Source organism: Chroicocephalus ridibundus, chromosome 3 (assembly GCF_963924245.1).
Source record: "Chroicocephalus ridibundus chromosome 3, bChrRid1.1, whole genome shotgun sequence".
Lineage (NCBI taxonomy): Eukaryota > Metazoa > Chordata > Aves > Charadriiformes > Laridae > Chroicocephalus > Chroicocephalus ridibundus.
The window spans coordinates 36,955,941-37,200,919 of NC_086286.1; the positions used below are offsets into that span (position 1 = coordinate 36,955,941).

Sequence of the window (244,979 nt, forward strand, 5' to 3'; positions counted from 1 at the left end):
ACTAGCTCTGCTGACTCTTTTTCCTCATTCCTGGTATAGATAATTTCACTCTCAGACGTTTAAACCAGACTTTCCTCTGCCAGCCTTTATGTTTTCTCCCAGTGGTAGGTAAGAACTAGAATATTCCCAAGATCTCTTTTGTCTCCTGGAGACATCACAGCCTGGCACCTTACAGGGGTCCTGAGCTACCTTCCACATGGGTCATAATTCTTTCCTCTTACTGCTAATAGTTCTCCAGTCTTCTGACTATAGTCCCTCTGCAATCAGGGATACCTTCTTCCAAAAGGCCTCAAGAGACCTGGTTTTGTTTGGGAAATAAGACCTTAAAGCCAAGTAATCCCAGATGGACATAACCAGAAATAGCTATGCTGGAGCAACAAATTGAACTTGGACCAAATGAAGGATTTACAAGCTTTTCTTATTGATGGATCTTTTTGATGGCACAGTGGCTGCATGTGAACTCACAGCAGTATGAGACATAATCACCACAGATCTCACTGGTGATGGTACTTCACTTTGAGCATTGCATGGAGTTAGGAATAATTTCCTCTGACAGTACTGTAGCTATTCCTACAGTGAAGCACAGCAAGGACACTGTGCAACAATGTATGAAGGAGAAACCTTTATCCGGTAAGATTTTACTGACCATGAGGGAAATGAAATCTAGTTCCCTGAGCTAAAATAAAGCATTGACTTCTGTGGAAAATGAAAAACTTAAATTTTCCTTTTTGTTTTGGCTGCTACAAATCACCGGTGCACATGGAATAGAGCCAAATGATGCACAGATTGGAAGGGACACCTGAAGGTCAGCTCATTGCACCTCCTGCTCAGAGCAGGTCCGGGTAGGTGAGATTGCTCAGTGCTTTGTTCCTGACAAATTTCGAATGCCTCCAAGGATGGAGATCCCACATGCTTTCTGGGCCCCTGTCCCAGTGTCTGAATACCTCCATGGTGAAGTAATTTTTTCCTCTCGTATCTAACCATAATTTCCCTTGTTGCAATTTGCATCCGTTGCCTTTTGTCCTTCAACTGTTGCTCCTCCAAGATGAGTCTGGGTCCATTTTTCCTACGCTCTCCCCTAGGTAGCTATAGACAGCAATAAGACCCCACCCTTTGCCTTTTCTTCTCCAGGCTGAACAAGCCCAGGTCTCTCTGTCTCTCCTTGGACATAACACGCTCCAGTCCCCTGGCAGCTTGCTGGCCCTCCACCATCAAAGCTGGGCTCACTCAAATCTTTACTTTACCAGCAAGGCCAGAACTGGACATAGCACTCCATATGTGGTCTCACAAGTGCTGAAGAGAGTGAAAGGTCTCTTCGCTCAGCCTGCTGGCTAACATGCTTGCTGTATAGCCCTGTATGCAGCTAGCCTGTGCTGCAAGGACACCTTGTTGACTCAGGCTGAGCTGAGGACGTCGGGCCAGTCTCTGCGGAATTGCTTTCTTTGCGTTTGGCATCCAGCCTGTGCTGGTGCACAGGGTTATTCCCTCCCCACGCAGGACTTTGCATTTGCCTCTGTTGAGATTAATTTGCAACTGCACACTTAGGCGATAGGTGGCACTAATGAATGATGTAGCTTGCATTGTCACGGAGGGGAGAGCGTCACTGCCGAAGAGAAACCAGCAGAGGAGACATCTGGGCTACTTCTCGCTCGGACCAGCAGCCAAGTGAGGAGGAGCAGACATGTGGCAGGAGTTCCTTCCAAATGCCTGGTGAGATCTCGGTGCAGGGAGGAGGGACTCCAAGCAAGAGTCCCCAGGGTTGGGGTGGGAGAAAGCCCCTGTGGGGTCACCAGGCCATCAGAGGGTGGGAGCATGAGGCTGAGTTCTCCTGAACATGAGTGTGGAGGAGTCTTTATTAGACTGAGCCTTGTTTTGTGTCATTCAGAGAGCTGCTTCTAGGACATGCTTGTTTTGTTAGCAGTGCCGAGTTTGTGCTATTGCCATGATAACTGGTTTCATGCCTCTGTCTCACTAAACTCTGTGATGGAAGTGCAGGGGTGTATTATTACCTGTTGCATAAGCTGCTCAGCCTCCAGGGAGGTGGAGGCTGACACTGTTTGCTCTTAGGAGCCCTGTTCTTCCTTCTCTGGGAGTGGCTTAAGGAGATACCTCCTGAAAAATCACACATAGGCTGTCTCAGAGATTGTTACCAAATTGTCTTGGCAACTGCTGGGATCTTCAGCACAGGCACTGGGTTCTACCTCACCAGTAGCAGTGGGAAATGATACTAGGTAAAAAGAAACACCCAACAGACTTGTTTTTTCATGAAGTTTCATGTCTTTTTTTTTTTCTTTTTTTTTTTTTCTCAAGGTATCGTAATTATGACACCAAACAGCTCCCTAATCTAGTTGCCTTCCACAAAGGCAGAGTGACAAGACTTTCTCCTGTCGCTTCTAATTTTGCTAGATTTTAGACTGTGCTTTTCTTGCAAGAGCATCTACCTGGCTGAAAGAGAACCAAGGAGGATGTTTTCTTTTTCTTGCAGGCAGATGAGACCTAAAAGCTTGGTAGCCAGCCAGGAGCAGTTAGTAGTAGCAAAGGTACAGCAGCTCATTGAACTCTGAACAGGGAAAGGTCCCACAAGCCTCTCCTCCTGCCAGTCCTGCAGCACGATGAATACCACATGGCTGGCAGCAGAATAACCCTTGAGCTTGAAAGTCCTCTGCCAAGGCTGCGCACCTATCACTACACAGCAGTCAAAATAAACTCTTTTCTTGGCTGAATTAACACAGCCGCTCGTAGGATGAAACACCGCAAGGACACCTACCCAGTTGTTTAGTGCCTTTTATCTAAATTGTGCTGAAGGAGGGAATATTATGGAAACAAACTATCTAGCTAAAACACAGCCCAGAAACACTGCCTCTTTATGCAGAAGCAGTGCCCTGAGCTCCTGTCTTTCTGTCCCATCCAAAAAGTAAGAAAAATAATGGCAGATGTTGCCAGATGGTTAAAAAGCTTGTGATCCCATAACTGGGCAGTACATGGTGCTAGCAGGTGACGTTCTTTGCCCCATCCCTAAGGGATCCCTACCATTCAGATAACACAATCAGACTATAAGGATCTTTTTCTTTTTTTTTTTCCCTTTTGTAGGGAGAGCATCTTGTCGCGGATCAGGTGAGTGTAATAGATGCTCTGTGCTGAGGCCTCCACTTTTTATTAGCACGCTGGTTGGGGCACATTATAGCCTCTTCCTTAACCTGTATGACAACAACAACAAAAATCTTCATTCACAGTCCCCTTGCAGCCCCCTGCAACAGCCCCCAGACACCTCTACTAATCCCCAAGGGAAGCTGGAGAGATTGAAGTACAGGTCAGAGGGACGGGAAGGTATTTAAATCATTTAAGACTGATTGCTCAAGCATTTGAACGGTTTGGAACCATGCATGTCTGTTAAAACCAACTCTGGTGACTTAGCTCCCACACCTCAACAAAGTGTGAAACCTTGCTGTCTAGAACAGAAACAGGGGCACCAGACAGACAAGCTGAGACCCTTACCCATGGAAAGCTATGGTGGAGGGCCAATGTTGCTCTAAAAGATGACTGAATCTGTAGGGAAGCTATGTATAAAGCAGTGCCAAGAGGGGCGCATCCAGCTGAAGACCCTTGGCTCTGCTTCTCAGCCCATTCTGTCTGTGAAGTTTTTATTCCTGGAGGAGTCCAGTCACTACTATCCCATTCACTCCAGCACCTGCCTTAGAACACACTGGCCCATATCTTATTGACCCTTGTCCCCCACGGCATCCTCATACACAAGGAGAGGGAGAAGAAAGCCTTGTGATCTGCAAGTCCTGATCAGCAAGGACTTGAGGTCCCTAAGAAGCACTGGTAGATGTAAACCTGCCCCAAATCTTTCCCATGATCTTCAAAAAAAACAAAACGCCCCGGCCCCTGCTGACTCCATAGGATTTGTAGGCATTTGTTACTGCTCAGGCCCAACCAATGTGAATACAAGCCACAGCATAGCCCCTTTATCCTTGACACTTCCATTGTTGAACACAAACAATTTTATGCCTCCCCAGGTCTTTTGAATATTCTCAGAAGAATGCAGTCCTGGTCCCTGCAGCCGCCCTGGGGGTTGGAGGGATGCTGGTTTTCTGGCTGAGGTCTAGACACAAGATCAAGACTATTGAAATGGGTGATGGATGGTGGGGCTCAGGTGAAAGACCCCTAAAAGGGAAAGAAGATGAAAGTATCCGTCCCTTCAAGATTGAAGCATCTGACAAAGAAATCGAGGTACTGCTTGCTCGGATGTAGGGAGGGGCGGAAAGCTGCAAGGTGGAGCCAGTCCATCACCCACCTTACTGCTTTGAGATGATGTCTTGGGGGTGGCAGCAGGACACTTACATATGCCAGTGCAGCTCCCTAGCACCATTACATCACGCTGTGGCTCACTGCCCTTTATGAATGGGATTTGAGCTCAGATTCATTGCGATGTCCCATACAGACTTTCTGAGACCACACGCCCTCCATGTGGCCTGGGGCCACTCCTGAGGAAAGGCCGCACTTTGAGCAGCAGACTTTGACAGTGGGTGTGTGGATGGTGGAGCAGGGTGGGAGGGTATCAGGACACCAGTGACACCGGTGGGGCAGAACTGAGGGGCTTCCATAGGGGTAAGGGCTGGAAGGGTGAAGAGGGACGGGGTATTGACTGAGTTGCAGCACCTCTGTCCCTACCTGCCTTTTCCAATTATCTAGCCAACTAGCAATTGGCAGCTTAGGCTGAGGTTCGTTATTCTTCTCCCAGCTGGCAGTGCGAGCAAGCTCCTCGTGCCAAAAACCCTAAAGCAAGAGTAAGACATGGTACTTCTGGGTGCCCTAGTAGAAAAATAAATTCCCCATAGAAATGATTCAGGGGACCATGTAGAGTATGCCACTGCTTCAGAAAAGCTCATGGTGTCCCAGATAGCAGTACAAAAGCCGGCAGACCAGCTGCTGGCCAACACAGGCAGCTGGCCAGCCTGGCAAGAAGGGCTCCCCTCTGCAGGACCTGCACCGCCGCCTGGAGCAGGCCCGCTACACACCACCACTGGAAGGGGCCGCCTTCCACTATGGCTTCAACTCCAACTACCTGCGGAAGGTGGTGGCCTACTGGAGGAACCAGTTCGACTGGCGCAAGCAAGTGGAAGTCCTGAACAAATATCCCCATTTCCGAACCACTATTGAAGGTGAGGGGGGTCTCTGTGGTTTGAGCTGGTCTCTTTTCTGAAACGTGTGGAGGGAAGGGGAGGATTTTAGAGGTTACAATATTTAAGACGACAATATGCATGACAGCTTAGTGATACGAGTGAAACATCACTAGTGGAGGCTATACTATTAATAACCTCCTGTAGATTAAGACCATTACACAGTGGCAATAAGATTAGATCTGTTTCAAGATGGGCTTCATCTGTTTCTTAACCTGTGCTAACTAATGATGAGGTTTTCTTCTGCTATTGCCTTGAAGCCACCTTTAAAAATTGAAAAATTTACCCAGACTCTGAGGCTAGAATTCCCACCACTACCCGGTTTAGCCAGGTGAAGTTAGCCAGACTTTAGCTAAGTGATCTGCAGGTTAAACTTCTACCTTGCACTTAACTTTTTCATGTTTCTCTTTTTATCACCCACATATTTTGTAATTTTATTGTCTTTTTGCAAGTATCTTTCCTGCATTATGCTATTCATTTAAGTACAGCGGTACTTATATACTGTGAGACTAGTTTCTGAGGAGATGGATGCTCAATCTCCTGTGACCCCAACATCTAGGGCTGGGATTAATACCTCTGTCTGTATGAAAATTATGAGACATAGGTAGAATACCAGGCATCCCCTTTCAACTAGGCATCTTCTTGCTGTGGGTTGATTGTGTAACTGCTGCTACAAATGCTAATTACAGTTTTGCCACCCCCCTTCTTCAGAGTAGAAAGCAGAGACTGTGATGGAACCAGACCTTTCATTTATCTGTCTTGGATGTGTGGCAGGGATCGATATCCATTTTATCCATGTGAAGCCCTCCTATGTCCCCCATGGTCGAGCTGTTCAACCTCTGCTGATGGTCCATGGCTGGCCCGGCTCCTTCTATGAGTTCTACAAGATCATCCCTCTGCTCACGGAGCCATCCAGGCACGGCCTGAACGAGGGTGATGTGGTGTTTGAGGTCATCTGCCCATCCATCCCAGGCTACGGCTTCTCAGAGGCACCGCACCAGAAAGGTAAGCAATGAAAAGGATCTGCAGGAATCACAAGGTTTTTGGAGCAACACCTCAGCCATCCCTGGGGCCCCTGGACACTGCAGTTTGTGAATGCAGATGCTTGGCTCTGCGTTAACACCTATGTGTCTGAGGTTCTGGGGCTGCCTGTGGAGATTTGGAAGGCAATGGTAGCTGGAAGCCAGTTCTGCTTTCCACTTTCTCCACTTTCCACTGAATTTCCATCATCTTGTGTTCCCTTTAGTGCCAAAGAGTGAGGCAGAGCAGCATAGCACACTGTGCCTTCACAGAGCAGCACACTCGTGCCTCTGTCAGGCCATGGTCTTCATCCAGGGTATGAATGTTAGGAAAAACAGGTCTCCTGTACAGTGTTTCTCTTTACCTACAGGCTTTGACACCATAGCAACAGCTCGGATATTTCATAAGCTGATGAACAGATTGGGCTTCAAGCAATACTACGTACAGGGAGGAGACTGGGGATCTCGTATTACCACAAACATGGCCCAGATGCTGCCACAGTGAGTAGCAAAGGGAATCGGCGCAGAAAAGCTGCTTCCTATTCTTACCCCATCTTCTGACTCCACAGTCCTGGCCCTGCCTTCCTTTTGCCTGGCCTCTCATCCCCTTCTGCTTCGTTTCCTCCAGGGACATCCCCACCCCTATGAATTCAGTTGTATTCATACGCTTTGCACTGATATTGACCCAGTTATCACACTTCCTAAATTTCAGTGCTGTTTGGCTTCTCTTTCACTAGTTGTGGAAGTACACGCTGCTGCATTTTGATTCAAGACAGATCATCATTCTAAATCAGGAAGGAGAGAAATGTAAAATCAGCAGGGAAAGAAGGAAGGAAGGAGCTCAACCTTTTAGCAGCTGAACGGTACCATGAAGTACAGGACTTTCCAATCTAAAATACAAAGTTGAGACTGATTGGGAAAGAAACACAGCACCTTCCTTAGCAGGTGGCATCACAGCTCATTGTTTAGCATTTAATGAAAAGCTGGCACCACAGCCACACTTAGGTCAGAGAAGAGATAAAGGAGGAAAGCTCTTAAAGCAGTTAGATTGCATTCTGAGCAGCTCACTATTCGCAAGGGCAGTTGTGTGTTCCCAGAAGTGTGGCCATGTGTGACCTACTCAAGCTCTTCAGAAAATACCCAACACAGTCTGTTACCTGCTGTGCAGTATGATACAAGAACAACAGCCACAGCTATCAGTGTGGATATGCCACATCCAGAAACTGAATGCCTAAAGCCAACATCATACCAGTGGCACAGCTGGATGGAGATGGCACCAGCTGTACCATTTTTAACTCCCATAATTTTTTTTTTCAACCATGATGAACCTGAAGGTTTTATGTATTTTGTTCAGTGAAATACTTCTATCACAGATCCAGTCAGACTTATTTTCTAGAAAATCTAGAGGCAGAAAATCACTTGATTTAACCATCTATTCATTAACTTAATTTTAGATCTGTGAAGGGGCTTCATGTGAATCTCGTCTTTGTCAACAAACAAGGTTTGAGAAGAATGATTTCTGTGATGCTTGGGGCTTATGTACCATGGCTCGTAGGCCTCACTAGGGAAGATGTTCGACGTACGTACCCTTTCATGCAGAAGAATATATATGACCTTCTGCGAGAGTCTGGCTACTTACACATCCAAGCCACCAAACCAGACACTGCAGGTAATGAACCTTCTCTATATCACTATGAACATTATATACTAACTGCTTATGGTGTATAAAAACTTAGGGTTGAACAAAGGCTAACCGTGTTTGAGAAGCAATGAGTTCTGGTGACTGAGTGCAAGACATGAGGACAAGAATTGCCTAAAAGGAAGTTAAAAGGAACAGCATAAAAAAAGATGGAGACTACAAACACCACTTCTCAAAGTCTTTTAAATGGCATGATATTTCTCTTGGGGAAAGAACTCCTTTGCAAAAAGCCTCTTAAAGTAAAGCACAGGGTCCTGAAATTGAAGCTTCTAGAAATAAAATGTGGGTGAAAATAAGAAAAATATCATAAGCAAGTCCAATGTGAAACTTGCAGAAAGATAGATACCGCCCTAACACCTGAAAAGCCAGAAGCCTGACATAGTTAGTGAGGTCAGTAGATAAAGAGTCTGAAGAAAGACATGGCCATCTCAGAAAAGTTAAATGAATTATTTGCATCAGTCTCTACTAGTGAGGATTATGGGTTATTCCTCGATTGAAAAAATCCTTAATCAGGAAAGACAGTGGAGCTGTCTCAGACTGGTGTCAGATGTGGAGACTGTAGAATGAATAGCATCCCATCCTGGCAATTCAGTGAAAAAGAAGAAACTCAAACTGAAATGTTAACTAATGCCTAGTCAGTTGCTTGAACTGATCACAATACCAAAGAAATAAAAGGAGACAAACAAGATACCAGGTTGGGTGGTGGGGTTTTTTTATTATTTTTTTAAGAGCCAAACAGGGAAGGTAGCACCAGAAAAACGAAGACCTGTTTGTCTAGTCTCTGATCAGAAAACTAGCAGAACTATTTTAAAGAGAAGAGTCGATTTACAGGTGAAATCACACTTCAAAAATCAGAGCTCTGGAAGAATCAGAGATGTGGATCCAGTAATGGAACATACTTCTTTTCCAAAAAAGTTTTGTTGAGATTCCTCCCCCAATGTTCTTAAAGAAATTAAACTTCCTTAAGAAAAGGATCACATTCATGGATTAATTAGTTAATATGAGAACCCAAGCATAGGAATAAGTAAGCAAGTTCCAAGGGAGGGAGAGTATCACAAAAATCTGTGCTGGCACCTATACATTTCAACATGATCCCACTTTCTCTGCAGAAAAAAGTTAATGGTTAAGTGAAAATTTCACAACTATCCAAGGTTTGATTTAATCTGAAGATAACTGCAGCGAGTTGCAAAAACAGTTAAGTGACCAGCTGATTAAACTGGCCAATAAAAATTGATGTCAACAAAGTCCAAAGCAATTTAAGTAGAGGAAGAAAATCACAATGGGCTCTAGTTTGGCTGCTGCCATGTGAGACAACCCACGAGTCATGGCTAGTGCTTTGAAATGTCAGCCGGCTCAGAGCTCGAGAGAATCTGACAAACTCTTAAAGAAAGCAAAATGAGACTAAGGCAAAACACTAAATTCCTGATATTCAGAATCTGTTGCACCCCTTTTCACCCTGTTTCATAAATACATTTTAGAATCAGAAGAATACAGGAAAGGGAGAAAAGGAAGACTGAAGTGACCAAGCAGCTTACGTACAAGCACTGTTGTACATAGTCTAGGACTCTCCAATCTGGAAAAAGCATATACTGTAAAGCTACAGCCTAGGCTATGTTACAGAAATTTTCCCAAGGCAAGCCTCTATCATTACTGAAGTAATCCCTATCCCTGTTTTACAGGTAAGAACACAGGTATAATATGCTGCGTACCTGCTGTGTTTATAATGTTTGTTAGTGTTCCCCAAAGGCAGGAACAGATAACACATACACAGCACTACACTGTTTAAACTGGGTAAAAAGTGATAAACAGCACTTGGGGTCCTGGTTATCCATCCTAAGCAGGACAGTGCTCCCAAATAGTTTATCTGGAACATCTTTTCAGAGTGTAATCCCTTTACAATTTGCTCCTTCTGACACACATTACCAAGAAGCCAACACGACTTTCTTAGCTCCTAGCTTCTTTTGTATAGGAACTACCTGAGTGTGTAGGGCTGTTAGTTACAGCTGGAATTACGCTGGGGTGAATTTGTCAAGAATAAAGTACTATCGGGGCTAGTAAAATACAGACTGTCTACTGAATTCTCATAGAAAACTCCAAGGAATTAATCAAAGTCCAGTTTAAGTTCCACAGAAGTATTGCAACGTCAGGCAACAGCAATAGCTCTCCCGTTCTTCTTCTGAATAGGCTGTGGACTGAATGACTCCCCTGTGGGGCTTGCTGCATATATTTTAGAGAAATTCTCTACCTGGACAGATAAATCATTTCTGCATAAAGATGATGGAGGCTTGGAAAGGTAAGAAAACAGATGATCTTCCATGAGAACACTTGTTAAAACAGGTAAAAGACTGGCCAGTCAAAGCTGAATTTTAAGGATGAAAGATTACACGTGACTAGTAGTTTAAACTTATAGCAGAGTGCCTGCAAACTACTGCTTCGGCACCAGTTTTGCTCTGGGCACATGGGTGCCAATTAATTTGCTGCTTGAAAACAAAGGGAGAAAAAGAACAATTGTTCTTCAGGGCATGAGCCCAACATAGTGTATTGAGAAACAGCTTCCAATGAAATGTCTTCATCTTTCTCTCTCAACAGCAAATACTCTCTTGATGAGCTTTTGACCAACGTGATGATTTATTGGGTGACATCCTCCATTGTGTCTTCAATGCGATTCTACAAGGAGAACTTCTCCAAGGACCCTAATCTAACTGCTCATGCCAGGTAATGAAGTGGCAGGTGCAAGCCAGATTAGCAAATAAGGTTGAACCACATTTGCCTATGTAAACATTTAGATCACTTACAACAGCAGATTTTACTAGTTAAAAAAAAAAAAATCCAAGTTCTTATTTTCTTTTGATAAATCTAGTTAAGGGCCACTTTTCTTTTGAACCTATAATTTACACAAAGTGGCTTGTGGTCAAGACAACACAGAAGACTTATCAAGATATATTCAGTCTTGCTTGTATTCAAAATACAGGTCTATATACTTGATCACCAAACAAATGCAATCTGTGGCTCAGCTCAGTAAAAACAGAAAACCATGAGCATTTCTAAGAGAAGTTTAAACTGAATTAGGAAGGATATGGCTTACTGGTGGGTAAACTGTTAATCACAAACTTGGGGAAACAATCTGGAGGGTAGTACTTGCAACTGAGCACCTTCTAACAGCCATGGGCTTTAAGGTGACTGTAAGAGGCTAACCAGGAAAATGCTGCTGAGCAGAATTCTCCAAGTGATGGATCATACAAATAGGAGAGTCCTTTTCTTTGTAGACTGAACCAGTTTACCTTTCCTCTCCAGAGAGTCAATTGTTACACTGGTACCATAAGTTCTAAAGTAAACGTGAGCTAGCTCATTTCTGACTCTCACAAGAGGTGTGGCATCTTGCCACATGTCACAAGACTGCAAAGCAAGGTAAGGTTAAAAATTTAAAACATTTTAAGACTGAACTGTGTGCAAAGTTACCTCTACTTCAAACATCTTGGGGTACAACATTCTTAAACTCAAGGAGATGCAAATACACATGAAGCTCTTCAACAGAGTACAGACCACAAAATGGGTTGCTGTGGTAAAAGTTTTCCAGCTGACTGTGGCAGTTCCAGAGTCAGAAGGCTTTTATAGACTTTCCCCAGGACTTCTTTCAAAAATGCAGTTAACTAATGTCTTCTAGGGTTGGAGTATATGTTCCCACAGGGATTGCAGCTTTTCCTCAGGAGATAGTACATACACCACGTATCTGGGCAAAGCAGAACTTCAAGAACATCATCACTTACACTTACATGCCACGTGGAGGGCATTTTGCTGCCTTTGAGGAACCAAAGCTTCTGGCACAAGACATCATCCACTTTGTCAGAAAGGTGGAACAGCTGTGAACCTGCAGTATAGATTTATACACAGAATGTATGTAAGCTGTTCTGCCACCAGCAGAACCTCTACTTTGAGGGATTAAATAAATCCAATGTAATCACATACAGAAACCAGCATTTTATTTTGATAATGATTATAATACTAAACTTGTTAATCAAGCTCTAAAGCTCTTCATAAGGAGGAAAAAAAAAAAAAAAAAGAAAAGCATCTTGTCTTCTTTCATTCCCGGCACCATATCATTGCTGCATTCATAGTTCAAGTATAAGAGTATGTAAACAGTTTAATGCAGTAACATTGCACTCATTTGGGGAAGAGTAGAAAGAAACTGGCCCTTTGTTCCTCCAAACTAAGGCTTCTATTCAAAAGCTTCTTTAAGTACTTGAGTGCTAGCATTCTTAAATATGCATTACAAGCAGCCTTGGTGGAGGTATAAAGGGTTTTGATCTCCTGAGCACAAACACTCCTATGTTCAAGTTATATTTCATTCAAGATTATATTTCATTCATTCAATTCAAGCGATTACATATTCAAGTGGGCAGCTGCACGTAAGGCAGATTTCTTCATTCTAGCAGTTTTTCCCCCTAGAGCTAGTTTTAGCAGTTACTACACGTTGTAAACAGTTGTAAATGGATAAATAAGGCAGAGACGGCACTCCTAGTGTTCTCCAAGCTCAAAAATATCGACTTAATTTCCTTCTAGTTCTACAATCTCATTCCATTAGAAAATGTCAAAGTTAAAACGTGCACCAAGTGTAGAGGGTTACTTCAACCTTTACCCTCCTTTCAAAGGATTTTTACCACCCCATCGTGCAATTTTTGCTAGCAAGAAACCACGAGCAACCTCACTACCAGAAGGCTCCAGTTTCTCTTCAGATGAGATAGAGCTATGTGGAGCTTATTAAGCTCATTACAGATAAGTACCCAGCTGATTGAAGATAACTCCAGCAGATATCTAGTTCTGACACACTGTGCTGTAAGGGCTTCTCTCCCTCCCTGTCCCATTTTACACTAGACACCAAACCAGAAGAAAAGGGCTCAAGTTCTGCTTCCAGGCAATACATTCTTATTTAGAACAGGAATTTAACAGGTAAAAATAGTGCTGAACTTGATCACAGTCCCCTCCCCTCTTCTTCAGATTTCAGAAACATTTGGAGGCTAAGACTTCTAAGAGGTGAAAGTAAGCAAGAAATTAACTTATTTGTTGTTGTTTTAAGAGAATAAACTAGGATATTGGGGCAGGAGTTCTAACTTTCTCTGAAGAGGGTTAGAGCAGAAACTGCTTACTTTTAATTTTAACTGTATATCTGATTGTCAGGGTTGTTACACTAATGGTTAGTAAAAGAAAAATTAGGAAGATGCGCTTCCCTACCTCCACAGGGCTGCTCAACCTCTTTTCATCACCAGTACAAGACCATACTAGGTACAAGACCTCCCAATTGCTAAGTCCCACTCTTTGGACTATTAAGTTACTGAAATGGAGTTATGAGGAAATCTAATTTTAACAAATAGATGGGCAAACACTTGAGTACTCAAGCCTGATCAGACTGCAGGGAAAGCATCCTTGCAGGAACAGGGTAGGTAAGAGTGGTTATAGCCTTTATAGTAAAGGCCAACCAAGCGTATTAATAATAACATACATTACCTAGAGTCCCAAGCAATCAGCTAATGTAGTACTTATTACCAGAGAAATGGCCACATTAAAATTCAGGAAAGAGAAGACTGTATCCAGTATTTGCCAGTTCAGCAAGTACGTGGCAGGAAAGTTTTACACCCAGCACACTAATTCATTTCCTGTGCAACAACTCAGGCCCCTAAAGAATCACTGTACCCTGTCTGCAACCGTGCCTTAAAGGGTATTTGGTTTCAACAACAATTCAGGAGATGCAGACAGATGAACACAGTCCAGCTACAGGAAGACAGGAGATGCCCTGGGGAAGAGATCCAGGCAGACAAGAATACGCGGTTACATTTGATAAAGTTATTATCACTTAAAGCAGCACCAAAGGTTATTCAATATTCCATTAAAGTTCTACAGACCACAGATCATTCATGAAAGCCTTTGAGCGTCACAGGTGCTTGAAACCATACATAGTCCTCCCAAGTAGAAGTCATATGCTGAGGAGATGAGGCACGCATGTTGATGTCTCCATCACAGGACAAGTTAACAGTTAGTTTCCTCCCTCGGGTCGGCACTTTATAGTTGAGCTTGGGCCGGAACCAATCAACACCACAATCGCGGTGTCCTTGGAGCATAACAACAGTGCCTGTGACAGGGAGAGCCTTAAGTTCACTGAAGACATCTGCCACGAAGAGCGAGTGAAAGAGCTTGCGAACACAGGATGCAGTTTTCAGGCTCTCCTCAGCACTGCCCTCATAGATACCCTCCAAGTTGAGCTCATAGAGCTCCTTGGGGCTCATGACATTGCCTCCAAGTAGAATAAGAACCCGAGGAACCAATGTCAAACTAAACATGACTTCCAAGTGCTGGAGCACTCCCTCCAGCTCCGTCAGCACCTGCTGGCACTTCTTGCTTGCCACGTCCATGGAGCGTGGCTTCTTAATCACATCTCCATCCTGGAAAACAAAACAAACCAAAGTATTAGTACATCTCATTATTGGGACATATTAGTCCTAATACACTCTTCAGAAAGCATGGCCTATGCCATCCCTGAAAGTCAAGGAAGGTTCAGAGGGTTTTATGCTCCTTTTAGGAGATATAGGTACCCACGTATAGACTCCAGAGATCAAAACAAAAAGGCTACTCTAGAGTTGGTCAGTTTCAATCTGAATCATGGTACTGATGAACTCCCCCAGGAATTAGAAACCCCATCTCTTAAAGATCAGCTAACACTCCAAAATCATGTAAGATTAAAAAAAACCTTTTCTTAGAGCTGTTTCAGCAACAAACAAAATACTAATATGCTTTGAGCAGAAAGTGGGACGACAAGAGATAAACAGTAACTTGTTGAGCCCTTTGACCACCTAACCTAAAGCTTTAATTTTATTTCTCTTAAATGAAGCTGCGGCAACATTTAAGGGCACAGCTGGGAGTGCTTTACTTCAGAAGCAGCCGACATATTACGAGTTACTCAGCTAGAATATTTAAAACGCCGCGGCCCCGCCGCCGCCCCCGCTCCCTGGGCCCAGGGTTCCCCCGAGGCCGCCCCGGCGCCCCTTACCTGCGCCGCCCGCCGGCAGAAGTAGGCGAGCTGCTCGTAGGGGAGCGGGAGCTGGTGCCGCTGGTGCAGGACGTGCTTGAGGAGCTCGCAGGCGAAGCGGCAGCAGCTCTCCCGGCTCACAGCGCCCGGGAACACCACAGACACCGACGGGCAGGCAGCCGCCATGGGCCCGCTCCGACAGGGCCTCATCCCACCGCTACCACGATCCAGGGCCGGCGGCGCCTCAGCGATGAGGAGCGGGGACACGGGAGAAGCCGCCCGGGCAGGGGCGACCGCTACACCGGGAGCCGCCATCTTCTGCCTAGCCGAGGGCGGCCGGCTGGAATTTGAATGGCCGCCGCCGCGGGGCATCATGGGAGTGGCGGAGCGCCCGCCCCGCGCCGCTTCCGGCGGTGCAGGCGCCATGTTTGGTGGGGAGCAGGGGGCCTTCCGCCCGGCGGATCGCACCGCACCGGCCCGATAGGGGGAAGGCCCACGGGCAGCCCAGCTCCGGCAAACGGGTCGGGCTGAGCCGACTCGAGTCGAGCAGAGCTGGTGGGCTGGCTTCTGCCCCGGGCTTGTGCAGGGGTCGTTGCCGGGGTGCTGAAGAGGCACCACGGTGGTCGCGGCAGTCCCAGGTGCCCAGCCCAGCCGCTCCCTTGCAGGGCGGCCCGGGGGGCTCCGGTAAACAGGTTAGCCGGGGTTCCCCCCCCGCCCTATGGCGGGGCCCGCCCGGAGCACACCCGCGAGGTGGGCGGCTTTTAGGGGACAAAGCCCCGCCGGCCGCCCCCGAGCCGTTAAACTCCTTCCCCCTGCAGCTGGCAGCCCCGTTGTCTCCGCTCTCCCTGTAGAGGAGCTCCCATCGCCCCGCGGCAGGGCCCTCCTCCCCTGGGAGGCGGGGAGCGAGGGAGAGCCGCCGTGTTTGGAAACAACGTGGCCGCAGCCCCATTGGGCGCCGCCTCCACAGCACGGCGAGGGGAGGCACCGGCGGATCCCGGAGGGCAGGGCCGGGGCGGGGGAGCGGCGGCACCCCTGCGTGTTGTGCGCCGCGGCCGCCAGGCGGCGCCGCCTCCTCGGGACTCCAACTCCCATCCGCCCGCGCGGCGGGGCGCCCATAAGGAAGCGAGCGGGGTGCGCCGCGGGGCGCGCCGGGAGCTGTAGTTCGGGGCTCGTGGAGCCGCGGTGCCTGCTGGGAGCTGTAGGCGGGCGGGACTCAGTTTCCCGTAGCGCCGCGCGGCGGTTGCTGACGCGGGGGCCGGGGCGGTGGGGCCGGGGCGGGGAGCCCGGGAGGGGAGCGGACGCCGCACCGGGGCGGCGGGGCCGCGCCGGTCGCCATGGACTCCCGGGTGTCGGAGCTGTTCGGGGGCTGCTGCCGGCCGGCGACCGGCGGGGCGGGCGGGGCGCTGCGGGGGCGCGGGGGACCCGCGCCCGGCAGTGGCAGCGGTGGCGGCTCGAAGGCGAAGAAGAAGAACGGGCGGAGCCGGGGGGGGAAGGCCAACAACCCGCCGTACCTGCCGCCCGAGGTGAGCTCCCCCGGCCGGGACGATGGTCGCCGCGTCCCCTCAGCCGCGGAGGGGGCGACCCCCGCCCCGGGGCCTGGCGCCGCGGGGGCCCGCGCCGCTCCTGTCAGGGCCGGGCAGGGCCCGAGGGCGGGGGGCGGCGGCGGAGGGATGGCCCCCACCGAGCGGTTCGGTGTGAAGCCCGGCCCCGGCAGGTTTCGTGGCGGGTCGGGCTCGAGGCAGGTTCTGGAGAGGGTCCCGGCGCTGTCGGTGCGGGGTCGCGCCGGGGGTGGGCTAGCAGCTGGCGGGCGGCCCTGCAGCCCCGGCCCCGGGAGCGGTGTCTCCTCCGGGGTTTGACGTGGCAGCCCCCAGTGCTAGCGAGCTGCCTGCGTGGTCCGCCAAAGCCGGTCCCTTGGTAGTATCTCGCCGCCTGGCATCTGTCTGTGGGTGCTTTGCCGTCTGGGAACTAAATAGCTTCGGAAATAAAGCTTTGCTCAACTCGTAGTCTCGAGCATCCTGTTCGCATCTCTCCCTGAGAGACGTGGGTGTAAGCCCCTTTCCAGCTGCCAAAGTCATAGACACTGTTCGGCAGGTTCTAGTGACTCCCTTCCCAGCTAATTTGACAACTGTTTTCTTACATGGAGATACAGATGGTACTGACAGAGTCCGGGGCACTTGCCTCTTGCAGAGGAAAAAATGGCATTGGTAGTAAGTGGGTGTGTTGGTTAGTTCAGGCAGTTGGCACTGCACTAATGGGACTGTCACTGCAGGGAGCATTACATTCCCCTGGCGTTGATTGCTTGGCCCCAGTCAGTGAGCTTTCTGTAAAATATAAGAGTCTGAGCGGGGAGGGAGCGATTCCTCCACAAGGCAGGGCTGTGGCTCTTGGCGAGAAGGGAAAACGGCACTTTGCTACTGTTAGATCTTCTCCACGGGCAGGATTGTTCCCTGCAGCCGCAGTTTAGTTTTTGTTCCTTTCAGCTGGAGGCTGGACAGCCCCCTGTGGTTTGAGCACAGCTTCCTGTCCCTGGTTACCCTGTGCAGTATGTGGCCCAGCAAGTCTAGGCTTGTTGCTTTTCTAGTCTCAGCTGTGTTCAAAGAGACCCACCCCCTTATTTAGACGACAGCACAGTATGTGAATGTGTTTTTCTTAGAGCTGGAAAGCTGGTAAGGGAGGAAAACCTTCCGCAAGTACCCTTTTCTCACTGCATAGCTCTGCTGCCTGAGAGCTGAGCTGACAGTTCAGAACTTCCTTCTGTTGGTCTTTTGCCACCGTAAGCACCGCTGTGGTTAGGAGCTGAGCTAGAAGGCAAAGAGAGGGCTATCGCCTCTCCTGACGTGTAAATTGGTGTCCTGAGGAAAAGGAAGTGCTTAGTGTTGGCAGCTCCATTTAGTCTGCCAGAGTACTTGACTTCCTGCAGGCTTCAGCCCTTTCTGAGTGGCCCTTAGACCAATTCAGGGGGAAAACTACTTAAATATTGGTTATATGTTCTTTTTGGAAAGCTGGGGCCTGTTGTTGTTGAGTGAGCTTGGTGAGAACACAGGCCTTTCTGTGATAACCCCATCTGGCTCCAGCCCTTCCTGTGAAAGTTCTTCTGAGCACATTGTGTAAAGGGAGTCCCGATTAGGTCTGGTTCTCCAGAACTGCCAGGCCAGTGACCAGCTTGCTGTACTGCAAAGAAGTCAGTAGCTTGCTTCCTTATGCCTGTAGTCCTTCTCTTGCAGAGAGAAGAGACACAAGGGTATGGAAAGCAGTCAATGAAAAAATAATTGAGGGAGGGTATCAGTGTGCAGGAGAGGAGCCAGCGGCTTCTGTTCCCAGTTTCTGTGCACATTGGGTGGATGGAAGCTGCTGGGTAGGGTGGGAGTGGGATGCAGTGGGTGGCATTGTGGGTCATGGATGGGTGAGGGAGGAGACTTTTAGTCATCTGCTGGCCTGTGCCCTTTTGAAACTGGAACTCTTTCGCTGTGACTGTTAGGCTGTCTGTATTCTTTATTGGCAGTAAAAAATCCTCCCAAAACAGTAATACCGTGTCCCTCTCTAGTTTTGTCCTCTGTTTTTCATGATGTGAGATACAAACATCAGAAACAAACCTAAAGTAAGTTCCGGTTGAGTGTAGGAATGAATGGCAGAAGAGGCTGTGACCTAACACAGTATATTTCTGTCGCTTTCCCCTCTCTCTGAAACTGTCAGCATGTGCTGCAGAGTATAGAAGTCCTTGCTGGCACAGCATCTAACCTTTCTGTCTTGTTTCGTTCTCTGACCAGGCAGAAGATGGGAACATCGAATACAAGGTGAGCCTTTTGAGGTTGCAAAAGGAGATCTTGCTCCCAGAGGGTTATTTTGCAGTAACTTCACGAAAGACAGCATATGGGGAACATGTTCAAGGAAGGTACAGAAAAGTGGACACTGTACAAAGGAACTATCGGTCATCTTCTGTGTCTCTGTACCTAGCAATAGACAGCATGCTGAACTGGAAGAGTTTGATCTCAGTACTCGTTTTTAGAAATCTGTTTTAGGAGATGAGACCCATTGTGTTTTTCAGAAATCTTCCTTTCGAGAGAGAGCCGCAGGTGTCCCTGATAATCATTTGTCACTTCTTGTGGCTGTCCTGCCATTTGCACTTATTTGGCTCCTGTGTCAAAGATAGGTCCCACAGTGCTGTCTTTACCCCCACAGCAGGCAGGGTACAAACCCCTTTGGCAAGATGCAAGAAGTTTTTCTACCATATATATGCATCTTTGTGAAATCCTTTCTCACCAGTCCTATAGCTTCTGTGCAGACGCTAACATGGGCTGTGTTTTCTAGAGGTGGGTCAGAGTTGGGGGCATTGCTTCGTGGTGTTGGGTTAGGGAGTTGCTGGCTTGGGCAACGGGATTTCCTCAGCATCAAGGCTATGACTGTAACTACCCCCTCTGTTAAACAGCTAAAGCTAGTGAATCCCTCGCAATATCGCTTTGAGCACCTGGTGACACAGATGAAGTGGCGACTACAGGAAGGCCGAGGTGAGGCCGTCTATCAGATCGGCGTGGAGGACAACGGGCTGCTGGTGGGCCTCTCAGAGGAAGAGATGCGTGCCTCACTCAAGACACTGCGCCGTATGGCAGAGAAGTATGTGTTCCCTTTCACCTGCAGGAGCTGCAGGCATAAACAGCCTCCAGTAGAGAGGCTTGGCCACAGGAGTCCCCTGAGGAGCTGGTGGCTCCATTCTACAAAGCCCCTGTATGACTGAAATTCCCTAATCATGAGGCTCTGGAAATACAAAGGCTTTTAGCTGGAAGCTTGAGGCTCCTTCTTTGCTATTTCCAGTTTTCATCCCATTCACTTTGCCAGCTGTGATTGTAGAGGTGCAAGAGCTGCCAAGTACAAGTGTGTGTCTCACTCCTTCCTTTCGTCTTTGTGGCAGGGTTGGGGCTGACATTACGGTGCTGCGGGAGAGGGAGGTTGATTACGACAGCGACGTTCCCAGGAAGATAACGGAGGTGCTTGTCCGAAAGGTGCCTGACAACCAGCAGGTAGGGACCTGCGACTTGGCCATCCTCCCCTGCTGGAGACTTAGAGGCTTTGTGCAAGCAGCTTCCTTTTGGGATGGGAGCTCAAACCCTAGAGGCGTTTTGTCATAGATTGCCCTATAGCTGATGCTTTAAAGAGCTGCCAGAGGGAGGCTTGATGATAACGCTTTTCATCTCCAAGACTGTGGCTGAGGCAGATACTGGTAGGAGAGATTGCCTGGATCAGAAGCGAGAAATTATTTCACTTCTACAGCAACAGTTTTGATGCAGGCTAGTGTGCAAACAAGGAAGGGTGTAGAGGTCCTGCTGCAGCAAATGGCCTCTTTTGTGATATGAAAGCCTGATATGCCACAGCACAATTCTAGAGAGTGTATCACAACTCCTGTGCAGTGGTTTGCTCGGAGCAAGAGCAGAATCTGAGCAAGATTACACTGCACAGTGTCCGTCATGGAGGAAGCTCTCTGAGGCACTTCTCCACTGCCATGTAGTGTTCATGCACACCCAGCACAGCAGCAGTTAAGTTTCATGATTTCTTTGTTCTTCTTCCTGCAGTTCTTAGACCTGCGAGTAGCTGTGCTGGGGAACGTGGACTCAGGGAAGTCAACCCTGTTGGGTGTCCTAACGCAAGGAGAGCTGGACAATGGGCGGGGCAGAGCACGCCTCAACCTCTTCCGGCATCTCCATGAAATTCAGTCAGGAAGAACGTCGAGCATCAGCTTTGAGATCCTCGGCTTCAACAGCAAAGGAGAGGTGAGAGAGTGGGCTACTGAACTCAGAAAGCTGGAGGAGAATAGGACTACTCTCCTGTTACAACTGTGAGTGAGCACAGCTCTGTGTCCTTTGGGCTGAACCTGGTGCTACCTTACCCATTTGCAACAGATGTTGTTTCTTGCACCTATGGTGAGTGATCTTTCCTCACTAATTCTAAGGTCAAAGTGGATAGATAAGAGCTGGGTTTTCTTCACTTGCCTGGTGAGGCTCCTTCTCTCACTGAGTCCTTACGTTCCTCAGGTGGTAAATTACAGTGACTCCCGAACAGCAGAAGAGATCTGTGAGAGTTCTTCCAAAATGATCACTTTCATTGACTTGGCTGGCCACCACAAGTATCTGAAAACAACCATCTTTGGCCTCACCAGCTACTGCCCGGACTTCGCTATGCTGGTGGTTAGCGCCAACACTGGCATTGGTGAGTGTTGCCTTACCTGCATGGATTGACAGCAACGTGTGAAGAGAAATGAAGAATAGGGGGAGTGGGTCCTTTTTAGCTGGGAACAGTTGTCATAAAAAAAAAAATACTAGTCTGGAAGCCTCTCTTGATTTCTTGTAAGCTGGAGCCTATGAGTGCCTGGGAGGGGAGCAGAGCTGGGATCCTCTTATCAGCTGTAGACTGCATTAAACTGTACCCTGAGCAGAGTCTTTGTTTGGAATTTGAGGCTGTGTTTGTCAGAAAAAAAAACAACCAAAAACTTTGACATACTCATAGGAGTGCTGAATCCCGAAGCCTTGTCAAAGGGCAGCTGGAGTTCTCCCACATCTTTCCTTGACATTTTTGTGACTGTTTTCTGTCAAACTAGCTGAAGAATGAAAACTACTGCATCTTTTTGAAGCAAAGAGATCAGTCACAAAAATTCTTGGTGGTTTTTATTTTTCTGGACTGATGTTTGGTTTTGTTTAAAAGAATAATTTTGCTTTTTCATTGCCTGATGGACTAAGCAGTTAGGGTGAAATCTCTAGAGTGGGCCTGTGGGAGAGTCAGGAGACGTAGCTGTCCCATAAACAAGCAACAGTGGTGACTCCTACTGCACCTACGCTCTCACTTGTCTCCTGCAGCAGGGACAACGCGAGAGCACTTGGGCTTGGCCATGGCCCTCAAGGTCCCCTTCTTCATTGTCATCAGTAAAGTTGACTTGTGTTCAAAAGCCACCGTGGAACGGACAGTGAAGCAGCTGGAGCGAATCCTCAAGCAGCCAGGCTGCAACAAGCTTCCCCTGCTTGTGAACTCAGATGACGATGCTGTTACAGCAGCACAGCAGTTCGCACAGTCTCCCAAGTAAGGGACAATTTCTTTCTTCTGCTGGGAGCAGGCGATTCAGACTGGGCTGCTGTGCAGAGCTGGGGAAGGGTGGCCACAGGGGAGGCGACCACATCTGGAACATCTTGGCTCCTCATCAAGTTTTCTACCTTGGCGTTCTCCAAGAAGGCATTTTCCCCTCCCAGGCCTTTTTTTGGGTTCTGGAAGCAGTAGGTGCCCAAGGCTGCACTGGAATTACTTTTCAATGACTGAAGAGCGGGTTGGCAGGGGATTGGTGCCTCGACCAACCGTTGAGGCAGGGGTTACTGCAGAGTAGTGGCCCATGTGCCCTCCTGCTCTGGCCATTTATTGCTGTAGTCTCTGTCCTCTTGCTGGACTCAATAGATTCAGAATCCTAGCCACCTTCTGCAGCTGCGCTCTGGCCTTCTGCTTACTCCTGTCTGTTTGTGTCTGACAGCATCACCCCAATCTTCACACTGTCCAGCGTCTCTGGGGAGAACCTGGATCTCTTAAAAGTCTTCCTCAACATCCTCCCTCCACTGACCAACAGTAAAGAGCAGGAAGAACTCATGCAGCAACTCACAGAGTTTCAGGTGTGTGGAGGTAGTTGGTTTCCAGTTCTGGTACTGCACTCATTGCTGTGACACATAACAAAACTCTGGGGGATCTGGACACCATGGGGAGGGACATGGTGAACTCCTGGACTATTGGGAGATGTCAAAGTAAAGAAAGGACTCGCTCCTCGAAAGAAGCCTGTTAGGCTGGGCTCTGTCCTAAGGGATTCCTATCTCAGAGATAAGATTGTTTCTGTGGTTGCCACTTAAATGGCAGAGGTTCTTCTAATGGGAAGGCAGTGGGAACTAGTGAAAGCTCTGAGATGGTGTCTGATGTCCATCAGAGGGCTCACCTCACTCTACACAAGGGGCAGGCACCTTGTTCTCATTCTGGAGTGATATTTCACAGCTGTCTGAACAGCTTATTCTTGTTGTCTTGCTGCAGGTCGATGAAATTTATACTGTGCCAGAGGTGGGGACTGTTGTGGGAGGAACTCTGTCGAGGTAAGTGAGGCCAGGCAGACAAGAGAGGGTGTGAATGGTTGCTGGAGTTCCCACAAGGTCCAAGTCACCCACTGCAGATGGAAGCAGTGTGAGGCTCAGTCCTGACTGCTGCCAGATGACTGAGCCAAGTGAGGGTAAAGCTCCCCAGGGTATTGGGAGGTGTCAGGAGCAGACCATTGGTCGTGGGCTGGCAGGGAGAGAGTCTGCTCTAAAGTTGCTGGATTAGGAATGTGACCTGTAGTGCACTGAAAGAAGGCATGCTGGGACCCAGAGTCAGCAGAGGTTAGCTGTGATCCCAAGGCGTTGCGTTCCTCATTCCTCAGGCAGGGGGAGAAAAGGTAGAGGGCAAGTCCTCCGATCCCAGCAGAGGTTACCTGCATGCTACCCCATGAGAAGGCGGCTGTCCCTCAGTGTTTGGGACTGATCAGAGCAGTATGGCTACCAGCGCATCCACACAGAACAGGTGTCAACTGCAGTCTTTCCAGCAGAAACAATGCAGAGTGGCAGAGCACTAGGGACATAATGGCCCCTGTCTGAGGGATACCTGGTATTCTTAGGAGTGATAGTGTGGCTTTTGCTCCTAATGTAGGAAATCCCTGTTCCCACCAGCTTTGCATCCCTGTTAGTTGGTCCCGAGTAAGAGTCCAAGGACACTCACCTCCTTGGCCTTGGGGAGTTTGTGCAGGTTGATCTTGGAGGGTGAAATGTATTCCTTGTCTCCTGATGAACTCTGTCCTGCTCTTCTGCCCTGGGCAGTGGGATATGCCGAGAAGGGGAGAACCTGGTGGTTGGTCCCACTGATGACGGGAAGTTCCTCCGGCTGAAAGTGTGCAGTATCCAACGCAACCGCTCTGCCTGCCGTGTGCTGCGGGCTGGGCAGGCAGCCACGCTGGCCCTCGGACCCTTCGACCGCTCCCTGCTGCGGAAGGTGAGTCCTGCTGTTGCTGGGTTGCTCACTTGTCCTATGAGCAGGACTGGAGGCTTTCCTGGAGATCCCCCATTGGTAGGGTGGGAATGAAGTGGAGATGTTTGCAGGAAACTCGCTGGAAGGGGAGGAAATGGCCAGGCTACAAAGTAGGACGAGTACAAGGCTCAGAATGGGATGCAAGACCGAGTCGCAGGGTGGAGATGTGTTTGTGGGTTTTGGGGGCTGTTCAGAAGCGAGGGGACTGGCCCTAACTGGTCTGAGCTTTGGGTTGTTGTGCAGGGCATGGTCATGGTGAGCCCAGAAATGAACCCCACCATCTGCTCAGTGTTTGAAGCTGAGATCGTGCTGCTGTTCCATGCCACGACTTTCCGGAAGGGATTTCAGGTGACGGTGCACGTGGGGAATGTACGACAGACTGCTATCGTAGAGAAGATCCATGGAAAGGTAGGCATGAGAGGAAAGAGGAGGAAGATGGACCTCCCTGTGGGGTTTGTTTGGATTCCCCCATGCCCTCTAGTAAAGCTTAGGGGCTACTGGTATCCTGAGTAGCTGTGTCCCTTCCTAGGAGCACACTCCATCCCTTTATCCTGCCCATTTGGTTGCTTTTCCTCCGAACATGTTAAAGAATTCCCTTCTCACAAAACAAGCAGCATGATGGACTACAGCAAGACTGTGAAGGGAGATGAACCCTCCATTCTCCAGAGCTTGTGTCTTCCTGTCTCCTCTTATCCATACAATAATGGGAAGGGCTCAAGCCATGTAGTCTGAGGGAGGCAACTTGCTCATTTGTCTCATCTTCTTAGCATCCACATGCACCTCTCCTGCATACATTGGTATGGTAGACGCGTCTAAGCTCTCCCCTTTTTCTTTTCAGGACAAGCTGCGGACAGGAGAGAAGGCAGTCGTCCGCTTCAGGTTCATCAAGCACCCCGAATACTTGAAGATCGGAGCCAAGTTGCTTTTCCGTGAAGGAGTCACCAAAGGCATTGGGCATGTCACTGACCTCCAAGCCATCACCACCAAAGAAAACGGCCTGGAGGAGTCCCTGGGGCCTGGACAGCTGAGCTTCTGACTACCACTAGATCAGAGAGATCTCCACTCACCAACACCTGGGGAGAAGGATGGAAGCTCCTGTGGCTTTCTGAGTGATGCCTGGAGCTGCTGCTGTCCCATTCTAGTGTGGGTGTCCCTTCTCCGCACTGTGAGATGGAGCCTGGGAGAGTTTCTTGCATTCAGTGCCGTACGTGGGGCAAGTTAAGCATGTTCTCCACATCACCTGCAGCTTTTGTTAGCCTGCCCTCCTTCAGAATAGATCAGAGGCACCTGCAGACCTGGGCAGGCAAGTTCTGGCTTTGTTTACTGTTTGAAAATTACTGGTTGGGAGGAGCAGAACCCTTGAAGACTGGCAGTGAAGAGATGTTTTTCCATCTCTAACATGAGATCTGGTTCCATTTCTGCTCTCTGAGCACTGGATTGATAACAATCCTCTCTTGAATAATCCTGCAGCACAGCCTTCTGGGCAGGGGATGCAAGAGGCCCTGCTACCCACAGCAGGGCCTTGATTGAACCTCTCAGAATGCATCCAGGACACTTTTTAACCATTTTAATCTTGGTTGGCTTTAATCTGCTATGTGTCCATTTGTGTGTTGGTTTTGCATTACTCCAATCTGAGTGTCTCACTGTTGGACAAACGTCCTGTTCCCTACTCACATGTACGCACTCCTTCAGCATTCTGTTTTCTGACTCCCGGGAAGCTGTGGCTGCTCCGAGTGGCACAGCCTCCCGACGTAACATCAGAGTTTGCACTTGCATCCGTTCCTTGGAGCAGCTGGGCAGGAGGCCGTTCCGTGGAGCAGAGTGGGGCCTGGGCCTGTGCTGGCGTGTGCAGGCTGTTTCCATGGATGTTCAGCTGCGGGTGTCACCTGCACATCGGCAGCAGTGGTTTGCAGTGGGCTCCCTGGTGTGGCTGTTCCAGGGCCCAGCCCAGCTCGCTCCTCACGTTTGCCTTGTGTGTGAGGAGGACAGGCTGTGTTACTAACACAGGACCAGGTGGCTTCAGTTGTTTAGATGTGAATTGACAGTGGCGTGACTTTAGTTCTGTTTCTCCTGGAGGAAGAATTCCTTTCTTTCCCTTGCCACTGGGGTTTGTTGTCAGAGGAAAGCTGGTGTTGCCAGCAAGGACTCTGTGCACAAAGAGTGGAGCACGTTTGTCTCCCACTCGCTGTCGTGCAGCTTCCCTGTGTGACCATTACTCTGGGCCACTTGCAGCCTGGAGGGTGCAGCAGGGGCTGTTTAGCTGTACATAGGCTTTTGGTTTTATTGTTGACTGTTAGACCAAATGTGTCAGCTGTGAGCAACAGGCCTTCAGCCAGCCCCATCGCATGGCATGGTGGCCTGCCAGCCCTGACCGAAGAGAAGGGCCTGTGATAGCACTTGGACACCCAAACAAGCCCTTCTACTATCCTGAAAGCAAGTCCTGCTTCTGGGCTGCTGGCACAGGCAGTGCCTGCGGGGCTGAGCAGCCCGTGCTGCTCTGTGGACGTCAGAAAGCGGCACTCTTTGCTGGGGTGGGCTCTAGCAGGTGGGGAGGTGGCAACTGCACCCTGCGAAGAGCGTGCTGAGGCGTGGGGAAGCCAGTGAAATGGTGGTATCAATGAAGGGATTCAAAGGCAGCTCAGTCGTAACAGGAATGACCTGTCCCTTGCGGGGAGCACTGACATAGCTGAAAATCTCCTTCTTCCCCATCAGCCCAGCAGTGAGACGGCAGCTGCTGGCTCAGGGTCACTGCTCAAGCAGGATCCCTCTTTCTTCCCATCCTGGTGGTGGTCTGGGTGTTACAGTGATGTGGTCTTTTCACCTGGGCCTGCAAGAAGGACAGACCCAGCTGCCAGGAGGCTCTTCCCTTTGGTGCTAGTGGCTCACAAAGCAAGCTGCCTGGGGGGGTGGAGGGGGAACTCCACCTGTTTGCAGCAGTCCTGGTGTTTTCTGCCCCAAAGTGGGCATGGGGTGCTGTGACCTTCTCTGAAATAGCTGATGGCTGGTCTCACCTCATCCCTGCCATCTGTGGCATGACTGTTCTTGGTGCCATGCTCTTCATAATTGCTGTTTTGTTGTCTTGAATTTTTCTAATGCTGGGGTTTGTCCCTGTTCCCCAAGCATCTATATATAAATGTACAGAATAAAGATGTTTTATTGAGCTTGCTGGCTGAGTTGTACAATGAGCGAGGGTAGAGCTGGGCTCTTGCCCTGCTGCCCTTGGAGCTGGGTCACGGTTGCAGATGGCTGCCCTTCACCCCTTCCCGAGCTTCCTGCATTCAGCCCTATAAATACCATCCAGTGGCGTGGAAGGAATGCATGCGCGCTGCTGTTTACAACCGTGCTCTCCCAGCTTATCTGAGCAAGCCTGGGTGTGCAGCCTGGGGTGACAGGCAGCCACGTCACCCTGAGCACAGCAGTTTGGGCTGTTGTGGGCGGAACAGGCTGTGGCGAGTGCTTCCTCCCAGCCACAAATTCCCCCGAGCCTAATTAAAGGGATGTTTTCTAGGGCACACGTCTAACTGGTGGGTTGTTTTTAAAATAGCTTTGACCTTATCAAGGGGTTTGTGACTGCCTTCCCTCCATGAGAGGAGGTTGCTCCCTTGGGACAGGCAGAGGCAGAAGGGCTTCCCTGTAGAAGTGACTTGTGTCACTGAAGGGATTTGCCTGTTCTCAACTTGGTTTTGTGTCAAGTAGTGACATCTGCAGAGTCCGGTCCTGCCAGACACTTAGGAAATGAGACGTGCCGCTGTCACAGGAGCGTGAGACAACCCTGCCAGACTGGTTGCTATTTCTCTTTATGTGATGACTTTGGGGAAACTTGTCACTTTGTAACGTGAGGACTGTCATTAATGCAAGTGACTCCATAATTCCTTCTTCTGCCAATTACCAGCAGAGCTGCACGCACCACAGTGAGCTTCTTGTGCTTCCTGAAATCTTGCAACAACTGCATTGTCAAGTATTAGACCCCCCACCACCAGCAGCAGCTTCCCAGCACAGGCTGTCTGCTGGAAGGAGAGCAGCTCAACAGCTGGGCGCAAGATGGTACAGGTCAGAAAAGGGGAAAAAGCACATGCAAATACAGCTGCACTTCGCATCATTATCTGCTGCCTGAAAGGTTCTCTTGCCCTGCTCAGGGAGGGGAACCCTGCAGCTGATGAAACTGTCTGCAAACTGTGTTTCCAAACCCCACCCAGCGCTGCCTTGACGTGGCACGTTCCTCCCCCCCCCGCCCTAAGAGCCCAATTCAAATTATTGGCAGCAGCGCTTCTGGAAGAGGCTGGCGGGCTCCAGGCAGCAGACAGTGTAGTATGGAGCCGAGCCCTGCCAGGCAGCTGAGGGCAAGCACATCTCTTGCCCTGGAGCCACTCTCACCCCCTCTCAGTGCCTGCTTGTCCCCTCCATGGTATTCTTTGTTGGTTGTGTTGTAATTTGTGGGGTGCTGGGGCAGCCACGCTGATGTGAACTGTGGCCCAGAGAGCTGAACTAGTCATTTGACAGAGGATCAAAACAGGCACCTGTCATCCGGTTACATGTAGTTATCACCCAGTGTCAGTGAAGGAGGAACAATGTTGTTATACACGCTTTCTGTGAGGAGGAAAGCTTTCACAGAGGCCTACGTGACTCTGACGTATTGCCCCTCCCTTCCATGAGGACTCTAGACTTTATTTATGTGCTTATGTGTCAATAGCAATTATCAGGAACTGGTGCTGAGACTCGAAAAAGCACACCAAAAAGTATGCTTGTTCAGCACCAACTTCCTCAAATCTTATTTGACAGCAGCAGTCTTTCTTGTGTGCTTCAGAGCTGGGGACAAGCATCACACAATGCAGTGCTACACAGAGGGAATTGCCAAACCACCTGTAACAAAAATCCTTATGAGAGAGGAATAAAAATCAGCGTCTTCCAGGTGGAGAGGGGAGAAGAAAATACAGGGCTAACCTACCATATATAAGTTATACAGTAAGGGCAAGGCCTGCAACTGTAGCCAGAGGAAAACCACTATGAGATGAAGGCTTCATACTAAGTTACTGAATAGGGGTTCAAGCCTAGGACTTGGCTGGGGCTTCCCTGGAATAAGCCGTTACAGTAGGAACAGAACGCTGTAGAACAGAATTACTGAGCAGTGATGTTATGGAAACACCCATAGCAGGAGGTGTAGGTGACAGCATGATGCACCTTCTGGTAGCACTGAGCAGGCAGAGGCAAGCTAGCTGCCACCAGCTAAATGGAGTACGTCCAGCATCATATGCGATTCATGGGTTCTGGGTCCACATAATTTATTAGACTTTTCTGCATTAAAACCTGACAGGCAGTATAAAAACTTTTAACTGTATTTAAAAACACTGATTCTTTAAAAATACTGATTATCTAAAAACTGCCAGCACGGCTGGGAGTTAAGGAGGTAAGCGCTTAAAGAAAAAATCTAAAGTTCTCGTCACGCCTTCTCTGGGTCGTTTTGCACTAGATCCTGCTGGAGTCTTGGGCTTGTTCTTTGCCTTGGTGGGAGACTTGGAAACTGCAGCCTTTGAGTTGGGAGCTGCTGCTGGAGCTGTGGGAGCGCTGGGCTCCAGGAAGGAGCTTTGCAGCTCCAGAGCAAAGTGGTAGTCCATGTGCTCTGGGAACTCCCACACCAGCACGAGCTGGCCACACTTCTCACAGCGCTGCTGGTCCCCCGGTGATGCTGGAGGGAGCGGGGCAAGCTCAGGAGAAGGTGGCAAATTCTGCTCATTTCCCTCCATAGCTGGCTCTAATTTCAGAATGGTCCTGGAGCTGGGTGGAGTCGAAGGTGTTTGCGTAGCATCAGACAGCGACTTCTCAAAAGCAAGCCTCTTGTAAGGAGACCTAGGACTCCCATCTCTGGGACTCTGCTTCACAGGGGACTCCAGGTCAGACTGCAGAGAGGCAAGTCCAACACCATCCCTCTCTTGGTGCTCCAGGGAGCTGGGCACAGGTGACTCTGCAGTGGTACCAGCAGGCAGGCTGGTTGCTGCCACCATCTGTGACTGCTGCCTTTCTGCCGCCTTTTGGAAGAACGACTCAATAGCATTAGCTGGCTTTTGCCTAAGCTCTTTGCTTGGGCTCCTGAAGAACTTGACCTTGGGCCTCCTAGAAGACGTGTTTTGGCCGGCAGTGGCAGTGCCATCAGGCTGGGCATCACTCGTCAGGAAGGTGGCAATGCCTGCAGAGAGATGCGTGGCAGGCTCTGTGAACTTGTTTGCCGAGAGAAGCACCGATATGAGCGGTGGAGACCTGCAAAGGACAGACCAACATCAGTTCAGACACCAGCCTGGGAAGCAAGAAGTCTTTTGAGGTAGGACATTAAGCAACATAAAATGTTCACAGGCAGGGGACAGGGGAACTGCAGTATCTGGCAAGGGGTGGGAGAGACATTTCCTCTGAAAAACTGTTAGTATTGCTACCTCCAGAACACAGTCTCACAGACATAGCAGGCTGTGTTGGGCAGAGCAGGAAATCTCTTACCAGAATGGCATTTCCCAAAGGAAAGGGCACTGGAGCAGGGGCAGCCAGCTGCCAGCCTGGACTTTCGGTCCACCACTGGCCAGAACTGCAGCGAGACTCCCAATCAGGGCGAGAGGGCCTTAAGGGAGCAGCAGCTATTAATGAGTTAATACAGGACCTTCTTGCCTTAGCTATGCCTCAGCCTTCACTGCAGAGCAGGACGAAGGAAGGAAATAACAATGAATATGGAAGCTGTGCACCTTAGTTTTCCTTCCTGCCCCAACAGCCTTCTCCCAAAAAGCACCTTTATCCTTAGGGGAGGAAAGCAAGGCGCAGCTAGCTTCTCCAGCCCAGCAGCGCAAGAACTGCCTCGCTCCAGCTGGACACCCCCGAGGCCAGTAGCAATGATCAGCTCCAAGTACAGAAGTCCGAAGCGTCTGGCCAGATGTGGGGCTGGGAAGAGGCCAGGCTCTCAGAGCCGTCCTGCTGCTAACAAGCGGAGGTCGCTGCGCTCTGCTGTGTGTGTGCTGGGGATTGCTTTTCCTACCAGTCAGCGTAACACTCGTTCCTTTCTGTCAGGCCCCTGGCTCACCCTACACCTCCTGCAGCAGAACAACCCCTGACGGGGACGTGAACCACTTCCTCCCACACTCACCAGGCCGCCTGGTGAAGCCCAGCCATGTTGCAGTTCTGGATGAGGGCAAAGGCATCGTTGCACATCTTCTGGGCATCATAGCGGGACAAAGCGCAAAAGCGGGACACCCTGGTGTCTCCCTGCATGCGGATGACCACCATCAGCTGCCTGGCCACTCGGTGGTTCTGCGGGGAGAACAGACAGTCGAGTTTCAAGCGACCCCTGCAGGACAGAGCAGGAAAGGCCGAGGAGACGGCCTCGCTGCCCAGAACCCTGTGCTGTCAGCTACCACCTCCCGATGACGCAGTGTGACGGATGGCAGCTTGTCCTGCCTGGCCTGATCTCCAAGGGACGCGATACAGGACAGCAAGCGCTTGTACAGCTGTGCCACACAGGATAGGAAGCAGTTAGTCCTCACTTTCCTTCAGAGTCAACTGCGTGCCTTTTCTTGGCCGCCCTGGCAGTGATGAAGCTAGCAGATTAACCTCACCCTGGCCTGCAGTCTACCATTTGGATTTGAGCATATCGCTTCCTCTCACAGCCCACAGCACAGGCATCAGCAAAGGGCTTGCAAGGGAGCAGCAGTGCAGCAGGATGAAGGTGTGGTGGCTTTCAGGTCCCCGCATCCTAAAGCACGGGACAAGGACCTTCCTCAGCCCTGCAGTATTCTGGGGCAAAAACATCCTTCCCTGGGTGGGCTCCTGCACACCTCTGCTTGGGGGCACCTCAGCACACGGGCACACATCTGAGGGCGAGCAGATTTCTTCCTCCACCACACACCGCCCTCAGCCTCCCGCAGAACAGCTCACGGTACAAACGCGCTGCACGGCTTCCTGAAGGCCAGCAAGGAGAACGCTGTTCCCACGCCTGCCCTCCTTACCTGGCTCCTGTCCTTGGTCAGTCTGGATTCCAGCTCCAAGGCCAGCTGCAGGAGCCAGTGTTGCACCTGGACAAAACAGTGGTAACGGACAGGTTGGGCCTCTGCTCACAGCAGTGCCAGCACAACGCTCTGCACACGGAGGAATGCTGGAGGGGGATCAGACTGGAATGGACACAGACTATCACGAGGCCCCATCACAGGAGTACTCCTGAAGAAATCAGCCCAGGTGAGGATTCAGTGCTGGAGGCAAGGCATCGTAGACACCATACAAGTCCTGCAGCATTATTACTAGACTTCGCCAAGTAATCTGGGTCCCCGGCCCATGATCTCTCTTTGAGTCTCCCTATAGCTCTGTGGGAACCTCTCCCCAGCTAACAGGTAAGGTCCATCCTCCCTCTTTCTTTGGGCTAGTTACCTTCTTTCTAGCAACCAAGCCCTTTAAGCTTGGCACCGTGAATACCTTTTGAACAGCACAGGCCCATAGTTTTGCTTACGGAAATTACAATAAAGTTGGACTTCTTTGTGCAGGAGTTCATCAGTGCATTTCTGTCAAAGAGGGGTTTCCCTAATTTCTGGGGCCCAAACCAACTCCTCCCACTGAACCCCTAGGCTGAATTTCAGGGCACCAGGACACAGAAAAGCAGCAGTTTTACAAGCTAGTCTCAGCTTTTAGCGTTCTCATCTTCTCCAGTGCAAAGGCCAAGCCTTGTGCTAGATGTAGGCTTCTCCTACCTCCTTCTGCGTGGCCAGGGCTGTCTTCCCAGGGAAGTTCTTGCTGCAGCCAATGGACTGGGGAAGGTACCTGTTTTTGACAGGTTCATCTTCAATTCCTCTGCACAAGTCATAGAGCCAGGACCTGAAAGCCAAAGACAGGCAGGCATCACTGGGCAGCAAGTCAGCCTTCTGCTGAGCCGTGCTTTCAGCTCTGTGCAAGCTGTGACTCTGCCTCTCATCCCCAGCTCTGTAGTTGCAGCCGCAGCTGAACAGGCAGGCTTCCTTCAGGCCACAAATGCCTGTCAATGCAACTCCTCTGCCTCTTCTCCTGAAGTGGCAGCAGTTCAACAGTCCGTGGGGCACCCCAACCGCTGCTCTGGGCCCAGAAGTGGTGTTTCAGGCTCCAGCCCAGCCTTGTAATTTCCTCTGTAATGAGGCTGCCAAGCCTGCCTGGTTCCCAGCCTGCAGGGAGCCCTTCCACAGCTTGGCCCCAGCCTTAGACACTGTAGAGGAAGGCAGAGGAGCTGGCTGACAGGCAAAACGTTATCCTGGGGAGTGTGCCTGGGAGCAGGCGAGACTGGAAACCCGTTTGTGGGCCTGCCAGACCAGTGCTTCTCAAAGATGTCACTGAAGTTTTACCTTCCAACCTTCCTAATCACAGCAGAACAATCTGTGACCGAAAGGAAGTGTCAGTTCCTGCCAAGAGCCAAGTTGTGGCAAGTGATTTATCATTACCCAGTTTTGTCTCCAAAGTGAGTCTGGAGCTCTGTCTCACTGTACTGTGTCAGCTGCCCGATGTACTCTATTCCCAGGATGTCTGTGATGGCAGTACCAAGCTTGCCTCCCAGGTTACGGCTACAGCAGAGAAAGAAAAAGAGAAAGAGAAAACACAAATGAAGCATCATATGGAGACTATGCCAAGTCTATGCTGTCCCTGGATGGGGACAGCTAGCAGCAGTCAGGAACTAGCAGGATTTGGGAAGGGAACACTTGATACATAACAGCTTTTCTGCTTGTAGTAGAATGACACATAGGACTTGAAGTGGGAACCGCTCTTGGCTCACCCAGTTTCAGTGCTTCTCCCAAACCACACTCTGAAGAATGCCTCACACCAGTCCCTGCTTCCTCCTACACAGACAGGTCCCTCCCACACACCCCCCTCTCCATCCCTAGTGAGACACTGAAAGCAGAGAGCAGCAGTGCAGGTCTGGAGAGCAGAACCGGGGATGCATTCTTCTGGCACAGCGGTCCTGGTAACTCTTCTCTACACCAGGAAAAGTACTAGTGCACAGTGTAGGTGCTCAAAACCAAACCACATCTGCTCTCTGGGAGCACAGCTCTGTCACTCCCACTGGGGCACAGCTTATGGCCTCCTTGCCCACAGCTGCTCCTGGCTTATACCTGTGCACCCCAGCAATCATCTTCAGCACTGCCCTACCCAGGGACAGGCTGCCCACAGGACACTAGTGGGCCGTTCGAGTGTGGACCCTTCACTGGCAGGGCTGCAGTTCCCAAGCACGCTCCTCCTGAACTGTCACTCACAGCTGTGAGGGATTACTGCCAGGATTTCCTCTCCATTTCTTAGAAGCATTGATGAGCAGTTACTGTGGAGTTGAAAGCCTTTGCTGGTTGCTATCAATTAGCATCAAATTGCTCTCTGTTAAGGTGTCCAGGAACAGTTCTGCTCACACAAGCAATGATGACAAACCAACAGGAGTGAGTACCACAACAATGAAGACAAACAGGGCTCTCTTCTTGATAAAAGCCTGGATTGTGGAAGCGCGGCACCAGCGTTTTGAATACAGGCTCTTGCCACAGAGCAGCTCAGCCTGAGCCCTGGGCTGCACAAAAGCAGGCAGCTCCCCAGTACTTACATATTGCCGACTGGCAGCTGGCTGAAGAGCTGAGGGACAAATCGTGAAGATACTAGTGTCTGGCGGTTGGGCTTGTTTAACCCACAGGCCAGTTTTGCCAGTGTCTGTTAACACAGAAGAGGGTGGAAACACTGTTATTACAAACTTTGCACGGATTTTATTGTGACTCTACCTAACGGCTTGTGCTGTGTCACCCCTAAGGGCTGCCTTTGGAATAGCTGCTAGGAAGGACACGCAGGTTGCACCACTGCTTGCTCCCAGGTAGTACCCACCTTGGGACTTGGCATGCACTGGCTGGGTGCTCTGAAAGCACTGCTGCTTCCAGACTTCTAGCTCTGCAAAGGGCTAGACTCCTGCTCCAGGCAGCTTAGGGGATCTGGGTCTATCACCTGTTCTGGTTGGCTTAGTTTTCCATCAGGCAAGCATGCTAGAACTTCCAGAGCATCCCCATAATCCTCCCCAGGCTATTTATCTCACTATGTCTTGCTCCTTCATCTTCTATGTTTGTCTTGCTTTTTCTCAGTGTCACTATTTTATTCTTCTCTCTGCGAGGTCCACAGCAGCATAATGCTGCAAAAGGAAATCTGCAAAACACAGAAATGCTAGCCTGGAAGGGATGTTGTCTAGCTTATCTGCAATACAGCCTCCCCTCCCACTATAATCTACCATAGGATCAAGAATACACAGACCAGCCTGAAATACGTTTAGCTGGGTGTTTGGGGTTTTTTTGAACAAGTCTAATAATTTCCTCTTTCACTGCTTTACCACACATCCTATAACTAAGCAAAAATTTCCTTCCTGCCTATTAAGCTATGATCTTTATTCACAGCCTGTTTTACAGGCTTACATACGTTCTCTTTTCTAGACAAAGTAGATCCCTTTCCTTCAACTTTTCATACCCAGTCATTTTCCAGATGTCCAATTACTGTTATTCTTGTTTCACTGGAGACTCTTCCAAGTTTACCCACATTGTTTGTAAAGTGAAGTGCTTCAAGCTGAACCAATTACTGAGACTTCATGGGGAGAAATAATTTACATTTTCTGACACCTTCTCTAATTTGCACATGCTGAAACAGGATTTGCCGTTTCTACAAGAGCACTCAATTTACTGACTCATCCTGCTGCTTGTCCACAGTAACTCCAGGCTACTTCCTGACTTATTGTGACTTAGCCAAAAGCCTGCTGGTTGCTTTTTTCCTATAAAACACTAAAACAGTCAGTGAGGAGCATAAGAAGCACTCCTCGGCGATTTCAGACTGTTTCTAGACTTTTCAGCTCTAGTTTCATCTCCCGTAAGTCTCACAGCCCAGACACATCTGTGCTTAGCATCACCTGAATTCCTACAGCTGTTCCCTTTCTATAGGCTTCATTGGAAATCATAGAACTATAGAACGGTTTGGGTTAGAAGGCACCTTAAAGATCATCTAGTTCCAGCCCCCCTACCATGGGCAGGGACACCTTCCACTAGACCAGGTTGCTCTGATCATCTTGGTTGCCTTCCTCTGGACCCGCTCCAACAGGTCCACGTCCTTCTTAAGTTGGAGGTCCCAGAGCTGTACGCAGTACTCCAGGTGGGGTCTCACCAGAGCAGAGTAGAGGGGCAGAATCACCTCCCTCAACCTGCTGGCCATGCTTCTTTTGATGCAGCCCAGGATGCGGTTTGCTTTCTGGGCTGCGACTGCACATTGCCAGCTCGTATTGAGCTTCTCATCAACCAACACCCCCAATATCAGCTCTTAGCGGACCCCAGACAGATCCCTCCAGGATCTCACTCTTAACATCCCCATTTGAGTGCAACTCGCTGAACAAAATCATTATGGAAAACAACGCACGACAGCAGCTGCAGAAACAACTGGACTTTGATGCTGCAGGTACAGAGGATTTCCTGCTGAGTGAGATGCAGGGTGGTTTACTGAGAGCACCCAGCACTTGTTTCAGCCTTTGCAAAAGGGGCTTATCTGTACAGTTATGACTTTAAAAGTGCAGGCTCTGGGCAAAATAAGAAAAGGATAAAGGCTAAATGGATGTTTTGAATCTTAAGGGAGGCAAATTTCATCCTAGACTGCTGCAGAAACAACTGGAACTATTAGCAGCTGTACACAGGTACTGGAGCTAGTTCTGCACCAGCTCACCTTGAAACTAGAGCAGACTGCGAGGCAGAAATGAGCTAGATGAAGATCACTGGTGTAGAAATTTCCAGTGGAAGGGAAGTTCAACTTGCCTTTTTGCTCTGCTTAGCCAAGAATAGCAGAGAACATCCCTGCAATCTCTTGCAGCTTCTCCCAGCTTCCATTAAGTTTCTATGCCAGCATTCTTAATTTTTTTTTTTTGTTTTAAAGGGAGCGAGGAAATTATGGTGTACTGTGCTATCCCTGCAGAGCTGTATATCTATACGAGCAAGCACAATGCAGATTACCAGGGCAAAATCCTACATGTGGCTGTGCAGGACACACTGCAGTGCCTCCACGGCCAGCTCGTCTCTGTAGGTACAAACCTTTTCTGCAAAAGCTGAAACAAATGCTGGGTGCTCTCAGTAAACCACCCAGCAGGAAACCCTCTGTAGCTGCAGCATCAAAGTCCGTTTGTTTCTGCAGCTGCTGTCATGCACCAAGTGCTCCAGCGACTGCTCTCAGCAGCTGGCTGAGCATCACCCAAAGCACAGCCAGCAGGGGTAAAGAGTGATTGACCAGAAAGAGGAAAAGCAACCCGATTCACCTCAGTGCCCCAAACCGATATTCTTCTTCCTCCAAGTTGCTGGGAATTTGTGTCAGTAAAAACCATTCCCTGGCTACAGCCAGTGTTGCCTACAACTCAAGGTGGATATTTCCTGCTTTAAGCTCTCATTTTTTCCTCAAAGAAAACTCTCCTGGGGGACTTAAAACCCTTTTCCTCCTAGTGAGCTAACTCATTAGGGTACGCCAGGAACGCAGGCAGTAAATTAATTGTGTGCTGACTGCATAGGCCACATCTCTGGCAAAAAAATTCCTCCCATTCTCAGATGTCCTATAATTTTCCTGAAGGTGTGCTCGCATATGGCTGAGTTCCCCCCTCAGCTCATCTTCTATGGGAGACATGGAAGAGTGCACAGGAGAAGGTCTACAGTATGTTCTGACTCTGCTACTCAGAAGAAATCAGGCTGATGTGTTACACGTGTACCTTGTTGTGCGAAATTCCAGCTGAACATCTGAATTCGGTGGCTGCTTCTACAGCCACCCTTATTTCTTCCACAATTACTGCACCCATGGTCAGCTGCAGGTCAGGACAATCAGGGTTATCGAAAGACAGCGATGCCAGCCACTCGTGCAAGCCACGTTGCCGCAGCTCCTCTGCAAAAGGGACACAAAGGGGATCAACGTGGGCATTTCTTGCTGAGCCTAGCAAAGGGACTGGTAGCCTCAGCAAGCCCCAGCAAGCAGCCACACGCTTCTGTAACCGTGTACCAACAGCAAGGACAAGAAGCAGGCACCTTAAAAGCCATTCATTGGGGAAAACATGGATACTATTTACCGTGCTCTTGCTCTGGGGGGGAATAAAGCAGCCCACCCTCTAGCTCTTTTGGGAGTGTTACCGATGGAGTGGGCCAGCAGCACTGGGCTCCTTTCTCCCTGCGGTGTTTAGCCTCAAAGCACAGCCGTTAGAGCTGCCCCACTGCGGTATGCAAAGCACCGGCCCCGGTGGCCAAAGTCCCCTGGGACTGGGGGACCGGGTCAGCGCGTACCCTTCTCGTCAGGCTTAGGGACAGATCGGTGTGTACCCTTCCCGCCGGGCTGGGGTCCGGTCTCCTCGGGCAGCCCCTGCACGAAGGTGGTGGGCAGGAGGGCGGCGGGCAGCGGTTGCCCCCGCAGGGCCCGCAGCCGCTCCCGCACGCTGCCCGTCAGGTCCAGGTACGCCTCGTCGATGCTGGCCCGCTCGATGGCGGCGAAGCGCGACAGCACCTGCATCACCTCCACGCTGGCCTCCCGGTACCTGCCGGGCGGCGGCCACAGCATCAAGCCGCCGTCCCGCGTAAGGCGCACCCCCGCACGCGCCCACACCCGTCCCCGCTCACCGGGTGAGGTCGGCCTTGCCCCGCGCCTGGGGCACCCGCGCCAGGGCCAGCTCGGGGCACATCGCCCGCGCCTCGGTCGCCCACATCCCGCGGGACACGCCGAAGGCGCGCGCCTCGTAGCTCACGGCGATGACCCTGCAAGGAGACACGGAGAGCGGTGGCGGGGAGGGGGTACGGGGGGGCCGGGGCCCGCCGCCGCCACCGCGGCTACGGGCGGCCGCACTTACCCGCCGCCCTGCCACTCGGTGTACTGCACCACGGCGCAGGGGCGGCCGCGCAGCTGCGGGTCGAGGCGCTGCTCCACCTGCATGAAGAAGCAGTCCATGTCCACCAGAGCCACCACGCGCTCCCGGCCCCGCGACGTCCCCCCTGCCGCCATCGCCGCCTCCCGCCCGACTGACTGCCCGACTGACTGACCGGCCTCCCGCCCCGCCCCGCCCCGCCCCGCCCCGCCGCCTCCCGGGAGCCGTAGTCCGCCGCGCAGGGCACGCTGGGAGTTGTAGTTCTTCGGGAGGACGGGGGGGAGTTGGCCACGGCGCATGCGCCGTCCCCGCCACCTCCCCCGGCACATGCGCAGAGCCGCCGTCGTGCCGCGCGTGCGCCGCGTGGCGGCCGCCCCCCCCACCTATCGCCAGTCGGTGGCCGGTGGCGCGGGCCCGCCGCCGCCGCCATGTCCGCCGAGCAGGTGAGCAGCCTCTGCGAGCAGCTGGTGAAGGCGGTGACGGTGATCATGGACCCGGCCTCCACGCAGCGCTACCGCCTGGAGGCGCTCAAGGTACCGGGCCGGGGAGAGGAGGCGCCGGGCTCTGGCCACGCGGGTACTCCCGTCCGCACGGCCCCGGGGCCCGGCGGGTGAGGGTGGGGTGGCGGGCCGGGCCCGGGCAGCCCCTGAGGCGCTGGGAGTCATCGGCAGGTGGGGGAAGGCGGCGGGGGCTGCGCCCGTGCGGCGCTGAGGGCGTCGGGCGGCCCCCCGTGGCCTGCTCCCTCAGGGGTCGGGGCTGCCCCCCCCCCGTTACCCCCGCCCCGACCCCGCGCTGTGTTTTAACTGCGTGTGCCTGACCCCGGCCCTTTCCCAGTTCTGCGAGGAGTTCAAGGAGAAGTGTCCTATCTGCGTGCCCTGCGGGCTGAAGCTGGCAGAGAAGACGCAGACGGCCATCGTCCGGCACTTCGGCCTGCAGATCCTGGAGCATGTGGTCAAGTAAGGCAGCCCGGCCCCGCAGCCCCTGCGCCGGCGGTGGGTGCCGGGCCGCTGCCACGCAGCCACCGGGGTGGGCTCTGAGCCCGTTCCGGCCCTTCCCGCTTCAGGGAGGCACTTAGAGGGCACAGAGAGTCTGCCCTGCAGCAAAGGACAGTTGCTGTCCTGCTCTGGTTCTTTCCTCCCCTGTAAAAGAAGTGGAGGAGCAAATGGCTTTCAGGCAGGTCGGGAAGGTTAATTCACCAAGCTCCTAGGCGCGTTGACATCGCAAGATGTAGATAAGCACATGGGGTTATCAGTAGGTGCTTGCAGCATTCTCTGTCATTAGCCTCATGCTAAGAAAGAGGCTTTGTATTAGTTCAGTTCTGAGATTCCTCTCTCTGCCGCCTTTGCAGACCTGATGCTTTGTGCTTTTGCTGCTGCTTCTCATGTCTCTTGACCTCAGTGGTACACGCCCATTTGCCAGCAGCAGTTTTAACTCAGCCTTTTCATTTAAGGGCTTAGGTACTGGCAGGGTCAGTGAGCTGTAGTGTCTCTCTTTAGTTTGGGTAAAGAAGTGATAGCTCATGGAGAATCAAGTCAGAGATCTTTATAAATGTTTTGACTTGATGTCCTTTTTGTTTCTCTGTCTTTTTTTTTTTTATTTTGAAATTCTTTCAAACAGGTTCCGCTGGAATAATATGCCTCGCCTAGAAAAAGTTTATTTAAAGAACAATGTCATGGGCCTCATATCCAGTGTAAGTACCTTCCACCCCAGACTATTCTCTGAAACGTGATTCTCTCACTTGGGAAAAGTGGGAGCAAAAGGAAAAAAGACTCCTGTTAATTAGCACAGAAGATCTGAATTCAATTCTACATTTCATTACTTTCTTGCTGTGCATCCTTGGTTGTTCCAGTGCTTTTCTCTGTCTTGTAGTCACTAACCATGTCACCTCACGTGGCAGGAAGTCGTGAGGCTTGGATGAGATATATAAGGTACTTTATCTTTTCTTAGGAGGAAGTTCAATAAATATGGATGTTCTTTGCAAGAATACTGAAGTCATTATCTTAGTTGTATTCTCTATTGTCGTGATTGCTCTCGTGACCAAGTGACCTTCTTTTGAGGAAAATCCTTTTTGTTTCCTAGAGTTCAGTAGCTATGGGTGCTTGGGAGGGTAGGAGCGTCACTCGAGGTAGTTGGGATGAAGAGCTGCGCAATGTTGTGTTTTGTTGTTATTATTTTGTGTGGTTTAGAATATTTGCAATCACTGTGCTTCCCAGGTCAGAATTACAGATGTCTGATGTTTGCCGTTTTGTATAACCGTGCCCCTTTTCTGTCACAGGGAACTCAAAGTATTCTGGAGGAGGAAAGTCACATTAAGGATGTTCTGTCTCGCATTGTGGTGGAGATGATCAAGCGTGAGTGGCCTCAGCACTGGCCTGACATGCTAAAGGAGCTGGATACCCTCTCCAAGCAAGGGGTATGAAACACACCCGTCTGTTCTCTTCTGCTTGCTCATAGTATGGGTTACAGTCTTCCATCATCCTGAGGAAAGCCTCAGCTGGTCAGCTGAGACAGGCTGATGATGGACTTAAAATTCTCTGCTAGTTTAAGTTATTTGAGGAGATGGTTTTAGCAGAGAGAGGGCCATCCTCCTCTCTTGTTTCCCTAAGGTGTGACTTGAATCTTTATGCATGCTTGCTGTCTCTCTGTATCTTTGAGCTGGGTTCTAGGGATTTTAATGTTTGAACTGTGCTGATGGAGTGTATTTCATTTTGGGACACCAGGAAACTCAGACAGAACTGGTGATGTTCATCCTCCTACGTTTGGCAGAGGATGTGGTGACTTTTCAAACTCTGCCTACCCAGCGGCGACGAGATATCCAGCAAACCCTCACCCAGAACATGGAGAAGATCTTCAGTTTCCTGCTAAGTACCCTGCAGCAGAATGTCAACAAGTACAGGCGCATGGTAAGAGGCTCCTTTCCTTGGGTTCAGTCAGTGCTGGAGGCATTTAGGAATTGGGGTACAGCTCTCAAGCTGTGGGGAAAGCAAGTGCAGAAATTATTTGAAATCTGTTGCTGTGAGGTAGGGATCTGCTGTGGCCGGGGAAGCCGGTGCTGATCAGGGAGACTGAACACACAAGGGTGACAGGGTTAATGTTGATAGTTTGAATTTGCTAGTGTAAATGGCTTGAGGAGATGCATGGCTTAGCAAAACAAAGGTGTGGTTTTAGCAGAACCAGGTGGATTTGGGGTAGTTTGTGTAACGCACAGTGGTAAAGAGATGCCGTCCTGGGCTTGCATCTGCTCTCTTATGCTGTAGTGGTGTCTTTGTGGTGATGCACCAAAATGCATGAGGTTCTGATGTCTCAGCATTTCATCTGGGCCTCTCTGGTCCTTTTCTCTGAGAGCTCGGGTCAGGAAACCCTTTTATGTCAAGTTGTGGTGAGGAATACTCTTCCTTTTTGTGTAAAGAGTCTTCTTTCCTGAATTCTCACCTGGAGTCAGAGATGTACACGTTGGTCAAGATGGATGGTGAAGGCAAGTCTCTACCCTAGTCTGTTCCTGTGAGAAGGAAGTGGATTTGAGAGTGAAGCACAACTGAGAACCAATCTAGAAATAAGTTGCTTAGGTGTATCTCTTGTTCCTTTTTTGTTCTGTGACTTAAAAACCAGAGATACACTAAATGTGAAATTGTGAGGCGATGGAACTTACCTGACTTCTGTTCGTTCTCCTGAAGCACTGACAGGCTGAGCAAACCCACCTGTAGAGCAGACAGTTCTCTGTGCCGTTCATGGTGGTGGGTGGGAGACCCTGGTGCATTTTGTAGTCTGGTTGAAATGCATTTCCAGGTAAGGTTTGAATTGCAATGCTTGAGGCTCTGAAGTGTGGCTGCTTCTGCTAACGGTGGAATCTTTCTGATTGGCAAGGTTGGAGCACCCCAGGAACAAGAAGCCCTCACCACTCCACAGGTTAGCAGATCTTTGGGATGTTTGCACACAGGGTAAATTCTGAGGGTTGGGTGTTCAGTTACCTGTCTGCACACTGAGACTAGGGGAGATGATGGACATTTCCCCAAGACCATACTCTGCGGTGCTTACAAGTACGCAGTTCTGGTATAGTGGCTCGGTTAAATGCTTGGAACACAACCAGATTAACTTAAAATCACTGCACTGAATACATTGATGGACAGAGTTTCCAAACCAAGACCTTGCAGCAGGAAAAAATGCTTGTCATATATTTGCTTCTGAAAAACAGATCAAACCTGAGTGTCTGAGGAACTCGTTTACATTAGTCAAAAAGATGGAGCAAGCAGTGCATTACTGCTGCTAAGTGTTTGGAACTGGGAGTCAGGCTGTAAGCTCTTGCTCCAGCTCTCTCTCCAGCTGCCTTTCTGACCACGGACAAATCCCTTGCCCTTTTCAGACATCAATCTCAGCATGTAAAAGCCACCAGCATCTTCCAGAGTCTGGCTTTTGGATGTAAGATGCTCTAAAAGGTCAGAAGTTTCTTCCCTGGAACCTTCCAGGAAGCGCTGAAATGCCTTTCCTTCTTGTCCCCTGTGTCTCCCTGATGCCTGCTAACTGGAGTGTCATCTTTTGAACGAGAAGGAAATTGTGGCTTAACTCGCAATTGAAAGTCCTGTTGCGTTACGTGCCAGGGGGCTGTGGAGGTGGTTATGATGGCCGCAGCAATGTCGCGAGTGAGAGACTGTGTTGCAGCCTCTGTCACTAGGGAGCTGTGAAGCTGCTTCTGGCTACGTTCTCGAGAATAAGCCTGTCCAGCAGTGGCTGGGTGGAAACGTGTGCTATAGCTGCTCACTTACCATTTCTTGTTTTCTTTTTCAGAAGACTGATCTGGCCCAGGAGCCAAAGGTGAGTGGAGCTGTACGGGAGTTAGTGCATTAGTCATTCTAAGACTAAGATTGCTTAGAATCAGGCTTCTTCCAGGCTTTGGAGTCTATTACCTGCAGATGTCATTTACAGATGGGTTTGTTCGCCCATAATACAAATTCCTGGAGAAGAAAGAAGTGAGGCACAAGTGGAGAAGTGCCCAGGCCTTAACTGACATCCTTAGTGCAGGGACTTGTACCCTTCTGCTGCCACCTCACTCTCAGGGTGGTTCCTGATACTGTTCTTCCAGGGAGTGGATGGCTTTAGGTGGGAACTGGTGTTTCTCTCTGACCTCGTGCCTCCTCTCTGTTCGCAGGCCCAGGCAAATTGTCGCGTGGGGATAGCAGCACTCAACACCTTGGCTGGCTACATTGACTGGGTGGCCCTGAGCCACATCACAGCAGACAACTGCAAGCTCTTGGAGATGTTGTGTCTGCTTCTAAATGAACCTGAGCTCCAAATAGGAGCAGCAGAGTGCCTCCTGATTGCTGTCAGCAGGAAGGTGAGTTCTTCCTCCTCATCTCTTCTGTCTGGCTCCCCTTTGTTTTCCTCTCATTCTCCTATATAATTCTTCAGATTGCGCAGTGATGTCTTTGCCCTTCTGTTTAAGAAACAAAATTCAATTTGGCTGCTTATATTAATGATACTTAGCGTGAATGTTATGCCAGCACAATACATACAGCAACTGTTGGAACCCTCTTCAACTTCTGTCCCTGCTTCTCCTCGCAGTTTTGGAGATCCCCATGCACTCTCTTTTTCCCTGCTTTCTACAACTGTGAAATGGGAAATATTGTTACCAGCTATGTCATTTAGCAGCTCAGAGCAATGACAGAAGGATCTAAACAAGTGATTTGACCCATACATTCACAAGCAGCTTAGGGTCGAGGCTGAGTGTTTATCAGCTGCCCTTACGTAGCTAGCCAGTCTGCAGTGAAGAAGAGTCAATGCCTCAGGATCAGTTTTTCAGTTTAAAGTTCCTATGGTGGGATTGCTTGGGGAAATTTCTTGAGATTGGGAATACCTTAGGTATTTTGGCAAGTTTTTACTGAAATAATTTATGGACTCTTAAGCACTTCCCCAGGTGGAAGGACAGCTGGGCATTTCCTAGTTTCACAGGCTGATGGGAATAAATAGTTATGTTCTAATTGAGGCTTTTGGCATATTTTACACATAGGGTAAGCTGGAGGATCGGAAGCCTCTGATGGTCTTATTCGGAGACGTTGCCATGCACTACATTCTCTCTGCTGCCCAGTGAGTACCATCCTGCTGCTGTAATTTCACGCAAAACTGCATACAAATATCTCTGTAGGTGTGATTTACAAAAGATATTGCTGCTTAACTGTGGGAAGCTGAGACTGGGTTAGGAGAGAACAAAACCCCCATTTCTTTTGCAAAACCTGAAAAACTGAAAGCTTTTTCAAATCCCATAATGGAAGGTGTAAATATCGCAGCTTCCCCAGCTTTCTCTTCTAGCCTGAAACTGATCAGGAGGGACTCTGAGAGGCAATCTCAGAGGTTTTAGATACCAGTAAAGCAGTACTCCTTGATAATAGCAAAGAAAATCCCACTGCACTAAAATCAAATTGCTCTGGTCCCCTCTTTACCTACGAGATAGATAGCGGTGTGCCTGTTACCTACAGCGTGAGTAACTGATGCTGTTTTTTCCCCTCCCCTCATTCCCAGGACGGCAGATGGAGAAGGCCTGGTGGAGAAGCACTATGTTTTCTTGAAGAGACTTTGCCAAGTTTTGTGCGCCTTGGGCAGCCAGCTATGTGCGTTGCTAGTAAGTCTCTACTAATACCAGACACAACCCTGGCAAAGCTAGTTTTTAGGGCTGGGGGTGAGGCAACCCTAATCAAAGGTAGGGCCAGGGTTATCTCTGCACATTCAGTAGCCGTAGGGTTCTCTCCACACATTTGGAAAAGGCAGGAATGGCTCTGCTTGCAAGAGTGATAACTGTATCCTGCCAAGTCATAAGAATGTAAAACGGAGGGACCCTGACTGATTGCAGGCCTCTGCTGTCATCAAGAGTTGTCTTCTATAACCTCTATAAAATACTGAAGCTTTATTGAAAATTGGCCAAATTTGTTGCTGTCTACTGCTGCAGAAAAAGTGCTCCAGGAAATTACTTTTGTGTTGGAAGTCTCTTAAATTTCCCTATTAAAAATAACTCAAAGTATATCCCTGTTTCTTCTTCTGCTAAGATTCTCTCAAGCTGAAGGAAGAAACAGGTTTTCTTCCTGCTGTTCGTCTTTCTAATGCTTCATGCCAGTGTTGAGGTGAAGATGCACACTGGTACTTTGCATGTCCCGCTGACTCCTGAATTCCTGCTCCCTCCGTTCAGCACAGTGCTGCTACAGTAAGGAAGGCAGGCTTGTTGAGAGATGCTGTTCGTGGGGAGACTGAGGCAGCCAGCCTGTGCAAGCAGCAGAGCAGAGTAAATTCTCACAGAGAAGGAAAGCAAAAAAACCCTGTGAGAACTTATCCCTAAAAAGAATGGACAGTGAACAAAGGGTGTGTTATTACTTTTGGTGACTTCACTTGCTGTTAGGCAGTGGGAGCTGTTAGTCTGGAATGAAGTAATGAGAGGGGGATTTGAGTCCTCTCATCCACATTGGCTCAGGAGAGGCAGCGCTGAGCTGTACAGCTCCAAAACAGGGATCTTGAGGGCCCCAGGTCACATTATGATTAGTGAGGAGCAGCAAAACCTTGAATTTATGGCTCTGGGTAAAACTTGTTTTCATGCCAAACTTGCCAGAAAGGTATTGGTAAGAGATGTCTGTGTTGTTAAATGCAGGAAGCATTTGGAGGAACAGGAGTGAAATCATCTCGGTGTGTTTGCTTGTGAAATTCTGCGGTTGAGAATTGCTCCACTTTGGTACTGCGGGGTGGGCTTGACCCAATAGGAGGAAAATTGTGACTCACGGCAGCAGCAGTTATGACTTTGGTTTTAATGGAACTCCAGTATCAGAGAAGTCATCCTTTTCTCTTGCATGAGGGTGGTGCTGTCTCCGGCACCTCCAGGCTGGTCGGCAGAACTTGCTACTCCTCAGACTGTACTGGTTTCAAAGAAAATTGCAGTTGTTCAGTGTTTTTGTCTCTGCTCCTTTACAGTCCGTGGCCTTGGATGTAGTGCTCCTGCTTTACTCAGAGACGTGCCATTTCTTAGCTCAGCGTGACATACAGTTAGTATTTTATCTGAAATTTGTCTTCCTAATAGGGCTCGGATGCTGATGTGGAAACGCCAGCCAACTTTGGAAAATACCTTGACTCATTTTTAGCCTTCACAACCCATCCCAGCCAGGTATGTAAAGGGCTGAAAGCCTCGTTTATGTCTATATAAGAATGTGTGAATGCATAATTGAGCTAACCTGTAGAAGACTGCAGAACTTCAGCTGCCAAGTATTACTTTCTAGGCTCTCCATTTCAGCTGAAGACCTGGAAGGCAGAGTGGTTTCTTCTCCGTTACCACCCCATTAGGAACAGTGCCTGACACAGAGGTGCTGAGTAGAAAGTGCAAAATTTGCAATCTGCCCTAGAATTTAAGTTTCGTCACTCTGGAAGTTTGAGTTGTGCCTGCAGGGTGCCTTGGCCTCAACCAAATAATCAGTATAATTTGCTATTGCCTTCTGCTAGCAACACTTAATGTTAGCAGTGGAGATTCCAGCACTGAAATCCTTCTCTGTTCTCCTCTATTCCCTCTTCTCCCCCCAGTTTCTGCGCTCTTCCACCCAGATCACGTGGGGAGCCCTCTTTCGGCATGAAGTTTTGTCTCGCGACCCCTTGTTGCTGGCTATGATTCCCAAGTATCTTCGTGCATCTATGACCAACCTAGTGAAGGTATGCGGGAACTGTGGCCAGATAGGGGTGCGAAGGTGCCTGGGTGGACATGGCCTATGGGTTGTGGGGGAGAAACTACATTTTTATTGTGTCTGCGAGAGAGGTGACTCCAGGCCGCTGAGCAGACAGCTTATCTCAACATGTTACTGTCTGCTCCTTCCCTTCAGTTTTCATCTCCTTGAAGCCGGTGTTAGCTGTGATGAATGACTTCTCTTTCTTCCTGACCTTGTCTGTTCTGTCTCCAGGTGGGCTTTCCCTCTAAAACGGACAGCCCCAGTTGTGAATACTCCCGCTTTGATTTTGACAGTGATGAGGACTTCAATGCCTTCTTCAACTGTAAGTTGCCATCATCCTGCGTGGAAACTGTTGTCAGTGCCTTTCCTCTTACTTTCAGCTGGTGGCTGAGCTTGGAGCCCACCATATTGGCTTGGCAACTGCTATTTGTGTCTTGACTCTTTCATCCTGGACCTTGGAGTTAAAAGTAACTTAGGATTTTCCTGTGGCAGCTCAGGCATTTCGTTTTTACTTACTTTTTGCTGTTGTTTCGCTTGCTGGCCAGGTAGGTGGCCTAGTAGCATTTGCTACCTAGTGTCAAAGAAAATGTGCCTCTTGGTCACATAGAGGAGGAAATGAAACAGCCTGGAGCCCTGCTCAGGTTAGGAGAGGAAGGCAGCTTACAAAAGACTTTAAATGTCATTCCAGAAAGAAAATCCGTCCTGACTTTGCTAAGAAGCATCTGGTTCAGTACCAGTAGATAGAGTTGAGCAATTGAAATAGCCAAATTTAATCATGATCTTAAACCAGCAAAAGGGGAACCCTGGGTATTAATAAATTTTTTTTCTTCTTGTATTTTACTTCCCAAAACTGAGGTGGGTTCTCACTGGCTGATACCGTTTGGTACTCACTTGGTGGCTTGGAGGATATACTTAATTACTTAAATTCTTACTTTCTGCATTTATGTTTGAAGATTTTAAGTGTTGCATATTTTTATTGCTTATTAGATAGTTTATTTTTTACTTATGGTAATAACTGTATTTGGGTGGAAATAAAAATGTAGGTAAAATCACAAAGGCAGAATTTGAAATAGTTTTAGGGAGTTAAATGATACTGAAGGTATTACATATATAAGAAAATAAAACTGATTTGAAACACAAAATAAAATTACTTGATAAAACAGCTTTTTTAAACAATGCAGGTTGCATCTGTAGTCAGCAGAGCTGATTCTTTTGTGTGGTCAAGTACTGGAATCTTTTGGAATAAATGAAAATCCTGTACTGTACTTTGCTTTTGCTATCTTTGAAATTGAAAACAAGACTTTTTTGGGTTTTTGAGTTCGCATTAGCTTGTCAGCCTAGAATCTGAACTAAATTGAATAATCTAGAAAAAGTGTGTTTAGCTAAAGTAGTTATCTAGTGCTGGTTTCAGTATCTCAAGGTGCTTTGTAAGCAGCAAACGTGTATAGTTTGAAGATTATTTTTTTAATGAAAAATAGATGCTTAATTGCAGTAAATCTGGGTTTAGCATAGATTTTCATAATTCATATTGCATTTTAATTGTACTTCTTCTTATGTTAATCTATCATTTTTTTTTAATCCATTTAAATCACTCCCAAAATTGCCGCTCCCATTTTACCTAGTTTACTGACTGTGTATCTGAGCTTACTACACAGCTATTGCCAGAGCAACAGTCCGTAATGTTCCCAGGTGTGCAAAGCTGCAGGTGAGCTTTGGGGAAGGGAGCATTTGTAGCATCAGCTTGTTACACCGTGTCTGATTTTTCACTGCAGCTTTCCGAGCCCAGCAAGGAGAGGTGATGAGGATGGCTTGTCGTCTGGACCCTCGAACTGGCTTCCAAATGGCTGGTGAATGGCTGAAGTACCAGCTCACAGCTCCTGTTGATACGGGACCCATGAACTGTGAGTTACCTGAAAAAAAAATACGGATGTGAGATTTATTTTTTTAATTCAAGCCAAGAAGAAACTGCTTTGCCTTTTTTTTTTTTTTTTCTTGTTTTCAAGGGAGAGCCAAGACTCAACACTAGGTTTTCAGGCTTTTAAGGTCTTTGCAAGTTAAAAGCAAAATCGAATGAAACCCACCTCACCCCAAATTTAACCGTTTGCAGTCTACCTGTGGAATAGCTAATGTAAAGCCCCTGGCTTCTCCTTTCCGTCCCCCAAATCTCTCTGCAAAACAAATGCATCTGTCCCTCTGATACAACTTTACAATTATTTGGGCCTTCTTTTCTCTGTAACATAGTGATTATTTTTGTCCATGGAAGTTCTGCCTGTCTGGCAAATCACTCTGTCAGTCACTTTGTTTTCCCTCCTGTGAAGGAAGGCCATTTGGTGCTCTGCAAAGTCACACCGAGGGCAATTCTTGCCTGCAGTGCTTCATCTGGGCATGCAGTCTCCCTCCTTTTCTTTTCCCTTCTGTGACTTGTTGGTGTTGCTCCCTGTAGTATCTCAAAGGTCAGAATTAATGTCTCAGGAGCCTTCACTGGAATGAGGCGAAACACATGGGAGCACCTTAATTGCTCCTGGTGCATCCCTGCCAGGCATCTGCAGGGAGAGCTGTGTGACCAAAATGCTTATGAGTGCTGAGATGTTGCAGCGTGGGAGCTTACCAGCCTGGTGGTGTTGTGCATGAGAAGAGGAACATGGTGAGAGCTCCAGTGTTCTCTTCCTTTCAGCTAAGACAGGCGAAGGTCTCTGCTCCATCTTCTCTCCATCCTTTGTGCAGTGGGATGCCATGACCTTCTTCTCAGAGAGCGTCATCAGCCAGATGTTTCGAACCCTGGATAAAGACGTATGTGTGCTGGATGCTCTTGCCTGTTCTCCTAGCTTGTTCTGGGTTAACAAGAGTGGCTTTTTTCAGCTATATTGTCCTTGAAAAGTTTGTAGTAGCAGTTACCTCCATGCAAAAACCCAGGTTGTTTGGTGAATGATTCCCATAAGGATTAGTGACCCTTCTTTAGGTGGGACCAAGCTCATACTCGCCTACTCTGTCAAGCATGTGTTGGTTCTGGACACTATGCCATGAGAAGTCACAGGAGAGTGCTCAGATGGTGTCCTTTAAGATAGTGTGTGGCTGGAAGAGAAGAGGACTGCTTAAACAGAGGTTGCCTAAGTTTATTCTTTTTTAATCATCCTCTGATTAGATTATTTATTTTTTTTTAAACTTTTAACTAAATGAGAGAAACTCATGCTCAGGCAGTAGGGGATCAGAAGCAGTTTCTCTCTGCTTTATGTTCGACAGCAGGCAAATCAGAAGGAAAGCATTTTTTTCTCAGTCTGTTGTAGACTGACTTGATATTTTTATTAGATTAGACTCATGTGCTTTAGCTAATCATTCTAATCATAGTAAAATAATTATATGGGTTGATATAGTTGGTTAAGCATGGCATCTGTAGGACAGGGTCAAGGGGAGAATTGGGAGCCAAACTGAGAGAGGAAATTTGCCTTTCCCGGAGGTGCAAGCAATAGTATGGGGACTTGAGATTGACATCTCAAGACTGCCCTACCATCCGTGGCAATGCTGCTGTCCTTTTTCCCCTCAGCAACTGCACATAGCACACAGTTAAACTGAGATTTCTATTGATTTTCTTTTGCTTTGAGGACAGTTGTGTTCAGCTGAGAGGCGTGATAGGATAGCAGCAGCTCTGTGGCCTAGCTCTAGGAGTTGCAGAATGTGTGCTACAGGCTGAAGTACTGAGTGTTGACTCCTTTCTTCTTTCCTTCTGCTTTCCCTTTCCTGCCTCTGTAGGAAATCCCAGTGAATGATGGCATAGATCTGCTGCAGCTTGTCCTTAATTTTGAAACAAAGGACCCTCTTATCCTGTCCTGTGTGCTCACCAATGTCTCTGCTCTCTTCCCATTTGTCACTTACCGACCAGAATACCTGCCTCAAGTACTTTCCAAGGTAGGTACTTGGAGACAATGCTAAAATCAAGTAGGCCTTTTGTGGTGCAAGGCCCTTGTAGTAAACTGCAGGAGTTAATCCTCTTGGCATTGCTGTCAGGGAAGGACTGTTCTTCATGTTAAAGGTGGTAGAAACTGAGATTGAGTCTTGTTCCAGAAAAAATAATGTCAAATAACACAAGTTTTGTAGTTTCTAGCCTTAAATATTAAACATTAAGTGCACGCTCTGGCCAGTAAACACCATGTTTTATTTCAAGGCCTCACTGTGCTGATGATTCGTCTGTCAGCTTAGTCAAGGGTTCTTCACCGACTTTAATAAAATTGCACCGAAGTCTTTAGATCTATTTCTTGAGCTGAAAACACACATGAGTGCTAGATATTAACAAATGACATGAGGTTTTGGATTTTTCTCCCTTTTCTCACAGCTGTTTGCTTCAGTTACCTTTGAAGTTATAGAAGAAAGTAAGGTACGTCTAAATTATTGCCTACTAACAAGCTGTAACAGTTAGATCAAATCATATGCTGCTTGAGAGCATGCTGAGTCTGAAGACTCCACTGTAGGAGGCCTCTCAAGTACAGTCCTGCTCCTGGAAAGGGCTGGGAAGTCTAGATACAACTGATCTGTTCTTGGTTGATGCAGCCTAATAAGCTTTGGCTCACAAATTTAGAAGGCCACAGGTGTGGTCTAAGGCCAGTGCACTTAGTCCCAAAGTCTGTGTTGGCCTTCCTGGGAGTGAAATCACTTAATTAGCTGTGAGTATTCTTCAGTGGTTGGTATACATGGCTGTGAAGGATGGCTGTAAAGCTGTCAGCTGCCATGGGAGTGCTTGGTGTCTTGAAATAGTGAGTAAGATCCATGGCATCCTCTCTCCTTGAGCACAGCTTCTTCAAACGTGGATTTCTTGGGTTGGCTACTGCTCCAGGGGAAATGTGATTGTTTGGGATGGGGGGGTGTGGGAATGCTTTTTTGATCTGTACTCAACAGTGCAGAAAACTGTATGTAATGCATTTGTCTCTTGAAGATACCCTGCATTTGTCTGAACTTTTGTTTTGTTGCATTGAAGTTTGTTATGTCTGTCCAGGCTCCTAGAACTCGAGCAGTGAAGAATGTGAGAAGGCATGCATGCTCCTCAATCATAAAGATGTGTCGGGATTACCCTCAGCTTGTCCTGGTATGTAAATTCAACTCTGTCATGAAGACTCTTGCCTCAATTTCAGCTGCATTTTGTGGGATCTTCAGCTTCCTTGGCTACTGCCTCTGTTTTTCTTCCAAGAGACGCTCCTGCTGCACAAATGGCAAAGTGTTTTGTTCCCTGCACCTCCCTCGTTCCCCCTGGCCCCCGAAAAATTTTCTGAAGAGTTGAATTGTAAAGCGATGAGTTAAATGAAAAGGTGATGAGTTAAATGCAAAAGGGATGATGAGGAGGATACAAGCAGCACTAGATTCATTTTATGGGAATGTTTGCTGAATTTCCATTTTGTTACTTATGGTGGTCTCAAATGATTCCTTAGCTGAAGACGCTAGCAATTGACTAATCTCCAGACTTTCTTCTGTTACTTAAGAGAACGTAGGAGCAAGAGGAGAGTATTTGTTTTCTGGATTAGCTTGAGAAGACTAGAAAAAACAAACATGTTTAAAATCCATGAGCTGGTATTTTGTTTGGTTTTGCTGAACTAAACACCCTGCGTGCAACATGTGTAGCTCTGAACTCCGTTCTTTAGTGGTGTTTGTGTGGCGTGGCTCTAGGGTTACAGGAGCACCATAGGACATTGCTAGTTTAAACAAACATTTTTTGAGGATGCTAATTAAGGTAATTTAGGAGTTCCAGTCTGCATTCTTCAATAGCTGCTAAGAACTAGTGGGTTTGTCTTTGTCTCACTCTACTGATCCTTGAACTACAGCGCTCTCTTTCCTGTGGCCAACCAAACATCCTCACTGGCAGAGCCAAGGGCGCAGAGCTGCCATGACGACAACATCTGAGTCATGGAGGCACAGGAAGTCGTGGCTGCGAGTAGAGTAGGTAGGGAACAAAGGCAACCATTCCTTTAGAGATAATGATAACCGTATGAATCGTTATTAACCTACTTGTGAGCAAAGAGATGGAAGACTCCTAAATCTGGCACTTGAAAGCCAAAGGAGCAAGGTGCTTTCTGTGAGTAAATAAAAGCACCAGAACTATTTTGAGGTGCGACACAGTTGTAATGGATACGACTGCTTAGAAAAGAGACATTTTCTCTGCTTATTTCAGTCATTATGGAAACTAAACTGTATCCAGGATGATGATAGAGGGGTAGGGAAGAAAAGAGGTTCTTTTAGATGGAACATTCAGAGAAACTTGAGACTGAGGAGGAGATGACTATGTAGAGAAAAGAACTTGTATATGATCCTCCAGCTGTTCTGTGTAGTACAGTACACCCCGCCTCTGCCTCCCCAGTGGCCCTTCTCGACACCAAATGCATGACGCTCTTCCACTTGGATGTGTTTTCTAGCCAAACTTTGAGATGTTGTACAACCACGTGAAGCAGCTGCTCTCCAATGAGCTCCTTCTGACGCAGATGGAAAAGTGTGCCCTTATGGAGGCCCTCGTCCTCATCAGCAACCAGTTCAAGGACTATGAACGGCAGAAAGCTTTCCTGGAGGAGCTCATGGCTCCTGTTGCTGGCTTATGGCTCTCCCCAGAGATGCAGAGGTATGGGTCGTTTTTCTGAGCTTTGAGCTGGATGTGTCGCAGAGGTAATGTTGTACCCAACAAGGGAATGTGCGAACCATATGAGGGTGGTGGGCTGCCTCCTGACTTCCTGTGCTCTGGGCAGTCATTGTGGTAATAGCTCTCCAGCAGTTCAGAAACTGGCAACTAAGTCTAAATGCTGTTTGTTAAAGATTGCTAGGTAAGAGTCATTTAAAATGATAGAAGGACACTTCCCAGCATGCTCAAAGCATTTGCAGAAAACGAGAAATAAAAGATGTCTTTGCTCATCTCCAGGATAAGCTAGGAAGCTGAGCTCTGCTTACTAAAGCTGAGATGTCCTGCAGCCCTGGGCATCTTGGCATGCACAAGAGTTTTCCCAGCAGGGCTGTCTTCATAAGAGATTCAAAGGTTTTAGCCCCGTGGCCCAAAAGAACTGGAGGTGTTTGGGGAGTGTATACATTTCTGGTGCTTTTTATCATATTCCCACGTACAGTGTGGAGCACTAGCTAGTGTCTCTAGCCTGCTCTGTATTTGCTAAGATGTTTATCGCCAGTGCAAAGCTCTGCTCAAATTCCCTGGTACAAAGAATAATCCTCATTGTTGTCTTTTGCTAATGCCAGAGTGCTCTTGGATCCTGAAGCCTTTATCTCCTACGTGGGTGCAGACAACAAAATTGCCGATCCGGTCTTGGAAGATCCCAGTGGCCTGAACCGCTCTAGAGTGAGTATCGTTACCAGGAGAGGTGTAATCCTTAATAAGGGAGGACTCGCTTCCTTGCCTCCCCCATTTCTGTTGTGGTTACACACAAGATCTCACCTGATTGTCTGCTTTCTTTAGTGTGCGAATCAGTAGGTCTTTCAGATTGCAGAATAACAGGCTAGCTTTTGCCTTTTGAGCTACAGTAGTGAGCATGTAAGCCTTGCAAAAACAGATTATTCAGCAGAGCAAAGCACACTATTCCCTACTGTTTGTGCAGCAGAATTTGGTTTTGGAGAAACAGTTGGTTTAAATGATTTTTGGAAATACGGTGCGGTGACTTATGCTTTTCAAGACAGGTAGTATGGCAAGTGTCATGCTAAGGCTGCAGCATGGAATACAATTAAAGTTCATCCGAGGAGATTTGTGTTGTTGAAGTTGTTATTGACGTGTCTTCACTTCTTGGGACAGACTGCAAATGGAGTTGCTATCTTTAGGTCTGTAGAAGACACTGAAATGCAGTCCATGCAGCTGTGCTTGTGATTTGGTGCTAATACAGTTTGACCACTGTGTAATCACAGATCTCCAAATCCATCCCAGCACACGAAAGAGATGAGAGACTGATAGTGTAGACCCCATTAGGGGGCAACTTGCATGGCTTCTTGCATACTCATGAGCCTGTATGCTTTGGTGCTTTGTCTAACAGTGAATTCATAGGCTGTCCTGCCATGGCCAACGGTCACTGCAGGTGATGGAATGTAGCATGATTGTTTGCTGCATTTTCTTGTTAGCAAACCCACCAGTTCATTCCTGTCACCAGGCTGGGCTCTCTGTAGAGTGATCGTTTTGAGATGGGAGGATGATGTGTTTCTCTGAAAACCCATTTATTCAGGTTGTGCTCTGGCTAAGAAACTCTCTCCGCATCTCTTGCTGCAGATAAGCTTTTGCGTGTACACCATTCTGGGAGTTGTGAAACGAGCTCGTTGGCCTGCTGCTACTGAAGAGGCGAAAGCTGGAGGATTCTTGGTGGGATACATGCCCAGTGGAAGTCCAATCTACCGTAATCCCTGCACTGAGCAGGTCCTGAAGCTTCTTGACAACTTACTTGCTCTTATAAGGTGGGTCAAGTTGACTTGAAATCATTTATGTTGACTTAAGACTCTCTGAAAGCCAAACTGTAATAAATACATGGTATGCTCAGAGCATGTTCTCCCAGTGAAGCCAGCAGGAACACAGGCTGGTGCAGGTGCCCAAGTACTGTTCCTGACTGTTCACAGTGGGGAACGGCACTGGGGAAACTGGAGCCTTCTGAATGTTCATTGGCCTGGCCTACAAGAGTCCATCAAAGCCAATGGGAGCTTGGGCTGGGGTTGCCTCCCCCACCTCCACTGCTATAAATCTGCCACCCAGTTAATCGTTTCTCAACTAACATCTCTGCTCTGCCCTCAGCCCCTACAAGGCCACCTCTCCAGTCACTACCAGGGCAGTCCCAGCTCTCATCGCATCCTGTTTGTGTTGTTCTCTCTTCAGTGTTAAATTAAGCTGGTTTTGCTGAACACGAACACCAGCCTCCTGAAGCACTGTCTGCTATTGAAATCAGTGGATGCATACTCTCAGGCTGTTGCTACCTTGCAGTGCCTCTCTGCACGTCACTGGTGTTGTGTACACCTGGGGCAGCCAGAGGAGGGAGCAAGAGAAGGCAGAAAAGGGGAATCCTGAATAACACAGTTACCAGAATTATAAAGGAGGAATCTGACTCAGGGTAACTGCTGACGCTGGGATTTTGCCAAGCTTACGGGGCAGTTTTGTGAGATAATGCTACGTGTTGTATACTTGAAAACTTGAGGCTCTGTCCTTGTCAGGACCCTGTTGGGAAAGAGCATTTTCAGATCCATTTAGATTTTTCAGCTCCCCGGTCTGTGAGGAAAGGGGACCTGTTACTCAAGTTCTGTGTAGTCAGGTATATTTGGTAGTCACTTAGCTCAGGACTGTGCTGCTTCCAATGCAAAGCAACATGCTGGGCTGGTGAGACAAGCACGTGCTGTCTTGGCCTACCCTAGCAGTGTTCCTCATTACAAAACTCTGTGTTAGAGGCACTTTGTGCAGTGGGCATGGTTGAACCATCTTGTTATGGCCGTGGAGCTGGGCTTGAAGTGTTATCGCCTTTTATCCTGAAAGGATGAAGATCCTATCGATGAGCTTTTGGTAGAGGTTGGGTAGAGTAGAATTGCTTCATGCCATTTCTTCCAGAGCCTGGAACGTGCTTCGTGTTGTGGGAGATGAACTAAACCAGTGGCCAAGGTCTGAACAGGCTGCAACGGACAGACTTTTTGATTGTGTGATTGCTGTTCTTGCTGGAACTTACACATTATTAAAAACACTTGGGATCTCTTTTACAACAAGCTTAGCAGGCCATTGTCAAACTCTGTTTTCTGTCAAACTGCACTACCTGTAAAGAAGCAGAAATTCTGTGCCTGCTTGTTTACCACCTCCAGGAAAATGCATGAGCTATATTCTGTTGCCAGTACTTCTCCATCAACATAAATGAAGAGGCTCCCTTGCTGATTTTTGAGATAATGCATCTGTGTTGTTTGAGCATCTCCACTGCAGACCGAAACATTTTCTGAGCACATGGTAGTAACATACATGGAGCGGCCTGTACTTCACTTAGAGGTATTGAGGCTTTTCTTAAGGCTGGATGCTCAACAAGAACAAAAGGCTGATGTTTTGAGAGCAGTAGATCCTCCACTTCTTACCTTTCCTGGCTGCTGCTGAATGTAGATGCCTCTCTGTGTGACAACTGTAAACTCATAGCTGCTCAGTGCAAATGTTGATGATGATTATGTCTTTCTGGAGAAGTTGGAGCTTGTGGTATGGAGCTTCCGGTGTGTTTTTTGCTGGCTTTGAGTGCCTTTTCCACGTACTGCTTTCTCAGGCCCTCTTTTATGTGGATTACACAAGAGAATATGGAATTTGTAGCGGCCTGTCAGCAGGCACAAAGTACAGGGATATGAGGAAGGCTGTTGGTGGGAAAGCTGTCTGTGTTGAGGATGCCTTCAGGAACATAGTTGCATTACTGCTCGGGGATGGATGCTGCTCTTAGCTCTGTGCCATGAGACAGCTTTCTGTGGGGATAAGCAAGGTCCAGTGTTGCTCATGTGCCTATGCAGAAGGCAGATGTGGAAGTCCTCGCAGATTGTGTTGGTTACTGTGTGAGCAGATCTGCAAGTAGCAGCAGTGGCACAGATCCTACTGAGCAGCTGAACTGAACAGCAAGTCGGGTACCAGTGTGCAAAAAAAAAAAAGGGCGTTTTGCAGGCTGAGCAGTTGGGTCTGCTGCTCTCTGGATGTTGTGTGGCATTCTTCTGCTGTGTTCTCAGACAGAAACACTGAAAGTTGCTAAGCCCTTTATTTACTTGCTTTATTTTAATTTTTTCGCCATTACTTTTTGCCAAGGTAAGTAGCTTGAAGGTAGGTCATGGGTGAGACCAAAGAGCCGAGAGGAAAGAGAGGGAGTCCAGGTAACAATGAAAAATAAGGTAGTTTTGAGTGGCATCTTTTTGGGCCTACCCAGATTTGTCTCTGTCTTGGTAGCTGTATTTGCTGAACTATTTTGAGGTTGCTTTGTTAATCACTGCTTGCAGCTTTTTGACTGATGATTCTCCTGTCCTCTGTGGTACCTCGTTTCATCTGTGTGCTTTCTAGCTTCTGGCTTAAATTGTTCTCTCCTGAATTTAAACCCCAGTCATGATCTCTAGCCACCTTTAGATAAAGGCGCATTTCTGGAGTCAGTAGCTGCGTGAACTGATTGGCACAGCACCTTTATTGTGCTGGGATTTGCTCATGTTTTGTTAGAGTTGGGCTGGTCACGCTCAGCAGATGGTTTGCATGGACAAAGGCTTTTTTGGAACTCCTCTTGATGAGATGCTGATGTTACCAGTGCATTAATGCTGGTGAAAGAATTGGATAGACGGATGCTGTAGGCATTTCATTGTAGACAGCTCCAGCTTCAGATAAAAGTTTCTTCGAGCATGGACTGCCCTAAAGGACTCATCTTCTGGCCTCCAAGCCTGTCTCTCTAGGTATCAGACGCTCTTTCCAGCAGAGCTGTGACCATGGCTAAAAATACAGTCCCCTAAGTCCTGCCATATCCTTTGCTTGTCTTTTCTAAAACTTAAATGTCTCTTGAATTTTGTTTTTCCATGTTTTCCTGTTTGGGGATGCCCAGGAGTGCTGCTCACTGCTGAGAGTCTCAGCTGGAACATGCTTAGGGGCTACATCTTCATCGTGTTCAAGGGCTGTTGGATGCTTTTTTAACTCCTATGGGGAATAGCTGATTTTTCTCTCCATTACCACTGGGACCTTCCTAAAGTATTAATTAAGAGAAATCGGCCTGTGAGTGAACCTCTGCCCTCCCTCCCGTAAAACTTGAGAAAATGCTACAAGGAGTCAGAAACAACTAAGGACCATGACCACAGCTTCAGGATATGACTGACTGGCCCATCCTGCTGGAGTTAGAGCAGTGGGTTTTCAAGGTTCACCCCTGCAATTCCACAGTCCTTGGGTTCGCCCCACTCCCCTTCTGCCCAGCATGAGGCAAAGCCAACACTGGCATGGAACAGGGAAGAGAGGTACAAGAGGAGGTTATTTGAATAGCTAGGTTTCAGGATAGCCTCAAGCAGAAATGCAGTTTTTTGAGTCAGTGGAACAGCATTATCCAAACTTCTGTGGAGGCTGGGCTGCTCCCTGGCCCCTCTTGGGAAAATAATACCAGCTTGTGCCCCTTTTGAGGCGTGTTGCATGGTGTTAGATTCAGCCCAGAATGAGAGTATGGGTCATTAAGAAGTCATTTGTGTAGCTCTTTCTTATGAAACTTACATACTTGCCTTCCTCACGTGCAGTGAGCAGGGAAGTATTTAACACTTGCAGAGAGAAATGGGATAGTTGCCGTTACGGAGCTAACTCAGGCTCTCTGCAAACTCAGGCAGACATCACTGCATCAAGGTTGCCAGGATTGTGAACATAGACCTTCAAAAAAAAAAAAAAAAAAAAAAACCTAAAAAAATCATTACAACATGAGTGAAAGCTGAGACTCTGGAGAACATACTGAGGTCTGTCCACACTCCCTTCCCCCAGCCATTCCCATGTACCCCCTGCTTTGGGAAACGCTGCTCTAGGGGGAGATACTGAGTTGCCCTTGATCACCTCTAGCAGCAGGTACAATGGCATTGCAGTTTTGGAGGAGGCTGCAGGATTTGTGCTGTGTGCAGCTGGCGACACCCAGAGTGGAGGTCTGAGGTCTCAAAGGAGAGAGGTAGGTGAGAGAGACACCCCCTGCCGAGTCCAGCGCTGAGTGTCAGTACCCTGGCTAAGAGGGGACCCATTTTGGCCTGGATGGCGAGAACCAGCCACCCGCGGCTGAATTGGTGTCCCTCACGGAAAGCTGACCGTGGCCGCCTCCTGATGATGAGGAATTGTTCCCGGCTGGATGTGTTGTCCAGAGGGGCACATATGTCTGCCACGAGTAACATCTGATGGACTGATGTTCTCACTAGAGTCCCTCCAATGCCACCTGCCATTCTGGGGACTGTGACCCATCCCTGGGGGGCAGTGTGTGTATTTTGGAGCTGAAACAGCCCCTCCCTCTGCAGGGGCCTTAGGTGCAGAAGATCTTTTGAGATTACAGAATCCGTGTCTTGTCGTTTTTTAAAATGCATTCTCTGATCCCTTTGGCCAAGCTAATAAGCTGTTGCCAGCATCGACTGGAGAATTGCTGGGAGTTTTCACTGCCAGTGCTTGCAAGGGGTGGGGTGAACGGAAATAAGTGGAAGGGGCAGCCAGGAGATTCAGGACATGAGGTGGAGTCACTCCATGTCTCTGTCGGTTCAGCTTCCCCAATATTTTTGCAGGTGGGGAAGGGGGATCCCATGCACACGTGCTTGGTCTCACCTTCCTCATCATCTGCCTCAGAGGAGCTGTTGACAAGCTGAAGGAGAGGATCCCACTGTCAAGGGCAAAAGGGGTTGACTCACATGAGTATAAACCAAGTGCTCTTCTGTTTCAGGACTCACAACAATCTCTACATGCCAGAGATGGTGGCTAGGATGGGGGAAACGTTTGCAAAGGCCTTAGACATGCTGGAGGTGGAGAAGAATGCCATCCTAGGTAAGGGGCTTCTCTTCAGGAGGAAGGCATGGGTAGATTCTCAGAGGTATTTGCGGTAGTGGCCCATCAATAGCAGTGGAAGCAAAGAGGGGCTGGAGTTCCAGCTTCTTCATAGGATTTGCAGCTCAGCTGTGATTTGAACCCACTAAAATGAAGAAGTTAAATTGGTTATTGGTCTCAGACAAATTGGTTTCTTCTGCATGAAATTAAGGGTACCCTACAAAACTGCTTATCCCAGCTGGGTGTTGGTCTCTGCAACATGGCATTTCTGGCTGGAGAGACTGGGGGTGCTGTAATTGTCTGCCTTTGAGCAGAATTAGGGCTCATCAGGATCCCCTAGTGCTGGTGCAGAGATGTGTCCTGGAGGGCAAGAACCAAGTCTTGCGGTATGACCCTGTCATTTGTTTCCAGAGGGTGTATTAGAAAGAGGTTTTTGGAACCATCTTAAAACAGGTTTGAGCTTGTGAACACAGAAGCCTTTCCAGCCAAGCAGAAGTGGGTGGCCTTGTGGGTGAAGTGTAGACCATGACTCTGGAAATTGGGGTTTAATTTCAGGCAGTGCAATACTTCAGGGAAGTTACTTTGTCTCATCTCTGTTTCCTCTCTGTAAAATGAGGAGATGTTTCCTTTACCTGTGTTCCGTGACCTATAAACTCTGTCTGTGAACCACTGCACATAAAGCAGCAGGGCCTTGATCTCTGCTCTAAACTTTTTTGATACTGTAGTTCAGCAGTAGCTTGTGTCCCAACAGAGATTAATACAAACCTGAAGGAATAGGCTATTAGAGGAGCTGCACGCCTGTCAGCTTTGCTTCTGACAGGGTTCTGATAGCTCCAGTAAGTTTTGCTTTGGAGAAATGAGGGGGCTATAACAACCTTAGTGGGAACACCTCTGCTGTGGGTGCAACCCACCTGAGCCTGGCTGGCCTCTGAGGGGAGGTTCTGCCCCAGGGTTGCTGCACCTCTTCCCGTTTGGCTGCATGTTGATCTTGCCAAATATTCCCCTCACTGCTGTCAGGCTGGCTGGGGCCTGCCCAGCTTGTTCTGAAGGTGCACCGTGCTCTCTCATTAATATAGCTGAATCTTATTCTTTCCCACAGGTCTCCCTCAGCCTCTGCTGGAGCTGTATGACTCTCCTGTTTACAAAACAGTCTTAGAAAGGATGCAGGGCTTCTTTTGTACCCTCTACGACAACTGGTAAGAGCACCAGATATCCCACACACAAACCAACGTTACACAGCTGGAGCAGTGGGCTGTTGCTGGGTGCAGACTTCTTCTGAAGTTAGAACTTTAGAAGTTAGACTTTTCATGTGAGCTGTATCCTGTAATGTCCAAGTATGAGTTGCAGTGGTGAACTACACTCAGTCATTGTAACCTACTGCATACACATGGAGCACAGTTGCTGGAAAAAGTACCTCAAAATGTAGATCTGCTTTTAGCCCTTCTGCAATTAGTAGTTGAATTGGAGCTATCTGTCAGAATCTGCTATCCTGACCTAGTTTGTCTCTCTGCCACTTTTGTGCGTTAGGATGCCTCAGCGCTCGAAAATGCATTTTAGTGTTTAAGTGCTCAATTAATTGTCCCTCTGCAGCTATCCCAAAAAAAAAAAAAGAGATACCGTGCTAAAATTCTTCTATAGTATTTGTTTAAGAACATGGCAACTATCTAATCTCAAGATGATACTGCTTGCAGCCTTTGCAGACCAGAGGCATGGTACCTGTTATGTAGCAGAGTTGCAACTAACTTGTTTTTTGTTGAAGCTTCCACATCCTGGGAAATGCAGGCCCCTCCATGCAACAGGATTTCTACACTGTTGAGGGTCTTGCTACCCAGCTCCTCAGCTCAGCTTTCATCAACCTCAACAACATTCCTGATTACAGACTGCGTCCCATGCTCCGTATCCTTCCATCACTGGCTCGGACCAGCTAGGGAGGCTTTGAGCATGTAAATTGAAAACCTGGTGGCTTCCTAGCATCTTTTTCAGTATGGCCAAGACAGAGAAGGGTGATTGAGAAGGTACACAGGGATACACCTGGCATGGATGAGGTGTGAGCTTAGGAGGGCATGAGCAGAAACAGCAGTGTCATGGGGTCAGACAAAATAAATGCAAAGGATTTGTGTGGTCCTGGAGGCACCATGAGAGGTGGGTGGTGCCTCCTAGGGGGGGCAAGGGGGTTTGAATAGTGTCGGATCTTGGCAGGGTGTCTCACTAGACTGTGTGCTTGTGTGGGAGATGATTTGGGACTCCAGCCCACTTTCCAGGGCTGGACGTTCAGTCCCACAGCTAGGAAATGGGCGCTGAGCACCCTCAGCTTTCTTAGCGGAAATGTCAGGGGAAGAAGCTGCATACCTCATGCTCTTGCTGTGTAGAGATGGCGCATGTTAATTCAGTGCTGTGAGGAGATGGGCTTCAAAGTGTCTGTTGCTTGGCCTCCCAGTGGAATGGGCTGGTTTGGGCGTTGTGCTGCAGTCTCCCTAGCAGCTGGCCAGGTGCACTGGGCCTCTTCCTTAACTGGTCTGTGCAGGTGTGTTTGTGAAGCCCTTGGTACTCTCCTGCCCTTCAGAATACTACGAAACCCTTGTCTGCCCCATGCTGGGACCACTCTTTACCTATCTGCACGTGGTAAGTAAACAGCTTGCTTGATGCCTGTTCTTGGCAGCCCAGATTCCTTATAGCAGCTGGCAGCGACGTGTGAGAATGTCTGTCTCTCCAAAGCCAGACAAGGGCAGAGCCTCAATGCTTAACGATTTTGATGTTGTTTAGGGGGGCTTTTGAGGTGCATTGAACTCTGGCTGTTGCACACCACCCCTTGCTGTGAATTCAAACCTGTGGATGTCATCTCCTCAACCTTCAGCCCTCACAATTTTTGTGGGGTTTTTTTGGCCCGTGTTCCCTCATTTTTCTGACAGCTCACTCAGATTCCTACAGCCAGCACAGCTGCAGAATCTTCAGCACAGTTGGTAGCAGTTCTTGTCTCATTCAAAATGGGGCTTGGCGTGAGAACTGTGTTTAAAGCTCTTGTGCTTCTGTCAGCACCTATCACTTGGGCCTCTTTTCGTTGTGTCCAGAATAGCTCCTTAGGAAGGTATTGAGTCTTCCCTTTTGTCTTGAACAGAGGTTGTCTCAGAAATGGCAGGTGATCAACCAGCGAAGCATGCTCTGGTAAGCTTTCACCCCTTGATATGAGTACTGAAAGGGGGAAATGGGGAGTGGGATGGAGCTTTGGTCTTTTACGTGGCCTTTTGCCCAGGGAATAGCCCTGCCAGCAGAAGGCTGGAAAACAGTTTACCCTGATGGTGACTCATTCCCCGTGCTCGGGCGGGGGGGAATACTTTAAGATATTGTCTCCCTTCACACTAAAACCTCTTCTCCTCAGTGAGGATGATGCTGCAGATGACAACCCCGAGTCTCAGGAGATGCTTGAGGAACAGCTGGTCAGGCTGCTGACCCGAGAAGTTATGGATCTCATCAGTAAGTGAAATCAAGCTAGGTCCCCTGGGATATTGGGAAATTTGCCTAGAGAGGACAACAGGAGTTTCCAATGTGCAGTAAAAACTAACTGTAATGGCCAGTAGTATTTCAGGTAATCCGTAGAAGCTAGGTGTGAGACAGTTAACCCTGCCAAAATTCTTCACTAAAACATAGTAAGAGATCAATTAAAAACCTTCAGAACAGAGTTTTCTTTCTTTCATTTAGGGCTCCGTGTTTTTGGTACTGTCTCTGTAGGAGTCCAGTCCTCCTTTGGAATCTGGATTCTCTCTGTGCCCTGGAGCCGAATACAGGATGTTGCTTTGTGGACAACCTGAATGTAGAGCAGTGTCGTTGCTGGCAATTGCCATGTCTCTAGCCAGGCAGAAGGGAAGAATCCCTCCCCCAGAGCAATCTCCTTTGTGTTCCCTTTCTCCAGCATCATGTTTTTGCCAGCGTGGCTTTGAGCAGAGAGGTTGGGAAAATTGACTCTGCATTGAGATTACAGATCCTCAACCTTGTATCTCCTTTCTTGATCTGCCTTGTGTCCTTAAGATGCTGCTTTTCTCAGGTTCTAGGCTTCAAGTGGGTTTGCCCGTTACTGGTTCTCAGTAGTTTGAAGCAGCCAGTGTGCAGCAGGTTCCACTGTGGGAGGATACTGCAGGTGGGGTGTTTCAGCCTTCCAGATAGTGCAGTATTTGGCTTTTACATTGGGCTTTCGGATTCTTCAGATACCATGTAAAAGCTGGGGAAGATTGAAGCAGATGTGAGCCCATCAGAATCTGTAGGATAATCTCTGTGTGTTCTGAAGTAGCATCTTCCCTTTTCTGCTCCTCTGACCTGCAACTGTTTTTGCAGCTGTTTGCTGTGTTTCTAAGAAAGGTGTTGAGCATAACACTACTGCTGCTGTAGACGGAGACGGTGAGTAAATGCCCACCTTTGCCTTTCCTTGCCTTGGTGTGTGCATGCACTTTTCCCATTTTTTTAAAAGGGAGAGGCTGGGCTGTTGCTGGAAGTTCCGTGTGAGGGGTAGTGAGGGGTATAGGTGTGCTACAAAGCTTTCAGCTCTCTCTTGGCCAGTGTGTCTGAGGCCACAGAGAAACCCAGTCTGGCCTAGGAGCAGATGTGCTGTAGGGTTCACAGGTAGCATGTTGGAGCAGCTGATTCTTGAGGTACCATGAAGAGGGATGAGGAGAAGAGGGGGATGTCCACGGTCTTCCTGAGAGCTGGAGGTAGCTAGTTGGGTGCCCTTCCTCCCCAACAAAGGGTGGGTGCTTTCTGCTTGGAGAGAGATGTTCTGGCAAGTTGTGCCAGCACAATGATTCTGTGTGCTGTCCCCTGGCTCCCAGCTTAGCTCTCGCTTGTGCCTCCCTGTGTCTCCCTCAGTCCTCAGGAGGACATGTTCACAGTGCTGTGTTTGCTCTGCAGATGATGAGGCGATGGCCACAGAGGTGACTCCTCCTGCCAGCGCAGAGCTCACCGAGCTCGGCAAGTGTCTGATGAAGCAGGAGGTAAGAGCGCATGCTCTGACTTCTACCATCTGTAGACTTCTACCGTCTGTACTCCTTGTCACACTTGTCTGGGGTGCAGCCAGATGCTGCTACTGAGATGTCAACTGCTGGAGCATTCCTCAGGGTGACAATCTTCTGTCGGGAACAGACGTGTTTTTTAAGGGTCTTGTTAATGGCTGCAGAAGACACAAAGCAAATGGGGGTTGGGATCCAGCATAAAATGTAGCTACAGAGTTTCAGCCCTTCTTTGGGCAAGGCCGAGGGCATTCAGCCCCCAGGGTGCTCCCTGGCTCCACCTCCATCCTGGGCACCAGTCTTCATGAGGAAGAACTTCACCCAGTAGCACCTTTTTTCCTTTAAAATCCGCCAGAGCTGGCACAAGAGCCAAAGTGTTAACACAACCTGCTGTGCAGAGTACCTTCATCGTGTACCTCTGTATTCCTCCTCTCCTGTGGACCCCTCAGGAGCTCTTGCATAAGCTTTTGCACTGACTTGAGAGTAGCAGCTGATGGGAGTCCATGGGTGATGAAGGGAGCAGGTTTGCCTGACGTTGGTTCCTCATGGCTATGATGGTGCACACTGGGTGCCTTTGAGCACCTTCAGCTGGAGCAGCAGCACGCAGGATTCTTAGAAGATGGCCCCAAGGAGCTCCTGCAGTCCCTGGATTGCTTCTTGGCTTCCTTCAGGTGTGAATCCTGGAGTTGGGAAATAGTTCCTCTGACTGTTTTCTCTCTCTGCCCCTTTTCAGGATGTTTGCACCGCGCTGCTGATCACTGCCTACACGTCCCTTTCCTGGAAGGACACTTTGTCTTGCCAAAGAACCACAACACAGCTTTGCTGGCCGCTGCTCAAACAGGTACCTCTGGGAGGCAGAAGGGATTAGCTCTGGCAGGGTTGGGAGAGGAAGCTCTGAATGTAGTGAGAAGCACGGCTGCTGCAGAAAGGCAGTCATGTATCAGTATCCTGCTTCTGTGCTGACAGTGCCTTTTACCCAGGTGCTTCCAGGAAACCTCCTGCCCGATGCCGTGTCCTGGTTTTTCACAAGTGTGCTGAAGGGCTTACAGATACATGGGCAGCACGATGGCTGCATGGCAGCTCTTGTCCACCTCGCTTTCCAGATCTACGAGGCCTTGGTGAGAAATTCTGCTCTTTGTCCAGATGCCAGCTTGGCTGGGGAGTGGTGGAAAACTAATCCCCGTGTCTGCTTGGTTAGGGGCAGAGCAGCTAATGGCCCCCAAAGGAGGCCAAGGCTGCTCCTCTAGCAGAGCTGTGTTAACCATACTTTGTCCCTGCAGCGCCCTCGCTACGCTGAGCTGAAGGCAGTGATGGAGCAGGTCCCAGATATCCAGAGGGACTCTTTGGAGCAGTTTGATTCAAAGCTTCTCAACCCAACACTGCAGAAGGTGGCAGACAAGCGCCGGAAGGATCATTTCAAGCGCCTCATCACAGGTTGCATTGGGGTAGGTGATATCCTGGAGGAAAATGAACCTGTTTTGTTTCACACTGATACCCTGCAGAAGTGATGGGGCAGCCAGCCTGTGTGCCTGCCTCTCCCCAGCACACCCCCATTCCCAGCTGGGAAGCTGTTGCAGCATATTCTCAGTGTTTGTTCTGTCTCGCTTCAACCTGGGGGATACAGCGGGGATGACAGCACAGGCTGAGCAGCCCCTCCAGCGATGACTTTTCACGGAGAGGCAGGGGGTACCTTGCATGAAGGCGTTCAGGGAAGTGGAGTGTTAAAATGTTTGAGCGAAGCTGCTAGGTGCTGGGCTTTTGTGAGAATGGTGGCACTGGAGCCTGGTGGCACTGAGCTTGAAGCTCGGGAGCTGGCGCAGTGGCGGTTACCTCAGTGCCCTGGAACTTGGATCAGGCCAAAGATTCCCCAAAAGGCAAGCACAGGCTGCAGGCCTAGGTATTGCTCAGAATCTGGGGTCTGCCTCTGAGCTGAGTGGGGCTGTGAAAGCGGTAATGACTGATGATGACTGATGCCTGCCTGTCTGTCCTCTGCAGAAGCCCCTTGGGGAGCAGTTCCGCAAGGAAGTTCATATCCGGAACCTCCCATCTCTCTTCAAAATGGTGAAGCCATCATTGGAGACAGACGTGCTAGAAAATGAGGATGGAGAAGGCCTCAATGCACTCTTTGAGCCCTGAGCCTGGGATGCTGCAACCATCTCCTCCCTTACCTTCTATTTTGTCTCTCCTCATAGTAAGCACATTAGATTCTCCTTGTCATCGCCTCCACAAGCGTTCGTCTGAATAAAGCCCCTTACAGGTCCTGTCCTATTATCCTCCCTACACTGGGATGGGGACCTGCGGTGGCATTTGAACCAGTCTGTTAAGCTTTTCCTGATCCCTTCCCCTCCCCTCCACTGGATGAGCATCTTTAGAGCTCTGCTTCTCCGCAAGGTGGGAGCTGAGCCCATAGTCTCTGTTAGGTAAAGCCTGGTCATCCTGTAGCCTTGGTTCACTCTTGCTCCACTTCTTCATCCCTTGGGGTTTAGGATTAATGCAAAAGGCAGAGTAGTGTGCCATGTGAAAAGGGGCTAGCCTTGTCTTCCTCTGCGTGCTAGTAGCCAGGCTTTGTAGGGAACACATCGGACACTCCTGCTGCGTCTGTTGGCACTTGTCCCTAGCAGTCTGGTATTCTGATGAATCCGTTTCCCTGCAGGATGCTGAGCATGGGGCTGAGGGCTCTGTGCCAGGAAGCCCAGCAGTGCTCTAGGATCTCCTTTGAGATCAGCCTTTTTAAGGTGCAGCTGCTCTCTAGGAGGCAGACACTGTCATACATATATATACATGCATAATGTGTATGTATATGATCATACAGCTTGTTCTACCCAGAGCCAAATGGAAGGCTTTTACTTTGTGCCAGCCTTTCTTGGACATCTCTCAGGGGGAGCAGGAAAGATTTATTTTTTTTAATTAGTATTTCTTTTTACCATGCCCTGTAGACTAGAACATGGCCAGTGCAGGGTACGTAAAATCTGGACCAATATCTGAAGCACCTGCAAACCAAAAGGGATCTCCTCACCCTCTTGCTGTGGCGGTGACAGTAGCCTGTGTTTTTACCCAGCCTGGTACTTCTTGGGAGAATTGCCTGGTGGGGCGGGGAGCAGCCAGGTCAGAAACTGGGTTTTAGGGAGGTGGGACTCTGTCAGACCACTCCAGTCTGCAAAGCTGGTTCTTCTTACATGACAAATGATTCACTCAGTCTGTCCTAGTGTTGGCACAGGAGCTGGGAGCGTCTATCCAGAGCTGGCTGGCAGTTTAGCCATCCAGGCGACAGAACAGGTCATAAACTGTGGCAGGCTGAGAAGGTGGTGTCTCCACTGGGACAGACTGGACAGAAAAGCTGGGGTTGGGAGGGGTGGGAGCACAGAAAGGAAGAGCAGGCCTTGGGGAATCCACTCACCCTCCTGCCCCGGCTGTTCCACCAGCAGCCTCCACTTTCCTCCTGGCCTCAAACTTTTTTAACCTCTGAGCTAACACGGCTCCTGGCTCTGGCAAAGGCTGGGTATATTTATTGTGTTGTGATATTTTTAACATTCTGTGACTTCATGCTAGACACAAGGGGTTTTTTTTAAATGGTTTTTAGAACCTTTTTTGTAGGAATGTTTAAATCCGAAACTGTCTCTGAACTGGTTGTGTTACACCTCTGAATGTCAGTAAAGCTATTCCGTTTCATACACATGGTGTCATGGTTTCATTTTTATTCTTTTATGCTTTTCAGTAAGATCTGAGCCCTCTGCTCTGCCCACACTCCCTTCCCAAGGATTGTTTAGCACTCCTTATTCCAGCTACCAAAAAGGGAACATCTTTGCTGGTAGACAACATACATTATCAGGGAGGGGATGAACCATTCCAGACTACATAATTAAATTGGGGGGGAAAATCAGGGGAAAAATTGCGTTGATATGCACTATGTCACTCAGAGATGGTTTATATTAATTCCACAACAGCTGCCAGGTCCTAGTTTACAGATCAAAGAGTACATGTTTCCAAAGTGAAAAAAATATTTGGCATAGCTGGGTATGCCCCATAAGCAATATGGGAAACATGTGAAGCAACACCCCAGAAAGGTGCACATACTACCAAAGTAGCCTCCAACTGGGACACACCAGTACTCCCAGCCCATTCTCTGAAGCTCCAATTCCTTCATCAGCTTGTCAAGAGATACTTTAACAAGCCCAGACCCACCCAATGCTGACTAACGCTAGTGCTCACCATTGCAACTAACTTGCAAGTCCTCCCAGGCTTCCCTGGCTGGAGACAGGCCTTTGACTGTCAGTTGCCCTCCACTGTCCCAATGTTCTGCCCAAAGTATGTTCAGTCACTGAAAGGGAGAACAGAGAGTCAAGTCTCACACCTGGGAAGAGATATCTTACCTTGAGCTACTTAAGAAGGGAGTTGGTCCTTCCAGCACCATGTTTTTTAAACTCCACCTTTGCACAGCGAAGCCCCCTCCCTACTTGTATCAGAGAATCATAGAATGATTTGGGCTGAAAGGGCCTGTCAAGGACCGTCTAGTCCAAGCCCCTGCTGTGGGCAGGGACATCTTTCACTAGACCAGGTTACTCAAAGCCCCGTCCAACCTGACTTTAGACACTTCCAGGGATGGGACATCCACAACTTCCCTGGGAAACCTGGTCCAGCATCTCACCACCACCCTCATTGTAAAAAGTGTCTTATGTCCAGTCTATGTCCACCCTCTTTCAGTTTAGAACTGTTGCCCCTTGTCCTGTCGCTACGAGCCCCGGTGAAAAGTCTTTCTCCATGTCCCCTTTATATACTGAAAGGCCGCAATAAGGTCTCCACAGAGTCTACCCCAGGCTGAACATCCCAACTCTCAGCCTTTCTTCACAGGAGAGGTGTCCCAGCCCTCTGACAGTACAGCCTTTTACCTACCACATTAACTACCCCAGAGCTGGTTTGAGACACTTGCAAAACAGCCCTGCACTGATACTGACTTGTTAAATGTCACTGACCTGCTGCAAAGTGCTTTACCACACTATCATATCAGTCCTCTTAACGTAATGCATACAATCTAAAATAAATGCTATTATTCATCTTTAGATCTGCTGCCACTTTCTTCTCTGTTAGTCTCACAATTGTGAACAGCACAGAAGGAGACAGCTGTAAAGAAAAGCCTTTATTTTAGTGCATCTCCTCACTGAGGCTCATTACCAACCGAAAATAAATTCAAAGAGATGGGCCTAGGTCTCAGCAAGTCCATCTCAAACCTCTTGCCGATGGAAGAGGAATCGTCCAAGCAGGCAGATACAGGAAGCCCAGAACAGCAGCGCAGGGATATGCTTCCCAACTACAGCCTGGTCACTCCATAGGCACAGAGTCCAGCTCATTCAGGAAGCGCTGACACTTTCCCATCAGGATCTTGATGGCTTCACTCACCAGCACATCCGGAGGCAAGATACCCGTCGATTCCACTGAAACTGCACAGAAGACACGAGTCAGCACCGCCACTAGGCAGCTTCAGCATTTCTGTCCCTCGTCTTCCCTTACACCGCACTCCTGACAAGCCACATCTTCGCAGCCAGGGGAGAAGAGGTTACATTCGCCACAGGAAGCACAAACACATTCAATCTCAAATCCCAGCACCTCAATAGTTAGCCACTGGAACATGAATCTATGACTGCTGATGACGTGGGGGGGGAAGGGGGAGGCAGGGCCCCAGCTATACGTGCTGTCCAGTCTGCTTGTCTGTACAAACCACAGCAGGGCTCTATGTCCTGGGGAAACCGGGGCACTTACAGATGAAATGGTTTCGCACTCTTGCCAGGCGCACGAGGTTCTTCAGACCCTCATGACGGAAAACTTCTCTGCTGAACGTGTCCAACCGTGCATTGGCTACTCTTGCCACCTTTTTTCCTAAAGAGGGAAAGATGAAACCAGATGGGCGCCTTGTGGTCACGGCAGGTGCTTACCCCTCAAATACGCACTCCCGTATCAGCAAAGGCAGCAAAGCTACCAACCATAAAGAATCAGTACATCCCCAACATGAAACTCCAACTTGACAGAACTGGTCTTCTTAAACAGTTCCGACCCTAACACAAAGCTTGTATGTACCCCTGGACAGGACACAAGAAATCTCCGCACTCAGATATTGGGAAGAGCAAGCTTACTACCCCGTCTTACAGACGACTGAACAGGACTGGAAGCTGCAGCCACAGGGCTCTGCAGGCAGACACCCTATGCCTTAGCATTTCACGGAGATCCCAGTTCACCACGCAACACATCTGCGTGTGACAGCCACTCATACATAAAACCAGGCTCAGAATAGCATGAATGGTTGCTGCTCAGCAAGACATCACAATGTGGTTTTGTCTCTACAAGGTTTGGCTCTAATTTCTAATCAGTCTCTGCCAAGGTTTATAAGGAACAAGGCACTTTAGAGCAGGAAAAAAGTACCCTTGATGTTCTCGATCTCAATGACTCCAGGGGAAAAGCACTTCTGCAACATCTCAGCTGCCTCATCCTCAACAGGCTGCAGGAGAGTAATGTCAGGAAGCAGTCGATAACTAGCTGTGGCCACAGGAGAGAACTTGGCATGATCTTTACCTGCACAAAGAGTTAAGGATGAGGGCAGGCCTCAGAGAACAAAAGTACAAGGATGCCAGGGCCTAAAGTTCCCAGGGGAACGCCAGTTCTCCACCCTTCCCCTTCACACGGCTGTGCCCTAGTCCAAGCACTCGCACTCCTCCTCCCGCTGCCCCGGGACCCACGACTCACCTATACCCTTGACACAGTGCATAAGCACATCTATTTCCTGGCCAGGTCGCAACAGTGCAATGAGGATGTCATCGTGAACAGGTCGGAAGTCTGCATCTGGGAAGAGGTCTGTCTGATTCCCCAAGGGCACCCACGTCATATGTTTACTGTACACTGCAAAGAGAAGCCACAAGCATCAGCCAGCTGCTGTCTCAAAACAGGTTGCTGACCAGTACAGGACTAGCGATGGCAAAAAATAAATTTAGCAGGATGAGGGAATCAGCTCTCTCTGCTTACAGCGCTGAGAGAACAGACCAAATCCTGTCTCCCAAGACCAAAAAAGAAAAAAACGGGACCTATTTTTAGGAGACATCTCACCTTTGTGATTGAAATATAGTTCATTAGGATCAGATGATTCCTTGGCTGCCTGAGGGTTTCGGCTGCATTTTATTTTCAGCTGGAACTGCAGAGTATCAATTTCTGTGCCTTCCTCATCTCCTGGGAAGGGAAGAGCAGCATGAGCCCCAGTGGAATCACACTTTTCCTCCATATATGCGACCCCGATTTCCTACTTTGGGGGAAACGTTCAACAGTTCTATTTGATCCAAGACTCTCACCTTGGTTTCTATATTCGAAGAGTCGAGGGTCAGCTCGGATTGGGATGAGGCCCAAGCGATGAGCCAGAATTTCATCCTGCACAATGGACGTGTTGTTGTACACAAAGACCTTCTCTACAGCCATCGTTGGCACCTCAGGGAGACGAGAGATCAAGTCAGCATGACGGCTGAACTACATGCCAACAGAATATGCAGCTAGAGTGTCCCTTCTCTCCCACAAATAACTGCCCTGAAGACTATTTTCAGTGCTATATCTGCCAAACCTGGATACCCAATATATCCTTACACTAAATATACACCCTTTCCTATATTTGGTTGGGTTTTTTCAAACGAACGACCACGAGAAGTGAAAGGCAGGCCGACCCCAGACACTACCAACAGCGCCCTTAAGAGCAACACGCACTATCGCTCATGCTGCTACGGCCCTAACTCTCTTTGGGCTCCCGACACGCGTGCAGAGCCAATTTGCGCTCCCCTTCCAAACCCAGACGCTGTCCGCAAGGGCTGGCCTAACGCAGGGCCCTCCCCGCTCCCCACCACGCGAGTCACCCCGCTGCTCGGGGAGGCACCCCCGGGCCCTCCCCGCGGCTCCTCGCACCGCCCCGGGCCCCTGCCCGCCCACCCCCCTCCTCCTACCTCGGCCAGCAGGATGCGGCGGAAGGCGTTGGCGATGGCGGCGTCGATGCCCACCATGTCGAACTCCAGCGCCCCCTCCTCCTCGCGGATCACGTCCACGCGGAACGCCTGCAGGGGCCACGCGCCGCCGGTCACGCCGGGCTCCGCACGTGGGCCCCACCCCCCCACACCATCCCCTCACAAACCGCCCCCACCGCCGGCGGCCCTCACCCACCTCCTCGAAGCGCAGCTGGTCCCAGGCGTCCTCGTAGCCGGGATAGTTGCCGGGGAAGTCGGTGGTGTGGACCTGCGGGGAGGCGGACAGGCCGGGCCGTGAGGGGGGCCGGTAGCCGAGGTCCCCCCACTATCCCGCCGCCTCACCCCAGCCCAGCCCAGCCCAGCCCAGCCCGTCCCGCCCCGCTCACGTTGCGGACGCCGAACTCTCCCAGCACCACGCGCTCCCGCATCTCGTCGGTACGCCGCTTGGCCGCCATGGCCGCCGCCGCCGCCAGCGGGGGGCGGGGGAGCGGGGGGCGGTGCTCTCCGGCACGTGACGGGCCTCCCCCCGCCCACGCGTGGCCGTGGCTCTCCCCCACCGACGGCCGGCGGGACCGAGGTCCCTGCAGCGGCGCATCCCACGCGTTCCCGTTCCTTGCCACCCCGCTCCGGGCTGTCTTGTCGTTGCCTGACCCCGCCGCGCCCTTCCCCGCCCTCCGCCACACACAAGATGGCGGCGGCGCCCGCTCTCCCTCGCGAGAGCGTGGGGGGCCCCCCGCTCCGCCGCTAACGTCACATCCGGGTGAGCGGCAGCAGCCAGCGCGGCGCGGGCCGGGCCGGGCCGGGCACCATGTCCGCGCCGGGGGCGGCGGCGGGCGGCGGCAGGAGCGGCACCGCCGCCGAATGGGGTGGCTTCGAGGACAACATGCAGGTGGGGCCGGGCCGGGGGTGGCGGCGGCGGGACCGAGCCGAGCGGGCGCTGACGCTGTCTTGCCCCGGCGCAGGGTGGCGGCTCCGCCGTCATCGACATGGAGAACATGGACGACACGTCGGGCTCCAGCTTCGAGGACATGGGGGAGATGCACCAGCGCATGAAGGAGGAGGAGGAGGAGGAAGAAGGCGAGGGGGGGGCCGCCGAGGAGGAGGACGGGGAGTTCCTGGGCATGAAGGGGCTGCGGGGCCAGCTGGGCCGGCAGGTGGCTGACCAGGTGAGCGCCGTCCCCCGCCACCCCCGGCCCCGGCGGGCCCCGGCCGACCGCTGCCACCTCCCTTCTCTCCGCAGATGTGGCAGGTGGGGAAGAGGCAAGCCTCCAAGGCCTTCAGCCTCTACGCCAACATCGACATCCTCCGCCCTTACTTCGACGTGGAGCCTGTCCAAGTGCGCGCCAGGTGGGCAAGGCCTGGCCTGGGCCACCTCCGCTGGGGGGGGACCACGGGAGAACAGCGGCTTCTTGCCAGCAGGAGGCTGACAGCCCCCCCCCCCGCCAAAGCAAACAGGCCAGGGTGGGCTACCAGCCTTGCAGCAGGGCTCAGCTATGGGGAAACACGCTGTGCTTTGTCCCGCTGTCCTTAATGAGGTCCCCCAGGTGGGCTGTCACCTGTCACCCAGCGTTGCTGCTCAGAAAAAGCCCCAGAAAAAAGGGGCTTTGGGGCACCTTCAGCCTTTTAGCGCTCAGCTACATTATGTGGCTTCTGTTGGGCTCACAACATAGCTGTGTCTAAAAAGGCAGAGGTTTGTGAGGCTGGATGAAGAAAGGTGCCTTTCCATCCTGCTGTTCTGTCAGTGATCTCTCATCCCCCAGTGCATCCCTAAACATTTTCATTGAATCCCCCCAGCAAAGTTAACACAGTCAGGATTGTCTCCTTTAGTCAAAGGAATCTGTCCCCCAGGGCCTATGACCACAGCAGAAAACACTGGTAATGGGTGTACGGGATTTTTTACTTTTGAAGCATTTTGTTAACCATCCTGTTGTCCTCCCTGCTCCTGATGTCATTGCCTGCTTTGCTGTGATGCAGACTGCTGGAGTCCATGATTCCTGTGAAGATGATTAATTTCCCACAGGTGAGTTCCCTTTTGCTGAATCAGATTCCATGGCCAAGTGAATGTCCCACAGGCACCTCGTAAAACTAAAGTAGTCTGTGTTATTAAGGACCTGAGTTTGTTAGGTGTTCATCTCCCTGAAAATGTTGGTAAATTCTTTCCTGTGGTTGTTCAAACCTCAGTGTGGTACCTTTAATGCTGCTACAGTTCTAGACCTCTAGACTTCACACATCCCAAGCTCCTCATCGCACAACCTATTCTGCCTCGCTACCATCAGCAGTGGCCTTGCTGTTACTTCTCAAGCGGCTAGGTGATAAACTTCATCCAAGGCACTTCTCACGTTGCTTGGGGTGGGGAGCCTGGTATTCAGGAGCACTAACCAAACCTTCCCTGATCTGTCTCTTGTAGAAGATTGCAGGCGAGCTGTATGGACCCCTCATGCTGGTTTTCACACTGGTGGCCATCCTTTTGCATGGGATGAAGACCTCGGACACCATCATTGTACGTCAAGTCTTAGTGATAAGTTGTGATTTAACTGGGCTCTGGATTGCTATAACAACACTAGAAACCAAGAGGAAACCTCTTCCATGACTGAATAGCATCTTGCTGAAAAGCACATGGATTTGAGGAAGAACCTGCTCGTTTGGAGAAGGGAGGAAGGACGCATCAGAAAGTCTTGATGCTCTGCAGCTGGGAGAGCTGGGGTGTGGGTCATGTGTCACCCTGAGCGCTGCTAGCCAGCTATTTGATAATGCCTAGAAAGGCTCTGGGACTCTGAGGTGGAATTTGGGTGCTGGCAGGTCACTTTGAGTCCTTCTTATCCTGATGCTGTCTCCACAGAGGGAAGGCACACTGATGGGCACAGCCATTGGCACCTGCTTCGGTTACTGGTTGGGCGTCTCCTCTTTCATCTACTTCCTGGCATATCTGTGCAATGCCCAAATCACGATGGTGCAGATGCTGTCACTGTTGGTATGTACAGACGGAGCTGCCCCAAGATGCGGGGTTGCAGCACAAGTTCTTCCCAGAGAACAGGAAAAGTCCTTGTAAATTGGTCATCCCAAGTAACTGCACTGGGACAACCTGTAATTCCAGGATCCTCTTCTGACCTGCCCCATCCCAGGCACAGTGGTAGCACAAAAAGGCAGTTCCTTTGTGTGGGTCTCCTGCTTTGTGCTTCCTGATCTGAGATCCTGGTGGTAAAGAAACCAGGAGATTCCAATTTCTGTGGAATCAGAGGCTCCTTCCTCTGTTTCCCAAGTTGTTGCAATCTCTGACATCCCTGTGAATCCTTCAGACAGATTATCTGGGTGTGAGCTGCTGTTAAAATAGTTGTACTGGTTGACTCTTTGGCATTGAGTGAGTGGTTTGTGAAGCTTTGCCTTGGTGAAGCGTTGCAGGAATAGGCTGCTCCTGCTCTTGATCAAGGGCCCTTTGTGTGGGACTGACACTTGTAACGTGGATATTCTTGTTTTGTCAGGGCTACGGTCTTTTTGGACACTGCATCACTCTCTTTGTCACCTATAATATCCACTTCCACTCCCTCTTTTATATCTTCTGGTTGGGTGTTGGTGGACTCTCTACACTACGAATGGTAAGGGACAGGCAGCCTGGGGCCTTTCTCTTCTGGGGACAAAAAAAGGGAGGGAAGTGTTGTTCGCTTTCTGTTCATTGGGCCTGGCAGTTCATTTCGGAGCCAGTCAGGCTGCTGTGAAGAACAGCCTGATGCTACTGGGTCATTTGGCCACTGGTGTATGGAGGTGATGCTTGGATTAATATCCTCACCCATTCTAACAGCTGCAGGAGGTTTGGTCCCTTACAGCCCCTGCTGCTGTGGAGAGTCATGCCTGAGCATCCTGCACTCTTGGCAAGACTGGGCAAGGTTCACCTACACGAAGCAAAGTCAGATTGCTCTGGAGAAGATAAGGCTTCAGGGAGACCTTATAGTAGCTTTCCAGTACCTAAAGGGGGCCTATAGGCGAGATGGGGAGGAACTCTTTATCAGGGAGTGTAGCGATAGGTCGAGGGGCAATGGTTTTAAACTGAAAGAGGCGGAGATTTACATTAGATATTAGGAAGAAATTCTTTACTGTGAGGGTGGTGAGGCAGTGGAACCGGTTGTTCAGAGAAATTGTGGATGCCCCATCCCTGGAAGTGTTCAAGGCCAGGCTGGATGGGGCTTTGAGTAACCTGGTCTACTGCCCATGACAGTGGGGTTGGAATGAGATGATCTTTAAGGTCCCTTCCAACCCAGACCCTTCTATGATTCTATGAATTTGTTGGCACAAACTGTGAGAAAGGCTGTGAGCAGTGTTTGGTCCCATCCTCCTGTGTGCTCCTGACTGCAGTGCTAGAGGCTCAGGTAGTAGCTACCTCGTCTCGGATCTCCACCTCTCTCCTAGGTTGCTGTGTTGGTGTCACGCACCGTGGGGCATACCCAGCGGCTCATCCTTTGTGGGACCCTTGCTGCTCTGCATATGCTTTTCCTCCTCTATCTGCACTTTGCTTATCACAAGGTGGTAGAAGGTAAGCAAGGGAGATATGAAGACACATCCTGTTAAATCTGGGGGAGGAGGAGCTGCTTTTTGTTCTCTCTGAGGGAAATGTTGGACAGTTTGAATCTGACCTGAGGGCATCTGTGCCAGTTTCCAACCCAAGAATGACCAGCACTAGTTTTATTAGAGGAAGCTGTGGAAGTAGGGCAACAGGCAGGTGTGGGGTAGTTTCTGTGCGCTGACTTTTAGTACTTCAGACCTAAGTTGTGAGGCAGGATGCTTATTCTTTCCCCACAAGTGTAACAGCACTGACTGTTCTTGCATGCAGATGTTCAGTCCCTTCCTGAATCTTGCTGAAGTCAGGTTGCTTTTCTCTGATCAGGAAATGTGTCATAAGTCTTTTTACTTTGTTGTGTAACACCTTTTTTTTATCTTGTGTTGTACAACACAGATAGCAGAAGCTGCATCTTCCCCAGTCAGTGCTGTTTACCAGGCTATACATGTTCAGGTGCCCTTTCTGTGTCTCTCTTTAGTTTTCTCCTGACAAAGTCTCAATCTCTTTTCTATTCGCTGCAGGTATCCTGGACACATTGGAAGGACCCAACATGCCACCGTTTCAGAGAGTTGCCCGAGACATTCCAGTTGTTTCCAATGCTGTATTGAACACAACAGCCAAAGCCATTGCATTGACCCTGTAGTTTCACAGACTCGGACTTGCTTCCTTCACTACTTTTGGGGCTGCATAGGGCCATAATAACCTGCTGCCTCTTAGGAACAGGACAGAACAGCAGGAAGAAGACTTGGTTTTGTTTTCCTGGACCTGTCCTTTGGGTTGTGGTTTTGGGCAGCTGAGTGGACTGCACCTCAGTGACTCAGAAGAACTACGCTCTTCCCCCCACCCAGGTCTGGGCTGTCTTGAGTAGAGTGGTTCTGTTGCCTGCACGTTTAGCTGGGATTTCCCAGTGCAGTTTGTCCCTTACCCCTCTTTCCGCTTGCCGATGTAACACCAGGGCTGTCTGCCCTGTTCCTGTCCTGAAGAGGGAAGAATTAAATTGATGTTGGTGCTGAGTGATGTTTTATGTTTGAGCCTACTTGTGTAATGGGAGAGTGGTGTTGGGTCTCCGCGCCTTCATCTGTCCTGTCCTAGATTCAAAGCAGGATTCTTGGCAATTTTCTGCTGTCCTACTTCAAGTATTCTGATACATGGCCCATCTTGGGCACCTTTTCCATAGGCCAAAAGGCACAGAAACTTTAGTTTCTCAAGACTTCCAGGAACAGCGTGATGTTTAACCACATTATCTTTGATGTCATGCTCCAGATTGATGCCTCTGTTTTCACTTGTTTCAAGCTGCTATCTCGCCTCACTGTCTCTTCTCCTGTGTATGTCAGAGATGTATCTGTCCCCATACTTCCACAGCACCTTTTGTTCTTATCATCCTTCTGCCCCTGTTGCTCTGTGGGACTGCGGTTCTGACTGCAGGGGCAGCATGTTTCTGCATGGTCTTCTGTGGATATTTCTATTAAGAGGCTAGTTCAGCCCAGTCTCATGCAGCTTGCTGTCGTGTCTCCCAGCCATGGGACTTTCACCTCGTTGCTCTGAGCAGGAGCAGCATCCTGCTCCCCCAGACACAGTCTGCTGTGTCCTGTCTGGCTTTTCAAGCTGAGTCTAGGCCTTATTTCTGAAAGGACTCCTGGAGCCCTAAGAGAGAGTCTCTTGCAAACATTTCTCCAGTGTTTCCATTAACCAAAAGGAGAAATGGGGGAGTGTACAATGGTAATGGAGTTGGCACACTTATCTACAGCATACTGATGCAGGAAAGCTCCAGTAAGGATGGGGAAGCAGAGCCGCCCAGCCTAGCCTTACTTGCACTGCACTAACTCACAATTGCGTAGTTCAGATGTAGCCTTCCCTCACTGCTTTAACTTGTGCTGATCCAAGAGTGAAAGTTGTTAGCTGATATCTGGCTTTCATCTTCTCTCTGTAGCTCTGGATGACTGGGGGAGAGGAGCCATTCCTCAGAGAAGTTCACCCTTACACTCAGGCTGAGGGAAAAAAACAAACCAAAAAAAAAAAAACCCCAAGACGTTTCCCTTTCTTGGTGTGCCCACAAGTTAGCTGTGCACAGGGCAGATAATGTGTCAGAACTGCACTCTTTTTTTCACTATGAGGGTGGTGAGGCACTGGAACAGGTTGCCCAGAGAAGTTGTGGATGCCCCATCCCTGGAGGTGTCCAAGGCCAGGCTGGATGGGGCTTTGAGCAGCCTGGTCTAGTGGGAGGTGTCCCTGCTCACGGCACGGGGGCTGGAACTAAATGATCCTCAAGGTCCCTTCCGACCTGAACCGTTCTATGACTCTTTGGCCCCTTGGTTATATTAGTGGGAGGGGATGCAGCTGTAGTGGCGTTCGGGCTAGTGCCAAGGTGCAATGAAAGAGAGGAAGACAGCACCAGCTCCTGTCATCAGGCTGGTTTTATGCTTCTGTTAAAACAAAAATGTCACTGGATAGGATTTGAGCCTTTTCAGTCACAGACCTACTTTCCACTTGTTTGCTTTTTCCCGAATTCATAATTTGTTCCCTTTCCAAAAGCAAGAAGCTCGTCTACTAACACACACATACATAACAGACACATTCTCTCACTCTTGTGTCCTGCCCTGCCCACACACCTTGGGAAACTTATTTTGTCTGAAGAACACCACTCAGAGCAAGTTGTCTAGGGGAATTAAATTAATTATTTGGGCTAGTAGTCTCCACATTTTTTTGAGCAGTTGAACCACTTTAAGCTCCTAGAATTTCTATTATTTTCAAACCTGACAAAATGGAAGTGTTAGTTTGTAATGCTGCGTGACTCTGGTATTTCCCTCTTTATAACAACTCCACAGGAGGTTGGTTTCTAATTCGCACTTCTTGCCCCAGCAGCCTAGAATGGGTCTGTTTCTCTTGGTGCAAACCCTCCAAGCACAGGCGGGGGGGATGGAAAGGAAAAAGAGACAATTGTCACTAGAATAAGTCCAGCCAAGAAGAAAAATGACTCTGCGCCAAACTCTATCACTGCTGATCTACGGACACGGGCAGAGAAGAGCTGTGCTCCCCTCCCACACCTCACCACTTAGCTAAATCAGAGGATGAAACTGTGCCCTGTGTTTTCACTCAAAGCACAGGAAAGAGCAGAGAGCAAACTCTTTGTGCTTCCCCTGCACAGCTTGTGTGTTATGTCAGCTGGGGACAGATGACCAGAGTGACAACTAACCACCCTCTCAGAAGCTGTGGGGCTTGCTCTGCTCCCGTTCTTCAGCCCTGATTAATTCGCTGTGCAGCAGCAGCTGGAAGCTGAATTGTTCTGCACTGCCAGAAATTCAGCACTTGGCTGAGAGCTTCAGCCTGTCCTTTTGCTGACAGAGAGGGATGCACTTTTGCAGGGAAATGCACGCGTGCTGCAGTTGCAGGGAGTATGCTGAGCATGCAGCCTTAGTAAAGTCCTTGTGGGAGGACATCTCTCAGTGCTTACTCAAGTCCTCTAGTCATCAGGACTAGCCTTACAGCCCTACCATGCCAGACTATCTCTGCCTTTGTTTCCTGCCATGGCTCTTGCAGCAGATCTAAAATAATTTTCTACCCTCTCCCTTGCAGCAAATACGAAATAATTCCCCCTCCATCACCTCCCCCTTTTGAGGAAGGGTAGCTCTGTGAGAGCTGTGTGAACTCTGTTTTATTCCAGCTGAAATAAAAGTTTAAGGCTCTCTGATTCAAAAGAGGAAAGTAAAATGTGTATTAAAGCATGCTATGACCTTCTCCTCTCCTCTGCAGTACCTGGGAGTCCAACCCTTCTTACAGTCCATTGTTGTTTCCCTTTTCATCACTTTAGTTGTGTTTTGGTTACGGGTAGGCTGTTTCTTCTCCCATTTGCTTTTCTTCCTGTGTCTCATCTTACTCTAGCTGCTCCTCATCCACTGTTTTTCTCCATTTATGTGTTAGGTCTTAACGGCATCGGTCTAGAGAGTCAACTCTGATTCTTCGTGCCCCCAGTAGGCAAACAATAAACTACCTTCCCAAACCTGCTGGGTAAGTGCACATAACAAGGAAGCAATATCTAGTTCTTCGCAAAATACCACTGCCAAATCACCCTCTGCATAGCCCTTAATTAGGTTTAGTGAGCCAAGGCTTTGAACCATTAGCTCCTGTGCCACTTCTCTCAATGTATTTGAGCGTAAAGCAAGGTAGGACACTTGTCTCCTCGATGTGCTCTTGGTCCTGACAACCGGCAGTGAAGATGCCAGCACTGGGGCTTTAGAAGCAGCCTGATCCTCTCTAAGCAAGACTTTGGGCTGCTGCTGTCAACTGAAGTGGGACATGTCCCAGGGGCTCTCCTCCAAGCACCTCTCCAATAATAGCCTGTTCAATGAAGCAAGGGTTAATTAGTGCCTGGAGGTAATTTTGAGGTGAGACTGAGCTGTTGACCTGTGCTGATCAGCAGCTGGTATTTTCTTGGTCACCCTCCTGCCCACCACTCTGACATCCAGCCTCTGCCCCTCACAGCCCTGCAATACAGAGAATCATGTTCTCACCTGGATGGTTTAATTTGCCCTTAGAGATCAGTCGCTCCTTTTCTGAAAGCCATCACCTGTACCAATACTGCACAAGTCGATGCTCACAGCTGCTCTTCATTCCCCAGCGCAGATGAGTTGCCAGGCCAGTGGTCTGTTCTTGGTACAGGTTGCAGGTGCAATACCGAGCCCATGCACCCCTGTGCAACTGGAAAACAGAGGGAGGTGTGTAGATAGCCCTAGAGAACAGCAATGGATTACTCAAAGGGCATGGTGACACCTACACTGTAAATTAGATGCTGCAGCCAAAGTCTTACGGTTGACATCTGAATCCAGCTTCTTATCTGGTGCTCCCCTTGTCTCGTTCAGGACCTAACGTGCAGCCCTTGGCTCAGGTAACCTGCGCCTCCGTTTCAGTAGAGGAAAGTTGCTTCACATCCTCCTCCACATCCCATTTTCCTCCTCCCTTTCCACCCCCTCTCTCCCACTCTGGCCTGAAACCAAGCAGAGGACCCTGGGTTTGTCCCCAAGTTACCCACCGGACTGGAATTCACTTGAGCGCTGCTATATGCAGCAGCCAGATTAGTTACGTGCAGAAAGCTGCCTACTTAGGCGGTTTAACCTAATTTCCACATCACTGGCTTCCTTTTTCAGCTCAGTGGAGTTGAAAGCGCGGGGCCCTGCTTCCTATTTCTCTCTGAGTACAGCATGACCCAACCGGGGGGACACAGAGGAAAAATCCCTCTGATCCGTACCTGGGAATGAGCAGGGGGAAGGTATGGCTGCCCGGATGAGGGTGAAGGCTGTATGCTGTGGGGATAAGGAAGCCTGCGGCGCTTCCCCAACCCCTCCACCATTCACCAGCTGCCTCCAGAAGCCCTGGGCCGCAAGAAGTGGTTCACACTGACCTCGCCATTAAGCCATGGGTCCAAGCTCGACATGTAGTGGGTTTAAGCATAAATGTTGCCAAAGCCGTCAAGAGGCCGCCGTTCCTCAACGCCATGGCCTGATGGGTTTGGCCCCTTCCCCCAGTGGGAGCAAAGCCTCTCTCACCCTCCCTCCCCTCCCGCACCCCCTCAGCAACCGGGACGCAGCCCCGGCCGGCCTTGGCCCAGGGTGGCGGCCAGAAGCCGGCGGGCGCCGGCGTCGCCGCTGACGGACTTCGAGTGGCGCCGGGGACGCAAGATGGCGGCGGGGGACGCCAGGGTGGGATGTGGGGGGCCGAGGGGAGGGCGGTGGGCGGTGGCGGCCCGCCCCGGGCGGTAGGAGGGCCCGGGGAGGAGGCGTGGCGGCTCGGCAGGTGCGGGCGGAGCGGGGCGGGGAGCGGCGGGGCTGCCCGGCCCCCTCCCGGCCGATGCTGGCGCAGCGGGGCGGCGCGGCGCGGCCCCGCGGGGCTCAGAGCCCGGCGCCGGTTCGGATTAGCCCCCGGCCGATGGCTCCCCCGGGTCTGGCCGCCCGCGGACGGGCGGCGGCCCCGCCGGGTGGAGCGGGGCGGCCCGGCGGCCGCCGGTAAGGCTGCGCGGTGACGCCCCCGGGGCCGCGGTGGGCCGGGCCGGGACTGCCCGGCGGCGGCAGCGGCGGTAGCGGCGGCGGCGACCGCCCCGGCCCGCATCGCGCATCGCGGCTTCCCCCCGGCGCCCAGCCGCCGCGGCGGGATCGGCGGGCGGCGGCGGGCGGCGACGGCGGCTCCCCGAGCGGGGGGAAGATGCTGCCGGGGTCCATCCAGATCTCCGGGGAGACGCTGTCGGGGGCGGAGATCCGGGACATCTGCGAGAGCCTGCGGGAGAACTCGGTGCGGCTGCTGTCGCTGCGGGGCTGCCAGCTCTCCGAGCGGGACTTCGGGCACGTCTGCCGGGGGGCGGCCGAGTCCCGCTCCCTGGCCCAGCTCAACCTCAACCTGGGCATCGTCTCCAACATCAACCGCGTCAAGCAGCTGGCCGAGGCCCTGAAGACGAACCGCTCCGTCCAGTCCCTCTTGTGAGTACAGCGGGGCGGGGGGGGGGGGTGTGCCCCTGGCCGCCTCCCGGGCGGGGACGGGTCCTGCGGGGGCTCGCAGCTCCGGGCCGGTCCCTGAATTTAAGTCTCGGAGGAGGAAAAGACGCCCTTGACGTTGCCGAGGGTCACCGCCTCCACCTGCACCCGGATGGGAGGCAGACACCTCCGCCCCCCCCGCCCCGGGCTGGGCACGGCCCTGGCTTTCCATCCCAGCCCCTCCAACCTGTGTTGTCCCCCATGTCGGGGGCTGCCCCTGCCCCGCTGGCATCCCCTGCACCCCCTCATCCCAGCTGGGAGAGAAGGGCCACTGTAGCGGCCAGGTGACCCCCACAGCAGAGGTTTCCCGGGGCTTTTTCCCCCCATCTGGGGTTAGGATTTGTCATCCTCCTCATTTCGTCTGCTTCTCCCTCCCCGCTGGGTGAGTGAGCCCCCAGGAAGAAGGCTGCTTAGTAATTTTCCCTTTTATACCTGCACAGCCTCCACGGGAGTCCCCTGACAGATGCAGGCTTGGCCCTCCTCAACCCCGCTCTCTCCATCCACCCCTCGCTGGTGGCTCTGGATCTAGGAGACTGCATGCTGGGTGATGAAGGCATCAACCTTATCTGTGGGCTCCTGCCGCCTGACGGGGCCAAGTCCGGTAAGCACCAGGGGCTGTGGGCTGCACAATGACTGGTGGAGCTTTCACAGAGAGCAGATGCATGCAGCAGTGAATCCTCAGCCCTGGAGGAGGCAGGCTCTATAGTTTGCCTGGGCTGAGGAATTTCTTGCCCCAACTGAAGTAAAGCAGAAAAGCCAAGCGATAGAGGAGTGGTTCCCTCGGGCAGGCATGGTCTTTCTGATATCGATCTGTCCTGCTGGCAGTTTGGAGCTCAGGGACCAACAGGTTGCTTCTGGTTCATGACGGGAGTGTTTGAAACTGGAGGAGTGGACAGCTTGGACTTTGAATATGTTATTTTGCATTTGCATGTTGATAATGACCATAGATAAATGTATGGTGTGCCACCACCCAAGCACTTGGCTTTATTGTCAGTGCCGGGAATTGTCCCTGCTTGAGGTGCACTTTGTGAGTGTGTAGTTGGGTGGTCATAGCCTTAGCATCATGACTCAGATCTTTACAGGGGATAATCTTCAGTGATCAGAGGCCAGTGGGCCAGTTAAGCTGAGAGAGCTGGCATGTGCTGAGGTAACACCATCCCTCTCTCCTGACTTTCAAGCTGCTTTCTACCTCCTCTCCCCAGCACCTTCTCCTCCGTGTGCTTGAAGTGTCATTCATGCTGTTATCTCAACTGGCAACCCCTCCCCAGCGCAGGCTTCAGAGCCTGCTGTCCCTGTTATCCTCTCTCCAACCTGTCACCTCATGCCACCTCCTTCTCCTGGTCAGTTACCTCACGCACACCCCTTACTTGTTCCATCGTGCTTGCTATTTAGGGTAAGCGAGACACAGTTTGTGAGAGCAGAGAAATGGAGCAGTCACAGCATGGGCAAATGGAGGTGCACTGCTGAAAGCAGTTAAATATTTCACTGCTCAGTGAAATATGGGATGATGGTTGTCAGAGCAAACCAAACCCTTTAGCCTGTTGGAGTACAGGGGACACAACTCAAAGCTGTCCTGGTTAGCTGAACTAGTTCCCCTGAGACTGCTCTGGTTTGGCTTCTGTCTCTTCTCCAGGCCTCAAAGAGCTAACGCTGAGCGCCAACCCAGGCGTCACAAGCAAAGGCTGGGGACGCCTAGCCATTGCAGTGGCTCACAGCTCACAGCTCCGTGTATTGAACCTGGACTACAACCCCCTAGGTAAGCTGGGGGGGCAGGGCGGAGGGGCAGGGGATGCAGCACTCCGGCCTCTCAGCGTTTGTGCTGGTGGGTGGCCGGGGATTGAGCTCTGGAAGGGCAGGAGAGCTTCACCAGCAGGATGGGGCAGTTTCTTGCATAGGTGCCTTCTGATCCCTGGCAGTGAGTTCACCCTGCCAGGTGCCCTCGGCTTGTGGGGAGAGCCAGCCTCGCTGCTCTGCTCATGTGACGTGGCCACATGCCCTGTGGGGAGGTGCAGAAAGGTTACGTCTTACCCGCTCCACTGCCTTTGTCGTCACGTTTGACCCTCCACGTCTCCCCTGTTCCTGAAGTCCTGGGCATCGACAGTGGCTTGGCAGATGCAGTATGTCCCCTCGCTCCCTCCTTCCTCTTCCAGGCGGCGGAGAAGGGAGGAGGAGGAGGAGAGCCTGGCACTGGTTGCCATAGAAACCAACTCTCTCCAGCTCTGCTGCAAGGTGGTGAGGAGGAGACCAGGCCATGCCTCCCTGAGCATCAGGAGGGCGCTCCCCTCCTCACCCCCTCTGGAAACAGAGCCTCCCTCCAGGCCCTGCCTGTCTGACCAGGTACCTCCCCTTGGTCAGGAAAGGCCCCAGGGTGTTACCAGACAGCAGCCTTTTTTTTTTTTTCCAAAAGAATGTGTCACAGTTTTACGGTATCTTGGCACTCGCCAGGGAATATCAGGAGAATGTGCTGGAGTCTTGTCTCTTCACCAGCATCAATCTTTAACGCTCCTGGTCCTGCTGCATCCACCACCAAAAGCCTGTCGCCTTTCCAGGGAGGCAGTCCATCAGCTGGTGCAGGGCCCCCTGTCCAGCTCCACCCTCCCCCTAGACTGAGGTACTCGGCTTCTGATTCTGTGTCTGGGATGCCTTACAGGGACTGTTAATGGCCCTCGCATCCTTCAGTAAGAAGGAGATTTGGGAAGTCATGGTTCCTGAGGGAATAAAACAAATTTCACTGTGTTCCTTCGTGTTCTCCCTGATAATCAGTGACTGCTCCCATAAGCACAAAATGGTGTACCTTTGCCTTGTCTCTTTTCTCAGTTAACAGCTTTTTTTTTTCCCCAAGGTAACAGAGATTTGGAGGTTGTCTGGTGGCAGAAATACACAGAGGATGTTTCCATGACAGCCCCAGGCCCATGAGGGCACTTGGTGTTACATGAGGGAAGGCAGGCACTGCTGACAGGCCTGCTTTGCTTCTCCCACAGGTGACCAGGTAGCTGGGATGCTCGCCGTCGCTGTGGCCTCCAGTCGAACCCTCGAAGTTCTGGACTTGGAGGGAACAGGACTTACCAACCAGTCAGCCCAGGTGAGAGAGCCCACAGTTACTCTACAGCATCACTGACATCTCAAGGGCATAGGTCTTGGCTGTCTATAGGGGCCCTAGGACCTATACCTGCCTCCATCCCCTTCCCAGAGTCCACATGCACCCCCTTCCCTCCCTGCACCCGGGGCCGATGTTGCTTTCCCCTGGCCCGTGGCAGTAGGCCACAGGAGGAGCTCGTAAGCCACAGCCCTGACCTAGGGCTCCTGGATCTCCCTCCAGTCAGCAGGGAGAAACACGCAGCTCTATTTATAGTTTGGTTTTCTTGGAAGAAGTAAGGGGTTGGACTTGCGATTGGGGATCAGAGCTAAAGCTCCCTGGACAGATAGGGGCCAAGGCTTGGTAGCACAGGCTCTCCTCTCAGAGCCCCAGCTCCCACTGGTAAGAGGGGACTAGCCTGGATACGTGGGAGTAACAGGATGTAGAGCAGTCCCCCTCCTCTTTAAATAGAGCCAGGAGACCCAGGCGCAGCTCTTCCCACAGAAAGATGGGAAGCCCTCAGGCTCTCAGAAAGCCTGGCAAAGAGAGGTCAAAGCCAAGGGAAGGCAGAGGTAAGAAGAGGAAGGCTGGAGTTTGCAGGGACATGGGGCTTTGAAGCTCTTTCTGCTTAGCCTAGCTGCTGTTTGTGCTGCTTGTCAGCCTGTTTATCCCACTCTCTGCCCAGACCTTGCTGGACATGGTAGAGAATTACCCCACAGCCCTACGGACACTCATCCTGGCGGAGAACAACATTAGTCCCGAGCTGCAGCAGCAGATCTCTGACCTGCTCTCGGAGGGTGAGGAAGAGGAAGAGACGGAGGCTCGCGAAGTCACAGCCAGGGAGAAGAACCCCTGGATCTGCCAGAACAGTAAGAGCTCTGGGACCCGAGTAGGAATTGGCGTGTCTGGGGTGTTTCCAGCGTCACTGGTCTCTTGTGGTGGGGTTGGTCAATGTGGTCTGTCCCTTCTCTCTGTGAACTGGAATACAGACAGCCCCCAGGTGCAACCTTCATGTTAAATAGCATTGGGCTGAGCTGCGCTTGGAAAGGCAGCCTCCCAAGGACAATGCGGCTGCTGCAAAGAGTGGAAACGGTACCTCAGAGGCGTTTTCCCTGATGCTGCAGGAACGAAATCTTTGTGCAACGTCTAAAAACTCAAGGGCAGGAGCATTAAAGATCTCGGGGGCCTTTGCCAGGTATTCTAGCCAAAACTCATGTAATTCCTCACTGCTTCCAGAATAACCTCCTGCAATCCGCACAGCATCAGCTCTTCCTATCTCCATCCCAAATGTGTGAGGGGTTAGCCAGGTGCCAGAGCCTGTCTGTGCAGTGGCTTTTGACAGAAAAAAGGTATATTATGGAGACAGCAGTAGCCTGTTGCGTATCATCAGTATATATGATACTGTATATTGTCATGACAAGCCTTGTGATCCTGCTGGTTTAGGGCTGGGATTTTTTTTTTACCTTTAGTTGTCCTTCCCCCCTCCCAATTCTCATGTCAGACTAACAGCAAACAAGGACAACCACTCTCTGGGCCTCAAAACATCTGGATCCTCATTTACTAGAGCCATAAAAAAATCCTTTACTGACAGCTCTGGCCAAGTTTTGGATCCAGTTTCCAGAAATTGATCCCCAAAACAGAGATCCCACGCACCAGTTTTGAATGTGTAGGACACTGGATCTGAAGCACACAGGCACTAAAAACCTCCCCTCTCACATCCAGGAAAAAACAATTTTTTTTTCTGTTTAAAAAGGCTTCTGGGTGGGAAGCTGGTATCCTGATGAGTTTCTCAATTGCTGTGTGTGCCCATCCTCCTTGCAGCTGATTCACTTGGTGTGGGGAGAGTCGCAGCGTTCCTGGCTGTCGCTCTGTGCCGTTGCAGAGCCAGCAAGCTGCCCTCACCTTCCTGAGGCAAGCAGGGAAGGGCTGCACAAACCCTCCATTCATGCAGCACAGAAAGTCAGGATTTCCAGGCCGCCGCTGCCATAGAATGGCTGCTTGCCCACTACCGTCCCTGCTCTCGGGAAGGCAACGCCACCACCCTGGGTGGGTTTGGTTGGCTTGCAGCCTGCCAGCCCGTGCCACCTGGGTGCTGTCTCTGTAGCTGGAAAGACATGGTGAGTGCAGATTTAAAGGTCTGTGCAGGGCTGGGTAAGGGCAGAGCTGGGTCAGCACAACCAGTATCACCTGCAAGTGTATGTGGGGAGGGTTCAGACCTGATGTTCCTCTTGACAGCCAAGTTAACAAATGCAGATCCGCACCCTGGGCGCTTAGTGCTGTCTCTGCCTTCCCCCTTCTCCAAACATCAATTCAGTTCTGCTGCGTAGCCAGAGTAGACCTAGTTACTACTTAATCTCACAATCCTCTCAGCAGTTCGTTTCCCACCCTGTGGCGCTCTAATTCCTCATCCTCACCCCTAGGGCTGGAGTACAGCCCCGCACTCTCCAGCAGCCCAACCGGCTCATGGTTTTCTCCCTCTCTCACCACAGATTCCAGCTCCCAGATGGTCCTGATGACGTCAGGCCTCGGTGACAGCCTCTTAGCAGAAACAGAAATGTAGCTGGGCTACCCTGCCTGCTTCTGCCGAGAAGAGCACTGTGCCTGCTGAGGGAGCGCGTGTCCCCAGCGCCTCTGCCTCCGGTGGGCTGCCCCAGCTGTCTTCTCACACATTTCACCTCCTCTTGATGCCTCCCTTGGCTCTCTGAGCGCCGAAGCCTGGTCTGAGCAAATCTCTACACGCGTCTCTGTGTTGTCACATGCCCCGTCGGCCGCTTGTGATTGTCCAGTCGCTGTATGTGTAGCTCACGCTGCCCTGCCTCCCCCCTCCCCTCCGCGCCCGGCTGTGCCCGCAGGGCGCAGGCTGTATTTATTCAGATGTGTATAAGAGATGTTCTTTCTATTGCTTGTACCACTGTCACGATGAGAGTTTTATAAAGGTCACAGACGCGGCACCACTCATGGCAGCGTGAGCCTCCTCCGTCACTCTGCCTGGTGGCAGGAGCTGCCGGGAGAGTCAGAGGGCAGGCAGGGGGCAGCAGCCCCTCACCCCGCTGCCCACCGGGCTTCCTCTGTCTCTTCCAGGGTGAGCTCTCTGCTGTGGCCCCCTGGAGGTTCTGCTCCTGGCCCCAGAGGGAGGTTGGGCATAGCCCAGTTTGCCATCCCCTGGGCCTTTCCTCTGCCCAGAGGGAGAGGGCCAGGCTGGAGCCCATCTGCAGGGAGTTTGGCACCAGCTGTGCACCCTCTGGCAAAGGCTTCAGCCCACAGCAGCACTGCAGGTTTCACTGCTCTGCCAAGTGCCCCTTGCCGGAGCTAGGCAAGGAAGATCATGTTTCAAGGCCTTGATTAGGCTAGAAGATTAAATTGTGGCAGCAGCTGCTACTCAAGGGAGCACAGAATAAAATCATTAATTATGGGACAAAGAAACAAGAAACTCTTCCTGCATTATGCTTTGCATATATCTAGGTCAGAAGGGCACTGGCAGTGTAACTTGGGAGATGGAGGAAATTTCATCAGAGCCCTCTGACCTCTGCAGCACCATTCAACACAAAAAGGAAACGCTTCCAAATGTCCTTATCAGCATCCTACAGGAACTCCCTGTCTCGTGTTTGGAGGGCTTCAACCCCAATTCTCCCTCCCGACACAAAATAGTGACACTAGAATTATAAAACTCTTACGAACTCCAGGGAGGGGGTATGTTACATGTTCCACGTAACTCAATCTCTAAAATTAACTGATACTCTCACATGACTCAGAGCTGGGGCTTCAAGAACACCAAGAAATAATAAAAGAATTAGCTACACCTCATCCTATTCTAGATCAGCACATGGAGGCCTTTGCCAAGACACAGATCAGAGAGAAGGACAGCCACAAAAATACTGGAAATGGGACAGGCAGAATTTTATGAGGAACACTGAGGCTGCTTACAGCACAAGCAGCTTCATTGCAGAGGTTTTGACAAGCCTAGCCTCCTCAGCCTTTAAGTAATGTGAAAATTGCCCACATTGTTTTTTAATGTTTCTCAAAGTTGCCTGGTTAAATAATCTGCCCCTTTTTTAAACTGCTGTCAGCTTCTGAGTCAAAAGTGACGTGAGTGCTGTTGTGAGCAATGGATTCCGGTCTGCAGGCTCAGTCTGATCTTTGAGCTGACACCCTACATTCAGACCCAGAGAGGAGTTTCCAGAGCTTGGATACACTTACGTAAGTAAAACACAGCTCATCCCACACATCACTCCTTGCCTAGGTCTGTACCTCTTCTCCAACCCAGGTGAGCCTTGAACCAGGCTGCTGCCAAAGTGGGCACTGAGGATGACCAATGAATCCACAGCCACCTGGAAAGCTTACACAGGTCCAGCTGGAAAGGTCACAGGATCGCTCTCCCTGGGAGAGCTAATAGGTGGCACAACCAGTTCAAACTTGGGACATTGTACCATGACACTCTCCTCCCTCACATGCTCAGGATTGGTTCGGTCCAGGTCTTAACCAACAGAGATAACACTATAGCCATCGCCACCTACTTTTAAAATAGTTTATTTCTGGTCTTAAAATATACATCAGTTTGAAAATTTCAGAAAAAAACCCCACATTAGTTACAGATTAACAGTCTGGAGTTGGGACACTGGAAGTGGGGTCAGCTCAAGGCCCCAGAGCCAATACTGCTGGAGGGGAGAAGGAGTGCAGAGGGCAGGCAACGTGTCCACCGGGAGAGGGCTCTGCTCCTCTTGAGGCCATCGCTGCCCCTCAGCCTCTGCCAGCAGCATAATGCTGCGAAGCAGAAGTGTCTGGTGAGGCGCTGGGCACCCCTTTGCCACCCCTCTATTTCTCCACTGTTTTGCTTTCAAGTCTACCTTGACCAAAAGCAGAGGGAGGCTGGCTCTGCCCAGCACCATCAGCACCAGGTGCTTCAGCAAGAGTGGGTTTTGTCCCCTGACCAGCATGCCAGGGTTCAGGGGGCATGGTGCTGAGCCCTGAGGGGCAATGCCTCCCCCACTGCCCAAGTGGCTGTGCTGTCCACAGGCAGGCCACCAGCAGCCTCAGCGCCAGAGGAGCTCACTCAGTGAGCATCCAACGCCAGGTGATGTCCAAGAGGCAGGAGCTGGCAGCCGCAAGCCCTCAACAAGGCTGCAGAACAGAAGAAATGCAGCAGTGAAGTGGCTGATAAGAGCAAACGCAAGGACCACCCCCCCACATCATGTTCAGGACAGGGGAGATGAACACCCTACAGGCTCAGAGGAGGCTCCCGCTCTCAGCACCAGCCTGTTTGCACAGGTATCAAGCAAAATACTGTAGTGAAATACTGAGTCCCACCTCCCCACCAGAGGGTGGCATCAAGCTCCGCAACTGTTAGAGGTGGGAAACAAGGCGAGTGTGTAGGCAGCAGCTCTAAGCCAGGGAACACAAACCAACCTACACAGCCAACAAATACAGCCGCTGGAGAGGCCTGCAGCTCCCTTTCACAGGCCCTGGAGCCTCCAGGCTTGAGCTGAAGGCCTGTCTGGCCCCAGCTGCAAGCTCCAGGCCCTTTGCAGAGATGGGGGTTTTGGACAAGGGGCAGGGCCCCCAGGCAGTTCTTGGCTGCACATCTTGCTGTAAGCGTATGAACGGGAGCTCCCTCCTGGACAGAGGGCTGCCCTCCTACAGCCTGGCAAAGAGCCCTCATTGAATAGGGTGAGAGGACAACACAAACCCAACTCAAAAAACAGACAGCAGGCTGAGGACAGCCGACGGGGTGTGAAAGGGACACAAGTCAGAGAACCAGGCTATTCTCCGCCTCACACCCTTGGGGGAGCCAAAAAACACCAGATAGACAAGGGCACAGGACGAAATTAAAATAGGACACCTGGGCTTTGTTGGCCCTCAAAAGAAACCTAAAAACCCTACATCTACAGATCTCTCCCCTTCCCTCCCCCCGAAACAAGACACCAAGCACACAAGACTGCGAAGAAAAGTCACACAATATCACGCTAGACTAGGAAAAACACACAGAGAGGCCCTACCCAGAAGGGGAGGCCCCAGAGAGGCACCAGAGCCAGCCTGGAGCCCCCTGCCAGAGAAGGGGGCATGCGAGGAGACCCTGGCAAAGGGCTGCTGCCCAGCCATGAGGTAGTGTGTCTGCAGGGAGCAGCTCCTCAGCACGCTGCCCTCGCATCCCCACTGGCCCTGCACCGAGCCCTGCCCAGAAAAGCCCGGTAGCATCTCCTTCATGCCTTGCTCGCCCGGGGCAAGACTTTGTTCTCGAGTCTGGAGGGGTTTCTGCAGGCTGGAGGCCAGGATCAGAGGGAAGCACAGCTCTGAGAGCTGAGCCTACTCAACACACCCTCAATGCAGGCATCGGACTGACTGCCAACGGCTGTGTCTGTTTATGCAGGGCGGGGAGAAAGAAAAAACAATACACCCCAAAACCAAAGGCTTGGAAAGAAGAAAGAAGCCCACCCAAGAGCAAAGCATCAGCACCGTTCAAAACAAAACAACAGCACAGAGAGTGGGGGAAGAGGTGTGACGGAGGAGACACACAAACACACAACCCCAGCGCCTAGCAGGCAGTGCCTCCCCGAACCACCTCAGCAGAGAGCACCCACGCCCCACGCCACAGCTCCAGCATCTGTGCGTTGCCTCAGCGGGGGCCGGGTGCTGAGCCCGACGCAGGAGCCAAGCAATGGGGACCTGCAGAGGCAGATTCTGGAGAACCACCCAGAGGGCAGCTGAGAAAAACAAAACCCATCAGGAAAATGAGACACCAGCAATCCCAGCATATCCCCAAGGGCCTACAGCCACTCGCTGGGAGAGTCCTTGTGCCCCACTCACGGCCCCTGCGGGCTCCCAGGGAATCAGACACCACCACAGAGGCACTATGCCCTGTTGGCACAAGTTAAGTGAGAGCAGAGCAGCTGCGGGCAACCAGCATGAGAGCACCCAGGGCCTCAGGTACCTGAGTGGGAAGGGGGAAGGAAGATGCGAGCATAAAGAGGCACAGGCACCAGGATGAGGGGTACCAAGAACAGGCTCTGGTACAGGCACCAGTGTGAGGCTGTGAAGAGAGCTGTGAGTGTGCCAGGGCAGTGGGTGTGCTTCTGCGCACTGTGTGTGCTAGTACTGTGGGTCTGAGGTACCAGGGAAGGGGGACCTCAGCTCTTCCAGGTAGCAAAAGAAGAGAATAAATATAAAATTTCAGAGCAGAGCACCCCCCCATGGAGGAGGGTACCGACGGAGGTTTCTCCCTCAGAAGGTGGGCAGATGGAGGCAGCCCACAGCTCTGCAGTGTGTGGCTGCTTCTTGCCCTGCCTCAGCTGAGAAGGTTGCCCTGCTCCTGGGCCTGTGTCAGACTGTCCTTGCGATGTAAGTGGTGGACCCCCATCCTCTTGGGGCTGCGGTGTGGCCGACTGAAGGGAGGCTTGACCCTGGCTTCTCCACATTCCTCTTGGGCACCTCCTTGGTTGGTCTCCCTGCTTCCCTGGAGCAACATTTCTCTCTCCTCAGCTGGGCTTTCAAGCAAGCCAAGGTCCACATAGTCCTTGTGCTTCTCTGGTGAGGGGCTTCCAGGCTCAGCAGTGCCTTCACCACTTCCCTGCAACAGCTTCTGGGCTTCATCTTGGGAGAAATCTGTACCATAGTCTGAGGAGAAATGGCTCCTGCGGGCTCTGGACTCAGTACTGTCTGTGTCCACGCTCGAGTCCCGGCTCACGGTCCAGCTGCAGCTCTGCGCAGACTCCTCGCCGTCCGAGTAACCCGAGGCTGCCCTACCCAGCTCCTGCATGGAGCGGCTGAACCTCTTCTGGAGCTCAGGGGCTGTGTCACGGCTGAAGGCCGTGCGGTTCATCAGCACCCGCTCTGAGGTGGGGGGTGCCTTGTCCACAAACATACGCTGCCAGTTGGCCAGCAGGTCCTCCTCAGAGCTGGCAGAGCTGGCGAAGGCGCTCGGGATTTGGGGAGGGCTGCTGAACGGGCTGCTCTGGGAAGAGCCGTGAGCCCTGGCTGCTTTGGGGGACTGCTGACAGGAACAGCTGGAGGCTGAACGGCGCCCTTCTGAAGCAGGGCTGTTGGGGAGCGTCTGGTGCCTGTCGCAGCTCTCGTCTTCACTCTGTACCAGGCTGAGGGAGATGGCCTGGCGCGTAGCATATGTACAGTTGGGTAGCGGGCTGTTCTTTGGGATCCTTACCTTATCCTCAGAGAATTCAATCACTTTGCGCCCTGGGTACATAGGATGGGGAGGTGAGGGTGTAGGGTACGGGCTTAGCTTCTCAAAGGCAGGCACCTCCTCTGGCATGCTGTCCACGCTGCTCTGCGGCTTGCAGCCACCATTCTGCTGTTTCCCTGCATCTCCTCCCTCCTTCCCCATCTGCCCTGCGCTGTTGCAGGCATCAGGAGGAGCTCCGCTCATGTCCACATGCACAAAGACATCCTCAGCCATGGGACAGCTGCCACTGCTAGACTTGGCTGAATTCAGAACCAGAGATTCTGGTTTCTCCAAGACTCTGGCAATGACTGAGGTGGGCACAACATCAGATGGAGCCAATGTGTGGGTTGCCTCTTGACCAGGGCCTGAGGACTCCTGAGTGCTGTGCAAATGCTTATTGACCATGTCCTGCAGCTCATAAGGAAGCTAGGGAGAAGGAAAAGGACATTTAGAAGGGGGCTGCCATGCAAGCCATTAAGTTCCAAATAATCTGCCCTTTCCAACCAACCTTCACATGTACTTTGTACTCCTTCTGTTGACCCTAACATTCATGTATGTTTCTAGGCCATGGTTCACAGGTCCGTTTGCAAAGAGAACAACAAAAGGCGGCACATGGGCTCAGTCCCCCATGCCTGCAAATACAGAGACAAGGTCCAGCCAGCGCATGCTAGGAAGCAGTCTATTGATCTGTGGAAAATCAGCTGGCGGTTGCACTGAAGTGACTCAACAGCCCCCAGAGCTGGGATCCGCAGTGCTCCCTGAATGCAGTAATTGCAGCCATGCCGCCTTGGCAGCCTGCCCGCAGACCAGAATCAATGCCTTCCCTTGTTCCCACCAACTCCACCACCTCAACCCACTTCTTCACTCCCTCCATCTCAGAGAGGCAAATATGGGGTTTATTACCAAAGCTGAAGGACTGGGGTCTCAACAGGGGGTAAGTGCTGCTCCTTGTCACACAAATGGGCACTACAGCTCTCCCCATCACCCTGCCGAGCTGCCCTCACCTTGGTCATCACACACATGCACAGCATGAAGCGGAGAGCAGTGGTCCCCAAGCCACTCAGTGGCACAGCAAGGTCTGCCCCATCACAGCCAGAAGGAAACTGTGTCCAAAGCTAGGGACAGAGGGCACACTGCATGGCAACAGCTGGCTTTGAGGCAGACTGTCTGCACAGCTGCTCAGCACCAACCCTCCCTCCAGTGGCAGCCACGTGTGATGTGGCACTTTGGGGGACAGAATTCAAAACTCCAGGGAGGGGAGACAGCTGGGAGAGAGGTCAAGGTTACCATATGAGTAACTGATACACTGACCTCAAGAGTGCTAATTTGAGACACAATGTGGGAGGGAGAGGGTGACAAATTGGTCACCTGCTAAGTTAAAAAAGACAAGCACGTGGTTTTGCTGAGAGGAACATAAGAAGGGATGGAGACTAGGGGTACGGCAAGGAAAGAGCTGGGGTAAGGGCCTGAAAGATACTTCCAACTGAAGAAGTGATGCTACTAACGTGAACAGCCTAAACTCTGTCTTTGCTCACCCTGAGGGCAGGATGAGCTGAACAGACCCCACAAGGGGGAGTATGAGTTGGTACCAACTTCTCTCATTGAGGAGGCCTAAAAGACACCCTGAATGCTGCCTCCCACATTTCTCCTCAGAGTAAGAAGTGAAGCAGGGCCAGACCACTGCTGCTTGACTCCTTATCAGGCAGCTCGGCCCTTTCATGTGGCCAGGTGAGGAAGGGAAGAGGACAGAGCAGGGTAAGAGAGAGGTCTGTCCTCCTGCCAGCTTCCATCAGGCACCCATCAGGCTATCGAATTCAAGGTTATTGTGCTTTTTATAACAGCTCCTGGCTGAGCTGTGAAATGGAGCTGGTGTGAAAGAGGAGCTGGCAGAGGCTCTGTGCTGCCTTCTCAATGGGAGTGGGAACAGAAGCGGCCCCCCCCAACCTCTATCTGAGGCTGAAGGATGAGAGGCCAACAGCCCTGCAGAGAAACCAAGATGCAGACGAAGACCATGAGCCCTTCTCCCACACTTCAGCAGAGTGCTACTCACATCAGCAAACTTATGGTTCCTGAAGTGGGACTTGTTACACTTGAGCAGCTGTACTGCGAGGTTACAGTCCTGTCGATAGCGTTCCTGCAAAAGAAAGAGCACAGGTGTGCAACAGTGTTAAACTGGCCCGATCTCTTACCTGAAAAGGTGCAACCTGACCAGATGCTACTTGAACAGAAACAGGAGGAGGAATCTGATGAATCACTCATGAGGGCACCTGCCATTCCCTCCTCTCCACACCCCTGTATTATTTTCTTACAACTCAGCCAAGGTGTCCCTTTCAACTCCAGCCCTTGCTCCAGGTATATACTCTATCAGTGTATCTAACCCCTCTCCCTCTGGGGATTTTAATACGCTCCAAAGGTCCCACCAGATTTGCTATTCCATCCCAGAGCTCTCGGTCATGCCTGAAGACACCGCCTGATGTCAAGCATTTTCCAGACAGACAGATTGGAGGGAGTTGAGACCAATTAACAAAAACAAAACAGAAACGCTGGATCCAGGAACTTGTATGTTAATGGTGTAGAAAAGGCATGAGCTCCCCCCCAGCTCTGGAGTAAACGATCCCTCCATTGGTGCAGCCTGGACTCAGGTCAAACCCTAAGCTCAAAAGAGCAAATACATCAAACTCGAAGATCAGTTCTTCCTTGCATAACCCCTCAGACCCTTTTTTGTTTGTCCCTACTGTTGTATGCAGCTCTCGCATTTTCATACACGCTGAAGTCATTCACACGCTCCTTTACACAAGAACAAGAGGAAAAGCCCACACCTCACACACTTCCACAGCCATTTGCAGACTGACACTTAGAATCAGAATCATTTTGGTTGGAATAGACCTTTAAGATCATCAAGTCCAACCATTAACCTAGCACTGCCAAGTTACCACTGAACCATGTCCTTCAGCACTATGTCTACCCATCTTTTAAATACCTCCAGGGATGGTGCCTCAACCACTTCCCTGGGCAGCCTGTTCCAATACTTAATAACCCTTTCTGTGTAAAAAAGTTTTCCTAATCTAAACTTCCCTGGCACAATTTGAGGCTGTTTCCTCTTGTCCTATTGTTACTTGGGAGAAGAGATCAATCCCCACCTTGCTACAACCTCCTCTCAGGTAGTTATAGAGAGCAACAAGGTCTCCCCTCAGGCTCCTTTTCTCTAGGACAAACAATCCCAGCTCCCTCAGCTGCTCCTCATAAGACTCGTGCTCCAGACCCCTCACCAGCTTCGATGCCCTTCTCTGGACATGCTCCAGCACCTCAGCGTCCCTCCTGTAGTGAGGGGCCCAAAACTGAACACAGCACTCAAGGTGCAGCCTCACCAGTGCTGAGTACAGAGGTACAATCACTTCTCTAGCCCTGCTGGGCACCCGATTTCTAATACAAGCCAGGATGCTGTTGGCCTCCTTGGCCACCTGGGCACACTGCTGGCCCATATTCAGCCCACTGTCGACCCACACCCCCAGGTCCTTTTCCACCAGGCGGCTTTCCAGCCACTCTTCCCCAAGTCTGTAGCACTGCATGGGGTGGTTGTGACCCAAGTGCAGGATGCAGCACTAGGTCTTGTTGAACTTCATACAACTGGCCTTGGCCCATTGATCCAGCCTGTCCAGATCCCTCTGTAGAGCATTCCTACCCTCAAGCAGATCAACACTGCCTAAGTTGGTGTCACCTGCAAACTTACTGAGGGTGACTTACATTAAGTAACAATGAGGGTTACTTACATTGAGCTCCTCCAGCTTATTGATGGTGGTTTTGGCATCAAGCAATTTATTAGTGAGCTCTACAATCTCCCAGTCCAGCGTCTTGCGGTCCATCTCTGCCTTTTTAATCTGAGATGCAAGAACATGAAGTATGAATCTCCCCAGCACAGAGGAGTCTGGCTTCACCACCCACCTCAGCCCAAGCATAGCACAATGACATGTTCAGCTGGGATACAAAAACTTCCAGACAGACAGACAAGGGGGACAGCCTGGCTCTTTACCAAGGAAGGGACTCCAAAGGCCAGAGCCAGCCACCCTGCTAGTTACAGAGACAACAGGCTAAGTTTGAACCTCCTTAATGCAGTATCTCTTCTTGCAGCACAATCGTGTTTCCTCTCTGCACTGGTTCACATGGTGTCTGGTGGAAAGCTAGTTGTTTTGAGCAGTCAATCCCGTCCTGCTACTGGCAGCAAAGACCTCTGAGCTTGTGATACCCAGCCCTCTTCTCCAGGGCAACAGAACGAGAATATGTCCCATAAAGATCCAGCAGTCAATGCTGAATGGACAAAAGGTTTGTTTGGCAGGGAGAGGATACCATCTTGAAAGAGTTTAAGCCTTGCTCTAGTAAGAAAAAGGACCCGTGTAGCTTCATCTGGAGCTCAGTTAATACCTTGCCTCTTCAGATTCCCTAACAGTTCAGGTACAGGACAGATAGAGACCCAGATGTAACAGCTGAGAGTGGCAACAGCTCAGAACAACCAAGCCAGCCCTCTGCCAACACTGCCCAAGGGTGCTCTGAGGCTGTGACCACTAGGGCCCAGCTATGCATCGGGGTAGATCAAAGTGACACACAAGGCAGTAGGGGAGGACAATGCTTCCCATATGTAGTCTCTTCAGGCACCAGCACAATGAATATTAACCCAGGAAAGTCAAGCGCTAGAACCAAAAAAATCTCCTCCTGAACTACATGGAGGCAATCAGCATCTCAGTTGTTCGACTTGCCTGCTCACAGCCCAGAAGGGAAAGGAAAGTGAGCAAACGAGGCTCACAGCCATCCACATCTTGTGCAGTGCCACAGTTTATGGGCACCACTTCCCAGCACGCCATGCTCCAGCTGGCTCAGAGTCAAACGCTCTTAAGATGGAGCACTGCAAGCTAGGACCTGCTGCATCTGCGGGCAGCTGCTGGATACCAGGTGAGCCCTTGGCTGGACGAGGGCTGGGGCCCCTCCATCTGGGATGGTGTATGTGGGACTGGCAATGAAACCAACAGGCTGAGACACGTAAAGAGGAAAAAGAAAAAACACACAAACGAAAAGACGCAACTGCAAAAATCCAGCTTTGGCTGAGAGAGGCCTGAGAGGTGAGTGCGCCCAGCGTGTGCCAGCGGCAGCGTGGGGAGGAGAAAGAGAGAAAGAGGGAGAGGGAGAGAAAAGAAACAGCCATGAGTGTTATGAATGCACACAACAGACATACACGCACATTGGCTCTGCTCTGACTGCCCCCATCCTCCCAGGATGACCACCCCAAAACTGGCTGACATAACCCTGGCCCTTTGAGAGGGACTGAAGCAACATGACGGAATATCATGCAATTATGTTGAGGGGAACCAAAGCTCATGTGCATAAACAAGTAGGGGCTCAATAAATCAAGAAACTAGTTCATGACACTAGCTGGAATGGGGAGTAGATGGTCATGGCCGGAATCTCACCCCTCACCCACTGCCACATCTGCTGGGTAAAGCCAGGGCCCCTTTCCCCATCTGGTCCTAACACATAGGTCTCTTCCACCTCCTCTCTGTAGTGACTTAATAGGGCACTTACCAGGGCATGCAACTTCTCCTCCAGGTCTTGGTTGGTTCTCTGGGAAGCAGTGTAGCTGTTCTGCAACCTACAGAAACAAAATATACATCCGAATGGATCTCAGGCATCTACTCAAGTTCCCTTCATAGCTGCCAAGCAAACTGACTCCAGAAAGACTGGTATTCACTAAGACAACCAGGCATATTAACTATGCCTCACCTCTGCTGCATAATGGCCTTCAGACCCCAAGTGACTGTAGGCAAGATGAGGTTGGCTGAGTGAAAGAATCTTACAGGGGAGGGTGTGAATGACTTTGAAGGACTCCTCTAAGCTATGTCACATAGAAGCATGTGACCAGCGACTAGATTTTTTTAACTTAGGTACTCTTCAGGTAAAGTGATGTATTTTCTTGCAGCCATCAGTGGCTCCTTTTGCACGTGTAGGGCAACCAACCAAGCTGGATCCTGTCTTATATCCAATAGATGAAGAATTCCCTTTTGTTGTCAGCCCATTGTGCTGGCAGCGTTCCTACACTATACCCTGGAGGAAGTAATGGCTGCAGAGCCTTTAACTCCCCTACCATCTGGGGGTGCACCTTTCTGAGGATGCAGCATGCCTTTGATTTACACAACACGGCACAGCCTGCTCACACCAGCTGAGGGAGTCCTTGGTGGGAAGGACCTCTCTAGCTCTATCCCTCTTGTTTTGTTTTCCATACCTACGGAATTTGTCCTTGAATTTCTCCAGTTCCTCACGGTTCTGGCCCAGCTCCATCTCCAGGTAGTCCTGACCTGACTCCAGCTCCCTCTCCATCGCCTCCATTTTGTTAGTCACATATGTCAGCCGTCGGCGCAGCTCCTCATTCTCATGCTGCAGCAGCCTGGGGCACACAGGAACAAGGTACCACTGAGTGCACAAGGGGTACTCCACACCAGCATCTCCACCCCACTGCCCTGCTCTAGGGTCCAGGGCCCCACAAAGTCAGGAACTGAACTGGCAGGAGACTCCAGCACACACAGCGAAAGGTGCATCACTGTCAGGAGAGGGAGACCCAAACTCTCTTGGACCAGGGGCAAAGAAGCACATGCCAGCTGGCCAGCCATGGCTTCTAGCTCCCTCTCGGGTTACAGAGCTTGGATAAAGCCCACTAGCCAGATGAGCTGCGCAGCTCCAGTGTCCCTTGCTGGTGAATGAAACCCACTTAATAATTTATCCCAGTCCAGGTTAGAAGAGTTGAAGGCAGAAGGAGTAAAATCATTTTCTCCCCTGAAACTGTTCAAAAGCCCTCACACCTTTAATACATGGTGGAGAGAGGACTCCATACAACCTTAAGCCTAGAAGCAGAGGCAGTGAGGTGCACGTACAGATGTGATCACAGCTGCCAGTCAACCCCATTCTAACAAACTGCTCTGTTCTTCCCCAGCCAAGACATTCCTGGTGGTCAGAAGGATTTCCTGTTGTTTTTCATTCCTTTGTGCTCAGTTGCTCAGAAAAACCCAGAAGCATGGCTTCTCTCTGGCAGTGCAACCTTGCTCCTCACTATGGCTTGGAGCTCAGTGCTAGCAGCTGTCTGGTGTCCCACGTCACCACCAGCAAAGGGCTCAGCTCTCACCCTGTCAGCAGCAGGCCTCTGTGTATTCCTTCTGTTGGCTTACACCAAAACTGTGGCAACAACAAGAAGAGTTAAAAAAGGCACTCTTCTCTCCACCTGTATTAAAGGCTTTATCTCCTACTTTTTTTTCCACACCCACCAACTCCTCTCCCTGCACCTGCACTGGGGGAACCTATGTTCCCTCCTCCTCCAGGGAGAGAGACATGCAAGGCAGAGGTTGGCAAGGCACAGACTAAAGCTCTGCCCACATGGCCTCAAGAAGATTGAAGATCTGAGGGAAGCCTGCAGGTCCCATCAGCTTCACTGTGCAGGTGGCACAGGCAGGATGTGAGGAATCAGCACCCACACAGTTGCAGTATGACAGGCACAAAGGGGGAGCAGGACACTTACTTCATCCTTTCTGCATCCGTCAAGGGTTCCTGCACAGGGAAGAAAACAGCTGTGAGATTTTTTTCAGAGGAGTTGGTCTCTCACACTGTACTAAAGGTCAGAGTCTTGATTGCTAGATCCTACTTGTGACTCTTCCTCACCTGATGTGGCAGGTTATGCTAGGCAAGCTTAGAGCTGCTAGGATCTGTACACACTGCTCAGCTGTCTGATACCAAGACAGACTATGTGTTCTAGTTCAGGGTAGAAGAGCTCGACTAGAAACCACCACACAAGTTAGGTAACTTTAGTCTCCCATAGTGCAATCTCAGCATCTCTTGTAACATCGTCACCATAGCTGGTGTTTCAGCTTCTTCCACATCCACAGTTAGTGGGTAGCAGGAATCTCACAGGCCAGCACACACTGAGGTTTAAATTGTCACCACAGCAATCACAATACCCTTGAAGCCCCACCAAAAAAATTACTCATTTGGGAGCTGAAAAAACATGTTTACCATTTACACCATCCAGACTGTGCTGTGAAAAAGGTTTCTTTCTGCAGACCTGAAACTAGCCACTCTAACTATTCTGGGATAGCATAAGAAACACCAAAGGTCAGACAAGCCTGTGAAAGAAATTAACACTCTGGGCAAGATCCCCAGAGATGGCTGGAGCAGGGACCTGCAGAACAAGAAGACACAGTACAGTGACAAGAGCACATGGCTCAGCTATTCTCACTTCCTTTGCATTCTGTATTAACCCGTGAGATGTCTGCTGCCAGTCAGCACAGCTGGGAGAGATTTAGTTAGCACTAGAAGCAACAACAATTTCTGTGAATGCCCAAGACTGTGACCATTCTCACAAAGTCCAAGCTGCCCATAGACTATTTTTGGTGCCTGGTACCAACAGCACTGCACAAACCCAAAGTGCTGCCACAGTTCAGATTGAACACTAAGTGTCACAGCCAGCTCTGTGCTGCAAGGCCATGCCACAGAGAGTTGTGGATGAGGTTGTTGAGCTGTTAGCAATATTACAGAAGGCAAATGCCAGTCCTGGCCCCAAGACATCATGGGGCTGCTTCCTTCATCAATTCACACTTCAAAAGAATGGTCCTTACCACCTGCATGCAGCCTCCTGTCCCTAAAGGCAAAGAAAGCATCAATCCATTCTTTTCTTACATCCTGACCCCACATGGCAATCAGTTAATTCATGCAGAATTATCTAGCAACTGCCTCCCCTACCCATACAAATACACACACAGCAGATGCTAGTGACCAGGCAAAGGGGATAACGCAATTTCTATTAAAATGAGGTGATGGCCCCTAAGTAGGCTGGAGAAAAGAGAAAAAGGCTTACAAAGACCTATAACAGACATCATACAAAGATCCAGTACCCCAAGACAGCCAGGCACAAGGCACACACAAAGCACCAGGAGCATCCCAACACCTCCTGACAACAGGACTGCCTGCCCCCTGCACACGCTTGCTACCCTGCAGCCTGGAGGGCTTCCAACCTGCAAACACCTCTGAAGTCTGCAGTGGGGGGAACAGCACCAGCTCCTATCTTCCTAACTCCCGGGGCCAAAGGGAAGCTGTTTCCTCCCAGGAAGATATACCCAACTTGGAGCACAGCCATGAGTGGGCACCCACAACAGAGCAGCTTCTGGTGATTAAGCACCCACAACATGAGCTCTGGGGGCCTGCTCTCACTCTCCCCACTGGCATTACAGACTAGATGAGATCCAAGTGGGGGCTTTGGCCTTTGTGAGACCTGAGACCCCCATCTGTGAGCAGGTGGCCCTGGCACCTACCTTGTTTAGTGCCAGACTGAAGGAAGGGGAGGATCTAGATGGGGCAGGCCCCTCCTCCCGACTCCAGCGTGTTGGAGTGGAGAAGGATCCTTTCTCTGAGTAGTTCGGCTCCACTGCACGCTTCTGCCCAAGTTTAGCACACAGATGGTGTGGCTGTAATAGCCGTGAACAGGCACTGCTTTCATCCCTTCTGCCCTCTGCACTGCTTTTCCATGAAGACAGTGAGTGCTGCTGCCCAGAGGATGTCCCTGCCAGCCCCTGGTCTGCCAGCTGCTGCAGCTCATACTGACACAGATCTACTACCCTTCTCTCCAAGGAAAGGAGTTTTTCCTTACTGTCCTTCCTCCCAGGGATGGGTTTCTTTCTTAGTCTGGAAGCTCTCTCAGCCTCCTTGGCACACTTTCTCTGGCATGAAGCCGTTCCCAGCCCCTCACATTTCTTTTCTGCTTTTCTTCTGCTTGGGCAGGGGGTTCTTTCAGCTGCACGCTTGGTTTTGACCCCTTGCAGGTGACCTTCCCCTTGGCTTTCTGGCACAGAGCTTCTGGGGAAAAGGGGAGAGTTCTGTTCTTGTTCTGCTCCCCTGGTCTCTCCCACTGAGCGCAAGCGGATGGGATTCAGCACCCGCTGGGTAATCTCATCCAGGAATTTGGAGAACTGCAGTTTTTCCTCTGTGATCTTCTCCCTGCGCTTGACAGAGTCAGTGGCACCGCTGCTGCTGTGCTCCAGTGAGTGCTTCTCCCTACGGCTCAGGCAGATCTGAGGATCACTGTACTTGCGTGAGCCACGGCCACGGGAAAGCGTCTCTACTGAGCGGGACTTGCGTAAGTTCTCAGGGCATGTGCCTGTCATGTTGGTCTGCTTCAGGATCCCTTTGAGAGGCAGGTGTGTAGAGGAGACCCGAAACTTCCTTGGTGTCAGGACTTCAGGAGGCTCTTTAAACATAAGTGAGCGTTCCAGGCTTCTGCTCTTCAAAGAGCAAGTGGGATGGTGTCTTTCATCTCCACACACCACAACTGTCTCCATGCTACGGCTCACAAATTTGCCAAGGTGCCCATGACTGTGGTTTGGGCATTGCTTCCCACTTTGCTGCCCCATCTTCCCACCACGTGGAAATCCTGGCGAGACAGTCTGGCTCTTGATGTTCAACTCTGCTCTGCACCCTGTCACTTCCTTCTCACTGCTGGACTCCAGGGACCACGATGAAGAGAAGTTCAGGTTGCAAACCCCAAACCCCTCTGCCTGCTTGAGCTGGCCTGCCTCGGTGTAACTAAACCCTGTTTGCTGGTGCAATGGTGTTAAGCCCTTTGCCACCCGGCAAGCTGTTACCTGACTCTGCTCAGCCAAGATCACTCCGTCCTGGTCGTCACGAATGATGGGTACCTCATGGCGGATCTCACGATGCTGCGGGGGTGCCTTGCGGTAAGGCTTCTTTGATGGAGCTGTGCTCGACATCCTCCCACCTGCGTGGCTCCAAAAGCGGGTTACCTACCAACAGCAGAAAGTGCACAGAAGAGAGAGTCACAGGCGCTCCATCGAACCCTAGAAGTGACCCAGCAGGAATTCAGCTCCCCTGGAGTCCCAGAGCAGGTCCCCATGCAGAGTGCTAATAGAGCAAGGAAAGGATGTGTCCACAAGCCTTGAGCAGCAGCCGCAGGAGAGGGAGCAACGTAAGAGGTAGCTGTGTCCTTCTCCGAGCCAGTGAGAGCAGAGGGCTGGCACATCCTCTCCCCCCCTCTACACACGCTCACTCACGTAGTTTGTGTGTGTCCAGATTATATATAGCAAACGAGAACAGACCTCACAGCAGCGTATTGATTAGGCTCTTTAGGAAAGGCCTTTTCCAATATGGAAACTGCAAGCCTTACAGGCAGCAGTGACAGCTGGAGCAGGAGTTATTGATCATGTGCTGTCACTGTCAGCAGGGACTATGTGGGAGGAGACTCCAGCCATTAAAGAGCCCAAATCCAGAAGTTTTTGGCTTACACTGGAACCCCAATGGAGCAGACCACAGAAGACTTGTCAGAAGGAGGTCCCATACCATTATAACTGCTCACTCTGTCAGAAAAGACAAAGACCACCCCCAAGTCACAGGTGGCATCAAATTAGGGAGCAATGCCATTGATTTTGGTACCTAAGGCCAGATTTTGCAACATGCAGCAGTACCACTAGTGGAAAGACCAGATTAGTCCCTTTACCCAAGCCATGCTGGCAGGATTCTTCCTGCTGCAGGACAAGTAGCAGTACAAGAGCAAAAAATGGGGTAGAAGGAAAGCAGCTATCTTGTACATATGGAATAATCTCCTTCCTTTCCACCACTTTGGGACTGAAGTGAAGAACAGGAAGACTTCTCCCCAGGCAGACAGGATTTTGACCACCCCATTGTACACAAGACAAGAAGTCTCTGAGATGCCAAGCAGTCTCTGCAGAGCCCAATACCAGATTTTCCCCAATGACAACACATACATCGTTCATAGTCCCTCTATATTTGGGGTAGGCACCCACTTCTCATTCCCCTTTCCCTTCCTGGATCCTAATACTCACCTCTGCAATCGTCAGCACCTGACCTGCAGCACTTCAAAGTGCAGGACCTACCTCAACTCAGATAACCCTCTCCCCTCTTCTACAGGCAGGGCCATTTGACCCCCATTCACATACCTTTAAGGCAGTCAATGGATACCACTGGGCCAGTGACCTAGCAGACTTCACTTGTTTTGTGTTCTGGCCAGTGGGGATTTACATGTTAAGCATCTAAATGGAGCCCCAAGTATTCTCTCAAATTCATATCATCTCTTGACTAGCAGCATCTTCTTGACACTTAGACCAAGTCCCCTTTGAGAACTGGCAAGTGTGAAGTGTCTGCACCAACCACAGAGTGGTTCCAAGCCACAACAGGCTTTACACTTCACAGGAACATTTGCAAGCTGTCCTCCACTCTGCTAAAAACACAAGCTCACAAAAGTTTCTCATGCCTTTCCACAGACATGAACAACTTCCTAGGATTAACCTGTAAATCTCCACCATCAGAATGCTGGAAACTCTCCCTTGCTGCAGTCATTCCCTCAAAGGTCCCATCTCCTAAAAAGGCTCAAGTAGGTGAAGAGATCTCTAATACTTTAGAAAAAAAATCACATCCAGCATATCGAATGCACATTCCACTGCATCCCCAAGCAAAACAGATGGGTCTGACTTGCTGGGAAGACATTTCTCTTCAAAGAGGAATGCTGAAATCCTGACCAGAAGCAGGTTTGTCAACATCCCACCACCAAACAGGTGATCTAGGGGACTGTCAATTCCTGTCAGGCTAAGGACAAGAGATGAGCATGGAAATATCCCAAGGCGAAATCACAATAATTTCTCTAGCCCACAAGGACCCGAGCACTTACCAGCCTGGGATCAAAGTCGAAGCCTCATGAAGCAGGGACACTCACTCAGACGCTCTGAAGAAGAGAAACAAATAGTTTAGCATCCATCGAAACTGACAGTTTGAAATCTCACCCCATAAATATGTAAGGAATAGGGAATGTTTATAACCAAGGACAATTGGTTAGTCATCTAACTCCAGGTACCTGCCCCAATCCACATCAGATCTTCTGAAAGTGAATTAAATTAGCTTAGGATAGCTGGGCCACATAGCCCAGCAAGAGCTGGAAAGGCATCTGGCAAGGGCATGTCCAAGGCACTCAGGCAACTGGGACCACACAAACTCAAAATTCATGAAGCAATAGTTTCAAAGAACCTTGGTTCCAGGAAAGACTAAACAAACCTCCTGTGAAATGAGACCCTCCCATCTAATCTTCCCCGCTACTGCAGAGGGATGCTAACTGTGAAGTCTTCTGTACAAAAGCTTGGTAATGCTAACAATTACCTCACTCATCCTTTTAAGTCAGTGCTTCTCACCTACAAATGAGCTGACATTTATCAGACTCTTGTTTGAGCCAAAATATTACGTCCTTGTGCCTACAGCTGCGATAACCCACACGTCCACAGGAGAGGAAGGAAAGCTACTCCCTGACTTCCAGCAAGCAGCATGCCATGCTCTACCTTGCTGCTAACAGGCTTCTGTACAATAGCGTCCAGACAACCAGGGATACAACAAAAGTTCAAAAACAACCTTCCTCTCTGTTCAAAGCCCCGGGTACTCATCTCTACAAGAAGAGAACTGGGTTGATCTGGGAGCCAGCTGTAAAAGCATAGCTCTGTGGCCATCACTGCCACTGGCACGAGAGAGACTGCAGTGGAGTCTTCCCTTCCCTGATGCACTTCTGCTGTTGTGCTGCTTTTCCCCTGTCAGTTGCAACAAGCCTGGGAGGCGGGAAGCAGCACAGGGTGTGGAGCAGTTGTACGTACACAAGGAGAGCAGATTGAAGGTGAATGAGCAGGCAGGCAACCAGGACCACGCAAACTCAAACTTTGCCAAAACAAACTGAAGAGGTGCCCCAGTGCTGGCCCTGCCCCAACAAGCTGTCTGGCCCCTTTCCTTACTACAATGCTATAGTCGGGTCTCAACTAGCACAGGAAAAAACGGCTTCACAACAGCATAACTGCTCTGTGGGGCAAAGCTGTAAAGTACAGGGGGAGAAAGAGAGAGAGGGAGAATGTGCACCTTCAGGAAGAACCAGGCCGGCATAGTTTGAATCTGCTTTTCCACCAACTCCCAGGACGAGCTGGTTCAGCATCAAGGCAAAACCACCAGCCACATGGGCTGGCAGACAAGCAGAGGCTTCCAGGAACAGCTGCACCCATAGGTCCACACAAGTTTCCATTGCAGAGGTGCTCAGAATGAACATGCCAAAGGCCTCCCTGTCTCTCAGCACCCAGTTCCTCAGGCTCAAACAGGACTGTCCTGCTTCCTATCTCAGAGCCAGCAACTATGCTACCTGCCATCTCATGCCCACCTACCTGGAAAAGATACCACGATTTGAAACCTACCCTCATGATCTGAGAACTTCCAGAGACAAATACCCACAGTGCCTCCAGGCTACTCAAACAAGGACTCACAGATCCAAAGCAACGACGTGTCCAAACATTCCTGTCCGCTTGTCTCCTAATCAGCTTTCCCCTGTCAGCATCCAGCAGCATCTGGCCAACAGCTCCTGAAACATGAGAAAGGAAACTTGGTGTCAGTCACCTATTAGCACAACACATGGAAACAGCCAGGCACGCGCAGAACAACCCACGGCCAGGTGCCAGCGGAGGAGTCGGCACCAAACTGCTGTACCATCAGGCTACTATCTAATGTCAGGACCCTCCAGTGAAGTGAAATAAGTTCCTTGTCTTCCCCGTGTCCCAGAAAAGGAAGATCTCTTAACCACCTCTCTACTGAGCAGGATGCCTGTGCAGACCAGTAACTGACCTCTGAAAGGCAGCTGTTTTTTCCAGATGGCTCCAGGGGTCACTGCTTCCCCACCTGCATTCCTGTCCAACAGCAGGAATCCAGTCTCCATCATTCTGCTCCAACCACCATGACACAGCAACCTAATTTTGTTTTGCAGACTTCCCTGCACTGAACAGCACAGTTAAGCCCTCCTTGCCTACAATACCTGGGCATCCTTTGCTACCACAGAGAGAGCATCCCAAGGTGGCTCAATTCACCCCACCTCTGTTCAGAGACAAGCAGATAATCTCTGTAGGAATAGACAGACCTTGTGCTCCAAAGCAGAAACTGATATAGGTAATATCCAGAAATAGAAGGCGGCACTAATTCTGCTCACCACACTATTCACAAGCCTCTCTCTGAAGGAGCTTGCTGTCAAGTCCACATTCTGAATACCCTGCAGAAGTTCAGCTTTAGCCTGGAGCTACAGCAGGAGGCAGCTCTTCAGCTATTCTAATTAGCACTGTAATACAAGAGGAAACTTAACCTCCTGGTCCCTTTTATCTGCCCTTACCATCTCTCATCAGTAACATTCCTTAACATTTACAGTCCTCTTCCTAGCAGGCTACTGTCTGCAGTAGCTCCAATCCTACTGTCTTCTACCTGCTACCCGCTGTAGTTCCAATCTCATTTCTAAACTCACTGACAGTTACAGCTTCACTGGAATGGCTCACTGAGGGCTACAAGGCTTGGGCTCACACTGATCAGCATCAGCCATAGTCACCTCTTCAGGCAAACAGACGAGAACACACAAAGGGTCACAAGACTGCAGTGGAAACCTAACAATTTTCTTTGTTAATGCAAAAAGCTGAGGATTCCTCCACATGCTACAAAGACAAAACACACACAACCTCTTTCCTTTTCACAGTGAGGGGGTACATTGACAGTGACTTAGTGTAGCTGCACAGGTAGTACACAAGCTTGACTCTAGCCGTTTTTACGAGAGGGCATCCCTCTGTGTAAAATCCATCCTCTCCACTTGCAGAGTAGCTATGTTCTCTGTGTGATCTGAGAAGGGGAAAACATTTACCACACACCAGGAATAGATAGCACAGAACTGCTTAGACTATTCCGTGCAGGGCCCACAAGAACTAACAGCCACTTGGCATGCATGCAAAACCACAACACCACCCATTTTCTTAACATCACTTTGTTTCCAGTAACAACAAAGAAGTCCATAATATACAAAAAAAAGGTCCAAGAAGGAACCCTTTGGACAAAAAGGGAAAGTACTGAAAGAAAAAAGTGACATCTGTAGACACTGTCTTCCTGATACATGTCAAGTCTCTTGAGGCCTGAGGTAGCTAATACTTTGCTTTGGTTCTAGGATGCAAACAGTGTCTGCCTGCTTGCTGCAGCTGAAAAGTTCTCTGCAAAGCGGCAGAGGACTTGCAGGGTTTTCCTCAACATCACCTTCTCTGACCCTATAAAACAGACAGCTTTACCAGTGCTCAGGCTCAGCAGTCTCCCCTCAACAGAAATATGGCGATTACAGAATTATAGAACTGCCAGGTTGGAAGGGACCTTTCAGATCATGGAGTCCAACCACCAACCTAACTCTGACAAAAACCATCACTAAACTGTATTTCTAAGCACTATGTCTACCCGTCTTTTAAAAACCTCCAGGGATAGTGCTTAACCCTTTCAGTGTAAAAGTTTTTCCTAATATCCAGTCTAAATCTCCCCTGGCGCAACTTGAGGCCATTTCCTCTTGTCTAATTGCCTGTTACCCGGGAGAAGAGACGGACCCCCACCTCTCTACAACCTCCTTTCATGTAGAATAGAATAGAATTATTTAGGTTGGAAAAGACCCTTGGGATCATTGAGTCCAACCATCAACTCCACTCTACAAAGTTCTCCCTTACACCATATCCCCCAACACCACATCTAAACGAATCTTAAACACATTCAGGGATGGTGACTCCACCACCTCCCTGGGCAGCCTATTCCAATGTCTAACCACTCTTTCTGTGAAGAATTTTTTCCTAATGTCCAGCCTAAACCTACCCTGCTGCAGCTTGAACCCATTCCCTCTTGTTCTATCGCTAATTACCTGTGAGAAGAGACCAGCACCAACCTCTCTACAACGTCCTTTCAAGTAGCTGTAGAGAGTGATGAGGTCTCCCCTCAGCCTCCTCTTCCTCAAACTAAACAGTCCCAGCTCCCTCAATCGCTCCTCATAAGATTTATTCTCCAGGCCCTTCACCAGCTTTGTTGCCCTCCTCTGCACTCGCTCCAGCACCTCGATTATCTCTCTCGTATTGAGGTGCCCAGAACTGGACACAAGTAGTTGCAGAGAGCAACAAGGTCTCCCCTCAGCCTCCTTTTCTCTAGGATAAACAATCCCAGCTCCCTCAGCCGTTCCTCATAAAACTTATTCTCCAGACGCCTCACCACCATTATGTCACAGAGAAAATTTCTTACTTCAGGTGTTGTGTTATCTTTCCAACCTTTTCCTTTTAAAAGCAGCATTTCTTTAAGCTTGGCTCTTTATTCCAAAAGATAAACTTGTATGACAGAGAAAACAGATTCCATAACACATTCACAGCAACATTTGTTTCTAATGCAACACTGCACAAACATTAATTGGCTATCACCAAGTCAGAGTACTCCAAAACTCCAAACACAGTACTCACGTGTAAAAAAAATTGCTGCTACTGTCCCGTGCTACATATCTGATGTGGTACCACAGCTAACCGAGACTTTTCACTCTATCTGGGCAAATCTATACTCCAAACTCATATCCAATACAGGACACTGGCACATCCTGCTTTAGCAGGCAACAATGTCTCTTCACTAGCATCATGAGAAGCAAAAGCAAGAGAGACTTATCCAGTTGCCTTCCTGTGCTTATGGATAGAAGCAACCTTACCCTCCACATATCTCAAGCCAGACTACGTAAGAAGCTGCTGCAGTAAGCCTGATCAAGACAACTGATCAGTGAGATGGATGATGCAAGAACCACATCGAGAGGTCTTGTCCAGGACAGAAGAACCAGCTGTATGCAGTTAAAAGCAGTACCTCTAGACTGATGGTGCCAAGTACAATGAAAAAGGACTGCAAGGTTATTTATTAAAGGATGCTTTAACATTTCATTCAGAGAAGTCATCTCAATTAAAAATACATTCAGATCCATTCTGCTGCTGGCTACTTTGAGGCTCATTTTAAAATAAAAGGATGACAGCTCCCAATGCAGAAACTTGCATCTCAGTTCTGCTTGTACATTAATGCCCACGATTCAGATGTGAGTAATAGCATTTAGTGACTCTTGGATTAAAATCGAGTTTCAGGAGGATTATTGCTCATTCCTGCTTTTCCATACCAATTAACCTCGACTGTTAGGCAGAAACCTCTGTTCCCTGCATGGGAACAATTCCAAGAGCTATCAAGAAAAAGGATCAGGCTAGCTGTTGAACAACAGGCCATGTAACATGCCCTACTTAACACCTAACATATTTCCAAGGAAAATGAAATCCCTAGACTCTACAGTCTTACATAGTTCTTGTCGAATGTAAATACCACCGGACATATCATGTGTCTGTCATACCCACTACAACCTGTGGAAGCCTCTTAAAAGTAATCAGAATTGCACTTTCCTTACAGTCCCGCTCCCGTCTTCCACAATACAAAGATCCCAGTCCCTCTAATTCAGTTGCACTCTATATCCTTAAGTATGTATTTTATTATCTGCTCTCTTTGCTGTGTGAAGAGTAGCTTAGCTTCCCTAACCCTTTCATAAAAGCCAGGACAGATCAGCACTGCCCAGGAAACGCTAACACGTAACTGGAATAGAACGCAACAGCTGATTAACATCTGAACAGGAACAGGACAGGAAGCAAAGGACCCGAATCCAATCCCCAGAAGGAATGTTAATGGAGAATAAAAATACCCAGGGGAGATTTTGACCGGGAAATCAATGCTATCTTTCTAATGCATATAAAACCATAGAACCACCTTTAATGGCTACATCTGAAATTGCACAAGAATCACCTCGACAAAAGGTCATTTGCCAAGTTATCTTAAGCACTGACAGCTACATCAGGGACTAGTGGCAGCTTCTCATGCAGAAACGCTGACACACCAGAAGCCTGTTTAGTTTGTTCAGTGATTCCATTAGCTTGATCTCTTTAGTTTGTTCAGTGATGCTTTCAACTCTCATGAGGTGGTTAAGGTTGCAAACTTCCAGAGCCTATTCATCTTTGTGCCTTGGGTTTCATGTCCTTCTCCACTTCTTACCTGTGTTTTTTTAAGATCTTCCATGGGAAGGCTTTTGGAACATGTTTCTCAGACATTTAAAGAGATGTATACCAGGCCGTTAGAAAACAACGCGTGAAGATTAGGAGAACTCTCAAAAGTTCCTGAAAATAACTGTCTGGGCCCTGCTAGAAAAAGCAAATCTTGATACTCTAACAACAGGTTTCTGTCCAAAAGCTGGCAGATAACAGGAGGCAAATTTGGGAACCACGGCCTTAAACTTTCTCAAACACAAGCTAGGGAATGGCTACAGCAAGCTAACATTTGAAGAGAAGTGAAAGAGAGAGCGGGTGAACATTTCTGTAGAAAATCAACATGTAGGAATTCCTTTCTGACCTCTGTCAGCTCCTGTGCTGTGTAGGAGGTGAAGAAAAGGAAAAAAAAATAAAATCATGCATTAGCTTCCCAGAGCATAAAATCAAAAGGCATTTAATTAGGACAAGCTAGGAAAAGCTTAAATTCTTCAAACGCTGAGAAGTGGACTCTCAGCTCCTGTAAGTATTCCCTAAGTCTCACACAACCGCCAGCAATTAGTATCAGCAGTCCTCTTGTTTCAGCCTTTGGTTTCAGAAGTTCTGGGAAAACCACAGTCTCCAGGTCCTCAGTGCCAGGGACTGAATGTCACTGAGCCATCCTTCCAGCAGAGAATACAGCAACACTAGAGAATGTTCCATTACTGCAACCTATATACTTGCCTCAATATGCTCTCCCAAACATCCCCTCTATGAGTTGCAGTGATGCACAGATGGCTAACACACTATGCAGTATCTACATAGCCAGACAATGGAGCAGAGCACATTATTTGCATTATTTACAGAGGACAGATGGACAAGTTATTGCAGTGACCCAGCCCACAGAGCATCTGCAACATTGAGGAGGTGTTAAATCCAGCCTTGATGCTTGCAGGTGCTGGTAAAAGCAGATTTCAAGAACTGAAACGGCTGTTTAAAGCAGCCAGCTTTATTCTGAAATGCTACCACTACAGCCACACTTGTGGAGTAATTCACATGCCAGTTTTGTTCCCACAGAGCCTTTACCCGCAAGCAGAAAACACAAGATGTGTTGACTACAGTTATCCTTTTCAACAAGGAAGAGAACTGGCCTCTGCAGTACTTATAGAGTAACTTCTTCCTTGGCTATGAGTTTTGCATGTGAGGAAGTCACCATATGTACGGAGGCGCACACTGGGGAGAGACAGTGACTGGGAAACAGCATCAAAATTGGGTGAAATTTCTCTCAAGCTCTGCCTAGCTGTAAAAAAGTCCAGCTCAAACCTGCTCAGCCATCTGAACCTTTTGAAACATTAAACATTTGCACAGGTTTTGAGATGCAGCTTTTGCTGCATACACAGCATGCTAACCAGGTCTGCAGTCTGAAGAGGAACCTTAACATAACATTCCAGAGTCTCACACCTGTATTAGACAAGAAAAAGCCTGATTTATAAGGAGGAGTAATCTACTTTAATCAAACGCTATGGCTAAGAATGACCAAGTTGTACAAAGACTTGCAATGATCAGGTTTTGCCCATCCTCCACCAACGCACACCACAACAGGCTCTTTCATTCCATGATCACATGGCTGCAGCCAAACACGACATGCTGCTCAGCAAGTAATAAAAAGGATCAGCTTTTTCCCCAAGGTCTAGTCTACATATACACTGTACTAAATTAAATTGACTTAGAAAATAATGTAAAGCGGTATAACCCTCCTGGGTAAGTGTTCTTAATTCAGTTTAAGAGCACTTTGCATTGAATCAACTAAAGTTAAATAGATAGATACAAGACACAAACTAAATTAAGGATGCCTATACAAGAATGCTGCACTAATATCATCACAGCTGTTTCTAATCTGATTAAGTTAAATCAGTACAACTTCCCTGCAATGGCAGAATCCTTACCAATACTCAAGTTAACCCTTTTTTCCCCCCGCCTTTTCTGCTTCTAAAGAAGGTTTTGCTGGTTTTTGTGTTTGATTTTTTTTTTCTTCCAAAAAAACCCAGAGTGGTGCATCTCTTTTCAAATCAATATCAGCTAACCACACTACACAAGGTATATTAAGGTATTACAGGTACTGACATTTGTATGACTTGAAAGTCTCACTACTCCTATGCCAACTAAACACCATAATAATGCTCACACCGGCATGGCATAACATTTTCTCTACTCTCCCCAAGCAAGAGGGGAAGGGTGATCATAAATATTTGCAGTGTACCCTGCTTTCTGCACACCCACTCAGCTTTTGCTTGCTGATGTCCAACATACCTGGAGCAAGTCAGACACCAGGAAGGCAATGTTGCCCACTCTCTCATTCCTAAGGGTATGGCTCACCAACAGCTTATCTGAGCTAACTGGAGTGTGGAGTTAGAGCACGTTATCTAACTGCCCCCAGGCATGGTCTTACTACTGCCCCTCTTCCACCAAAATATGAAGTTCTCTTGCTAACTGTGGGGTAAACACATAGACAAAACAAGCCTGAGGTCAAAGACCTAATGTGCTACAAATCCACTCTCTAAAACCTCTCATCTTCCAGTTCCCACAGCATTTTATCCTTGAAACGTCGCTGTCAAAATTAAATTCCAGCAACTCCAAAATTACTGTGGGGTTTTTTTTTTTTCCCCCATTCCTCATTCAAAACTACCTGAACTGTTCCTCCTGAGTATCAAGACCTAATTTATTTTAATTCTTTTGGTACTCTCATCTCTACCTGCTTCTTCAATCGTGTCTCTTTGAGCTCATTCAAACCTTCCTTACATCTACTCCAGCAATGCAGCCATCACCCCCTCATCACCGCCACCTTCTACTGCTGTACATGAGCTACCATTATACAGAACTAACTTCCTCTCCAGTGCAACAAGGCTTTCATGTTCAGTACAGAAAGGCGATAGCGAGAATACTCTCAGAGTCCCTTGCAGAGAACTAAATCCCTCACTGGCCTTCAGAAACTAAATTGTGCCACAACTCTGAACATCGCAGCAAGTTGTGACTTCTGCTGAATACCAGGAGCAGCTGCTAAATCAACCAGAGTTGTAAGTTCATTTAATTTCTTGTAACTTTTTTTTTTTTTTGGAAAGAGCTATTTTGAAGCCCTGATCACATGGCAACATGGACTGTAGGTACACACAAGAGTTCAGTTGCTAAGGGAACCACACTTCCACATTTTCTATACTACAAGATTTAAATTTCAACTCTCAAAGGGCTGCAGGCAAATTTTCGCAATAAACTGTTTGGTCTTGAGTCTCAGATTCACACTGGGAGCTTCTAGCAATTACAAGGTTATGTGGCCCCACACCAACCCTAGGATTCATGCTCACCATACATACATGCAATGAGGAAGGCAGGAACAATTTCCATTCCCTAAGTAAAGAAACTGAGGCACTAGGACAAAAAACAGCTCTGCGCACTGGTTTTTGCATGACATTCCATGTAAAAGAAAAATAGCCTCAGCTGTTGTAAGAAAGGAATTGTAGGAAAATTCAGCAAGACACAGCCTTAGGAGAGATGTGGGATAGAAAAGAGAAGGAAAATGTGCATGAGCTAAACACCTACCTGACAGCAATTGGGTTGAATAGCCTGCAATTCTTTATAAGTACAAATAAAGCAGCAACCCTCATCCAGTAGTAGGAGAACAATATTTGTACTATACTGAATTCTCTCTGCTGCTAGGATTTAATCTCAGAAAGAATCGTTTTGGTTTAATTAGCTTTTCCCTAGCAGATGGTCAGATGTGAGAGGCAGAGAATGGTACAGGCTTAACTGTTGGGTGATTGTGCAGCTGCATCTGTAGCTGAACAGCTAAACATGTCCAGGAGTCCAGCTGTAGTTTGCACGACAAAGTCCATCTCTGCCATTAGCCAAATGTCGGCTTCCTCTTTCTCCAGATTATTTATCAGAGGCAGTACCCAAAGGCAGGCAAACAACTAACATGCAGTCTCACCACCATCCCCTTTTCTTAGGCAAAACCCTCAGACCTTAATCAACTGAAAGTCCCTCTTTCTTTGGTGACAGAAGCACATTCAGAAGTATTGCCATGGAAACTTGAGCCATCCTCTGTGCTATTCATCAGAGAGGATCTTCTAGCACAGAAATATTTTATGATCTCTACAGTACTGAATACAGACAGCAGACAGTATAATGAAGTAAAATTACAGACTCTGGCATTGTGTGAGGATAGCAGTGGGCCGTTCTTCAACCAAGCCACCTGATCCTCACTTCACCTACAATGAGCAACAGCTCGTTATAAGCTGGCAGGGACAGGCAGCATAGCACTATGAGAAACAGAATTGGTGTCAGAGGAATACACCTGTCCAGCCAAAGGGAGAAAAAGGGAGAAAGGGGTTCACAGCCTTTTCCCAAAGCTGATCGTATCCTGCCACCTTCCCTTCCCAGAGGTTGTGATGTTGCTACTGACTGCTTTGCAAAGTAGGATTCCTACCTGGCACAGACGCCTCCCACTTAACCCAACTCACAGCCATCGCCTACTCTGAAGACCACATCAAGTATTCCCCATCAACTTCCACTCAGCCTCTGCACCCAGGCATGATATGGAGTGTTAGAGCACCCACACCTACACACTGGCAGTAGTCGTCTCAACAGGCCACAAAGGCAGAACAAGGAAAGGAGACCGCTTTCAAAAACATGCTTTGGGCCTAGCAGATTCAGAGCCTGAGCCAAGGGCAGGAACAGGCACAAAACTTGTCTCAACTCTGTAAACAATAGAGCAGCATGGCTCCTGAAGCAGAATGTAACCCTGGAGCATCTTCCCTCTTTTTTGTGGTGTGGCCCTGTAGTTAATCTGCCTCAGTTTGCCTCATTTGTTTTTTTGGTTTTTTTTTGTCAGGGTTTTTTTAAGCTTTTTTTTTTTATGATTCTTTTAGTCTTCAGCACCACTGAACTGCTGAGAGATTTTATTCTAAGAGTTCAATCATAGAAATACAACACGGTTTAATCCAGCTTAGGAAAAACAAACAGATCCACCCACCCGTCTTTCGTTGGTGACCTGTATAAAGCACGCAACTGGCTATGGCTCTTTTCTCCCCAATCACTTGGGCTCCAGTCAGTCCATTTAACAGCAGGATCCTAACTAAAGCAGAGAGGACCCACACCTCCACCCCTGCCCCACAGGCTGTACATGAGGAGGCCACCTGTAACCAGCAGTCACAGGCTGCACCGCCTGTCTTTCTGTATATGCTGTATCGTATCTCCTAGATTCACCTTCCTCCCTTGGCCGGGGGGGGATAACCACAGATGCCCCCCCTGAGACCAAGCAGGGTTGCTTCAGCTCTTCCCTCAGACACAACCCCTCTCCAGGGCAGAATCAGAGCTCTCATCAACCATCTCCTTCCACTTTTGTCATCATTGATGTTGTTCTTCAGCTGGAGCTAATAATGAGCATAAACTGTCCCAAGGGGCAACTGCAGCCCAGAACTTTAGTTTTATCACAAGGTCAGCTTGTCCAGACTAGCACTACATACCCTGCCTGGCATTGCTCTTGTAAAACTGAAATGCTTAAGTCTTTACTGCCGTTATCCTTTGGGATAGCGTAAGCCCATTAATTATTCTGAGGTTAAGGAGAAACATCTCCCTTTCAGCAGTGAAGACAAGCTCTTAATTCCACAGGGCTCCTCCTTGTAGACCCCTGTGTAAGAAAGCTCTATGCAGCTTTTCAAAGAGCAAGCTGTGAATGAGAGACAGTTGAGCTGCAAGTGAAGACATCTATCCTCAAAGGGGCTCTAATTGAGAGCAGAGGGTGATTGTCCCCAGATACCCTAAAGAAAGCAAGCCATCATGCTCCAGGTACCTTTTTTATTTTTTTTTTGGTGAAGTATCAGATTAATCCAGTCAAAGAGCTAGCAGCTCACTGCTCATCTAAGGGCAAAGACCATGAACACATACCAGTGTATTGCCAGGCAGATGTTACAAAGATAAGATGTTTGTCCAGTGCTGACAGCAAGCTGTTCGCTCACGCCTTCAGCTTCATGCAGCTGCACGAGCTCTGCACTACAGAGTCTGTGACTCTAGACTAAGGAATGTCTCAACTGGAGAAACATCACATCTGCTGCTGACTCAAGGTGCCCCAAGATCAGACCCATTCCCAATTTTACTGTCCAGCCGTAGCCTTGCTTTCTGCTCCCTGCCCCACCAGGGGGAGATCTAGCTACTTGGTGAGGGTTATTGCTCTTGCCAGAAGAGCACATCTCCCAGGCAGAGGTGTTTGGGACTGGACACTGAAGCACTGAGATCTGGATTCCTACACACAGTCCTGAAGGTCAGCAGGGAAGCCAAAACAAGTAACTAGTCACTTTGTCTCCAAAAACTCACTGACATGGAAGAAAAGGCCAAGAATCAGCCCTCCTTCCTTCTTAGCCAATGTCACATCTGTTTCATTCTGACTCCCCTCCTGACAATCTGAAAGTGACAGCAGCAATATTAAATCCTAAACAAGACCTCCATTTTTGCAGCTGTAGCCTGTATCGCATGACAAAGCTGAAACGCCCCATGATTATACACACTCTATCAATAACATTCCGCATAGCCCATTTTTAGACTTACTTATATTTTGCTACATCTCATGCTGCCACAGGGCATACCATTCAGTTTGGCACTGCAGAACAGAAGAAGGAAAAAGAAGATTCAGATAACACACTTTCTCAAACACCCAAGACCTAAAAGCCAGGCATGGAGTCAGTGGCAACTAGTTTGAAATAAAATGCACGGTTTACATGAAATCAAGAGAGAAGAGAGCCCAATGTGAGTAATTTCCAACCATTTCACAAGTGTAAGAGGCTTTTGCAACAAGTAACATTCCCCTAATCATCTATCATTGTCATCCTGCTTTGAAAAGTGATACATCCTTCTCAGGAGAGGGTGGCATGGACCAGTCTGGTAACAGTAGCTCTGCAGCGACTGACACAGAGACTCTGGCAACAGCTAAAAAGCAGAAACTATGCTGTAAATCCAGAGCACTTCTGAGACCCAATTCTTTCATGCCTGCTACTGTCTAAGGATGGCAGTAGGGAGGTCTTCTGCAGAAGACTAACTTTAATGTGGAAATGACTGGCAGGCCACAGAACTTGGGCAACTAGAAATTGCCAGAAGGGAAACTGCAAGCCACAAAAATCAAAGCAAACTGGGTAATAAAGTGAACAGCCAAGGGCTTACCCACCACACAGAAGATGCTCTGCTGTTCTTTCCACAAGCGTTGCCCATGGGTTGACAATACTGACACTGCCAAAATGGATCACGTTTCCCTGTGCCAGGCAAATGAAAGACTTACATAAGAGCACAAGGATGGCTTGGATGATAGGGGCGTAGAAAACTAGTGACCGTTTCTCACAGACATCATGTCAAGGATCCCAAAACAATGCACCTACATCCTGATCTGCCATCCCTCACCAAGCTTCCAGTCCTCATCTCTTGAGGCTCCAGACAGAGAAAACTTTTCCAGAAGCTGGAGCAGTTCAGCTGCAGCACATTGTGTAAGAGCATTTACCCACCAACTCGGGGAAGGAATCCTGTCCAGGTTAAATCCCGGAGCCATCTCCAAGCAGACATCTCATGCACCATTTGTACTGAGCAGAGCTTGATGGCTCGAGCCACTCAATCACCTACTGATTGCCAAGAGCACACAGGCTGCAGGGGGGACGAGCCAACCTTAATTGGCCTTATCAGTGTAAATTAAACCCTACAACACACCCAAGCAAACAGCCAGTTCCTTTGGAGGAGCAGGCATGAGTTATTTTGCTGCAGCTATAAAGGAAACATTGCTGCTAGGACATGCCCCTGGAGTGACTGTGCCGCTCAGCTCTCCCGCTGCATTCCTGGGGTTGTTTAGCATGGACTCAGCTCCAGCCACAAGCAAGAAGTCTGAACCCTGAATGCCATCTGCAAACACAGCCAGACTCCACCTCTTGCATGCCTGCAGGCCACCAGGTGTGGCCAGGAATGGCACAAGCTACAAGCTAAACACACCTTTGATGTGGAGCTGAAAGCATGTAGCCAGGGGGCATGAACAGCACGCCGCCTGCCGCCGTGCTGACTCCCAGTGAAGGAATGTGGCTGCAACCACAGGCCAAGGAAGGCAAACACATTGCATTCCTCACCAGGCAGGGAAGGAAAACAAGCAGCAAGCCCACACACCCACCATGCTGACACCCGCCACGCTCCCCACACATGCCAGCCCTGCCACTGCCAGCACCCCAACAACAGCTTCAGCCTCAAACTCATCTGCAGGAGAGTCCCTGATTTCTCCAGTCAACTTCTCAAACCACAGGGCAAGAGAAACAGAGCAAGGCAGGAGCAGGCGTGTTATCAACTGGGAACACAAGCCATGGAGAGGAGAAGAGTCGCCACCAGGGCTGGGAAGTAACAATGTTCTAGGGCAGGAACAGAGAGATTTGTGCAGTAGCCTGGAAAGGCAATTTCCCCATTTTTTCCTATAAGTCAAGGGGCAAACATAACACTGAGCCTTGTTGAGCTAAGGGGGCAGACCCGAATAGGAAGCTGACTTTGGGCATCAAGGGTGCTTAGAAGGATCCAGGTCTTTTTCCAGCCCCTGGGAAACTGCTCTACCTTAAGTTGAGCAGCTTTTCTGAGATGCAGGTACTTCCTCATTACCCAAAAATCCTTCTGTAAACACTGTCCCCACTACTCACAGAAACAGTTCTGATCTTTATTGTACATCATTCTCCCCGCTATGGCACTGACACGGTCACTTACATGATCAAGACAAGAGACACTCAATGTACAACAACCTAAGACATCAGATAACCTCTTGTCTCGGGACCTCCCTATTTTAGAGTCACAGGTAGACCCTATGTTCTAGTCAGAAAAAACACTACTCCTCCTTCACGTGGCACTGCTGCAAATCCCAAAGCTTTACAAAGAATTCATGGTTCCCAAGCACAAAGTTACTCTAATGGGAAAAAGATGAGGATGCATCAGGAGGTGAAGCTGTCAGCAGCATTCGCAAGTCCACAAAAGGAAGGCTGTATTTTGAGTCCCATGTTCTGAATCTGCACTTACTTTGTGTAATACAATTACACATCAACCCACTCCTAAAAACCCATTGCCCAGTGCTAAGAGCCAGCTGTGAGACTTAATAGCCAGTGTTCTCTCAGTGCTAAGCAAGAAAGCCAATGCTGTAATGAGCACTGTAGCAAGAATATATCTTGCTTGAATCTACCCCAATATTCCGAAGGCTGCCAAAAAGAGCTTCTATCTGCTGTGCTTCACAGAGTAGGTTCTGAACTTCAGCAAAGCACAGGGATGTCAGAAAGGGGCAGGATTTCATAAGACAAAAATGACAAAAACTATTTAACACAAGTAGATATGGCAAAATATATATTCCCTTCTAATTTCCAAGAAGCACAGAGCACACACATGGAGGGAGCCCTGAGCTGTCACTCCACATAACAGTGTCAGCAAATTCAAAGAATACCAATGAAGGGTGAACCTGGAAGGGGAAAGGTCAACGTAGCCACAAGCTCCAGAAACATGTCGATGCATCCAGCAAGCTGCCAGAGCAGGAACGGTTTATAAGGCTGTGGCCCAGCTGCTCCACACCCAACATGTGCATTTCAAGGCCCTCACTGCGGAGAATGGTCTGGTATTAGGTAACAAGAACAGACCAGATGAAGTCCAGTAGTCTTTCCCATACCCACTAAAATTCAAGGCCTCAAGCTACCTATTCCCTTCCAAGCCAGTAAGGTAGGCTGCTACAGTAGCTCCAGTACTTGGAAGAAAGAGGCATGAAAGGCCAGATTTACCAATAGATTTATATCCAAAGATATAAATAGAAGCCTGGCAGGATTTACAAAAGCACCCAAGCAGATTAGGTGTCTAAATCACCACATGCAGGAGAAAGGGCTTCTCCACTTCTAACCACTCCATACCTCTCCAACCCCAGCCACCACAAGAAAACCCAGTTCAGAGAGGACGGAAGCCCCTGCTGCTCTGCAGGTTGCTAAGGGCCATCCCTGTGCAATCCACTTCAATGGTGATGGCACCCAAATTCCCACAAGTCTCAACAGTGCAACCTGCAATGGCTGCATCTCTCACAGAATGTAGGTCTGCCTGTTTCCCAGAATAGGAGCTGCCTCTTCAGCCTCTCCTCTTCCCTTCCCCCACTAAATCTTTATTTTTCATAGACTTAATACTGTTTCAAGGTACAACCCTCATCCTGCCACCGGTGGGCGGGTGAGTGGGGGAAAGGGGCCCTTTATAATTGTAGTGTTGCAATCTGCCAGCCCGGCCAGGCGGCCTGTTCCCGCCTGCACTGTATTAAATACCTTATAACTGATTACACCCCCATGGGGCATGATTAGCAGTCTTCAGAGAACAAAGTCTACTTTCATAAGAATAAGAACAGACACGTACTGCTAACCTACTACACAGCTGGGCAGGTGAGGAAACAGGGAAAAAAGGAGGGGGGGGGTGGGGGGAGTTAACTGTAACTGCTAACTCTATTCTTTCCTTCCCTCCCCTATCCCAGCATCTCTGAGTTGATATTTCCACTGCCCTGAATTGTTCCCTTCAGACATACCCCAGAAGATTCAGGTAACGCAAGCTCATAAACAAACTGCTGCTTGTGGAAGTCGGGCAAAGTCCTAACCTGGAGAGGTAAGGCATTGAGGCAAGCAGATTGAGCTTTGCTCTGGGTGACAGAATTCCTTCACACCAGTTCCCAGGAAAAGGGAAGGGTGAATTCCAACAGCAGCATCAAAAACAAGAAGGAGGGAAAGCTCGAAATATGATCACATACCCACGCCCCTCTCTAACCTCTGTATATATCTGGAAAGTCTATATAAGTAAGAGCAAAGCATCTAATTCAATCTAGAGGTTGAAAGCTCTCCAGAATCAGGTGATTTTTTTTTCTTGTGGGAGAGAGGAGGCAGCAAACAGGAGGAAAGCCCTCTCCATCTGAAACAGATAATAGGGATCCCCAAACATACACAGTCCATATGCAATGCCGCAACAAAGAACCAGCCTGATGGAAACTTAGCCAATCTGACATGAAATGACCTACAACTCATTAGCAGGTGCCTTCCAAATCTCAAATGCCCACACAAACAGCCACAAACATTATTTGGTGCTATCTGGCCTCCATCTCAGCAAAGCATGAAGAATCAAACAGACTGTACAGCCTTTCACCAAAAGGAATACGAAAAATGGAGGCAACTCTAGGCTCAAACAAGCCTAGGATGAGCCCTTCTCCCTACTCTCCTCAAACCTATGACAGAGAAGAGCAGAGCACGAAGCTCCAGGAAGACGGTCTTATTTCAGACAGATGCCTGTGCAGCAGCTTCAACAAAAGAGTAAGAACCCTTCTAACTGTGTCATTTTGGAAACAGATCTCCTGCTTTACCCAGAGCCCACTGGCTTTGCCCATGGTCCCATTGATGCTTGTGGTAAAATTCTGGAAGCACTTGTGTTCAGCTGATGCATCTAGAAGGGGATATCTTGCTGACACATTCCACCCAGATTCTTACCCAACCCACCCAAGAAAGGATTCACTGATGGAGACACCAACCCAGCTAAAAATGTTCTACTTGTATCTGCTTTACTCAGCAGCTGATCCTTCAGCTAGCGCACAGGAGGTATCTGAACTGTACTGTCTAGTCTCATTTGTACAGCAAAGCCTGCATATTCTCTTTATTACAGAAAGACCTGAAGGGACCAACTGACTTTAGACTCTGGTGTACTCAGCATTGATATAAAAGCAGCAATACATTTACAGTTATCAAACAGATCATGTTTACGGGGTTTGGACAAATGGGAGGTTTCACCATAAACACAAGTTAGTCATTAGAAGCTCCTGGAGGTAATTTAAATTATTGCAGCCAGCACGAAAATAGTTTTACTTTGGGAGTTGAAGTCGTAAAGCTGTAATAAATCCAAGCAACACAGTAAAACTTTTTATAAAAGCTGAAAATTAGTTGTGAAGCCCCAGACGGCCTTGTATATAATTTGATTCTGCTACCATGGGTTAGCAAAAGAGAAACCACTCTTCACACTGTAAAAAAAAAAAAAAAAAAAAAAAAAAAAAGACCCAAAAACTCAATCATCTTTCAGCTCCTAGGAGACAGAAGTAGTCTGCTTACATTTTGTGTGTGTGTATATATATATGTAAAATATATAGAAATAATAAATATATGAAATTTTTTAAAAAACCCACACAACTAACAATGAATTGTTCAATCCCCCACCATGCTGGGCAACTATCAGTCAGGCATCCGAGCTCAAATTGAAGCACTGCAATCCAATGCTCTCCCCTGGCCACTGTACCCTCACAGCTACCCTGCACCCCTTCCCAGAGTAAATTGCCTTCCACCTCAGAGAAGCATTCCTGCTATTCTGATACCAGTATTCACCACCAAGGCAAGAGACCCTAATTTAGCCCCGCACGGGCCTTCTGCAAACTGCTAATCCCCAATACGCAGCTGTTTTTCAAATGTACGGGCATGAGCAAACCGTAAACGATTTATGGCGCGTGGCAGGAAGACTCCTGGCTCCCTGCGTAGGCGGGGTTTTGGGACAAGATCATGCTTGGACTAATGTTTATATTGCAAGTTGTCAGTCGGGTAGTAAATCATCTCTGGAGCTGCATAGTAATACAGCTCTCTCCACCCAGCCAGAGCCTTGATGACACTGAATCCTGTTATAGCCATTTCAGATACACCTGGGGACCTATTTACAAAGGCACCATCTAATCAAGGAAAAATGGATACACTTATAAGTAGACTCTACAGAAAATCTGCAGCCCAGCAAGGGTGATTTGCTTTCAGGAATCAATCCAAGCTGGTATGAGAAGCTTACCAAAAATGACACTCCATACTAGCCCTAGAAGAAATTGGATTCAGCGCCTACACAGACATCTACTAACAGAGTGCATCGCTAGCAAAATGCGGTTACCTGAGAAAATTCTTCTAAGCAAAGTTTTCATTTCCTAGTATTTACATAAACATAGTGCAAGCAACGCTTAGAAATTCAATTCTATAAATTCAAGAAATATATTTCACATACGTTAGTGCACAAGATGCTTTCTGGTCAGAAAAATGAAACCTCTTAAAGGTAGGATGTGAACTTGAAGTCCATTCTCAAGAAAGTTTACTTAACTCAAATTTAAAACAAATATCCTGTCATTTTCCATTATTTTCTTTTACCCTGACTTGAAAGGGCTGTGCACACAATACACTGGGTACAGATCTCCCACAGGTAAAAGGGAAGGGGGAAGAGTTCTCAATAAGGAAAAATTATAAATAAAAACAGAAAACAGAACAGTAGAATTAACTGCAATCACTTTTTGATTGTGTGAGATAGACCAGATTTCAAGTCATCTCTCTAGAATATTTTTAACCTTCCCATTGGGCAGCAGCAGAGTCCTCACTATTGAACAGCAAAGCTGCAGGATAACATCTGATTTAGGAGACAGTGAAGCAAGGCATCTTTGGGACTTGTACAGAGCTTGTGCAGCAAGACATTCCCAGGTCTAAACGCAGTTACCCTGAGTGGCATATGCTAAAATAATGGTCAAAAACCTTACTGCCACAGTGATTATCTAATTATCTAGTTATTTTACTTATATTCTCTTGAAACAAATGGTATAAAGTAAAACTTGCCTAAGGCTTTTTATGAGCCTAAGCATAGTTTTTCTAACTATTGGGAAATTATCTCATCTGTCCCTTTTGATTTCAGAACGATTCATGCATGACTGTTACATTAATGCAGCTGGACAACTGAGATTTTAAACACAAGATAAGAAAATCCAGTTATGACTCCTACAACATTGCCAAAGCTAGCTTTATCACAGAGCCAAAATACAAATACAGAACTCAATCAAAGACACAGTAGTCACTGTGGGACTCTAAGTTCTGAATTTGATGACCCCTAGAAATCAGAAATTTAAACCCATTCTCTCTTGCCACTAGCAGCAGGTCAGATCCTCTGTGCCTAAAAACCAGCCTAACCCTTGCAGGAAACCTTACTTTCCAGTCTTGACTTGTTTCACTTTCTCAGCATCACAAAACTTCTGTGAAGGTCAATAACCCTTTCCTTGCAGTCTTTACACCTGTCACAAAAGGGTTACATTATGCCCTAGAACAAAAACACGTGTTGTTCACAGAACAGCTCATAGGGAGGGTATCCATACAGGGATATCAAGGTTTGCATGACCTGCTGCTAGCTCTGAAAATCCCTCCACACACCCTTTCCTGCAGGAGTTCCCCTTGCATTTAGGCAGACATTACAAACACCTTTTTACACATATCTCCATACCACTGCCACTTACCTTTACTGGCCTATCCATCAAACCAAATTTACGCCTACTTGACCAAGCAGCAATGATGATTCTCTTGATCCTCAACACAGGTAGGACATGAGCACAGGACACAGACTGTGTCTTCCTGGACACTAGTACGTTGAGGCTCATGCTACAACTTAATGGATCTCACTTGAACAGCTTTAAAGCCCTTCCTTTCAGCCAGCTTCTGGACCAAAGTCCACTACAAGACTGCAATGTGGAGAGGCCAAACTCCACACGTTCTTTTCCCTCTCAAAAGCAAAGGCAAGAAGCCCAAAGTGCTTTGCCTGACCACTCAGCGTGAAGAGATAATACTTAACATGTCTTCACATACATGAGTGAGACAGTCCTCATCTATGGGCTGCACTATCTTTCCGAGGACCCAGCTCTCCACCAGCTTAAAATCCTCAACTACCAGGCATAATCAAAGCAACTGGAGTGCTTAGTGGGCTTGTTTTTTGGTTGTTGCTGTTTTTTTTCCTAATGTAGTTATCACCCCCCAAAAAAGAGGCTAGCGGGCAACCTAACATCGCAAATAAATGTGATTCAATACCTTGCCTCTAACACAGGCCAATACAAGGTGGTTTAGAAGATGGAGCAAGAAGCCCCACTGGACAATTATGGAACAAACAACCCTTTCTTCAAACCTTTACCTGTTAGAGATTGGGTTATGTCTGAAAAATACACCTTCTAAAACAAGTTCTTTAGCTAAAGCAAGTCTGAACACTTCCACTCATAAGTGCTTGATCTTTTCTGAATCCCGCTCAGCTCTTAGCCTCAGCACTATTATGTGGTAGTGAATTTCCACAGATTAGACATCATGTGAAAATACTTTAAAATCATTATTCAGTTTGATGCCTATCAGTTTCACTGAATTGCATTCACCTCAACTGAAGAATACATTCCACTCCTTCACCTCTGCACAGCAGTCTTCCTCAGACTTGGCATCCAGCATTGTTGAAAAGCAGAGGAAAACTGAGCCCACCCAAGTGATGCTTATCCTGCATTCCAACCATTGCAATGCTATTCTCACACTCCTACACGGCCTTCCACGCCATTTCCTTCCTAAGCACAGCTCCCAGAAGGACACTCTGGAGAGGATGGCTCACATCATTCCAAATATGAGACAGCCTGAAAGCTGATGCTCTTGGCCCTCTCTGTCTGAGCATACTAGCAATAAGACCATACGTGAACATCCCGACAATGAAGAGAACAATTTCTGAGTCTGGAACAAACAAGGGGTCAAAAAAAAGAAAAGATTAATTTAAGTCAAAAAGATTCAGCCACATAAAGTGTTACGAGTCATGGAAACAAGCAAACACCTCCTGGGAAGGGAAGAAAAGGGGGTCTCAGAGAGCCCACTCACCTTAAGCAAGGCATGGCCTGACTTGCACTCTCTAGCAATTTCACCATGCTACGGAATATGCAGGACAGTGGATCACGCAGGGGTCTACTTCATTTTGAAGTCATGGCTTGAAATATCCTTTTCATGTCTCCTCCACCAAGCTTTACTAAAGCATTCAACACCACAGTATCCAATCATCTCATGGACACTTACGGACTCTTCCTCAAATCCCCAGTAAGATGCATGTTGATCGTATGTCGTAACCAAAGAATGAAGTGCAAGAAACAGTAATGATCTGAACATATTCACATAATAAATCTGTGTCAGAAAGTAGGTATCCTACACTGCAGTTCAGAATTCTGACCACAGGGTCATCCTTCCCCTCCAACCAGCTGTAAAAGCACTTCAATTTTAAAAAGCAATATTCTTCCTACTACAGTTACAGACCCAGCCAATCTAGATCTAAGGAAAAGCCCTCAGGTACGGAACTGGCAAGGAAACAGGATGGATAATTTCATGCCCTAAGGCATTAGCCCTTTTTGCACAGATTACACACGCAGTTCCTTTGCAGTCCTGTGTAAAATGAGTTTCAGAGAGGATCATATTTACCCAGTTACTAGTGACTTGAAATACACGCAGCTAGCACATATGCCCCAAGTGCTCACTCTCTCCATAGCTCAAGGTGTCATACAAAAAGGGGCTATCTTCCCAACAAAAGCCTTCAAGCAAGGAGATGAACATACCCAGCTTCAGGACCTTAAATTTATTCGCAAAACATCAACCAAGTTGAACAGCCAAGAAAATCTGCTCTATTATGACAATTCCAGTTCTTGAAAACCCCAGTCAAAAGAGCAGAAATGAGTCAAAAAGGTGTCAAGCCAGATCCTCATTTCTTAGTGGAGGAATCCTGCCCTCAAGCTCTATCACACGCAGACTCATTTGAGACCCCTACATGTTATATTTCTCCCAGCGACATTAAAGGCAGAGGGTTATTAGCCATTACTACATTATTCTTGTCACATTGTGCTATAAAAGCTAGGCCCTTGCTAACAAGGACACAACATAGTTAATTTGTTATGATCTAATCTCCAGAATTTTTCTCAGGACTACACTGCAGATGAGGTGACACATGGAAATCTCACAGAGACCAGTTTTCAGTGGATCCTCCACAAAACACAGCAGACATTTTAATAGGCTAGAGAGCTCACCTTCAGAAAAATCATCAGCCTCCAGGACCCACAAGCATCAAGTCTACTTCAAACAACTACTGAAAAATACAAGCACAATTTACTGAAACTTGTTTATTTTGCTCAAACAGCTTGGCTTTCTTCGCATTTTCAAAAGCACTTTATATGCCACATCAGCTGCCACAAATCTTTTCTCCAAGCCAGCTCTGGTACTGTTCACACCAGCACATTGACCAAAAATCCTTCCTTGTCCCATCTGCCTTTATTTATCCTGCTTTAGGACAAAAAGGGGGCAGACCTGCAAAGGACTATACCTCTTTCAAAGCTATAGTCTATTTCCCCTACATACTGTGCCACATGCTTGTACTTAGAGTGGATAGCAGAGATAAGAATTCAGGGTTTGAAAGCTGCAAAGCAAGTGACTTAGCAGCAGCTAACAAACTACTTGAACTAGACTGGAAAAGAACACAAGGTCATCTTTGGTTCAGAAAGCTGGTTTAAGGAGGCAACAGGTCTTGGCGTGAAACTCATCCCTCCTGACCCAATGCCTTGTTAATATTAAAGATGAAGATAGCCATGGGCTGTACTTTGGAACTCTGCAGGCCCTGCTGAAATGTGTTCCCATGATTTCAAGAGCACTGGGTGCCTGGGAAGGAATGAAAAGCCAAAAGCTTCTTACACCAGAGCTAAGACCTGCTAGTTTAAATGCTGATTTAACTTCCACAAGCTGAAATATACTGTATACAATACACTGTTGGGATACTTATGCTTTCTGCAATGATTCACTAAGAACTGAAGAAAAGAGAGGAGTTGTATTAAAAGTGATTTGAAAAGTAACTGAAAGGCACGAACAACTCAAAGGACCCAGTTGCTGGGTACCAAATAGCTGGCCCTCTAAACTGGATCTCAACAGTGAGATCAGGAGTGGACAGAAAGGCCAGCAGTCCACCTGCACCACCCATAAGGGGATCAGTTAAAAGGTGAAAAAAACAACGTGGTGGAAGAAATAACCTAACAGAAAAGAGGATCACTAGAACTACCTAATTTTTGCATCATTTATTGCGGGAGCAGACCATCAGAAAGGATTTCATTGGGATAATGACTGGGTAGACCTCCTGTGATTACAGGGAATATAGCTACTTCAGCACTGACAGAACAGACTTTAGACTGCTTCCCTGGATGGCGTGTAAAGAGCGCTGGCTTACATCTTTAATTGAGCTTTTCTTCCCAGGGGCTCTTACTGAATTCTTCAGGGTCACTCCCGTTTCATCGACATCCTTGGCCTCTCAGTTCAGGCAATGTAGGCCTACTATGATGCAGAAAACACCACAGAGGGGGACAGTTTTTCAGGCATGTTGTTCACATATTCTCAAAAAATTCAAGTAATGGGACCAAAAGAATACGGTCTGACTCAGCATCAGCTCATTCTTGGCTTCCTTACCTGCTGTCTGATGCTTCAACAACGATTCATTGCTTCCTCTTACGTAGGTCCTTTATCCCAGTTCCTTCTCTGAATCTGTAAAACAGAGATGCAAACCTCTGAAAAGCTTTCTCTGGCACAGAACTACCTACATTTGATGGATGATTCTTTTCAGCAGACAACCTCCACCTGGCATCTCTCAGATCTAGGTCATTCTCAGCCTTGCCAGACTTCCATATCATTCGTACACCCTGATGCCTACCAACGCAATCTCCTGCCCATCTAAAAATACATTTATTAGCACTCAATCTTTTATTCTGCTCCACGTTGTCTGCCCAAGCCCAGAGCTAGATGCAGTTCAGTATTTATTGTTCACCTTTTTTTTTTTTTTTTTTTTAAATCTTCCCATGTTCCCAGGGGCTGCTCACTAATTCCATAGTAGGAAGCATCCCTTATACTAGAGAGTGTCCGGGCTGGTAGAGACATTCCCATTCCCCACTGCCAGGTTTGGCACCACGGGAGTGCTGCTCCCTCCCTTCCAATTCTGCCTCTGTCAGTCATACTCTTGTTCTTTAACACATGTGCTGGCCCAGACTTGTTCCACTTTGCAGCTCCTACTCCAGCAACACTCCCTACGCAGATACTGCTTTCTCATCCCCCATGCCATCTTCCTCTCCATCACCCAGACAAGGCTGCATCACCCTGCATGGACCCAGTTTGGCCTGCCGCTTCCGTGCCTGCTCTGCCCCCACCACAGGTCTCCCCCCGGGAGGGAGAGCTCTCTAATGCCCTGACGGTCGAGGCGGTGGCGCTACCACCCTCCCCCACGGGAACGGCCCCTTCCCCAGGGCCGAGGCTGCGGCCCTACCACCCTCCCGCACCCGGCCCCCACCTGCCGCCCGCCCCGCCCGGCTGACTCCCGCTGCCCACAGTGCGACCCGCCAAGACCCACTGTCTTCGGGGGCTCCGACACCTCACCCCGGGCCACACACGGGAACAGGGGAACCCCCCCGCTCGCAGGGCGCCAGCCCGAAGCCCGCCTGGGAAGGCCGGCGAGGCCCGGGGGCGCGGGGGGCCCCGCCCGGGCCCGGGCTCGGTCCCCGGCCGGTCGCGTTCCCCGCTCCCCGCCCCCGGGACCCCAGCCCGGCTCTGACCCGGTCGGGCTCGGCTCCGCCCAGGGTCCCAGTGACTTTGCGGCTGGTTCTGCCCCGGTTCGGCCCCACCTCGGGCCTGCCCCAAACTTTGCCCCCGCTCGGCCCGGCCCCACGCTCTCCCTTCAGGCCGCCATTTTGCCGCGGGGCACGCCGGGTAATCCAGCGGAATCCCCACGCCGCAGCGCAGCTGCGTCATCGGGCAGCACGGGAGGGGGCGGGGCCAGGCGCGGCGGCGCGCGGGCGGTGCGTCCCCCCCGTCCCCGCGGCAACGCGAGGGGCGGGGCGGGGGAGAGGGGCGGTGGGACGAAACCAAGGGGGCGAGGCGGGGGGGGGCTTGGTAGGACGAGCGGACCGAAGTGCCAGCGAAGAGGGGGTGACGGGAACGGTGCCCTCTCCTGAGGAGGGGCGAGGCGGGCCCCTCTGCCTCCTCTGCACCAAAAGAGGCCGATGGAGGTGATTCTGCGCCTCCACCCCGCTGTGGTGAGACCCCCCCTGGAGTAATGCCTCCAGCTCTGGGGCCTCCGCGTAGGAAGGGCATGGAGCTGTTGGAGCGGGTCCAGAGGAGGCCACGAAGATGATGAGAGGGCGGGAGCACCTCTCCTGTGAGGACAGGCTGAGAGAGTTGGGGTTGTTCAGCCTGGAGAAGAGGAGGCTCCGGGGAGACCTTATAGCGGCCTTCCAGTACCTAAAGGGGGCCCACAGCAAAGATGGGGAGGGACTCTATCAGGGCGTGTAATGATAGGACGAGGGGTAACGGTTTCAAACTGAAGGAGGGTAGATTTAGATTGGATATTAGGAAGAAATTCTGTACTGTGAGAGTGGTGAGACACTGGCACAGTTTGCCCAGAGAAGCTGTAGATGCCCCATCCCTGGAAACATTCAAGGCCAGGCTGGATGGGGCTTTGAGCATCCCGATCTAGTTGAAGATGTCCCTGCTCATTGCAGGGGGTTGGACTTGGTGATCTTTAAAGGTCCCTTCCATCCTGTCATGGTTTAACCCCAGCCGGCAGCTAGAACCACGCAGCTGCTCGCGCACTCCCCCACTGTTGGGACTGGGGGGAGAATCGGAAGAGTAAAAGTGAGAAAAAACTCGTGGGTTGAGATAAAAGACAGTTTATAGGTCGCGCAAACACCATGCACTCAAGCAGAGCAGAACAAGGCATTCATTCACGACTTTCCACTGGCAGGCAGGTGTTCTGCCATCCCCAGGAAAGCAGGGCTCCATCCCACGTAGCAATTACTTGAGAGGACAAACGCCATAACTCTGAATGTCCCCCCATTCCTTCTTCTTCCCCCAGCTGTATGTACTGAGCATGATGTCACATGGTATGGAATATCCCTTTGGCCAGTTGGGGTCAGCTGTCCTGGCTGTGTCTCCTCCCAAGTTCTTGTCATCCACCCCCCAGCCTGCTCGCTGGCAGGGCGATAAGAGGAGCAGAAAAGGCCTTGATTGCTTAGCAACAACCCAAAATATCAGTGTTTTACCAATACTATTTTCATCCCAAATCCAAAACATAGCACTATACCAGCTGCTAGTAAGAAAGCCAACTTCATCCTAGCCGAAACCAGGGCACAACCCAAACTATTCTATGATTCTGTGATATGTGTTTAGGGACACGGGATGGGCTGGCAGGCTGTTAGCTGCCTTTTGCTGCATGGCTCTGGCAGAGGCCACTCGCCTGGCTGGGGAAGGGTGCAGAACCTGCCCCTGCTCCTGCCCTTGCACTTGCTTTTGGAGGCTCCAACAGAGCAGCAGGGCTGCAGCCCTTGGCCACCTTGCAGGCGACTTCTGAGGTTACGCAGTTGTCCCATATCAGAGCAGACCCTGAAAAGAGGCAGTTCAACCTTTGAGCTGGTGATGATGACAGAAAAACAATAGTATTGGGGGGTTACAGCAATTAGAGCCTGTGGGTGCACTCAGGACCCCACAGTGGGCTCACAGTAACTGCAGGTGATCTGCCCTCTTCAGGTCTTTGCCAGCCAGGACAGTTCACCGGGAGGCAGTGTCCAGGATCAGCTCCTTCCCCTTGTTAACGTTCCTCAGTCCCTGAGAAACACCCTGACATTTTGAGGCATATTACAGCCTGTAATTATCCCATCTTTGAGACCACGTGGAGAAGGAGGGAGAGGGGGAGAGCAGTGAATGGAAAAATCCACCTAAACCCTCCGAGTACAACTGCTTGCCTCTTAAAGGAGGGAGCTGAGGGCAGTGTTTACCAGTCAAAGATGAACCAGTGAAACCTGAACACAACTTAGGTAATGCACTTTGGTCTTTAATTATAAAACCATCCACTCTATTGTTCTAGGCTTGGGAATTCAATAAGTCAATACGTTTTAATTTTGAACCAAATCACTCCGTTTATTCCGCTCTGAGCTCACATGGGTATTTTGTCCATTGCCTCTCATGCCTGGTGCATAGCCTTACTCACCCTCCAGCCCCCCTTCCCTATTTTTGTTTCTTTTATAAACATCTCCTGAGTTGATATTCACATGGTAAATAATAGAGGAAATATGCACGGTTGATAAAAGATAATATATGGAAGATGTTCCCCAATGTACTACATTTATGAAGCCTTGGGATTTGCATTCAGGTAGTACCAGGCTCACAGTGCTGCAAACTCTGCCCAAATAGTCCATTCTCTTACACAATAAAAGACATGTGCTCAGCAGGACCCCGCCTCTATGACCTTGGGAATATTGTGCAAAAACATCTGCTGCGCACCCAGCAAGTGCCGTCTGTACCATGCCACGCGTCAACCAGGGATATTTCAAGAAAGCCTTCAGTACTTGTGCCCCCATAAATTCTCCAAATCCTCCCTATGCAGGAGTCAGATAACAAGCAGAAGGACAATAGCTCCAAGAATCCAGGCTGCCCATCTGCTCTGCACTTCCAGATTCTTGCTTCCACAGCGCCAGCTGATGAAATTTTCATAGCTGATGAGGTTTCTCATTTCCATCGGGCCTTGCTGCCTTGGAGCCTTCACAGTTGTGGTCTGTTCAGGTTTCCGTGGGTGCGCACTGATGGCAGCAATGATTAGAGTCCTTTGCTTTCTTTTGGTGACCTTTCAGAGTAGGATCTCCAAGCTTTTTGCAAGTCTAGGTGAAATAAGCCCTGCAGAAAGGAGAGAGCTTGGTTTTCAGATGGTCTTGGCATTTACTGCTGCCATTAAACTTAACTCTTCTCAAAATCAGATCCCAAGGTCAGACAGCCAAAGGGAGACAGGAACTGAACTCGGGATGCCTGAATACGTCACCTGCTCTGAGCACCGAAAAACACTCTTTCCTCAGATCCCAAGGGCCTTGATCCCCAATCCCCCTCCCTCTTTCTCCACACACATCCACCCTGCCTTTCCCCGTATCCAGTATGCTTGTGAGCTGGACTCACCACTGCCCTGAGCCCAGAGATGTGACATGATGCGGAAGCATGACGTTAGGTTACATTATATTCATTTATATAACACCATTAATACCAAAGTGCTGCTCCCTGCTAGAGCCAGTTGCTTGCTAAAGCCTCTGAAGTTCAATTAACAAGCACCAGGTAATATAACACTTGACTCCCAATAATCCTTTTATTTTAAGGGGCCTCTGGCGGATGTAAAGCCCTCAGCAAACAGTCCTGGAAGTACATTTGAGATTCTCTCAAATACCAGCTGAATTTATGACCCTTAGTGAAGAGCAGGGAGGAATCTCTTCAACATACTTTCCAGCTGGCAGCACTTTATATAGACCCCTGTAACTGTATAAAAGGAACCCCTGGAGGGGCAGGTGCCACCCTGTGGAGGGACAAATCCCTCTGAAGTGCCTACAGTCTTGGCTGGTGAAGAAGTCGACAGCAGAAGTAACGTCTCCCACCAGAAGAAGGCAATGCAGGCTTGGTCCTCTCAAGTTATGCACCAACCCAGGTCAAGCTGGGAAAATGGTGGGTGCCAGACCACCCTTTGGTGGCTGGTTCGGAGGCTATTACCTGCCTAAGAGCTGCATGAAGTCACATTTCTTCCTGTTTGGATGACGCAGTCCTGAAGGGACTCTTAGGAAACATGCACTGCCCCTGCTACTTCTCTGACTCCAGCTGCCTGAAGAGGCTGCACAGGGGATTCCCCACTAGGGGCTCAGATGGGAAACCCTCAAAGGCAGAAGGCGTTTCATGGATGGGTTGAGCTGACCAAAAACAAAAAAAACCCAAGCCATATTTTGAGCAGAGCTTGCACTCTGGGATATGCCCGTACAAGAGGAGCCCAGCACCCAAACCCAACAGCATCTTGGGAACAGTAGGAACAGCAAAGCACAGCCAGCCTCGGCCAGCCAAACAAGTCTATGGATACAGAATTGGATGGCCAAACACACCCTGCCAGTATACCTGGGGCATGCACCTATCAGAAAAATACAATCCACCAGTAAAAGAGTTGCTAACAACAGCCGTGTGTATAATTCAGTCCATTCCGCTCTATAAGAGTGAGGGTTGCAGCTCAATTTTAACATGAAGATACAACCCTCAAAAAACTCCTGGAATTTTTTCACAGGCAAACACTTCGCTGTCAGGATCCCCAGCAACAACGTCTGAAGAACAGAACTGTGCTGACCCATCCTGGGCCAAAGTGCTGTTTGTCTTATGGGACTGTCTAAAAGCACCCATCATGGTTGGGATGTAATTGTGCTGGACACTGCACAGAAAGACAAGCAGACAATCCTACCACTGGGGCTTGAATCTCTGGATCTCTTGAATCTCTCTCAAATCATCTCTGCCAACACAGGATCGAGGATGAAGGCAGAACTGGAGAATGATGACAGAAAACCACGATCACAGTACCCTGGCATTTGGTAGAGCTCAGTGGTTTCATGCCATCATGGAGTTTGAGCAGAGAGGGATGCACAGCTCACAATGGTATTTCAAGCGTACGTAGGGGCACTTTCCCCCAACTGGTATACCTGATGAATACATTGCACATCAACACTTCCCCATTACAATTGCTGTCTATGCATGTTTCGTGCATTTATAAATGCGTATGTATAAAAATAAAATAAATAAAATAGATATCAGTGACCCCTACTGGCCATTTCTAACTAGCCATAAAACAGTGCAGCAACAGCTGGCTCTTGCCTCTTGCCCTGTCCCTAGTGCAGGCGTTCATCGTGGGGCAGGGAGCACAGAGCCTGGCAGCGGTGGATTTGTACTCTCTGCACTTGCCTTGTGCCAGTTGCATCACTCCCGGGGGCAGGCAGCAGAAATGGGGGTCTTCTGGTCTCAAGTAGTTGGTTGTGGCATCCCCCAAATCCCTCTGCTCCCTGCCAGCTCCATGCCACGTTCACACGCTGAATGAGTCCTGGCTCTTGCACTGGGCCCTGCATGGGTGGCTCTAACTTTTATCCAGGGCTCTGCAAGGGACCAGGTACTGGGCTGTGACCTTATATTCTACCAGAAAAAGCCTGTTCCCAGCCGGGACCCATGCCACGGTTACCACTGCTCCTTGGGGTGAGCTCCCCGCCAGAGGAGCTGCCCCAGCATTGCACAGTTTCTCCTCCCGCAGCCTCGCCCGAGCCCCGCCAACGCTCCCTGCAACGCCTTTGCCCCAACGGGTGCTAAATCCAGCACGGATCCATCCCCGTGCAGCAGAGGCTGAAGGGCAGTCATCCTCCCCACGCCAGCAATTCCGCCTGGTGAAGGAGTGGAGGGAAATGGCACGTGTGGGCGAGGGGCAGGATGGCTGCTCTAGTGCACGGCAAAACCCCAGGGGAAGCAAAGGCTGGAGTCACGGTGTCAGCCTCAGACCGAGACTCAACTCGAGGGGCTCTGCCTCCCTTCCCCTTTGTCAAAACTTGTTTAGCTTGTCATGCTAATAAAGTGTTTGAAATGAACCGAGTTAAAAGTATGTGGAGAGGAAGGGCGGGGGGGGAAGGAGGCGTCTCTCTCACCAGAGCGCGCGGGGAGGTGGTGGAGGGGTTAGGCGTGATGATGGCTTCTCCCCAGCCTGCACGGGCAGAGGGGGCTTCGTCCCAGCCTGGGGCTGAGCGCTTGCCTGCCTGCAAGGGGAGGTCGCTGCACGCCGGGTGTCGGGGATGGCACTTCACGAGGGTGCACAAACTGGCGGGGGAAGGAGCTGATCCCCCAAGTCCTCCCAGGGCAGAGCAGGGACTCACAGGCTCTTTCAGGCAGAGGCACATGGCTGTGTGTCGTCGCCTGAGGAGCCCTTCTGTGTGCCTAGCGTGCGTCTACAACTCACAGAGACCTTTCTTTTTTTTTTTCGTTAAATCGGCAGCACTGCTCTCCCCACGCAGCTCTCGTTGTTTATAGGGACGGGTCCAGGCAGGCCGGGGAGGAATTACCTTTCCCTAGGACACGCTTGGTGCTTGGCTGAGCACACAGCTTCCCTGCTTCACGGGAGCTGCTGAAGGCCAAGGAGCCAGTCAGTCTGCAATTAGCCTCCACCCCAACACTCGTCCACATCCCTTGGGCCTGCTAATTACGGACTCCCCTCCTCTGCACCCAGGGTTCAAGGCTTTCTAAGCATGGGCCAAAGTTTCGTGAAATGACCTTGAAATTCACTGCAACAGGCTCTCCTGCTAGGTTTTCCTGCAAATGCCAAGATACGCCAACCTCTGTAAATACCCAGGAGCAAGCTCGGAGGCAAGCACCGAGGAAGCTCAAAACATTTGCTTCAAGAGACTCCCGTTAAATGCTTGCACGCTCCTGGTGAGATTAAGAGGTTTCATTGCTAGAGCTGCCAGCTGGAAAGGGAGAGGGAGAGGGCTTGGCTGGAGGTGGGCTTCGAGGCACCCGCAGGTGTGTGCCAGCAAAGGGAAAGCCTGGCAGATATCTCCTTCATGCTCCAGTCCTTCCAGACCTCCTCCCGGCAGCGGGAGGCAGGCAGGGGGGAATGGGTACACCCCCTGAAGTCTGTGCCCTTAGGAGAGCCCTGACATTAGCTGTCACGCACACATGCAGAGGGAAGCCAGAAATCACAGGGCAAAACAAGATCCTACACCTTCTCAATGAACTCATGGGGGTTTTTTGAAGGGGGATGACTCAGTCTTCAGAGCTGTGGGTGCTCAAGATAAGACATCTTTTCTGTAGATGCCCTCCGTATAGACATCCGCCTCTTTCCCTCCCTCTTCAAGTCAAACTGCTTTTGCCGTTTTTCTTTTTTTCTTTTTTTTTTTTTTTCTGGTGGATCTATCTTGTCTTGGATAGAAGTCCTGAGGGTGGACTCGGGGAATCTGTATCTCAAAATAACGTGTGACTTAAGCTCACTTTTCCAGCTCCTTGCAGCAGGTTTGGAGGCTGCCGGGTACTGAGCTCAAGTCCATTACAATGTCACATGGGCTCTCCTAGACTCAAAAGATCTGTTTCAGAGGAGCAGCCCAGCAGACAGTCGGATATTAGCTGGTCCCAACAGAGTAGCTGCCTGGAGGCCAGCGCAGGCTTCAGATCCCCCTCAGGAAGGAGCAGCCCTTATGATGAGGGACTCCCCACAGCTGGCTCAAAGCAGAAGAGACGCGAGCTGGTGCTCAGAGGCTTGGAGGGAGGCTGACACTTTGCTCTGAATACCCAGGAATCACCTCTCCACGACATCTCACAGGCACCACCAGAGCATCCATACAGTTCATTGCCCCTTGGCCTTGGTGATGGGAAAGGTAGGCTGGGCCACCCCTCTGTCCAGTGGATATGTATGGATAGTGCCTCCTCACGCCCAGCATCCTTCCTTTCCCAGGACCAGGTCCGCATGGCTCAGGGGAAGGTACAAGCGTTGCTCGGCACAAAATTACTGAAGAACCTGCCCTTGTGGAAAGCTGCTCCTTACTCCATGGACTAGAGGTCATCTTCAGTAAGAGGATTTACAGCTCTTTGGAGTTCATTCCTTTTTATCCTCACTGTCTATATAAATGTTTAGTCATTTTTTAAATGAATGCCTTTTCTTGTTACCCAGTGGCAATTAGTTCCCCAGATCATCAGCATTTAGGATAAAGCCCATCCTTCCTGTCGTTCATTTTGACTGCACTTATGTCTGCTTTTGCCTTGTGTCCTGTCAGGCTGCAAAGGATGCAAATAAAAGAGGCTCATGATGAGCCTAGGCAGTGTTCCCAGGGACTCCAGGGTCACAGGGAATGTGACATTGGGCTTGGACAGCATTCCTGGAGGCTTTGGGAAATCACAAAATACATCCCAGGATAGCCCAGGGTGGCTACCCTTAATGCAGTACTGAAACGGAGGAGAGTGAATCCCAGGGCAGCTCCCATACGCTGAGGCTCCCCTTGCAGAGCCACCAGGCTAAGGGAATTAGATACTTCCCTCCCCTGTGACATTTCTGGTGGCCTCAGCCACGAGACCTAGGAAGGTTTGAAGGGCGTTTGGAGACTGAATTGCAATTTTTCCACCAGAGAGCAAAACTTAGGGCAGGGTGACACAGGACGCATTCAACAAGACCACAGCTTGGTCTTTTCTCCATTGTTCCCCAGATCTGCCACCAGCCCTGCTGTTGAGTGTATGCGTCATTGTCTGTCAACAGCGGCCACGCTCTGCAGGGCAGCAGATCATCAAGATGGTGCAATTGGGAGGGAAGAGCCAGGAGGTTTTCCACCTTCGACCTTCACCCTCTCCCTGCTTCTCTTTTGCCCGCCCCCTCTACTTCCCCGCTGCAGGCACAAACACCTACTGCCCATGGAAGCTATTTCTAAGCAATCCCGAGCATCTGGGGAATGAGGCTCTGAACAAATATCGGAGCGTGCGTGTGCAGTGAGTGCACACGCACACACACACATACGCACAGCCACGGTGCTGCCGCAGAGTCAAATATAGACCTTGGGGAAGGGGGAACAATGGCCGGGGTTGGGTTACATGGCTGCAGGGCCAGCGAGCTGCTGATGTTTGTTGTGGGCTGGGGTGGAATGGGAAAAGCAAGGGGGGTGGGATGGGGGAGAACATTTGTTTTAACCCAGACACCCTGGGCTGGTGCCGTGCGTAAGGCGGAGAGGGTGACCCAGAGCGAGAGCTGCAGGAGAGGATGATCATTTGAGTTGGCAGCTCGGAGGTGTTTGCGGTCTTTCTCCAGCTGGTTTGTGCCGCTCCTCTGCCTCCCTCAAGGGATTAGAGTGGACAAGAAGGGCTGAGTTTCTCTGGGCTTCTGCACAGGGAAGAGTTTTTTTCTCTCCTTGCTCTGGTAAAGGCTCCTTGGTGGAAGAGAAGAAGCGACATCACCTGTTCCCTCAGCCCAGCATCCGCTCTTCACCCCTGATGTCCGGCTGCCTCCAAGGTGCAGGTTCCAGACACCGGAAGAAAGAGAAGGAACTCCAGCTGGTTTTGACAGGTAATTCCTCCTTGTGGCTGGGAGTGGTGGTGGTGTGTTGGAAGGACGGCTGGGGAGGGAGCCTGCAGCTGCCACACATTGGTGGAGGGGAGACTGTGGAGACAGGTCGCTCCTGTTCTGACTCCAGGTCCCTGCTTTGTGGGATTTACTTCACCGGAGGGAAAAGCAGTGGAGGGACTCTTATGGCTAGGAAAAAATCCTTCCTAATTCTGACCCAGCAGCTGTTCCATCTGAGACGCCTCTAGGGATGGCATGGCAGGGATCAGAGCCCAGCAGAGCAGGGTCTAAGCCAAGCGCAGGAATCCCCTCCTCAGTGCCCATTTCTTGGGTTTGCAAATAGAGCTGCTCTGCTTGAATCATGCTGGGCAGCCCAGGGACTTCCAGAGCAAGGCTGGGACTAAGGAGTGTGCCCAGGGACAGGACAGGAGCCCTTCAGTGCTGAGGAAGAAGTGCACCCAAGGTCCACAGTGCTTCGGATTCCCTTCTGGTCTCTTCTCCTTCCTCTGTACACACCTTTTTTGCTCCCACCCATCCCTGCCTGCTTCTGTCTGTGATACTCGCACACAAAACCAAACCTCAAACCCCAAACCCCATTTCCTCAAATATGCCCATTTCACCCCCTGTGAAATCCCACCCTGGTTCCTGTTCCCCATTCCCCTGCCATGGCGTTCAGATCTTCTGCAACCAACTTTACCTCCTCAGCCCAGGTGGTCCTCGCTCCGCGCCACAGCTCTCACCTCCGAGAGAAGCGGCACGGGGAGAGCCACGTGTCCCGCTCCACTGACTGCAACCTAATCCCATCTCCCTCTCCCGCAGTGCTCCCGTTGTGGATGCAGATACTTACAGATATCAACATGTGCCGGGACCCCTCCACAAGCACCCTCCTACCTGCCCATTCAAATGCACATACAGCATCCAGAGGGTTTTTCTTTGGCGCGTTTAACCAAGTGAGGTTTAAAAGCACCTAGGCACGGTTGTGCAATGGCGTTGCAGCACAGCGCGGTCAGGACTGGGGCAGATCCCAGCAGAGGAGTGCAAGAGCAGGTGAGGATGTTACGGGAGGTGGTGTTGTATCTGAGACAGTCAGTGTAGGCAGTAGGATTTCAAGGAGGAGGTGAGGGTGAGGCTGAGCAGCCTACACTCAATGTTGGAGGTGCCGCCAGTAAAAACTTGGCCTCCAACCATGACTGGCAGAGCAAAGAGTGCAAGGCAGGGTGTTGTGGGGGTCAGAGGAGAAAGGTGGATCCTCCCAGGTCCTAGAGCAGCAGTGACTGAAGGAGAGACTGGTTTTTCAGCGAGTACCAGGAGCTGTGATTTGCTCTCAGCCTCACTCTCTCCATTTTGTTGTAAGCCCCAGGTATGGCATGAACCAGGACTCAGAAGCAGGCTGAGCTGGATGGGAAGGATCAGGGGATAAGAATGGCTGGAGAACCACAGGAAGCATCTCAGAACAGAGCTGGTGCACACCCATCCCATGTATACCCGAGGAGCTGATGGAGCGGCCTGAGCAGCAGGAGGTTTGGACCTCTCTGGCCCTCGGGAACCTTGAAGCAGTTAGGTGGGGTGACAGAGACAGGAGGAGGCAGGCAAGGAAAGGAACAGTGCTCCTGGCCGACAGGAGATTAGGAAAGAGACAGGAAGGATGCAGCTTCTGCAGCGGTGGGCAGGGTGGGAGGCTCCCACGTTATTGCTCAGTAGGGTTGTGCTGTCCAGACCTGCCGAGGATGGAGCAAGCAGGGGTCTGCAGTCAGAGCCGGCAGAGAGCTGGGCTTTGATGGGACTGCTGGCTGTTGGGCTGTCCCAGGGTGCTGGAGCCCGCAATGCCACCCACGGCTGCCGCAGGGTGTGTGGTGCTGCTGGGGCTGTCAGGAACTGCAGACGGCTGGGAGCACTGGAGAAGGTGAGAGCAGGGATGGGGTGAACGTTGCCTGGTGAGGTGAGGAGATGGGATGTGGAAGCATCCACCTAAGTGCCAGGAGCATGTGGTTCTTTTTCCCTCCTGGTGGGAAACAGCAAACCTCGTGCGGCGCAGGGGTAGAAGGCGGCTGGCTGAGGGGAATTTGTAATCTAATTAAGGATTGCTAGGACCTTTGAAGGTGACAGATACGATCTTGTTAAGTAGCAGAAAGGCCATGCAAGGTGAGGAGGAGAGTGGGCAGCTGTTCCTCCTGAAAACGTGAGGGCCCAGCCCCTCTCCCAGGGTTGTCTTATTGTTCACCGAGGCGCTGGTATCCACGGCTTGTGAGCAGCAGCGAGCGAAGTGCTGGGGACCGCAGCTTGGCCAGATGGCTACTTTCTTGTGGGGTGACTACTGCATGTTGCACCTCTACTTTAAGGATGGGGCTTCTTAACCCTACAGTTTGCCAGTGGAGGTGTGTTAGTGGCCCCTGAAGCCGGCAGGGAGGGGCTGCAGGAGGCGTTTTCACTTATGTCGGATAATCTGAGCGAAATGAAGGCTCGGATCATCCCGCACCGATTTCTGAGAACGGGACCAGGCTGCGAGGCGGCGATGGCCGGCGGCCGCAGCCCCTACCCAAGCATGTGTGTGCAATCGGGAGGGGGGCGAGCGCTGCAGCCCCCCCGAGCCCCGGGTGGGGTCTCCCGGGCAGAGCCGAGCCCCGGGGGGGCACCCCCAGCCCGGGGCACCCTTCCATCCTCTGCGGGTCGGTCCGGGGTACGGGCCCGGTGACCCCTCGCAGACACAACCCCACACACCCGCCTCGGGGCGGGCGGGCCCGCGATGTGGCCGTGCCGGGCCCCCCCCCCCCCCGTCCCCGGCGGCGGGAGCAGGGCAGGGGTGAGCGGGCAGGGCGGGCCGGGCCGGGGGCTGCCTGCGGTTTGGGGCGGCGGGGAGGCGGGATGTCCCGGGGAGGGAGCGGGGATGTGCAGGCACACGCAGCCGCTGGCAGGCGGCCGGGGCTGCACGGCGGCGGCGGCTGCGGCGGCGGCGGCGGCGGGCGGGCGGAGCGGGGCGGCGCGGCGCGGCGCGGCACACGCGGCGGCAGCTCCCTCCGCAGCCCCGCGCCTCCCCAGCCCCGCCGCCGCCGCCGCCGCCGCCGCCGCCGCCGTGCCGGGCCGGGCATGGCCGCCCCCCGCCGCCGCGCCCCGCGGTAGCCCCACGACCCGCCGCGTCGCCGAGGTGAGCAAGGGGAAAGGGGAGAAGGAGGGAGCAGAGCGCGGCGGGGACCGGCAGACAACCCCCCCACCCCCCGCCCCGGGAGCCCCCCACCGCCACCGCCGCCCCGGCAGCTGGGGGACCGGCGGGGCCGGGGCGGTGCGGGGCTACGCGGAGCGTCCCCTCCGGCCAGCCCGGGGATGGGGGGCGAGAAGGTGGGCACCCCCGTGGCCCTGGGGATTCGGGGTGCTCCCAAAGTCGCAGCGCGGGGGGCGGGGGGACGACAGGAGGGGCGAGCCGCAGCGGCGCAGCATCCTCTGGGTTCCCCCCCCGGACCACGAGCCTAGAGGGGTCCCTGATAGCCCCCAGTTTAGGGAGAAGTGCCTGCTAGCTCCCCTCCTGGGGTTGTCCTTGGTAGCCCCCAACCATTTGAAGGACCCTAATACCCCCGAGGGGCAGGTTAATAGCTCCGGGGGTGTCCCTAACAGCCCCTGGGGGGCGGGTAGACCTCAACCCAGCAGGGCTGTAGCGGACGAGTGGGACGGGGGGAGCTTCCTCCCCTGTGACCCAAAGCCGGGCCTGCCCTGGTGCTGGTCACACCACCTTTGGGCACCGGCTGTCCCCCAGGATGCCCCCAGTGCCTTGCCGGGGTCCGGGGCAGCCCCTGGGTGGGTGCTGGGAGCAGTGCCTGTTGGGTGACTGCATAAGGAGGTCTGGGAGGCAGCACCTCAAGTGAGGAGGCTGGGGGGAGCTGGGGGGGAAACGAGCTTTGCGATGACATGTGGTCAGAGGTTGAGCTCCTCACAGCCCTGAAGGAACAGGATACCAACCATTCAGCCCTAAATTATTCTGTAAGTTCAGTAGGAATTGCTTCACCCTCCCATGAAATGCAGCAGCTGTTCGCCACTGCCCAGTATTTTGGGGCAGGAGGCAAAGGAGGGTCCTGCGAGCATGGTGACAAGGGGGCCATGGGGAGGGAGGATACATCGGTCCGTGCTGGGATTTGGCTGGGGCAGTCATGATAACATCCTGTAGCCCCTCTGAAAATGCTGCATCCTTCGTAGGTGATGGTTTCTTTGCTGGAGAGATGCTTTGAGCAACATCATTGCTTTTTGTGGGCTATTTTGTCTGGTCCAGGCAGGTGAAGCCCTTAGCAGGGTCTCCCAAACCTCTTCCTGCAATGCATGTGTACGTGTGGGGGGGTGAGAGGACTTCTACTCCCATCTGAGAAATCTTTCATGCAACTCTCAACCCAACACAACCTTCCCGAGCTAAAGAGTCGAGCTGAAAGTGGAATGGCCCCTGTCCATCACACCCACGCAGCTGGATGGAGCCTGCTCCATACCTTCACTACTCTTCTAGCAAAAATGTTTAACCCCTCCCATCTCATTATAGTAATATATTTATGATATCACCCTCGAATTTCCTGCCCTTAACAACCCCAGAAGGCTGGGAGGGAATGAAGCATTTTTGGAAAGTATTTAATGTTACTTCAAGAGGGCAGGAGGCAGTTGGAAAATAGATGAGGGCAGGAACCCTGGGCGGACAGGGCTCTCTGCAGGACAGCCGAGGAAAAGGACTGCACCTAGCGGGAGATGCATGTTTGCCTTTCCTAGCTGGGGCTGCAGCCTGGGTCTAGTGCCTCTCGCTTCACTCCCTTGCTTGGAAAATAAAACAGGGCTGTTGTTTACCCCCTGCTCATCTGCTAGATCTACTCGACTCCTTGCCCTCCTGAAGGGCTTGAAAAGCAGCTTGGGTGCTGTAAAAAGACTCAGCCCATCTATTCATTTGAACGTGCACTACATGGACTTTGCATAGCATGAAGCTGAAGCCCCCCCAGATCTAGAGAGAAAAGATTAAGGTCTTCACAGCTGAGCTGGTATTTCTGGAGGCTTCTGCTCTCTTGACAGCAGCTAGAAGGGGCAGGTGCTCCAAGGTGCAAAGTAACAGCCTGAGCTATTACATGGTCAGGATTGAGTGTGTGCACTCAGTTCTTCCATATGTGCATTTTAAAAGGCTTTTTGATTCCTAGTGCTCCAACGTTGCCTTAGAGGAAGGAGCCTGGAAGGACAGAGAGGAGTGCGGTGACAAGTCTGTACAAAACTGGATGTTTCAACTCAAAACTGCCAGGTAGCGGAGAGGAAGGGATGTGTGAAGTGAAGCTGTGGTGTCAGCCAGGGGATTTTCCTGAGCTTGCTCTTTTTCTCTCTGTAGGTGTTCATCTCGGTTGGGCCACACTGACCATGCTCAGGGGCTTCTGTCTCCAGCTCATGTCCTTGGTTTGGATCCTCTTGGCCCATCACCAGCTTGCCCAAGGTGAGTCTCTGTAGGCATGGGACCTTCTTTCTTATATCCATCTTTCCAAACCTGTCCTTGGCATTGCTGAAGTCTCCTCAGTTCTCCATGCAAAATAGAGTTGGCCTGATCTGGAAGACCAGAAAATGCTGCTCAGTCATCCAGCACCTGGGGGAAGGTGACTGGTGGCAACTGTAGAGACCTTCACTTTGGTGCCCATGGGGCTGGCAGTGGCTGAGCAGACCAGCAGTGAGAGGTCCCACTGCTCTGTTTCTCACAGTTTGGGTGAATGGGTCCCTGAAGTGATGAGCCTGCTGGGAGAGGAAGGGCAAGTGGGAAAGAAGATCCCAAAACTGAATGGCTAATCCTGCATCCCATGAGACAAAATCCCTTCCCAAAGATGAGTTTGCTCTCCCCGTGTTCTGGATAAGTGATGAATTCCCAAAGCCATCTGCCAGGAGAGATGGTTACAAATAGGAAAGGCGACAATACCCAGGCTTGGGCTGAGCATTCCCAGGATGCTGCTCCAGCTCTGTGGTGGCTTGTTTTGGGAGGCTCTTATCCTCAGCGGTGGGACCTCCCGCCTCACTGCAGCAAAAATGCGTGCATGTGGATGGGGGATTTCTCCCCCTGCTCGCTTCCTAGGCAGCACATTGTGTGGCTTGAGGAAAGCCTGAGTGTGCATCTTGGTGTGGGGGCTTTAACCTGCTCCAGTCCAGGATGGAGGGGCTCAGTCAGGTGAGGGCGTTCATCTCCTGGGCCTGACCTGGGATCATGCTGGGCTCCTGGAGAACCCCCTGCCTCCTGACATTTGTTCTAGCTCTACTGCCCATGGAGCCAGAGCAAGCCAGCTCCCCGTGAGCCTAAAATACACGCCGGTGATGGGGGAGAGGGGAAGGTGGAGATGAAAGGGGACACCTAGCTGGAGAAAACAGGCCAGCAGCGGATGAGAAGTGGCACAGCAAGGCCACGGCTCAGTTACAGCTTCTGTGGCCTTTAAATAAATAAACAGAACTGGATACCTGGCCCCTTGCAATGCCCAGTCCTGCCTCCCCATGACAGAGGGGGAGCGCTAGCAGCTGGGTCCCGGTGGAGGGCATGAGCCCTGAGCAGACTGCTCCGTGCCAATAGCTGTCCCTGGGGGTGAGGATGTCCTGGGAGACAAAGAGGATCCATGCGCGGTCCCTTTGTGCCCTTTACGGTACCTGGTCCTGAGCTTTCCCACCATGCTTGTCACATGACCATGGGACCAAGGTCCCGGGGGGGTCAGGCCCTATTACACAGGTTGCCTTAATGCACAGGCTACCCCAGATTTTGCCCAGGAGAGCCTGAAGTCTAAGGGAGGCAACAGAGAGAGGGTGGGGGGGATGATCAGAGACCAGGTAGTTTTGAAGCAGGGTCCCATTTCTCAGTAAAGGCAGTGTTGTCGCTGCTTGGGTGACTGTAAAATCCTCATCTCTCATGTGGCATCCAGCCGTTGAAAGGAAGGTCCCCCACCTTACAGTTCTGAGAAAGTGCAGGCTGAGTACTTAGGAAAGAAAAAAAAGCTGTGAGCCAGCAGGGCCGCCGGCAGATCCGGAGTCATCTGCGGTCTCTGCTTAACCTAACTCCCCCCCATCTCCTGCCTTGTAGGTGATGACTGCAGCGAGCGCTGTAATCTCGCCCATGGCTGCTGTGACCAGGATGGGAAGTGCAGGTATGGCTTGTCCTTGGCTCCCCACTCCTGCTGCCCCCGACCATAACTGCCCTCACTCCCTCCTTTGCCTGCACCCCTGCCACAAGCTGAGGCTCCTGGAATCAGCGGCTCTGCTATCTTTTTACCTGATGCCCTCTGGAGCGGGAGATTTTGATCCCTCATCCCCTTGCTGGTCTCCTCCAGCCTTTGCTCAGTGCTTCCAGGGTCCCCCCCACAACGCACTGATGGACATTGTTCTGCTGAGCACTTTTTGTCTAGACAGGAGCATGGGACAGCCCAGTCATGCCTGAGTGATGGGAGGGAGCCATCAGGCTCAGATATAATGAGGAAAGTCATCAGGCAGCAGTGCAGGCTCGGGGGGCAGCCAGCTTGCTTGGCCCCCTTGCTGTTTGAGTTGGGATGCTCTCCCTGGGGGCATGGAAAAGAAGAGCTGCTGGTGTGTGTGTAGATGTCTGAGGGCATCAGTGTCTCCTCTCTGAAGCCTGGGCTGAGGTGGGCATCTCTGGGTGTTTTCATAAAGGGCTTGGCAGCAAGTTGGAGCCACTTGTGTCCCACAGCAGAAGTGCATGCGTGATCCCTGGTATCCTGGCTCCTGCTCCTGCCTCCTGCAGAGGCAAAGCTCAGAGCCTGACCACATACTTCAGCCCGAGAAGCAGCTGCGTGGCTGCCCTGGGCTGCCACAGCCCTGGACACTGCGTCTTGTCCCACCATAGGGCTGCCCAAGCTCCAGTCCCTCAGGGCAGCCCTGGGAGGAGCTACCTGAATGCCCCAAGGGGATGAACTGCCTGTTCTCCTCCCTGGCGCACACTCAACCCCCTTTCACAGCACGGCACCCAGCGTCACACCATGCCTGGACCATTCGTTCTTGCCAGATGGAGCAGATGTGGCCCAGTGTGGCCATAACTGCACTGACTGCTGCATCAGGGAGTATCCAGCTCTGTTTTTGCTGGGTCCCCGGTTGCAGCTGCAAAGACCTCACTCCTCCCTGAGCCCCTTCAGCGGCTGTGACTGGACGGGGGAGCTCAGTGCTGCGAAGCCCCGGCCACAGACGCTGCACTTCTCCGTGTGGCAGGCAGCCCAGCTGCAGGTTTTTCCAGTGGAGGCACGTGTGAGTTGTTGCTCCAGAGTTCAGGCCTTCATCAGCTTGGCAGCACCCCGTTGGAATCACCCCCAGCTCGGGGAGTCTTGGCTTTTTTAGGCTGGCCATCTCCCTTTTAGAGAAGGGGGAGAGTTGATGGCGCCTGCTGCCTTACCGCAGCCTGTGGGTACTGGGGTGTAGGGGTGCCCTCAGCCCTCTGTCTGCTCATGGCTGTCCAGGTGTGAATGCATTTCCCCAGACACTATCAGGTACATGGTTTTGACTCCATTCCCATCAAAAAGCTTCTAATTAACATATATATTTCTTTTTTTTAACCTTTTCCCTCATCTCTTTGGAACAACCTGCAGCGACAATAGCCAGTCCAGGTGTGAAAGTGCAGCCTCCGACCGGCCTGGCGAAGCTGCAGTCACAGTACCACGCGCTGAAATGAGCCCCAGCCGTGAAAATGAGCCCCCTTGCTTACTTTAGAGACCACCTTGGTTTTGTTACATTTAATTTTGTACTATTTTGAGTATAGTTTTTGGTGTGTGTGTGTGTGTGCCACCTCCACGCAGCTCTCATCTTGTTATCGCTTGCTTTCCCCCTTGGAGCTGGCAGGGCCGAGGGAAGCCACAGGAGCAACACAGCTTGGCTTTACTTAGCCATCAGCACTGACCCACTCTTCTGGGGCCAAAAGGCTCGATGTCTGCTGCGGGTTTTCCCATCGCACTGGCCATCTCAGCTGGTTGACAAGTCTACTCCATATGCCAGCCACGACAAGCACGACTTCACAGCTGGATTATGGTGCATTTCAGGCGAAAAACGACACACATTGTAATGCAAAGGGGTGCAATGAGACACACAGGCCTCAGAGGCTTCTTGTCCCTTTCCTTAGGGAGTTCAGGGTGAGGAATGAGGCTTTTCTCTGCCCGTCGGAGTGGCTGTGTGAAGGGGGAGGCGCAGGAATTGCAGAGCTAACGCCGTGGTGTGTACAGAGCGGTTGGCTGGAGGAGGGCAGTGGGACGTGGGCAGGAAAAGTGAAGCTGCTGAGCTCTGTTTCTGACCCCCTTTACCCTCCCTGGCTGCTCCTGCTCTGTCTGCTCGCTTCCTTGGAAAGATGAGATGCCAGTACTGATCTCCTCTGGAGGCGGGAGCTGGCGTGTTCCTGGGGGGCTTTGGGAGGGTTTCGCTGTGCCGCCATATCTGCGGCAAGCCTGCACAGCAAGCAGCGAGCTTTTCCGCATCTGGTCTTTATCACGCTGCCATGCCCTGTCCTCCTGCAGGTGTGATCCAGGCTGGGAGGGCGAGTACTGCGAGGAGTGCGTGCGTATGCCGGGGTGTCTCCATGGGACATGCCACCAGCCTTGGCAGTGTATCTGTCACACCGGCTGGGCCGGCAAGTTCTGTGACAAAGGTGAGTCGAGGGCTGGGACATCCCAGTGTCCGGTGCTGAGGCCAGAAGCCCAGCACACCCTGCATGGCTGGGTGAGCTGGCATACCCATAAGCCACCCAGGTGATGCCGCCTGGGCTGCTCAGGAGATGGGATGTTGCCTGGCTGCTGAAGCTGGGACCATCTCCTTCCTGCAGAAGAAGTCGGGCTGCCGGCACCCGCTCCCCGACTGCACAGCAAAAGCTGCTGTGACACTGACTGGCCTTAGAAAATGGAGCAGATGAACTCACTGCCTTTCTCCCACCGTTCCTGGGCTCCAGGCAGCACCTCCTGCTTCCCCTGGGGCTTCCTGCCTTTGGCCAGTGGACTCCCCTCCTCTGGCCTCAGGGGTTCCTCTGTGCCATAGAGAGGTCTGCACTGGCCAGCCAGATGGCACGCACAGCATCTTCACATCATGCAGACTGGCAGAACAATTTGCTTTCTCTGCACCCCCAAAATGCCCCTCTGTGCATTTTGCAGACCATAGCTGGGAGGCACCACGTAGGCACTGCACTTCTATTGCTGCAGGCGCCTGTTGGAGGAGATGCAGGAAAAGCTCCTGCCATTTCTCTGTCCCCCCTGGGTTTGACAGGCTGTGCTGGAACTGAATTGGCCACATCTCACCTCTTTTCTTGCTAATTCCCACCTTTTTCTTTCCCCTCAGACATCCACATCTGCGAACACCAGTCCCCATGCCAGAACGGGGCTCAGTGCATTTACGACCGAGACGGGGAATATTCCTGCCTATGTACAGAAGGCTTCCACGGGAAGGACTGTGAGATGAAGACAGGGCCATGTGAGAAGGCAGGGTGAGACACGGCAGCGGGGGCAGCGAGATTATGGACAGCATTAGCTTCAGGTCACGCACTGCCAAGCTGCGGCCCAGCTTGGCTCGTTATGTGTGGATTTCCATGTGCTAACAGAGTTAAGCCAAAACCATCTTTGCCTTTGGTTTAGCTGCGTGCAGCGCACAGTCCCGCTATGTTGTGAACTGAACAGATTCCTGTCCCTCACCACTGTGGGTGTGATGAGCTGACATGTGTCGTGCCTTTGGGGAGCATCAGGAGAGTATGTTTCCCCTTCAGATTGTTTGGCTGAAGACCATCCCTGGCGGGTGGTGGGCCCATGCACAGCCACAGCCTTTGGGGAGGTTCCACCACCTGTCACGTGGGGAGGCAGAAACTCCAGCCCACTTCTTGAGAGGGACTGCCCACAGGGAGAGCCCCAGTGCTAGGGGGCTGGCCCCCCACTGGCCACACAAGCAGCTATGTGTGTTTTCCTCCCTGGGGTGAGGAAAGCTGCTTGCTTTCCATGGCCATGACCCGTCCTTGCTCTTTCCACACAGGTCTCCATGCAAGAATGGGGGGCAGTGTCAAGACGAAAATGGCTTTGCCAGCAACTTCACCTGCCGGTGCCTCGCTGGCTTTGTGGGCGATCTTTGTGAGAACGATGTGGATGATTGCCTGATGCGTCCCTGTGCCAATGGTGCCACCTGCCATGATGGGATCAATCGCTTCTCCTGCCAGTGCCAGGTGGGCTTCGAAGGGCGTTTCTGCACCATCAACATCAACGACTGCGCCAGCCAGCCATGCAAAAATGGGGCAAAGTGCTACGACCGAATCAACGACTATGACTGCTTGTGTCCTGACCATTTCACTGGCAAAACCTGCGAGATCTCCATCCCTGAGCCCACCTGGGCTCCCCCCTACCACCCTGTGAACCATGAGAACGGCGGGGGTATGAAAAGCACAACCAGCGAGATGCCGGGGGTGACGCAGCCAGAGCCTGTCAGGACCGTGGTCACAGGGCGGCGCGTGGCCAACCACAGCGAGAAAGAGCCGGGGGGAGGGTTGTTGAAAATCTCTGTGAAGGAGGTGGTGACCCAAAGGGAGTCAGGGCTGAGCGAAGCCCAGCTGGTGACAGTGCTGGTGTTCGGGGTGCTGACGGCGGTGCTGGTCCTCGTCACCGTCCTGCTAATGCTGAGGAACTGGCAGAGGGGCCGTCAGAGGTCGAACTGGTGCCAAAGCCCTTCGCAGGCTGCAAGGAAGCTCCAAGACCAGGAGTGTCAGGTGGGCATGCTCAACACCGTCCTGATCGAGCCCAGGAAGACGACAGAGCTGTGAGCTGCGAGGACTCTGAGCCGAGCCCTGGCAGGTCATTGTGCTGGCAAACCCCTCGAACTGCACCCTGGGGAGCCGCGCCGGCACAAGCCGGGCAGCGGGGAAGGGCTCCCAGGGCAGCGAACGCGTCATGGAAACCCCTGGGCATCGAGTTCTGGTGTGATGGCCCTGCCTGGGTCTGAGCTGTCTCCCGCCCGGCCGCCGGCACCCATGGGCATCTGAAAGCAGGGCTGTGTTGGGGCAGCCCTGCAGGGGAGCGGCAACGTGCCGCTTGTGGCAGCTCACACCGGTATCATCCGACGTGAGCACTCAGAAACAGGACGGGTAGTGCTGAGGAGGGCACAGCCTTTTTGCAAGCCCAGATTCTGCCAGGCCCTTTGTAACTCCTCTCTGTGACTACTGGAAGGGGCTTTGTCCTCGTTTGTGCTGGTGTTGGGATGTTTCTTCTGGGGCCTTCGGGACGGTCGTGGCTGCACGGGCCTCCTTGCCCCAGTACAGGATGGGGTGGCTCCTGGCTGTTTCTGTAGGCCTGTCGTTCCAGATGCCATGTCCCTAGGGAGCAAGCAAACACCCTTGCTCCCTGGCCTTGTGGTTCTGTGAGCCAGTTCAAAGAGACTCTGGAGATCATTTTGGGGTCTCCTCATGCCCTTCCTCTGCCCTGAGTGATGCCCCCTCCTCTTGCTGTCAGACTGGGGTTACAAACATGTTCTGTACTTTCCTCCTGATGATCCAGGGGTCTTCTCCCCCTGCTTACCAAGCCGTCCTTTCTGGTCTGGCCACAAACGACCAAGCTCCTTCCCCTCTCCAGCGAACACTTCTGCCTCACTATTTACTGACAAGGAGGGGCATGGCCTGTTCCCCTCTGGGCCTGAGCTGGTCCTTCTTATACGCGCTCACAGGTGAAACTGGAGATGGACAAGGCTGGCAATCTGCTGTGGCTGGTTCAGAAGCAATACAAGATCCGTATCCTCCTTTCCTCTCTCAGTCACTGCGAGGCAGGCAGCTGGCGCTAACCTCAAATCAGCCAGTGTAGCGTTTCTTGATACAGCAAAGGCTAAGCTCCCCGCAGTGGATGTGAGGACAGGCTACTGAGCCTGGGATGACCACAGGAAGCAGATAACGATACTGCCTTCTCCACCATTGCTAAAGCATGGCTAAGAGGCAGTAGATCACTTAGCCTTTGTACTAGGTCTGCTCCTGCCCATGCCGGTTTGGTGTGCAGCAATCAGCATCTGTCTGCCAGGGCCAGGGTTTTCCATGCCTCCTCATGGGCATGGAGGGCTAAGCAGGGGGGTAAAAAAATCCCATAACCCAAACCCTGCTACTGGCCTGTAGGGTTGCAGAGCTGGGTTCAAGACGACATGAAGAGAGCAGACAGAGGAGTGAGCACTCAGCCAGGAGGAAGACCTGGGAGAGGGGACTGGGGCGTCATCAGAAAGATTATTTTTTTAATACATGGATGGATGATGTACCTTTATCAAATAAAATGAATACAAGCCCAGAAACAGTGTATCAGAGAATCATAAAATAATTTAGGTTGGAAGGGACCTCTGGACACCAGCCTCCTAATCTCAGCAGATCCAGTTAGATCAGGTTGCTCAGCTACTTGTTCAGGACGAGTATCTCCATCACTTCCCTCAAGAATGCAAATCCAGGTGATGGCACAGGAGTTGTCTTGCCCCATGCCCTCACCCCATGCTGCAGGGGTGGAGATGGCTCCTGCATCCTCAGGGAAAGGAAAGGGACCTGCTGCCTCAGGACACCATAGCAAAGGTGTGTATCAGCTAGGTGTTGCCTCAGTGCTGGGGAGGAGGGGAAAACCCAAGACTGAGTCCAAGGGTGCCCATGGGAAGAGCAAGCTGATCCTATAACTGAACACAGCTGGGGGGTATGTGCAGCTGGGAGCAGGGCAGGAGGGATAGGGATTTTCCCTTGGAAAAGCGGTCTTGAGATAAACTAGCTTTAGAGGCCTTTAATGTAATCCCATTCTGGCCCTTCAGGGGAAGGCCTTCTCCAATGTAAGCTGGAGGAAGAGAAGCAAGGTCTCAGGGTGCAACCTTTTGGGCTGTTTGGAGAGGTCGGTGTCCCCTGAAAAAAGCAGGGAGGAGGCAGGGTTGTCTTTGTGCAGAAAGGGAACCACTCCTGTATCTCATAAAGAAGTCTGTGTCTGAGGAGAAAAGGAGATGGGGACTTGAATAACAGAGCTTCACAAGGATGTTTCCACTTTATTTTAAATTGCACATGTGAGACTAAATCTCAGACTAGGAGTCAGTGATTCTTCAGTGAGCAAAAAAATCCCCTCTGTAATCTCAAAGGGGAGCCTTGGAGGGGAGCAGTATCCCACCAGCCAGGCTTGCACGGCCCTAAACACCAGTTCCCGTCTTCCCTACCAAAGGAAATGCCACAGTGCCATGCTCCTATCCCTGAGGACACACAATCACTGTCTGCAAGCAAGAATAACCCCTTCCCTCACCTCAGCAGCTCCTGGCCCTGCAGGGACAGGGCCAGTGGCTGAGGCGAGAGGAAAGCCAAACACAGAGCCAAGAAGGCTGCCTGGGCTCAGGCCAGGAGGGAGGTCACTGCTGCCCACTGTGCAGGAGGCGCTGGAACAAGGAACCATCCTTCTTACTTAGGCGGGTGGGTGAATCCAGCTCTGCCACTCTCCCAGCTTGCATCACCAGCACGCGGTCAGAGTCCATGATGGTGTTCAGCCTGTGGACAGCAAACACCAGGACACACACTGATGGATCTGAGGAGAAACCTTGGCTACTGCTTACCCTGCTGTTAAGGGGTGGCCCAAAACATGCCCAGCACCAGGATCCGCAGAGCTTCTCCCTGTGCACTCAGGGACACGCTGCAGTCCAGCTCCCCAGAGAGCCTCTGCATACTGCTGAAACGCATCACCTCTTAGGAGAGCACAGTGATGCCTTCCAGATACTGGGCACGGCAGGGCACCAGGAGCGCAGAGGGAAGCTCTGTGAAGGGAAAGCTCAGGGCATGCCCCATTGTGGGGTTGCACAACATGTCTCCGTCCCCCCAGGAAAGTTATTGAGTTGCTTCTGTTTGGCTCCACATTTCCTCACCTGCCACGTCCTGAGGGCAGCAGAAATAGACCTGTGCATCAGCTGCCATTCCCCAGCAGTCTGCCATCTTTGCTTATGCTGCCACCACCAGTGGATTTGTAGTTGCCAGACTACCAACCACAGCACCCGCAGCACACGTATGCGCCCAGGTCTGCCCAGATTGCTAGCAGGGCAGCAACCTCTGGCCCTGGGGAGGCAAGACAGGGCAGCAGGAATGCCTTTGCACAGTCATGCACTGTTCGGTGCCAAACTACAGCCCTACAAAGCTGCAAGTCACAGGGAAGACACTGCACAGGATTTAAGCAGGTAAAAAGCATTATGGAGTTCAGGACTCTGGTTACACATCCATCCCCAAAAGAGTGCCAGGCTGTAGCACTGGAAGTGACCCGGACAAGTACTGAGTCCCTTCCAGTCCTAGATTTCACCCATCCAATTAATGGTTCACCCAAAGCTGAATGGCATGGAAGAACCATGGGTACAAAACAACCCCATCACCACATTTCCCTTCTTACTGCTCGTCCCCATCTCCCTTCGTCACAGTGGAAGAGGGGCTGGGGCCATCTTCAACCCAGTCTTGCTGCCTTGTCTAATGCCACTCCTTCCTCTGATGGTTCTCCTCTCTAATTACTCCTCCACCAGAGGTGGCCTCTCTCCACCCAACCCAAACATACACCTCAGCCCACAATGCCTTTACCTTTCTACTCTATTTATGCATAATATCCCTAATGTAGGAACCGCATTCCCTTCAAAACCCTCCTCCCTCCCTCTTATCTGATGTATTTAACAAGACCCACTTGATTAACTTGCCAGGCCCAGCCCACCCTGCCTGTCATCCATCACTCCCACTTCTGTGCAGCAGGACACCAGCCCCTGCCACCTGCTCATTTGATTTTTATTTTTGTGGTAACCTTTGTGTTTTGAAAACACCCTCCATACAACTGCATAATCCTCCTCCAAATTGTCCTCCAGTTGGCAAGTGTGGGAGCACTGACTAATGCTAACCCATCCCTTCTCAGTATCCACAGTATTCATGTTTTGCCCTCTTCCCTCCGCCTGAAACCATCTACTGCCCCTACTCTCACACTATATCTCCCAGCTGTGGGACAAACACTGCTGCCCTGTCCTGCCTGGGCATTGCCCTGCCTACTGGCACTGGGTACAGGCTGGAACCAAAACTCACAGGTTTGGAAAACAGAACTAGCCAGCATTCAGCCTCCCTGGCCAGGAGCTGGCTACAGCCCTTCACCACCGGCTGTCCTGCAGTGCCCTCTACTGAGCCAAAGACACCTTCTCTTCTCGGGTTTCCCATGCTGCACCTGTCTGTAGGATAGTCTTCCATTGCTCCTTGACCTAATTTGGCAGAACCACAAGGTCCAATTCACTGCCCCGGTCCCAGTAGGCAGTGCCATCTGCCATATGATGCGGCATTTTGGCCTTTGCTGTCCCCCGATTTCTGGGTACAGCATTTTCACATCCAGTTGTTCCCAGAATCCAGGTGCTAATAAAGCAGAAAAGGCAAATAGGCAAGGTGCAGCATTTTGCACTTAAAAAGCCTCATCATGGAGACCTCCCTGTTCAACTCAAGGCCCAGGCATGGCAGGTGCAGCCACCACTTCCCTGCAAGTGGGGTAGGATGAATTTAGGCAGAGTGCTGCTTCCTCCATACCTGTGAGCAATTGTCAAAACAGTTTTGTCAGCAAAGCGCTGGCGGATGGTCTGCTGCAGCAGTTGGTCTGTCTTCTGATCCACGCTGGCTGTGGCCTCATCGATGCACAGCACCTGCCAGGGACAGAGAGTGAAGGGAGCTCCCAAGCACCACAAAGGACACCCCAATCCCTGCCTAGGAACAGCTCGAGAAGGTAGCACAGGACGTCTGTTCCCATCACACCCCCAACTCTGGAGCGCTCTGCTGTGCTGTCCTCACACAGTCATCAGCAGCTTCCCTCCCCCTCGCTCCGATGGAAGCGGGGCACTCACCTTGGCCTGCGTCAGGAGGGCTCTTGCCAGACACACCAGCTGCCTCTGTCCCACGGACAGACTCTTTCCCCTCTCTCCCACCTCGCTGTCCAGTCCGCCTGCAGGGGTCAAGCTCAGCAGTCAATCCACCAGGCTCTGTGCCAGGTCCCAGACACCTCCCCAAGTCTGGGGTTTTCCCAGTAGCACTCAAAACCCAGATCCTGCTCAGGCCCAAGCCTTGGGAACTGGAGCCTTTACACTTGGACAGAAGCAACACCTGGTACGGAGACGCCACAGTCCCCTAGAACTAGGGGCTGGCTTATCTCTCAGATTCTTCTCTAACATCCACCAGGGCCTAGACTCATCAGCAAGATCCCACCACCTGATACATCTCCCACCAGTTCCTTGCCATTAAATCTCAGGGAATGCCACTGAGTCACACTGACCTGTTCCCATCCTGGTCCTAGCGTGGCCTCACCTAATCAGTTCCCTACTGCATCCACCTGGCCCCTTTTCCTCAGCTCCCTGACTGAGCTGAGGCCTTCTCCCCTCTCCCAGTACCAGGGCTCACCAGTTGCTTCTTGCTGGGTTCAGACTCACCCATCTGAGTAATGGCATCCCGCAGGTGACACTGCTCTAGCACCTCGTGGAGCTCAGCATCTGTCCGTTTTCCCTGAGGGTCCAGGTTCTCTCGGATTGAGCCACTGAACAAAAACGGATCCTGGGGGATGATGGCCAGCCTAGATCTGCAAGCAAACGAGAGCTGAGGGCTCCTGGGGTGGGTTCTGCAGAAAAGCAAAGGCCTCTCATTTTTTTTTTTCTTTCCTGGGGTGGGCTGTCTTGGCTTGCTGCATATCTTAGAGGCGCAGAGACATGGGTCACATATTCAGCCTGGTTTCCTTAGCACAGCTGTTCATAAACAACAGAGCAACTCATAAGAATCTGCCACAATCAGACAAGAGGATGCCATGAGAGGACGCCCTTTACTCCTTACTCTTCCCTTTGGCATCCAACCACTGACAGCTCTCAGCCTCCGGGTTCCCCCGGCTGCCCTCCACTCCGCTCAGCCTTCCGTACCTCAGCTCCTCCAAGCCCACCAGCTGGCTGTCAACACCATCCAGGAGAATCCGGCCTGATTTCGGTTCCAGCATGCGAAAAAGGGCCAAGAAAAGGGTGGATTTTCCAGATCCTGTGCGACCCACAATCCCCACCTTCTCTCCAGGGTAAACTGTGAAGCTCACACCATCAAGTGCATTGGGCAAGCCTGCTCGGTAGGCCAGGACCACTTGCTGGAACTCCACAAGCCCCTGGCTTGGCCAGTCAGCAGCAACCTAAGAGGGGTACACAGGTGAGACAGGGTATGACTGTGACTTGCTGTCATCTTCAGCCCCACATCCTCACAGGCCAAGCCCCATTCATCCCTTTGGATATTTGCTTGGCTTCTGACCAGACCTAAACACACAGACCAACTCCAACTTCAGCCCCCTCCTAGACTTTTCTCTCTAGCTTGGACCTATCACCCATTCTGCTCTCCTACCCCTTCCCATCATTCCAGCCTTCAACAACTCCTGCCAGAGATTCATTCAGGGAATGAACAGGTAAAGGATGAACAATCAAGGTGGTTTCTGTGAGTTCGGGCCTTCCACCCATTCACTGGAACCCTGTGATCTCCCCAGGAGGCAAGCGCAGGCCACAGAGCCAGAAGATGGGCCAGTTCCTGAGAACATATTTGAGCTTTTACCTGGACAAGTTTATCCTGGGGCTCCATGGGGATGTCTGTGGTGTATTCCTCTGTCCGCTCCACACTCACCATCATGGTCTCTGTCAGAGTGAAGCTGGAAATGAGGCCTGAGAGCAGGTTTGTGACAGACAGGGCGTATGAGAGCGCCAGGCCCACAAGTCCTGCGAGGACAAAAGCATAAGCAAGAACATTACTGGCAGGGAAGGAGCTGGAATCTTGGTAACACGACAAAGAAACAAGGGAGTCTGGGATCCCACTCGAGGATGGGGACACATGGGAGGAGGGACAGAAACTGAAGCACTACACTGTGGGTGTCTTGTAGAGAGACATGGAGTATGAGCTCTTGGTCTTACTCCAGTGTAAGAAGATGTGCACCTCTGGGCTAGGAGAGGAGGAATCCCTAGGCCACAGCCTAGGGGTGGGCACAGAACAATCCCTGGCAGCCTACCTGGATTTCCCAGTTGCTTCTGGTGCTGGATGATGGCAATTCCTGCAATAGCGGTAACCACAGCGACCCCGATCATCTGCAGGCGGATGTCCAGCCACTGCATCGCAGTGTTGCTGGCAAAGAGGCAGCGCTGGTTCTCCTCCAGGCGCAGCTGATTCTCCAACTCAAACCTGGCAGGCGCACAACAGAGGATCGCACCACTCAACCTCCATTCCTTCTGCCCTAGACCAGGGGCATTCCTGCCATCCTATAACCAGCCCCACATCAGGAAGGCCCTTGTCTATAAAGCCAGAGCTCTGGCTCTCTGGGCGTTCTTTCTTTCCACTCACCTCTGGGTTGCCCGCATGGCTCTGATGCTGCTCAGTCCCGAGAGGGTCTCTGAGAAGTGAGTGTAAATAGGAGACAGGGTGACACTGTAAAGACGCTTGAGCTCCCGGGATGTGCGCCGGTAATAGCGCTGGATGGAGAAGTAGAGGGCAGCCAGGGGGAGTAAGACCAGACCAATCCAAGGGAGGCCATAGGTGATTATCACCAGCATGCCCAGGAGCCCGTACATGTTGGCCAGGAAGATGTTGAGAATAAATGGCAGGCTATCATCCACGCAGTACAAGTCTGAGGAGAAGCGGTTCAGGATCCGTCCAGTTGGTGTGGTGTCAAAGAAGGTGACTGTGGCCTGGCAACAAGGGAACCAGAAAGTAAGTCAGTCAGCTGCAGCAAGATCCAGCCACAGAACAGCACCCAGGAGAGCTGCACCAAGGGAAGCAGATAAGGCCACAAAGGGCTGGCCACCACAGCCCCCTTCCTTTCCTCAGCTGGAGAAGAAATCCAGCATCTACCCACAGCCAAACAACTCATGCTGTTCACGTGGAAAAAGGAAAGAGCCCTTCTGTGGCAAATGGCGCTACCAAGATCGCAGTCACTCAGCTCCTATACTGACCCACCAGTAGCCAGTGAGACAATCCTCTAATCCTAGCCTCTAATCCTATCTTCCAATCCTCTAATCCTAATTCTAGCCTGAGGAATCAAGGAAGCCCATATTCTAAAGAAAGTTAACCGGCACACGCCAGCATCAGCCCTAAATCTTGCTTAATGACTCCTTCCAATCTCATCTGAATCTGAGCTCATGATCCTGCAAAAGATACTTTGATTCAATTGGCCCTCATCTGGGCTATACATCTAAGCCTAATGAGCGAATAGATGCATGCGGCAGCCATAAAACACCCCTCCATGGAATGGAATGAGCTTTACAAGACTCATTCTGCAACCCAGCTCATTGGTCCCTTGTGCTGGCTGTGGTGCAGCCCTTTTTGGACATAGTCCTTACAGGGAGCTCATCAGCTAGTACAAGTAAAAACCCTAATCCACCCCCCAAACCCTTACTCCCAACTATGAAAAGAACATCATGGCAGAGTGACTTGCAGGAGCCCCAGCCTGTCCTGGGCTTTCTGACTATTACCTTTAGAGCCCTCTGGAGCAGTCGGTTGTGAATGACAGTGGCAGCACGGATAGTGCCAAAAGCGAAGAGGAAGGCCCGAAGAATGGTGAAGAGGGAGTTGGCCCCTGCAATACTTCCATAAACTATCAGGTAGAAATTCACATCCAGCGAACCATTGGAAGGGACTGAGGTGGTGTCCAGAGCTTGAATGGGGGAGCTGGAACACAAAAGGATGAAGATTATGAATCTGCCAAGGTCTCCATGACAGTAAACTCACAGACAGGGTATGAGAGCCCAGGGGCATACTCAAGGGGAAACCAGGATACTTCAACCTGATACTCCTGTGAGAGACCACCCCTTTGGCATGCTGGGACAAACACTCCAATTACTATGCAGCTAGAGGTCATCCATCAGCCCCAGGAATAAGCCCTTTGAGCACCTCATCAGGTCAGAGATCTTGATTCTCTTTCTTTGTCAAAGCAGACACACAGATCCTTTGCAGTGGGGTGGTCAGTTTATCCCTGCTATCAACAAGGATCTTCAGAGGAAATGCACTTAAGGGCAAAATGGGAGTGCGTTTCCAGTTTCCTTTGGCATCTCCTGATCAGCATTCACTTACACAAGCCCAACAATGGAGAAGAGAAGCAGCTCTGGAGAAGGCGGGGAAGCTGAGCAGACCATCACAGAGGTATTTGCTGTCTGGGATATGCTGGAAATCCAGTGTGACAGCCACCAATCTGAGATATTTCTGGATGCTACAGAGAAAGACAGACAGCATAAAGAGGGATCCAACCTTCAAATATGCAAAAATGAAGCAGAAAAGCTGGAGGGGAAGCTGCTGGACAACTTTTGTTATTGTCTCACTGCCAAGTCTAGTCCTCCCCTGCCTTCATTCTACACCGGGAACAGCCTTGAGCTGCAGCAGCGACAGGACAGTGCTAGAGGAGCAGACATGCAACTGCAGCAGTGAGACTGTCAGATCCTGTTCCCACATGTGCCCCCTCCCAACTGTGCTACTTGTTTGGGGAAAAGGGGTCTTCCTGCTGCAGGGAGACTGATTAAACCCCTGGCCTCTTTTCTTCCCTAGACTCCACACAACCAGGGAACGAGGGGAATGTCTAAACAGAGATGTGCTGGTGAGCCACTGCCTCACCTTGCATCAGGAGCAGTGAGAAGAGGATGGACAATGCCAAGCAGCTGCCCACTGCCAGCCAATATGCCTTGTACACCTGAAAAGCCACTGCCCCTTCTTTCTTCTCTTCCTCCTTGTGGATGAGATGATTGTTTTGGGTTGATTCTTCTGCCTTTGTCTCTACAGTCTCTTCTTGGCTCTGTTCCTCAGGGGCTGTGGGAATGGAGGCAAAAGCAAAGGTCAGTGCAACATAAGTTCCTCCCACAGCTGCTCCTGGCTGTGAACAGAGCAAGTCTAGGCTATGAGGGAGACTTTTCTTCCCTCCTCTCTCCCCTTTCAAGACAGGTGCCCCAATCCTGGCAGACCTTCATCCAAACCTGGACCACAAGTGGAACAACAGATTCAAATATTACTCCAGACCAATCCCCAACAATATGTGGGCCTCCTCTCCCTCTGTGTACACGCTACCCCACAGATCAGCACTGCCACAGCAGAGCAAGGTGGTGGGAGCTCTGCTCTAAGGCCAGCAGCCATCAGGTACAGGTTCTGTCTGAATGCTTAGCTGAGCTGTGCTGCCCCAGCCACCCTCAAGCTCACCAGGTACAGACCTTTATCCTTCTGCCTCTTGTCCGTATCCTTGAACTTGGGGAAGGCTTCCACAAGTGGCAGGATATCAGCTGGTGTGCCTGAGAAGAGAGATGCGCAAATGCTTCAGAGTCTCTGAGGAACAGATGCCAGCTACTCACTGCCTCTTGCTATGAAATGGCCCAGTTTTGTTCTCTCATAACTTTCCCTATTTTCTCTCACAGAACCTGCACCCTTGAAGGCCCCGCTCCATGGAACTTGCTGTGGCCTTCTGCCTTATCAGCTCCCCACCTCTAGGATTGTCCCGTTTATTTGTGCATCTGCACGTTTCCTTCCATCCTGTCTTTCCTCACATGCACTGTCCTCAAGCTCCTTATCATTGTGTTCCACGCTAGTTAATCCTACTCCTTTATGTCTGTCTTTGCTCAAGCCATTCCAAGGCACAAAGGCACAAAGGCACAAAGGCACAGAGGCACAAAAGAATGCCTGAGAAGACAGCCAGTGTACCTGTCTTAACTATCCTGCCGTTGTCTATCAACAACAAGGCATCGGCCTTCTCCAAAAACTCCGTCCTGTGAGTGCAAAGGATCCTGGTCTTGTGTTTGAGTACTCCAAGAATGCATTTCCACATAAGATGGTTGGCTACGTCTGCATCAACAGCAGCCAGGGGATCATCAAGGAGGTAAATCTCTTTATCCTGAGAGGGAGACAAAACACAAGGATACAGCTGCTGGCCCTGATGGAGCAGGCAGTGCTGTAGAGAAAAGTGCAAGTGCCTGTGTGGCACACTGCCAGCACCTTTAGGCCAGCACAATGCAGTTTAAGATGTGCTGCCAGAGCACATTGTACAGCTGGGTGCTTCCAGCTTCTTTACATCTGACTTGGCACTGGGCACAGTCTGCCACAGCATGACTGCTTTGCTATTTACCTGGTAAACAGCTCTGGCAAGGGCTATTCGAGCCTTCTGTCCCCCACTGAGTGTCACACCATTTTCACCAACCTCTGTCTGGTCACCGGCTGGTAAAGTCTGAAACATTCCAGAAAAAACATTTAGAAGGGACAGAAAACTACTGGGAACTCAAAACCAGAACACTGGGATCCCTCTCCTGCCTCTGGCAGTAATTCCTTAGGGTGACACTTCACCAGAAATTATACAATGCAACAGTCTATACTGCAGACAAGTGGCAAACTTGGCATTTATGCAACTAAACTCTCTTATACTCCAGAAGAGGGTATCCAGAATGTGCATCTGAACTGCACATTGAGAGCAACTTTTGGTCTGAGATAACCCTGAAATGGCGCCTGGGAATTTTCTGGGAAAGCAAGAGCTGTGCCTGCACCAAAATCATGCCAGGACCCATCCAAATAGTTTAGCAGTAAAAACTACAGAGTTTCAGTAGCTGGAAATAGTTTCCTCTTGATTTTGTAGCATATGCATAGTCTATTACCTCTCAAATAAAAACCTTGCTTTACAGAGTATTCACAGCTCCTGCCAAAGCAAACAGGAGCTCCTAATGCTTGGCACTTCAGAAAATCAGGCATCAGGTTATAAACTGGGAGGAGAAGGCTAGCTTTCTACCATATACAACAGCCAAGTTTACTGGATAATATAGCCATAAGCCTCAAACCTAGAATATCTGTATTACTGACGGACCACAGAGTCAGCCCTTCCAGTTCCATGGGAAGTTTCCTCTGATCAAAAAAAAGCATCAGCTACTTATATGTTCTGCCTGAAAAACCCAGCAGTCATCAGCTCTGCAAGAACATCTCCTTTTCCCAGGATCAAGAACTTTTGTCTCAGCAGCAGAAACCATACAAAGTGCTACCAGAGTGACTTCACGAGAAAAAGAAAAAGGGACCAAGTATGGCCTGGGATTGGTAATGAGAGTAACCCTGTGTGACTGGGACATTGGAAAAGCAGTCTATTAGCTGAAAAAGTGAGAACTGCTCCCAGTGAGACTCAGGCTGGATGCAAAAGCTGGCCAAGAACCCCCAGACAGGTTTACAATTTAGGTACTCACATTCAGGTCCTCAGAGAGGGCACAGGCCTCCACCACTTCCTCATACAGCCTGGCATCATATTCCCGCCCAAAAAGAATGTTCTCACGGACAGTGGTAAACTGTATCCAAGGCTCCTGCGTGGCCAGACCAAATCCTTGCTCCAGGTCACAAACATACACTCGTCCACCTTGTCTGCAAGCACAGAAGTGGGTGGAAAGGGCAACAAAGGAGAACTGCTGGCAGATCAAAATGTCCAACAAATAGGAATAGCACTGGATCGTCCCTGCCTGCCGTGGCACGGAGGGACCAGACAAGGAAGAGTCTTTAGGCTACTTACTTAATGAGCTCTCCAGTGATGGCTGCAAGCAGAGAGCTTTTGCCAGCGCCGACCTTCCCAACAACCCCCAGGAGCATTCCCTGCAAAGGGAAATGAAAAGGAACAACCTGATGCGCTAATACAGGGTGGTTTGTCCAGATTCTTGAGCCACAAGTAGCCTGTAAGAAAGCTGACTGCTGTCTTAAACTAGGATTATCTCACAGGTTCAGCAGCAGAGCTGGGTACAGTTGCTGGGTTAACCAGACTGCTGATATGGCAGGACACAAGTCTGCAAGGAGAGTTAACTGTGGAGCCTAGCTGTGTTCCCTGCCTAGTCCTCTTCTGCAGCAGTGGTGGAAAGCAGAGGGAGCTGGTTCATCTCTTGTCTGTAAGCCATGCCTGGATCTCCTTCAGTACCCTTCGGCTCTGAGAGATGTGACATGTGTCCCGTGCCTCTTGACCAAGAGAAGAGGCACACATATATACATGGCTCATAAGACCACAAAAACATGAAAACATGTCACCCCTGCTCCATTATTTGGCTTCTCTAGTGCCATTCTTCTCCATTACCCCGTGCATCCTTGCTCACCTTTCTCACTGACAGGTTCTCAATGTGCAGTTGCAGAGTGCCTGTGGATAAGGGCTCTCTGGTGCTCTCCTCCTCAACTGGTGCCCATGAGAAGGCTGCACATCGCATCTCCACTGCAGTAGCAGTACCTGAAGGGCTATCTGCAAGAGAAAAGCAGAACAGCATTGCACTACTATGAGAAGGCCAGAAAATTAAAGGCACCTGGTGTAAAAAATACTATCAGCTTTGTTCCCAAATGGATGAGACCACAGACAGGGCACCGCCATGATCCCCTTGACCCAGCCACAAAATTAGACACTTGCCTACTGACTTGCCCTTAAACCCTTCCTCCAGCCCTCCCGTCTCCAGCTCCTGCTAGACACACATGGTGACCTGCTGGCTGTCAGAGAGACCCTGTAAGGATAACCCGATTTTATTATTCATAGAATCATAGAATTGCCTAGGTTGGAAGGGACCTTTCAGATCATCTAGTCCAACCATCAACATAACTCTGACAAAAAAAACATCACTAAACCATAACTCTATGCACTATGTCTACCCATCTTTTAAATACCTCCAGGGATGGTGTCTCAACCACTTCCCTGGGCAGCCTGTTCCAATGTTTAATAACCCTTTCTGTGTAAAAATTTTTCCTAATATCCAGTCTAAACCTCCCCTGGCGCAACTTGAGGCCGTTTCCTCTTGTCCTATCACCTGTTACTTGGGAGAAGAGATCAATCGCCACCTTGCTACAACCTCCTCTCAGGTAGTTATAGAGAGCAAGAAGGTCTCCCCTCAGGCTCCTTTTCTCTAGGACAAACAATCCCAGCTCCCTCAGCTGCTCCTCATAAGACTCGTGCTCCAGACCCCTCACCAGCTTCGATGCCCTTCTCTGGACATGCTCCAGCACCTCAATGTCCCTCCTGTAGTGAGGGACCCAAAACTGAACACAGCACTCAAGGCGCAGCCTCACCAGTGCTGAGTACAGAGGTACAATCACTTCCCTAGTCCTACAGTCCACACTACTCCTGATACAAGCCAGGATGCTGTTGGCCACCTGGGCACACTGCTGGCTCATATTCAGCCTGCCGTCGACCAACACGTCCAGGTCCTTTTCCACTAGGCAGCTTTCCAGCCACTCTTCCCCAAGTCTGTAGCACTGCATGGGGTGGTTGTGACCCAAGTGCAGGACCTGGCACTTGGCCTTGTTGAACCTCATACCATTGGTCTCGGCCCATTGATCCAGCCTGTCCAGATCCCTCTGCAAAGCCATCCTACCCTCAAGCAGGTTGAAACTCCCACCTAACTTGGTGTTGTCTGCAAACTTACTGAGGGTGCACTCCATCCCCTTATCCAGTTCACTGATAAAGATATTGAAGAGAACTGGCCCCAATACCGAGCCCTGGGGAACACCACTCGTGAGTGGCCACCAACTCCATTTAAATCCATTCACCACCACTCTCTGGGCCCGGCCCTCCAGCCAGTTTTTAACCCAGTGAAGAGTACTCCCATCCAAGCCATGTGCAGCCAGTTTCTCCAGGAGGATGCTGTGGGAAACCGTATCAAAGGCCTTACTAAAGTCCAGGTAAACAACATCCACAGCCTTTCCCTCATCCACCAAGCAGGTCACTTTGTCATAGAAGGAGATCTGGTTTGTCAAGCAGGACCTGCCTTTCATGAACCCATGCTGACTGGGCCTGATTGCCTGGTTGTTGAAGGCGAAAGAATGGCAGGGACCTCGCCAAAGGCAAGGAAGGAGAGGAAGAGAGCTAAGATGGCTCAGGAGAGGAGCACCCACTCAAGCCTTTCTGACAGGCAAAGCCAAGGTTGTTGATGACTTCAATGTCAGAGGAGCTTTGGACAGAGGAGAGAGCAGCTCCTTCTAAAGGGACACTAAGCAGGGCTCCATGGGGACAAGCAATGACCTACAGTTGGTAAAGGTGAATGTTATAGTCTTGTCTCCCATTTTCTACAGAAATTAAGTGCCTTCACTCTGCCTTTGACAATAGAACATCTTGAATCATGGAGTGACAGACAGTTGCCCTCCAGTACTGCCCCTGGGCCTCACATCTCAGCTCTCTACTCCAAATGCTCCCTGCCCAGGGTCCCAAGCCCAGGAGCATCCTTCACCATTACCTAGGGCATAATAAGCTTCCAGGTCCTGGTCCACGAGTTCAAGGAAACGCTGGATTCGATCTAGAGAAACTTTGGCTTCCAAGGTCCCATTCAACACCCACGGGAAGCTGTTGAGGGGCAGAATGAGCATCCCAACGAGGGCCAATGCTGTGAACACCTGCATGGGTAAGGAAACAGCCATGAGTTGGAGGCAGTACCTCCCTTGCTTCTTGTATTCTCCAAACAGCTTCACCAGCAAGAGCCTGAAGAGCTGTGGGGAGACACAGGCTGGGTTTATTTCCCAAAAAAGATGCCTCAGGACTGCAGCCCCACTGTAGACTGTCCTCTGTACGAGACAAGGTTGAAGTTCTTCCTACTACTTACTCACCTTTGTGGCAGTGAGCTGGTGACCCAACAGGACATAGGTGATGAAGATGGCAATGGAGACAACAACAGGCAGTGCTGCCCACAGATACACGCACACAGCATCCAAGTACTTGATGGCTCGTAACTTCTGCAGCTCTTTAGCCCGGCAGGCATTTATCCTGGTGCTGAAGTGCTTTTCCCAGGTGTAAAACTTGATCACACGAATGCCACGTAGGAACTCTGCCATTAGCTGCAGGTAAAAAGGAAAAGCACATAGAGCAACCAGTGCCTGCCTAATGCAGCAAATGCCAGCTAGGCATCTGGACTGGGGCCAGGTTTGCAGTTGCCTCCTGCTAAGTGCCAGGCTAGAGATACCGGGAACCATTTATTGCTAACAAAGACATAAACTCAAGTGGCAGCTACTGGGAACTTTGCTCTCACTCCTTTCACCAGCTTCCTCAGCTACCTGCGCTGTGTATGGCTCAGGAAAAGGTAAAATATTACACTAATTCCCAATTGAACAATGTGCAACACAGGTGAAGGGATGAGCGGAATCACTAGCTCCAGCCTGGATGCCATCTACCTACTTTGGCCTGACAGCACCCTGAGATCCCAACACCTGACTCTCAGGCCTGGTGCTGCCATGACACAGCTAGTCTGTACCCAGAGCCTGACTGGCCTACATCCAGCAGCTCGGGTGTCCCTGTGGCATGCTGTCCTCTCATTCCTGCTCTGAGCTCAGCATGTGCAGAGCAAGCTGAGATGTGTCTTTTTACCTGGCATTAAAGAAAGCTAGAAAGTGAGAGTTCACTCAGCAAACCAATCTTAGAATAGTTGGAAAAGGTCCAGCATACCCCATACAACTAGATGCACCTTCTGTTGGGAAAAGAAATATTTTTAAAGCTCTGACTTGGAGCTGATTTGCTTCATGCTTCCAAAGCATGATGGAAATGGTGAGTGAAAGTGCTGCTCCCTCACTTTAGAGATACAAGGCTAAAAGGTGGGAATCGAATGTTTGACATGTGGCAAGAAGAAAGATGGCACTGCAAACATACAGAAAACAGTGGAAAAGATGTCAGAGGGTGCTAAACTGCAGTGATATAAAACCACTACGTCCGTTATCATTGCCTTTGTCCAGACCGCAAGCCACCTCACCACCGATAGCATTACTGGAGTAGTAGGATGGAAGAACCTCTAGAGGAAGCAATCAGGAGTCCTATCTTAACTTTTACACACAGAAAAGAAACCTGCAAGGGAATCTGAATTAGCCCAGGGGGCAAGAAAAGCATTAGAGGTTTGCTATCTTGTGGCTGGCAAAACTGCATCACCTTGAAACACTTTTGAACCAAGTGCGTGTGTGGGCGCATGCCCCCTTTAGCATTTTTCCCAGCAGTTGTGATTCAATTAATCTGCTTGGGATCATGGCAGGTGGCTGAAAAGCCAATGTTCCAGAGACAAACAGGAAGAAAACATAGTAACAAACTCAGAGAGTCACCAGCTGCTCCTCACCTTGACCCGCATGTCCTTGTGTTTCAACATCCCCTTGTTGTTCATCATGATGCGGTTGGCTATGACCTTGTTAATGGGCACAAGCAGCAGTGCCAAGGCCAGGCCCGTCAGAAAGGCGACTCCCACTTGCTGGTAGAGGAGGTAGAGGGTAACGGAAAACTGGACAGGGAGGCTCCACACCTCATGGAAGCTGAGGCAGAAGTTGACCAACCTACCGGTGTCCGTGCTCATGAAGTTGACAATTTCACCCACGGTGAAGAGGGTAAGGCTAGTGCTGCCAACACGCAGGGCTTTGCGATAGATGGCAGAGATGATGGCAGCCCGCACCATCAGCATCAGTTTGTTCACCTCATAGCTGAACTGGTTCCGCAAAAGAGCGCCCAGGAAGGAGCCGGCAAAGAGCCCGAGGGCATAGAGCACCCCATGGCTCAGGGGCTCCTGCCGTGACTCCATGAAGTTCACTAGCAGGTTCAGAAGCAGAGGACCTGAGAAACCCAGCAGACCACTGGCCAGCTTGAGAAGTCCAAGGGAGTAGAAACGAAGCCCAAAGGCTGCATGAAGAACTGAGAAGAGTCGCACAGCTTCCTGGGCATGGTGTGAGTCATCTGGGGCATTGCTACTCCCATCATTTCCAGCAATGATTGGGCTAGTAAGAGACACCGTCTCCGCCTCTACTTGGTGCGGAGCTGCCTTCTTCTGCCAGCAGGAGTAGAACCGATCACAGACCCTGGCAGCCTGGAGCTGGTGAGGAAGCACATAGACATCCTGTGGCTGGTTCAGCTTCCACTGATAGCCACGTTTCATAAGAGGGTTCATCCAAACATAAAAGAAGCGTGAGAGCCAGCTCTCACCATCTTCTGCCACTCTCTGCTGATCAGGCACTGGGATCCCTGGCTCTGAGATGAGCTGCTCTTGTTGCCAGGAGCGATTGATGGAGAGGAAGTCTTGCCTGCCAGTGGTGGGTAAGAGGTAACCGATCACATACACAAGCAGAGAGGCCAGCTGCAGACAGAGAATGGCGAACCTGGAGGAGGCAGCAGGGTGGGCAGGGGACCAAGCTGTCCTGCTTTGGTAGTACCACACCAGTGTGATGATGAAGGAAGGTAAGGGTAAGAGAGTGAGGAGAGCCAGGACCACAGGGCCCCTGGTAGAGCCATGAATGGACCTGCAGAGGATGAGAAGAGCAAGGCTGTGGGTGAGCCATGCAAGAGCAGCAGTGCCATTGGCCAGCACTTCCAGGTACACAGGGCCCAGCTCCTGCTGAGAAATGGTGGCTGGGACGGTATCAGCAAGGAATAGGCCAGCAAGTACGAAGGAGGCGGCAATTCTGCATCCCCAGCCTGGCCTGCAAGGCGCCCCAGAGCCAGATCTAGAGGAGGAAAGAGTAGAAAAAAAAAATTACAATTGAAATTCTATCACCTCTCAGTCAGTACTCTCCTTCCTTCCTCTCCTCTTCCTCTCTTTATCAGTTCACCCTTACTTAACCTCCTGGATTCACCTCCCTAGATTTGTAACTTTTTCAGACTGCAGGCACCACTAAACTGCAACAGATCAATATAGCTCGGTATCTGATCAAAACCAGAGATTCAGATGCTACTGATACAGTAGCTGGTGATCCAGTAGCCTTGAACAGCACAAAACACTGGGGTGGAAGGCCCCTCAGGCCTTACTGATACTGAGTTAAAAAGAACATATGGTTCCCTCCTTACTGGAATAACGTAGCTAAGTTTGAAATGCTTTATAAGTGGATGTAAACATCTGCTAGGTTTAGTTTGACAAAAGGAAGCCTTGAGGCATTCTATCTTCGAGTAGAATAGATAGGGAGAGATGCTAGAATAAGCTAGTTTTGTGAAAACAAGTGTTGCAAACTAGGCCAAAAGATGAACTGAGTATGCACGAAGACTGAATTCAATCAGCGGACACGGTGACGAAGACTATCAACGACCACCAGAGGACCCTGAAAGACTACCAATGGACATAGATGCGCATGCATCAAGGACATTTACGTATATTAATGAGTTCTAGGTGATAATATGAATATGTTAATAATTTCTGGGCAATGTAACGAATATGTATATTCTGAGTACTTATAATCTTTGTAGTTGATTAACTCGGCGTGCACGCTAGATGGAATGATCCCCTGTACGCCCAGCGCTGCAATAAAGAATGCCTGCTTTCTAACACTCCAAAATTGAGTCTTAGAGAGTCCTTAATTGTGGGCTTATGGTATCACTACCAAAGAACAGCATTTCTCTACAGAAATTTTTTTTTTCAAACTATGATATTTTGTGGTCAAATCAGACTCCAGTTCTTGAGGATTAACAAAAAACAAACAAACAAAAAAGATATCTAATCTCTTTAACACAAATTCTGGATGATCAAATTCTGTGTCATCTGTGTCATGTCTCTGATCCTTGATTTTTCTTGTCTTTGTGGTATTTTCACTAGAAACATTATTTTTATCACTGTTGTTTTCAGTGATGCTGTGTATGTAAAGTCCATAATCTATTGCTCAACAAAAGATTTCATTATCACTTGATTCATTACTTGTGGCCTTTCAATATCAATGAACATTGCCATGTTTATGTATTTCAGAAGAGTATAAACAGAAAAATAATTGTTGATTTCCCAGAACACTTTATTACCTTAAATACATCTTCCACGCAACCTTGGATTTATATCCTCTCCCAGGATTTACATCCTTTCCCAGAGAATTGGGAAAACTGGGAATTTCATCCACTGAAATTCTTTTGAATTATTTTCTGTAATTTTATGCTCACTACCCTCTCTATTCTTTCTGGATCCCTTCTGCAATGGAGGGACCAAAGCTATACACAGTACTCTGAATTAGGATGGATGCTGACACATATAATAGCACTATAATATCGTGTCCTTCTCTAATTACATATTCAGCACATTATAGGGAGATCTAATTTTCAACCTTTCCACCCCACCTCCAGTCCTGCATCACAATCAAGAGCTAGACAAGTTAGTTGTCATACCTTGGAGTGCCAAGGAAGCAGGCACTGACCACTGCAAGGAGCACATGAGGAATCACATTTAACGTCAGCTGATTAAAGCAATGACCAACGCTGCCATGAACCCACACAGGGAGTGGATCTTCTGGGCTGGTCCCACACAAACCAGCCAGGATGTTCTCCATCCTTTGCTGGGAACCAAATGTGAGAGACCGGAGCGCCTAGGGTAGAAAAGAAAAAAACAAACAGCATGAGGTACAAAATTAAGAAAGTACAGCCCCAGTCCGAGGCGGACTGTGATAAGAGATGAACATAGGACAAGAAGCAACTTCCTGGGTCACGCAGTCCAGGACCTGCTACTGCACACTTGCTATTGTATCATCTACTTTACAAAATGACTAAGCACCAGCTTAAAATAAATTATGTTGTTTGTCCCCTTAAGTCACCCTAGGACCTCAACACTGCGGGAATGCAAAGCTTTCTCTTTATTTCCAGGGCGATTTTTTTCCCATGGCCAGTTTATCCTTTGAAACTAACATCAGGAAGCATTTGCCTTTCCCTTGATCACTCTGAAAAAATATTTTCAGCTGCTTAAACAATAATCTATCAATTACATTTCCATCTTCAAAACAATTCCCATGATTCCTTAAGGCAGTGTGTAACATCTGCCAGTGTGTAACGCCATCCAGACGGCAGAGGAGAATGCCGGGGCCCATCCAGATTAGCAGCCGGTACCTCCAGGGTAGCCAGGGCCGAGGAACCCCCCCGGGCTTCCTCCTGGCCCGGGCAGGCCTCGGCTTTACAGCGGCCTCTGTTCCCGCCAGCCGGTCCCACCTCCAGCCTGGGGCGGCTGAGGGCCGCAGGCTCGACAGGCAGGAAGGGGGCACTGCAGCACCGTAGCCGGGGCACCGGGCCCTGTCATGGCAGCCCCCCCCGCCGGCCTGCGCCGGTACAGCCCCGGCAGCGGAGAACCCCTGGCCGAGGCCCAGCCTGGCACCAGCCAACCCCTCGCCGCCCTCCCGCCGCACGACGAACTTTGACCCCCGCCCCCCGCCGTACCTCGGCTCGTCCCTTCCCCGCTCTCACCGCATGGGGAGGAGAGGGCGCGGGGACACGCCCAGCGCCCCCTGGAGGGCGGGAGGACGCGCGGCAGCGGGCGGGCGGTGCGGCTGCCCGGGGACGGAGGACACCGCAGGGCCGGGACGGGGCCGAGTACCGGCCGGCGGGCGGCGAAACGAGGGCGAGAGTCAAACCGGGCGATGTGGGCCAGGGACGCCGCTGGGAGGCGGGAGCGCCAGGCCCCGGCGGCGGCCCAGGCCCGAGGCTCCGGCCGCAGGGTGCCGGGGAGGCGGCGCACAGGGGCCCTGCGGTTGGGAACGCTTGTCGTCCCTTCCCATGGGAGCGACTGGCATCCCTTCCCAAGCAGCTCCAGCTCAGCCGCCTTCAACGTGCCCACCTGGAGGTAGATCGCAAAGCCAGGGAAGGTCAGTGATTCGGCCCAATGGACGAGTCTGAGATAAGGAGAAGCAAACGGCTTAAACACACGCTGCCCCTGCTCCTCAACAAATGTGATTTTCCCCAAAATTCCTCTGGTTCCTTTCTGGAGACCTTATTTATCCCTCCCCTCTTTCTCCTATCAATTTTGGCCCACAGTGCCTGGTGCTCTGTGAGCGTTTCCGACGCGCACCCAGCGCAGGTGACAGCCTGGCAGCGTGACGGTGGCAGCCGGCGCAGGAACACCGATGCACCACTGTGCTTCCAGAAGGCAGCACTGGCAGGTACTGCCCAAGCAGTACTTGTGTGGGTATAAATGCGTGTTTTATGCCTACAGCATTCTTTGCCAATGATATCTCTGTATACCCACAGTGGCAGAGCTCTCCTAGGGCAGTAACAGCCGTGTAAAGCCAGATCGTTACATTAACCTAGCACAATTATCTGAATAACACAAGCTAAATAAATCCACTCAGTTTTACCTATATTGTGCTTGGTGACTAGATTTGTTCAAAGCATAAACGCACCCATGCAAGCAGCATCCCCAAAGGTGACATTCAGCCTTTACTACAAGAGCACATTGCACTGGGGGTGGTGGTGAGTAAACACTCAAACTTCCCAGCCAGGAGAAAACAAACCTGAGAGGACATCCAGCCATCATCCCCTCCAGCCTGTTCTGCAATAACAGGAGCGCGCAGCAAACGTCACCACACCATCTGGCAATTTTAGCTGATACTGGTGATTTTATAGCAGATGCTCTGGATACTTCACTTTCCTAAACCCTCCCCTCAGTACTCTCTCTCTTGCCAGGGAAAATTAGCGTATCCCTGTAAATAATTCATCACAGGTAGAAAACTTTACTTCCAACACGCAGCTCATCAGAGGTACACTAAAGCTTAGAAGCGTCACCAGTGGGGTGCTGAGGAAGGAAAATACCAGTAACATTCCTGTCTGAGAAAACAGCGATCTGGCTGCAGGAGTGAGAAACAGCAGAGATAAGAGCACAAGCTCAGAGGCCACAGTACCCTCTAATCATAGTTTCCTTGAAAGGAGCACAAGGACAGCGCAGTATTCCTAAACCTCTATCTGTATCTCCTTGTTTAATTCTTGTCTCTGAGGATTCTGATTTCTCACAGCCCTGAAAGTAATCTTTGCCTGTGCGTCAGAGTTGCAAGGCTGCCTTTTCATGACCAATCTGGCTACTGATACTCTCCACTGTGTGTATTTGGCCACTCTGCTCTTTCTCTCACAGGTCATACAAAGGTTTCTAGAACAAACTTTCCTATAGAGGCCTCGATAATAAGTTTTATGTCCTCCTTGCTCAAGGAAGCTTCCCTTAAAAAAAAAAGAAAAAAAGAAAAAGTGCTGCGAAAGCAGCAAACTCTCAAGACAGCACACAGGGGATGTGTGAGGCTGGAGCATGAGCTGCACACAATTGAAACTTTCAGATCTCGTGGTTCTGATGTCTTATTTATTCCCAAATGAAAAAAAAAAAATCCCCAACCAACCACTTCCCCTGACCTAATAAGATACCAGAGAAGCTCTCAGATATCAGGACAAAGACCATCCTCTCTCTCACTAATCACCCTCAGAGCTTTTCCATTTCAGCCACATTGCATTCTAGCGTTCTCCTTTCTCACGTGCTGCATTCTGCTTGCTCATCTCTCCTAACCTCTTCATGTTCAAAACCATGAACTTTTCCACTTCAGCTGAAAGACGGACAACTCTCAGATGCCAGGGATCCCTTTTTGCTTCAGACAGCATTATTGGAGATCGCTCATATGGGAAAACGACCATAAAGGGTATTAAAAAAAACAAGGAACCTTAGGAGAATACCAAACCACCCTAACTGATCTGAAAGCACTGATGCCTGTTTTGCCTAAGTACGTTTGAATAGGAGCATGGCAAGAATCTAAATCTTTTTGTGCTTCCTTTTGGCTATTTCCCCTCTTCCTGAATATTGCTGCCTATGACATTTACTGCTATATATTGGACAGATTTAAGATGTGCGCCACAGAGTACAGGCTTGTGGGTATATTGCTTACAAAGTACCTTGCGCACTATAAATAATCATACACCTGACATTTATCACAAAATCAGAGCATTTAAAATGGAAAAAACCTGCCAGCATCAGAGTTAATTTAATCCACCCCCACAGGCCAATGCAGGACAGATTTTATTCATTGTCTATTATCTGGAGTTTTTGAACGCTCTAGACTGATACACTCAGAGTGAGGAAGAGCTATCTGGCACAGGGAGACTGCCCCCCCTTCTCTTACAAGTTTATTTTGTAACAGATTACTTAATACCCCTCCCAGGACTCGGAGTCAGGGAATGAGTGTAGGCTGCATGCCCATTCCACTTCCCAGCTAAAAGTAAATATTGAGCTGAAACAGAAGCCAGCCTAGACAAGCCTTAAATTCAGAAATATCAACCTTGCAATTATAAATCTAAAAATCTCTGAAAGCAGTTGTCTGTTTGGACGCATTTTCTGCGCTCTCAGCCAGGGCTCTGCTATCAGCTGAACCATCCTCAAATTCCATGACGTCAAGGGCAAGGAAGGCTTGATTACTTGGCTCAGTCCAGAATTTTTCATGAACAGGCTGCTTTGCTTGGACCTGAAGACGCAACATACATGTTTTCCCCTGTTTTACAGGGGAAAAGATTAATGCACCGTTCAGAAAACAGAGGAGTACCTTCCTCAGCACCTTCTCACGAGAGCACTCATTTTGTCATAAAAAACCGCAACTTGTCTGTGTTCTTACTAGTAGCCCAGCCACTTAACATTAGAGGGAATGCTGCATGGTTGTCTCACACCCCTGGATCTAGTTTTGACTCAGACGTAAGAAGGTAAAAAATTTTAATCAAGGTCCTATGGCTGTCTCTGTTACTGTACTGCTTTTTAACCTAACGGTCCAGCCCAAATTAACTTCAATTCTGATTTCTGTTTACTTGCTCATACTGAGCTACTGCTTACTTTTTCGCATTCTGTTCTTTTCTTTCTCAACGTTCTTTGCTCCTGTGACTTCAGAGACACCCTATTACCCCAACATTGCCCTCAGCATCCAATTAGCTAAAAATCTCTTCAAGCAGCATGTAATTGCAAGTTCAAAGATGAGCTCTGGAATTCCAAAGAGGAGTTTGGGAGCTGAACTTGTAGCAGAGCAGACTGACTGGCACCTCCTTTGTCCAGTAAGAGTCTGGAGCACCAGGCACAGGCATATTACAAAAAACTCTGCAAAGCAAATAAGGACTTTGCCTGACATTTTCAGTCCTCCAGACAAATTGCAGTGCTTGCTCTTGCAAAGACGTGAAAACTCTCAATTTACTCTGCACCATCGGGCCCAAATTTCCGTACTCATTTTAGGAATAATTTAACTGAATCCCACTATGTCCCTTTAAAAACTTAACTCAGTAAGGCACGTGATTGAAAGATGACAGTACAACTAGTACAGAATGTGCTCATAAACTGTAATTGTAAAGCCATGATCAGTAAGATGACAGGGTGCTACAAAATGCTAATGAGCACTAGTCAGTCAAGTGTTTTTCTCCAACAAATAGATTTTTTCCTCTTCTGAACCCTTTCAACACCACAATACATCTACTAGTTTGCTTCCTTTTTACCATTCCTGAGCAATGTACTTACTGGTGTGCACATACACATTTTAATGAACTTTCAGATTAGTTACTGATATCTGGATTCCTTTACCAGCCAAGTGCTGCTGAAATCTATCACCAGAAACCACCAGGACATCTCCTGTGGACCTCTTTTAGATACAAGGCAAAAAGAATTTAGAAAATATTTTCATGTTCTGGTATTTTGCAAAGCTTTTAGATATTATATGCACAACTTTACATAAAACTGTCAGAAAAAAAATAAAAAATTTGCTGGGTTTCTTGGGTTTGTGGCTTTTTACTCTTGACTTTTGAAACCAAACTGTGGTTTAAAACCATTTTTTAAAACTGACGTAAAGAAAACAACAGCATGGAAGAAGTGTACAAAACCTAACAAGTCCATTTTCTCCCTCTTGCTAGGCTGTTTTTACTTATTTCAGCTGGTGAAACTGAGCGCTTGACGCAGATGCCTGACACTAATAATGCATGAAAACATGTTTTTCCTTTTAATGAAGAAACAGAACACATTTGGGATAATAGTATATTCCTCTTAGCGATAAACTACTTGGACGTGATCTACAATACAAAACTAGAGAGGGAATTCCTACGTAACTAAAAACATCAGGTTTTCTTTTTAGTTATCGTAAAGCACAACTCTGTGCCTCTCCGAGCATCACCAAATCTGCTGCTTTGGGTAGTTAGTTGGAACAGGTTGAGCACCCATTGCCTCCACCATCATTGTGTTTTGCTCTCACCAGAAGCAGATCACCAGTCTGCTGGGCATCTTCAAAGATGAAATTCTTATCCCAGGATACTTAAAATTGAATTAAGGTCACTGACAAACATTATCAACCTTAGGAGAGAAGGGGGAGGAGTGGACAGCGGTAACGGAAAATAAGATAGTCTTTATATAGCTTGTGCTTATTTTGATGATTGGCATAACTGAGCATATTTCCTGAGCCTGCGTAGTGGTGCACTCACTCGGAAAATGTCAAGGTGGGGCAGCTGGTTTTAATACAGAATTGGACCCAACCGCTCCCAGCAGAAATACCTTATTATAGTATCAGACAGACCCCCACCCATCAGAGTGCTGCCCTTTGTTGCCACTGCTGTAAGTACTATGCTTCAAATTATGTGTTATGCTCTAGCAAGTATATTCCAAAAAAAGCCAAACACACAGGAAAAATTTCACTCAAGTCTGCAAAAATTGTCTGGGTCTTCAAATGCAGGCCCTCACATGGCATCTAGCTAATAACAAAATACAATCTAATGCAGGTAACTTCTCCCAGTTTCTAAACAAGATATAAAGGTTCAGGAATTTGGGAAAGAATTTTATCAGAACCTTAATTTCTCTGCATTCATTTCTTTCTCTTGCTAGCCCTTTTCAGTTAATTGAAAACACCCTTACTCCTCCTCACCACAGACAGCCCCCAGCATGAAATAAGAGAAGCGTTTTCATGCTTCACTTATGAGAATCGAAACCATCATACTCACTTGCCTGCAGTAAGCATGGTCGGTAGCGGGTGCTCAGGTGAGAAGGAGGGAAGCAATTCCTCTCCTACCATGGCATCCCAGCTCCCGGCAGGCACAGCAAGGAAATTTGTTCAGAACTTTTCTGAGCAGGAGGCTCGGGCTCAGCATCACCTCATCAAGCAGCCAAGGTTTGCTCCTGAACACACGTCTGCTTAGGGACACCACCAGTTCCAACAAGCTCCAAGGCACAGTGTGGGGTAAAAAACCAAACCCAAACCAAAAACCAAACCAAAGCCCTTTTGCTTTTGGCTTCAACCTAGAGGTTGTGGTCACCACAGGCACGCTAAGCTGTGGCAAGGCCTGGCCCAGGCCCACAGGGCCCCATGGCCCACAGGGCCCCGTGGCATCTCCCCTCAGCCTCCGTGAGCGGGAAGCCCCCCACGGCCTCCCGGCCCTCCCCGGCGAAGCTCCCTCTCTCCCTCCCCACCGCCGCCTTCAGTCCCAAACCGTGAGGGCTGAGAGGGGCCGCGCGGAGAGAATCCCCGGAGGGGAGGCAAACAGGACGGAGCAGCCGAGCGCATCCCCCTCGCGGGCCACCGGGGACCAGAAGCGGGGAGGGAGGAAAGGAAGGAAACGGCGCCTCGCTCCGCCGAGCACGGCGACAACACCCGCCTCCCGCCAGGCTGCGGCCCTGCCCCACCACACACGTGACCGGCGACGGGCGGCCGCCATTTTGTGCGGGCGTCCCCCAGCAACGCCTCCCGCCCCCCGCCCCCTCCCCGGCCCGGGCTCACCCCGCCCCCCCGCCGCCGGGCACGGGGGTGCCTGGCTCGGGAGCGCGCGCAGGGCGGCCGGCGGCGCGCACGCGCGGGGGGCGGGGGGGGCGGCAGCCGGGGAGGGAGGGGGGGGGCCGGGTCAGAGGAGCTGGGGTGCCCGCGCAGGCCGCCGGGACCCCCGGGCCGCCGGCGCCATCATGTACCGCTCCAGCAGCGGCCGCTCCGGCCCCTCGTCCTCGTCTTCCTCCCACCGGCTGAAAGAGGGCAGTTCGTCGGGATCCCGCGCCTCCCGCTCCAGCACATCGGGGCCGGGGCCAGGCCGCGGCCGGCCTCCCCCGCCGCCGCCGCCCGCCGCCGCCGCCGCCTCCTCCTCCTCCTCCGCCGCCGCCGCCTCCGCCTCGCCGCCGCGCTCCGCTTCGCCCCGTCCCCCGCCGCGCCGCCACCGCTCCCCGTCGGGCCACCGCGGCGCTTCCCGCCGATCCCCGTCGCCGCACCGCAGCAGGAGGTTGCCATCGCCGCCGGGAGGACCGGGGCCAGGGGGGACCCGGGGCCGCCGGGGGAGCGAGCACGGAGACGGCAGCAGCAGCCGGGTAACTACTGCCGTGCGCTGAGGGGGTCTCGGTGCCGGGCTTGCCCCCTCCCCCAGGGGCTGTCAGGCCGCGGGGGGTCCCCGCCGCCTCGGCGGACACCGGCGATGGCGGCCGCCGTCCCCCGCGGCTTGGCGGGGGGTGTATCTCCCGGCACCGGCCTCTCCTCCGCGGTACCCCGGCCCCCCGGCTGTGTCCTGGGGTCAGCCGGTGTCGCCGCTGGCGGAAGGGCGGGAGCGGGGGGCAGCGGGGCCCCGAACTTGGCGCGGCGGGGTCCTTGCACCGGCCCCGGGCTCTCCCTGTGCGGAGGGAGAAGGGCGATTTTTTCCCCCTGTTCTTTAGAGAGCCAAATGGGGGGGGGGGGGGGGGGCCGAACCAATTAAAAATAATTGATTTCCATTTTAACTAATGTTTTTCCTTTAATTTCCGTTATATTTTTATTTCTCTCTTATCAGCTAGAGCCATTTTCGATAAGGCTCAAAGATGATGCTATCTTTTGCTAAGGCAAAGGATGGAACTAGTCACTTTCCTCCATTTAACACTGGTTTGTGTTGTTGTATAAATATCGTTTAATTTATGGGAAGATAACTTTTTTAGTTAGTTTGAATGAGCACTTTGTCTGAGTTCTCCTGTTGTCATGGGCATACAAAGGAGACTCTGTTACAGATTTGGATCTTTGAGAGGTATTCTTTGATAGGTAGCGCTTTGTAGTTGGAGCTGTGCACAAGGTGTTCCAGTCTTCTCCCTCAGTCTTGGCAAAAGCTGATTTGGGCATGTGAAACTCTGGTTTGACATCTGAAGTGATATTATCTTAGATGCTGGCACCTTCGTACTAAGCCAAACTGTATAGCCGTACTTTTTTTTTGAGCCAGTGTCATTCGCTCCCTTAGGTTTTCGCTTGTTACTCCTTGGTGTAATGACTGTCTTGTCTGATAACTGTTAGCTGTGGTATGTGACAGGTTCACTGTGCGTTTGCATTGCGCTGAAAGAAGAGATTTTCATATTGGGATGTGGCTGTGGTTCCATGGTCATTCAATCCAGCACATGTACAATTAAAAAGAATGGTACACTCACTTTTTCTCCTGCTCTATAGTATATTCTGACCCTTCCCTTGTGCTTACACTTGTATTTGTGAAGTTGCAGAGTGAGATGATTTGAGGAAATGATGTGGCTGAAAGTCAATCCAAGAAAAATATATTGACTGCTATGATTCATTGCATGATGGGACCCCAAGAGAGAACAGGGATTGCCCTTTCTGATGGTGGTACAGGTTCTTACTGAATTTTTTTGGAGCTGTAGCCATAGAAGAGATCACAGGAGCTATTGGTGCTATTTGTTATTTAAAGGGGAGCTGTCCTGAAGGTATGGGAAGATAATGTTGTATTTGACAGTTAAGCCAAGCCAGGCTGAGAAGCTTTGCCTCTGGCTGTTTGCTTTTAGGCTGTATTTCACCATTATCTCAGTCCTATAAGTCGTCTGGGGGGTAGCCCTGCAAATTGCATTGCTAGTAAGACCCAGGTTGAAAATAGGTATTTTTTTAAAAGGTGATTATTTTTAATCTGATTCATGTCAGTTTGTGTTGTGGCTCCATGGACAGTTGTATAGTCACAACTGAGGGGATGACAAACTGGGATACGGGAGCAGAACTTTCTTAAACTGACTTTGCCATCACTCAGCCTGTCATTTCACTGTGTCCGTGATAGGCTGTAAACCCGTGCCGACTGTAACAAAACTTTTAATGCCCAATGTGTTGGTGGCTCAGACTTGGGAGAAATTTGACCTAGGAGTTTTTGATTGAAAGCCTCCCACTCCCTCTGTAGGGGGGAAAAAAAAAGCCACGAACCCCCCTGACTTTACACAAACATTATTCTTGACAAACACTGTTCTTCCAGTGTTATTTTGCACCCTTCTGGCTCAAGTTACAGTAGTCATCTCAGCAAATTGTTGCAGAATCTTGATGTTTTTCTTGCCTATTCTAATTTCAGAGAAGAAGGATTGAAGAATTGTTAATTCTAGAAATTAGGCCTTAGCAAGTTAGCTAGCGCTGAACTGCTGAGTCAGATAGACTTTTTGTTTATTTACAAGAATATTGCTGCATTTAAGGAAAACCTTTCTCTAGCAAGCAGCTGTCATAATAAGAGGGATCTTGAGACAATTTAATACAGGTCTTTAACCTGTGCTGTCTCTTGCATATGCTAAAGCCTAGTGTAAGCAATTCTTAGAGTGTATATCGTGCACATTTTTTCCATGGAAGTTTTTGTCAACCAAAAGATGTTTGACCAACACCACTTCTCCTTTAAAAGTGATGTTTTAAAGCATAAAGTACATATACAGGTTGATTTTACTTCTTAGAAGTACTGTTTACAAAATCAGCATTAATTAGAGAAAGATAAAAGCTGGGATTATGCTCATGTTTTCCAAGCAGTGGAACTAAGTGTGATCAAAACAAAGCAGACAGCAAATATGTTGGGTCAGCATGATCAGGTAAAGTTGTAATGAAGTTTTCAGTTTTATATGACTTAAAATGCCCTCTCCAGAAGTTTGAGTATACAAAGTGTGGAAATGTGGAGCATTACAAAGATGTGTTAGTAAATGGCATTTTAGAGCTGTCACTGAAAGGAAATTAATTCAGACAGGAGGCAGGGGAAGAGGAATTTAAGCTGCAACAAGGAAGGAGGGCTTGGAAGAGGGAGTATATGCATAAGGGTGGAAGATGTAGGATGTGTAATGAAGACACTGATGGGGTAAGGCCATGGAGTTGAAATGCAGAAAAGTTTTGAGTAAAAGACCTAAGTTATCGTCCCTACCCTTCATATGAATTGGAGTATGGAAGGAGCAGCCTTGGAGATTTCTTATTCCCTTTTCTTGATTCTGGGAGTTGTTCTGGTTTTGGGTTTGGGATTTTTTTTTCTCTTTTTTTGTTGGTGGTTTTTTTTTTGAGATGGAGTGCGATGCATTCCCAGGTTATCAGCATCGTTGCCCATTTTCTTTTGCATAACTAGGATGCTAATTGCCAGTGTAGCTGTATATTGGACATTGCAAGTATGGATAGTGTTAGTTTCTTAGTTGGTAGGGAAAACTTTGCGGGAATTAGAAGAGTGTGGAGTAACAGCAAAGGTTTGGGGCGAGTACTGACAAATGTAATGGAGGAGAGGAAGGTCAGGGCTGTAGAGTGAGTGATTTTGGCGGACTTTATTTGTTCTTACAAGGCTCACACATGCTGCTTTTATTTGTCCCTGCTGACCTGCATGCTTGTTCTTTTTATAGTTTCTATTAGCTTCTTTGCTTTCTTGTAAGAAAATTGGACGAAATTAGAGGTCTAGACTATGTTGGGTCAACAGAGAAAGAAGAAATGAAGAGCTGGTATGCAACCTGTGCAATAATATGGCAATGGTAACTGTGGTTTAGGCACCAGAACATGAAGGGAGGAAAATGCAGTGCAGCGCGGAGGTAGGAATGACCAGTAGTGGTGTTCAGTGTTCCAAATGAAAAAGCTGTTAAAACTGGAATTTTTCAAACTGAAAAAAAATATTTGTGAAGTTCAAATGTGTACCACTGTAACTGCTGTCTCTGGGCAATTTGTACGGCAGTCACAGGCAATCCTAACATCCCAAACTTTCTAAATGTAAACTGTTTCTTTCCTTTGCCCAGAAGTTTGTTTTGAGATGAAATCATCACTTCTCTGTCTCCAATGGTTGTCATGGATGTGCCCAACTTGCCATCAGCTTTGACGGCAAGAAGATGCCCTTCAAGATAATCACTTCTTGAGGCAGCCCTCAAAATTCAGTGTTATACTAGGCACATGGGAGCCTTCAGAGTGTGTTTGTATGAGACACAGGCACCTTGTATATGTTGTATCTCAGCCAGGCTGTTGCAGGATCGTATTGTGCTATGCAACGCAGTTGGTCTTAAAAAGTAATTAAAATGTGTTCTGATAAATGCTGGGATTCAGCTTAATGGAGCAAAACAGAATTCACTAATATGTTACCTTAGGACGAGGTTATGTGCACAATGGATTCTAGTGCAGATTTGTACTGCAAGTAAATTTTGTTCAGGCAAATTTGTGAGGGTATTCTTTTGCTTTTTTGTTTGAAATTATGTATTGGTCTTCTTTTGGTCTCTTGGAGGATTGAGCTGAATCTGCTGCATCTTCTCAGGGTGGATGCAGACAACATAGTGCACCTGCTGCTTGCTACTGCAGTTTTCAGCGGTGAAAGCAATATGCAGTGCATGACTGGTTTGGCAGAACCGAATCTGGCTCATTGCTTCCTGTTAAGCGGAATCTAAACCATGTTGGTTTAAAAAAGTAAACCAAGTATCTCTGTCTTCAAGCAGTCTCATCTGTTTCTTATGGAACTCCCTTTACTTTGATCATTCCTATATTCTAGTGCCATATTCTAGAATGATGTGAGGCGTAACTAGTTAAGCATAACTTACCATTAATGACATTTTCTGTATTGAGTATATGTCCAAAGGAAGGTCTGTGCAGGGACAGTTAACTCAGGCCTTCTCTGCTGTAGTTTTTTCAAATGCAACTTTACTTAGCTCTGGTTTAGCTCTACCAATAACAAATAATGACAATGGGAATTCTATTATAGAAGGTGTTTCTATAGTCACAGGTGTTTTTAGTATTATGTTGTGCTAATCTGCTGAAAGCAGCATGAGGTGAGGAAAACTGTTGAAAACGTCACCGCTAGGAAAATCTTTGTTTACGCTGGTTTATACTTTGGTTCATGTTGTTACTAAAGCTGGAAAGGGCCAGAAATCCAGACACTTTTATTAAGAAATTCCTGGCACCATTTTTTATGCAATGTTTGTTTAGCTGCTTCTCCTCTACAAAGAAAGGACAACAGCAAATCTGGGACTTCTTGAACTTCTCTGTTTTTCCACCTTCCAAAATGGTGCTTTATGAAATGTATTTTTGAGTTGAAAATTTCTCTTCTAGATAATGTAAATATAGAGCATGTTATTGGCAGCTGGGATGAGAAATGAAATGCAGAAATGAAACCCTCCCCTTTCTTTAGTAACTAAAGACAATTGAAATATTTGGAACAATTGTTCTTCTAGTTTGATTTTTTTAATTGATCCACCCACCCCAAGTCTCATACGTTAAGCAGGGCAGAGTCACTTGCCTTTCTGTAGGCTGAGATTAAAATTCCCTCATTGATGGGCTTGCACTCTTTCTTCAATTTACAGAGACGTTCACCGAGTCTCCGCTCTGAGTCTTCACTGGAACAGAGTTTGCGGATTACTGTTGGTAATGACCGGTATTGCATTGGCACACCAGAGCGAAGGAGGCTGCCTGATAGACTGGGCTCACCAATTGATAACCTGAGTGACAGGTATGGTCCTCCGCAGATGGGGATTCAAGTGTATGAAACAGTAAGAACGTGGGAATGGCTGTATGGGGTGTGAGACCAAACATCTAATTAGCCCAGTGAAAGCCTAGGAAACGAGGGTAAGAGGGCAAGCATGTAGTGATGCTTTCCTCGAATATTCCCCCAGCCTTCACCAAGCTGTGGTGCAGGGGATTCCTGAACAGAAGTCACTGCCTGTGTTCCTAATAACTCTAAACTGATATTTCTTCTCTGATCTTTGTCAACTGCTTCTAAAACCCATATAAACTAAAAGTGCCCAGAGCAGGGGGGAGCTGCTTCATTTGACATTTCACAGCTTCAGCCACCTTCTTCTGTTTCTTATGAACCTACCTAGTCCTGACTGAAAGGAAGGTTGTTTATAGATAGCATAAAGCTTCAATTTCCTAATTTATTGGGAGAAATTATATACTTTCCTGATTTTTGAGAATAGTCCAGAAGAAAGCTCTAGTGTGGCTTGAAGAAGATTTATTATTCTGACTCTAAAAACCCTGCAGAAGAGAAGTGAACATAGTCTGCCAGTCTCATACATGATAAAATAATTATTAGACTTCTTAGGGTCCCTTGATTGGAATTGAAGAGAAACATAGCTAATGAAGAGACGTTAAAAATACTGCTGTGAACAGTGAAGTATAAGTATTAGTAGATACTGCTTGGAAATCTTTACCTTCAGTAGGAGAACAGGTATAATCTGTTAAAAGAAGTAAAATCAGAAGACTCTGTGCAAATAAAATATTTTTTTTTGTCTTGAATTGCAAAGTTGAAGGTGGCATAGTTTGTGCCCCAGAGCACAGAGTTGCAGTTTCAAGTCAGGGATAAGCATTCGGCACAAAAAAAAGCACTATAACTTCCATTTTTGATGCAAATATCCCCAACTGTTACAAAAAAAAAAAAAAAGAGAGAGAGAGAAAGAGAGAGAGAGAGGAAGAGGGAAGTGAGCAGAATAAGTACATTTGCTGTTTTTCTCAAGCGTAAGGTTAAGTTTCAGCAGGTGCAGAAAACCAAATGAGGCTTTAGTTTTCAGTACTGTCACTTTCACACCTTCACCTCAGTTCTCCTGGGACCAGTGTTCGATTTGTAAATCCCCTGTGCAGTCAGCAGTCTTCTGAATGAAATGAGTGCATATACCCAGGGAGAGTACAGCGGTTGGAAGGGGCAGGAAATGATATGTAGGAGAACTGGCACTGCTCTGGCAAATTAAGAGCATGCAGGTTGGGGGTTATGTTTGTCCCATTGCTTCCTTTTCTCCATCGAGGTTTTATATTGAGCCTGTTTTGTGGCTGTGAAGCATGGTTAGAAGTAACATCAGTGTCCTGGTTTGAGCGACACAGGATTAATTTCTCTGTCAGTAATTTTACTTTTCAGTAAGGTCTTTTCTAATGCTAGGGAAAACTGCATTTTTAGACGAGTCTAGTGTCTGAATTTGTGAAAATATTTACTTTATAGCCACCATGGTGTGTGGGTTTCAAGGTCTCGGTGTTTTTCAAGCTAGTGAGGTGCACGGATGAGGAGGAGCGAGACACAGGCACTTGACCCAGGCTGGCCAACAGGATTATTTCATAACACGAACATCCCATTCAATATAAATTAGAGACTTTGCTGAGGAGTTCTTCTCTCTTGTGATGGCTGCAATACTGAGAACTTCTTGCCCCGGTGCTGGACCCCTGAGCCCTTCCCTTCCTCCTGAAGCCATAGCACGCTCTCAGTGTCTGACATTTGCTGTCCACTGCTGGGAGTGCACAGCTTCCTACTGATAGACTTGGCAGAGTATAATCCTTGTGCATTTTATATTGGTATCGGGATCAATATTGGTTCTTTAGTATTATTAATGTTAATTATTTAGTCTTATTCTATCAAATCTGTTTATTTTTCAACCCTTGGGTTTCCTTGGTTTTCCCCAATTCCACTTCCCGGGTGGGGAGGGGTCATCGGGTGATAAGAATAATTGTCTAAATAACAATAAATTGTTATGGGTTTGTCAAACCGTAACAATCGGGTACAGTGGAGTTTAACATAGGAGTGAAAATCACAGAGAACTTTCACTTTATCTCTATTACTGCACCCATAGATGTAAAAAAATGGTCAGAATAGACTCCTGAGAAGGTATAAAAGTGACAGATGAATCAGAATGAGAATATGAGAAAGTGAGGCTGTGTAGACATCAGTTTTTAAATGACTTCCCATATATTTGTAGTATAGGTATGCAAGAATTCCATGTGGTTACATTTACTGTGGTTTTTTTTTCCAATCTGTGCTGGCTGCACTTGTCTGAGAGGTGGCCGCTGTCCAGAAGCTTAAAGCGTGTGGTAGCCTAGTCATCCCTTAGCTTTTCCTAAACATTCTAGGTACTACTTCCGACTTCCAAATTTCTTCACCATTTATCCATTTTGGTTATTTTTAAAAGACACTTTTTATTTGGTTAAGGACATTGTTTATCTTGTATTTTTTTGTCATGTATTTTTTTTTCCCCTCTAAGAGGCTGCCCTGGTACTGGGACACTGACTTTACATCTATCACTGGGCTTTAAAGTAGCCCTTATTGTGAATCATCATTGGGTTTAATACTGGGCATATCACATTCTTTTTTTAGCATGTGGTACGTTCTGATTCTCATTTAAATAAAAAAAAAAAAGGAAAAAAATTAATGTTTTCTGAAGATGTCTCTTCAAATTTTGAAGTAACCGGAGCAAATAATTCTGAATTTAGTTATTTTCAGCTATTTTTGGTAATTACTCAGAGATTTCAAGCAATCACTTTTACAAATTATTCTCTGTAATTTGCAGGGCCTTGGGACAGTGGAGAGGTTCTCTAGCCTATAAGGAAATAAAATACAAAAGGATGGAAATCAAGGATTCTTTTGGATCCTCCTGCAGCAGTGGATTTTCAGGATGCCTCAGGAGAATTTCTCAGGGTGTATATCCATGTGCAGGTCCATCCTAAAACATCTGTAAGAACTTGCCCTGAGTTTCTAGGGCAGCTGGCCTCCTGCACGTGTCTAAATAAGCATACTGAATGTTGCTGGCCTGTGGCTTCAAGGTCATCTAAGCAGCTTCAGTATTCTACTTCAACAGATTAGTATTTTTTTGTCTTCCAGAATCTCAGTCTATCAAAGTGAAAAATGTATCTTATCCCTCTCCCTGTCTTCCATCTCTCCCTCTGTCAGTATTTTTAAGACAATCTGTTGCTATCTGAGCTGGCATAAACTGTACAGAGCATCCCACCAATTCTTTCATCTGAAGTTAATGCAAAAGATTAAACCATATCACTGCTGAGACTTGGTCTGTTTTAATCTCTGCTCTGAAATAGCATTTTTTGGCATAATATCAAGAGTGACAGTTGGCTTGAGTATGAGTAGCTCATCTGACATCCTGTTCAAAGACTGTCTGTTAAGGTGGAGTCCTGTTGGTTGCTGACGGCATAATACCATTATTTATTTCTGTTTCTGTAAATGTGGATAAATATGTCAAAAAGGTAAACTTAACCTTACATTAGTTGCAGTTCTCTGTGGCATCATATCTATGTAGTCTATGGTCTGTTCTCCTTCTCTGAAACTGTAAAGACCAGTAATTCACGGATTCTGTGTTGGTGAAGGAATTGGAATGATCACAGTGGTACCACTTTTTATCCGCTCTCGGGGATGCAATAGCCTGTAGTGGACATTGCTGACTAAAAGCACCCAAACCAGTTAAGAGGGACATACCTCTGTTGGACTGTATTTACAGAAAACGTTTCAAAGAATCACAGCTTCTGTAAAGCAAATAATCCCATTCCTCACACCCGTATTTAATCTTTGGGTTTTAAATTGGCATCTTAGCAGTTCTGAGCATATTTGGAACATCTTTCTAGTTGTAAGTATTGTAGGTTTGCTGTTCCTTTCTTTCTGAAGTATGATTAAATATTCCTTCTGCTTTGTCACTGCAGTCAGGGCATTTTAATTGTAGGTGACACCTGGCAAGCGTGCATGCAAATTATTTGCACAAAATATCAGCTGAAGTTGTATGGTGAAATACATCTGTTACTCCACCAGGTGTGTTCATGCAGTTTGTATAGGTTTAGCAGGCTCTCAGAAAAGGTGACACTGGAATAGACATACCTTTATGTAGGCTGTGAACAGCAACGCTTATGTATGAAATTTAATTCTAGTTACTTTTTAGATATTTTGATGCTTTTGGAGGGGGTGGATGTGTGTAGTTTGCTGGAAAATGGAAAGGTGCCATCTAACACTGTCGGTACTGCCATATGCTGTGTTTGCCTTATAAGATGTGTTGTACTGATAAAGCATCTAATAACATGAAATGCTTTGCAATGATGCAGGTTAGAGCTAAAGTGAAGTTTGTGTTGGTTTTGTTCTTAAATATACATGTGTAAACTGTGAAAATACTCAAGAAAAAGACCATGTCTCTCTATGTCTATTCTTTAGTCTGGTGACTTTAACAACTGGGTCTATAATTTATCTGCAAATTATTTTGAAGATGTTATCTGGCATGACTTGATTTGTCCCTTCTCAGAGGGACTTCTCGCAGTAGGAGGACGTGATTTTTGAGGATTTAGGCAATCATACGTAGTTTATCTCAAGTTGATGTCTTTATCACTTGGGCAAGACATTCTCAATTTCTGTCCCACTGATTTCACTCAAGCAGTACATTTGCCTCCCATTCCTGGAGGATCTTGCTATAGTTTTGAAATTCCTGTGCGTAAAAACAGCAAGTGGATTGCTTTGTTTCTACCTGATCTAAAGAACAGTCTCAGTGAAGTTTTTAGGGATGGGGGAAAGGGCATTAGTTAAAACAGTACTCCTAATTGGAGGTGTGTGTAGGAATTGGTGCAAAAGAAGAGATGAAGCTAGCTATTCTGGTGTTGTGCCAGTTGCCCGTCCACTATGTGTAATAATGCAGAGGCTGGCACAAAGGAATGATACTACTACATTTACTACCCCTGGTTCATAGATACCAAAACCTGTGCTTCTTTTTGGGTATAGTGGTTCATGTGATAAGTGACAGTTGTGTCTACAGATCTGTTGCAAAAGAAAATGTTGCTAGAATTTGTGGTCCTTGTCCACAGCTGAAGATAAAAAGAGGATCTGGTTGCATTTGCCAGTGTGAAACTGAATTATACCTTGAATAATTCATATGAAATTTGACCTTGGCATCTTCCTGGGAGAGATGAGGAAAGGGATTGTGGTCTGAAATATGATAGTAATGTTTTTTTAAAACGTGTAGTCTTTTTCCTTCACAGGAATAAATCCATCCTATCAATTTTTCAAGGCTCTCCTTCTGCAGTATGAGTTGAATTGTTCATGTCACTGTGTTTGCAGGTGACTTCCTAGGAGGGATGTATAGTACCATTAAAAATAAGTCTTTCCCTCTTCCCCCCCCTTTAAGTAAGTAAAATATTTCTGTTTAGTGATTGAGATGTTATTCTGAAACCGATTTGGGAATTTCTTACTCATGAGTAGGAGTAAGACTTAGTTTACTCTGACTCAAATACGTATGTTTATTCCATGCTTCTCTTACACAGGGATGATATGGCTGATGGTCCAATATTCACTAGAGGCCTCTCGTGTCCTCGAGGCCTTGAGAGATACCCATCGCATGAAGATCAATCTTCAAGTCCCTTCATCATAAGACATGATGAAGACTACCGCAACCGAGATGTTTTCCTCCACCGTTCAGATTATAGTCCGCATTATGGTCGTCGAGAAGAGCTGCCTCGTGGATCTGACAGAGATGGTGACAAACTCAGGAAATCCTCCTACCCGTCAAGGCCAGAAGAGAGGGGACGAGAAATAAAGCGTCCACGGTACGAAAAGGACGAGAAGATGCATGGTGTGAGTGGAGAGCATCAGAGTTTCTCATCAGGAACGCGAAACTATCGCAGACGAAGCCGCAGCCGCAGTAGAAGCCCGAGCCCATCGTACTTGAATGAAGAATTCCGAGAGCTTGACCGTGCAAGGAGGAAAAGAGAAGAAGAAGAGCGTAGTAGAAACTTGAATCATGATGTTTCAGGCAGTGGTTATGTGATCCCTGGCTTGACTAACACACTACAGACTTCTGAGCCTCGATATACGTATAGGCCTGAGGAAATCCCATCCATGCCCAAAAAATCTATTTTGAAGAAACGAGTGGAGGTGGAAGTAGAGTCTCCTATTCAGGTTTGATCTGTGTCTGTCTGTGTATATGTTTCTACTTTCCAAAACAGTCACTTCATGATACAGAATGTTAGTTTGATTTCCAAAATAGAGAAGTCAAATCTTCATGTTTTCCTTTCTTTGAGAGAACAAGTATCTTTTTGCAGGCTTATACAAATTAGGATTGCAAGTTAGAAATTTTAATCAGTGAAGACATTTAATCAGGAATCATATCTATATAAAATATGAGGCAGAGTAAAATGTCCTTGTTGAAATTCAGGCCAGGATGCTGAGATCTGGGCCAGCTTTTATAGGAAAGCTGAATCTTTTGTATCACAGGCAGCCAGGACATTGATCAAAGCTCTGCCTGTCACAGTGCCTCTTTCTTGTTTTTTTTAATAGACTTAGAGAACTGCCTAATGCATCCTCAATAACTCTGGCTGAAAACATCTTTGAGTTGCCTTATTTTTTTTCCTTTGTACTGTAGGCTGGGATCAACCCTACTTAATTTGTACCCAAGCTATACCAATTGACTCTCACAATTAGAGCAATGGAAAGACAAGCAGTTGCCACCACTGTGATAAATTGACTTTTCTCATGTTTTACTGCATCACTTTTGATCTGCCTGTTGTACTGATCAGTGTTGGTTTGACAGTGACATCTTCGTCTCAGGAGGTGTTCCAATACTGAGGATCCCATTCTATATCTATTATTGGAAATCCTATTTAAGATGGCATTAATTATGCATATCTGAAGAAGTAACTGAGAGTAACTCCAGTGCAGTTGTTTTTACCTCTCTTAAGGTGTTGAAATCCTGTTTGTCTGTGATTAAACTTGAAGCGTAGCCAAATTTATATTATGGGGTTTCAATTTAAAAGTTTAAGTTCTTATGCTTGCAAAAAATGAATGAAATGTAATTGTGATTTTGTGTATTCTCTGAGATAAGAGTTCACCGCTGAACATGATGGTCCAGAACCTTTAGGCAAGGTTTGTTTTGTAATCTTCTGTGTTCTCTTTCAATGTATATTGTCTTTTCTAACTCTCTTCTTCGGCTATGAACTCAAGGAGAAATTTAACATGTTCCTTTGTTCTGTGAGGTATGTCGTCCCCTCAGAAGGTACTGTACTAAATAGTAACTTCTCTCTCTTTCAGCCTGAGGGCTTTTCAAGCAGTCTGGCTCCCAGCAAGGATCTTCCTCTTCTTTCTAGTCATTCAGCTTTGCCCCAGAGCAACGACACAGCTCCTTTTGCCTCTGAAGTGGAGAACTTTCTCAAACGGTTTAGCAAAGACTCTGTTGTGGAGTCTGCAAACAAGGAGTTGCATGATGGTTTATATGAGTGGAGTTCACTTTCTGGGGCTCCCAAAGATGCTTTCACGTTTGAAGAGAAGTTTGGAAGCTTCTTAAGTCACAAGGAAAAGGTAGAACCCAAGTCAGAGCCTGCTGATCGCCATACTGACTTCCTGCTACCTCACGAGAGGGCCAGTCAGGATGGCAGTGGTTTCTCCCGAATTCTAGGCATGATGGCTGATTCTGTCAGTGCTCAGGAGAAGAGGAGGCGTAGTTTTCCTGACATTGAAGATGAAGAGAAATTTCTTTATGGTGATGAGGATGAAGACACCAAAACTGAATCTCTCCCTGTTCAGAAGCCCCCAGCGAGTTGTGGCAATGATATAATAGGCCAGAAAATGAGCCCACCTCCTTCTCCTGCTTCAGCTGTCAAGCTGGATCCTTTAGAAGACTCTAATGCTGAGTATGCAAAGATCCATGACTTACTCAAAACCATCGGACTTGACATTGGTGTTGCTGAAATTGGAAAACTGGCTGTTCGTACCCAGGAACGCCTTCATGGCAAAAAGTTGGCATCTCGTTCTCCTGATCGTCGCTCTTCAGATCCTCGCAGACTGGACCCTTGGGACTTGCGTCGCAGCCGGAGTGACACTCGTTCTCCTGAGTCAGGCCAGCAGTGCTCAGCATCACCTCCAGTCTCTTTCCAGCAGTCTAAAGATGCGTCCGCTCTTCAGAAATCAGAATATATTAAGAACAAGCCAATAGGACAGGATATACCTCCATGTGCACCAGAACAGCCTCTTCCTTCTGTCTCTCTCATTCCCTCAGTTCCACCAGCTCCCGCTAGTTTGCCTCCTACACCTTCTTCTGTTTCCCAATACCAAATTCCCAACTATTCCCAGTTCACTGCCACTCAAATGCCCCAAAATTATCCACCTCCCACAATGGCTCCTCCAGGATACGATGCCTATGGGCACTATATGGCGTATGCAGCCCCTGGATGGACTATGTACCCCCCTGCCCAGCAGCCTAATCCTACACTGCCAGAAGCTCATGGTCTTCTTACTATGGCCATGTCAGCTAACCCCACACGTCCCAACCTCCGGGTGATTGAGACAGTGTCCATGGGAAAGGATGTCCCTGATTTAAAAAGAGATGGCTCTGTGCTCGTTCATGTCCCTACGACTCCTGCTCATTCCAAAGTGCCCCTTCGTTTGTCTTCACACCCTCTCAAAAATACCACAGAAAAGATGTCGGATGAAAAAAATCGGGCAGCTCAAAAACAGAAGGTATGTTATCTATTCTGATACATCAAAACATATTGGACTGCTTGACTGCTGGTGTAGAAGCTTTTCCACTTCAGCTGTGCCTTTTTTTTTTTTCTGAGTGGCTCCAGTTTAAAAGCAGTCTAAATTTGCTTTTGTTAAAGATTTCTAGGCATTTGTCTGTATTACTCTATGACAATTCTAAAAAATGTATTTAAAATTCCCCAAAGTTGTATGCCCTTAGGTTATAGCTGAACAAATGAAATCAAGCACAAAGTTGAAGTTCTTGGGGCCAGCCAAAATCTTATAGAAAAAATAAATGGTGGCCACAACATGCTCTTATTCTGCTGAGCTTTAGATATTGAAATACCTGAAGATGTCTGGATATATAAATACTTAAAGGGTTGGTATAAAGAAGATGGAGCTGGGCTTTTTTCAGTGGTGTCCAGTGGCAGGACAAGAGGCAATGGGCACAAACTGAAACACAGGAGGCTCCACCTGGACATGGTTATATCTATATTAGACATGGTACAGTAATACCATGGTTATACCTATATTAGACACTCTTAAATACATACCAAAGGATGCTATTATTCACAGTTGCATACAATTTTCCTTCTACATTCGTATTAATTATCTCTTATAAGAATCACAAAATCAGAAGAACTTAAGGGAAACTGTTCTTTACTTGGTACATCTGACACCAGTTTAGATTATGGGTGTTAGTGTTTTCCTCTTCTATTTACCTTGGTTTGTATGATAATTAGAGAGTAGTGGGGAAGAACATATTTTAAAATAGGAAGCTATAGTTAAATAACCGTGTAAGGACTGGAAGATTCCTGAAGGTTGTTTGGGTTTTCAAACTGGTGTCCTCTCAGTCTTGGTTTTTAAAATAAGGGCATAGACCACAGAAGTATTTGGGTTGGAAGGCACCTTTAAAGATCGTCTAGTTCCAACCCCCGTGCCATGGGCAGGGACATCTTTCACTAGATCAGGTTAGTCAAAGTCCCATCCAACCTGAACTGAACAGTACCAGGGATAGGGCATCCACAGTTTCTCTGTGCAACCTGTTCCAGTGACTCACCACCCTCACTGTAAAAAAATTCTTCCTTATGTCCAATTTAAATCTACCCTTGTTTATTTTAAAATCGTTGCCCCTTGTCCTGTCACTATCAGCTTGCGTAAAAAGTCTTTTTTCCACCTTCCTTGTAAGCCTCCTTTATATATTGAAGGGCAGTAGTAAGGTCTACCCAGAGCCTTCTCTTCTCCAGGCTGAGCAACCCCAACTCTTTCAGCTTTTCTTCATAGGAGGGATGTCCCAACCCTCTCATCAATTCCATGGGTCCAACAGGTCCATGTCTTTCTTGTACTGGGGGCCCCAGAGCTGGATGCAGTACTCCAGGTGGGGTCTCACGAGAAGGGAATAGAGGCGGAGAATCACCTGTCTTGATCTGCTGGCCATGGTTTTTGTGCAGCCCAGGATACGATTTGCTTTCTGAGCTGCAAACACACATTGCTGACTCAGGCCTAGTTTTTCATTTATGTATGCATATCTGCATTAGAGACATTCTTTCAGTGTAGCTGTGCTAATGGTACATTGTGTTGGTAGATCTGCTAGTAGAAGAGCAGCACATGGCAGAGGCTGGAAGCTTTTTGCCTACTTAGTTATATCGCACTCCTCAGAACAGATCAGGCCATGGAAAGATGGACCACTGAATCCAAGAGAGGCTCAAAAGAAGTTCCTTTAAATTTTTGGTCTGAGATGACCTCTGTGCTTTTTGTTTGAAGTGACTTAAAGAGGAGTACTTACACAAAGTGCTACATCAGCAGATAAGTGACTTTTCACTGCTTGCAGGAATAATAATTTCTTCATCTGACATGGTTGAAATTTTGTTGTTAATGAAATTTGGCACTTCTGGAAGAGCTCTGTAGGCTGAAGGTGTATCACTTTCTCCTGCCGTGACATGCCGCTGGTAGCTCACCTGTGCATCTCAGAACTTCTAGGGGTTTGCCTGCACTATAGACTTCTTTGGCTTGGGATTAGTCCACCATTTTTTTGCTGGAATGGCTTGGAGTATAAAAACTTGCATGCTCCAGTTGATACCCCTATGCTGAGAGAAAACCCAGAATGAAAGAATGGTGTTTTGGTGATTAAGGAAATAAAAAAAAAAAAAAACAAAAAAAAAAACCAAAAACCCAAACTTGTGGCATTTAAGACATGGCCTAACTGTGTTGGTAGAACTCCTTCCAGGGCCTACTCCAGGCAATATCTAGGGATCCTGCCAACATTTACATCGCTACAGTAGTAGTGATTTCTGTAGGGAAGACAAAGCCTTGGGTTAGTTGTTGTTTGTTCAAGGGAGAAGTCAGTAGTAATCTTTAAGAGCATTGTGGAGATAAAAAAAAAAAAAGGAATTTGTCTCTTGAAAAATGCAGCTGGGAAGGAAATTGAAAGAACGTTTCAGATTTCATTTTAGTTTAGTTGATTTCATTTTAGCCTGGTTTCCTTTTGTAAGAATGAATGAAAACAAGTGAAAAGTGGATTTGTGAGCTCCTCATGCCAGAGTTTACCTTATTGAGCAAGAAACAAACTTCATCTGGGTGTTTAATTTTGGACAGTTATGTCTGCAAAATGTATTTGGTGGTACAGTTATGATCAGGCTGAAGCAGAAGCCTAAATAATAGCTAAAATTGGCCAGAGTCAAAACAGGAGGCAAGGTGAAGGGCTGTGAAGTCTTTTGTCACTGATAGAGCGTGCCGACGATACTGCCTAAGCTTTGGAGAGCCATTTAGCATGGATCTTGCTTACCCCTGTAGAAGATAGTCAGTTGAGCCTAAATGCCTTGGGAAATGGTGCAACCAACAAAGCAGTTTTGGGGAATACACTGCCCAAAAGGAAAAAATTGCCTTCATACAGGGTTGAAGCGTGAGCACGTGATATAGTTACCTGTAGATGCAGAGGAAGAGATGTATTTGTTGCGTTAAAATATTCAGGTACATTTTGAGAATAGTGAGCAGTGTTCTGTGACTGGCAGACTGCGGTCTTGCTGACATTCTTGTAAGACTGATTAATCTTTGTTGGGAAGAGAAGAAAATCCAGTCCCCTTCCAATCTGTTTAGGTGATAGAAGAGAGAGAAAAATTGAAGAATGAACGAGAAGCACGGCAGAAGAAGCTTTACTATCTGAAGACTGAATTGGACAGGCTTCGTAAACAACAAGGTACAGTGCATTCCCAGTACTCCGCTTTTTTTTTTTCCCACTGGGATGTGTCACAAGCCCCAGTACCTGCTAGGAGAAGTGAAGACTAAAATAGTAATAGTCTGCAGTTTAAAAATAGTATTTTCATACTCTGGGCAATGCAGAACTCTTGAGAAAGCGGTGACCTAATTACTATATTAAAATTAATTATGTCAAGATTTGGCTGTTACACTGAAGCACACAGTTGCTTTTGCATATTCTTTGGCAGCTTGATAAGTTAAATGAATTAAATTTTTTGCATTTTAGTGCTTCTTTAGAAGAAGTGAGAAATAGCAACTGAGGACACATCAGCGTGCCTTTCAGTTTTTCACGAATCTTATTTGAAGAAGGAAAAGTCCTGCCTAGACAGAGCTAACTTTTTTATTTTTAAAACTTTTGTTTGGTCCAATTAATACTAATTTCCCTCACCTTTGGAAAATCATGCTTCAGGTTAGAATGTACGATTAACTTTCATGTTTGGTCACACAGGGGAATAGTGATTATTAAATTGATTCCCTCTCTTGAGGATTATGGTGCTGCTTCTGTTAGCGGTGTATATTAAGGCAACCTTTATAGAGGTGGATTGTACAGATATAATGGTGCTGTACCTGAGCGTCAGTTCCATCTTTACAACTTTGCAGTCAATATATAGTGGTAATATTTTATATTAGTATTTTAATTGTTGCTGGAATAGTTGTACAGATCTTAAGACAATTTTCCTGTTGCATTTCCAACTCTTCTACTTCCTTGATTGGCTCAGGAGAGATGTTGAGAAAAAAACGTCGTGAGAAGGATGGACACAAAGACCCGTTGTTGGTTGAGGTGAACAGACTACAAGAGAATATTATGAAGGAGATTTCAGAGCTGCATAAAGAATCTGATGCTGCTGACAAGAAGCAGTCTGAGCTTGACAAAGTAGCACAAATCCTGGGGATTAACATATTTGAAAAACCTCGGAAACCATCTGTGGAAACCAAAGATTCCTCGGAAAAGAACAGCAAGTCAGAAAACGCAAAAGGTCTGGAGAAAACATCTTCCAACAAGGTAAAGTCTTCTGGCTTATATGCTAATGATTTTCCCACTATGAGGAGAGGGCACTGGGGCGACAGCTACTCCCAAACATTTACTAGAGGATCATTTGGTGTCTTTTGTTATCACATCTGACATGCTGGTTTTGATGGTGCATGCAGGTGAGAGTCAATGTATCAGCGTTTATAATTTCCCTCGGGGTTTGTGCAGTTCAGTACCATTTGCTGGTTTTGATCTTGGTTTTGCTGAGGCGTTGGTTGGATTGAACAGCATTACGAGTGTTTGTAGCTGTTTGGGTCCCAATGCCATACCAGGAAGACAGACTTTTTTCCCTACATTTCTGGCATGGCCTGTCAAGGAGGAATGTTTGTAGCAGCAAAGCTCTCTGCAACTTTGGAGCATCTTGGTCTTCTCACTGGGTGATGCTATTAACAAATCGCAAGACTTACATATGAACGTCAGCTTAACATGATTATTATGTACATGCTACATGTTCTCTCAAGAAATACCAGTGTGCATCAGTATGGTCTCTCTGTCATGGTCTATACTATTGAGAGCTGGATTTACCAAAACAGGCTTATCACATCCCAGAAGATAGTTTTTACTGTGGAAGTAGTGTACGATAGTAACATCTGAAAGGTTACCCATGTATTCAGGAGATCAGTTATCCTGCTTTTCAGATGTTTATTCATATATGTAACTGAAATAGCTGATGGGAGATGGTAGATGCTTTTTGTGTAGGCCTTACTGTATATTTTTTGCAGAGAGGAAGATGTTAGTAGGGTAAGAGATACTTCCTACAAGGTCATTCAGATCTGTGTATCCTGTAAACTTTTTCCTTATGCTTCATCCTGGTCTGGGTCAGAGAATTCATTAGATGTCTCTTATTTTAAGGGGCTTGCTTTTGTGTTTTGTTTTTGTTGTTTCTTGAAGCATTGCTGAAGTTTAGTGTCCACTTACTTTTACAAATCATTTGCTTCAGTCACCACATTGTAAAACTAAAGCAGGCAACAATGTCTGTTAAATCCTACATTGCATTAAGTTACATGGCTTACTTTTCTTGAGATATGGCATGTGTGAATATATTTTTAATTATTTTAACTTTCATTGTTTGTGTTGTCCAAACCCATAATGACTTGATCCTCTTTTCATAGTTCCTTGTTTTAACATGGAAAATTCTGAGTTCTGGTCAGGAACATTTAATATTTTCAGCTATCTGTAGGCATACAGGACACTGCCCTTAGTCTCTATGATTCACATTCTAATTCTGATTGTTAGATTTTTTTAATTAAAAGAAAGACAGTGCAGGCTTTTTGACAGCAAGATCGGTTGACTCTGCCAACCTAAGGGCAAAACCACATGCCTTTTAGCTTATTTCCAAGCTACCTTGTGGTCCCTTGCTGCTGAACCTGTGTCTGTGTGTTGTAGTTACATTGTCAGTGCAGAGGTGAAGCTAGCCTTGTTGTACTAAATAGATAGATCATCCCTTCTGGTCTCTAAATAGCAGCAAACTATAAAGGCATCTTTGAGCTGGGGTTAAGCACAAACTGGGGTTAAAAGTTGGCTGTCACCTATCTATGTGAGAAGCTTTGTCTTTTTAAAGTTCTGAGCAAGATAGTATTTTTATAGGATATGTTGGGTGGGTGTATGTCTGTAAATAACATAAACAATGATGGTTCTCAGACATCATGAAGATCCTTCCATGCACTTCTGTGGATCATAAGTTGATCTTCTCATTGTTTAAGAGAATGTCAGCTTTGCTATGTTCTTGCAGACAGAATATGTGCAAATATTCACTGGGTCACTTCCTACTCTGCTACCAAATCTAGATCGTATTGGGATATGGATATCTGTGGGGTGCGTAGTGGCCTGGGTGTCTTCTCAGTCTTTGATTTACAATGTATGTTGTGTGGGGTGGTGTTAATAGGAGAGAATCTACCCCTGTTTATCAAAAGGAATTCAGAGCAAGGCAGACGGTATTTAACAATTTTGAATCTGCTGTAGTAAATTTGTTCAACACCGATAGTGAATAATTTGGAACCCATGCAACCAACTTGGGTCTGCTAAATTAACGTGCTATTCTTTCCAGACTGCCGTGCAGATTAGAAATGATAACATAACAGGTTTTCAGCCATGGAAAATGTAACTCAAAACTCAAAACACATCTTGTACTATCATAATCTAAATTGGCAGGGCTTATTCATGGGATTTCAGGGACTATTTGTTTTCCTACTCTCGTGGTGTTAGTGTAGTATTAATTTTTACTAGAGTCCTGAAATGTCTGTGTATCACTGTATGGCGTCTTTCTGTACAAATCAATGTAAGTGCAGATGTCACATGCTTAAATCACAAGATGCTTCACTTTATATACTTAGGTATTTAACAGAACACCATCTTTCTATTATTGCTAAGCAATGAGTCTTCTGGAGAATTTAGGAACTCTCAAATAATCTCATAAAACTGATTGAGTGAAATACTTTTAGTCAACTAATTCTTACTTCCTTTTTCATTCTGCTTTTATCCAAGTACTTTTATAGTAACTTCTGAATGCTTCTAGGGGGACGGGACCATTTTAGGTCTTCTGGGCACTGTTTGGCTAGTATGGTAAATTGGAATTATTCATATCTTTATGTGAAACCCATGAAGTGGGAAGGGTGCATGCCATAGGGAATTTTTTCATTTGGTTCCTTGATTACCTACAACCATCCAGCCATTACATCTGGGAGCCTTATTGGAAGCTCTTCACTGTGGCCACGCAGCATCCTAGTCGGCAATACCAGCTCTCTGAAACAGTGGAATTAGCCTGGGCGCTGAAAAGCAGGTGATATATTAATTTTTTTGGGGTGCGTGTATGTGGCTTCTGCTGGAGGCAGGTTCTGAGTTCTAGAGCATTGCGTCTGTCCTGCCTTGTCTTAGAGAAGTGTTTCCTTTTGTTCAATTTAGGAATCAAAAGCTACTAATGAAAAATCCAGAGGTAGAAGCCCGAAGCCAGCAGAATCCTCTTCACAGTCCTCCAAACATCCTTTCCAGCTGGCCAATATTTATGAATATTATGATGCAGGGAACCACTGGTGCAAAGACTGCAATACCATCTGCGGGACCATGTTTGACTTTTTCACACACATGCATAATAAGAAACACAGACAGGTATGTTGCAGGCTTCCTTCACTAAGTGCATTTCATATTGTTATAAATATTAACACTAAAACATACATCACAGAACTACATTTTACAAGAGAACCTGAAATAATAACGAACCCAAGAAGTTGCTTACCAAATTCTTTTTCACTAATGTTGGACTTGAGCAGTTTGTACAGCTAACAGTGTGTTCCGACTAGTGTAAATGGGGCCTGTGTTCAGTTCGCTCAGGAACAAGCGTTTGATATTTGTGTTTCATATGTTTCCCTGTCCTTTGCTATCATTTACATTTTACCCTTCTCACAGGTTATTTTCTCATTACAAATTGCAAAATGGGAGGGGAAAGAGAGGAAAACAGTTCCTGTAAATACTTGCACGTTGATTTTAACGTTGTGTTCTGAAAGGATGTTAAAAAGGAAAGGGATGTTAAAAAGGACAGACAAGTGTACTTGCCTTGCTAGTGTAATATATGAGCCTGTATACCTCTGTCACTGTGCAAATAGACCCTGGATCCTTACAACAGACCTTGGGCTTCGAAGACCCAGAGTGAGACCAAACAAGACTCCATAAAACGCATCGATAAGATAACTGTTCCTGCCAAAGGTACGTTCATTTTTTTTAACTTGGGTATCATCTCCCTTTGCCATCCAGCAGGTTCCAGTTGCTCAGACAAAAGAATTTCAAAACTTTACCGTGTTATAGGAGCTCATATAGATACTGTATTACTAGGTAAAAGGCAAATCATTTAATTTCATGGTTGTTCTTGTGGAAAAAGTCATGAAGCAAGAGTGTAGGAAAACATAGCATGGTTCCTTCTCTTCTTTAGAGTTTTTTTGTTTTGTTTTGAATATCAGGTGACTTTTTCTTTCTCCAGTGTAGTTACGAAGTAATTTTTGCTAACGTATTAGAATTTAGAACATGACCACAAGAGCTTGCTGTGTTTGGGCAGATCTTGCGCAGTACTCCACACAGTCTTGCAACAGATTCTTCCATTCAATACGTTTTTAGTGGAGGTGTCCCTGAAAAATCACTGATGAGTACTTGGTAGAGCATGGATACAGAGAATCTGAGAAAGCCATATGGAAGGGGCAGCAAGGCATTTGAAAATTAATGTAAGATTTGAAATCTGAATGTCTAAATAGGACTGCCGGTGATTAGTCTCAGTTTATTAATTTGTTACATACTTCCAGTAGCACCTGCTAAAGGAGGATCTGCAGTGTGTTAGATAATTGCAGCTGGTTCTGTAGGCACAAGGATGCAGTCTTGCTGGACTTCAATGAAAATACTTGAGTTCTTAGTATTTGAGCAGACTATACCACAAAGATGGAAAATAGGTTAATATTTCCTACAGTCTTAATCTACTTGAATAGGGGATAGCCTTAATGTGACAGAGAGCACTAAAATAATTTTTTGAATCCTGGTAATCAAGCTCCTTCACTTCACATGTTTGCTCTTGGTAGTGGTGTTTCCCATATGGTAAGCGTAAGGAGAGCAGCATTAACTGTTCCAAGAGGAACACTGCTGGAGGTTTTGCTGTTGTTATGTGGTATATTTATCTGGCTTTGTTAAGAGCTTGGCATTTATTAAGTTTTATTTCTCTGATCGTTTTCTTCGGCCTTTTCAGGCTCTGAGTTTCTGATTCCCATCACTGGATATTATTGCCAGCTCTGTCATGAATTTTTTGGAGATCAAATCTCAGCAGAGCAGCATGTGAAAAGTCATCCCCACAATGAGAAATACAAGGTTGGTAACTGGTGTACCAGGAACGAGTCATTCCTCGTGTTACCTTCTACTTGTTCTGTCTTCCTTTCCTGAAGAATGACATTTGCCTACTCAGAGTATATGTATTTGGTTATCTTCACTACATTCTATTGAACTAAATAAGCAGAACTTCCCACTGCATAGAGATTAGTCTTTCATCTGCATGAGGTTGAAGCAGTGTTTAAGTCCCAGTGTTGATTTTCAGACTCCTCTGTAGAGTGACAGAACTGCTGCAAGCCACCACTAAATTCACATTAAATTACAGAATGTGGAGTTTGTAGCATCTCCGTTTCCTGGTAGGAAGAAATTCTCTGCTCTCTTAGTGTTGAGATGGCACTTAGCAACAAGTCAAAACTGTTACAGAGTTGAATTTATTTACTTATTTTTCACGGAAAAACAGTGGCTGAAATTGTGCCATTTATTTCCACAGAAATACATAGATGAAAACCCACTCTATGAAGAGAGGAGAAATCTAGACCGTCAAGCTGGATTGGCTGTAGTTCTGGAAACAGAGCGCAGGCGGCAGAGTGAGCTGAAACGGAAACTAGTTGAGAAACAGAAAGAAGAGAAGGATGAGAAGAAACCAAAAATAATAAAGAAAGAGGAAGCAAAGAGCATCCCGGAGCTTGGAGAAGGGACTAGTGAAACCCAGGGCAAAATAGATTCTGCTGGGCGAAAAATGGGTATCAAGCTTAAGCTGAAGAAGGAAGAGAAGGAGGAGAAAAAAGAAGAAAAGAAGGAGGAAACTAAAAAGGAATCACCAAGCCAGACTTCCTTTGGGAAATTCAGCTGGAAAAAGACGGAGAGAGAGGATAAAACCCCAGGAGGAGCTATTCCAAAGGAGGAGAGTACAGAAGGAAACAAAGAGGAGAACAAGTGTCAGTCTGGGAAACCCCATGTCAAGCCCATTGAAATCAAGCTGTCTGGGAAAACTGTTATTCCACACACTAGCCCATGGACACCAGTTGTTTCTACATCAACACCAGCAAAAATTCTACCCAATCTACCAGTCCCCACCATGATTTTTAGGAAGTCTACTACTGCAACAGTTAGCAAACCAGCACCTTTGAACACCTTTCTATCCATAAAATCCTCTGGAGCTACCACGAAACCTCTGCCCGTGGTAAAAGAAACCAATGCGGATCTTCTGCTGCCTCCGGATATCATCTCAAAAGCTTTTGGAGGAGAAGAAGTAATTTTAAAAGGGGCAGAGGAAGAATTGAAAGCAACAGAGAAAAGTGAGTCTTCTCAGACTTCTGATATACCACCTCCACCCCCACCTCCACCAGCAGTCCAGCCGGCAGCTGTCATCCCTGCAGATGAAGTAGCTCCAGGTGTGTCTGAAAGTGAACAGACAATGTTGGCAATGCCTGTGAGACCCCCTCCACCACCACGACCTTCAACTGCTTTCAGTGAACAGGCAAAAAAGGTAGAGAAACGAAACTCTTGCTTGGCCACAGCCAATGCTAAAGATCTCTATGATATTTTCTACAGTAGTGGTGGAAAGGGTTCGGCTGACAGCAAGCTTGCAAGTTCTGCACTTGCAAATGGAGAAAACTCTAACCTAACAAAACCTGCAGACTTATCTCCAAACCCTAGAACAAATAACAGCTCATCTTCCTTGAAAGAGGATTCTCAGAATATGGCTACTGATGTTAGCCAAGTCCACTCAGCTGAGAGAAGCTTAGAACTGGAGAAAACTGATATTCAGGAGACTTCAGTACTTCATACTGACATAAGCCCTGACATTGAAAATGGTATTCGGAAAGATGTAGGTCAAAAATTTCAGACTCCTCTTTCAACAGATGTTCGGACTAAACTGAAAGAAGATTCCTCACAGTGTAATAATCAAGTAATGGGGAGTTGGGTTCTTGGTGAGAATCAGGCTGCCATGAACAAGAAACCACTTCAGCCTCAGCTACCAGAAATGTCGGTCACAGAACTGCCAGAAACAAAAACTGCTTCTGGTATCCAGATGCCTGCAGAAATTGGACTTGTGGATATAGGAGGTAGAGAGCAGGTAGGCAGTCAGGAATTCTGTAATCTACAGAAAGCAGAGATTCAAGAGAAAGTTGGACAAGAAGATGCAAATAAAACTGCGGTTACTAACACAAATGTTCCTGGTACCTTGGAGAAAGATGCAGAGATGAAAGACTGGAAAGTAAAAACAGTAAACCCTGAGCTTAGCCTACACCCAAAGACTTTGTTACCCGAAACACAGAATGAAATTCAAAATTTGGGAAATTCCCATTTGGTAGAGGGTAAGTTAAGTGATAACTGTAGAACTCACTCAGAAGCTGATAGTCCAAACTTGGTCTGTGAATCTCAAAACACTTCAAAAGGAAAAGCTTTGGTAGCAGTAATGACAGAGCAGAGTTCTGTTGACGCCTCCTTAAAAGACGTAAAACTGAAAAGTGTAGCTTTGGAAATATCTCAGCCAGGAGTCCTTGGCAAAGCTCCCCGAACTTTAGAAACCCAAAATAAGATTTCAGAATTGACAAGAAGTCCTGGTGAATGGGCCACTTCCAGAGCTAGTAATGGAGAAGAACAGGTCATCACAGCCCGTTCTTGTTCTGAAAGAGGTTGGGATCTGTCAGGTACTCCAAATGTAGAAATAAAAGCTGGTTCTAAGGAAGTTAGTTCTTCAGAATTGGTAGAGATACAGCCAGACGCATGTCTTGCCAATACACAAACTAGAAGTAGCACATTAGAAGCTCAAGAAAAAGTTCGACCTGAACCTTCAGGCCATACAGTATTAGATAACCAAACCCAAAGGCAGGAAGTTGCATGGTTAGTCAATGCCTGCTCTGCGAACATCGTTGAAGTCAGATCCAGTGTAGAATTAGTAGTTGAAGTTGGAAAAAAATCATTAGGACACACTGGATCTGATGCAACATTAGATAATGTTTTTGTCAAGAGAGATGCAAAAGAAGTAGGGACTGGAGGCTTTTCTAGAGCTCGCTCTGATATTTTCCAAGAGTCAGTAGTTGCTTTATCAGCAAATTTCTGTAGGGAGCATCTTTCAGAAGAAGCTGTTCACCCCCCAGAAACAAAGCATGAGGTTGTAAGAACCTCAGCAGCCAATGACTTTCATCTGAATACCGTTCACTCGGGATTGAACTCTGAGCAATCCAAAAATTTCTCTGCAAATGTTCGTGTGGATAACAAGAAAGTCTCTTTGACATCAGAAGATGCGAAGCACAATGAGATTCCCTCCCAGAAAACAGAGCTTGAGTTCAAAAGCACTGATTTCAGTTTGGGAGATACCAAGGTAAAACATGAATGCTTCAGCATCCTTACAGCGGGACTTTTAAATGAGAATACGGAAGAAGTCTCAAAACTAGAAACTGTTGCATCCATTAGGTTGGAGTCCAGTAAACTTAGGAAGCTGAGCATTGAAAAAACGGTGGATGAAAGAGAGATTACTGATTTTGCTGCATTGACTTCTGGTAGTCAGGAAGATAAATTTTGCACACGGATTTCTCAAACGGCTGTGCCGCAGCTTGGATTGCAGTCCTCAAATAGTGACACTACAGAAGTGGTCATGCCAGTTCTAGAAATGCAGGACATTTCTCCTGTGTCTGAGATCCTTCTGCAAGTGGAGGAGAGCAAAGGTGGCGCTGTTGAAATGCCGTCGCTGAGTTGTGATGGAGGCAGCACAGAAAGTCAGGCTTCTGGGTGCGTGGAAACTTTCCTTCCTGGGCCCAAAGAAGCAAGTGGAAAGGAGGGTGGCTCAGGAGGCAAGGGAGTATGCATCATCCAGAGCAAGAAGACTGAGCAAACAGAAACTGCTGACAGTAGTTTGGAAGCTACAACAAATTCAGGAATCGCTGAAAGCTTAGCAGAAAGCCCAGTGGGTTGAAGTGAACCCAGCCAGTCCCAATATTTGAGGAGCCAGAGCTGGGATTATGTATATGGTTTTTGTTTGGTTTTTTTTTTTTTTTTGTTCCACTTGAGGGTTTTGGGTGTATTTTGCATCCTGTGGTAGGACTTTACTAAAGTGAAACTTACATCATCGGAAACCAGACACATATTTTATTCTGTACATAATTAATTGTGTAAAATGTTTTTTCATGTGAATTTTTTTGCCAATTTCTTTTCTACACTCTGCTATTAAAATGGAATCTCTCGTTTATAATGCGTGCGTCTTTGTTGTTTATTTTGGGGGCTTTTATTCTTTGACCATTTTTGGATGATTTCCAGCTCACCCTGTTTGTGTCAGTAGCACCGTGAGTAGCCCAGCCGCTGGGACAAGCTCAAGAAGAGCAGTTTAGAACTTGAGAAAATGGAGACTTGCAGAAGAGCTAAAACTGAAAATTTCTTTAAACTGTAATGCATGGTTTTGTTTACTTTCATTGTTTGAAATGCAAGAATGTGATTAGAGTTGATTTTTTTTTGTTTGTTTGTTTATCTGTCTCTGTGATTTGTAATTACTGTTGTATTACATCTGTACTTAAGCTGTTTCATTGTATTGTATAAGCACATGTATGGATGCCACATCACTAAGCAAGGGGAGAAAATCTGTCCGACTGGATTTTGGAGAAGAAGACTAACCGGTAAGGCTCTGTGGCCTGACACCTGGACCAGACATATTGAGGTCACTTACATGATTTGAAATGGGCTTTCTTTCGTTGTATTGTGATCCAGTAACTATTTGTGTTAAATCATTTAGCAGCTGACCAGCTCTGAAGAAGCAGAAGATCAGAACCCTGGTGTCAGGAATTGGACTCGCTTCATGTGATACAGACACATGCATGCCTACCCTGAATGGTCCTTGAGCTATCAAAAGCTCTAGTGTGATGGTTCTCATTTGTATAGCTTGTTAAAGACTAAAGTATTAAATGTGTTTGCTTGGATAAATATAACATTTTTATTTGTAAATTGTTTAAAAAATAAACATATGGTGGTCAACAAGACTTTCTTCTTGATTTTGTTTTTTTGTTTTTGTAACTCAAGGAAAGTGTTTTACTTCAATTCGTTTCTAACTCCTGTGGTAGCTGATAAAGTTGAGAAACTGTAGATGATGAAGACATTCAACAGTTAGCCTGCGCAGTAAAAAACTGATTCATTCCCAGCTGAACTCAATGGAAGAACTACAGTCAGCATCATCGGTGGAAGTTTGTTTGACATCCTGAGCCCTACGTAAAACTTGAGGCGGGGGGTTGGGGGCAGAATCCAAGCAGAGTTCATATTTCTGTAATCCCTACCAGCACACGGACCTCCAGAAGGGGAAAAAAAAATCACCATTTTTCTTCCATTTCCATGACTGTGCATGAAGAAGGTATGAAACATTTTTCAGAGTCATTATGGTGTTTCCATATTAGAAATGTAAGAACTATCTAAGATGAATTTTGAAATTTAGTATAAATGGTCAAGTCGCCAAAAAAAGCTAATTAAGAAGGGAAGAGGCCTTTGAGAAAGGCTCTTTGAGCTGTTTTTATGATGTTAAGCAGTTACTGCATTGAATATAAGAAGTCTCTGTTAGTATCATTGCCCTACTTTCTTCAAATAACCATTTGCTGTCAAAATCAAAGAAAGAAAGGTTTGACGTGCTTTGATACTTTTAAAATGGAGTTGGGTAATGAGCAGAGATTGCTTAAATCCTGGTTTATAAAAAAGTCCTTTGTAGTTGTTTCTCAGTTTTCTTTTGTATATGTTTTTTTTATTGTTATATGTATGAGTTTATTTGTTTACATTTGACGGCTAAATTTTTTCCCCCCATTTTCTTTCCAATTTCTTTAATGAAGTGCTTGGTTCCTTGTAAATCCACAGAGAAAGAGTGGACTGATTTTCTTGCCTGCCTTGTACTGAGGGATATTAGTGCAGGGAAGGAAGATATTAAAGGGAAGGTTGAATTTTTGCACCGTTCTGCATTTTAGATGGTGCTGGTTTGGAATGCAGACATCCTTTCTGGTTAGTTTCCTTCTGCGGATTGATTTTCATGAAGGTCTCGGTGCATGCAATGGCAAACAATCATTTGGACGATCATCTTCAGACAACTTTATTCAATGCTGCGTTACCTGTGCGGGACATACTCTTGATTAACTTTATTTTGGGGGAAAGGACATCAACGTAAATCAAATACTCTTGTTATCTGCTCTCCTGCAGTTGCTTCTACAAGTAGTGGTGGTGTTCAGTGCAAAACCTGGCTGGCCGGGAGTGGAGAGAAGCAGGCACCAAGGGAAGGCAAGAACTTTGCAAACGAGAAACGGAGAATTGTTACCCCATATTTGTCTTCAGCTTTCCAGAAGCTGAACCTTCCTGTAGTACAAATTACTTCATGCCCTTTCATCAAATAATCGGTCTTCTGTCTCTGAGGGGAGTAGGGCTCTCTCTTCCACACTGGAAGAAAGGTTAATTTGATCTTTTTTGAAGTAGGAGTAAAAGGTACTCCTGGAACTGCTGGAATGGACAAGAACAAAACGGATGGTGTAGATGATGACATCTAGGCAGACTGGCAGACAGAGGCTTTAACACTGTCTTGCAATTTCATGAAATGGCATATATTTTTATTTATGTATTCTTTTTTTTTCTTTTTTTCTTTTTTTTTTTTTTTTCTGCTGTGGTTTCCAGAGGCATGCAGTAAATGATTTATCCACTGTACTGGTCCCCTGTGCTGGCAGAGCTGTAGCATAGTGCACTGACTGGAAAGCCTTAAGTTCTAGGCTGGCCTTGGACTCTTGACTCCAGATCCTCAGGAGGAGGGGTGAGTTAATGGAGGGGATTTACTTGTGTGTTTGAATGGTGCAATACAGCATTACCTCTCCTTCCCGACCTAGTTCTCTAAAAGCTGCATAAGGCATAAGAAGTTACCTTTCTCCGGATTTTTAGAAGGCTGCCGATAGGAAGGGAATAAGCCTAGTTTTAATGTTTCTTTCTTTACGCTACTTCAAACCAGGCACAAATACCTAGTAAATTCAAAGGACAATCGATTAAGCCTTCATTTAATGCTGCGACCTTTGGTTTGCCATGATGGAGGCTGGCAGAAAGGCCTTTCTCCTGGATGAAGTTTGTTGCAAAACCAAGCTTTATTAAGAGACAGTGGAAAAGAGCCGTGGAAAAGCTCTTGGGTGTTCTGCCAGTATATTTTAAGTCCAGGTGTTTTTTTAATACTTCTTCCAGTTTCTTTTAACGTCTGTGGCTGCATTTGGAAAGGAGAAGCAGCCTTCAAATGTTTGCAATTGGCAGAAAACTTTAAAAGTAAAAGTAATGTTTTAGGCAAAATACAGTAATTTATTTTTTTTTCCCCTGGAGTCTCTCTGGGCAGGTAAATCTTTCTTCTAGCTTGCTGGAATCTTGTCTCTAAGTTTTAACTAAGTAGCAGATAGACTTGGGGGGGGGGGGGTCGGGCGCGGGGGAGGAGGAATTGTTTCTTTGTTTGTTTTAGACTTTTAAATGGCATGTGAGCAGGGAAGAAATGTATCAACCGGTGTCCTGTTATTAATTTTTTCCAACTGCATTTGTGTCTTAGTGGTTAAAAAGTACAAGTAGTAGATCAAGATATAAGGTCTCTGCCATTTAATTCTTGACAAAGGTGGAAGTAACTGCCTAATTCTTAGCTAAGGGAAGCTGCACAAAGATCTTAAATTTTGCCCATGGAAACAGATAGTAGGAAAGTGGGCAAAGACAGATTATATTTTTAGCCTGGTAAACTCCAAACGGGTTTCAGAAATAGCAAGTGAAATAAGTGATGATAGCAGAAGTCTCTTTAAAAAAACAAACCCACAACCATCCACCAAATTAGCGCATCCCAAAGCACGATAAAACTGTATTTCTTTAATGCAAAGGGCAATAGAAATCATAGGCAGGTTTTTATGTGGCACTTGATGAAATACTGTTGGTTTATTGCTCTCTCAGCATTACAGAAAGGTAAAGGGAGTAAAATAATTCTCTGAGATAGAATTCAGTTCTCTTCTGCCTGCTGTAGGGATTAAGTGCGAACAGCCTACGTGCCACCACTGTGGGAGTATAAGAGCAGCCATAAAACTGATTTCACTTGACTCCTCTGCCTTTATCTAGCATGAAGGAGAGATGCAGGTTATGATTGCTAGACCGTCCTTTCTGTTAGCTATTTTCAGCCAATATGGATGTATTCCTGGCTATAACCAACTTGAGCAAAATAAAACAGCTGCAGGCTGTTATATTCTGCCTTAGAGCAGAAAACCAAGGCTCCATATTTAGTCTTAGTTTCTGGGTTTTGTTTTGCGATCCCACTCCTCGGGCTGTCTTGCTGCTTGCAGTGAGAAGGCCGATTACTGTATGTTAGCGGTTCTAGGCTCTGGTAAAACGAGTCAAGCTGCTGTAATAATTCCCACGAAGCTGTACAGCAACTGGGGCTGCAGAGAGCAGAGCCATTAGCATTGCTCCAGTGGGTGGTGGAGAACAGTTGAATTCCTGCAGGAAATAAAACCTGTATCGGAGCTGCTTCGAGGGAAATAGTGTTCCCTTTTCCAGTAGGATGACTGAAGAACCTTCAGTTTACCGACAGGAAAGCACACGCACAAGGTAATGTTTTCAATTCTTAATCAAATACAATTTTTCTTCAAGAAACTGCTTTTGTGGGGGAGCTCTAGCCAGAACCTAAGCAATTAGTACCAATTACTCGGAATACCACCCTGTCTAATTTGTTTACAAACTTTGGATGAATGTAGAAACAAAATAACACTTCAGAAGAATATGGTAGCTGTGAAGAATATGAGAAGCCCTGTGACAGCCATCTGGTAAAGAAAAGGTAAAGATTATCATCAGTACTCAAATTAGGGTGTATTCATTTCCTCTCAGATATGAAAAAAACAGAAATTAAAGGTAAATGCCAAATAATTAGATGAGAGAAAGACTCATGTAGCTGTGCACCTGAAAGATGGGTATTTATAAATGCTTGATTAGTGTGGAAAAAAAGGACTAAAGGCCATTAGCAAAGGAGTATCTATCACTGTTTTTTTCTCATGACAACTGAAGGCTTAATGCAATTAAACCCATTTAATATGGTGCTTTCCATGTACTGTTTAAGCTTTACGCCCTTTGCCAGTTAGTTTCACAGATCCTATTGCTTTACCAAGTGTACGAGAGAGGTTCAAACTCAGTGTATCTTGATTGTGTCTCTAGCCATATCATCCAAGATAGGATTACAAAAGTAATTCTTACTTGTAGTTCCTGCATTCAGTGCAATGAATTAATGCAAAAGATGCAGTTTGGCCAGGGGGGAAAAATTCCCTATTCTGCATTTGCTACAGTACTTTATAATTCCCATTTGATCTATCTGGCATTTGATACAAGATACAGGTGTGGACGGCTTGCTTCAAGCAAGGGTCTACAGAAGAGAGATCATCCAAGATACTAAATGACCTGTAATTATTCCTCTGAGAGTTGAATTTGTGTTTCAGAACCCAAGAAAGGATTACAGGTTGAAAGTTTATTTCAGGTTTGTAAGATTAAGCCCTCTGCTTTATAAGGTTAGCATCCTAGACCAAAGCATCGAGTACATAGCTTGTAGTTATCCTAGTTCTTGCAAATCTCTTCTCCTAGTCCACTGCCTACATTCACAGTATGTTCAACTACAGCTGTTTTAATTCTGTAGTAAGCACAGTGTACGTCTTCCAGACTGCATCAAAAACTTTTGGGGTTGAAAGCTTTTGAGCAGAGGGGAAAACAATTAAAAGGGCCTCAGATTTGGGAATGTAACAGTCAGACCCACCAGAAGCTCAGCAAGCAAGGTTTTAAGATGAGCGTCAAGTTTGCTGTAACAAGCGCATTCTCTTTGCTGGCTTTTGGTTAATTTCCACAGGAGCTAAGAAAATCTTATCTGGAACTGCTGGACTTCTGGAACCCTATTCTGAGAAGGTGGGTGCAGATTTGCATGACTGGAATGGTATCTTCCTCTTGTCTTTGGTATGAGGGCACATTCTTTTCATTATTATTAATATGATTAATCAGTGAGGCTTTTTCTATATTCTTAATAATTAAACATGCTGTTTATGGGTATGTCTGTGATGTAAGTTGTATTGCCAGCATCCAAGAAGACTGTGTATGTGTGGATGCTTCCTTTCTTTTGATTAAATAGTATTATTTTAAAAACGAACATTAAACTTTTGTGAAATAACTCTGGATCCTGAGTGCTGTTTGTTTAAAAATTATTTTCTAAAGAGGATTAAAAAAGTGCAGGCTATTTCAAAGTATTAATAGTGGCAAGAGAGGGCGATAGATTTTGAAGTTTCTTTATTCATAGGGTCTTTATGGCCCTACAGTAACACCGTTTCTGTATCTCTTGGAAGAGCTGCTTAAAGTGGAGGAAAAGGCTTTTTAAAACTCCTGTCTCTATACTTAATCTGGAATCTTCCAGCTATGTTTAAACTCGGATACCATGTTAAATTATTCATGCAAACTTTTTTGTCATACATTCACAGAAGTCCCTCGGTAGCTCTTTTTGCAATTATTTCACCTGAGGGAGATGGTGCTGTGTTTCACCAACAAAAAAGTCCTGACAGCAGCTACCAAGCATGTAAAAGAATAAAGACAAACATCAGACAGGCTGCTTTTTTGCATAGATTTATCATAGCTGTTGATTATTGTACAAAATAATGTGTAAGAGTTTGCTTTACAGTATGTAGGTAGGCTCATCCTGCTTTATATGTGATGAAAAAAACCAAATGAGTTTGTTGCTGCTGCTCAGGAAAGGAGAGCATTTTAGAAATATTTATTTTCCACACACAAGCTCTGCACAATGATGACGTGTTTCCTAGCAGCACTGCCTGCTAAGTCTTACCCATCTGTATAATCTTAAGTATTGAATTGTCAGCTCTCAGCCTGCTGTTGTGTTATAGATCCACTTTCCCTTTCTCCTTCCTTAATTTGCTACTGCAGAGGCTGACTGGTAAACTAATTACCATAGCACTTGACATCCTTCGGCTAATAGAGGTGTAATACAGGGATGGATTCGAACACCCTGTCTCGAAGAGACTGCCTATACTTTCATCCCTTTCTTCAGTAACCAAACAAGCAGAATAGTATCGATCCAGCTACTCTAGAAAATAAAATAAACCTGTATTTCTGCTGATAAGGTATTCAGGAAGATGGTACAGTGTAGCTAGTGAAAAAATTAACTGGCACACAAAGGCTGCATTTTAACCTCGTTCTCTAGCAAAAATTACCTCCTGCCTGCAGTAGGAGAGAAGTGTTGGTTGGAGCTGCTAAAACTGGTAGTCTGATAGAGGTGAAGCTGCCTGCGGCTCTGTATCCCCAGCTCTGGCCAGGAGCAAGGCTGAGTGTGTATTCATAGTAGGCACACAAGCATGCATATGTGTATGCATTTGGCCAGCCACAGATAAACACAGAGAAAGTCAGAAAACAGCACTTGTGCAAATGGAAACAGGACCAACAGCATTGTCCTGTTCCCCTCTCTGGGATTTAAGGTCTTTAATGGAACATAAATGTACATACAACATGGGTCCCTCCAGTAACAGGCCTTAGATAATTTATCCAGCAGCTGGCCCCAGATCCTTATTCTCTCCAGCTCCATACCCTGGTCATACAATCCCCCTAAGGCACACTGACCCACTCAGGTTGCTGGTACTCAGACCCCCTTGCACCACAAACACAGGCGCACACAAACTATGGATTCCTTCAGTAACTGGCTTTAGGCAGTCCACCCAGTACCTGGCCCTTGGTGCCCTCTCATCTCTAATCTTCTCTGGCAGAACCTGACGGCACAGCAGTAAGGACTGAAGAAAGTCCCGAGAGCTGTATGTGTGGCAGCCAGTGGGCTTTTATCTGCAACACAAGGCTGGATTCTCTCCCGTATCTGGGCACTCTGGAAAAGCTGCAGCATCCTCAGAGAAACTAGTAAAAAAATATATTTTGATACAAAGCGATTAGCAGCACTTTTAACATGCACGCTCTGCACCTTGTAACACTCGCGTGTGTTTTATGCTTTTCCAGAGTGCGGATTTCAAGATGCCTCTGTCATGGGGATTTTTGACAACCACAGAGCAAACAGGCAAAACCTGGGCTGGGGTGGTGGAAATGCTGTGAAAATAATTTGGCTGTAAATGAAATAATGTCCACCTTAAGGCTGTCATCTTTGGCCATGTTTGCTATGGAAGTGAGGTTTAAACCATCAGGGTGTGTATCTTCAACTTCAGTGACCCATTCCAGGCAAGTTCAACAAGCCTCATCTGCACTGGAGGGAGGTCCTTTTGGTGCAAAGCTGACGGAGGGGCTGCAACATCAGATCATGCTTTATTAGGTGTGAGAGAATCCACCCTGGAGGAAGTCCTTTATCTTCAGTCAGAGCTTACACCATCCTGGACATCAAAACCAATCAATCACAAAAGACAAATACACAGGAAACCAATTGTCTTTGTTAAGTGACAACTGGCACGAGAGCAGTGAAGCACCTCACACCTCTCAGAGTAAATATTTCTAGCCACTGCACAGCCTCACGCCATGCAAAGGCTGCCAACTTTCTGTGTATGTCACATCCTGAGAACACCTGACCAAGACCCATCATACACATCCACATTCCGCCATGACTAATGGGGGCAGGAAGGGTTTACAGGGGTCCAATGGACAGGACAGCAGCAGCCTGGGCTGGTTTGGTTCTTCCTGTGTGAGAAAGTGGTATTACACGTCTTCTCCAGTGCTGGCACAGCGTAGGTAGTCACAGCACCGCAGTGAAGCTGCCTGAGGACCATGTGGAATTCTAGAGCTACAGCTCCCTGTGAGTGAGGGTGAGGGGGAAGTAACAAACCCATCCAGGGAGAGAAGAAACACAAGGAGAGCTGAGCTCACTTCTACAGCTTGACAAGTCTTCTGCAGAGCCTTTGGTAGCCCATGGCAATCAGCTACGCCAGTTAAAGCCCTGGTTTGAGCTGACAGCCTGAGTGGCTGCTACTTCCAGAAGGAACCGTTCTGCAAAGCCATGGATCTCGCTACGTCATAGCAAACAAGATTAGTTTGTTCAAGAAGCACTTGCACGCGAAACAAAAAGTAGCTGTACAATGTCTAAGTGAATTTCTTCTAGAGGAGACAGGATGTTGCACAGTTGCCATTCACACCTCCCATGCCTCCAAAATTTGGGTGGTGAAAAACCCTATGTAGCTAGGGGAAAAAAACCCAAACAACACAGAACTGCTAGGACACAGAATGACAAAGCAATGCTGTCTTCCCTGTCCTCAGGGGAAATTTTATCTGCCTGCTCTGTTAGCATCATACCTCTGACAGTTCTTCTCCCCAGCCACAAGATCCATAAGATTTTCAAGAAACTGCTGGTTCCCACAGCACAGAAAGGAAAGTAAGGCAGTTGTGGAACTGGGCGATACAGACCGGAGAAGGTAATTCCCATCTTGTCCCTACCCTGCAGTATTACCACAACTGAATCAAAGAGAGAAATAAACAAAAGGCAAATGGAGAAAAAAAAATAAAGTTCACAAATCAGGGCTAAACATTATGCCCAGAAGCAGCAGGAAATGAGGAGCAGGGGCAGACTATGGACTATGTACAACTCCAGCTGTGCAAGCAAGCTGAACACAACCATTACATCAAAAAAGCATCACAAGCCTTCAGATTCAGTCTTGAGTTTGGGAGGAAGAAATCCAATCTCCCAAACCTCCAGCTTCGCTTAACCACCCAGGCAAGGCTCCCAGACAGAACATCTGAGATGCTGTGAGTAAATCTAAAGTGAATGGACTGAACTCAAAGCAGGAAATTCCTATAGCCAAGTTGAGCCCAGCAGTGATAAGGCAGCGTGTCAGGAGCTTTAGTTTGTTTTTCAAAAAACGGAAATGGCCTACGGCTACTCTTTACCAACAACTATAAGCAAATATACAAAGAAAGAGAAATGCCTGTACTATTCCTTTCATGTTAAGTTTTTAGTCTTCAAGAGGATAATTTCTCCCTAAATTAGTAGACTGACCTGTCTTTAATAGCAGAACCAGTGACTGAGCTGTCTGTCAGTGAAGAATTACTTCTTTCTAGCCCTTTGAGGTACCGTTTCTTTCTCCTCCTACCTATCTTGAGGCTACGAGACCCCTCCTTATTCGACCGCAGCTTTTCTTCTTTATGCCTGCCAAGGGCAATTTCATGAAGTACAGGCAGCCAGGACTTGGAGCGTCCACTCACTGCTGCTGTAGGGGCTGGGATTATTTTTGGCACGAGCGCTTTTGGCTGTGTTTGGCATGGCGCAGCCGTTACGACACACTCCGCTCTCTCACCAATGCTTCCTTTTTAGTCCTGACCCTTCCTTTTTCGTACTGCTGTGGCTTCTGCGTATCGCTCTGCGACATGGCAACGCTGCCTAAGAAATTGCCTAGAAAGCGCAAGCAGAACGATCCCCAGTAACCCCGTAATTGAGTTTTCCATTATTAATGACACATCTTTTATCCACACGGGACGGCTTTCCTTCCCGAAGATGCTGGCAACGCAACAACCGAGAGAGAGGTGAACGGTATTAACACCGTCCCCTGTCCCTGAAGCTTAAAAGAATTTTTAACGAGCTGCCAGCGCAGAGCCTTGAAGGAGTCTGACAGCCAGGGCAGGGTCGGGCAGGCCCTGGTACAGGTCAGCGTTGCCCCAGCACCCTCCAGAGCCACACCACCCCCGCCAGAACACCGACCCACCGCCGCAACGGGACACAGGCCTTAGCGGCTCCGACCCCTACGGCGGCCGCGAGGGGCGGCCTCGGCCGCAGGGCATGCTGGGATTTGCGGTCCCGGCGGCGGCGGCGCGGGGCCCGCCCGGCTGGGGAAGCACGCGGTTACTGACGCATTTTGACCCTCCTGCCGCCCCGTCCCCCTCCGCCTGTTGCCGCGACACCGCTCGCCGCAGCACATTCCAGCGTGGGTTCCGTGGCGGGGAGGGAAGGGTCCTTCCTCCGGGCCTGCCCGACGCGCCGCCTGAACAGAAAGGTGGGATCTTTGGCTCGTCCCGGGATCCCCTCCCGCAGAAAACACCCCGGCGCCCGTCCTCCCACCCGCGTCTCCGTTTAGCAACGCCGCCTGGCGCGGCGGGTAGGAGGGTAGCGCCGCGGAAGGCGGTGGTGCCGATCAGGCACGGCGGCGAGGCGGCCGGGGAGAAGCCGGGTGAGGGGTCAGGCCGGGGACCTGCTCCTCCCTCCTTGCCTCCCCACCCTGACATGCCAACCCGGCAGTCGGCGGCGTAGCAGCGTGCGAGCAGCGTACGTGGGGCTGCCGGGGGACGGGACGGGACGGGACGGGTGGGGGGTGCTCCGCGCTCCCCCCACGCCGCGGGGCGGGGGGGACGGACCGTTGAGTTCCCCCGCCCGCGGGGCCGGGTTGGGCTTGGCGGGGGGGGCGGGCAGCGGCGGGTGGCGGGGCTGCGGGTACTGGGGGCGCTGAGTCCCGCTGTCGCGCAGGTTCCCTCTCCGTGCCCCGCCGCAGGATGGAGTTCGAGCTCATGGAGAATGACGTGTTGGAGTCGCTGGAGGATCTGGGGTAGGTGCCCGGGGCCGGGCGGGGGGAGGGCGGTCCCGCTGTGGGGCCCCGGGCAGGCGGGGCCGGTGCCGCCCCGGAGGGCCGCGGCCCAGGGCAGCAGCTGGAGCGGTGCCTTTTCATCATGTGCCTCCCCCACAGCGGGGCCGGTGGTGGTGGAGGCGGCGGTTGGGCTGGAGAAAAGCAGCGAGCCAGGCTGGCAGGGTTTGAGCTGTGCGGCCTTTGCCAGCGTTTTGCCTCTTCTTCCTTTGCTGATCTCCTCGATTCCCGACATGCCATCTCATCGGTAACCCCTCCCTTCGACGGAGCGGTCCTGGCTGGGAAGGGAGAAAGAAACCTTTCTAGAGAATTCAGGGGAGAGGGAAACTTTTAGGCTTCATGTTTAGTGAAATATAATAGACAGCAAAAAAAAAAATAAAAAAAATTGTAAATGACAGTATTTTTTCCTTTATTTTTTAAAAAATACAATATAGCACAGGAAACGTGTTGTTTAAATCTGTTACTCTGTCAGAGTCAGTAAAGGTTATATAAATATGAAAAGGAGAGCAAAGAGAATGTGCCCTACTGTAAGCTTGCATGTCTGTAAGCTGTTGAGAGTTCAGACAAGAGGCAGTTACAATTTTACTGCTGCTGGTTCTATGCAAACATCTGTATTTACTCACATTGGCCATGCTCCCATAAATCACTTTGTGGTCAGAGTCGTTATGCTCCAGCAAAGATTGCATTTCCAGGCTAAGTTGGTGATAATAGTTCTGAAGCTGGACAAATTAAGCTTCTGTTTTGGCAGATATTTATCTGACTGAAATGTGAAAAGGTCTCTGCCATGATGCACTTAGTGTGATTGGCTCCTTTTTTCTGCCATTTATTTAAAAGGATATTACTGGCTTGAAGGAGTTGTCAGATGTTCTCCTTATCTGTGTAATTATAGACAGAAGGTGTTGCTCTCAATTTTTGACATTCTCAAATAAAGCGAACGATGAAAGCAGATTAAAAAATAAAATCATATCAACCCAGATTGGCACCAGTGATTGAGAAGAAAAAGACATAGGGCTTCCACAGTATTGGTAGCAGCTGGGAAAACTACTGCATGTGACTGAATGACTTCTGTTTCCTTGTGTCTGGAAAGACTGGGGTGTTTGAGGTTTTAAGCTTTGACAGTAGTTCCATGATCCTTCACAGTTCAACTTATTTCTTCTAACCAGGTACTGAAGACATTTCTAATATATTGTTTGATTATTTTCTTTTTAATAGCATCGCACATCAAAGAGTTGTTTGTTTCTTTTTGGATTTGTACTTGAGGCACTCAAATAGCCGCCTCTTCCCTTTTAAGTCAGTTTGTTGAACTATTGAAAAAGTAAACGAACCAGATGGCATAAAGCTACCAAAAGAGGAGCATAGCTCTAGAACATGTACCATTGGCAGGAATAGAAGGAAAAGACTGCTTGTAGTCAGGAATCTGCAAGGTGGATTACTGTCCAAATAGATGTGTAGCTGAAGTCATAGTTATCAGAAGTAACATAGTCAAGATGTCAGATCTGTCAAAAATTCTAGAAAAGGGGCCTCTGACGTGACCAGTAATTTAAATCCGGATCCTGCCAAAGCAAAAGGCTTGTCATCATTTCCGTTCTACTTTGATCTATAACTGGATGTTTCTATTCCAAGTCCCATATGTTCCTATACATATGTAGGTCTGAAACGTGTGGGGGATGGGACTTAAACTTTCTCTAATTAGCCTGTTGGAATTGTGTCTGGCCCCCTCTGTTAATGTAGTAGGGATGCACTGCATCAGATTACAGCTTCCTATCAACTGCTGGCAGATTAACTCTGTGTCACTAATCAAGCTGCTCTGTGAGGTAAAAGTTATTTTTGAGTGTGCCTTCTTCATTTTGGTTAGATGAAATAATAGGCTGTTACAGTGAAGACAAAATCCTTTATATGTGATATTAAGCACAAAACAACAAAACAAAGTGTGAAGGAGAACACTTTAATTTGCTTTTTAAAAGACTCTTTTTTTTTTTTTTTTTTTTTTTTTTTTTTTTTTTTTTTTCCCCCCCCCACCACTTCTGCGTATTGCCAGGAGTTGACTGGACTCACTGGGTTGCTCTGACATAGTGAGTGACTTTACCTGGAAGTTCACAAGAGGGTTTTCAATTTATTATGCTCACTCTTAGATGTCTGGGTTTGGGTGCAAGTATGTCAAAATAATATTGTGCAGTTTTTCCTTAACTACTCTGGTAAGCTCTGACTTGGTGCTTCTACTTGGATAATAAGTCAGTCTTATCCCTACTCTTCCTTCTCCCTCTGACAGGGTATCAGTACACAGCTGTCCTGAAAACGACATCTTCTAAAACCTGATCTGTAGACTTGTGCCTTCTTACTCTAGGCCTGATTTTGGCTTATTTTGTTTATGCAAAGAACTAACTCTATTTATTTTTCTTGTGCCCATTTAAGAAGGTAACTTTTCAAAGGAGGATATTATTTTGCAGATCGGTTCTGTAACATTAGTATCAAAGGCTTTGTTTTGCCTGGCAACCCTTTAATACGTGATAGGAAACAACAGAAAAGATGCACTAGTTCAGCAGTAATTGTTCAACATACTGTAAAGCAGTGTTCAAGAATGATACTTTGGAACTGCAGTTGCCCTAGGTAGTTGTATTGTAAGTAACATCTTCAAGTGATATTTTGTGACAGTCTGTTTGGCAGCAAGTTAATGTGCATGGAAATGCTGGGTTTACTCAGGTGTTTTCAGTATGCTTTTTCTTACAGTTTAGTGCAAGAATCTTACCGGTTTAGATGTTGAGCATTGCAGATGTGATGAGGGTGTAGCTCTCAATATGTACACAGCATAAAATAACTCTACCACAGGACACTAGTCATCGCAAATGTTGATAAATTGTGCTTTTGTTTTACTTGTCAGTTACAAAGGTCCATTGTTAGATGACGGCGCGCTGGCTCAGGCAGTCTCTCATGGAGCCAGTTCCCCTGAATTCACCAAACTCTGTGCTTGGTTGGTGTCTGAGCTACGGCTATTCTGTAAACTAGAGGAAAATGTGCAGGCAACTAACAGTAAGTAGCCATGACTCTAGCACAAATGTGCAATTAATGTGTGTTCTTGCATGCCATAAAGATTTGGGATGACAGTTGTTAAATCTGTTGTAGCAGGGAGTATCATCTGTATGCTGTTAGATTTTGGATGTTTTCCACCTCAAACTTGCCCAATGAACCTAGTAGAGGTTGAAATAATAGTGACGATCAAACAATCTTTCTTCTGAAATTAGCTTTTTCTTTTAGTTGTTCAACCATAGGGTTTTTTTAAAGTTCTCGTGTGGATTTAAGGAAACATTAGTGGCTTTCTTTTAATGAGATCATGAGAATACTTTTATTTTAACAATTCTGTTTGTAATTTAGATGTAAGAAATACCTACTGTTCAAGGAAACATTCTCATGACTACAGTAACCGTATTTTCCTTTTATTGTTGGTTACCTTAACTGTGTGCTTGCCATGTATTTTTCCCTCTTTATGAAACACTCTGTGAGAAGGAGCCTGAAAATGTTTGTTTGTTTGTTTATCATTTTGGTGGAGGAAGCCAACCTTAGTTTTCCAAAAATGCTATTTTCGGTCAACTAGTCATGACATTCTACAGATTAAACTGCTCAATTGCTATGATAACCTGTACTTCTGAATATCTAGTATATTAACTCATAATGTCATTATTACCTTAACTTTAATCTCAGTGGCCAAAAATTGCCGCCTTTCACCTCAAAATCTGTTCTTTTAATTTTTATCTCTGTTTTTGACATGTCCATCCTTTCTTCTTTGAGTGTATTTGACCCTCTTTCTCTGTAACAATATAGCATTTCACCTCTTCTAGTAGTATAAAGTTCCTACTATACCTTTTGTGTAAAAATACAATCCAGAAGTATTCTAACACGTATTTCAAATTCTCTAAACAGTGACATTTTAACTGTAATACCACCAAGTCCTACCTTCATTTTGTGTGACTTGAGTTTGTAAATAAAAATTTTTGGAAAGGGACTTCAGCCCAAAGAAGAAAAACTGTTATCTCTCATTTATCACTATTTTTTGCATAACTTGGCTTAACGAATTCAGATTAGTTTCACCAATTTCTGACACAAATACCAGTCTAAGCTTTGGTTTAGATGGCAATTATTTTTAAAGAATGTTGGAATGAAATAAGATCAGCTGACAAATCTGAGCTTATAAGGAAAAGTAGTAAAACATGAGAGCTCATAAACCATATTATTCATGACTTTATCAGAACTACCTAATACTTTGTAGTAGGAACAGTTAGTTGACACTTCAAATGCTCCTGTAAGATTTGTGATGCTTTTAATGTCACTTTTCATTATAGAAGTTGCTAGTAACTGGCTGTTGTAGCTGGTAAAAGCTGTTGGTGAAACATAACTTTACAATAATGGGGAATATCGTGGCTCCAAATAGGTTTTGCTGTGCCTTTGAGAAACCCAAGGAATGCATTTGGCTTCCATTAAAAGCAGGGTTTTAATGCTAAATAGCAACTAGAGCAAAGCAATATTTTTTTTTAAAGAGTTAATTAATTCTAATCATAGCCAGAGGTACATATATTATCTGTAAACAACTTATTATTCTTTTCCTCCTAAGGTCCAAGTGAAGCAGAAGAATTTCAACTTGAAATGAGTGGGTTGCTGGCTGAAATGAACTGTCCATATGCGTCACTAACATCAGGAGATGTGACAAAACGCCTTCATAATCAAAAGAACTGTCTCTTGCTGCTTAGTAAGTTAAAAGGGTACTTGCAAGCAAATCTGATTTTGTGCAAGAATCAGTATTGTTTGTTACGCTTAATGAGGTACTGTTTTGTTTACCACTACGCATTAAAACAGTGACCTAAATGTGTCAGATACTTTTGGGTCTCATTAAACTTAACCAGTCACTTTGTAGCCAGTGCATGATACACAATATTCTGAGCATTAACCTTTTTCACATTCACTAGCAAAAAGTCTGTCCTGTTCCTTCTCAAAAGGTACTCCAAAGAGGGAATAATTTGAAGACTTCTGCCAGGATTTAGCCACTGAACTTTGTTTAGAAGGGTTGTAACAATGACCACTAACATCCGATGCATCATCATTTTGGAGCCCCCACCATGAGGACTAGCAAGGTGCAATAAGACTTGCATTTTCCCTACACTCTGACAACAATTGGAATAGTGAAAAAGAGAAAATGTTTTATGCCAACTTCCAGTTGTTTTGGTCATTTCCCTTAGTAAATAGCTTCAATGTTACTTTCTGCTGATTGAAAAGAAATTAGCAGTAGTAACAGTGATGTCTTCTCTTTGTTTTTTGACCCAGCAGGTCTCACTACCTAAGTTGATTTTATTCCTGCTTACAAGTGTCAGAGTTAAAAATTATAATAGTAATTTTAACCTGACCTTAAATTCAACATAAATTAATGTTTTATTTGCTTCCTCAGTTGCTGCTGATTCTTTTAACTTTTCAAAACAGAAATTTAGTTCTGCTCTCAGCTGAGATGTAAGAAATGAATCGCACAGCAGGTTCCTGTATTTCAACAGTAGGAGAAAGATGAGAGTAAGACTTAATCTGAATTTGTTTTGATAGTATGTTCAAAAATGTCAGATGGAGTGAGATAATTACTGCATTTAAAATATTTTGTAGCTCAAAAAATCTGCCCTTCAGCTTATTCTTTATAAGCCAATTTCGCTCAGTTCAATAAATTTCACTTGTTTGTGACACACAGTTTATCCCAGAGGTCCTCTGGGATGTACGTTTTGGTAATATAAGGCCATGCTCAGAAGCCAATCTCTGGTATCCCATCTGGCAGGAATACTGTGTTTACTGTCAAATGTGGAATTGAATTAGATGCCAAATGCCTTTTGTGTGTACCATGATAGCAATACCTAAAACTTTCGCATAGCTTTCTTTACCTACATTAAGATAACTTAGTAGGTATCCTGTTGTATGTGAGCCATAAAACCAGATTTTTTTTCGTGAAAAACAGAATAACCCTCTTTAATGGAATGCCAGGGTATTTTACATTTTAACGAAATGCAGCACAGTTTATGTCAATTGGAAGATGCAGCAGTATTGCTGGGACAGGAAAGCACCAAATAAACTGAAGTAGTTAGGATTGCCTTGATTTATAGCATCACTAGAATACAATATTAATAACTGGCATCTGCAAAAATAAAAAGTACGAGAGTTTCAGGTTGGTTCAGAACAGGTCTGCAAAAAAGAATCACTATGTGGAGAATGTTTGTGTCTTACAATGATAGACATAAAAATTTCAGTCTGCGTCAGAGGAAGTTGAAGGCAGCTTGAATATGACCTCTGAATTCTTGGAACAAAATTCTGCTGCTAGTTTCTTTTTTCAGGAGGTCCTAACGGTGTAAATAATTGAAAGTTGAATATATGAAAAATCTATGTAAAGTACTATTGAAAGAACTTACAAAGGATTCTTCACTGCTTTACATATTTTAAGAACTTTATAATTTATACGGTGTTCTGTATCTTTAGCAGAAGGCATTCTAGAGATCTGTAAGAAATTCTAGAGATCATTAAAATGTTTTGTTCTTTTATTTTAATCTTTTGATCTGTGCCAATTTTATAGGTAGTAAGCTGCTTTTGTATAGCCATGGATTTACATCCTTGTTCACAAATCTGTCTTCCAGTGCAGTATCTATTTTTCAATCCTTATTTTTTATAAATAATTATTTATAATTAGTTATTTAGGAGTTCCACTGTGGTGGTAGGCTCTTGCAGTTCTGATATTGAAGAGCACTGCAGGCATTCTGTCTTCTAGTTCATCAGTTACTGCCTTCCTTTCTGGAATTATAAACCTGAATTCTCAATAGTACTTTTAAAAGTGGGATTATTTTTTTTCCACTCTGTGTCTTGCCTGGGGAAGTAGAGGAGATTTTTACAATGTTTCACTTATCTCTACTATTTTTTCTTGCTTTGTTTCCTAGAGCCTCAAGGAGTGATTTCTTGTCTAGCTTAAAGTGCATGTCCTAGTCCCTCATCCCGCTTATTTCCATGTTCCTAGTCTCCTGTCTTTGCTGGGCAAAGCCTGAAGGAAAAGAGCTGTGCTCTGTCGAACTCTGTGATTAATACCTGTTGGAATCATAGGGATTTTTTCCAGGCTTTAATTGGTTGTACTAAACCTTTCCCCTGTTTGTTGTGTTTCTAGCATTGGGCTTAGTGACTATTAGAAATATGAGTGTTCTGTGGATACCAAAATTATAGCCCTAACTCTTTCTAAAACAGTCCGTTTGCACATTTGTTGGTTGTAAGCACTTGAGTTCTCACTGGTTCTGAAGTCATTTAACTCGGCTATATCTGATGCTGAAATCTAATTTTTCTTACCCCAGCATACCTCATCTCAGAACTGGAAGCTGCCAGAATGCTGTGTGTGAACGCCCCTCCTAAAAAAGCACAGGAAGGAGGTGGCAGTGAAGTCTTTCAGGAGCTAAAAGGCATATGTATTGCTTTAGGCATGTCCAAGCCTCCAGCCAACATAACGATGTTCCAGTTCTTCAGTGGAATTGAAAAAAAAGTAAGATCCAAAGGAACAAAACTAGAATATTTATGATGTTACTGTTTTGATGGAAAATAGTTCTGCTACCAGGGAGATATTTGCCTCTTGTGAAACTCCAGTGTTTGAAGTGTGAAGGGAAGTTAACATGGTTTACATGCCAAGAGTCAGGATTTTGAAAATGAGTTTGAAGGCTTTTTCCATGCCAAGGCACGAGGTCAGGGACTATGCTATCATTGTCTTATGGGGTGAGGTATTTCTTACTCTGCTCTAGGTTTTAATGTAATCACCGGTTGCAGAAGACATGGAAGATGCTGAGCTTAGGCCTCAGGAAGAACACTAAGGAGAAACGTATTTCAAGAAATACACCTGAACAAATTTTTACAGGAACCTACTGCTTTAAAAATGTTCAGGTTAAAAGGTGTTGTAACTAACGTCAAGTTTACACCTTTTCCCTAATGCTTCATCAGTTCTTGTGGTTCCATTTATTTTTGTTCCTTTACATGTATGTGTTCTCTAGTTGTTGTGGGGTTTTTTTTTTTTTTGAAGAAATTTACTTTTGTGTCAGTAATTTTTGTAAAGCAGTGAAACAGAGTGGACTGTCCAGTGCACAGACCAAAGGTGGGGGACAAAGTTTTTAAGTTACGTTAAGTAACTTAACTTGCAGGATAGGGGAGAGCAGAACAGCCGAAGAGAACCTTTGTGAACTTTAAAGAACGGATATGATTACGAAGCTCCCCAAAATACTTCAAGAAGCTTTTTGGCTAACCTTTAAGTTGCATTGTACTTAAACAAAACCCAGCACCTGAAAATAGTGCTTCATTTCTTTGCAAGAAATCAGTTTGGATTAACCTGTTTAAGAAGAGGAGGATGGCTTTCCAGCAGAAGTCCAAGGTGTAGAATGGAAGCAGTTTGTTTGTTGGTTTTGGCATTGTCATGGGCATTAAATAGTTAGATATATAAGAAAACTGTGCTTCCATTTTCTATAAAAGGTAGAAAATATTCCTAACAAGGAACAAGGCTAGCAAGCTTTGCTGGTGAAAGACCAAAGCAATTGTCACAGGCATTAAAGTTAGATACATAAGAAATCTGTGCTTCTGATTTCTATAAAAGTTAGAAAATACTCGTAACAATGAATAAGGCTAGCAAGCTTTGCTGGTGAAAGAGACTGTAAAAATACAGAATGCAAAGTAGATCAAAATCTTTTTAATCTGGGAATTCTGTTATGTTTTACTAATTGACTTTTCTTTTAGATTGTCTCGCAAGGTTAAATGAATGTTATCTCATTGATTTATATCCACAGGCGGCTATACTAAAAAGACCTGAATAGTCCTTAAAGCATAATAAAATACATCAGGAATTTTTAACCTACCGAGTTTTTTTTAGAAATTGTATATAGCTGTGGTGCTTAACACCTGAACACCTCAGGTGTTGATAATATTTCAGAAGGAGAAGGTAAAACTGACTAATAACTGAAAAACTTATTTCACTTTGTAAATGAAAATACATCACAAAGTGGAGGAAAATGTGAAAACTTAAATAACATAGAGTGAAAATTTTACTCTGAACTGTAAGAACATAGTTATAACAAGAGATCACCCCAAAGTTTTCTCATTTTTAACAAGTGAGTCTTAAAATGGCAGTATTCTGATCTAGTATGTGAAAATCAACCTCCCTTTTTCTTCGCACATACATAGTACAGTTTGGAGTAGGATCTTTGATAATTGACTCTCTTTGTTAATGATCTACCACATTAAAAAAAGAAACTGCCGATACTTGAATGAACTACCTCTGCTATTCTGAAAGCACATGGTTTTAAAATCTTCAAGTTAAACAAATTGGGCACAGTACCTTTGGAAAACCAGGTCACCGAATGTGTTAAATGAACTGCTGTAATCAGCAGCCAAGGAAGTTGAAAAATGTGGTTTGCAGCAGTGGAAAAGTGAAGTTTTGTAACTCTAGCCTGCTTTGATCCAAGTTTTTGTTGCTGCTACTCCATTTCTTCCCCCTGAAGTCCTCATAAATTTTGAGAAGGGAAAGATAACCTAAGTTTTGCCCAAACATCTAAAATGCAAGTTAAATTTCAATTTTCTCCTTTTGATTGTAAAGAGGGGTCCTTTAGGTTGTGTTACATAGTCTAAATACAACCTTTTTGATGCAAGTGTAGATTTTTTTTCTGAATTAAAGAGATGATGTGTGGAATAATCACTCTGTCTTCAGGAGGAGCCGTACCTCACAGAATCCTTCTGGTTTAACTGTAGATCTACTCTATAGCCCTTCATAATTTTTAAATAATTATAGCCAAGACTACCAGAAATATAAAACCAGTTGCTTTCTGAAAGAAGTGTGCTTGGTTCTTTGTCCTAGAGAAAACAACTTAATATTGAAGGTTGCTCTGCCATGCCTATGACTGTCCAAGAATCCTCTCCTGTAATTTGAATGTTGAAAAGATGATTTTTTTTTTTTTTTTTTTTTTTTTTTTAGCCAATGCTTATATTTTTATATGTCTCCTAACAGCTGAAGGAAACCCTAGCAAAGGTTCCACCTAATCATGTTGGAAAACCTTTATTGAAGAAACAACTGGGACCAGCTCACTGGGTAAGTAGTTCAGGTATTAAAGTCCATTTCCCTTTTTCAGGTATATAAAGTATTAAACTTGATTTTGTGTGTAATGCTGCAAAATGATTTTTCTTATCTCTTTCTGAAGATGAGAAGACAATTTCTGGCACTATTTTACGCACATTGGTACAATAAGTGTTCGGCAACCGATAAGATCTTAGACTCGTGAATCTGTATGTCTGGATGCAGGCAAAAGTTTTCCAAAATAAAGGAGATTTACGGTGGTGGTGCTGACCTGCATGCTTGTGCAGTAGCTTTAGCCTTCCTCTCTTGCCATCACTGTCTGTGTGACCTAGCCTTGCTGTGATGGTGTCGCATCCCCTCCTGTGGCTTCTTTCCGGCTAACCTGTGGGTCTTCCCATCGTTTTGTCCTCTCGATTTCTGTCCTGCTGGAGTAGTCTGCTTCCTTCATAGCCTCTTCTCCAAGAAGCTGTGAGTGTGCAGGTGGAAGATGGGAGAGGCTGTACTCCCAGGTGGCAGAGCTGCAATCATCTCCAGAAGGATTGTGCCTGGGTTAGGTACTGCTCCTGCACCACCACAAAGCTATACTACAAGACTCAGTGTCACTTGGTTAAGGCTGAAGCTCATCATCCCAACAGTCTGCTTCCTTCAATGCTTGTATTGTTGAGGCTGAAAGTGGGCCCCAACGCCCCCCTCCAGCCAGGCTTCAGTCAATACATAAATGATTTCCCTAATGGTGCGTATCTTAACTCTTGCTCTGACCAGACCACTGTCTGCTGCCAGGTGTGTTTCTAGTGGTGGCTTTTGCCTGTGGGGCAGTTTGTTGACTTATCCGTATGCAGATTGTGCTTTAATCAAGATCCTCTTACAGTACTTTACTTGCTTTTAGTCGTCTATCTTTGTCCTTAAGCTTACTACTTTTTAAGAAGGCAAGGACACCCTCGTCCATTGGACTTACCTCTGTCCTTGCATCTCCTTCAGATTGTTGCATGTAGCATTTTCTCACTTTTGCTTCTCTGTCCTGGTGGGTGTTGAGAAATGCCTCAGGAGTGCGTGCAGTTTTTGTCTCCCTTCTGAAAAACAGACAGCTATGCTGTTAGAAATGGTAGAAGGCTGAATGTGAGGATAACAGAGCCTTTGAAGCCTTCAGGAAAATAGTGTCAGCAAGCATAGCTTGCTGTGGGGGCCCGTTTGGCAAGGTAGATAATTGTGGGCTTAAGCCCTGCTTAATATCTCTGTGTGTCTTACTCTCTTCCATCCACACAATTTATTATGTTAAGTAGAAACATTTTATCTATAACCTATAGGTTATGTTTGCAAATTTTTGTTTCAGGAAAAAATTGAAGCAATCAATCAAGCCATAGTCAACGAATACGAAGTCCGACGAAAACTGCTAGTCAAACGTTTGGATGTTACTGTGCAGTCCTTTGGCTGGTCAGATAGAGCAAAGGTACAAACAACTTGCTGTGAGGTCCTGATTGATGGTAACCCTTTTTAACAAGTATCTCTGGAAAACTGCTTCATTGTTTCATCCTTCATGAGTAAGAGATAACCACAGGAGTTGTCTGGTTTTGATTTGAGTTTCTGAAGAAGTTTATGACAATGTAAGATGACTAAAAAATTTTTACTTAAAACTGATTTGCTGGATTTTAAAATAGTATGTAAAATGAGAAGATGGACCGTGTGTAACTATACACCAAAGCCAAAACATACAGTTAAATAGGTCACTAAAAAAACATAGTAAGAAGAGATTACTGATCCAGCCATTTGCGTTCAGAGTTCCATAATGTGAATCATTAAGTGCTGTGTCTGTGTGATGGTAGAAAAGCATTTTCCTGTTGACCATTCCTTAACTTTGTGCTGTCCACAGTGATCAGATTTCCTTATCTCAAAGTTTTGTTTGCAAGCACAACACCACAGATGCACATGAGAAAAGCTGCTAAGGCACTACTTGTTCTTACCTCATAGACAGGGTAGTATTTTATGTGCTTCTTTTGTCTTTGAACCATGCAAGTGGCTGTGACATGACATCTGTTCTCTCTGAGTACGTGATACATATTCTGCTTTTAAAAATAATTACATGGTTTCCCTTATTTCCTGTATTTCACAGTGAAAAAGGAATTACAATTTAAAAAATAGTACATATAATTTATTTTCTAGGACTAAACCAGATCTGCGAACATGCTGTTAATTATGCTGCTGGCAGTGTTCGAGACTGAGTTATTAGTGATAAACCGTGACACATGAATCATCAAGTGTTTTTTCTTGATAAATTATTAATTCAAAAAGCAACTGTATCTTAATAATAGACCGTTACCTCTCCCCTTTTCTGTTTCATCACCTGAGCAGGACTTCTACCGGTGTCCTGTCTCTTAAACCTTGTATTCTTCACATTTTTGAGTAGATGATTGAAGAACAATCTGGTTGTTGACTATTTTAATAGTGAATGAAAATGGGCAAAAATACGGATTAAGTTAAAAACCAGGGACTTCTGTGTTACAGCTTTGATATCCAAATCCATGTTTGGGGTTTTTTTCTAGGAGAATTCTCAGATGTTTTTGAACTTGACTACCTGCATGAAATCCTTTCACAAGACCCGCAAATTATATAGCTGCGTTTATGTTCATTGAAATGCAAATCTAAATTTTTTAGGACCATAACTATAAAGTTGGAGAACGTGGCCATAGTGTTTCAGAGTTGCAATACAGTTTCTTTTAACAGTAACTTTTAGCAATGCTTTGATGCACAATGGTATTTTTTTATTTTATTTTAAAATCTGAAAAGTATCAGAATACAGTAGTATAACTAAATAGTTACTTCTCCAGGTAGTAGAAACACCAGTAAAAACTTTATTATTGGGGGGGTTAAGTTCAAAAATTTCAAATTTCACCTAAAAGAATAATATCATAGCACGAAAATACTGCCCTCAGAGCGCAGTCAAAATTGCCAGGGAAAAACATACTACTGCTCTGGTGAATACTGCTGCTTTTCGTGTCTTTAGCCAGTGTCAGGTAAATGACGTGCATGTTTTTCTTCACTTTGAATAAACACTGTTCAACTTGTAATATAAAAGTAGAAGCTTTTGGTTCTAAAAATTTATCACTGGGTCACTTGAAAATACATACTCTCAATTCTTCCCTGTTCCGGTTTTCTGCTTTTAGGTGGAAAATAGGATGTTAGGATTTTAAAATTTGCTCCTAAGCTCTTGCCGTGTCAAGAGATTTGTTGGAAAACCTGGTTTGCCTGTTGCCCTGCTGTCATCTGGGGGCTCAGACAAAAAGCAGCCCTTTTGTCTGTCTGCAGATTGCGATCTGGTTTACCCTAACTGCATTACACATTGTACTCTGTTGATAACTGTCAATAGATGTAACTCATGGCTGGTGTCACAGATTTCTGTTGTGCCTGTTGGTTGAAAAGCTGCTGGCATGCTTTTAAGGTGTTCAAAAAAGCCAGTATGGTTAATGCCAAAAGGCAGTAGAAGAAGAGATTGCATACAGGGCTAAGTTGAAGTGTAGGATCTCATTTCTGGCTTAGGCCTACATATGTGAGACAAAGGACTGAATTAGAACAAGCACTTGAGAGCTTTGCTTCTTGTAAAGTACCTCTTGCCAGTGCCTCTTGATGGCTTGGCTTTGTGAAGAAGCTGACTGGAATGAAGAGCGTGAAAGAGTTAACACAGCCTTTTTCTGCTGATACAGTGCTGGAGATAAGGTGATACTAGCCCGACTGGAATGGGCGTGGGTCAGGGTGCAGGCACAGAAAGAGGGCTGGGGGCTGGACACAGATGTGGTTCACTTTCACTATCTCTTAGACATTAGCAGTAGTTTGTGTAATTATGTGACACGCTGCTATTCTGAGTTTGACTGCCTGAGTAGTAAAGTCTGCATGTATATATTGTTAATCTTAAAATTGTCAGATCAGTGTCAGTTCAGTCAGAATAGTTTCCTATACTAAAATTAATTTGACAAATGCTAGCTTTGTTGTACTGATTGTTAGTTACAAAGTGGTTCTCACTTGTTTTGTGTCGATTTTTGTTCTATTTGCAGCAGTGTCTTGTTCTTCAGTGTTGATTTGATTCTTTTGGTGAGGTGCCCCATTGCTTTCCTATTACTTTAGCTGACTGGGTTTTGTTTTTCTTGTCTCCCACAGAGTCAAACAGAAAAACTAGCTAAAGTCTACCAGCCAAAACGTGCCCTCTTATCTACTAAGTGCACTATTTCCATTGCAAATCTCTTGGCAGCTCGGCAGGATCTGTCAAAGATTATGAGAACAAGCAGTGGCTCCATCCGAGAGAAGACTGCGTGTGCCATTAATAAGGTACCTTTGGTGACAAATGGCTTGTTCCGTTATGAATATTTAAGTAATTTGAATGTAGTAATAAATCCTACTTTTTTTCGATTGTAAATGGAATTCAAAAATAAAGGATAAGAAACTTGGTGTTTATGTACTCCAGATATGCATCAGTGTGTTATGGGAGCTGCAGTTTCACCTGTTTAGGTTCAGACTGTCCCTTCTTAGAGGCAGTAAAAAATTGCTGAAATATCTTTGATTACTTCCAGTGGGAGTCTTATCAAAATCACTGGTGTTATTACACTGCTGCTACCTAATCTATGATTCTAATTCTGTCACCGTGTCTGAAATAATACCTACATAGTAACTGTGTTTCTGGTCTACATACATAGAATGTTTTAAGATCACAAAGCAAGGATCTCACAGGTTAGATTAATGTGTAGTCTTAACGATGACATAGCAGGAATAGAATTTAGACTAAGCAATTCCCTTGTTTCAAAAATTACGATTCTACAGGAGTAGTATGCTCACAAAAGTACATGTGCTGAACTTGAAGCTCAGTAGCTCTACAGAGCGGTGTACTTGGTACTTTAAAAGTTGTGGGTGTACGTGCGTGCTTTTCTCCATTTTGGGTACCAGTTATATTTTAAGTAATATTTTAATTCATTTGGGATGGAATGGTGGTGTGCTGATTTGACCACCCCCCTCTACCCCAAATAATTTTTACACCTTTTTAGTGTAGTTGGAGTATGGAATATAAAAGAAATTAAGTGGCAAGACAGGTGTGACTGTCATAAGACTGTATGTGTGTTTTAGTAGGAATAAAATACTGCCCTGCTGCTGAATGTATCCTGTTAACTTATCTCCATTATCAGTATTAAATGTTTTCCAGGACAGTAACAAAATAAAAAAGTAACCATATTCTGTTTAAGTTTTTGCTGTTATATCACTCTAAAACTTGTCATGTCCCATTTTAAGTCTTGCTAAATTCTTAATGTCACAGCACCCTTGGACAGCTAAAGACCTTTTAGAGTCTTGCTCAACTCTGGTCAGCACTGTCTGACACCTGTTTGTTGGTCTGTCAATAGCAAGTTTATCTCTGTGTGTCCTTACTGAAACATAAAAATCTTTCCACTTGTTTTACAAAAGATATCATCTTAGCCAATGGCTTTTACAGCAATTCAGAGCACTATTTAGGAGAGAGACAGTGTTCCACTGTACTTGTAGTTGTTTGAGATTAGCAGTCTGCACTTGTAAACAGTTTAATGAAAGATGGTATTTGGTGCTGCCTTTACTGATGTGTCTGCTGTTTGAACAAAAAAAACCCCAGGTCTCCAGACTTGTCTTGTTAGCAGTGATTAGAGTAGTAGATAATCCCTTATTTAGAGTAGTAGATAATCCCTTATTAATTGGAGACAAGGGTCTGTCACATTCAAACATAGAAAAGTTTGCCTTGATGAAATCCTCTGTATGCAAGAACCCTTGAGCGGCTGCTGTTTGTGGTGTGTATCAGTACGTGTGGCTCTTCTGTGAGGTGTTACAACTCCTACGGCAGTTTTCCCTTTCCCTTTGCAGGTGCTAATGGGCAGAGTGCCTGACAGAGGAGGAAGACCCAATGAAATTGAACCACCACCTCCTGAGATGCCACCGTGGCAGAAAAGACCAGAGGCTGGTCCGCAACAAGGTGGCAGCAGAGGAGGAAGAGGTGGCTACGAATCCTCATATGGAGGGCGAGGAGGTTATGACCATGGGGGTCACGACCGAGGAGGAAGAGGAGGCTATGACTCATATGGAGGGCGAGGAGGTCACGAACAAGGAAGCCATGATCGAGGGGGACGAGGAGGACGTGGTGGTTATGATCATGGCGGCAGAGGAGGTGGAAGAGGAAACAAGCTTCAAGGAGGCTGGACAGATGGTGGAGGTGGTGGCTACCAGGATGGCAGCTACAGGGAGAGCAACTACAGAGATGCAGGTTTTCAAACGGGTGGCTACCACAGTGGTGGTGGTGGTGGTGGCTACCAAGGAGGAGGCTATGGTGGCTACCAGTCGTCTTCGTATTCAGGAAGTGGCTACCAAGGGGGTGGTGGTGGCTACCAGCAAGACAACAGATACCAAGATGGCGGGTCCCACAGTGACCGAGGGGGTGGGCGTGGAGGTGGGAGGGGTGGCCGTGGCGGTCGTGGTGGCCGGGGAGGTCAAGGAGGAGGCTGGGGGGGCAGAGGTGGCCAGAACTTTAATCAAGGGGGGCAGTTTGAGCAGCACTTCCAGCATGGAGGCTATCAGTATAATCAGTCTGGCTTTGGACAAGGAAGACACTTCACGAGCTGAGGCTGCTAAAAACTTTTGCTTCAGCGGAGCTCATGTTATAGAAACCTGGTTTCAGAGGCCTGGCTTAATCGCTGCTTGAATTAGTGCAGGTTTGTACATGGCAGGTAGAATCTCTTTGGGTAGGATGTTTTGCATTGCGCAAAGTACTACTTTCTGTCGATCTCTCCTCCCCACTCCCCAACCTATCTGAATTAAATGCGTCATCACTGCACCCCAAAAGTCAACTAATAGCCATGCTTTTTTAGATGTTGGACTGGTTCCCTCTGCTCAATACACTTTTGTTCTGAAACTACCTGCTGTGTTTGCCTTCTGCTTTGATTTAGAGATATATCAAGGCCTGTCTGGTCAAATTTGTCTAATATAATACACACTAGAATTTATGCCTTTTTTTCCCCCCCTAATCATTGTTCAATTACATGTTCTAAAACCAGTTCTGAGTGTTGCTTTTTGGCTTGCTGGCCTCTCGTTTTAGTCACAAAGGTGTTACACACACATGTGCGCGCACAGTGAACTCCCTCTGACAAACAGGTTTTTTGTCTATTGTATGAGCTCTACTGTGGATGCCATGTTCGGTAGCCTTATCTCCTGCTAAACAAAGTTTTCCCACCTGCTCAACTCTGAAGACTGACCGCCGCCAAAATCTGCAAAGATCATTTAAAACTAAGCTAAATTGTGAACCGATAGTGTGTGTAGGCCTGTAGTTAGGTGTAGCAATTCAAACTGACCTGCATCCATCCAAAACAAGTTGCTCCTCCAAACCGAATTTTTACTTGAAAACAGCTAGAAGAAATGACAAACTGAAATTTATTTTATTTGCAAGTTAATACCACTGGCTCAGCATATCTAGGGCAATTTGTTTTGGGGGTTGTCTTTTTAAAGAAATGCACTACGGCCTGGGAAGATTAGTTCCTGCCTGGAGGAAGCCCTTTTATTATTGCTGCAGAAAACGAAGCCTGGCTGAGTTTGACGTTCTAATGTTGTTTTGTTGGTTTGGGTTTTTTTCTTTACTGAAAGCCACATAATGCTTCTTGCTGGTTTTTTTTTGTGTACATAAATATTGTCAAGCTGTGAAAGAAAATGGCTGAAGGTGTGCTGTTGTATAAAAGGTGAGCAATAAAAGTATCTGTATGTTCTCTTTGCTTTAGTTTCTTTTCCTTCTTGGTATTAAAAAGCAGTTGCTACAGTAGGTGGGAATTCATGGGGAATTCTGTCTGCATCTATTTTACATTTTAATCTGTTTTAGATGTTCTAGGCGTCTCAGCCAAGCTGTGCATTCTGCCCCCTGAGAAGCTGTCAGAACAGGAGCAGACAGGAGGAACTGATCTTCAACTGCTCTGAGTTTTCTATTCCTGCCTCTGAACCGGTGTAGTAGCATGGTCTCTCTCTTGGAGGTCGCTGTGTAAAGTTGTTCTTAAGCTATGTGAGCAGCCATCTCCTGGGATGTGCTCCTGCATGCCATGTGGACGCGGTATGCTGCTTCTGGGAAGTCTCCTGATGCTCTCCAGCCTTGTAGGTTCCTGCCGCTGTGCTGGGATCGCTGTAGCAGAGGCTGTGCTGATGGCAGAGTCTCTGGCTACCTAAGTGCCCTTGGGGCTGAATCCAGGTTGATGCAGGTGGAGTTCCTTGGATTACAGAAATAATACGAGCATTTGAGAGAATCTGTGTAACACTGGTGTTGCTGTAATTCAAGCTAGTCATGTAAATGAGTTGATAAACATTGTTTAGAACTGTTTCCCCTGTATTTCATTCTATGATCAATCTAAACATCTCTTGTTTAATTTATTGTGGCCACTAGGTGCTGCTAGTGATTCACAGGCTGGAAGGGAAGGTCTCTCTGAAAGGCTGTTGGGAATCTCCTATTTTTTAATGTTTCAAAGAAATTTAAGAAGCCTGACGAGGGAAGAGCTTTCCATGTTAAATCCAGGTCTTCTGGCGTCACTGATGTAGATCTATCTTGGCATAATACAGTTCAAATTATGGACATCTAAAAATGAATGTTGCTGCTTCACAAAGGTATTGATGGTTTCTTACAGTGGGGTGCTCCAGAGAAGGTATCTCCCTTGTGGGAGAGTAATACCTTGTCATGAGCACTAGGTGGTGACTAGCTTCATTCATGCAAAAATCAAGCGGGTTTTTTAAGAATTAAGATTGCTACAACTGGGTCAGTCCTGGATTGGTAAAGGTAGAGAGACTGACAGAGTTAAGGCCTTTTGCTGGGAATGTATTCTCTTTAAGTTGACAGCTTCTGCTTTTCTTCACACCACTCCTCACTGTAAAGAATCTGGTGTCTTCTGTCAGTGCATTCGAGTTGTTGCAAACTTGTTCCTAGTAAGAGGGAACCCAGGAGGCTCCTCAGAGAGCCTCTGGTTGAGTTGCATCAGCACCTTCAGAGACTTTGTTCTGTGCTAGAGCTGCCAATTTCTCTGCAAGGCTGTGACTGTTGCTGCAGTGGATGGTCTCACTCTTGCACACTGTGACATGGTGATATGATGCTGGGGTGGGGTAGGAGCACAGAGCTTCCACTTCCCCCTTATTCCAGACAGATTTTTCTCCTCAAAATATGTTTCTTCTTCTCCTCCCTCTTCCAGCATTTAGGGTAAACTGAGTCCCACTTTATTGCTGTTTGAGGGGGAAAGTTTAAAAAAAAAAAAAATAAAAAAAATTCGTAAGAATGCAAAACAGGAGGCTTTACTCTTCCAACAGGAAAGAAAACACTTTGCTTCTGCCAGCTGTTGTTGTTTTTCCTTACTCTATTGTTTCCTCCTACTATGCTGTGACTTCTTTGTTCTCTAGAGAAAACAAGCTTTGTATATGTGGAGAGAGCAGCTTTGATTAATGAAAGCAAACAGCCACTGCTTTGTTATTGTCTGCACGATGCTCTGATATTTACTGTTTTCCAAACATGATTCCCGCTGCACTGGAAGGAACCTCTTAACTCGAAGCTGGGAGAGGAGAGATGGCTTGTGGAGATTATTAGGCTTGTGGGTGGATTGGATATACGTGCTCTATTTCATTGTGCATCATGATCGAAAGCAGAACTCCAGCAGATCAAGAAGGCAATTTAGTAAGCAAGCATTTATACGGGGGAGCAAAGCGTTCTTCCTTTTAACCACGGTTGTTCTTGCCGCTCTTCTTCCACAAGCGTTAGGAATCTTGTTCTGCTTTTCCATCTGCCTTTCTTTCTCTAGCAACTTTTGTTTCCTAAAGTCTTCGTTTGCATTGCCCTTCCATTCCATCTATTAGGATCACCCCCTCTCAAGTGTTGTCATTGAGCAGTAAAATAACAAGGGGGAGCGGGACATGGGCTTCCCATATCAGGCACATTAGTACGTGACAGAATACCGTGATCTGTATGCGCTGTGGTCACAGCTGAGTTTTCCTTGCAGGTCTAAAAATGTATTCCTTTCTGTGTGCAAAACTAACACAGCAAGGGAAAGGGTGTCAAACTGAGGTTTCGCCATGTGGCTTTCACCCCAGGAAGCTTTTTTGCTTGTAGCTGTTCCCTGAGCGGTTTGTCATCTTTAGGACTGGTGTTGGCTGGTAATCCCTAGCTTGCTTGATGAGATTCTTCTACTTCTCTAGCCAGACTTCTGAAGTGTGATTTATGGTGATGTGCCATTACAGCTGGTGACCCCCAGAGGGGCTCCTCTAGCTACGGCTTAGACTTCTCAGCCAGAGCGGGTGGGTAACCTGCTTTAAGGTGGTGGGGCCTTTGACTATGTGTCTCCACTAAACTATTTGCATCTGAATTAATGAAAGTGGTAAATGCCTCAACCAACCTCTGGCCTGATTAGAAACTAGACACCAGTCAAGTACCTAAGGTAGAACTGGGAAGAAGGGAAGCAAGATTCATGTCAGTAGACAGTTATGAGAAGTGGCTCAGGCTTGAAAAGTCCTGTGGCATAAGAGTATTCCCCGTAATGGGTTGTGCACCTGGGAAATGAAAATTAAGCTGTGCTGAAGTGGGAAGAGTTGAGGGGGGAGTAAGAGGAGTCTCACTAAGATCTGGTGACTTTTTTTTGGGTGTCCAAAAGGCTCGTGTGGGTTCTTAGAGTACTAGAAGTTAATTCAGCTCCCTGTTAGGTTAATGAAGACCAGTACACAAAAGCCCTCAACTGTCTGGTCGTCACACATGATTTATTCTTACTTCTGCCAGATTTAGGACTGTGCTAGAGAGTCTCGCTGTTGTTGCTGATAAAGACTGTCAGGCTTCTTCTCTGAGCTTCTGATTTTCCTTGGACAGCAGGGATGCTACAGAAGTATGTATGCGTTTTTCAGGTGTTCAGGATGATTTAGCAGTCCCAAACAAGCTGGCTAATGCTAAACTGCAAGCTTGCTTGATTGGCCTAGCATAGCCTTTGGTTAGAGTCACGCCACTGTTGTGATCAGAGAGCAGCACAGCAAGGTGGATATGAACTTGTTTCCCCTGTGCAGGCTCTCAAAATACTCGTGTGCTTGTTTGTTTCAGGTTATGCCTTTTCAAAGGGACACAAACTGAAAAAGCAAGTGCTGTTACCAGCTGTAAACATTGCCTTCTCCCCTCTTTGGCCGAAAATAAGTTGCACTTCTAATGGCTTAACAAACAAGGGTAGAAAGGGAAAAAATATTTTTTCTTTGTGTTTACTTTGTGCTTTTTACAGCTCTGAGTGCTGTCAGTGTCATTGTTTCCCCTTTATTGTCCAGTAATTTCCCCTCTTGTCCACGTGGGTCTTTCCCACAACAGAGGAGAGAAAAACAAGTACAAAAAGTAGGAAAACACTATTGTAAAACCAAAGAAAGAGGGAGTCTGCCTGTGCTGTGGGCAGGTGGAAGGTCATAACTCGTTTTCACACATGAAGCAGAGATAAAGGTGATAAGGACTCTTTAAACTTTCCGGCATTAGCTTAACTCGTGGAAAAAGCAGACTTTTTGGCTAAATTTCATACTGTCCCAGCGGTAGCCCTCTGCTGATGGCTTTTCTGTCTCCTAGGACCAGATTGTCAGCAGCTGTAAACAGCAATTTAGAGTTCAGGGCAGATTTTTCCAATGAGTTTAGCCTGTTGGCTGCAGTGCTTATTTTGAAAATTCAGTTCAGATCAGTGCTGATAACTCAAAAACTTGTTCCAAAATTACATCTATTTCTCCAATGTCCCTGTCTGGGCCAACTCCGTTGACAAGACTCTCTTGAGAAGTACTTGGAGCTATTTTCTGTGCTGTACAGAGGCCCATCAGTTAGCAGGCTGATGCTGAATGAAGCAAACCTTGGTTAGATTTTTTTTTTTTTTCTTTTGGCTACGATGATCATGAAACAACAAGCCCTTGTTTCTTCTGCCTCTTGTGTCTCTACAAAATCTACATTCAGATCTCTTTCCTTCCTTCCTTCCCCCTCTGCTCGGTTTCTATTGGGATCCCCTTCCATTCTTGGTGTCACGTAGAGAGGGAGAGCTCTCTTAGTATGCTTCTTCCCACGCTTACTCCCCATCTGTCTGTTATTTGTTCTCTCTTTTTTGGGTTTCTTTTCCCGCCTGTGTCCAGGATCCTTCACACGATGCTATTTCTCATACAGGCACCTAAAGCTTCTGGAATGAGCGTCCCGGGCTGTAAGGACCCTCCTATGGCTGCTCAGGCTGTCTCAGGCAAAGGCTTCCAGGCTCCCCGTGAGGAAGACCCCGTGAGCATGCTTTCACTTGGGCTTCCACAGAGGAGTCTGTGAGTAACAGTCCACAGAGGTGACAGCAGCCAGTCCACTGCAC

At 48.1% G+C, this 244,979-nt stretch overlaps 13 protein-coding genes across 36 annotated transcripts; 8 read left to right on the forward strand and 5 right to left on the reverse strand.

The window, feature by feature from the left end:
* Positions 1-1,666: 1,666 nt before the first annotated feature.
* Positions 1,667-11,898, forward strand: LOC134512899 (epoxide hydrolase 1-like). The gene is made up of 10 exons (XM_063328753.1): positions 1,667-1,710; positions 3,091-3,114; positions 4,020-4,233; positions 4,985-5,165; positions 5,958-6,188; positions 6,574-6,703; positions 7,657-7,871; positions 10,086-10,194; positions 10,491-10,616; positions 11,566-11,898. Exons 1-10 carry the CDS (start codon positions 1,682-1,684, stop codon positions 11,765-11,767), a joined length of 1,461 nt encoding a protein of 486 aa, XP_063184823.1. The 5' UTR covers positions 1,667-1,681; the 3' UTR covers positions 11,768-11,898.
* A 111-nt stretch (positions 11,899-12,009) lies between these two features.
* MAD2L1BP (MAD2L1 binding protein) lies at positions 12,010-15,787 on the reverse strand. The gene is made up of 2 exons (XM_063328755.1): positions 14,941-15,787; positions 12,010-14,335 (listed from the first exon to the last, which is right to left on the reverse strand). The coding sequence occupies exons 1-2, from the start codon at positions 15,343-15,345 to the stop codon at positions 13,805-13,807; spliced, it is 936 nt and encodes a 311-aa protein (XP_063184825.1). The 5' UTR covers positions 15,346-15,787; the 3' UTR covers positions 12,010-13,804.
* Positions 15,788-16,176: 389 nt separating this feature from the next.
* Positions 16,177-25,572, forward strand: GTPBP2 (GTP binding protein 2). Its single transcript, XM_063328759.1, has 12 exons — positions 16,177-16,442; positions 18,687-18,713; positions 19,346-19,530; positions 19,826-19,934; positions 20,484-20,681; positions 20,943-21,117; positions 21,762-21,981; positions 22,421-22,556; positions 22,963-23,021; positions 23,778-23,949; positions 24,229-24,393; positions 24,824-25,572. Exons 1-12 carry the CDS (start codon positions 16,254-16,256, stop codon positions 25,019-25,021), a joined length of 1,833 nt encoding a protein of 610 aa, XP_063184829.1. The 5' UTR covers positions 16,177-16,253; the 3' UTR covers positions 25,022-25,572.
* A 1,689-nt stretch (positions 25,573-27,261) lies between these two features.
* POLH (DNA polymerase eta) lies at positions 27,262-39,032 on the reverse strand. Of its 3 annotated transcripts, none has more exons than XM_063328757.1 (10): positions 38,825-39,032; positions 38,598-38,732; positions 38,304-38,515; positions 37,706-37,875; positions 34,550-34,653; positions 33,411-33,530; positions 32,694-32,817; positions 31,962-32,027; positions 31,103-31,266; positions 27,262-30,237 (listed from the first exon to the last, which is right to left on the reverse strand). In XM_063328757.1, the coding sequence occupies exons 1-10, from the start codon at positions 38,974-38,976 to the stop codon at positions 29,382-29,384; spliced, it is 2,103 nt and encodes a 700-aa protein (XP_063184827.1). In that variant the 5' UTR covers positions 38,977-39,032; the 3' UTR covers positions 27,262-29,381. The 3 variants fall into 3 exon arrangements, with proteins under 3 accessions (XP_063184827.1, XP_063184826.1, XP_063184828.1); XM_063328756.1 differs by having other exon boundaries at positions 38,268-38,515; XM_063328758.1 differs by lacking the exon at positions 31,962-32,027 and having other exon boundaries at positions 38,268-38,515.
* Positions 39,033-39,192: 160 nt separating this feature from the next.
* On the forward strand, positions 39,193-69,628 carry XPO5 (exportin 5). Of its 5 annotated transcripts, none has more exons than XM_063328760.1 (33): positions 39,193-39,372; positions 39,674-39,795; positions 40,457-40,529; positions 41,115-41,252; positions 41,560-41,742; positions 42,704-42,745; positions 43,622-43,648; positions 43,983-44,168; positions 44,841-44,917; positions 45,350-45,449; positions 46,887-46,970; positions 47,381-47,506; positions 47,752-47,842; positions 49,293-49,421; positions 50,195-50,310; positions 51,268-51,423; positions 51,848-51,889; positions 52,487-52,594; positions 53,913-54,112; positions 54,733-54,832; positions 55,745-55,926; positions 60,873-60,973; positions 62,073-62,169; positions 62,733-62,869; positions 63,498-63,595; positions 64,089-64,135; positions 64,350-64,444; positions 65,300-65,362; positions 65,870-65,952; positions 66,701-66,808; positions 66,948-67,085; positions 67,248-67,412; positions 67,963-69,628. In XM_063328760.1, exons 1-33 carry the CDS (start codon positions 39,268-39,270, stop codon positions 68,101-68,103), a joined length of 3,660 nt encoding a protein of 1,219 aa, XP_063184830.1. In that variant the 5' UTR covers positions 39,193-39,267; the 3' UTR covers positions 68,104-69,628. The 5 variants fall into 5 exon arrangements, 4 of the variants coding, with proteins under 4 accessions (XP_063184830.1, XP_063184831.1, XP_063184832.1 ...); XM_063328761.1 differs by having other exon boundaries at positions 52,505-52,594; XR_010070285.1 differs by lacking the exon at positions 67,963-69,628 and having other exon boundaries at positions 66,934-67,085; positions 67,248-67,387.
* A 1,455-nt stretch (positions 69,629-71,083) lies between these two features.
* On the reverse strand, positions 71,084-74,564 carry POLR1C (RNA polymerase I and III subunit C). Its single transcript, XM_063328765.1, has 9 exons — positions 74,336-74,564; positions 74,146-74,217; positions 73,932-74,039; positions 73,296-73,428; positions 73,057-73,176; positions 72,700-72,852; positions 72,379-72,528; positions 71,722-71,838; positions 71,084-71,402 (listed from the first exon to the last, which is right to left on the reverse strand). Exons 1-9 carry the CDS (start codon positions 74,402-74,404, stop codon positions 71,284-71,286), a joined length of 1,041 nt encoding a protein of 346 aa, XP_063184835.1. The 5' UTR covers positions 74,405-74,564; the 3' UTR covers positions 71,084-71,283.
* A 58-nt stretch (positions 74,565-74,622) lies between these two features.
* On the forward strand, positions 74,623-79,511 carry YIPF3 (Yip1 domain family member 3). Its single transcript, XM_063328766.1, has 9 exons — positions 74,623-74,838; positions 74,912-75,115; positions 75,190-75,296; positions 75,924-75,969; positions 76,357-76,449; positions 76,789-76,920; positions 77,429-77,542; positions 78,351-78,474; positions 79,020-79,511. Exons 1-9 carry the CDS (start codon positions 74,758-74,760, stop codon positions 79,139-79,141), a joined length of 1,023 nt encoding a protein of 340 aa, XP_063184836.1. The 5' UTR covers positions 74,623-74,757; the 3' UTR covers positions 79,142-79,511.
* Positions 79,512-84,271: 4,760 nt separating this feature from the next.
* On the forward strand, positions 84,272-91,053 carry LRRC73 (leucine rich repeat containing 73). The gene is made up of 6 exons (XM_063328767.1): positions 84,272-84,962; positions 85,457-85,617; positions 86,650-86,772; positions 87,998-88,098; positions 88,778-88,961; positions 90,582-91,053. The coding sequence occupies exons 1-6, from the start codon at positions 84,691-84,693 to the stop codon at positions 90,650-90,652; spliced, it is 912 nt and encodes a 303-aa protein (XP_063184837.1). The 5' UTR covers positions 84,272-84,690; the 3' UTR covers positions 90,653-91,053.
* A 1,599-nt stretch (positions 91,054-92,652) lies between these two features.
* TJAP1 (tight junction associated protein 1) lies at positions 92,653-134,778 on the reverse strand. 8 transcript variants are annotated; one of them, XM_063328770.1, is made up of 13 exons: positions 134,630-134,778; positions 133,497-133,571; positions 133,261-133,364; positions 110,599-110,693; positions 108,984-109,037; positions 106,927-107,085; positions 103,815-103,843; positions 102,531-102,692; positions 101,834-101,900; positions 101,337-101,366; positions 100,033-100,140; positions 98,313-98,396; positions 92,653-96,688 (listed from the first exon to the last, which is right to left on the reverse strand). In XM_063328770.1, exons 6-13 carry the CDS (start codon positions 107,050-107,052, stop codon positions 95,372-95,374), a joined length of 1,923 nt encoding a protein of 640 aa, XP_063184840.1. In that variant the 5' UTR covers positions 107,053-107,085; positions 108,984-109,037; positions 110,599-110,693; positions 133,261-133,364; positions 133,497-133,571; positions 134,630-134,778; the 3' UTR covers positions 92,653-95,371. The 8 variants fall into 8 exon arrangements, with proteins under 8 accessions (XP_063184840.1, XP_063184838.1, XP_063184842.1 ...); XM_063328768.1 differs by lacking the exon at positions 133,261-133,364; XM_063328772.1 differs by lacking the exon at positions 134,630-134,778 and having other exon boundaries at positions 133,497-134,318.
* A 12,200-nt stretch (positions 134,779-146,978) lies between these two features.
* DLK2 (delta like non-canonical Notch ligand 2) lies at positions 146,979-157,153 on the forward strand. 2 transcript variants are annotated; one of them, XM_063328777.1, is made up of 6 exons: positions 146,979-147,067; positions 149,258-149,359; positions 150,971-151,034; positions 153,396-153,526; positions 154,207-154,351; positions 154,888-157,153. In XM_063328777.1, exons 2-6 carry the CDS (start codon positions 149,287-149,289, stop codon positions 155,663-155,665), a joined length of 1,191 nt encoding a protein of 396 aa, XP_063184847.1. In that variant the 5' UTR covers positions 146,979-147,067; positions 149,258-149,286; the 3' UTR covers positions 155,666-157,153. The 2 variants fall into 2 exon arrangements, with proteins under 2 accessions (XP_063184847.1, XP_063184848.1); XM_063328778.1 differs by lacking the exon at positions 146,979-147,067 and adding an exon at positions 149,074-149,173.
* Positions 157,154-157,873: 720 nt separating this feature from the next.
* On the reverse strand, positions 157,874-183,586 carry ABCC10 (ATP binding cassette subfamily C member 10). 8 transcript variants are annotated; one of them, XM_063328784.1, is made up of 22 exons: positions 183,454-183,586; positions 175,920-176,116; positions 172,918-174,286; positions 171,431-171,658; positions 171,064-171,220; positions 168,949-169,088; positions 168,381-168,460; positions 168,064-168,235; positions 166,971-167,069; positions 166,550-166,739; positions 166,066-166,143; positions 165,479-165,670; positions 164,945-165,080; positions 164,347-164,542; positions 163,220-163,563; positions 162,891-163,060; positions 162,443-162,603; positions 161,779-162,032; positions 161,302-161,447; positions 160,723-160,820; positions 160,412-160,524; positions 157,874-158,374 (listed from the first exon to the last, which is right to left on the reverse strand). In XM_063328784.1, exons 2-22 carry the CDS (start codon positions 176,078-176,080, stop codon positions 158,239-158,241), a joined length of 4,620 nt encoding a protein of 1,539 aa, XP_063184854.1. In that variant the 5' UTR covers positions 176,081-176,116; positions 183,454-183,586; the 3' UTR covers positions 157,874-158,238. The 8 variants fall into 8 exon arrangements, with proteins under 8 accessions (XP_063184854.1, XP_063184856.1, XP_063184852.1 ...); XM_063328786.1 differs by lacking the exon at positions 183,454-183,586 and adding an exon at positions 176,955-177,326; XM_063328782.1 differs by lacking the exon at positions 183,454-183,586 and adding an exon at positions 176,631-176,924.
* ZNF318 (zinc finger protein 318) lies at positions 182,942-211,973 on the forward strand. Of its 2 annotated transcripts, XR_010070286.1 has the most exons (11): positions 182,942-183,840; positions 189,034-189,179; positions 194,729-195,362; positions 196,491-197,915; positions 201,012-201,111; positions 201,890-202,173; positions 205,102-205,305; positions 205,800-205,899; positions 206,921-207,039; positions 207,488-211,613; positions 211,730-211,973. XR_010070286.1 is itself a non-coding variant. In XM_063328779.1 (10 exons), exons 1-10 carry the CDS (start codon positions 183,448-183,450, stop codon positions 210,917-210,919), a joined length of 6,837 nt encoding a protein of 2,278 aa, XP_063184849.1. In that variant the 5' UTR covers positions 182,942-183,447; the 3' UTR covers positions 210,920-211,973. The 2 variants fall into 2 exon arrangements, 1 of the variants encoding a protein (XP_063184849.1); XM_063328779.1 differs by having other exon boundaries at positions 207,488-211,973.
* A 9,816-nt stretch (positions 211,974-221,789) lies between these two features.
* Positions 221,790-240,380, forward strand: FAM98A (family with sequence similarity 98 member A). 2 transcript variants are annotated; one of them, XM_063328790.1, is made up of 9 exons: positions 221,790-221,957; positions 222,425-222,503; positions 225,418-225,566; positions 227,143-227,277; positions 229,886-230,070; positions 232,567-232,647; positions 233,963-234,079; positions 236,779-236,946; positions 238,495-240,380. In XM_063328790.1, the coding sequence occupies exons 2-9, from the start codon at positions 222,451-222,453 to the stop codon at positions 239,245-239,247; spliced, it is 1,641 nt and encodes a 546-aa protein (XP_063184860.1). In that variant the 5' UTR covers positions 221,790-221,957; positions 222,425-222,450; the 3' UTR covers positions 239,248-240,380. The 2 variants fall into 2 exon arrangements, with proteins under 2 accessions (XP_063184860.1, XP_063184859.1); XM_063328789.1 differs by lacking the exon at positions 221,790-221,957 and adding an exon at positions 221,987-222,226.
* Positions 240,381-244,979: the final 4,599 nt, after the last annotated feature.

Bases quoted from the DNA above. Each gene is read 5' to 3' on its own strand.
- TJAP1 (XM_063328774.1), bottom strand. From the start codon at position 107,052: ATGTCGAGCACAGCTCCATCAAAGAAGCCTTACCGCAAGGCACCCCCG. The intron at 103,844-106,926 runs GTAACAGCTTGC...TTCCCTGTGCAG, and splicing joins TCTTGGCTGAGCAGAGTCAG to GAACCCTTGACGGATGCAGA. The intron at 100,141-101,336 runs GTTGCGTCTTTT...CTTGCATCTCAG, and splicing joins GCCAAAGCTGGATTTTTGCA to ATTAAAAAGGCAGAGATGGA.
- DLK2 (XM_063328777.1), top strand. From the start codon at position 149,287: ATGCTCAGGGGCTTCTGTCTCCAGCTCATGTCCTTGGTTTGGATCCTC. The intron at 149,360-150,970 runs GTGAGTCTCTGT...CCTGCCTTGTAG, and splicing joins CCATCACCAGCTTGCCCAAG to GTGATGACTGCAGCGAGCGC. The intron at 153,527-154,206 runs GTGAGTCGAGGG...CTTTCCCCTCAG, and splicing joins CGGCAAGTTCTGTGACAAAG to ACATCCACATCTGCGAACAC.
- POLH (XM_063328756.1), bottom strand. From the start codon at position 38,976: ATGGCGGCAGGGGGGACGTCGCGGGGCCGGGAGCGCGTGGTGGCTCTG. The intron at 38,733-38,824 runs GTAAGTGCGGCC...GTCTCCTTGCAG, and splicing joins ACCGAGTGGCAGGGCGGCGG to GGTCATCGCCGTGAGCTACG. The intron at 31,267-31,961 runs GTAAGGAGGGCA...TTCTCCCCGCAG, and splicing joins TGACCAAGGACAGGAGCCAG to AACCACCGAGTGGCCAGGCA.
- XPO5 (XM_063328760.1), top strand. From the start codon at position 39,268: ATGTCCGCCGAGCAGGTGAGCAGCCTCTGCGAGCAGCTGGTGAAGGCG. The intron at 39,373-39,673 runs GTACCGGGCCGG...GCCCTTTCCCAG, and splicing joins ACCGCCTGGAGGCGCTCAAG to TTCTGCGAGGAGTTCAAGGA. The intron at 50,311-51,267 runs GTATGTGTGCTG...CTGCCTCTGTAG, and splicing joins TTCGAACCCTGGATAAAGAC to GAAATCCCAGTGAATGATGG.
- YIPF3 (XM_063328766.1), top strand. From the start codon at position 74,758: ATGTCCGCGCCGGGGGCGGCGGCGGGCGGCGGCAGGAGCGGCACCGCC. The intron at 75,970-76,356 runs GTGAGTTCCCTT...TGTCTCTTGTAG, and splicing joins AGATGATTAATTTCCCACAG to AAGATTGCAGGCGAGCTGTA. The intron at 77,543-78,350 runs GTAAGGGACAGG...CCTCTCTCCTAG, and splicing joins GACTCTCTACACTACGAATG to GTTGCTGTGTTGGTGTCACG.
- MAD2L1BP (XM_063328755.1), bottom strand. From the start codon at position 15,345: ATGGCGCCTGCACCGCCGGAAGCGGCGCGGGGCGGGCGCTCCGCCACT. The intron at 14,336-14,940 runs GTAAGGGGCGCC...TTTGTTTTCCAG, and splicing joins TCTGCCGGCGGGCGGCGCAG to GATGGAGATGTGATTAAGAA.
- ZNF318 (XM_063328779.1), top strand. From the start codon at position 183,448: ATGTACCGCTCCAGCAGCGGCCGCTCCGGCCCCTCGTCCTCGTCTTCC. The intron at 195,363-196,490 runs GTTTGATCTGTG...TCTCTCTTTCAG, and splicing joins AAGTAGAGTCTCCTATTCAG to CCTGAGGGCTTTTCAAGCAG. The intron at 205,306-205,799 runs GTATGTTGCAGG...CTGTGCAAATAG, and splicing joins ATAATAAGAAACACAGACAG to ACCCTGGATCCTTACAACAG.
- LOC134512899 (XM_063328753.1), top strand. From the start codon at position 1,682: ATGTGGCAGGAGTTCCTTCCAAATGCCTG. The intron at 3,115-4,019 runs GTGAGTGTAATA...ATGCCTCCCCAG, and splicing joins AGCATCTTGTCGCGGATCAG to GTCTTTTGAATATTCTCAGA. The intron at 10,617-11,565 runs GTAATGAAGTGG...AATGTCTTCTAG, and splicing joins AATCTAACTGCTCATGCCAG to GGTTGGAGTATATGTTCCCA.
- LRRC73 (XM_063328767.1), top strand. From the start codon at position 84,691: ATGCTGCCGGGGTCCATCCAGATCTCCGGGGAGACGCTGTCGGGGGCG. The intron at 86,773-87,997 runs GTAAGCTGGGGG...CTTCTCCCACAG, and splicing joins CCTGGACTACAACCCCCTAG to GTGACCAGGTAGCTGGGATG. The intron at 88,962-90,581 runs GTAAGAGCTCTG...CTCTCACCACAG, and splicing joins CCCCTGGATCTGCCAGAACA to ATTCCAGCTCCCAGATGGTC.
- POLR1C (XM_063328765.1), bottom strand. From the start codon at position 74,404: ATGGCGGCCAAGCGGCGTACCGACGAGATGCGGGAGCGCGTGGTGCTG. The intron at 72,853-73,056 runs GTGAGATGTCTC...TTCTCTTTGCAG, and splicing joins ACTATATTTCAATCACAAAG to TGTACAGTAAACATATGACG. The intron at 72,529-72,699 runs GTGAGTCGTGGG...CTCTTTGTGCAG, and splicing joins GCACTGTGTCAAGGGTATAG to GTAAAGATCATGCCAAGTTC.
- GTPBP2 (XM_063328759.1), top strand. From the start codon at position 16,254: ATGGACTCCCGGGTGTCGGAGCTGTTCGGGGGCTGCTGCCGGCCGGCG. The intron at 19,935-20,483 runs GTAGGGACCTGC...TTCTTCCTGCAG, and splicing joins AGGTGCCTGACAACCAGCAG to TTCTTAGACCTGCGAGTAGC. The intron at 21,118-21,761 runs GTGAGTGTTGCC...TGTCTCCTGCAG, and splicing joins TAGCGCCAACACTGGCATTG to CAGGGACAACGCGAGAGCAC.
- ABCC10 (XM_063328780.1), bottom strand. From the start codon at position 176,611: ATGGGCCCCGGCATTCTCCTCTGCCGTCTGGATGGCGTTACACACTGG. The intron at 168,236-168,380 runs GTAAGTAGCCTA...CTGTGCTTGCAG, and splicing joins ATCACTGGAGAGCTCATTAA to ACAAGGTGGACGAGTGTATG. The intron at 158,375-160,411 runs GTATGGAGGAAG...TGCTGTCCACAG, and splicing joins GTTTTGACAATTGCTCACAG to GCTGAACACCATCATGGACT.
- FAM98A (XM_063328790.1), top strand. From the start codon at position 222,451: ATGGAGTTCGAGCTCATGGAGAATGACGTGTTGGAGTCGCTGGAGGAT. The intron at 225,567-227,142 runs GTAAGTAGCCAT...TTTCCTCCTAAG, and splicing joins AAATGTGCAGGCAACTAACA to GTCCAAGTGAAGCAGAAGAA. The intron at 230,071-232,566 runs GTAAGATCCAAA...GTCTCCTAACAG, and splicing joins TCAGTGGAATTGAAAAAAAA to CTGAAGGAAACCCTAGCAAA.